Consider the following 253,232-nt stretch of genomic DNA (forward strand, 5'->3'; position numbering starts at 1 on the left):
AGCTGGGGGAGAGGACCTGCTTTGGAGGGGTCGAGCGGGACCGGGTTCCACAGCAAGTTCAGAGCAGATTCACGCACAGACACCCCACACCCCGCTCAGCAGCAAAAGCAGCCCCACGCCCCGGGCAAGCACCGTGGGGAAATGCAAAAAGCTCCCTAAAAGGATGGAGGCCAGGGCGGGGCGGGGGGGCGGGATGCGCACCGCGCAGCCTGCCCGGGCCGCCCCGCGTGGGGATGTGCGGCCACGCCGCGCCGAGGGATGCCGCGCAGCCCCACGCACGCACGGGGAGGTGGGTCTCGCCAGATGAGTACGGCTCTCCTTCCTCTCTCCCCACGCACTTTTTGTGTGTGTGTGTTGCAATTAGGCTTCTAACGAGCTTATTGCAGTTTGTGTTTCTGGGCCAATACTACTTGTATTTAACCTAATTAAAGCCGACCTTTTAAAAGATCTCAAATATAAACACGCCTTTTTTTTTTTTTCCCCCCCCCCCTCTCCTCTCCCCCCCGCCTTTTCTACTCTGGTTTAGCAATTTAACGTTTGAATCTCTGGGCTGGAACGTGCAACCTTTCACCAGAGCACGGAGTGAGGGAGGGAGGAAGGGGGGGAAAGTAGCAAAAACCTGCGGATGAGGCGGAGGGACCGGCTTTGCCCGAGCACCCGCGACAGGCTTCCAGGTAGGCAGCTACCCCCCACTCCCCCGCCTCCTGGGGCGAGATCCCCCCTTCCTCTTCCTCCTCCTCCGGTGCGCAGGGGGCGGCAGGCAAGGAGCAAGCCGGGTGCCCCCCAAGACTCGGGGGCCGGGACGCACGCAGGGACACCCTGATCCCGGGTGGGGGTGTAGGGGGGGCTTCTCCCTGCGCGCCCAGCAGCCACGCGATTTTCAGCCGAGCGCTGCCTGCCGGGGAAGGCGGGGGGAAGGCGGGTACAGCTGCGTGGGGCCCGACACGAGCCTCCCACTGGAGGCAGCGGCGCTCCTGCCTGCCTGTGCCTGCCCGCCGCTTCCCAGCCGGGGTGAGGCTGAGAACCTGGGCAAAGCCCCCGAAATAAGTCGGTAACGAGCGTGTGTGTGTTAGTGCCTTTTATGCCCATCACACAGGAACTGAACGAGCCTATTTCCCGTGGAAGCCCACCCTCGCAAAATTTCAGCGAGGTTTTTTTCCGATCATTGGGAAATTTAAACTTTTTTTTTTCTTCACGGGCAAACCCGATTATGTTTTTTTTTTTTTAACTTTTTTTTTTTTTTTAACTGGGTAATCAAAATTATATCCTTTTTTTTTTCCTCCGTTGAATGACATTACAAAGAATTTTGTTAAAGAAAGCCAGACTAATTGCTGCCAGAAGAGTCTTTTCATAGAAAAGTCTGTTTTTCATAAGGCAGTTTCTGTGGGTGTTGCGGTTAAATCCAAACCTAGTGGAAAGGAGATTTTTTTTTTTTTTAAGGCGATTTTTCTCAGCAGCAGGAAAGACCCACGCTTTAGTTAAAAACTATTCAGAGACTCACGGGGCAAACTCTGAGAGGAGAAATCGCCGTCGTACTACCGAGCCGTCGCCCGTTTGCGGGTCGGCTCTCCCTTCTCCCCCAGCTGCTCTCGCCCCCTGCCCCGGCCCGTGTGTCCCGGCAAAGTCCCTCGCAGCTCCCGGGGGGCAGCTTCGCCCGGGTCGGGGTTCTACCGGCTCCCCCGGAGCCTGGGGCGGGGAGCATGGAGGGGCGGCGGGGGGCGAAGCGCGGGCATCCCGGCGGCGCCCCGACACCCCGCTCCCTTGGGAAAGCCGCAGTCCTCACCTGCGGCGACGCCACAGAGCTGATGGGGGAGACAGTACCCCCCTCACCGCACCTCACCACCCCCCCCCCCCCCCAGCACCCGGAGCCCCCCGGCAGCCAGTCCGGCTCCCCAGCCGCAGCAAGGCGGGCAGGTTAGCGGGCAGCGCAAGCGGCCTTGGGCCTTCCCGGGAAAGGTGGGCCCAGGAGAGGGGGGGGTGGGGTGGGGTGGGGTGGGGTGTCTGGCCCCCATCAGCCTCCCAGGCAGCTGCGCAAAAACGAAAGGTGAGAAAGAGCTAAACGGTCCCGGAAAGATATACAGATTTCCCCCCCCCCCCCCAATTTTAAATTTTCCCCCGGTTAACCACCCTGCCTTCCTCTCTGTTCAGTCCCTCAGCTCGGGGCTCCCAGGAGGAATTTTCAACCTCCTTCGCAACATCCACGACCCCCTCGCCTGAAGGCGAATAGAGGAAAAACCAAAACAACTAAGAGACGGAGCCCTTCTCTGCCGCGGGGCAGAGCCTGCCCCACGCTGCCCCTCCGAGGGTCCCGAGCCTGCCGGGGGAGTTGGGGGGGCGGTGTAGGAGCACCCCCGCCCCTCTCCCGTGCCCAGCGGCTCTGTGCCGCCGGGCGAGGGGGGAGAGTCGAGGTGAGGGCAGGTTCCTGCAAACCGCCCCCCCCCGGCTTCCCCCGGCCACGGAGAGTCGCGGGAGTTTTCCAGCCGCTAATTCCCAGCCCTTGCCCTGTCCAGCAGCACAATTACCAAGAGGTGGAGGTTTCACACCCCACCCCACCCCCCAGCCCCTTTCCGCCTGGCCGGGCTGGCTACCGGAGCTGCCTCTCTTCACCGCAGCAGGGAAAAGGGCCCAAGAGCTTGCTTTTTTTTTTTTTTTTTTTTCTTTTTTTCTTGCCAGCAACAACATAGTCGGACGCCTTTGCAGGCAGAGCAAACTCAGCCCGGTGCTGCTGCTCGGTGGCCCTTTTGTTCCCGGTGGGGGGACGGAGGATCCGGCCCGGCTCGGCCCCGCCGGGGCTGCGGGGAGCCCGGTCCTCCCCTCCCTCCTCTCGCCGGAGCGGGGACGTGATAAAAGGAGACAGGGCTCTGAAAGGATTTGATTGAAATGGCGTGTGCCAAGCTGATGGGAGCCAGCGAGGGACAAAGCGCCGAGGAGCCATGGACACTCGAGCAATTATTCCTCCACGCTGAAGGTGGATTAGTGCAATGGAAAGAAGCATATGTTCGGCCTGGGGCGACACTCCCCCTGGCTGGGTTTAGAGAATGAGAGCGGAGAAAGAGGCTGAACCTGGAATATCAACTATCCTGGAGACAGCCCACCCCACCCCCTCTTCTCTCAGCCTCTCCAAAAGTCTCGGGGATGGAGAAGATAAATACACACGCCCATAAAGATAAATAGATAGATACGCACATGCACACAAACACCCATAAAGAGAGATACACGCACACCTCCACGTACAGCCGCTCTGCACACCGGCACACAGACAGGCAGGGAGGAAGAGGCACCCTAGGTGAAAAACCTTCCCGGGTATGACAATGAGAACAAATAAACAGCCGGCCTCCGAGAGGGTCGTAGCAGCAGCCAGTTCTGCTGGAGGCTCCAGTTTCCCCAGCCTTTTCCCAGGAAACTTTCCAAAAGCAACTGCGGTGAGGGACGGGGTGATCTCTGTCTCCCCCACTGGGGCCCTGTCCAGGCTCTCCTGGAGACACAGGGCAAAAACCTCAATTGCCCCTTTCCCATCTGATTTTCTTTCAGGCTGCATCCATCTCCTGCTGTCTCTCCCTTTCCCCAGCTCCCTGCAAAACCCCGTCCTTTCCATCAGGATAGCCGCAAGCTCTCACAGAGGCCCGAGGAGGTCAAGAAGCCCCCATCCAAAACACCGGCACCCCAGGAGCAGCCTGCATCCCAGCTCTGTGGCAATGGGATACCCATCAGCTTTTAGCCTGGATCATCAACACACATATGAAGAGCTACAGCCCCCCAGATATAGGCAGGGATGGCAGAAGCGTCTTTTTAGCCCTATCATGGTGTAGCTCATTAGGCCTAAGGGGGCCGGGCACAGACCCTGCCCCCCCCCCCTTCCCAGTGCTGTCCCACTGCCCTTCCCCTGTCTGGGCGCAGCAGCGTGGGGTGAATCCCAGGCATCCTCTGAGCCACCCCACTTGCAGGGCAGAGAGGTAACCTCCATCACAGAGGAGAAATGGCCACAGCATCAGAGGAGACACAAGACAAACACAGGGAGCAGTGTCCAGCAGCAAGAGAGAAGGCAAGGAGGACACACTGGTGGAAGGGGAGGAAGCTTGCCAGCAGGCTTAAAAGGGAAAGAGGGAGGGAGAGAGAGAAGGAAAGGGAACGTAGGTCTCCCATTCCTCCGGGAGCTCCAAAAAATGCTCTGCTCTACAACCAAAAACGTGCCCCAAATATTTCACACCTCCACTTTCTTATCCTCAGCTTTGGGGATCAGGGTGGATCAGACACAGAGAGGAGGGGGCCGGCTGTGCCCAAAGCAGTGCCAAGGCAGGAAGTTTTGCAGGATGAACAAGCAGGTAGCCACATAACCAAAAACCTGGTGTAGAAGCAGTATACATCCCTCAGCCTGCGAGTGTAACTACACAGCCCACACTCCTGCTAGAAAACAGCTCTCTATTTAGAGCCCCTGCATCTGCTTTCAATAGAGTATTATAAAGGGAATTAACTATACCACAGGCAACAACAGTAACAGGGCTTGAGAGCATCTCTGGACAGGGAAGGTCTTCCTGTAGATGCTGCACATCTCATATAGAAACTAGGATGTGTGTGCATGTGTGCGCACAGCACACTTGAGCAACAGCACGGTGAAATAACTCGTACTTCACCCCTGGCAGTCCCCCAGCCTCCTGCTCCGAATACCCTCACCTAAGCTCTACTTTGCCAGTTTACCCTCCGTACCCTGGTTTGAAGGTGTCTGCGCAAACAAGCTGCGTGACTAGGAACAGAACAACATGCGTGGAGCTTGGAGTAACCTCAGGGCCCTGGTTTTGAGAGGGAGGGACTCACATACTTGTGCGGGGAAACTACAGGCTTTGGGTACTGACACCTGCCTTGCAAAATAAGGGCCTGACAGCAAAACCACTGGGAACCATCGAGTTGCTCCTACCCCACCAGAAAGCTCTCATTAGTCTGACTTTCACACCACATTCACTCAGAGGAGGTGCTCCAGCCACTCCATTAGTTAGATAAGAAATTTTGGCCCTTTGGGCCACAGAAGTTGAACTCAGCATCAGAGAGACACAATTACAGTGGTTGTAAGGGGGAATAAAAGGCCACAGATCAGTCACCTTTATATCTACAGCACCAGGCACCAGAAGAGTTCAAGGACACAAATCTTTACTGCCATCATAAGCTATATTTATATTTACCCTGCCTGAAATACCAGCTGTTTCAGCCACCCAAGCAAGCCGAGAAACTTCAACTACATTAAGAGAAACAAGGCTATTTTACTATTTTGAAGCTGGTAAGGCTTCACTAGTAATGGGTCATGAAAGAGTTTTACTTTTCCTCAGTTTCCAATCTCTTGCTTTAAACTACTTGTTTTGGGGAGTTTGGGGTCACTAAACTAAATACTGCAAATAGAGAGGCTGCAGCCTGTGCAGAATAAATGAGTTAAAAACTGGACTTGGCTGGTTTCTTTTTTCCTCTATACTGGAGATAAAAAGAAGGAACACATTCTAGTAATCCCTGCTCATTTTCATGGCCATTCTTGCACCTGTAACTCAAATAATGAAGCCATTTGTTATTTATATTGCACTTTCCCTTCCATTCTAGATTTCTAACGATCTGACCCTGTTTTATGGCCCTGACAAAGCCTGAAACTGGTGTGGACTTCCAATAATTGAACGATATAGGGAAAAATCTTTAGCTGGAATGAAGCAGATGTTAGCTTCATGCAGTCCCCTAACTTGATTATTCTTTGGACACGTTAGACAAGCATTAGTGATTGATAATGACGCTAATTAACCCCTTTCCTTTCCAAAACAGCAAACCAACACCAGCAGGATTCCACAAACAACACACACAAAGTACGGTGTATATCAATACCCATTCAAAGTGGATCAGTGACCCGACTTCACTGCCCAGTGCTTGACAAAAAACTTCTCCCACCAACACCGAGCCAGCTCCAAATCTGCTCTAAGAGTTAACCTCTCCCGCCGCCGACAGGGCAGGGAGCAGGGACACAGCCCTTCACTTCCAAAAAGGTTCCCGGAACAGAATCAGAGGCACCATTTAGCTTTTACGCTCCCGACCTTTCGCATTTGATTATCAAGCCGGTTTAAATCGTTCTGCCCTCACTAGCTGGGACAGGCTTCACGTCACTCCCCGTTGGAAGGGCGCTTGTTATTTTAGCCACACTTTGCAAACACAAGGGCTGGCACTCTGGGAATCTGGTCTGGGCTGAGACATGAACATAGTGAGGAGGGAAAGGGAAGTGCACATTCTGGAATTTAAATGCGAGGCAGAAGACAAGCAAACAAACAAGGAGCTGATCCGATTACTCAGTCGAATTTATCATGGACAATAAAGAAATCGCCTTTAAACGTAAGGGTTTGGATAAATGAATACTCCTAGCAAGTGAATAAAATGTATTCAATTAACTAAAAACCTCGTGCACTTCTGAACTGAAGTGGAATCGACTGTAATTGATTTATTTGAAACCAGAGGTTAAGGACTGAATTAGCTAAGTACAACTGGGTATTTCAAGCCACTGACTTCTCAAATGTCAAATCCCTTCTATTTTAAATATTATTTCAGCTGCGGGGCATTGCTGTCCTGATGGCTGTTCCACCAGTTAAATCTCAAATTATATTAATATTCGATTTTTGGAGGGTGGGGTAAATTATGGTACAAAGAGGAGGGCTGTCCTTGTTCACGGTGAAAGAGCACCGAGCTGTATTTTGGTTCACATGTAGGAATTAGCTTAGCGTGGCAGCAATGGTCTAACATTCAGCCACTGCTCACCCTCATTTCAGCCAATCTGGGGGAAAAAAATAACAGCCGACTTCTGTTTAGTGTATAAAAGCATGACCTAGAATTTCACTGCTGCGCCTTGATCACAACGTTAAAAACGCATCCAAAGAACGCTAAAGTAATTAGCACGTTTTAGTAACTGCATATTGGTCACAGCAGAAGAGGCTGAACTGAAGCCAGTCTGATTTCCATTATCGCCTGTAAAATCCTTCCTTAGAAATAATAGTAATAAAGAAATCTATGCAAGGTCATTTCATTTCTGTTTTCTGGTGGCTTGCTAATGCAGCAGCAGGATACTTAAAATGCGCTCTCCCAGCATAAAGTAGCTAATTATATCTTTAAAACATTATTTATTATGACCTTATAATGTTCTAGCATAAGACTGCTTTATACATTGCCCAGTATAAAACGATTATATTGGGTACAGGTTTCAAAAAGTAACAAGCATCTGTAAATCCAGATATGAATGAATGGTATTTAATAAGATTGTTTTCGTTTAAAAATGAGTATTTATGTGTTGCTGTAGAAAGAGCAGCAACGTATTGCTGTTTATGAATGCTATTGTGCCTGAGGTTAGGATCCCACACACAATCTGAGATGCAGCCAAGAAAAACAGCCCTGATAGACAATGCTTCACTTCACCTGCTACAATACTGTGCATTTCATTTATGTCAAGAATATGTACAGTTAGGGTTCATTCACCTCATTATTTTGTTACATCTACTTTACAGTTAACCAGTCTCTCTTGGAAATAATAACTGTTTTTAAAACAATTGCAGCTTTGCATTCAAAAGATCCACTTTCAATTTATAGGAAAAAAATATTCACCATTTTTATAAACTGGCTGGCTCTCGAAAATAGAATTTAGACTCCACCAACTCTCTTTCTGCTTGGCAAGATTGATTTTACACTGCCTTCCATAAGTAGATTACCAAAGCAAAATGAAACATCTTGGGCTTTATCTAATGCTTTGCTTCACCAGCCCTACCAAACGTCAAAATATATGAGCAAATGTTAATTCTCTTTGCAGCTTCATTGTAAACACCTCCCTCTTAACCTCCTCAATTTCTGCCTGAGCAAAAAGGAAAAAAAAAAGGGGGCAGAGAGAGAGAGAGAGTGTCAGGGAGGGAAGAAAAGAGAAAGAGAAAAATCAGCCATCACCACCAAAACATCACCAGCACTTACAGGCTATCTCTTTAAAATGCCTTTACATTCTAAACTGCATTAGCCTCCTTTCCTGCGATATAATATAATACAGCCTGATCCTGATTCCACCTATGCCCTGGGCCAAAGAAAATAGATTCAGAGTCTGAATTCTCACGTTTTCACAGCTCATCTTTAAGATGTACGCTCCATTTTTTTAAAAAGCAAACTTCCCTATTTTACAACTGGTTTCCACAAGAAGAAACTCAAGATAAAAATTTCAGTCCCTTATAAACTGACACAGCCATCTCAAAATGTCAATCTGTGCATTCCGCTAAAACACGAACCATCAATCAGAAATAATCTGTCTCCTGCAAGATTTCGCTAAAGTTCACAACCGTGAGATGATTTTGTTGGCATCGACTACGGAGCTTTTGTTTTTTCTTGAGGGGGAGGGAGCACCCAGCTCTGATTCACCAGTATATATTTTTTTTCATAGCACCCAATTTTCAGTATTTGCTCGGCAATGATTTTTTTTTTTACTTTCCTTTTTGAGATAATGGGCTTTTTTTAATCTCTGCCCTCCGTTAGGAGAACTACATGTACAAAATTTTATAGGCTTATAATTCTGCATGCCATATATAAACATAAATAAAAACCTAGAGGTCAACATAAATAAAATAAAACTTTATTTTTTAAATAAAATTATGTTTTGGTTAAAGAAAAGATAGTGTGTCATTTTGTTAGTAGTACAGACAATTTTTTATCCAAAAGAATACATTGTGCTTTATTGTGTCATTTGTCTGAATACAGACTCAGTGGAATATCTAAATGATACCCTGCTCTGAACTCCAAGTTGAAAGTAAGTTTTTATTATACTTGAGGGAAACAATGGGTTCAGCTGCTTATTGCAAGGAGCAATTGTCAAGGGAGAGTTAAACTCAATTACTGTAACCATACTGAATAAAAAATACTGCCAAGAACAAAAATACGCCTGGGTAAAGACAGCCACTGAATAAAAAAATCGACATAAAGCGTATCAAATATTTATTTATCTGGGCAACAAAGGACTATGATACATTGATAGGCATGGAAACTACTGCCGGCACAACTCAATACAATACAACTATAACTGCTTCCAATATGGCCAGTGGAAATACAGGATACCAGGTGGTCCCGAATGTTTGAAGTTCTTTGGAGAAAAAAAAAAAAAAAAGAAAAAGGAGAAAAAGAAAAACAAAAGAAAGGGAGAAAGGAGAAAAAAAAATAGGGGGGGAAAAAGGAAAGAAAAGCTAAATCTTGTTTTAAAAGACAATATTAATTTATTGCTCTGATGGTGCTTTCGGGAAAAGGACAGTGGATGAAAATAACTTCTTCTTTCATTTTCCACAACACATAAGGGTTGTAAAACCACTAACATGTTTAAAAACCTTGCCAGGGTCCAACATCACTTTATTTTATCTTCAATGAGAAACTAAATGTCATACTAATTATATATAAAAATTCATGGTTCTTTATTTGTTCAGCTGCTTCATTGTCGCCTTTAACATGCTACAACAGGGCTAAAAATGATGAATCCCAGAGAAAAACCCCCAAAAAACCTCTGATATCTAAATAAGTACCATGAACCACATGATGAACTAAGAGGGGAAGATTTAAAACCCACTAAACAAGAGGTAAACGAGATCACCAGATAAATAAAAAAAGGCTTAAAACAGACTCACCATATTTACAATTCCCATTAAATTACACATAAATAAATATATACATACATGAACACTGATTCCCTTATATAATAACCGTGAATCGTGTTGCAATAGAAAGTTCAAGTTGGTCGCTTTACCTTGGACAGGAAAAAGTTCTACAACTGAAGATATGACATGGAACTGCTTGTGTTTTGTGTTCAAGTTTATTCACAATACTGATAAAATGTCATCAGTCCTTTTTGCCTTTTGTTTGTTTGCTGTTGCTGCTGCTGTTGCACTTTTTTTCACTTTTTTTCGTTTTTAATATGGCTACAATCTTAACTGAAGTTTATGTAAGGGAAGGTGGTGATTCAGTCCGGTGAAGCTCATAGAATTTTTAAAGTATTATTTATTTCTTTTGGGGCTTTTTAAAATTTTTTTTTATATATTTTTAGAAAAAAAAGTCCTTTTCTTTTTTTTGTTTTGTTTTTGTTTTTTTTTTTTCCTCCTTTTGTTTTATTTAAAAAAAAGTTCACAAACTCAAGACAGAACTTTTTTTCTTTGCTGGCTCCATCCCCCTGTTCTGTTCTCTTGGGCTCCAAACTGGGGTAAAACGATGGTGGCAGCAGGGAGGGGGGGGAAAGTCAAGAGGGAGCAAATGGAAATGTGGATGCTGGGAAGGGGTTTGGGGAGAGGGCAGAGCAGTCCTGCAGAGTCAGAGAACAGGATTGGCAGAAGGACGCTCATTCTGTTGCTGTAGCCTGGGGTGCTGGGTGCAGGGGAGAGGGAGGAGGGAGATGAATGGATGGATGGGCTATGAGGGGGAAGGGAGAGGAAGGGGGGGATCCTCACTTTCGGTGCTTCTCCTCTTTGTCGCCGCTTTTGGTGCTGTTGTCTGTGTGGCTGTTGGGATTGTTGCTGAGGTACATTTTGTCCATGGCCTTGAGCGCCTCGGTGAGATAGTTCTGCAGGGCAGTGACGGCAGCGCACACCGCCGGGCTCCCGAAGCCGTGCGAGATGAGGTTGAAGTGGGTCAGGCAGCTCTGGATGCCCGGCTCCAAAATGGGGTTGGGCCGCGAGTTCCCCAGGGGAGATCGGTCCTGAGCCAGCAGGTCGGTGAACTCTTTACAGATCTGTCTGTAGCACAAATGGAGCAGAGAGACAGAGGGAGGGAGGCAGGGAGGGAGGGGAAGAGAGAAGGAGAGAAATGAACCGTCACTGGCGGCAGCAAAGCCTGTGCATGCTCCCTGCTAGATTACACAAGCCCCTGGATCAAGGGGGCTGCTGCCCCCGAGCACACATGTGCTCTCTCGCCTCTCCCTCTCCTCTCTATACATCCTTCCCCCTAATTCTCACACTTCCACAGCATGCACAAACCTCTTCCCTTCGCCTCGCGCACACACACGGTTGCACACACACGTCACGCCCCGGCCCCAACCAACACACGGACAAATAACAGGCACACAGATACGCACACCTCCCGCCTACCCCTATGGCAGCCCCCCCACGCCCTCCCTGCAGACACGCGTCCCTGCTGAGCTGGGTTTTGGGGCAGACGCCCAGTTTAAAGTTCCCCAGCAGTGCAAAAGGGAATAGATGGGGCGCGATATCTAAAGGGAGGTTCAGGGATTTATCCATGTCTTGGAAGATCCTTTTTATTTGGAACTGGAGAGAGGTGCGGGCCTCCTCCTTCACGAGGCTAAAACACGCCTGTGTGTCGGGAAAAAAGAGCAAGGGCTGAGAGGGGAATCAAGGCTTTAAATTAGGGTATTCTGAAACATTTATGTATGTACATCTGTATCTCCAAATCCAAGGGGACCTGCTCACAGAGGGGAAGGTTGACGCTAACTAGGGTCTGGAAATTTCCTTCCAGGGAGGTGGGAAGAGAGGATACGAGGGCACGGTGCAGAAGTTAGGTTATATCATCCACTCGCTGCACAAATGGTTGGGGAAATAACACACCTTATAGCCAGAGAGCTCAGAGGCGTGTTGAAACAGTTTGTATTCTAAAACTCGCGTTAATGTCTTCCAGCCATAAAGCGGTTCCCATCTTCTGCCTGCGCCCTCTGGCACTGTGCCCTTTGGTGACACCTCCATTGGTAATTAAGGGCTACTAAACAACCCTTTTAATTTCCAGCAAACATATCAAAACAATCATTTTCTTTTCACACACCACCTGGAAGTCTAGGCAGCCCCACCAATGATAAACTCCACTAGCATTTTAACTGCGTACAGATTGCCATTTAAAATATATTTTTAATATCCCTATATTCACTAAGTAACAGAGCTGCTTAGGCAGAAAGAACCATTGCCGATTTTAATGAACTGAAATCAGTTTAATGTGCCAGTTTTCTTTTACTGTCAATGGGAAGCCTTCCCCCTCTACCTAAATTGATAAGCTAAGTGAAAAGGCCCCGAAAATTATTTGCTCTGAAGAATACTGCTTTTTCTTTAAGTAAACATCCACCCACAGTTTTCACGACTCACTTTCAAGGTAATCTGCATGAACTGACTTGATGGAAAGCAAACTGTTCTATGGAGTTCTCCTATAGCAGGAGGGCAAATACACCCCCTTGCAATTTGCAAAGCCATCAACCACTGGCTATGTATGTGGCAAACGCTCTCAAATAAAAGCCCCAAACCCGGGTTTGTCACCCTCCCCTCACTTTTGAGCAACGTGCCAGAAAGTTAAATGTCTTACTTTGTAGCTAGAAGCATGTTTTTTCTTGTGACTTGCTCGTTTGGATCGGAATGTTGTCGGTTGAGAAATTCAGCTACTGCTTTGGCAGGAAATTCTGTCTCACAAACGTACCCAAAATCTCTAGCGAGATGTACTGCTTCTCCTGAAAAGGGAGGCACGGGTGGGGATGGGAGGGAAACACACAGCTCATCAGTACACATTGCACAGAGGCAAAAATCCATTAGAAAGAAAAAAGAAAAAGCACTACATTCTATCAGGGCTTTTCTTCTAAAAGGCTTGGACTTTTTTCTTTGAAAAAGGTAGGGTAAGAAATGCTAATCCCATCTTATCTTGCAGGAGTTTGCTTCAATCAAGGGCAATGCAAATGTGTATTTTCACGATGATCGTTACAAGAGAAATCTCACATCAGAATTTTTTAAAGTTTGCATTGACTAACATACTTTTAGACAGGCAGGCTCCATCCACCTAGAACGTATGCTTAGATTTACATATCTGTACCTATACACTGTCATTTACCTATATTTCATTCACAGCTATTTACTCTGGAAATGTTTGTGTGCCTCAGCCATTTCCCTATATTCTTTTGCAATGCATCAATGATTAATATTGATCATAATTACTCCTAGAGCTCTTCTAAATAAAATGCATTAAACAGCTAAGTGTTTAAAATTTAACTTGATCGCATATAATTATATGTTCACCCCCAAACGATTAACCATGAGAATTTTAGGGTCATTCCACCGAGTCTGTCTGTTTTGTTGATTTTCAAATCTTTGGTTTTAATTTCCTGAACCAGTTGGTTTTTACTGCAGGGCTTCCTGCCATTAGCTCTAGCTCCGGAAGAACGCATGCGCCAATTAGAGCTTCAAAGCCTCAGTCCAGTGAGCTTGTTTCCATAAAATGGAGCGGATCATAAACAATAACAGTACTCTAGAAACTGCCTCATCGCTACAGGACTCAAAGCCCCAGCAGTGTTTATACTATCATCCCCCCAAAATTAGCCACCGTAGCTAAGTTATCTGGAGATCCAGCGCTGGTTTTGTTTTGGTTTGGTTTTTTTTGGTTGTTGGGTTTTGGGTTTTTTTAAATCATTCTTTTAAAGCCATTGTATGTGAAAGCCAAACAGAACAATAGATTACCATAAAACCTTCTCCATATTCATTAACATCACAAATAATGTTAAGCATCTACCAAATCTAGACTTTTTACAAGTTTTCCCCTAGTGATTTTTTACTACAGCACATCGATGCAATTTCAAAGCCTTTTCAAAAACGTGAAGACGCAGTAATTTTCACGCAGTATAAATATAGTGCGGCCACTAATCCTGATGTTTAAAAAAATGAAGCCTGGCATTGCGCAGCGCTTCTTTCCCCGTCTCTTTGAACATGAAATGTTCCTCACAGAATACGAAGTGACAACAAAACAAAGCAACAAATTCCCTACTCCACAATCAAACTTAAGCCAAACCTGCACACAGCCCGGGCCGAGCTTAAAAGCCCTTTGCAGACTGAATCAGTCTAAAATGCAGTCAAACCGTAAGTGAGGGGAAAGGAGGAGGATCTATTCACTGGCCTTGAGCTTACTTTTTGCCAGTCAGTGTGACACATCAGCTGCTTCAAAACTAAACTACTGCCAACCCTTGAGATTCCCACCTCCCGGTTCTGACAGCACAGGGTGTCCCAAGGCATTAAAGGTAAGTTGCACCTTTTCTGGCCAGAGCAAAGTAGAGGAGAACGATATAGCAAGGGAACACATGTTCTGAAAATGAGAACCAAAGGGAGTGGGGGGTGGGGGTGGTGTAACTTTGAGGCTTTCAGGACACCATTAATTCATGGCTGAGGTCAAGGATTCCCAAATTAATTCAGGAAGTAATGGTCACGCATTTCTCAAATGCAGATGTCAGAAAAGTTAAATGATTTACTGTTATGTGGCTGTGGGCTGGGAGGGAGAAAAACTTAAAGTAGCTGCAGTTTCTGACATTTAAAATTGCTTGGTTGTCCACCTGTGGCAGAAGGATGGCAGTGAAGCATTAGAGGCTCTGCTCCCCGTAACTTCCAACTTGCCACTCAGGGGTCTCTTATGGGCTGAGCCCACAGCCCCTGTCCACAGGGATCCTTCCCATGCTGCTCCCAATGAGATCCGCTTACTCTGGGGGGGGATTACTCACTTAAATGAGGGAGAAAGATGAGGCCCTGAAAATTACTAGCTTAGAGACTTAAAAGCAAATAAATGGTAGAATGCAATGCTGAGTCTGCAGGACTCGCACAAGCCTATTTCAGGTTAAAACCAAAAACAAAGGCACACAATTAACATGTTTCGTGTTTTTTTTATGAGGCAGAGAAAATAACGCCCTTCCAATTTCCAACAAGCAGCACTGACTTGGGGAAAAAAACACCAACCCAACACCACGTCTTCTCCCATTAGGCAAAAGCAACAGGCACATTTTCCAAACGGGCCCTCCCGGCTCTTTTAGTCACTTACCCTCCACAAGCGACGTGAGCAAGGTAACGTTAGCAGCTTTACGCCTCCCTGCTGGCAGGTTTAATCCTATTTTGTCCAGTTTCTCCCTCAGAGATCTCCCTCCGTTTTTAGACTTCGCCCTGCTCCGCACAGAAAGGCACTGAGAAACGGGGCTGGCGGGGGGGACCCGCTCCCGCTTTAGGCTCCTGCCCACAGGTGAACCCCGACACATCGCCTTCCCGCAGAGGGGAGTAAAGGTTTGGGGGGCCATGGTTGTGGGGGGCTGAAGGACGAGCGTTGCTGAAAGCGGAGATGGGGATGGGGCTTTGGATGGCTCCATGTCGAGGGAACAAGGGCCCTCACTGAGGTCCGGATCAGCCCCCAGGCTGGCCAGGAGCTCTGGGCACGTCATGGCCAGGCCTGGACCCTGGAGGCAGCTGCCTGAGCTCCCAAGGCGCCACAGACCTGGGGGCAGCTTCTCCCCACAGCCCACGGGCAGCGGCCCAGGCGTTACGGGAGGAGACCCCCCGTTACCACCATGGCACATCACTGCCCTCACACTAATCCCTGCGTGGCTCATCTGCGGCTTTTCGACAGAGCCGGACCCAGCCGGGTCGTGGAGGTGGGAGCCGATTTAATTAATCCTGAACGTTATTGCCTGCCTGGGCGCTGCCTAATTGCCTGGGCCAGGCCGCAGGCCCAGCGTGGCGGGCAGCAGATTGGGTGCCCACAGGTAACCTCCGGGCTCCCTGGGGGGTGCGGGGTGTATGTGGGGGGGTGCTCATCGCCGTGACGGGACAGCGTGGGGGGACACACAGGCGCCGGACCCCCAAAGCGGTGCACGGGGGCCACGCAAGGCTGCACGTTGCCATGGCTACAGCGCCCCCCGCCTCTTCGCAGCCCTGCCCCGGCGGCCACGCGCGCACCGACCCCTAGCGGCGGGCGCCGCGCGCCACCCCCTCCGCCTCGCGTGGGCCCTCGCCCTCCTCCTCCTCCTCCTCCTCCTCCCTCCTGCCCGGCTCGGCGCGGCCCGGCCCGGGCGTTCTCGTCCGCCCTCCCGCCTCCCGCGCTCCCCCGCCCCTCACCTCCGGAGCACTCCGCCCAGCAGGGAGGCGTTGAGGCACTCGGGCGGCGAGAGGCGTCTCTGCACTTCCGCCACCGTGACCTTGTACTTGGAGGTGGAGCTGAGCAGCGAGAGGCGGCCCGGCACCGAGCAGAAGACCTCGTTGGGGTTCACCACCCCGCCGAAGAGCGTGTCCTTGTTGATGGGGATGGAGGAGACGGCGTTGTTGTTAGACTTGGAGAGGGACACGGGGCCTGCAAGGGAGGGAGGAGCAGGGAGGTGAGGGTGAGGAGCGGGCGGGGAGCCGGGGGCTGGGGAGGGGAGGCCAACGCCGCACCCGCCGGGCACCCGAGCCCCGCACCCGGCCCCGCAGCGCCCACGGGGCAGGATGGAGGGACGGGGACGGGGCGGCCGGCGGCACCACAACGCTCGCCGGGAGGAGCAGGGAGAGCGCGGGGCAACCCGCAGCAATTAAAAAATAATCCGCCAGCTTCCCCCCCCCCCCGCCAGCGCGGAGCTGGCGCACGCCGTCCGGGGGAGGGGACGGCTGCTTGTTAAGGCGCCGGTCGCTCCCCAAAATAAAGGCTGGTCCCTGCCCGGTGGCCGCTGTGCAGGGGCCACCCGACCCGGCCGGGCCGGGACCGTGCCGCCATTCGGGACGCCGTGCCCGCCAGGCTCCGCTCTCCCGGTTTCTTTCCCTTTCTCCTCCGCCCTACCCCGTTACTCTTCGCGGACACAGTCCAACCGAGCAGGGGGCTCTCTCCGTTTTGGATAGATCACTTGTGACATTAATAGCTCTGGGAAGGCTAATAGATACAACAGGAGTTAAACGAACTCTTGAGATTACTAATAAAAGAGCCAATTATCATGTCGACTTGGAAAGAGCATCTCTTAAGATTTATCCCTTGCACATCTAATTTGACGTGACAAAGGCTTTACGTGGGGGGGGGGGCGGAATGAAACTTTGAGCTCGCTGGCTGTTGAGCCGTTAGGACTAGAGAGGAGAGTGGCTCTATTCAGCACCTTGCTCCGGTGGAGGCCGGGGCACCCAAATTCCAGTCTGCACAGCCGTGGCACCCCTCAGAGCAGGCAGGAGGTAGCTGCACGCTCAGCCCCGCGAGTTTCACTCCCAACAGCAGCTCCCTACGCAGGATCCAAACGCAAACCAAGCACTTTCCACCGAGAACCTCCCTTGCAAACAGCCCTGTGCCACCTTTCCCAAATCCTTCGGTTGTCCGAAGAAAGACAGGAAAAGAAAATTGAGTGAAAACACGCCACAAGTATTTTCCAGGGTTTGGGGGACCAGCATCCAAGCAATTAAATTCCAAGCAAAGCAAAAGCGCACAAAGCCAACGAAAACCAAACAGCCCTGACGGACAGACATCAGTTGCCTGGAACTCGCCCCTTGTTCTCCAGCAGCCCACCTCAACGCCGCTGCGATTTACATCAGAAAACCCGGAGAAGGAGGAACCACGATTTCTCTTTCACAGCCCAGTTTCCCAACAACGATTACACCCCGCTGCTCAGCCAGATGCACCGGGCAAGCCATGAAACCCAACTGTTCGCTAATGCACTAAAATACCGGCTCGGATTTTCTAGCTCATCTGCTAACATTTTTCCTCGTTAACGACAACAATAATTAAAATACCCGGCGAACGTGGCCATTTAAGAGGGCGCCTTTCAACCAGCATCGCCAGTTTTCTTTCTCTGCCTCCAAGCTTTTGGCCAACAGTACGTGCCAGAGGAAGGAGCCCGGGGCCGGGGGGCTGCGGGGGGTGGGGGGGGTGGAGGCCGGGTGAGTCCTCCCTGCGAGCACTCCCCAGCCTGTGACGACATGTTTGGTATGCGCGAGGAAACAGCTTACCTTTCTTAATTACAGTTTGATCTGGGATGTTAATACTGGGGTCTTCTACGTGCTGCAACAAAAGGAACAGGCAGGGATGTAAATGTACAACCACAACAAAAGGCAGGGAGGGCTGGGGTGGGATGGGGTGCGGGAGAAGTTGTGTCCCCCCCTCCCTGGGCACGGTGTGGGGATGGAAACAACAGATCCCCCGGCGGAGGCTGGGGGAGATGGGATTTTGGGGGGGGGGAATTTCCTTTACCGCGAGGAGTCCTGCATCCCTCCCCACTCTTCCCTCGTTCCCCAAGAAATGGGAATAAAATAATAAATGACCCCCGGGCCGAACCCGACTGCCGAGTGGGCTCCAGCTCCTGCAGGCTTCTTCCCCCCGTCCCCCCCCCCGTCCCCCGTCCCTTCCTCCCCGGGACGCAGCCCCGGCCCGGCCCGGCCCTTCCCCGCCGCTGCACCCGCTCCCGCGCCCGCCGGAGGGAAAAGCACAAAGGAGCCGGGACCAGTGCGGTGCCGGGGGGGGCCCACACTGCCCCACGCACCCCGCGCTCCTCCACTATTGTCCCCTCGCAGGTTCCGCGGTCGCGGCTACAGCTGGGGTTCGCGCGGCAGAGTCACGACGTGATTAGAAAGTCAAATGAAATCATGTTTTCTAATTCCAAAAACTGACAGGCAATATAATGTCTGGCTGTGTTTACAAATTAACACCAGTGCTGCTGAGATAGAAGATTTCGCAATCGTTACAAAACCCAGGCATTACCATTTAAAAAACTATTACTTCCTTCTCTAGTCTTTGTCCAACAATAATACTGATTCTAACATTTTCCATTCTGTCTTGGATTTATGCTCCTGTTAATTGTGCCTGATCTCAATGATTCCGGGTGGATGGTACTAAGTTGCTTTATTACAGGTTTTATTATACTCAATGCTCTCATTTGTAACTTGCCTAAAGTGCTTCTGGATTTAAGTATAATTAAATTGAGAAATGTTCAGAAATGACTACTGCTGCAGTTCTTGTGTTTTAACTATATGGGGAAATATGATCCCTTTATGCATGCACCCTAAACCCATAAAGTAAATGTAGTGTGGCATAATACTTTTATTTGTGTTATTTCTACACATATTCCATACAGGGAGGACTGTTAAGTTTAAAATCCCACAGAGATATTTATGATTAAATAATTTTCACCGTCTACTTGATTTTCTTAAATATTTAGCGGCCGTTTTTATTAAAGGTTAACTGTTGGAGCAACAGAAAAATTCAAAAATGACCCTTCCCCGACCCAGATTTCTGTAAAAGATTTTTTTTTTTCATAACTAGATAAAATACTCTTAAAAGATACATCCTCTTATTTTTATACTTTCCTTCATGCAGCCTGACGATTCAGTTTTACAGAGAAAAACAAATAAAAAAAATTAAAAATTGGCTTGGCCGGTTTAAGGATTTAAACCAGATGGCATTTGGTTTTCACAAAGTACAGCAACGCTATTAATTCATAGATCTGCAGAGGAGGCTTCCCGAATCAGCCCACTGCCACAGAGCACAATTGAGGAGAGGGAGAATTCAAGAGAACATTTTAGATCATGTTCCTCCTGCTGCAATCAGGGGCTTGCAGTCAACAAATTAGTTTATTCTTACTATTGCCTCCATGTTATTTTATATCAAGTTTAAAGAATTGACCTGCTTTTAACGGATCCAAATTGCTTACTAAATCCTCCACTTTGGGAAACGTATGCGTTTATTGCAAAACTGCTAAACATAACCAGCAATTTTCTGTGGCTAATTTAGCCAGATGAGGGCTGTAATAAATTCAGTATTTTCCCCGAGTATAATTTACAAAAGGTTTCAAAATGACCCCCCAAAATAGGTAAGTTCATCTGAACATTATCCTTGCAACACGAAACTGTACTCATTAAACTGTCAGCGAATATATTGTTGTAATATTTGATCCTGTAATTTGGGATGGCGTTTCAGCAAAAATCACATCCAGATACCACAGTTCCCTCCTCCTCTTTCCTCCTGCAAGTCGAGCAGCTTCAGTCCCTCAGCACGAGCTCTGTGGGCTTTAATAAATTTATTGCCATGTTCTAATTCCATTTTCGGGGAGAAACCCAGAAAGATGAACTTTGATCACGACCTATCATGTTGCATAAAGCCACTTTCCTAACAGAACAATAGCCCTGGCTTGCATTGTAAATAGCCCGTGCACTAATGTCATGCTTAATTAGAAATCATTTTTTAAATCCGTATTTATCGATAACAGAATTAGGCCCCCCAAATAACGCATCATCCAATAGGCTCCCAACATTTAATTTAATATAGGGTGTAGCAGGTCTGGCTCGAATTTGATAACCTATAGCTAATGATTTATGAGGTCATCCCTTTGCACTGCTGCTAAAAGGAGGCGGCAGCGTTTTAGTATACCTCGTCCCTGATTTGTCAATTAATTCCTTTAGAGAAGAGGATCTGCCTGTACCCTCTTACAACTTTGGATGTCGTTATCCCATATGCCAATTCTGTAATCACGGGAAACGAATTTTTCCTTCTTAGGCCACTTTCACCCACTTTTTTTTTTTTTTTTTTTAATCCTTTTTCTTCCTTCCCCTTTTACGTTTGCCTGGGAGGACATTTAATGAGATCTCGCGTTTCAAACTCGTGTTTTTCCCAAGGCAGCGAGAAATCCCCAAATGCACGGCCCGGTGGTGATATTATATATTCTTCCAATCGTAACAGCTTATTGTCATTGAGAAGGAAAGATATTGTTAATGATGACAGTAATTTGATTTATTTATATTTTAGCGGGCGCGTTAGCAGGGAGGCGTTGCGCAGGGACGAGCTGGGAAAACCTATTGTTCTAGGTGGGGGCTTCGCCTTTCCCGGGGTGGGTGGGGGGGGACACGTTTCTCTTCTTCCCTCCCCCTTTTTTTTTTTTTTTTTTTTTTTGGGGGGGGTGTCCCCCTCCCTCCCCCCGAAGTTCGGCTCCCGCGGGGAGTGGGACACGGGGGAAGAGGGGCGAGCGTGCCCGGGGGCATCCCCTTCGCTTACCGGCACGTCCTCGATGGCGTGGGGGATGGAGTGGAGGGGCAGGTCGGCCAGCCCCGAGCCCAGCCCGTGCGGGGCGTGGAGCAGGTCGTCGTGCCGTCGGTAGTCCCTGCGTGGGTCGAGCCCCGAGAGCTGGTGGGGCAAACCCCGGTGCGTGTGGAGCAGCCCCGTCTCCTGGCTCTGCCTCTGTCCCGGCCATCCTGGGTGCTGGGGCTGCGGCTGGGCGTGGAGGGGGTTGAGGCTGTAGGGGTCGTTCACGTGGGAGTAGGGGTCCTGAGACTGGGGGTAGATGGGCTGGTAAGGGGGGGGGAAGTACGGGGGCTGGAAGTCGGCGTTGGGGGTGTGGGAGAGCGGCGGGGCGCTGGTGTAGGGAGACTGACCCACGGTCCCCAGCTGGGGTAGCCGGGCTGTCCCGTTGCTGGTACTGTCGTGGCGCTCCTGAGGTGGGGGGACGGGGGGGGGAGGCGGCGGGGGGGGGGGGGGGAAGCAGGGGGAGGGGGAAGGAGGGGGAGAAAAGAAAAACAAAGGTAAAATCAAACTGTTTCTCCTCAAAATCGGCTTGCACCTTTCACCTATCGGGCAGAGATGGGCAATTCGTCCGCTCCGAGGCGGAGAAGAGCAGATCTGGGGCTTTCCCTGCCTCCGATTTCCCTTCGCACACAATTAAGAGGCAGTCTCGCTTTTAAAATAATAATAACAACAACGGCAACAACGATAACAGCAATAATAGCAATAATTATAACAAGACTGCTTATAATAATTAATAAAACATTGCGGCGATACAGCGCGGATGCCCAACAGATCGCGCCCCGGCATTTCAGGAGGATGTATTTCCCGCAAAAAAAAAAGGATAATTCATAAGAGGGCATTATTAAAATAATAATTCTACCATGACCCAAAATCCTCCCGCTGGCCCTGGGCAGAACCGAGACAAATACTGTCGCTGGCATTACCGGTAACGCATCCCAAGAAAACCCTGGAAAATCCAAGCCCACTGCCATTTTGTTACCAGAAGACGCCGAAATAGGCTCTAAACAAACCGGTCGTTCCCCCCGCGAGTTTTACAAAGGTTTGGGGGCAAAGGCACTGCCACGGTCCCCCACCTACGGGGACAACCGCCCGGTTGCCGGCCGAGCTCCCCGCTCGCCAGCGGGCGATTTGGGAGCGGAGTAGGGGGGAAGGGGGGGCGGGGGGGGGGGGGGGGGGTGGCGGCTGGTGGAGGCGGCGGCGGCCCGGGCAGCGGAGGAATGCGCCGGGCAGCCGGGGGGAGCATCGCCCCGAGCCCCGACGGGGGAGCGGCACCGAAATGCGGCCGGGCGTTTCGGCACGGCTCTGCCGGCTCCCGCGGCCGGGCAGGAAAGCCCGCAGGTATGTCCGGGGGAAAGGCATGGCCTCCGCGGAGGAGGAGGAGGGTTCCAGTGGAATGAGCCACGATCCCGAAAAAGGGAAACGAGAAAGCTGAAAATATCCCGTTTGCAGGTGGCAAGGTGAAGAAATGGAAGCGGTAGGGTCCAAGCAAAGCCTTTTACCTTTCGCTCGAAGCAGACCAAAACAAAAAAAAAAAAAAAAAAAAAAAGGAAAGGGGGGGGGGGAGAAAAAAAGAAAGAGAGAAGGTGGAAAAGGAAAACCACCGAATTTGTAAAAATGAAGGAAAGGAAAAAAAGCCCTCTCTGGAAAGCTGGGTGCGAAACCCCGACCGCCACCGCCACCGCCGACAACAATAGCAACACCCAGAACACACCAGACCCCCTCCGAGAGAAACGTGAAGCAACTCACCATAGCCGAAAAACTGTGTACTAACATCTGCGAAGAGTCGGGGGTTACAAGTCAAGGTAGGAAAAAAAACAAAATAACAAAAAAAAAAAAAAGGCAGAGGAAAGGGACCGGCGGAGCGCGCAGCCCCCGGCGGAGCCCCGCGGGTGCGGGCGCGGCGCGGGCGCGGAGGGAGCGCGGCCGGAGCCCGGCGCTAGGCGCGGGCGGCGGGACCAGGGCGCCGGGGCTGCTCCTGCACCGCGGGCGCGCCACTATAATCCATCAGAACTTGCACCGATCTCTGCTGCCCTTCATCGGGTGTTGCCAAGGCGAGCTCTCTATCCTGGCGCGGTGTGAGGAGTCAAAGTTGGTTGCTTTTTTTTTTGCCTTTTTTTTTGTTTTGTTTTGCGCTTTTTTTTTTTTTTCCTTTTTTTTTGCTTTGTTTTTAGCTTGTGTGTGTTTGTTTCTTAATCCTTTTTTTTTTTTTTTCCTCTGTCTCTTTCTTTCTTTTTCTCCTTTGACTTAGCTGCTGCTTCACTTGAGCTCCTAATAACAGATCTGCTGCCTTCCTGGAGACTCCTAATAGCAGATATTCATGACTATTAATATTACACGAACACTTAATAAGGGAAGAATGGCTGGAAATCGAGCGTGAAGCGAGAAGGCAACTCAAGGCAGAGCCTGTTCTAAATGACGTCCATTGAATGAAGAATCAGTGTATCTAATCAGAGATGGGGGAGAGGGAGAGGGAGAGAGAGACAAAAAGGGAGAGAGAGGGAGCGGGAGAGAGAGAGGGGGGACATGCTGCTGCGTCTGACGAATCACAGGAAAGGGGCAACATTTTAAAAGGTTGCAGGGCATGCAAAAGTGAAAGAGAAAGAGATCCGGAGAGAGGGAGAGGGTGGGAGCCAGGAGGGGGGTGCGGAGGAGGTGGGGGTGGGAGAGACGGGCAGAAGGGGAGAGGGGAGGGGGCGCGGGATCCCCCCTTCCTCCCCTTCGCTTCCCTTCCCCTCCCTTCCCCCCTGCCGCCGCCTCCCCCTGCCCCCAGCCCCGCGGTCTTTCGCGGGCGCACCTCGGGCTGCGGCTGCTGCGCGTAGCCGGCCTCAAAGCCCAGGGAGAAGAGCGGCTGCTGACTCCCGCCTTGGCTCTTGCCGCCCTCGGCCGCGCCGCCGCCGCCGCCTTTGCGCGGGGTGGGCTCCGCGGGGCCGCCCGCCGCCGCCGCCCCGTCCATGCCTCGACGGCGCCCCGCCGAGGGGCTCCCCGCGCCGCTGCCCCCGCGGCGGCCGCCCCGCGCCGCCAAGCCGGCTCGCCTCCGTGCCCCGCGTCCCGGAAACCGGCTGGGAAAGTTTTTTTGGGTGTCTCCCCTTCTGGGTGCCAGCCCTCCTCCTCCTCCTCCTTCTCCGGTTCGAGCCTAGCGCCGAGGCCGGTGGGCGCCCGGGGCGGGGGGGCTGGGAAGCCCAAGGAGCCTCCGCTGGGCTCCCCGCGGCCCCCCTCTCGGAGGATCCGGGAAAAGACGGAGGGAAAAGGCAGGAGGCGGCGAGGCGGGGAGGGAAGGAGGGCGAGAGGGACGCGGGAAGGAGGGGGGGGGGAGAGGGAGCAGGGAAAAGAGGCAAGGCGAGCGCTTCTCCCGGCCCAGACAAGCCGGGGCTCCGGCGCAACCCGTCGGACTGGCTGTGCAACTCCCAAACAACTCCCTCCGCCGGGCACCGCTCCGCGCTGCCCCGCCGCAGCCTCCGCCCCGCCGGCCCCGGCCCCCCGGGCTTTTATTCCGCTTTTCTTCGCCTCCACCCGCCCCCCCCGCCATGGTTTGTTTTGTTCTGTTGGGTTTTTTGGTGGTTTTTTGGGGTTTGGGTTTTTTTCCCCTGTTAAAGGCAGGTCCTGTCCCCGGCAGGGCACAGTCACCCGCTTTTCCGTCCTCTCTAAAAGTCACCACGCATCCGCTCCCCAGGAAAACGGGGGGAGACAACCGCGCCCGCCCAAAAGCCGGCGCGGCTCCGGCGGAGCGGCCGCTGCTCCCTCCGTGTTCGGTAGCATCTCGGTGCAAAGTCCCATGAGCGTAAGGCAACAAAAGCCATTCGCGATGAAATCCACACGCGCGCACGTGTGCACGCTTCAACACCGGTCCTGGGGGAGGGAGAGAGAAGCTTCCCTCCTGCAATTCAGCTGAGGAATATACATAGTATTTTTTCCCGTCTTAAGGAAAAAATAAAAAAAATAAAAAATAAAAAAAAGGAAACAGCACCCCTGACACCTCATTCCTAGAAATCAAGCATCCGCCCGCGAGTGGATCTAAGAGCTCAGCTCCCGCACCGGGAGACAGCTTTATCCCAAACTCCTCGATCCGGGACTAAACCACCAAATCATTAGTCGGCGGTGAGTCTGGCGAGCCCCCGCTCCCTTTCCTAAGCTACAGCATCGCCCAAAGCAGCGGCGGGGTCGAATGGGAGCGTAGCCTCCCCTTTCGCCCCACACATGCAGGTCGGCGAGGCTCCGCCGAGGCTGGGGCGACCTCCCCGCGTGGGTCACGACCAAGTAACTGCCTTCATTTGCAACGTGGAGTCCTTTATTGCGCGATTTAAAGGCACTGCACAGGCAACTTTTGCGAAACGGGTGACAATAGTATTCGTTGGTTTGAGACCAGGGACTGGTCCCGGGCACCGCTCTTCTTTTTCCTTTTCTTCTTTTTGCCAGATTAAAAGACACTCGCCTCTAAAAATATGGATGCACACACAGTCACACAGAGAGATGCGCGCACACAGTCTGTGCTGAACGGCTCCAAAATCAAATTAGGTGGATTTAATTTTTTTTTTTTTTTTCAAGCGGTTAAAACGTTATTGCTCAAAGCCATGGGAGTGTGGCCCTGAAAACTAGGCGGCTGAGGGAACACCGCTTCCAAGCCCATGACTTCAGTTCGGCAGCTGACCCCTGCAAATTTGTGCAGCTCGGTGTGATCAACCCGCAGCTACATCGAAAAGGCTGAGTTTAAGCGTCGGTCCTGAGCCAATTTATTGGGATGCCTCGGGTACCTGGCGTGTAAGAATAATTCTCTTCCCTTTGCCTCTTTGCCCTCTCATTCATTCATTCATCCATCCATCCATCCGTCCATTCATTCATCCGCCTGTCCATCATCCATCCGTCCGTCCATCCATCCATATGGATGAGTGTAGCATCCTACAGCGCTTTATCTACGGAGGATCTACCCACAGACCCGACCTGCTGCTGGGTCCTGTTTGCCTCTCCTCACACACTTCCGACAAAGCCGGGTTTCCACAAGCCCCGAAGTTGCTAGCGAGGGACCCCGTCCCCCCTCCAGCTGCAGGGAGCCTGGCGAAGGCGCACAAGTTTTCCTAAACGAAATTGCGAGGGGGAGGGATGCTGCAGGCTCCCGCTCGCAGCCGCGGGGCCGGCGGCCGCGGGAAGCTCTTACCTCGCATTCCTCATACTTGATATTATCCGTCAGCTTCCAAAGCATTTTCATGGATTGGCGTGAGAGAGAGGGTTTGCTTCTCTCCCTACGGTGGCGGTGGCGGAGCCGGGGCGGCGCGGGGCGCGGGGCTGGCGGAGGCGGCGCGGAGCGGCGCGGAGCGGCGCGGCGCTCCCGTCCGCGCTCGGAGATCTCCCTCTAATGGTGGGAACTTTTCCCTTCTCCCGCTCCTCACCCGCAGCCTCACCGCCTCATTAGCATATCGCCAACAGCCCCGCTGCTCGCCACCACGACAACCTGCAGCGGCGGACACAGGTAGAAAGGACCCACGAGCAAAAAGGAGGAAAAAAAAAAAAAAAAACCCAAAAAACACAACAAAAAAACACAACAATTTTTTTTTTTTTAAATAAACTTTCTCCAGCCCGCCGAGCCCCGGCGCCGAGGGGGTGCAGCGGGCCCTGCCTGCCCTCCCTGCCTGCCTCTGCCTGCGGGCGGGAGAGCAGGGCTCGCCGGCGGCCTCTCCCCCAGCGCCTGCCAGCGGGGAGGAGAGTGGCCAGCGAAATCGAAGAAGCGATCGTCCCTTCATCTGCAGAGAGTTTAGGGCTAGCCATGAAGCCACCCCCTAGGTTTCCCCCCCCCCCTTTTTTTTTTTTTTCCACGGGATTTAAAGAAACCAAAGCGAGGAGAAACGAGATTCGGGTCTTGCTCTAACGCGGTTATTGTCTGCGGAGGCTTCTGTCGCTCCCCGGATTTGATTTGATCTTTTTGGTGGATATTTGTAAAGCTTCTTTGCTTGGCAAACTATTTTGTTCCCCTCGGCTCTGTTGGCTATTGGTCTTCAAAAAAAAAAACAAAAACCAACAAAACACAACAAAAAACCCAACCAAAAAACCTAACCCAAACAAACCCGACATAACCTCCCAGATAGAAGTGGGCGAGCGGTAATGTGAATGCAGCAGGAGCCAAAAAGTCTTTTGCAAGCACTTGAGCAAAGGGACAAAACAATGACCACAATAAAACTTTGGTACTTTCTTAGGTGGAGCGCTTCATTTGCTTAACAATGTGCCGCTAAGCGAGCGCTCAGCCCGTGTCCCCCCCCGGGGGGCCGCTTTAACACCCTTCTCTCCTCTTTGACTTCCCCGGGTGCCCAGCCTTGATCCGTCCACCGAAAGGCTTCGTTTTTCCCGATTTTCGTCTTTTTTTTCCTCTCACTGACCCCGCGCCGCTCCTAATGGCCAGGCATTCTCCTCCCCGTGGGGCCGGCGTGTCGGGCCTGGCGCGGCTCCCCACGCCCGCCGGGCCCCCGGGCGTCTCCCGGAGCTCGGCATCCCCGCGTGGGGGTGGGGGGGAGCACCTGGCTGCCCTGCCGCTCCCCGAAACTTCTCTCGGCTAACAGCAAAACCTGCCCTTTCGGCCTGGGACACCCTCCCGGGGCCACCCCCCGACGCTGGGGGAAAATTTGCTGCCTCCAAGGAGCACACAGGCCCTCCACTCCGCGGGGGGAGCCGCAGTGGGCGTTCGGGGGGGCCGGCACACGCGTACCCACACCAGGAAGGGCGGCAAAGCCGCCAGGGTCCCGGGCCTGCTCCTTCACACACACAGAACTGCATCCCCAAAACGGATTTTTTTTTTTTCCCCCCTTTCCCCTTCTCCCCTCCTCCACCCCCCGATGCTCTTTTTCACCAGCGCTTTTGTCTGCAAGTGGCAGGAGAGTAAATTGTTGTTTTTACTCCCATTGAGGTTCAAATGGAACTGGCAGATTAAGCCTAGTTAATGCCCCCCGGGGGGGGGGGGGGAACGATGAGAAAAAGAGGAGAGGAGGAGTGTCCCAAAGGGGCCCATCGCCCCTTAGCACCGTCCTGGCAGACCCGGGCCGACCGGGACTCCCGTGGGCCAAAGGCCTGGCCCTTGTCCCTCCTCTCCCCCAGCCCCGGGCCGGCTGGGGTGCGGAGTAGGAGGGGAGGGGGCGGCTTTCCCCAAGGGACCCACATGGAGGCAGCGGGAGGCGGGTCCGCTCGGGCCGGCCCCTCCGGTCAGGCGCTGCGGGGGGGAAGCCGCAGGGCCGGCGAGCGGGAGCGAGGAGGGCCGGGATGTAAGGAAAAGTCGGGAACAGATTTCAAGGCAGATAGCCCCATAAGTGCGATTACATAAGAGTTGACTTCAGTGCGAAAAAAATAATTCTAAAAATCCTCTTTTGATCGTTTCTCCGCACCGACCTGATAAGAAGACGCCAGTTCAAGCTGTAAAAATATTTAAAATATATTTGTTCAGTGTATTTTTCTTTTTTTTTTTTTTCCCCCAGACGACTTAATGCTATCCTGGAAAGAAAAAAAAATAAAATAAAAAGGCAGTCCGGAGTAAGACTTAATCGAGAGATTCGAAAAGTTGGGAGCAGAAAAAGAAGTTAGGCTCCCATCTTGAACTGGACTGTCTTAGTAGAGAAAAATAAAGGCAAAACTTTTAAAAAGGCAAAACCACCTCGTTTTCGGTAACCGAAGCCCGGGTGTTTGGACAGGACGGTTCGCCCCCCCTTCCGTAGCCGGCAAAGGGTGGCGGTGCGGCCCGGGCGGACATCGGGGCGCTCTGAGGGTTTCCAAGTGTCTCCCGCTTCGGGAGCCGCCGGAACTCCACACGTGTCGGCTCGCCCGTGGTGCGGGTGGGTCCCCCCGGGTCCGCGGGGCTGGGCGAGGCCCCGACAGGCCGCTTTTTCCCCGCCCGTCCGCTTTCGCTGGTGGGTGCTGCTTTTCCCCGCGGGAGCGCTTTCCACGGGCGCTTCGGGCGCGGGTGAGACCCGCCGGCGTTATTTTTCCACGGGACGCGCTCGTGTGGGAGCTCGCAGCGACATTTCGGCTCCCGCGGCCCGTCCCCGACGCGCGGCAGGCCCACGCCGCTCGACCCCGGGCCCTGCCCCGCGTGGGGCCCACCGCGCTCCCGGGGCAGCCCCAGGGCTCCGCGGCGGGGCGGCCGCCGCCAGCCCCGGGAGGAGGGACGGCGGGCGGACCCACGCCGCGCACCCCCAGGCCGGGACAGCCCTGGCGGAGCGGAGCTGCCCTCGCCCCTCGCCCCTCCCGGCCCCGGCCCCGTCCCGCCGCTCTCTACCTGTTGCGGCCCGGCCTCACCCGCGGCCAGGGGCAGCTCCCGGCCCGGGGAGCCGCAAAATCCCCAACCCCAGCGCCAGGTTTGCCCCCGCTCCCACCCGGCCCGTCAACCTCCCCCACCCCAGCCCTGCCTCCCGTCCCAAAATAACAAGACCCCCCGGGCGGGAGGGTCACCTTACCTGCCAGTCCCCCATTTTGGCAAGGATAGACATCCTGGCTGCGGGCTCCGAGTCCCCGGGTCCCTGCTGGTCATGGACTGCGAGGACAAGCCACCCGCCCGGGATGCCTGTGGGTAAATCCTCCCCTTACCTGCGCCGGGACTCTCTCACCTGGCCATAAAGAGCTGGGTGCTCCCTGCCCGCGCCTGCGCGCTGCCTCCGCGCTGCCTGCGCGCTGCCCCCCGCCACCGCACTCCCACGGCGGCCGGCCCGGCCCGGCCCGGCCCCGCTGCCCCCCGGGGGTGTACGGCCGCCAGCCCCCGGGGAGCCTCCCGGCTGCGCTGCGGCCGCCGGGCAGCTGCCCGCTTCGCTGCACCCCCCCCCCCCCCCCAATGTGGGGGGCAGCTCTGCCCGCCCGGGGGCCTGCGGCCTGGGTGGGGGAGGGCGAGTCCCCCATCCTCACCTCCCCTGGGGCCGGTAGGTTTCCTCGGGGGCAAGTTGCCAGCGAGTGCGTGCTCGTAGCAGTTATAATAATAATAGCCCAGAAAGACAAAAGCACCGGGGGGGCTCAAGTGGGTAACGGAGTATCTGCGAGTGGCCGAGGGAGTGCAGGGGCAACCAAAGAGACCCCCCAAGTGCAGGCGGTCTTCCCAGCCCCTGGTACGCGGGGTGTGGGGCGGAGGGGATGCAGCAGAACCCGTCGGACCGGGGTCCGGCCCACTGGGCTGCGTGGGGGCGGCGCGGGGTGAGGGATGCTGCGGTCCCCCGGGGGCAGCCGGCCGGCGACAATCTGTGGCCCTTGGACCTCTCGGTGTCGGCACCCCTTGTCCCCGCCCGTGTTTTTTTTTTTTTTTTCCCTCGGGGATTCAAGTGCCGAAGTGCGCTGGAAAGATGCCAGGGTATAGCGCGGCTCTGATTTCACACCCCGAAAGAGAGAGCACACGGCCCCGACCTCATCTCCAGGGGGTGGGAGCGGAGGGGGGGGAGATGAAGCAGTACTCCAGATGCAAGATTTTGGGGAGGGACGCAATTCCTTTCCACTCAGCAGCTGCGCGGCAAGTCCTCTGCATTTCAGGGACGGGGGAATGTGGCATCGCGGCCCAGGTGTGGGTCACATTGAGGCTTCCTAAAAGCCGGGACGCATTGCCCCCCTCCCACTCATGAGGGTCCTGGACTGGTCTCAGCCTCCAGCAGAGGGAAGGGGAATACACCCCCTTCCCCTACCCCAAGAGATGGGGGACAAGGACCTTTCAGAAGGGGCGTCAGGCTCCGTCTCCAGGCAGGTGGGAAGGGGGAGGCGAGACCCGGCACCCGCAGCCATCCGGCCCCGGGGGAGTGCCGGGGCCGCCGGCACCTGAAGCTTCGGCTCCTGCGGTGCCGCGAGGCGCCGCTTCCCACCCTCCGCCCCAGCGAACAGGGGTCGGCGGGGAGCGGGCCCCCTCCGCGGGGACCCGCGGCTCCTGCGCGGCGGCGGAGCGGGGCGCGCTCCCCACCGCCGCTCCTAGCGCCTTCCCACCGTGTACAGTTAGCGTCAAATTACGGCTATTAGCCGGGCATCGGAATTTAATTACCCAGCCCTGCCCCTTCCCACCCCCCCCCAGGGTCCCGGGGAGGCTCCTGCTCGGGGAAGACGCGGGGCCAGGTCAGACAGCGCCGTGCAGAACGGGAGAGGGATGGGGAAGATGCGCGAAGATTTCGTGACTTCAGGACTCTGCCGCCTCTCCTTTCCCCGCTTCCCGGCCGCCCTGCCCCTCCGAGCCCTCTCCGGTAGACGGCAATTTTGGCCCCGTAACGATGATTTAAAACGCTACGTTTCGTTATTATTATTTTGCGGGGAGGCACGGGCAATTAACCCTATGTGAAGCTGGCCTTCGGCGAAACGTTCCCGGTAAACTTGGGTGCCGCGTTTCTGTTGTCCTTCCGGTGGGATCTTTCCCTTCTCCCTGCCTCCATCGCTCCCCACACAGGGTTAAATCTCCTCGGTCAGGACCCGGCTTTGCCCCGCGGTGCTCGGCGGAGAGGCGGCCCCAGCACAGCCCGCCTGCAGGGCGGGAGCCCGGCTTTTGGGGCTACGGGGCAGCCCCGGCTCGCATCGGGCTCGTCCCTGCGCTTTTTTTTAGCCCAGGGGAGGAGGGCATGGGCTGGGCGTGCTGCAGAGCCCGGGGTTGTGGGGCGCTCCTTTTCCCCTCCCTGGGGCGTTTGGTGACCGCACTTCGGGGGTTAATTCGGCGTCCCTGGCTCGGGGGTTTCGCGGACTCCTTTCCCTCTCAGCCTTGAGGGCAAATCCGGCACGTAAAGGTGTAGGGGACTGAAGCCACCGCACCCGGGGCTACTGTGATCCCCGAGGTGCCAACTCTGGGAGTCTTACTCGTCCTGCCTGCCCTGCCGTCTGCGTCCTCCCGGTGCGAAGGGAAGATGAGGCTGAGGAAACTTCTCTCCCCAGACAAAACAGTCTCTTTTAAAGTAAAGACACATGCAGCCTTTTTTTTTTTTTTTTTTTTTCTTTTTTTCCCCTCCCTCCTCTGTCCCAGCGGCTGGTTCACAGCTCGGCAGTGGCTTTGGCAGGTGGATCGGAGAGTCCCCGCAGAGTTCCATCCCTCTTGATTTATTTCTGACGGCCGCGTCGGGTCTCTCCCCGTGTGCCACAGCGCGGGCAGCAGAGGGGGGACAAAGCCCTGCCCGCTCCCCTTCCCCTCCATCGGCAGCACCCTTTTAGCTAAACCCCGCCACCCATCTCTTCCCAGCCAGGAAGGGAGGAAAAAGATGCTCTTGGAGGGCTTTCCCCTGCCCGGCGTCGAGTTTCTCCACCCGGGCTGAGTTACCGACGGGTCCTGCACCCCTGAGCCGGAGGTATCCCCGCCTGTCCGGCCCCTAGCTGCCTGCCAGCTCTTCTCTTCTCTTCTCTTCTCTTCTCTTCTCTTCTCTTCTCTTCTCTTCTCTTCTCTTCTCTTCTCTTCTCTTCTCTTCTCTTCTCTTCTCTTCCTCTCCTGCCCGTGCTGCCCGGCTCCCACGATCTCTGCTGGGGGGGTCGCGTTGGTTCTTTCTCGCCCTGGTGCTTCCTCGCCGTGCCGCCCGGCTGGCGAGAGGTTCAGAGCGGCTGATTGCCACCGGCTCGCTGCCACATAAACCGCTTCTTTTTTAATTAAAAAAAAAAAAAAAAAAAAAAAGCCAGTGGCCGGCCTGCGCCCGTGGGGCCGCTTGCAGCCCGGCCAGCGCCGGGCGCTCCGCGGGGCCGCGGCCGGCAGCGGGGGGGCTTGGTCCCCGGTGGGGGCGGGAGGGCCCCCCCCCCGCCCTCTGCCCAGGTTGAACTCCTGGTCTCGGTGGTTTTGGAGGGGGAAAGGCGAGGTGAGATGTGCCTCGGCTTTACGGGAGCAGGGGGAAGCGGGGCGGCAGCTGCCCCCGGGGTGAGGGTCGTGTCTCCCCTGGGGAGCGCACCTTTGAGCAGAGGGGAGAGGGGGGGGAGCAGAAGGAAAGACGCAAACACCGTCAGGACATAAAAAACCCTCACCAAACCCTACAAAACAAAGACAAAAAGGGGGGAAAAAGAAAATAAACACTCCCCGCCCTTCTTCGCCTTGCACTTCGTGGTCCAATATGATTCAGTTCGTTTGAGGAGGCCGGTGCCGGAGAAGGGGAGGTGCTGCGTCTCGGCTGTTAGCGGAGAGGATTTTCCTCGGTTGTTTTGGGGGTTTGTGTCTCGTTTTTATGCCGTGCTGCGGGGGAGCCGGCTCCCGGGGCGGAGCAGCCTCAACCCTCTCGCCGGTGGATGCGGGGAAGCCCTTCCCACGCGCGACTCGGGATGGTGTGAAGGAGAGAAAAGAAAGGATAAGAGAAGAAATCCGTCCGCGTCCACCTGCGACTGGCCCGCCCACGGCGCTGTCTCCCGGCTACTCATTTTAGCAGATTTTTGTTTTCCTTCAAGCCCGTTTCCCACGGGAGAGAAGCTCACCGAGTGCAACAGGTCTCTTCAGCCGCGCTCGGGACCTCACGAAACCAATGTCCCTTCCCTCCCCTTCGCCCTCCCGCTCCCCACACCGCGACTTTGCTCCGGGATATGCTTTGGACGGGGGATGCGAGGCGTCCCGCCTGCGGGGCGTCACGCGTGGAGCAGGCGCGGAGCCGGTGCCAGGACACGGCGCAGCCGGCTCCCCTGGGCAGCCTCCGCGGAGCAGGAGGAGGAGGAGGAGGCGGCTGTGTCCCTGAGTACGGCACGGCGGTGCCTCTCCGCGCATCCCCCCTCCCCTCCCCTCCCCTCCCCTCCCGGAGACCCCCGGCCCGGCGTTTGAAGCCCCAGAATGATGTGATGTCAGGGCACCGATCAGTTTGGAAATCAGCTCTGCATATAAGCGCGGTTTTGGTTGGTTTTGGGGTGTTTGTTTTGGTTTGGTTTGGTTTTTTCAATGCCAAATGAAGGGGCAGGAAGGCAGTCTGAGCGCAACTTTTTGGAAGCAAGGTGAATTTTTTGGGGGGGGTGGGGGGGGGTGGGAGAAAAAGCAGTTTTTCCAAGGAGCACGTGGGTCTCAGCTGCTCCTTTAATATTTATTTGCTAAACTAACTACACTAAAGCAACTAAACAAGCAAAACCGGGAAGTAATTGAGAGTTAAAACTGAGTGCGCACTGCGGTACCAATGCAATCCAGCTACTGAGGATGGGCTGGTGTTTGCATGAGCAACCACAAGGTACAAATTCCCATGCTGTAGACGTCCTAGGGAAACGTAACAGGTACATTCTGCTTCACCAGATACCTTTTTCTCAACCTAGGCTGTTTAGGGCTAGGTACTGTCATTGCCATCTCCAGAAAACGCGCTCCTAAAAAGATCGTCTCTATGAATAAAGCGTCAGTGCGGTAAAACTCTGTGCTTCAGCTTATTTGGATTACTCAGGGAGCAGTTGTATGGTCTCAAATACAAATGTTTGTGAGGAATTTCTTTTTTTGTAAAGCACAATAAGTCCATGCTAAAGTCACCAAGCACTTTTGTCTTCAGAAAAAGAAATCCATCCACTAGAAGCATGTCAAGATCTGGTAATTTGTTTACTCTGACCTAGCCACTTTTTCTGTTGTACATTTCCTTTCCTAAACAGAAAAATACCTGCCCAGTTTTAAGAAAAGAGTTGCATTTGCAGCTCGGACATAAAATTGGAGTATTTTCTGGGCAATTCTGACTGCTCACATGTCCTCCAAAAAGCTTTTGCATTTGAAACACTGGCAACTATTCTGCCAACAACCTCTTAGCTGCAGTAGATGGCAGTTTTACTGACCATGCCACTCAAAAATAATTATAAATAAGTTTTGACCTCTATTTTTAATTTTTCATCAATAAAATTGTCAGATGAAATCTGGAAAATGGTATGCTCCCTAAGGTCCTCCAATGTGACCTGCCTGATCAAAGCATTATTGCTAATAGAAATGTTCTAGGAAGGGCTGCTTTCTTTAGGCAAAGCTTCACTGCCTTCACTCCTCCCCTGTCCTAAAATCAACTGGTGCAACCGCACATATCCACCCGAGTGCACATATCCCGAGTGCGAAACACAAAGTTGCACTCTAGTCTTAAGTCTCTACATGGTGAGTTTTGTTTGGATTAAGATTTCGAAACTGAGCCCATAATAAGATATGCCGTAAAACCTCAAACAACCCTCCTCCCCCAGGGATATTTATCTTACACATTTAATTGCCCAGTAAAATAAATTCTGTGTGTGTACACTTATATGGGAAGGATTTTGATCTGGTAATTTCGGTGTATCTTCTGATCTGTAGCAGCTTAGAATGAGTCTGTACTAACATCCTTAGAAACTGTGGAGAAGCAGAAACTGTGCCCTGCTAAATAACGCCTATTCAGCTGCCAAATATTTACACATAGGCAGGAATGAGCTTTTCTTGTAATGCTATCTCTTGACTATATATTAGCATTCAAGAAGAAAAATAAATGCAAGTCATTTAAGCATAGGCCAAATCCTTGCTTCTGCTAAAGCAAATAACAGGGCTCCTCTGACTTGCATGGAGCAGAATGGGGCTCCTTCATGTTAACTTCATGTCATATTAACACTGTCATTTTTATAATGACTTCCCTCTCAAAGTACCCGCTACTGTATAATAAGATTCAAGAAACCCTCGAGAGGTGCAGTGTTATTAGTTTATCTGCTTTACAGATAAGTAAACTGATGCAAGGGAAAGATAAAGAATTTCCCCAAGGTCTTGCAGCTGGTTTGCTGGAGATCAAGGGAAGGAAAGGAAACCAGGAATTGGGACTGAGCTAACCACCAGACCAGTATCCACTCCTCCTACTGCTGGTGACAATGAGGAAACTGCCAGGAAAGCAATATGAAGAGGAGCAGCAGGTGATGAGGATCTCTATAAAACAGGTCATTTCCAGTCAGGTGCCTAATTGTGCTCTTTGATAGCTAAACTTGGGCACCCACGTTTGAAACTGTCTGCTTCTCTAACAATACTTTGGTGTTGCATCCATCCTGGCATGATATATTGGAAATGGAATTTCATTCTTTAGTGCGTTGAATAAAACACCCTAATAATTCCAAGACATGCTTAAAAAACAAAGCCTGGTATTACCCACAGCAGAGTTTAAATAAAATCTACTTTGATATGTCTGTGCTAACATTAGAACTGCTGTCTGCAAGGCATATATTTTAAAGTGTTGAATAATTACAAAAAGCCGCATTACTGGAAAATGACTGTTGGAAGCTCTGATGTCCAAAACAATATTAATCTGCACAAAAAAACTCTAAGTAATTTTTTTAACAAGAAACTTCCAAAGCTGTAGTCGTTAATCTAGCGCAGCTTGCACGCAGCTGCAATACATTTAGCCTTTAACATTAGCTCTAGCCATTGTCCTAGCACATGCCTACACCCCACGACACTTTATGGCATTAAAAGCAATGCTGTATGGCTAGAGCAGCTTGTCACTAAGATATATCACTTGGTGGAGAGCAAAACAAAACAAAACAGTGAACAGCATGGCTTTTTTTTTTTTTTTTTTTTTCCATGGCAGCCTATACTGTGGGTCTACTTTGCTTGGCTCTGTTGTGTCTATGTGGTGTTTTATACCAACATGTCCTGCCTGCCTCCCTGACAACTACGGAGTAAAACCTGTAGAAGTGAGTGAGAGCAGCCAATGTGCTGGATAATCTGGTATAATTGTTCCATATAGCCACTGAAGGAATACCAACCCGCTATATGTATAATCTAATGGCAGTCAAGAGCTGATGTAATCGCTCTTACGCTATCCTCCTCCCTGTGTCATGTGGAAATGAGGGTGAGGCTAGAGAATGGGGGTTATGGCTGACATGGACCCACATTACAGTCGTCCTGGGGATTTTCACCTTGGTGTCCATTACAGCAGCTGCAGACACCACCATGCCAGATTCAGCCCGTAAGAACAAACCAACTGGACAGAGCTTCAGACCATCATCATCACACCCAGGAAAAACAGTTACTCGGACACTTGGACAGCAAACATTTTATTTCCCAAAGGGTGCTATTACCACACTGATACCATGGAGCTTTGCCAAATTTAGCTGGGAAATTTGTTCAGAGCAAGTTTTGGGCCATGCTTGAGAGCGCTGTGCAAGAACGACAAAGCGTCGCATGGGCCTCCCGCGGGAGCTGGGCCCCCCACACCCGGGCGCACACCATCCCTCCTTGCGCAGCAGCTCCCTGGGAGAGGCGCAGGGTTACTAGCAGCCAGCAGCCACCCAGCCTGTTTACACCAGCCAAGCTGAAGCGATTGCGAAGCCCCAGCGCGTTTGCAAATGAAATCAGGCCCGGGCTGATACGCTGCTCCCTTAACGCTACCCGCTCCGGAGCAGACAGAGCAGAGCCCTCTGACTTCACAGGGTGAGGAGCCTGCCCAGAAAGAAACTAGGCAGAAAAAAGCACAGGCTTAGATTTCGTTTCCTAAGACTTTGGCGCCCCTGTGTGTCTCCTTTTTGGGAAATTCAGTGGCAGAACAACCCCAGACTTTTCCTCCTTTAACCTAAGTATCAGAAACACCGCTTGACGCGGGAGAGCTCTGCAAAGACAGCCTGGACAATGCTACCCAACAGCCTGGCCCTAATTTGAGCTGTGAAATTTCCCTTCCTTTCGTACCCTTCTTTGGATGCTGGAATCGCTCTCTTTGGCAATTTCATCCACAGTGACTAATGTTCTTAAAGAACCACTTCCTGGAGTCATGACATTTTTCATCATCTTTTCTACATTCCCATATCTCCCAGTATGCATGAGATGCAGATGGGAAAGACCCTTAAAGACAAGAAGTAAAAATAAAGCCTTTGAAGTCCCTTTGGCTCTCAAGGGGTCAGATTTACAAATTGGGAGGGCAATACAGTACTTATGAGAAATGCACATCTGTATCTCTGCATCGGGATCGCAATATAAGGCCCTGTGTTCTTCAGTGGTGAAGGCAGAAGCAGAGGAAATTCAACATAAAAACTTAGGAAAATCCTAAGAGAAACTGTAAATATTTTTTTGTGAGGTAAGTGGCATTACTTATCCTGTGTCTTCAAGATATTTGGGACACAAAGGAATGAAGCAAGTTGCCTAAGGGTACAGGGATGTGGTGAGGCAGCTGGACAAAGAGGAAGGAAACTCATCCATCCTGAGTTCTGCATTACTCCGTTGGAGGTCCTGGTATAAATGGGCTCTGCAGGAGTGTATCCTAAGTCTTTGCCCCCTTTCCTGTCTTCCAGCTGTCGGTACTTATTTCAAAACATGTAAGAGATGTACGTGTCTGAGGGGTGCGGTGTTTATTTGGGGCTATTCAGAAAACACACGCACACTCTGCAAAGTGTCACTGGAAAAATATGGCATGCAAATACAGACAGGCTATCACTTGCCCCAGAGTCAGCATCACCTGCTTTCCACTTAACCTCGATAACCTGGAACAGGCCCTCCTCCCCTGACACCCTTCCCTGCCTGTAGATAGATGGCCTCAGCTGTAGGCAATGTAGATGTAGGCCTGCCCTGCCTATATTTATGGGTGGGTGGTTGCCCTGCCTTTGTTTCCCACCTGGAGTGCTTATTATTCCTTTCACCTGCTCTTCCATGACAGCCTCCCTTGTCACAGGTAAATTTGGCCCCTAAGGCCAAACCAGGGGAAGCTGTCCTAAAAGGCATCTCTTGCCTCTCTCCCCCTTATTTCTCATTCTTTTTCCACCCTTCTCCTTCCCTCACACAGTATCAGGTTGCCCTACCAAAGCTCTTGGTAGGACATGCTGCAGAAGTCAGGCAGCCAACTTAAAAATAACCCTGGAGAAAAAAGGAAGGGAGTGTTTAAGTCAGGGGACTGATTCTGTGTAAGGACCCAAGACAATTGCCTTGCTGCCTGCTCTCCTGCTGGATATGGGCACGTCTTAACCCTCAACTGGTCTTGTATGCTGTGGATAGTGTTTTAAACCTTGAGAATAAGCTACTTCTTAGTTATTCTTTTAGACCTTGAGCTTTGTTATAGTATAGTGCTCATGTGGAGCCTCCTCAGGAGGAAAGCCTTTCCCTGTGTTCCTGGGAATCCTGCTCCCAGCAGCACAAATGGCGGGAGGATGGTCTTCATCTCGATGGGGTGAAGCTCTTTTGTGTTTTTCCTGCACAGAGGGAAAGTGGAGCTTCATCATTTTGGAAGGCCAGCATTGGATGCAAAAGCTGGTGACTAATCAAGCAGGGGAGTGTGGGGTCAAACTCAACCCTGTGATCATATGAAATTGATTTCCAGTGCAGGAAAAGGGTTTCTATATTTTTCCCCTACAACAGGGCCCATTAGCTAAATAGGGGACGTATCCCACTTGTGAGGGAGCATAGCACAAATACAGCTTGTAAGGGCTGTAAGCCCCAACTGCCTACACTAATGGGTCATGTGTTGGCTTGACCCGTTTTACAGGCTGTTGATTGAGCATAAGAATTTAGAGCAGGAACAAAAAAATTGTCCCATAAATAGGCTGTCTGCATTTTAAACTATATTAGCCCCACAGTGAGTGGCCTCCTCTACTGAATTACAGCGTGACTGAGCCTGCGTTGGGGATTGAAAGGGCTTCATGTGGCTGGTTAAGAGCAGCATTATTAAGATTATTATTGGGGGCTGGATCAGGCCCAATATGAATGCAATTATTCCAGGACCTTTGAGCTGCAATTACGTGTGACAGAAGAAGCCTAAGTAGCTGATGGCAGAGAGTATTTGGCCTTTATGGCCATGTAACTCATACAAGCAGACAGGGCTTAGGGCACTGACAGACGGGTTGTGGTGAAGCTTGCTGCGCTGGTTGAAGATGTTTCTATCTCCAGCTACTCACTCCAATAAAAGAGCTGGCAGAAGGGAATTGGTTCCTGAGCCTCAGTCACTCCGGGGAGAAGCTCAGCACCTCAGGCTGTGGTTTCACACTACGAAGAGTTCAATGACAATAGCAGCCTCGAGGGATTCACACCCTCTTCCTCAGCCTCCTGTCAACTTTTTGCAGACCTGCTGGACTGATTCAGTTCATTAAGGAAAAAACAGGAGAAAAAAAAAAAAAAAAGGGGGGGGGGATTACCCTCCCCTCCAAATTTAAGCAGATCAGTTCCTGAATCTGATTATAGTCTGGCCCAAGCTCTCCCCAGACCTTGAAGCTGAAGGTATGGGATAGGCAGAGCCACCAATTTGGAAATCAGGGCCTTACCTTGAACTGCTGCTGAGGGTGTTTTTTTCCTGCCTTCCTCCATTCCTGTACCTGGAAAGCGGCTTGGCTCCTGCTGGAGAGGCTGCCCGCAGTCCTCCTTGGAGGATGGGAGCCCTCATCCTCACATGCAATCTCTTCTGGCTGGATTGTGCCCTGCAAGCAAGGAGACAGAAAGCAGGTATGAAATCAGAGTGGAAGCAGCATGGAAAATAGTGTTTGGAACAGCATGAAATGTCGCCTGCATTTTCATCTCCAAGTTTGTCCCAGCCAGTTTACACACAGCAGAAAACACTACCTCTTTATAATGGGTGACTACCTACAATTTATTGGAACAGAGCTGTTGCTAAACACATGGAGTAGCGATGTATTAACACATTGTAAAAGGCTGTTTGATCACCATGGGATTCCAGATGAGCTAACAACAGAAAATAAGCCGTGATTCACAAATGACTCATTTCAGCATTTCTCTTTGATGCAGCAGTTCAAGCAAGCCCTGTCTATGCACATTCAAATGAGTGCACTGAATAGTCATTGAGCCCCGCAATGCCATGCTTACAAAGTCGGTTTTACAAAGTGTAAGTACAGTTTTTAAGTATAAAAATTGGGCAATTTCTAGCAAGCCGGGCCAATGCGTGACTCTTAGTCACTCCTACCGTCAACCCCTTCCTACGCTTAAAACTTCGACACCAAACATTAATTTTCCATGATTCAGGTCCTCCAAATGTGGGGGTCCTGAAAAAAATCACCCCCACGTGAGTCGTCCGTCTCCTGTCAGGTTGGAAGTAACAGCAAAGGGTGCGATGTCCCAGCGGGACGCGATTCCCACGGACTCGGCACGACGGCGCCGGCTCCCGCCTTGCTCCTGCCTGTCCCCTGCCCGTCTGCCGGCGCTGGGAACCCTCCTTCTCCCCTTCCTCCTCCTCCTCCTCCTCCTCCTCCTCCTCCTCCTCCTCCTCCTCCTCCTCACCCCGGTCTCCGCTACCGGCCGCGAAACCTCGGCGATACTTTAGTCAGCATTGCCATCCAGCGGCACAGGGGACAAATGACAGCGGAGAGGCTTGCGGGTAGGAGAGGGGACCTTCCTCGGTAGTTGAATCGCTATACCCGGCGATGAGGCAGCTCCACAGGTTGGCCCAAATTTGGGCAGCTACCTAATGGTTGGATGTAATCTGTCAGTTATTGATAGCTTGCAACGTGGCTGTTTAGTACCCACTTGCCGTTAACCGGGATGTTGTGGAGAAGGCAATGAACATTGACATAGCCAGGGCATGGTGTGCTAACTGAGGGGTACCTGGCCCACTTCAGAAAAAGACTGACAGGGGATCCTAAATCCTGCCTGTATTTGGAGTTGGTCTGGGCTGGTTTCTTTGTTTTCCTGTGTAAGTTTTCAATGCTTTAGTAGGCAGAAGTTTGCTTTATTATTGCTCTGTAGATTGCAGAGATGAGTAAATTACAAATGGTCTCTCTAATGCACTCATCTGGCCATCGAGTTTTTTTCTGAAGTGCTGTAAGCCAGGATGCCTCCAAAAACCTCAAGCATTAAGTGACCAGTGCAGAAGACTATTGGTAAAAATAATTTGCAAAACCAGAGGCTCATTCTTTTCCCAAGAAAACTTCCAATATTTACATTGATCTGGGCTTTGGAACATATTTATCACCCACCCACTCTTCATGGCTCGGCCATGCTGCCACTTCTTGTTGCTCCAAGGGAAATCCTCTGAATCAGCTGGGTTGCAAAGGACCAAAGCCCAACCCAAATGAGCTAATGGCAGTAATTTTCCATTACTATTTGGATGAAAAAAAAAAAAAACCAACAAACAAACCAAAACAAAACCCAACTGCTTGGGTTTAAGTGGTTGCATAAAAAGAGTCAGAAGGACTGGGTTTTTTCTGCAAAAGCCACATAGATGGGGCAGCACTGAAGTTACTCTGGAAGCCCCAATATAGCTGTTGGCCCCGTGTTGTGAAGCAGGTCCTGCTGCCACAGCGGAGATTATCACCCACAGGACAGAAGGTGCTGGCTGGTGAATGCCAAGGACACACTGCTGGGGGACAGTATGGTGGCCTGCAACAATTTTGCCACAAAGAGCTGATACACAACCCCTACGTCTATGCAGCTGAAAACAGAGTGGAGTACATGATACTTAAGATCAGGCAGCCAACAGGAAGAGGACTACCTTCCTGGTGTCCCCATGGAAACAGTCAGGTCCCAGGAGAAAGTGAGAACCTGCAGAGGCTTCAGCTCCCCAACTGGCTACGTAGTTTTCCACATTGGTGTGGCAACAGCAGACTGGCTGAAGGAAGAGAGAGTAGGAATCCACCTTGCAAGAGGAAGGTAAAGCAGGAAGACATCGACAGACATGGTGTGCTTTTAGACCCAATTGAATAGGATGTAAAACACCACAAATTTCATGCTGTACACACAGCGGCATCACTAGAGCTTAGTCCCCAAGCAGGCTGGGTATTAAATTGATCAAACTGGTAATGAAAGTGGGAATTACTCCATCTCAGCCGACACAAGGCAGGTGACCTTATTAAAAAATATGCCAGTGTATTTAATGGGGTAGGGCAGTTTCTTGGGGAATTCATGATTAATGTGGCTATAACTCTGGAGATCCCACAGCTAATGGCCCTGGAAAAAGTCATACTTCCACTATGAGATGGCCTGGCTGAAATTTTTGAGATGGGACTGTCTGAATACAGTTGCATGAATTCAGCCACTATTTTCTGACAGAGAAGCCAAGTCACTCAAGAACAGCAGCACTGATTAAGGACATTGTGGCCTCATGCTGGACATGACAAGCCAAGTATGTAAGAAACCTCAGAGCCTGCTGAGGGATGGCAATGTGCCTCTCTGTGGTCTGTTCAGGCTAACCACCAGGAGCAGCTCGAACTCCCATGCTGTTTAGTCATCACTGAAACAACAGAAGCCACTGTCTGAGACACTGACTGCACGTAATGTCCTGAGCAAGACCTGACTTGGAGAAACCTCGTATCCACTGACAACCAATGGCTGGCACAGGGCAGCGTTTGCAGCTGTCTTGAGCGGCATGCATGTATATAAAAAGGATCTGAGAGGGAGAAAAGCAACTCTCTGTGCACCTCTGAGAGGGAGTGGGAACTTAGGAGGGTCATAACATCCCAGCCCAGTGTTATGTCCCCAGCAGGTGCTGGGGCCTACCGAAGAGCAAAGGAGCAGGGCAAGCAAATATGGTGTTTTTCCTGACACCCTTCCAGCCTTCCACCATTTGCAGACCAGGGTCTTCTGAGATGGACGTAGTTGCTGAGTATCCAAGAACAGTCCTCTCTCATGGACCTGACCAGTCACTAGAACGGAGCCCACACAGAGATGGAGCAAGCAGAGGCTTAGGAGTAAAGCTGACTGTTTTCTTCTTCTTGCTTAGGTGTGGGGGAAAGGAGGCCTTTGTGCACATTCTTTGCAAATAAAAAGGAGTAGAGCAAAAGCTAACATAAATATAGGCTTGGGGTTCCAGCCAAGGAGTGCTATCAGTGTGAGCAACAGGCAAGAAGCTGTAAGTCTTTCCAAAACAGAGAAACTGAGCCAAACTGCAAGAAAAGAAACAGACACTTGCAGAATTTTGAGACTGCCAAGTGGAATTGCAGTTCAAGGCAGGATCCAGGCATGCTGCAAAAGGAACGTCTCAGAAAGCATCATGAAATAACCCATCATGGGACAGAAAACCCACGCCAGGTTACCAGCTGCCAGCTATGTATGGTAACTGGGGAACCCAATAAGAAAACCCTAGTCTGGGAGAGGCAGTTTAGCAGGAAGGGACCAGACAAGATAAGGCTGGCTGCTGGAGCTGAGGAATGTGATGTTGTGCAAGGCAGGAGATTTCCAGTAGTTTTCTAGCCTCTTTACAACCTTCCAGCAACCCAATATGGGAAGACTAGATTGTCCTAGCTTCGGTAATGCCATCAAGGTCTGTCTTTGACCCCATGGCAACTGGTGATTGCAGCTACTGCCCTTCTCGTAAGAGAGCCATAAAAAGTTTTTGCGTAAGCAGTAGAACAAGGGACCAGAACATAAGCATGAACCTCCACCCAAGGCAAAGGCAAACAGGAAGGTGCTTGGCAATTTGAAACACTGTTTTGGGTGTGCATACATCAGCAGCTCTAGGAGATAATCAGGTAAAGGATGTGGAGATGGATGTGAAGACTTGATAGAGCCTGAAGCAGGGCTCCTTCTGAACTCCTTCTGAAAAGGGTGATTCTGGTTATTTGATGTGGATGGCAAGGACAGGGGAAAAATAAAGACTGTCTTCACAGCAGGACAGTGGCAATTTTAAGTGTGAGTTTGGGGCTTACGCAATGTGAGGCAGACGGCTCACCAGCATGGATTGGTTTGCCCAGACTGTTGGTTATACAAAGAGGAGACCTTGGCACACAGTAAAGCCTCCAAAGGGAAAATGAGGCAACAGAAGTTGAAAGATCTTAGGCCAAACCTTAAGAAAAACATCATACTTTGGGCTTAAAAAGGCAGCATTTCCACTGGTGGAAAGAAAACTGCAGCTGTGCAGCACTGGCCAATTTCTTCTCCAGTCTGGCAGCCAGCATTTGTTGCTTGTCACAAGTTACATCTGCCAGTGGTTTGTCATTACTCGCTGAGAACCTGGCAAGTTCTAATGGTCATGGATGTCTAACATTATCTCCTGAGCAGACCTGAAGTACAGTGTGATGGGGACACTTTCAATCCTAAAGCCCTTTGGGAGGCTCCAGAGCCCTACAAGCCAGGTGGCACCTCACCGCTGCTCACAGCCTGGTGGGGTGGGAAAGAGACTTTTTCAAAGCAAGTCCTGGCTTGGCTCTACCTAAACATAATAAAAGTCTGTCCCAGCCAGGAAGACTTTAAGGGCAGCACATACCTACCACAGCCTTCTGAAAGAGGATCCTGATAATTCACTGAAAGAAAACTGAGCAAAAAGATGGAGCAGGGATCAAGCTCATTTGTGTTATGATGAGAAAAGACATGAGAGGTGAAATACCTGTCCATAGGTAAACAGTTATGGATTTATCATTTATTAAATGATTTTTCTTTATGCTTAGGATTAATCACAGAAGTATCATACAAATACTGTTCCTTCTAGAGTGGTCCAGGACTATCCTGAGTTTACCAAAATTGCAATGCTAATGGTAATTAGCAGAGATGATGAGCATATTTCTAAGTGATGACCAAGTACTTTTGTTGACAGTTCCTAGATGTAATAGGATCCCTAGCCCAGCTAAGAGATACTGTAATACAGACAATCATAAGAAAGAGAGCTGGAAAAGACCTCGAAAGTTACCAGGTCTGGACCAGCATGACCTGCAAAACTGCTGAAAAACCTATGCCTAACCTGCTCCTGAAAACCACCAGCAAGGAAATTTCCAGCCTCTCCAGACAATCTAATCCACATTTAACTGTTTATCACTACAAAGCTTCCCTAATGTCTGATCTTCACCTCTCCTGATGCTATCTAAGATGATTAGTTCTTGTCATATGCACAGAGAACATGGAGAATCAGCTACTCCCTTTCTATTTGCATCAGGATTTGCTTCTGGTTTTGTTTTTTTACATATTTGAAAACTTTGTGGCTATTTTTTTCTTTTGAAATGACAAATAATGTTTTCCTATCCTTCTTGACAGGTGATGTGTTCTAGATGCCTATGGACTTCCTGCTCATTTCATACCTGGCAACAGGTTATATTGCCAGAATAAGGAGCCCAATAATGCTAAAAGTTTAGTGGCACCATTAGAAATAAAAGGAGTGATCCACGTAGCTGCTGTCTGGCATAGCCAGACACCCGTACCAGCAGGCAAGGCTGTGGTTAGCCTTGCTTGGCAGAGCAGGTCACTCCCACCCCGCAGATGGAGTTGCTTTACCTCCTCTAGCTGCTAAGGCACATGGCTGGGAGCGGGCCCTTGGCCACTCAGGGACTGGGCTGCAATGATGCTGCCCTGACCTGGCACCTCCCTAAAGGTCTGACACCAGCTGCCCCACTTTACCCACTGAGGGGAACACCTTGGGTTCACGTTCATAAAGTTAACTGGCGCCCAGATGTTTGCAAAATCCAGTGTAAGCTACCTTTGGACGCTGTTCTAGTACACCAATGAGTACATTAATCTGCAGTAAGAAAACAGATCTCTCTCCATGCCTCAAACACACCAGTGCCACCTATAAAATCCAGTCATATTTAACAGAAGAAAACCAACCTTACCACCACAGCCTGCCTGTCCTCTATTAGGACATGTTTAATTATGTCTTGCTTTCTCTGCGCAGGAGGATAAATGAGCAGGGAAGAGAATGCCGTGCTGTTGCTCCTGAGCAGCTGATGAGGAGTAGTTTGCACAGAGGTGAGTATGTGTCCCTGTTGGAAATTAATTGGAGAAGGAAAAAGTAGAGTGCTCTTGCCCAATAGCAAGTCTTGCTTGCAAAATGCACTCTGCTAGAGACTAGGCAGCTTAACTATTCCTGAAACCTTTATATCTAAAAGTCTACTGCAAATTCAGACAAGCAGTGAAGTTCCCACAGTGTAAGAGGTCTGCGTCTGGAGCTCGAGCGCATGGCAAAAGTGGATAAGATAGTATATTGTCTGGCCCGTGCTGTTTGTGCAGACAGATGTGCTCACTGACTGCGTACGATTAGATTACTCAATGATTTTACCGGACCATGTGAGCTGAGCTAGCGTTTGCCTTGATGTGTCATTTCATCTCTCCTCCCATTTGCTGTGAGTGCCGCTGGGTTGTGACTGTCCGGTGTCAGTGCGTCTGCCTGGGAGCTCCTATTTCAGGTAGGCTTGTGTTTTCTTCTCTTTGAAGAGCCAGTTACGGGCTGGGAAGTGCAGGAATGGGAGCGGCTGCTCGGAACAGGAAGAAAGGGAGGGCAGAGGAGAAGATACAGAATAAACTTTCACTGCTCCTGCTCTCAGACTCTGCTTTCTCTTTCCCTGTGTTACACAGTGCATATATATCTCCCAGCTCAGGCGGAGCATGTGAGTAAGGCACGCCTTAGAAGAGATTGCTGCCAGGCAGGGCTGCTCCAAGAGGAGTGTTTCGGCGTTGGGGAGACCACACATTGCATGACATTGCATGATCTGAGAAGTTTCATCTTGGTGCGAGAAGGTGTGAGGGATGAGGAAAACCTTGACTTGGGCACAGGACACTGAACTGTGGCTGCCTGCGCTTCCTAACCAGAAAAAACACACTGAGGAGAAATTGTTTCCTTGCACCAGCCTCACTGTGATTTTAACGATGGTGCCAATTCAAACTGACAGCTTTGCATGCGAGGCTGACAGCTTTGCATGCGAGGGTCATGAAAAGGAATGTCATGATACAGATGGTTTCTTCCTAACAATAAAATAGAAAATGCCAAGTGACTCCAGATAGACATGAAATGCATAACGTTTGTCACTACTGACCGATGCCAAACAGGAACTTAAAGCTGTGCATCTTGCCTGTGCAAAGCCTGTGCATCTTGCTTTTTAATTAGCTAGCATATTAGCTGAAACCAATTACCTATATTTATAAAAGCCAGGAGCAGTTTACTGATTACTAACTATGTTCCTATAATAGTATCTTGTTGTCTGGAAAGGTCTGTTCCCATTCATCAACATGGAAGACATTTCAATCTCTAATTCTACTGGGGAATGTGTTTCTACTGCAGGAGCCACACCAAAAGCTGCTCTCATGTTAAAACAAGAATTGCTACAATGCAGGTCCAGGGAACAATAGGAAGGAGTGGCACTGCAAGTCTCAGTCAGCAACCGTTTTACTTCAACCAGCACAAAACCCTTCTACACAGCTTCTGTCAAATAGCATGGTAAACTTGATCTCCTATTATAATTTTGTCCAGTAACTGGTTTTGCACCCAAAATATGCCAAGGTCCAATACAATCTGCAACAGGAGAAGCCATGGGCTTCATGAGGTCTCCAGCCACCTTGCTGTTTTTTCACTGACGCTTGCCGTTAACATGGTTCAGATTTACATCCAGATTTGGCTGCTCCTTGCATCTGAACTTCAGATGAATCTGTAAAATTGACAATTCACCAATACCTGAGAAAGAGTTTTTTCATTGAGGTGGCTCATGTGACTTGTACACTCTATTTCTTTGTTTTGCTGCTCTTTTATTTTGTGTGTGTGCGTGATTTCTGCCTGTAATCCGAGGCATGGATCTTATTTCATGAAGATCAGCACAAGGTAGAACTAGTAAAAAAAAAAAACAACACAAAAAACCCAAAGGTTTTGAGAGCTTGGTTTTCCACAGCAATCATTTGCATGTACGTTCTCAGGTTTTTAAATATTAACTGTGTCAGACAATTGAGGCACCAGGATTAAGAAGTAGCACCAAGCATGCAGCTTCTTTCCCCAAAGGCTAGTAGTACTGCAGGATCATGGTTAGTCTGGATTGCTGCAAGGGTGCTGTAGCAATGTCTGTTCAAGAAAAAAAACCCAACAAAACACACCAAAGCAAAGTTAAATCTTGCATTTCACTCCTATGATGAGCAGGCCTATCTCTTGTTTCCTCCATGTACCTTCCTTGTTTGCTACGGACCACACTAGAATGCAAACCTCGACACCTAAGAGAAAGCAGTCTCCTTAGATATATAATTTTTCAGTTCTTACAAGTTAGATATATATTTTTTCAGTTCTTAAAAGTTTTCCTGACTGTGTGGCAGGTTATACAGTACCCAATATAGTTTTAAAAGCATCTGAGCAGACAGTTTCAAAGGCATCTAAAAGTCTTGGAGGATTTCAGCCTTTGGTATTTCAGAAAAGCTACTGTGGGAGCTGTGTAAGACCTTTATTGTCTTAAACAAATTGCTTTCTACAGCAACCAGACCCTGCCCTCCACAACAGGATATGGCTGTTTCCTAAAGCAACCCTGCCCTCAACAAGAGGATGCAGCGCTGTCGAAAACTGGCTAAGCAGAACCAAGATATAATTTTGTAGCACACAACTTCCTTGGGAACGCTGGGGGCTCCTGCCATCCGACAAACCACCAGTTTGATTTGTACATACCCAGGCCTCTTGGAACACAAACCAAGTGCATGATGTGAGACCCTTAGCGCCTGCCCCTTTTCACAATGGCAACTCCTCCCGATCATAACATGAGAGAGGAGATAGGGTGGAGACTTTTATGCTTGAATACTCAGGTTTTGCGTTGCTGCGTGGGCACTCACCGCCCTCAGACCTGACTGTGCAGGACATTGCTGGATCCCAGGGTGGTGAACTCTCTCTCTCACCTTTTCCTTTCTTCTTCCCTTTCTCTCCTTTCTTTCTTTTCAGTAACCTCAGGCACAAAGGGTAATTGCTTTGCTTTATTGCCAGAAAATTAACTCCTCAGGTGATTCAAATGTGTAATCGAGAAATTTGTGTGGTTTGACTATTTGGTGTTGGTTCACCTTAAGTCACTCCAAGGTATCAGCTAAAGACCTCTTGTTAGTCTCTTCTTCTGTGGTACCTGTGCTCTCTGCCTCCAGCTGAGACTCCTCTAAGGAAATCCTGGCTCCTGCAGGAATGCTGGCACCTGCCCCCAGTTTCCCTCCCCCATATTTTCCTAACTCCAGCCGGATAGAGGTCTCATATTAAGACCATAGCACAGGGGAAGAAATGGGCTTGCAGCCAGTTGGCCCATTGAAGCAGGTAGGAAGACACTGGCCTCAAGGTCTGTGGAGTGGACAGAAGAGAGGAAGAGGCTGCCGACCTTATAGTCACCTGTGGTCATGGCAGTTTGTGTTACTAAGGTGTCAGGCAGGTGAGTGTTGTTTGCTTCTGCATGTAATTCACTGTAACAATCAAATAAGGGAGGAGCAATGGTTTGAAGCACTCCAGCACAGGCTCCCTAGGACAGCATTCACCGATAACTGAGCTGGGACATGTTTTCCCCTCATGGTGGTGGTTGTTGTGCACCTCTTTGCTAGACAGTCTCATCTCAGCAGCATGAGAATTGGATAGCAGTCTCATCTCAGCATCTGCTCATGTCTCTGAATTGTCTTTTAACAAGCTGTACTGTTAGGCTGTGGCAGCATTTTCCAGATGACTTGTCAGCACCATCATGTGAGTCTCCATTACTGCCTGGGACTTTGCACACCTCCGTTCCAGCCTCTCAGCTCCATCAGAACCGTCCTCTTTCCAAAGGCGCTGGTGTCTGTGGGGAAGGCTGCATTGGATCTCCAGTGTGACCATTGCTATCCTCACCTGTCCATGCTCACTCCCTGGTGAGCAGTGGCTCTGCCGCTTGCTGTCACCAGGTAAGCTTGACTGCCAGGTCTGTCCTGCACCAGTGCCCCTCCTGGGGGACGTTCTGGCCACAAGTCCTTACAGAGCTTCTCCAGTGCTCCTCTCCTCATTACAGCCTGTGACTGCAGCTAATGGGCTGAAGCCTGCAGCCTTCAATCTGTTTGAACAGAGAATCCCAGAGACTCTTTGGAGGGAGGAAAGTGCAGCTTCTGGGAGGGACCTGCTAGTGCCTGAGGTGAATTGTCTGCATGAGTTGGAAGGTAGGTGATGATGTTTCTGCCTCTGTAGCATGCTGGACTGCCCAATCAAAACATATATTGGCATAATCTCAGATCATCTGATATTGCCTCAGCATTATGTTTCACTGGAGCAAAAGGACATGATGTTGGAAAAAGTTTATATGCCCCAAACGTGCTGTCTCATGGCAGAAGATCCACATGTACAGACTCACAGTTGGAAGAGAGCAAGTTACCAAGTATTTCACTTTAGTCAGAGCTATGCCACAAGCTCTTATTGCATAAGCATGTTATACCAAATGCATGCATGGCTTTTAGAAACAAGAATGTCTCATCAGAAAGCCTAAGGTTAGCTTAAGTAGTTTAAATAGCAGGTTTTATTCAGTTCCTTGTGATGGATGTAAGTTTGGAGCTCATCTCAACTCACCCATAACACCTAACAGAAACTGACAGATTTCAAATTTACAGATGAAGAAAACATTACTGAAAAATGGCTCTGATATAACTCTACACAGAGGCAAAATGATTCTCCTCTTTCTTTTATGTGACTGTTGGTGGCCTTACAGGGTAGCATGGTCTGCTGAACAAGCCTTTCATAATTCTGAAGCAGTGATGACCGACACACTTGGGTGGTTCAAAATAAAAGTTCTCTAAGTAAAAAAATAGAATTATACAAGAGGTAAATATGAGGTTTTCCTGTCACAGGGTGCATGCATGAGAAGTTCTACAGCTATATGATACATGCAGGGAGAGTGGCGAGGGAGCAGTTAAGAACATACCCATAAATTGAATTCAGGGACACTGAAATATGTAGTGGCGGCTGTTCATTGCCAAGCCTGTAATTATGCAATATGTCTACTTAAATCTTCAGGGTGCTGTGGAGCAGCTTCCATCTGCAAGTTGTTTGCTACTTATGCTGCTTCTACATCAACGACCACGGAAGTATTAGTATTGAAAGTAAGGACAGCAGCTGCATACTATGCGTCAGATGGATGCATGCGTTCTCCAGCAGGAAGCAAGCGCAGCCAGCAAAACAAGCTGCGGTGTTTGATCTGACTTCTTTGCAGTATTTCAAGTGAGACTCTTCTTCTGAGCAGCAATGAATGCACTCAGATATTGCTTCTTTGCTGTCCTGATTCTCAGTGTTTCGCTTCCATTTGTTTTCTATGCTGTTAGTTTGCATGCACAAAACTCTCTTAGGAGACTGAACTTCTCAGTGAGTTCAGCTTTAGCAGAAGCCTGTAAATCACTTGTTGAAGATAAAGTATCTTTTCTGAAGGAAAATGCTTTAAAAACATCATTCAGAGAATCCAGCTGCACGGAGTATGTCACACAGAACCACTACATCACCCGCGCCCTCTCGGCCGAGGAAGCTGCCTTCCCCATCGCCTACGTCATGACCCTGCACAAGGATTTCGAGACCTTCGAGCGGCTCTTCAGAGCAGTTTACATGCCCCAAAACATCTACTGTGTCCACGTGGATGCCAAGGCACCGGCCCCGTTCCGTCAGGCTGTGCAGCACCTGGTGGGCTGCTTCCCCAACGCCTTCCTCGCCTCCCGGGCGGAGCGGGTGGTCTACGGCGGCGTGTCCCGCTTGCGGGCCGACCTCCACTGCATGAGAGACCTGCTGGCCTCAGCTGTGCCCTGGCGCTACCTGCTCAACACCTGCGGCCAGGACTTCCCCTTGAAGACCAACAGGGAGATCATCCGCCTGCTGAAGGGCCTCGGGGGGAAGAACATCACCCCTGGGGTGCTGCCACCCCCCCACATCACCGCACGCACCAAATATGTGCACAGGGAGCAATTATACTCCTTCTTTTCTTTCATGCTGTGGACATTTGTGCGCAAGGCGCCCCCACCACACAACCTGACCATCTACTTTGGCTCTGCGTATGTGGCCATCAGCCGGCCCTTTGTGGAGTTCGTGCTGCAGGACCAGCGTGCTGTTGATCTGCTGGCCTGGTCCGAGGACACCTACAGCCCCGATGAGCACTTCTGGGTGACGCTCAACAGGATTCCGGGTGAGTACACCTTCACTGTTGTTTTCTGCAGGCACACACATGCACGCACAGGTGTGCACATTCATGCACACAGGCACATATCTGATGTTGATTTTGACAAAGCCTAGATAGAAAACTTAATCGGATCATAATCGATATAAAAGGCTGACCCACCAAATAAGCTTACTTGCCCTTTTTGACTATTGAGAGAGAGATGACTCTGCCATGCAGGATGTGCATTACTGTTCTACATCTGAGAAGGAAGCAGCCTAGGGGATCTAAGTTCAAATTGAAATCCTTGGGCACTTCAGGTGATTTAAGCCTTTTACCTGTAGAAAACACATTCACTACAATGCTTACATATTTTAATATTTATTTCTTCAAGATGTTAATTTTGCTGGGGGAATTTTATTATTCGACAAGTAGAAGTCAGTTACTCCCTCTCTATTTATTTACTCCAGAGCCAGAAAATCTGAGTTCAGGCTAGAATCTGCTTCTAGTCTTCACGTGCTTTTCTGTGGGCACGCATGCATGCACACACACGAGCTCTCCCATAACACTTGCAAAAAACCCATGCTCTCATAACTACTGCCTAAACTCCATCATACAAGGTCAAGGATTTGTTCAGAGAAATGGAATTAGAGCCAGTGTTTTCATCTTTACCTTGTGTATTTACAATTAGTTTTACCTTGTCCATATGACTGGGAAAGGGTCAGAAGATGCAAAGGACTTATCCATGCACATTGCTTTTAGAAACATGTGGTAGGACTTTACTACTCCTGACTCCCTAGAGCTTCACATCAGCCCAAAGCAGGGATATGATAAATGGCAGCAAGGATAAATTCCTTCTCCCGTCTTTCTTTTTCTTTCCACCCTCTCCCTACTGTAAGTTGTGGGAGACGAAAACAGGGAGCAGTAACAGAGAGGCAGAGCATGTCTGCTTTAATCTGAGCAGCAGACACTGGGTCCATTTTGCAAGGCCAGCCTGCTTTCAAATTATCACGTAACATTCTGTGAGAATAGTGCTTGCTCTCCAATAACTATATTTTATAACTGGCATTCACAAGATGCACAAATGATTACTGATAGAGATATTTATGGTATAATAATCAGCATATGTTATTTGTCGCTAGCTGACTTTTCCAGGAAGCTGTTTGCCGTGATCTTATTATAGTCCATTGCCACAGAAGCGATAAACTTGGGACCAGATATATTCTCCACAATCAGAAAGCTTTAGGTGCTTGCCATTGGTTGTACTGTACTGTGTAGCTTACATAGGCTGCGTATTTCATTGTTTATTTCCAGGATCATGGCCATATGCTTTCCTGTGTTGTACACTGGCGTAACATTTTTTTGTTCCTTTTCTCTTTGTACCCAAAAGATGCAACCTTTCCACAGCAGATATGTATGTTTCCTCTTCCTTGTTTTTTCTGCCATCACTTTAAGGTGCTCAGCCGAAAATGACCATGCAGGTCTGACAGATGTACTCAGGGGCTGCTGTTGTCAAGGATTTTGAATCCAAACTTGTAAGTGTAGCATAGGGTATCAGACACTCACTTAAATGTATCTAAGTCAGATCCAGAGCTCTGAGCAACTCTCAGTGCACAGGGTGTTAGCCTGGGACTCAGTTCCCAGCTTTAACAAAAACCTCTTGTCCAAGTTTGACCAAGATACTACCTTTTAGCTTTTCAGGCATATCAAAGGGAGATAATAGTGTCAGTCAGTGGTCCAGCTGTCAGAACAAGTAGAGGCCTCCAGGCAAATAGAAAGCATTTAAGGACCAGTTTGGATGGACAGCGTATCATGAAAACGAAATCAAACAGGCATTTGTAGTTTCAGACAGTCGTGATAATCTCAGTTCAGATAAAACAAAGCTGTTTGGTCCCCAAATCTTAAAATAGCGTGCTTATGACATGCAATGAAGACCAAGATTTTTTTAGCCTCTTAAAAGCTAAAGACTTTCAATTCCCATTCACCTGGTTTTCAAATGTCTTATCTTTAGTATTTATCTCAGACCATTTATCTCCCACATGACTCCCATGTGACAGAAAATTCTTGAAAGTCACTTTTCAGATAAGAAAGGGAAGCATGGGGAAATTAAGCGAAAGTATTTGCGAAGTATGTAGGCCTGAAGTGACTGACCCTAAATCAGTTCCCCCAGGTCTCACAAGAAGCATGCACAACCACAGTGCAGGTCAGTCCCAAATCCCAGGCCAGCAGCATAACCACTGGGCCATCTTTGCCCTCTGTGCTCACACAGAGCAGAAAGTAGGTTGTGTTCACCATGGCAGAGGTGTGCCTCCACAGTTCATGCTGCTGAGTCCTTCAGGGTAACTTTACTGAAACATCTTCCAAGCCAAAGTCCTGTCCTGACTTTCATGTGATACGGTCACAGCATATGCATGACTTGGGATACAGGCAATCTCAGGATTACTTCTCTGGTGGAACCAAACCAGAAGATGTACATCTAGTGCACTGCAGCAACTAAGTGGGACACAGGGATCCCAATGGGGGAACAGTCTGCACCACTGCCAAGCACAGTGCTGGTCCTAAAGTTCACACTAGCAACTATGTGCCAGTAGAAGACTTCGAAATGTCAAGGGCTAATGTTGTTAAGGAGCTAGATGGTGCCTGCTCTTCCACAGCTGCTGTCTTCTACCAGCATGCTGTTTTGGGTGGTCCTTCCTTAGCTTTACGTTTCTCCTGACTAAATATTCTTTCCTTGTTCTCCATCTCTTGCCATTTCACCCATACTGAACCTCACCTGTTTTTTAACATTCCCCTTTCCTATTGCTTTTCGCCCCTGATGGTAAGTGCAAGAGATTGCAGCTTCTGGTACTCATCCAGGATCCTTGTTCCTGGATACCACAAAAAAACTCTCATGAGAACATTCACATCCAGACACACTGCTTTTTCCACCTCACTCCAAGTAACAACATCAGTAACATCATCCAAGTACCCACATCTCCAACTCAGATGCACATAAGGCAGGGAAGTGTGGGGACACACTAGGCTACCGGGGGATCACTTGTTTGGAGCATTGGGCTCAGTTTAGCAGAGATGCAATGAGTATTGCCAGTCCCAATATCAGAGCTGTTAAATCCTTAGCAATCCCCTCAGACTCTGAGCTGCGAGAGAAAGTTTGCATATAGCAACTGGCTGTTGCCACATGCAATCGCCCACTCACTCCCTGCCCTGTACCAGTGCCCAGATATGTTCTGGCAACAGAGCAAGGCTGCAGAGGCATCCTGCCATGCTACAGTAGCCCTTCTAAACATCCATGGAAGCTTAGAAGTATGGGGGGGATGGGGAGAAAAGGAGCACCATGTCCATTTTGCTCTTGTGGCAGTCCAGGAGGGACATTGGGTACACAGCATGCCACCACTGCATGCTGCAAACCCAGACAAACTTTTACATCAGTATGAATTTGAGGTAGTTGATTACCAGAGGAGGTAGCCCACAGTCTCCTGTGCGAGCTCGCAAACCCAGATCACTCTCTGATCTGAATGGGCAGATCCCAGAACCACAGGGCCTCCGGCAGCTTCCCATCAAGCACAGGCACCTGGGCACATCAGCAACCTCTACCCAGTATGTCTGAGTGAGGTTTTTTTCTCCTGTTGCTGCTAATCTGACACAGAAATTGGGAATCCATGAAAGATGATGTTGCATTCTAGCTTGTGCTTACTTTTTCAAGGATTCACCCAACTGTGTGCCAACCACAATTTTAAACGTTTTTGGCACGGTTGCATTTTGTGCCTAAGTGCAAAGAATCACACTCAAATCAGCTCTCTCCAAGCAGGATGAAGGTTGTGAACATATTCATTCACTTTGTCAATGATTGAGAAGGAATGAAAATGATGAATAGTTTTGTTTGTGAGTGGAGCGTTAAACCACCCATGCTGATGGCAACTCCTTAGTTGGGAGCTGAATGGTAGACAGAAAAATAAGGAAGAGCATTGACATACAGTATGTCTCAGGTAGTGGCAGGCATGTGGCAGGTACTAGCCAAATTAGTATGCTCTCAAGAGAGAAGGGAGCTGTCCTTAAAATTTTGCTGCAGTTTATCTGAAGCAGTAGCTTTACATCTAAATGAGAGATGGTGGCTCTTAAGGAACATCTCATTCACATCCCGTGGATGTAGGGGTGAGATACAAGAGTAATACAAGAAAACTCTGAGTAGCCCTGCTAGCACATTAATCAATCATGTTAGCCATTTCCTTGTTTTTAAGTTTTTATAAGGCCATTTGCTTGTACAGACCTGTGCTTTTCCCAGATGATTTGGCTTTCACTGAGCTCCTCACTACAGCAATTTGATCATTCAAAACTACTTTAGTACCTCTCCATTCCACTGTTGTTTGTAGACAGGCTCTTGGAACAACCTTCTTTGCAATGCACACATCATAATAATATGCACTATTGTGGTTCTGTTCTGCTTGTTAAAATTGTTTCTTTTCCTTAGCTTACTGCCCATCCTTCAAAAGACAGACAGGCAGTCAGAGACACAGCTTTTAAATATGATTCCAGTCAGTGATGCTAGTTGAATAAGCCATGTTCTAGAAAAAAGTATTTTGTACCTATGTCTGCAGTGTTACTCATACAATTAATCCTCATTCTCTTGTTCACATTCTCCATTATTTTAATGAGACTTCCTGATTGAGCAAGAAATTCTCATAGAAATAAGGCATAAAAATATAGGGATTTTCCTGTGACTGTTCCTGAGTCTCATGCCCACGAAGCTGTTGTAATTTCATCACCAAAACCTTCCTCTTGAAAAACCTGCTTAAGGGAAGATGTTGCAACACAGTCACAGCAATCACAAAAACACCTTCATGGCAGAGTTTCCTGAAAAATTGAGTCCTCTATCCACTATTCAGGTATTATAGTTCATCTGAGAGATATAACTTAAAATAGGGTTTGGTCTCTGTGCAATCCGTGGTCACTGGAATTTAAGTACTGCTTTCAATAGGAGCAATACTTTGCTTCACAGCCAATTGGTTGCTTCTTACTAAAACACTACTGAGTGATGACAGGATAAGAGTTTTTGAAAAGCCACAGCTAATAAATGGGCTTATGTTCCTGTGTGTTTATGTGCCTGTGCTTGATTCTCCTTTATCTTTACAACTATCAGACAGTGGTGTAATAGGCTTCAAACAGCACAACTCCTTGAAGAACAGAATTGGATGAGAGTAATTACGGGAAGAATTTTTTTCTTTCTGAATTCTGGCATCAGGTAATGTCTGTCACAACTCATGCATGTAATCAACTAAACTTCAGTCCATCTGCAATAACAGAGACTTTTCTTGATGTTCCGAGATGCTGAGCTGCCAACAGCCCTTGTTTTTGTTCGGGGGGAACTCCAGTCAGGCAACCTGAACCTGTCGCTATCTTTCACCTCTGAGAAAATTCATTTGACCACACCTAAAGCTGCATTATGCATGTTGAGAGACAAACCCTGCTGCCAGGACCATGCCTGGGCAGCTGCGGTAGAAGCTGGTAGAACCATGCCTGAACAGGTGCCAGGGTGGGCACCGGTGCTTTCTACAGAGTGGCTCTCCTGTTGGTCATCCTTGGTGCCTAGGATGTCTCCTCAGGTCCAGGTCTGGGAAGCAGGGGTTTCCTCAACAGCCCTGTAGAGTTCAGCTCCTCTGATGCAGGACTGCAACCCTGCCAAAGGCACTAGAGTTAGTTTATGGGTCAATAAGAGCTCAGAAAAACCCTCAAAAAATATCACCAAAGGAAGATACTAGAACTGAGACCCTTTTCTTATTATCCATTGAATGATTGAACACAGGAGGTGCAGTTTAGCTCTTATAACTGTCAATAGCCTGATGACTCAAGGAGATGGCATGCATTGTCTTAATTCAGACTGCTGCTTTTAAATAATCTTCTTTTTTTTTTTTTTTTTTTCCTGAGTTTTATTTCCTTCTCTCCAGGTTCTGAGGTCTGCTTTAGAGCTTGACACTCCTGAGTTTATTTTAGTTAATGCCTCAGCCCTTCACACACAGAGTTTGGATTTACATACACCACAGAAATGAAAATATATGGTGGCAAAATAAAAAAGAGAGCTTTGTACATCTTTAAGGAGGGGTGGTGCATTTTTTTTCTCCATTGTTTCAGTCTCATCTTGAGAGAAAATATCTTCTTCTGAGAGTCCCCCATATCTTTACCAGACACCTCTCTCCCATGCACAGGTGGGAGAACTTGTTTTGCAGGATAAACAAGAAAACAGACAAACCAGGATTCCAGAGCAAATCATTCTTACATGCTCTCTTATGCGGCCGGTCAAACAAATTCTTCTTGCTGTACAGGGTTAAGAGGTGATCTTTTCTATCCTACCCACATTTTCTCATCAGCTTCTCTCCATCTTCCTAACACTGACCCTTGATTTCTCCCTATTGCAGTTCTGTAAGATGACAAAAATTGAAAAAAAATCAACAAACCAAACCTAACTAACTGTTGGAGAACCTGAAAGGGACTAAAATAGATTGGATGAACCTGAGAGTGAAGCCCTGTGTCCACAAGTGGGATTTCTCATGAAGCTGGGAGGGTTGCAAGTGGGGTGGCCACCACCAGAAGGCAGGGCCAGCCCCTTGCGCCCAGCACTGCCAGCACCAGCCTGGGGGCTCTGTCTGGAAACCCACCATGAAGGCGGCCGGTTCAGGGAGCACCCTGGGGTGCCGGGCCAGCTGTGGGAGGTGGCGAGACCACCCTTCCCAAGTGCAGGAGGCAGCTTGTGGCACTGCATTTCACAGGCCAGCCTTGCATTTGTGTCCTCTCAGCCGTGGGACCGCCTGCGAGGTGCCAGCCAGGCCAGGGGCAGGCCCAGGCTGGCAGTGCGAGCCATGCAGGGCCGGCGGCGGGTGGCAGGGCTGCTGGTGGCCGCCACAGTGCTGCTGGGCACTGCCGTGTTGCCGCGGCATGGCAGGTGGCAAGTGGTGGGCAGCGGGGGCTCCCCGGAGGCCACGGTGCTGGAGCGACGATGCACTGCTGGCGGGACAGGCCTCCTGCCTGAGGGGTGGGCAGCTGCAGCCAGTGCTGCGGGCAGCTCCCTGCAGCGCCTGCGTGTCGCACAGCCGCTACATTGGCCGAGGAAGCTGCCTTCCCCATCGCCTACGTCATGACCCTGCACAAGGATTTTGAGACCTTCGAGCGGCTCTTCAGGGTACATGCCCAAAACATCTACTGCGTCCATGTGGATGCCAAGACACTGGCCCCATTCCCGCAGGCTGTGCAGCGCCTGGTGGGCTGCTTCCCCAACGCCTTCCTCGCCTCCCGGGTGGAGCAGGTGGTCTACGGTGGCACCTCTGGCCTGCAGGCCAACCTCCACTGCTTATCTTAACTTCCACCATCAGCACCACTTTCAGACAAACTATATTTATAAGAACAGGATCCCAGAACAGCTTTCGAATCTGAAATCAGTTGCTGAAACAAATATTGAAAGGAAAATGTGGTAAATGAATCTTTCCCCCCCCCTCCCTGTGCTAAGGTATAGTTTTTCCTACTCTTTAATTAACTTACAAAAATGCCTGGTTTACTCAATCTGGGAGATGGTGAATACCGTGAACTCAGCAGTTTTGTATTCCTGGAAGGCAGTACCTTCCAGTGTTTTTGTGGATGTCCTGGAGTTGTTCCTGTTTTGTCAGTCATCTTTCTGCTTTCCCACTGTGTCAGCATTTTCCAAGTCTTTCTGCACATCACATTTATTGCCATCTGTTATGAACAGGTTTTTAATTTGGGATGATAATGCATGTCCCAGGCCATTTAAAGTGTTTATCCCCTGCCATCACTGCCTCTTTTTGTCTTTTATAAAGTGTTATCTCTAGCTTAATGCTTTCTGTGGAAGAGTAACATTTTCTGAATTTTCTCCAGGACAAAAACCACACATTTTGGCACGTCATTTTATTTGATAATGGCCTAGTATACAGAGGGGAAGAAATAAAGTCATGAAGTTCTGGTTATAGCTTCCACATATCTCTGTTTATGACAAAGTGCTATGGTGGTTCTGCTGTTGGATCATACAGTCTTTTAGTATCTGATATAAAAGTCATGACTTGGTATTTGCAAACAACCATCCTTACTTACCAGGAACAAACTATCCTTAAAAACACAGAGCACAGCAAGCAAACAAAAAAAAAAGCCCTGATGCTTAACCTTTGTCCCATCCAATTTCTAAAAAAAACCCAACCCCAAACCCAACCCTTTCTGACATTATACAGTGCCTTTAGGGTTTTGTTTGTCCTTCACTGTGCTCTTCTTCAAGATCACAAGCAAAATAGTTGTTGGGTTACAGTAACTGTAGAGGTACTGTACTTGTTACCATCTAGGAAAGGAACATAAAACACCAAAATAGCAACAAAATCTTACTTTGCTTTCACCTTTATTTTTTAGAAGACACCAAGGTTGGGATGATGACACACTCTCAGCTACTGTTTTGGCACCGAGGGCTTCTTGCACGTGCTGCAGTCACGGGTTGAAATAGTGATTTACAGAACTGCTGGCAAATCAGCCCATTTAGGATTATGGTTAACCAGCAAAATAAACAGCTTATATTAATACACATTTTAAATGAAGTTATGAAAATCAGGAAGATGGACTAATTAGCCTTAAAGAAAGAGATGAGGTCAGAAATGGAGATTAAAATGTCAATTTCATTTTAGTTAAAATCATATTTGAAGGGCTTAGGTTCCCTGAGATTTGTTGTCATCTCATTGTAAATTGAGGAAAATGGCTGTCTTTTCAATATAAAGAGTTAGTACAAATGATCTAATAATAGAAAAGTTATGAAAATGTTTTAATAAAAAGCTTCATAATTGCTTCCCTGCCATTCACATGTGTTTCCTTTAAAGGGAAAACAGGAGGAAGTATGACTAACAGGCTTTAAATATTCCTGTTCAAAATCTGGAAGAAAAACGCTTGAACACATTTAGCTGTTAAAATAGCTTAACTTTTGAATCAGCTATGGTTAGGCTATTACCAGGGGTTATTAGTATTTATTAGTAGTAATAATACTTAACACTGTTATCACTATCAGACTACCCACCCCCTGAGCACACAACAGAGATTGACAAAAATCGCAGAGTTTTGCTAGCCAAGAGGGCTGTCTGCTCCAGGGGGCTCTGGGATGGGGGCTGAGCTCCAGTGGTGGGTGAGCAGCAGTAATGCCCCAGCTTGCCCTGTCATCCTCCCGGCTCCAGCCTCCCTTTGCGCTGGGGTGCACAGGGAGCAGCTGCGTTGGTATGAATCCTCTCCTCCCCGGTTACTGCCACCAGTGCTGGTGCTTCTGTTGCATTTGGTAAAAAGCTGGAGTCCCGGGTACTCCTTGGTGGTAACACTGCGGTAATTCTTTGCATTTGAGCAAGTCAGTCTTTGCCTTCAGCTTCATTAGGAGAAAGAAGAAATGATGTCTGCATTCTTGTACCTGCTGACATGCACGTTGGCTCCCCACACATTGCCTGTTCTGCCACTTGATAGCTCAGGGGCAGCGCTATGGTCATTGCTTGCTGGGCAGGAAATAAGATGGCTAGTTTCTTCCAAGCAGTCACATAAGTTATATAGAAGTGTTTGTGCCACAGTGAGAAATTGGGGCTTTTCCAGCTTTTCTTAGAAAAGTGGTTTGTACATCAGGTGGTGGTCACACAGTCTGTATCATTATTTTGTTCTCCAACAACTGATTGAGCCAATAAGAAAGACAAAATTTGCTGAACAGATGAGTTCATAGAAACCTTTTATTATTTTATGCCTTTGCCTTTTTTTTTTTTCTTTTTTCTTTTCTGTATTCTGAAGACAGTTTTAGGAAATAGTCCAACCTGTTATAGTTACTGCTTTGCACTGAAGATACTGAAATCCCCTTGACTCACAGCAGTTGCCTATACATTGCATACACGTTGCCTGTTTCCTCTTCAGCAAATACCAACCACTGCATGTTCAGAATTTCTCTCTTCATTACTTAAAATGCATGTTTACCAGGTTATAGCAGGAGTTGATCATTTACTGATGAGGAGAAGTCCTCCTACTAGTTCATCTCCTAGATAGGTCCTGTGATCTGCCTAGACTTATTATTATATAACATTATAGGCTATAATTGAGTTTCAACCTCTCCATCCAGTTATATCACGCTTGAATTTATTTTGTTAGCCTCTTATAAAAAAAACCCAAACCAAAACAACAAAAAAAGGGAAGTATTTACCACTAAATTCATGTGAAGGAACTAGGTGTTGGTGGCCCAGTATTCAAATAGCCCTCGGAGGGCAGTCTGGTTGGGAAGGTGACATAAGCAATCATACATGCATGCAGCATCCTCCTGAGGCTGTTGCAAAGGAGGGATTTTATTTCTCAAGTGAAATGTTTAAGTCTCTTGGGCTGACATCTTGTTTATGTCATGAAACCTGTTTCAATGAAGAGACTTGACAACAAGGTTATAAGCCAGGCATCTGTTGATGCATATTCCTAAGTATTTCATCCCAGTTCCATGGAGAATGGTCCTAGAGAGTGGACATAGACCTGCATATAGCTGTTAAAAGAACAAATTATTTGATTTTCTGTTATCTAATTGCAGGTGTCCCAGGCTCCATGCCCAACGCATCATGGGAAGGTGACCTGAAAGCAGTGAAGTGGATTGATATGGAAGAGAGCCATGGAGGTTGTCATGGTAATGTGTACATTTTTCTCCATTTCTTCTTCCTGTTCATACAGTGAAAACCACCTGATTGTTGTTCTTGTACTCCTACAACTCTTTAGACAGCACTTCAATGGAGACAAAACATTAGAAAGAAGTAATTTCCTTCATAGTCCACATGTGAATGATAGTGAGAATCAGGAATTCTATAGAATATATCACCCTTGGAAAGGGGGATATTTGGCAGCTCTTAGGACTCATATGAGTTAGCTGTCTACTTTCTTGAAGGCCTTGCGGGAATTTTCTCACAGATGGGTGGGAATAACCCACATGTATGTCCCACACGGGGACACAGATGTGCTAAAGCCAGCAGCAGTGTGCAGGGCAGGTGTCCTGTGTGATCTCAGACAAATCCCAGCTCTCAGCTGGCCTCTGATGCCTGCCAGAGCCACAGCTGATGCAGAACCTAAGGAGCTATGGGCTGACGATGATGGCTGAGCTCTTGAGTTCTCCTATGTCACGTTACTTCATAACATGACACTAGCAGTAGATACACTTAGTTTTTCAGTCACTGGTTTGACCATGGCGTACTGCTAACACTTCTGACATATCCAAGCGGGACAAGACAGGGACTATCAAAATGCTAATGATACAAATTTTATTTCAAGAATTCTTAATCTATAACATAGTTGTTTGTATTGAGGAGAAAAAAATTTGAGAACTTCAGTCAGCTTCAATCACAGCAGTTTCATACCAGCATAACTATACTGAGGTGAAATTATACCAGTATTGCCCAGAATTAGTTAGTGGAAAATCTAGTATGAGTAAGAGTATCAGTTTATCTTCACTGGCAGAAGGAAATTCCCCTTTTCTGTGTTTCAGTCTTGTCTGAGAAAGAGTCTTAAGTAGTAGCACTTCTTTTCTGAGCTAACTCCTTATTTTGCTCATTATTTATTCTGAAGTAACTTTCTTCATTTCATCCCATTGTTCATACTTATTCCCACTGCATGTCCATTAGACCTTTTAGTATGTTTCTTGTGTAGGAGATTATTTATAGTGGCTTTGTAGATAAAACATCTTAAAAAGAATGATTTGGATCCTTGATTCTGACATTGCTTTTTTTCTTTTACTTTTGGCAGGCCATTATGTCAGAGGCATTTGTGTATATGGAACAGGTGACCTTAAGTGGCTTTTTAACTCCACCTGTATGTTTGCAAATAAGTTTGAGCTCAAAACATACCCCCTGACTGTGGAATGCCTGGAGTTGAGACATCGGCAGAGAACCTTATCCCAGAGCGAGGTTCAGGTGGAACCCAACTGGTATTTTTAGCTAGCAAAACCACAGGCTACAACATCAATAAAAGTGGTCAAGAGAACAACAGCAGCAATCTTAATTTTTGTTGTACATAAGCTCATGAGATGGGTTTCTTTAGGATGTTCTGTAGATACAGTTTGCGTTGGCTTGACTCACACTGCCTGCAAATTTCACCTTCCACTTCACACCTGGAGGCCAAAGTGTGAGAGATCCAAAAAGACACCAGGGCAAAGCTCCTTGTGCAGCTGGAGGAGCTTTGCACTTTTGCCATTTTTAATGGGCTGTTTCCTAGCTCCAGTTTTTATTTTGCTATACTGTCATTGTTATCTTTTTCTACAAAAATATAAACAGAATCATGAATCCCTGGCAATTCTCATGTCTAAAAGACAAGTGTGCACATTTGGTAATCAAAAAGGTAATGAGTCACTGTCAGCAAGATCTTAAAAAAGCAGGAACACAACTGCTGGCTGCACATACAGACACTGTTCTGGCAAAGATACTGATATTTACTGCAGAGAACTGACAGAAAAGTACTGGAAATGGAATGACGCTGCTGCATTTCCCAGATCTTACCTGCTCTTTAAATATCTGTCAGGACAAGGTTTGTAAGAGAGAACAGCTTCTTTTACTAGATCAGTGGGTGTGGTTCAAAAAATCAGATAGGCTTTCAGGCACAGGAGCCCTTCTCCATGTCTGAAATACAGGGGTTTGTGTATTTGTCTTGGCCAACCAGCAGAAGTGGAAAGAATAAAAAAACTCTCTACAAGCAGATTTGGGCCCACCAGTGTCCTTAGATCGTCATGTGTAAGGACACAGAGGGAGAGATGGAAAGCCGAGAAGGAAGCAGCAATATAAATATTTTCAGGACTGAACAAGCAGTAACTGAGCTCTGGCAATAACTCAGTAATCCTGTGTCATATTTTGATATGCCACAAGCCTTCTTCCCAAGTTTACTTCCTTTCATCTTCCTATAATGGTTAGTGCACATACTTAACCTTGGGGTTTACTTCATCACAGCCCTAATTTTATTCCCCAATAACAGCCACTAGAGGGAGGCCAACAAATACCTGAACAGATTTTCCCTTCCAAGTCTACATAACCCATTAAAGCACACAAAATCTCAACAGACTAGGCATGCCACAGAGAAAAAATCAGTGCTTGGGAATATTTCAGTCTGAAAAACAGAAGGTAAAAGTTATGGGTATTGGTCATTATGTCCTAAAAAAAACAAAGCAAGGAAACTAAACTATGAATGCTTCTTCCTGTAGCTATGATGGTTTTATTTACATGGCAGGTTAGCAACACCACTGAGTGACCTAGTCAGCAGCACAGAGGCAGTATAAATTCGGATGCCTGAATCTAAGGAGATTGTGTGCGGCTCTCCTGTCTCTCTTCTGAACAAGCAATGATGGCTCAAAGAGTACCTCTTGAGTAACAGCAATTTACCACCAACTTTATTTAAACCATTGCTAATTTCAGGGCCTTTTAACAAACTGGATTGCAAACTGCAGCACTTCATAAATGACAGCACATCATATTTAGATGTCCTGAAGCATGGCTGGTAACCTCCAGGGAAGGTTCTGAACAGGCAGGATCTGCCTCAGTCAGCTTATCCTGTATTTATAGCTGCCAACACCTAATAATGCAGATCCCTGCAGAAAGACACTGAGAATTTACCTCCAGAGCAGAACTTGTGTGGAAATCCTGTTTAGTATTTTGGAGAGGGGAGAAGGAGAGGGCTTTTCGAACTTGCTGCCATGGTAGCAACTTAAGAGAGAAGTATTTCAGAGAGAGCCATTCCTTCATGGAGGGAGTTTTAGGGTGTCTAACTTAAGAGAGATCTGGAACCAGCCCCCATCCCCCCTTTGCTCTAGCAAGCTGAATATCTCCCAAGCTGAAACATCCCAAATAAAATAAAGGCATTCTTACTGTTTTATGTGAACATTTAAAGTAGCTCAGAGTACAAACAAGACTATATTTCATTGTTCAGACTCCACAGGCAAATGGCAAAATATCACTCAACAGCAGAAGCAGTAAGCTTGGCAATTTGAAACTACTGGTATATCTAAAAGGGTGTTGTATGCTGAGCCTGAACCAATACAGATATTTTAGGACTGGGTTATATTGCCTGTTTAAGTAAGAACCCAGAAAAACAGATTTCTGTCCCACTGTGATTGAGAGGATTGGTTTTTTTCATGAATGCTAATCCAGGTAATGTTTTTCTGTAAGTAAATTAATATGTTTTCATTGTGTGACTGATTTTTGGGTGCCACACCTGCCTCATCAGCCTCTTCTTTTTTTTTTTTTTTTCTAATAGAAAGAACATTACATCTAATCACTGTAGAAGAGAGAAGAGAAAAAATTCTGGCAACCAAACTTAAGAAATGCATCTAAACAAATGAGAATTAACAGTATTGGCAGTACTTTGGAATAACAGTAAAAGACAGGGAAAGATGAAAAACTGGAGGAGGTTGCTGGTGGGAAGGACATTAAGAAGGGTTAGACTCCCATGCACAGCAGTAACAACAGGGATTCAGTTCAGCAGCTGTGGTGCACCTCCATGGAGGGAGCTTGAGCTCTGAGTAACCCATATCTGTACCTTCTCATTTTCTACAATTACGGCGAGGCAAAAAAAGGTAAACTCTTTCCCAGTGCTACTTGTAGCTGCCTTTTTGAATCAGCATGAACAGTAGAGCAAAGTTTTCAGTTTTGTTCAGTCTCTTACTGAGACGCTGACTGGGACAGAGCGCGCAAAGGACATGCTCTCTCTAACGGGATTTCCAAGTAAGTCAAACTTTCCACTGAAGTCAGTTTAACTTGCTTAGACAACTCACTGGATGCCTTTCTGCTTAGTGAGCTCCTAAAGACTTTTATACATCTTGCCCAAGGAATGGAAATCTCACTGTAAGATGTAAGGCAGGTGCAATTGCAGCGTTTTGACTCCAAGGACAGTGAAATGAGCACAGAAACAGGCTTCACAGGGAGGCCGTGCAGTCTGCATCCTTGAAGGGTCTCAGCACCCCACTGGACAAAACCCTGAAGTTTTGGGATTAGGATTTATGCTTATGAATAAAAATAATCGGTCCCCTTTCCTCAACCTTTGTGAATTCTTAATATTAAGAATGTTTTTACATACCGTATGATGCTATAACAGCTGTTCTATGACCCTGCAAACTTCTGTATCTGTTCTAGATAGTGCAATGCTTTTTCTCTATTTCCTAGCATTTCAGATGTTCAATATATTAAAAATGAAAGAGAGATGCAGCATGCGAGAGAGATGCAGCATGCATTCCTCTTTTGTCACTCCATATGTGAGGTAGGGAGGAGAGGATATTTGGAGGCGCTAGCATAGCACCTTCTGTGAGTGGTAGGGAAGACATCACCATTGCTTGCTATCACCTTAGCCTAGGACAAGTCTTGGACTCATCATTAGGATTTGTTTAACTGGTCTATTAATGCAAGTAAGTCATCATGCAAGACATGAAGTACTCTGCTATGCAGCTCTATAGCATAGTCGTTGGGCTTGCTGTGGGACGTGTGAGCTCACAGGGCTGGTGCTTGCTAAATCTCAAATTAAGTGGAACTTTCTCTTACAGCGTTTTAAAGTATCTGTTGGATGTGGAAGTTGAGAGTTTCTTCTCAAGCTTTTATCTTCCTAAGACACAGTATTTCTTCAGGTCCAGTAGGCACCGTCAGGTGCTTGTTTTCCACCCCACAGTACAGCACTGTGAAGTTAATATGATAGCTGAGACACTAGGGTGAGACACTAGCACCCAGGGCCTGATCCAAGTCAGCAGAAAGGGCCGCAGATCAGGCTGAGCTCAGCGTGGGGTGATGAGCAGAGCTGCTGCAGACGGAGACCCTGTGGCCACATGTTCCCCAGAGCCAGCCGACATCAGTAGGAGCTGCAGTTTTAGGCTTACACAATGTGTGTGGCTGCAGGTCTGCTGTTCCCCATTGTGAATAACTTGCAGGTTTCACCCTATTTCCCTTTCAGCCAAACACACACAAATACTTCCAAAAATCCCCCACCCCTAGGAAGATGTATGTTCTTTATGTCCCTGGGACATTGGAGGTGTGTGCAGCAGCCAAAAATGTCTGGCAGCATGTGGCAGGTTGCAGCAATTGTGAAAGAGTCCCTGGGAGCACAGTTGTGAGAGCGGGTCCAAGAAAAGCAAGATACAGCACTGTGCCTCCTTGCATTCACTGCAGGGCATGAGCCTGCTATTGCACAGCTGTGCAATGCTGCACAAATGCTGCTCTAGGGCTCTGGTCTAGAGGCCTGAATTAAATTCCCTGGCAGAAAGTCCACAAGCAGGATTTTTTGAAGAGAAGGGAGGGCAAGTCTTAGGCTTAGCTTGTGGCTTGATGTCTGTTAGCAGTGCTGCAAAACCCAGCCTAAACCAACAGGCTCCTAGCTCTCCTGTTCGCACTCCTGCTAGATTTGTCCACATCCTAGCTGTATCAATTCCTCTACCAAGAGGCCAAGCAGTACTTGTGCCAGCCCAAAAAGGGGTGGCAGAGATGATCCCAGGACTAGGAGCCAGTCAGCTGCTCAAGCTGAGTCTAGTGACAAAAAAAAAAAAAAAAGAAAAAAAAAAAAAGGAAAAAAAAAGAAGAAAAATAGAGAGGCTTATCAAAGTATCCTTTTAACTTCATTTAAGGAATTAAAGTAATGTGGATGTATTAATGTTTCCAGTTTTACCACTACTATTAAGCATTACCTTAGAGGTCATATAGTAGTCAACTTATATGGGTCCAATGTTGGACCCCCCCCATCAAATGAATAACAGAAATGGTATAAAAGAAAGGAGAGGTGACACTGCAGTTGAAGAACAGAGCAAAAGCCAAGAACACTTTAATGGGCTTGTGGTCTGGCTTGGTTTTGCTCTTTTGCAATATCCCACTCTTCTGTTAAAGTACATTGCCTTGTCCCACAAATCTTGTCTCAATTAATTTGGGGGCACCACAGCTACCACAAACCCACCATTCTGGCACCCACAACTGCCAGTCTGAAGCTTTGATGCACATGAATAAATCATTGCATGGCCACAGGAAGTGTAAAACTGAAGTAGCCAGTAGGACTGTCTTCTTATTGGCTTCTGAGTCAGTCACTGGCTTCTAATTCAGTTAAACCATCAAAGACTACCATGGACCTGACTTCTGTGAACTGTGAAGTCAGCAGTGACACCAGCAGCACCAGCCAGTGAATTAAGTAGAAGCTGCAGGTGCTGCAAACATCACAGAAGATGGCGCCAAGATCTGCCCATTAGTACTCGCCGATTCAGAGGTCAAGACACCGTGTTACGTGTAGGAATACAATAACGTCCTCATCTTCCACCAGGAATCAGCCTGTGAACATACAAATATCTAATGAACCTAGTAACATCTTAACATAAGGCTTAAAAAAAGTTTTACTGGCATTACTCCGCAGCAGAGAGGCACTTTTGCTGACCCTCTGCAAATAAACATTCTCAATGGATTTGAATGAAGGTGGATTTTCATTGCTTCAGATTCACAGTGCCACCTTATAGCTACGGTTTTGCTTGCCATCTCCTTCCTTTCCCCACACCAGGGAAGGTTCAGACCTCTGCTAACAGATGGCCATTCAAGAAAAGGTCTTTGCCTCGCAAATCCTTCTGGCTCATGGCTGGTGACTGTCTGCAGAAATCTTAAGGTGGCACGGTGGTGGTTTGCGATGTGAGCATGAAAGCTCACTCCTAGGAATGGTAAACAACTAGCTGGTGTGTGAATGTCATTTTTGGGAGGGGCACCTGAAGAGGCTCTAAATAGGCACTAGAAGTAGGCCTGGAAATAGACACTCAAGACAAAACAATGAAATCAGGTAGGTAACTTCACTATCCGATCTGATTAGGTAAGTCAAACCAAAAGCAAAGGTCCTGCTTTAAACAAAGGAGCCAGCCTCCTGATCAGCAAGTCATTGCAGACTGTCATTAGCACTATATCATCTAGATGCTTCAGGCTCCACTGCAAACCCTATGTACCTAAACCACAAATATTCCCATGGCATCTAATGGCACAAAAATGCAAATCAAGTTGTCTCCACAAAAGAGGGTAAGCTTCAGCAAATGTGATTCATGGTCTTAGTCTTTTCCATGGAGCTCAGAGCTCACAGAACATGGGGAAGAGGACAACTGAAAAGACAGAGAATGCCTTAGGTCAAAAATGGGGAGGAGGTAGGAGAAGGAAAACAAAGATGGCAGAAGGAAAACAACACATGAGAGAGTGAACTGAGAATGTGAAGAGCTGATAAGCTAAATAGGATAAAAACACTCTTTTGGTAAGTGTTATTTGTTCAGCCTAAGCCTCCTTTTCCAAATAACCTGGGGCAAACTGCTGGTTTGCCATAGCGCTCATAAAACTGCAATAGGTGGCCCTTTTAGGTTTGGTTTTGTTTGTTTAGTGAAAGCCTGACAACCCAATTAACTTTCTTTTGGTCAAAATCTGTTTGTGCTAGTCTTAACCACTCATGTACAACAGAACAAAGGTCTGGCTTGCACACCTCTTCTTTGGAGACTTTTATAGAAGAAAGTGTGGAGGGAAGTTCATTGCCTTGTGAAAGAATTGGTCTGACCAGAAGTTTGCAGTGTGTAAGTTTCAGATCTTCTGATTTTTTTCCTTGCAAACATATCCAGGCCCAAGCATAGCTACCATCAGTAGTGCAGCTGGGGAAAAAAAACAACCACAAAGTAGAAAGCATGATCGACAAAGCATTTGCGTTGTTCTACAGGCAGGCCTTGAAACTTCCCAAGTTCAGTAAACTTTTGGGTACACATTAATGAACAAGCCCTGGCAGGGATCAGAAGGTAATTTGCTTCTTATGTCAGGTGGGCCTCATAATATTTTCCTTTCTGTAAAATATGTAAAAGATCTTGTCACAATCACATCAGTGTTTGGTTCTCAAAGCACTCCTGGGAAGGAAGGAGGCAGAGATCAGCTGGGAAACTTGCCCCAATTTCACGGAGCTTGTGTCACACAGATTCATGGACCACCTGAGGCTGGAAGGGACCTCTGGAGATCACTGAGTCCAACCCTCCTCTCTCAAAGCACGGACAACTTGCTTAGAGCTGTGTCCAGTTGAGTGTTGAATATCTCCATGGATGGAGATTTCACAGCCTGCCTGAGTGCCTCTTACAGTGTTTGGCCACCTTCAGAAGGAAAATGATTTTACTTAGGTTTAAATGAAATTTCTTGTATTTCAATTTGTGCCCATTGTCCTGTCACTGGGTACCACTAAGACCTTGTCTCCATCTTCCTTACTCTTTCCCATCAGATATTTGTATGTATTGGTAAGATCCCCCTGAGCCTCCTCTCCTCCAGGCTAAACAGTCCCAGCTCTCTCGGCCACTTCTTGTACGAAAGACGCTCCAAGCCCTTAATCTTCTTACAGCCCTTTGCTGGGCCTGCTTCAGCATGTCCATGTCTGCCCTGCACCACTGAGCCTAGAACTAGACCCAGCACTCCAGCTGTGTCTCACCACAGAGCAGAGGGGAACAATCACCTCCCTCTACCTGCCTAACGCAGCTCAGGGTTGCCAGCTACCTTCTTTGCTGCAAGGGCATGTTGCTGCCTCATGGGCAACTTCTTCTGACGCCCTGGGATGCCCAAGGCCTTTCCTGCAAAGCTGTTCTCCAGCTGATCAGTCCCCAGCACCTCTGCAGCCCCAGACTGAGAGCTGCACCCCACCTCAGGAGCTGGGACTTTATCCCGAGCAGTGCTGGGGTGACTGGTCTATGGGGGCTGGGGATTGTGCCCTGTAGCACATCACCACCATCGCTCAGCACTTGCACACTGTCCTCAGCAGAGTTTCTGGGGAATCCAGATGCTTCTTTTGACATCTGTATTGGGCTTACACGGCAAGGCTGTGGTAGCAGGAGGGCTGCAGGGGTGGCTTCTGTGAAAACAGACCAGGAGCTGCCCTCATTTTGGGCTGAGCCAGCTCCAGCTGGCTTCAGGACAGACTCACCAACGGCCAAAGCTGAGCCCATCGGTGATGGTGGTAGCACCTCTGTGATACCGTATTTAAGAAAGGGTAAAAACACTGTGCAGCAGAAGCTGTGAGAGAGGAGCAAGAATACATGAGAGAAACAACTCTGCAGATCCCAAGGCCAGGGAATAAGGAGGGGGAGGAGGTGCTCCAGGCACCGGAGCAGAGATTCCCCTGCAGCCCGTGGTGGGGCAGGCTGTGCCCCTGCACCCCATGGAGGTTCATGGGGGAGCAGAGATCCACCTGCAGCCTGTGGGGGACCCCACGCCAGAGCAGGTGGATGCCCGAAGGAGGCTGTGACCCCGTGGGAACCCCACGCTGGAGCAGGCTCCTGGCAGCACCTGTGGCCCCGTGGAGAGAGGAGCCCACGCTGGGGCAGGTTTTCTGGCAGGACTTGTGACCCCATGGGGGACCCACGCTGGAGCAGTCTGTTCCTGAGGGACTGCGCCCTGTGGAAGGGACCCACGATGGAGCAGTTCGTGAAGAACTGTAGCCCATGGGAAGGACTCACACTGGAGAAATTCATGGAGGACTGTCTCCCATGGGAGGGACCCCACGCCGGAACAGAAGAGTGTGAGGAAGGCGCAGTGGAGAAGAGGCATTATGGGCCGACGGCAACCCCACTCCCCATCCTCTGGGAGTCCGGAGTGATGTTATTTTGTTTAATTTCTGAGTTTCCTGCTGCGTTATTAAGTGGCAATAAATTAAATTAATCTCCCGACCCGAGCCTGTTTTGCCCGTGTCGGTAACCGGTGAAAAGATCCTTTACTCCCGCGGAACCGCAGGCCCGGGACGCGCTGCAGCGCACGCACCCAGCCAGGCCCGTGGGGTCCCGGCCCGGGCCCGGGCCCGGCTCCGCGCTGCCGCCGGTGCGAGCGGCCTCTCCCCGGGTGCCCGTCACCGCCGGCGGGCGGGACCTCCGGGGCAGGCGGCGCCGGCGCCGCGGGGAGGGCGGCCCAAGGTCGGAGCGGGGCCCGGCGGGGCGAGGCCCGGTGCTGCCCGCAGATGGAGTACGACTGGCTGGGCTTCGGCTACGCGGCGCTGGTGGCGGCGGGCGGCGTCGTCGGCTACGCCAAGGCAGGTGGGTGCCGGGGCTGCCCGCGGGCTCCGCTCCGCCCGGCCCTGCCCGGCCCCGGCCCCGGCCCCGGCCCAGGCCCGGCGGGTGTCCGAGCGCGCCGGGAGGGAGGGCCGTGCGGCTGCCGGGCCGAGACCGGGGGCTTCGGACCGGCCGCGGGAGCCGGCGGGGTGTGTGGCGGCGGGGGGCTCGGGCGCAGGGGCCTGTCCCGCTGTGGCGAGTGTCCCCGGCCAACCCTCCTGAATCCTTGTTGCGTGGGAACGGTGCTCGGCTCAGGTCTGCCGAGTATCTTGCCGCTAAAGTATCTTTTCTTCAGATGGTTTTCCTGGATTATTTTTAGTCACGGAAACTTGCAAGTACAGTTATTTGGTCTGCAGACTGGCTTTGTATGAGTTCTTTTGCTGACTGCTCTATCTTTCATTTTATTCAAGGCAGTGTCCCTTCTCTAGCTGCTGGGCTTCTCTTTGGTGGCTTAGCAGGACTAGGTGCTTACCAGCAGTCCAAAGACCCAAAGAATGTGTGGCTTTCCCTCGGTAAGTTTGCTCGGCACCCAAGTACTAAAGCATTATTGGCAGCGGTGGGAATAATCACCTTTTTTTCTAGCATGTTTCAGCTGATCCGATTTGTACAAATGTTGGAAGTGGTGGCAGGACCTGCTGCCCACAGCCTCTTGTGTAAGAGCATGGTATCTGGTTCTAAAACCTAGGTTGTCCTCATTGAAGTCAGAGTTGGTGAGAAATACCTTTCTCTTCTGCCAGATTAGATACCGTGTTAAACCAATGTAGGCACAGGAAACGTATGTGAAAAGTGGTTGTGAAGCAGCGGTTTTGGCCTGCCGTTCTAGAATAACCTTTTTTGCAATAGTGAAAGCACTGTGACAAGTGATACGTAGCTTTGTGGAGTATTTGTTTGCAGAAGCATCTCAGAAGAGCAGCACATGTTTTAATGCATCTTATGCTGTGGAAGGAACAGTCTGAAGTATGTAAAAGAAAGGAGGCAACGATCTTCTGCTTGCTTACCGTAGATGGGACAAGAAGTGTGGGTTTAGCTTGCAGTTAACATTTCAGCTGAAGGGGAAGGATAAAGCGACAGTGGAAAGTATTATGAAGCACTGGAAGAGATCAGCTGAACCTCAGGGACTTCCATCACTGCAGGACTTTAAAACTGTTTAAACTAGTATCTGTCAGAAATTGATCTTGCCTTTGGGCACTAGCCTAGATGGCCTTTGAGGTTCCTTCTAGTTCTGTAACCACGCCATAGTATTATTAGTGTTATGATACTATTTAGCATTACAATGATTTAAGACTATTTAAAACCAATAGGACTTGATCACAGAATGTGCTGAAAGGTTTTATGAGGCCCCTGGTAGTTACTGCAGAGGACTGAACTGCCTTGTTGGTAAGGAAGGAAATGTAAAACACAGCTCAATGTGGAGCAAAGTTTCCATTTGTGAACTGTCTCTTCTGCTCTGGCGCACTGCGGGATTTGCTGCGCATCCCCGGCACGAGTGTTTAGGCAGCATCACAACAGAAAGATGAGCAGCTTTCGTCTGGACCATGTGGTGCATGTAGTGCTTTCAAGCAGATTTCTTGAAAGCGGTGTTGTGTCCCAGTCTAGTACAACTCTATTCATCCATTCCTCCTCATCCCTGCTGCGATGTGCAGTTGTGGCTCATGCCGAGCTTTAGGTTGGTCACAGTACATCACAGGTAGAAATCCAGAAGAATAACCTTGACAGAATATTTTTAGAATACCTTTTGCCCTGTCTGATGCAAACAAACTCAAGAGCTTTGGAGAAGGGTATACAACACCTCCACCTGCCTTTCTTCGTCAAAAAAACAAGAGCCCTGTAACTCTTACGTGAATACTGACAGGATTTTTTTCCCCAGACTTAGATATAGACAATATAGAGTAATGTTAGTTGCTCTTTCGGTTTGATCCCTTAGATTACTTTCTGTTTGCTAATTCACATTTTCAAGTGGGGTGGTTTTATTTCTAGCTGTAGTATTCAGTGCCACCTTCAAGTTCAGAATGTCACAGAGAAATGGGAACTGTGATAACATTTTTCTCCCACATAGTGAACTTTGTCCCAGCTTTCTGACAGTTTTGAGCCTATTTGTATTCAAGAAAATAATCATTATTCTGCAGATAAGGAGAAGCTGAGGGTTAGTGAACTGTCCTGAAGATTGGAGGTTGTGGGTGATTAGACAGTAGTCTGAACCTTGATGAGATCTACTCGCTTCTACTGAGCAGTGGAGCATGCTTGCCAAAGCTGCTGAGAAGCTTCCAACAGCTCTACTGTGTAACAGAAATAAGTAAAATGTTTGCATACACTTCCTTGTGGGGAGGAGGGATACGTTCCTGTCTGTAGATATAGGCCTGTTTGGTTGGCACTGCTAAATGTTGTCCAAGCATTGCTGTGCTGCACTGGTATTTCTGTTTCAGATGGTTCTGACTGGGCTTCTTTTCCACAGTGGCGTCTGGAACCTTGTCTGCTGTTATGGGAATGAGATTTTACAACTCTAGAAAAGCAATGCCTGGGATAATTGCTGGTGCCAGGTAGGTAGTCACCCGTCTTTTTGTTCTTGTCTGTATTTTTGAATAAGCATTTTATTTAACTTTGTGGAACTATATTTAAAAATGTTATGTGGCAAGTTCTGTGAAAAATGAAATCTTCTGGTGGAGTTCAGCTAAATGAAATCATGTCAATGTTTTCTTCCTTCTTGTTTTTTATGGGACTTCTGCCTCCACCCCTCCTTTTTTTTTTTTTTATAACAACTATTCTGTTCAACAGTTTACTGATGGTTGGACGGGTTGGACTGCAGATGATGGAAAAGCCTCTTAAGCCTTAAGTCTGCATCAAGTCACTTGGAGATACGTGATTGAGAAGCCTGAAGATGCAACTGCCTAAACGTGCTACACAAAAGTGGAAAAGGCACTGCTGTCTGTGCATTGTATTTGTCATATCCTAACGCATGTGGGTTGTGTTCTTAAAGGACTGACATTGAGAGCCCTTGTTATGTCTTCCAAAATGGTATTTGTCTTAACATTTTCTGCACTGTGAAGCAAGAAAATACATGAGCATAGCATTAGTTTAGCTTCTGGTCCTGCAGCTTACTGTAGGCAAAGACCTCTTGGCACTTGCATGCAGACAGTTGCGGGATTGAAGCTTAAATTCTAAAATCATGTATACCTTTAAAACAAGGGGAGAGGAGTTGCCAATTTGTCACTAGTAATTAATATAACAAACGTGCTTATTCCATTTCTTCTCCCTTTCCTTGCCAGTTTATCTGGTCATGATATTTGTCAGTCACGGACATTTTCTCCCAGCACTGTTAGAACCTAGTCCCACAAAACACAATCATGGAGCAGGCTGTCAAGGTTCTGCTGTAATGCAATGAATGTAAACCTGTTACTTGCAGTTACTTGTAAGCAGAAGTGCCCAGCTAAATGTCATTCATTTCACTTTTACAGATTATTATTCATAAATCAAAAATATGCTGTATTAGATAATGCTGAACTGTAGGCATAGCTCTTGCATTTCATGAGAATTAAAATGTTACTTTAAATAAAACAAATCATTATTACAAAGTTTTGTGTTCTACACAACTGTTTTTTCTTTAGTCATTCATCTGGATTGGTACAATTTGGTGCCTTTCCTACAGGGTGTTTGGATATATTTGCAAACGTGAATTATATAAATAGCATTCCTGTCCCTGAATGTAGTCACTTGTAAATATAAAAATCCCATGAACTGGGGGGAGGTGTCGAGAACAAAAGCATACAAACTACATATTCAGACATTACATAGAAGTGGTTTGTTGTTTGTTTTTTTTTTTTTCTGAGAGAAATAATCTATTTTAGATTTGAAAAATGCTCTGAAAGACTGAAGGGCTCAGTTGATTGGTCTTCGTCCTGTTTCCCTCAGTGCCTGAAATAATTCTAAATATAAACCTGCCATACAGAAATAATCCTGGGAGCTACACATGGATGGTAATGTATCTCTTTCCTGGTCTCATTTAACTTATGTTCCTTTCTGCACAGATCCTGAGTTTTGATTTCCTCAACCTTTCTTCTTTGGTGGCTAGTACTGGGAGATGGAAGCAGCGGGGTTGATCCATTAGGTTGGTGAGATTCTGGAGTTGCTCCAAGTTCCTAAATATTAGGCTAAATACCTGAGAGAGAGAGAGAGAGAGAGTGTGTGTGTGCGTGCATGCGTGTGTGTGTGTGTGACATCTTGTGCTTTTCCTTCCCTCCTTCCTTGTCGCAGCAAAACAGGCAGGGCAGTGACCTTGCGCTGCCTGGGCAGGAGGCGCAGAGTGAGTGCGGTGGCAGTAGCCAGGCTGTGCCAGCAGTGCAGCAGTTGCCAGGCAAGTGGCAGTGATGAGGCCGGGCTGAGGTCAGGCCAGGCCACCAGGTGAAGCATGTTGGGTGCCAGATCACAGGGACATGGTCAGGCACGGGCACAGCTCCCACAAGGGCAAGGCTCTCAGCAGCCTGGTCCTGGGCCACACAGCTTGGGCCAGATCTGGCTTGAGCACAGGCAGTGAGGTCTCTGGAGGGGGAACTGTACTTGGGGCACCTTCCCAGAGCCCTTATTCATCATCCTGCAAAGTCCAGCTCCAGCTGCACCTGTATTTAACTTTTCCCTCTTACCTCCGTGCAGAGAAAGAAGGGGCTTGCAGGACAGCAGGGGCTTTGTTTATAAATCATCCTTTGAAGTGCCTAATCCCAGGCCACGGACCCAGCATTGGTGGACAGGTGTCTGAAATGTCTTTGCTCTAGCTTGAAAAGGCTAATAAGCCATACAGTAGCATTTAACATGCTTTAAACTACTAGTATGTAAACGTATTTGCCTCTTCATACTGCTTTTGAAACAGTTTTCTGTAGAAGTAAGATGGAAACATAAACGCATGTCCTGCAACAAACTGAGAACAGCCGTGAGTCAGCAGTTTTCTAATTGTATAATGCTGGTCTCAAATCAGGTAACTTGCAAATGTGGGCTGCAATTGGCCTTTAAAGACAAGAGAAAGCAGGGAATTGGACTGATAAGCTTTTGAATTCTTAGACCGAAGTGTTAAACTTTGCTGCTGTTTCATGAGCTTTGGAAAGCAGTGGCTTGAACTGAGAACTGCTGGTAGAACTCATTACCACTTTCCGTGTTCAGGAGAAATAGTAATGATCCAGACAAAGGGAGGAAAGAAAAGCTTTAGCGCCTTATATACTTTTTACTTACATACCCTTGGAACTTTACCAGCATATACTAAATTTCTTAAGTGTTAGATGGCATTTCTGCACTAACAGTTCAATGTGTGTCAATGAGTCAGAGTTAAAATGACTGTACAAAGCCTATTAGCCTTATTACTGGTTTTTTACTTGCTGTTTGCAAGAAGAATTTCTTGACACTTGTCATGCTTTGATTTATGGACAAGTAAAGGCTGTTTGGGTTATGTCAAAGCTATTTCAATGTTCATTAACATATGGTAAAGGCAGTGTGTTTCTTCTAGCCATATTTAGTGCCATAAACAGTACCTATTCATTTTCCTGCTCCAGGTGACTTATGGACACATGAGCTATGGACACATTATTAGTTAATTCCTTGACCAGACTCTGATTTTTAACTAAGTCACTGGCATCTTGTACTGGAGATGAGTGATTCATTTCTCATTTTTTAATTATAAAACCAGTGCACTTATGCCTGTTACAGAAAGTCTGAGGTTGTCCTTCATTGCTAAAGCCAGTTATAGATACATTCTACAAGATAAATTAAGACTCATTTAAATACCATAGGGACATCTGTTAGTACTAAGGGAATGACAAATACTTAAACCTAGACCAATGGCAATTGAATTAAACTCTCTAGTGCACTACTAACCACACATCCTTATCTCCATATAGCTCTTCCAGTGTTAAAGTGTCATTTTCTTTAGGTGCAATTTTCAGAACAAAATACTTGACTTTTTGGTACAACTGTTTTCAATTAAATTGCTTTCCAGTAAGTTAACGCAACACATATATTATGGCACATTAGGTCAACAACAGGAATTTAAATTTTTATATGCAGTTATAAAAGCCATACAAATACTTTTTTTTTTTTACAGTTCTTAAAGTAATCATTAACAGCTTTACATCTTTAAAGAACATACTCATGTTGTACTTTAAAATGGCAGGTTTAATATAACTACTAAGTCTAAAGCATCTAGTCTAAATGCAGTTGTTCACAGAAGTAGCCTAGCTCAACATCCTAAAACAAATTTATTGTACATTGCAAGGTCCTTTGTGGGATATTACTATATAACTTAGCACAGAAGCGAAGGAAAGTATTGAACAGGCATATAAACAGTGAGGTATTGCATTATTAAAGCTTCTGTGTGTTTTCATGTACCTAAGTTGGTCTTTAAGAGCTAAACCAGAAAGCAGCATCTTTGAAGAATAGCCCAATATCCTTCCTTATGTATCTTATTCAACTTTGGTAGTTTAGTTTAACTACCAAAGAAAGACATGTGGTAAACAGGAGTTTACTGATAATTTATGCCTTTTTGGCTAATTCACCCTTAAAATGACTGACAGACTGCAGTGATTCAGGCTCCTTAAAATGTCACTGGGACACTCCCTTGACAGGACAGATATAAATCTCCACAGATCTTTGGTTGAGACAGAACTAATTTCTTTCCTAGTAGCTGGTATAGTTCTGTGTTTTGGGTTTAGGATGAGAATAATGTTGGTAAAACACCGATGTTTTAGTTGTTGCTAAGCAGTGTTTACATGAACTCAAGGACTCTTCAGCTTCTCACCCCACCCCACCAGTGAGTAGTCTGGGGGTGCACAGGAAGCTGGGAGGGGAAACAGCCTGGACAGCTGACCCCAGCTGACTGAAGGGATATTCCAGACCATATGGCGTCACGCTCAGCATGTGAACTAGGGGGAAAGCTGGCTGGGGGCTGCTGCTCAGGAACCGGCTGGGCATTGGTTAGCGGGAGGTGAGCAATTGCATTGTGCATCACTTGTTTTGTATATTCTAATTATTTTATCATTATTATTTATTATTATGTTCCTTTCCTTTCTGTCCTAGTAAATTGTCTTTATATCTCAACCCATGAATTTTACTTTTTTTCCCCCCAATTCTCTCCCTGATACCACTGGGCAGGTGGCGTGAGCAAGTGGCTGTGTGGTGTTTAGCTGCCTGCCAGGATAAGTTGAATCTAATTTTTAGGCTTCATTACAGCTTGGTGAGGTAAGCCTAGCATTCAGTACTTGTTTAGCTATTTGCTAGCATTGCTATATCTTTCTACAGCCATGTATGGGGTAAGTTTTTAGACCTTACTCATGTAGTATTTATCACTGGATTGCTTATGTCCTACTACAAGGCGTTAAGTTCTCATTGCTCTTATAAATATTTGCATATTACAGACCCTAAGTAACTCTTAGGTACAAGTGAGTTCCCAAGTCTTTGTGGGAAGGAGAGTGTGGTGTTCTTCACAAAGCCCGATCTGTGCTTTTACTCTCATCTTTCTGGTAAGGAACCAGCCTAAGACCTGAAAGCCTGGTGCTGCTCTGCTTTAGCCCTGCTTCTAGCTGCTTGTGTACTTCAAGCATATGCCAAGAGAGGATGTTGTGTCGGGTGAACAACTGTAACAGTTGCTTTAAGAGTATGAGGATAGGAGATCCATATATAGAAAAATGTTGAGTGAAATCTACTTCTCAGTAGTTTTGGCAATATGTATTATACAATACTTCAATAAATCCTACTTTATAGCCAATATTTTACATGGTATTATATGTATTATACAGGTAATAGAATACAAGGTCTTTTTTACTTCCTTACTATTGCATAGTCTTAAGAAAAGTTAGAGCAAATAGGCATTTTGGGTTTCCAGTGCAGGAGAACTGAACACAGCTCACATAGTATCTACAACAGATGGCATTTCCTATCTGTTTCCTCCGTATTTGGCCACCCAGTCTGTTCTTCCATGTACTGGCTGAATTGCTGGTGGGCGACTTAAAATATTCATGTTTTTTGGTGCTGAATTGAAAGTAGGACCTGGTAACTGAGAATGAGCAGCTTTGGTTTTCCAGGAGTAATCTGAAAGGAACAAGAACTCAGAATTAATTATGACTCAAAAGGTGTTTCAATCCTTTACAGATAAAAAAATGAGACCTTAAAAATGACTTGTAGTACTCAAGGATGCTAACATAGCAGGATGCTTTGGTCTCTGATATGCTGTCTATGCTTGTTTTCAGATAAGGTTAATGCTTCCTATAGTTTGTGTATCTCATTAGTAATTCTCATACACTACTTGTTTTGCAGCAATCCTTTGAGAAAATACTGAGACTGAAATTCGGTGGAAAAAGGATGTGTATGTCTACAGCTCTGTATCTCCCATTACAAAACTGCTACAGAATGGAAATCTTCTTTCCTCTATCTCACATATTTAAAAAAGCATCTAATTATAACATTGATAAACTTATTAAGACCCAAACAGCCTAGACTGAAGGACAGCTTCTGGAGACCCTTTTGTTCCTTTTGAGATTTTATGCCTTTTATTCCCCTCCTGCTTCGCTAAGAACTCCTGGTGGTGAGTCTTCTTCATCTCTATTTCCCGTTTTGCTATTGATTTGGTAGGATCTGTTCCAAAGTCCGCAGGTTTTTTTGTCCCTTAATATTGGCATCCATCTGCTCTTGGGCACTGGGAGGTGTGCACTACTGTATTCCCAGCCTCAGATTTCCCCTTTCTGATTTCAGATAGTCACCACTTCCTCAAACTTCATGGAATTAAAGTAATTGCCCTGCTGCAGTGGCTGAGAGCTCATGGTTTCCTTCATGTTCATCACCAATTCTGCCATCTTCCCCATCATTTTAAAGTCAGTCATTCGGGACTTCTCTTATCCATCCAGATTCCTGCTATACCTTGCCGTTGTTTCCTTATCTTTCCTAAAGTCTATCCTGCCTCCTCCATTCCTATTTTCATAGTTTAGTTTTCTTTTATTAGGTATTATTGATAACTGTTAAATTAAAAAAAATGTATGAGTGATTTTTTTGTGTGTGTGCCTATGTGTCATTCTGTTTATTATGGCAAACCACCTATATTTGGGGGTATTTTTCAACAGTGGGTTGAACCTGTTAAGGAACAGGTGAGAATCAAGACATTTAAAAAGGAGGAATCACAAGGAACTGAAACTGGGGGTCAGGTCTCCACCTCTTTGAAAACTAATACTGTTCCTTTTTATCATAGGCTGGCATTCCCTGTCTTTCATCAGCAAGTACAATTCCAGCCTACCTTCTCTTTCTTGGCAATGAAGGTCACTATTCTTAGGTCTTGGCATTTTCCTCAGAGAAACTGATCTTTTATACTACATTAAATTATTTAAATTATGGCATTAAAAAACTTAACAGAACAAATGAAGAGAGCAAAACCAGTTGAGAGCCTAACTCATTTCAGTTTGGGTAATACAAAGCAAAGGGTCACCAAAAATGTTAATGTTCAAATATTGACAGATATGAGATAAAACCTGCCATTTGCTTCATCCTTATCTCTCTTCCCATGCAAGTCTGCAAAGTTTAGGCTAAATATGAGGGGTTTAAGCAATAGGATGCTTGCTCTTCTCCAGGACATGGAAGAGTCTCTTAATTGACCTCCATCTGCCAGCCTTTCTGACTTTTACTACACATTTTCCAATTCTAATTACAGATTAACAGTGAAATTATTTCCCTTTGGATCACCATACGCAATTCCTTTTCATTCTCACTACTCACAGCAGTCTAGAGATAGTTGCAGATTTTGTCATCCTGTGAACTTCTTGATCCACACACTGTGACAAATCAAAACTCTTGCTGTTGTGTTTCAGTAATGAGTTGATAAGATAATAAAGTCCAGCTCCAGCCTTCCCTGGTGAGCTTCTGATCAACTCAAGACTCAGAATATGCATACATTTAAGTATATGCTTTATATATGCGTGCCATCTCCTCCCTTCCCTCTCTCCCTTGCAAGTTCCTGAGGGGAGTAGGTAACTTAAAAGAGCAAGTCAGCAAAAAGACAACATTATCAAGCAGGACCATATCAGACTGGTCTGCCATAGGCCCTTTAGGTAAACAATTAATGATTAGGGCCTTGCTATTTCCTTTGAAATAACTAGAGAAGCGTGCTGTTGGGTTTGGACAGTGGCTCTAAATCTTCACTCAAACCAGTTTCTCCTGCATCCTGAGCACTTTGTTCATCTTTTCTGAATCAGGAACCTACCAACAAAGGTGGTGCTCAGAACGTCATCCACACCATAGAGGATCCAAGGTAACAGTTACATTCAGAAAACATTTCACGTTGTTTTTAACTGATGAATGGAACAGCCTTTTAATGTGTTTGTTAATATAATGTACAGCTATGTCATTACTGTTTCATAACTATTAAGAACTGGTCATTTGCATTCTTGTTTGGCTTTTACCTTCTATAATGTAGCAACATCGAAAGTTTCACTTCACAAAGCACACTTGTGATATTTCATGAGTACAAGAGTAGTGTCATCTCAGTATCCACAGACTTACACAGCCAACAAGTGAGATGAAGACACAGTGAAAAACTGTCTTACATGACCACCGCAGAAACCACAGGCCAACTGGATAGGGCCAGTAGATCAAAGAGAAAATAATTTTAATTTACTGCTTATACCATACCTGTAACATTATTTGTGAATTTACTAAGTCACTTGATGAAGGTCGTTGACTTTTTTGAAATTGCTGAGGCCACTGTAAGCACGGATTAGCATCACTCAATTGCATTAAGTGACATTAAACTAAAGACCCACAGAAGACAACGTCCCAAGCTACATGAAAGTCACTGTCAAGAAAATTCCTCCAGATCAAATACAAGCCTTTTCAAAAAACTTTAATATATCTATTTTGCACACTTACTAGTTGGTGACTTTATCAATTCCTACCAGCTACCATGGATTTGTATTTGTGTCCAGTCTACATGACCATTTACTACAGAGTTGTGGAGTTACATTTTTTACAATTCTGCTTAGCCTTTCACCAGTAATGAATGGCAGTTTAGCAAATGGTTCAAACCTTCTAGAATTACAAAAGGTTTGTGCCCTTATTTTCTCTTTTACCTAACAAATAATAGTAGCAATAGTTTCTCTAGCTGTCAGGACTGCCTCTAGACACCTATATTCAATTCACTTAAGAATGATTTATGCCCAGTAATTTTATTTACAAAACTTGAGGAAAACCTTATTAAGGGCTAATAATTCTTTTAGGAAGCATGGGAAATTAACATTTTTCTTTGTCTCAGATATGTACGGTAAAAGGATGTTTCTTACCTGATACAGGTACACCAAGTGGAGCTAGCTGTATCCGTTGTCCAGCTGATCCAACTTCTTTTTTATGAAAGGAAGTGATGTTGTAAGCAGCACCACTTACAAAGCCAGGATTTCCTGTTGACATTACAGAGTTTTAGTATTTTTAGTTGCATTCAGAAAATCTTGCCTACTTTTTGTAGTCACTTCAAAATACATTTGCAGTACCACAAGAGTACTAAGTTCTTTAAAAACTCCCTAGTGTTTGTCTGTTGAAAAAAAAAGAGTACACATTCATTCTTTGCTTGTATATTAACTGGACCCTTTACAGCATTTAACATGCTCACTAAGTTGCTGATCCAGTACATCTGATCTGCAATTCAGCAAGAAAAAAGACAACAGAGTGGGATGAACATTTCATAAGTACTTTCATTAAACTTAGACCACATAGAAAGGTTTACACTGAATTTTAGAGATAGGTAGGATCTTACCTTTTACTTACAGCTACTTGATTTACTGGAAGCTGGTTTAAGCACTTCAGTATTTGGAAACTAGCGCTCAACACTCTTGTGCTTAAAATGTTTGGTGTAAATCTATCTAAAATAATGGAACCAAACTTCTCTTGTGGGTAGTGGGTGCACCACATGAAGTCGACTTTGCTGGTCACACAGTTAAAGGCCTGCTATAAAAGTCAGACCCAATTACTCTCTTTCTTTAACCCCAGTTATAATTCTGTTGAGCCTAGTTTTGGTCCAGATCTTTCTTTAAAGCAGTGCTACCTTCAGAAGGCTGACATAACCGCCCTCATTTGGAAGCTGAGAAACAGTGTATATTTACACACACAATTAGTACTGAAATTATTGTCCAATGGCAGTGGGATCTGTTACAATACTTACACTCTCTACTCCAAGAAAATGTCTTACCTTCTTCATGTCTGTCATCACTTGGGACAGCGTTAAGACAGTGCTGGCACAACGTCCAGAGAGAAATGCTTTTCTTTAGTGCTGTGGTTCTTTATTCAGCAGTATTAAATTTGTGAACTACAAGGCCATGCACAGTAATTTTAAGTTGATCTTTATCAAGTGTGAGCATTTTTATGGTATTAATATTCAGCATGGTTCCAATGGTAGTTGCAGTAAAACACACAGTATCTGATTTGACAGTTTTTCTGTCTCCTAATCTCTGCCCTCAGTGCAATCCCAAAACGGTCCTCTTCACACAAGTACTCCCAGCCCTCTGTGCTAATTTCAGAGCTCAGAGAAGTGGATCTATAAAGCTGCAAAACTGGTCATCTGCAAACCCAAAAAGGTATCCTCAGCTAATTACAGCTGCGTTGGGTCACTGCATACCTCCCTGTTCAGGAGCACTAACAAAAAGCATTCAGCTAACTCAGTTTTGCCAGTCACCCCAAACTGTCACTTCTGTAAATAGTTGGGTCTCCAGTGGCTTCCCTGTGTCTAGTTGATGCCAGTCTCCATCACAGTAAAGAATGACACAAAAGTCCTGGTGAAAATTACAACTTTATTGAAGTATTATAATAAAATTTAACGTTCTTGTAGTCTTTAAGTTGTTCTTCTTTTTCAGGAATTTGCCTGAAAAACAAAACAACAGTTTTAGTGGTTTGTTCATCTGCCTGTGCACATACACACACATTCTGTTATTCCCCCAGTTCTAAATTATTTCACTGGGAGTGGTTCATAGCTCTGACAGCTCAGTAGCATTCCTTAAAATTCTGAGGTCTGAAAAGAATATGACAGGCCTCAATTAATATAACCTCAGAAAGACAACTGGCTGCTTCTTACCTACAGCTCAGCAAAGCTGCCTTTTTGTCAAAAATTGCTCAACCATTTTTTTGTTCTCCTTACCTGGCAATGATGTGCTTTATGAATCATCCTGCAGGAAATGAGAGTGCAGCCAGGAGGAACAGTCTGGGTGAAACCGAGGTCTGGAGGTGTGATCTTTTGTTGGATGAGAACAAGGGAAGGAGAAAAAAAACCAAGTTCAATATAAAATAACAGAATAATTACAAATATAAAAAAAAAACACTATTGCAAAGCACAGTTCCTTACCTTTGACCACTGCTGTAGAAAAGAAGGGGTTCTTGCTATAGAAGTATTGATCCATCAGGCATCCAGGAGGTCTGGCAGCAGGTATACAGGCAAGCACTCATGGCCACGATGTCAGCAAGCGTAAGCATGGCTCAGGCCATACTCCCTACCTCAAACAATACATACTTCATAAAGGATAAAGTCATTGAATCGTTTGAGCTGGGTCGTGAGTTCAAATAGTTGCAATGAGACATATCACACAGGCAGTACACACCAGAGGGGCCAGAAACTGGGCAAGAGGTGAAACATTCCAGCAGCTTTACAATGCTCGAAGCAAACTGTGTTTAGACACAAACTAGGCTGCTTGGAAACCTGTTTCCACCCTCTTACACTACAGTAATTCCACCAAAATCTATGCAATCTCAGTGCTGTAAAATCAGTGTAACAGATAGAGAATCAGAACACAGTCAATGGTGCAAGTCCCAGGTGCTGTTATGAAGAAGCAGTCCTTCAGGAGAGGTGCATATGCTACTTCTTTAGGATCTCTTCTTCACCATTATCCAGCAACAGTGCAGTGACATGCTGTCAATTATAATTATGGTAATAAAATACTCTCTTTTAAAGCACAGTAAGTTCCAAAAGTCCAGAAGAAGTCACAATGAAGACAGCAAGGCTTGACAAAACAGATTACAACTGAAAATGAAGTATAGGATCATCTGGAAACTGCATTGTAAGTGCAATTTTTACAAGAAAATGTAAAACATAAATAGGCAATGTGCAAAGAACCAGGCTATAATTACTATAAATTACCTTTTGGATCCTCTAATTTTTCATTCAACCTTTCTTTGCATGATAGCTTTTCAATAGGTATAATTAAGTTCTCATCTGTAGACAAGGAAAAGGAAAGGAAGAAAAAGATGGAAAGACAGAACTTTAGAAAAAGTGTATGAAGAACCTGGCTAGGTGATGTAAAAGAAATGAGGGAAAACAAAGCAAGAAAAAATAAAGTTCTGACAGATTTGTAACTATAATGGCTTATTGCTATGTTTTCTGAAGCAGGAAATGTTACTCTAACAAGTTACTTTACAAGGTCCTTTCTAATAATGGAATAAAAATGTGATTAACCAACAATGCAATCACATTCCAGTCATACAAATACATAAATCAAGTTTAAGCACTCAGGTGTATGTGCAAAGTTGACTGAACATAACCTTACAATTCTTTATGAATAATGCATTTGTAACTATTTGCTCTTATCTTATTTCACCATAGGGCAATGTTGTGGATGACAGAGGAGGAAAAAAAGCACTTAAATAAACTAAACATAGTTATTTAAACTATAAACAGCACAGTGTCAACTTTCAATTTTGTCAATATGAAAAAAATAAAAACCATATAATTTACATGTGTTGTATTTCTGTGATTGGTGTGCCAGCTATCCTAGTTTCATATGTGTCTGTCTTAAATGTTGTTGCCTCCCCAGTATATGAAACATCATATGCAATTTAAGATACCGATGGAAATAATACCAAGTATTTTTGAACTTACAAAATAATGTTTTACTTTCTTTTTCTTTAAACTTTTGGTAGATATCCAAAGTAAGCCAGTACGACAAAGGACTGATTTTTAGCATTAGCATTCATCTTAATTTCCAGTGCAATTCAGTAGGTAGATGTCTAGCTTATTAATGCATACTTTTGGAAACAGCTCTTTGCCTTTTTGTGCCTAATTCCCTTGCAAGACTATTTTATGAATATATTTATTAATTCTGAGGCACCCAGATACTATATTTTGTAAAACAAAAAAGTACATATGACTGCTTTAAAACGTCTGTTCCGTTCCATCAAAATTCTAGTAGGTGTGGTTATTTTACCATAATTTCAGATGGACCTGAAACTTACACCTCCCCTGATTTTCAGTGAGAAAATCAGGTTTGTTGAGACTACAAATGGTTAGTAAAGTTCTATTAAAAAAAGGTGTGGCATCTATATGTCAACAAACTTGAAACTCTGTAAGTGTGAGGCTAGGTGGTTTATTGGCATGAAAGTATTTGGGAGTGACTCATGCTTGCTGGACAGTGGCTGCAAAGTTGGTAACAAGGTACCTCCCATACCAGTGTGATGGGACTGTGTACTTAAAGTATAGGGCTTGGCAGTTAGAAGATCGATTTTAGTCTTGAGTCTGATGCTTTCCTCAGTGAAATCTTAGATAAGCCATTTAACTAGTCTTAGTCTTCACTCTATAAAATTCTGGTAATAATGTTCTTCACAAAACACAGTAGCAAAAGGGATTCTACTGCAAGTTCCTTGCTGAAAATAAGGGAACTTTTCATGCAGTAACGTATTCAGGACAAGGCTAGTAGACTGTTAAAAGACATGTTTAGAATATTAGGCTTTTATTACATGTGCACACCACCCACCATCTTGTTTTCATATGTGAGACTTCTGTTTGACAGTGTCCCACAGCACACTGACCAGGCAGTAATGAGGTCAAACTACTTGCTTAAATTAACAAGTAAATAACGGTCTAAGAGGACTATGGAAAAAATTTATCTTGACAGAACTTTATTAATAGTGGCTGGTCTATACTTCCTTTATACTCTGAAAGCAAAATACGTAGCTTGTACATGAAGAAGCTGTTATTTTAAGAGTCTGTTGTTAAAGCAAGAAAAAAAAAAAAGCTTAGAGGCTAAGCCTTACAACAGAAGTTAAACCAGATGGTCTTCACTAAATTAGTTAAATAAAGTATGATGAGATATAATGTGACCCCTTTTAATTACACTTTTACCTGTAGTATTTCTGTTGAAAGTCACTCCTCCTCCAGTATGTGCCAGTGGTTTAGAAAACAACGGGTTGTTCCAGGTTCCATGTGATCCTTCTTTATTGACTGCTACTAAAGAGACATTCTTAGGGTTTACACCTTAGAAAACAAATTATGGAAATTGCTATAAATATCAATTTTCAAACATAATTCAAACAATGAAAAATGGACATTTCTAGGACAGTAAAACAACACTGAGTTATTTATGGTATTTATGGTATAATTTAAACACCATTAATGAAAAACAACAATGTCCATTGATTAGGTTAGATTTATCAGCCAAACCATGAAAACTGGAGACACTGATTTAAGAACAAGTTCTCTTCATGCTTTCAAGAGAAATTTTAAAAGCCTTTTTAGTACAGTTACTTGGTTTCTATAAAACCATAATCTCATTATTGATATTTTTGACTCTCAAACAGTTAATACAAATTACAAATACCTAGGGTTCTCTGGGCTGAAAATAAACTGTTTCTTCAAGGGATAAGTTAAAAGTTAGGACAAAGAGGCTCTTGGTACTTCAGCATGTTATGAGCATTACAAGAGTTAATGGGATTACACAGCATGAAAGCAGCTCCCAGATCTAGTGGTAACAGAACTAAAGCAATAGGGATAAATTACAAATATGCTCCTTGGAGCTATCATTCTCTTAAGTTCTGAAATTAAATATGTATTTATGAATTTCTCATTGAAAACTCTACTAAAATCAGTGAGGCATCACAAGCATGCTTAAAAAAAGGTAAGAAACGTAGATGAACTTTCTGTTTGTGTTACATTTAGATGGAAGCTTCCACTCTTTTTAAATTTTTTTTTTTTTCTTTTGGACTTAAACTGTTGAGTGTCTGGGCTTCCTATTTAACAGCCAGTAGGTGATTTCATATTCAGAAGTCATCACTGGCCAAATGAATTCCTGGGAAATTAGTGATACATTGTAACAATGCTACTTGCCTGACAAACAGGAATTCCTCTGTGAGCCACCTAGAGTCTCACATGTGGATTACAGGAGAAGTTATGACACTGTAATTGTGCAAACCATCACAGTAATAAAGATACTGAGACACCAAGAAAATTGTCTGATTATAGAACATATTCAGAATACTGATGGAAACATTCCTTTTTCTTTCTCCTCCTTCCTGTTCTTATTCCTAGCAATTACAATATTTCATGTTATTTTCCTGATAAAATCACATATTTAGACTAAGCTATTTGTTTTCAAGGAGGATGACTGCCTTGGGAAGGGAAATGTGTGAATTCCTACGAGTGTGGAGTGGCTGATACTTCAAACACCTACTACTGAGAAGGGTAACTGTGCTTATCAGAACTTTAAGTTAAAAAAACCCCAAACCTTCTGACACTGAAAACCAGAACTATGCACTATATATAGGGTATATATATGGGTAGTTTCCTTAGTGCTCAGATAGATACACTTGCTTACAGGTCAATCAGGATATATTCCTAGGAATCCAAGAGATGTTAGATTCATATTACTGAGGGTTTTATGAACATAAGAGGGCCTGTGAACTTCTGTGGTGTGCAAGCAGTGTTGAGCTCCCTTCCACCTTTACATAACCAGGAATTTCCACATCAATTGTAATATGTTCTGGAAAAGACATTTAGTCCAAAACTTGAAAATTTAGCCTGGCTATGAAAAGCAAAATTATCCAGTGAAACCTAAAGCTTAAATGTACTTTATGTAGACAGCTTGCATTTTCTATATGTATTGACTTTTACCCTTACCAGGTAGATATCTTGATTGTCTTAGATAGTACTGTTTTGCTGATGCATTTGATCTTCCAGAATCATTTCTCATCGGAGCCTTATTTTCCCCTCCTGTCTGGATACAGCATGAAGCTTTTGGTTCTGGCACACTGAAAAATCAAAATATTCAAACAATGTGACCAACAACTCCATCTCAGAATACTACAGGCAGACCCTAGCCTGGAGAGTGCAGTGCTCTTCTCTTACCCTACTCTCATCAATTATAATTTATTCCCCCAAAGTAACGGCCAAATCTCATATACCTCATGAGTCTGATCGGGGACTCTGAAGAAAAAAGTATATCCAACACTACGGAATAAGAGCAAACATGGATAACTGTGGCAGAAATGAGTAGCGAATTTAACCAACAAAGGAGATTAAGTTAGTGTATCTGATTTTAGTAAAACACATGTTTTTTTAATAACACGATGAACATCTAATCCATACAGTGCCTGAAAACAAATTTGATTCAGTTTGGATATTACTGGTGCTATATCGACACCACACCCTAAGCTGGTCTGCTCATACAGCTCTTTGCATTCTTGCGGAATTTTGGAGACTTATATTTTAGCAATTTGTCTTAATCAATCTATAAATCTACTGGACACTGTTTACAAAAAAAAAAAAAAAAAGTGATTTTGTAATTATAGAACTTACCTAAAAATACATTCCTTGTTTTTCTTTTCTTTTAACAGTGAAATGCTAGGCTTCTTTGAACATGACATTCCAAATTCAGTGTCATCCAAGTCATCCCAGCTATCCACTGCCTTTACTGAAGTCTGACCCCATCGTCTTCTGCAGCTTTTAGGACCTACTGCACCACTAGGGCCACTAGCTGCTTGTTTCTATTTTAAATAGGAAAAAAAAAAATCTTAAATTTTATTCTAAAATTCTATATTTTGTATCTATTTCACTTCCTGACTACTGCTAAGAACTTTGAGAGAATTTTTCCCATTGTGTTATGCCTATTTTGGTCATAGTCTCAGAAGGCATTTGAGCACAAAATGTAACAATAATGATGGCAGGTATTTTGAGTATAGCTCTTTTGGGCTGTCATCCCTAAATTGTTCAGATCTATCTGAAGCAGTGAAGATAACACTCTATTTGCAGACCCAGTTCAGCACTCAGCCTCTGCTAGTGGTATCTTGCTGAACTCATGCTCTCAACAGTAGTAGATGAACTTTCAAGAAGTAGGGCACAGCGGTGCACAGCATTCATGGCAATCACACTCAGGGTTTAGGAGTGCCCCAGGATAGATACAGCAAATAAGTTAAGTCAGGCCTTTCCTTAACATTCTCTTTGAAATAAATTACTAGATTATAAAAGCATCCTTTGACTATATTTTTTTTTCCAGTATTTTCTGAATACCTGTTGTTTTTAACATACTTTATATTGCAGTTCAGTGAAAGTGGAAAGCAAAATGATTAGAAACCAAACTTTAATATTAGTCTTTCTAAAAATATTACTTGTTAAATTCTTACAAGCTTAGGAATTGGATGAATTTTCTCAGGTATTTTCCTGCTTGAGGCAGTTGAAGTTCTCCCTTTCCACTTCTCTACCGTATACTAACAACAATTTTGTGAACTGTTTCTCAAAAGTCAATAAACAGCAGCTGTTGTAACTACATTACTGCATAAGTTTGTCAGTAAAGGCTATTATAAATGAACATATGCTGTTGTTACAAGCAATCTATTATTCTGGCTTGCTGTAAAATTTCAGTAAGTGGGCAGTTATAGCCTTAATAAGTCATTAATTGTCTATCTGTATTTCCTCTAGTAAAAAGGATGACAATTTTCAAGGGATTGCCTGGTTGAGTATAGGAAGAACTTTTAATAAAACCACCTAAATATTTATCAAAGATGACTTACTGGCGGTGAGTTTTTATTGATAGTTGGAAAAAATGGTTGTGCCTGTGGCTGCTGCTGTTTTGGTACTTGCTGGTTAGCTGTATTCTGAGGCAACTGAATTTGCTGCAGAGGCTGGTGGTTAACCTTTGACAGGGGCTGTGGCTGTGTGTTCTCAGGTACTCCAGGTGAAGACAGAGGCTCTGACCTGGATATAGCTTCCAGGTTAGGTAAAGTTGGCTTTGGCTCTGTTGGCTGAACTGATTTTACAGGAGTCTGCTTCTCCAGATATTGTGGAGGAGGTCCTAAAATTTGGCCAACTTGAAAGTAAGGGTACTTCAAAGCCTGGAGAAAAAGAACATAGTAATTTTACTTCAAAAAGTTGACTTTGGTAACCTCATCAAGGATCTAAGCATGTTTCTGAAGCATTTGAGCAAGCTCTACAGCACAGATGCAAGATGGACACATGATGAGATCATATGTAGTGTGTATTGACAACTGTCAGTTCTGTTTTTTAAAATCTTCCCATCATATAATTTAATAAGATGGATTGACTTGTACATGTTACAGCAGCCATGTCTTTTCTTTCCCTCCTTTACATCTAGGTTTTGTGGAGTTTGTGTTTTGAGGTGCGTTTTATATTCAACACCATCCTATATTCATGCAGTAAAAGATTTTAGTCTTAGAACAGGTAGCCTCCACGACTTTCACCATATGCTTTATTACGTTTCCACAGGTAGCTGTGTTTTGGCAACTCAGTGAATAATATTTAAATAAAAAAACCTGCTAATTATCACAATTCTGATTTTTTTTTTAAAGTATGGGTTTTACAATTAGAGGATATTAATGAGCAAAGTTTCTCCTTCATTTTCTTATCACCAGCTTTCCCTGATTTTGTTTTGCTGTGAAGCACACTCACTGTGCTTGCTGTGACTTCATGGTGGTTATTAGGAAACTACAGGGTCTGTCTTCAGGCAGATGTGTATTTCATTTTTTCTCTAACCTTTTTGTGGTCACCGTCAGATGCACAGCATGGACATACCTTATTAACACAGCTCCTCCTATGTCAAAGCAACACACTCTGCTACTCCTTCTGGGTAGGATCCTACTCTTTGTTAGCTCTCCAAGAGAAGTTTTGCCTCAGCTGCACTTGAGAATTGCTGCCTTTGTAGACATTTCCATGTATATGCACTAAACTCTCCCTTTTGGCTGTGGATTACACAACTGCTGCAGCTGCTTCCTTGACAACTTACTTGGGCAAAAGCTGGTTATTTGCTTTCATGAAGCACCATGCAGTATTCTGTGTAGAGATATACAGCCCTGGACTATCTCAGTGGCTGTAACAATAGATATGCTTTATAAAGCAGAGAGAAATGGTTGCTCTACTCGGTATCATCTGCTTAACCACTTCTGAATCACTTATATTACATCCACCTAAGATAACCTGCAATATGTCCTTTTTCATTCCCAATTGTATTCCCCTTTTATACCTAATGCAATCCTATTTAGAATGTATGAATACTAAAAAAAAAAAAAAAAAACACCAAAAAAACCCCAGTAGAATGTAACCATCTTTAGCCCTTGAAATGTTTTTTTAAGTTAACTATGACCTTTGTGACCTATTGATATCTTATTCACAAAGTTATCATAGTACAGTTTACGTCTCATTTCCAAGTAAAAATAATCCTTTGCTCTTCCATACTGCATTCCATCTGCAACTTCACAAAAAGCAAAGCTTAATTTCAATATCCTCCTTCATACAGACGGGGGAGGAAAGAGAAGGTGGCAGAAGTGACTTATAGTGACAATTCAGGAAACTTGCAGCTCAGAATTTTCTGTACAGAGAAAATTTTAGAATATTCCAATACAGAAGACAACATTGCAGAAATAACTAAAGAGTTTATGATGTCTGCTGAGAAGGTTTAAGAACTTTCCTCACTACTCAGTCTTGTTCCCATCAGAGTTCAAAATGAGATGTTGCTCTGGCCATCAGTATTATGACAATCAATTGGTTTCTGTATCTACAATTTTTTAACAGTGCAAGAAAATTCAGTCGTGTACTTAATCATTCAGGTGCTCAGACCTGACTTGCTGTAGGTCTCTTCTTTGGATTCCAATTCAGCATATCACTCATAAGCTGTATTGCTTCATTACTTGCATTTGGGATGAGACATTTTAGGCTTATGGGGACACATTGTGGGAAACGGAAATTCATGGCCGAAGCAAGGTGGTATCCTTCTGGCCAGTCGCTCTGTTTCAAAGGAAAGAAAAATGAGTACCAAAAAAAAGACAAAGACTATGTATCTTTGAGGTATTAGATCAAATTTAATTTTATGCAGCTTGAGTCAGTCATGCCTGGTCTGTGTAGCTCCTTCCTATATAGCAGAAGACAGGCATTCCTGTTTTCCATTACAATTATTACACCACCAGTGAATGCAGCATCAGTCTCCAAGGGCAGTCCTTCTCAAACAATCCTGTAGGTAGAAGGTGGAACCATCATTGTGGTTACTATACTTGGACATACTCTATCTGAAGAAGAGAGTACAGCAGTACCAGCGGTACTGAACATCCCATCTAACACAGAAACGAGCTCAAACAGCTGACTTCAATGTACCCTCTTTATATGAATAGTAGAGGCGAGGCCCTTCCACCCAGCATACCATGGTTGTGTAACCATGACACAGCCTATACAATATACCACTGATTCCATCATTAAGATAGTCAGTGATTAAATTACAACTGGACACTATTGCAGCAGAAAAAAGCCATGACCACCAGATGAACTTTTTTTTTTAGTATTTAACTTTCCAATCGCAAACCCTAAGGTCCTTCATTGCTTAATAATGGCATTGTTTCAATACAGAACCATAGGATTATCAAAGAACCATAAGAGATCATCTAGTCCATGCCCTTGTCCCTTCCTGACAGGTGTCAGTCTCAAAAAGCTTCCAGTTTCTGGCAGTCCACAACCACTCTAAAACAGCCTTATTCTAGAGCTTAATTCTGCTCAAGGTTAGAAAAAGATAGGTTCCTCTTATAACAGTAAAAGACCATTGCTGAGTGTGCTAACATCCATGGACACCAAGAAGGACCATTTCTTTCTTCTTTCTAGAACAGCTTTTTTATACATTAGAAGGTGTATTTCTTCTCCTGTCTTACATCTTCCTTTGTATAGAAAAGAAAGCCAAATGATTGAACTCCTGGGTCTAGGCTTTTAAAGCTTTTCTTCTTCTCTGGACTCTCAACTTTCTCTCTTGAAAGGCAAAACTATAAACTGGACATAATATAGTGAGTTGAACAGAAAGAATAGTTCATACATCGGCAGACAATACTCCTTTCTCTACACACTGGTATGGTATTTGTCTTTGTTGCAATGTTGACATACAACGCACTATGTCTACATACTCTTCTACAGATGTGTTAGCTGGATAGTTATTCACAAATATTTATGAGGCTGATTATTCCTGCCTAAATACAGCACTCCATGTACTACTAAAGAAATTTTTTTAAAGCTACATCTCTAATTTTATAAAGAAACTGAATTCTAATCTTGTCTTCTAACATACTCAGTCCTCCCCAGCCTGCTATCTATCAATTTAAGGAGTAAAATCTATTCCATCAGAAGGCCTTTAATACAATTTAAAAATTTAATCAGATGCAGAACCACTCAAGAGTCCTTTTCAATCTATCTTTCATTTTGAATGTGAACCAGAAAAGCTTACTCTTTGAATAAGGCTTTCAAAACAGATATGCACTAATCATGCAGTTTGTTTATATAAATATACTGATGAGAATGTTGAGGGACAGCATCAGAAACCTTACTGCAGAAAATGTACGATATTAGTGCTTCTTCTCATCTAGCAGTGTAACAAGCTTTGTGGATAGAGTAAATTGATTTGATAGAATTTGGTTTTAAGATACCATGTTAGCTATTATGTGTCTTATGTACAACACTTTTAGCTCTGTTAACACAGTCTATGGTAATCAAAGAACTCAAATATAGTTATAAACCAAGTCTGGTTAAAGTAAGTCTCAAGACTTCAAGTGACTTCCTATTCCATCTCAGAGAATAATTTATACATTTAAATTAATGGAGATAAACCCTTTCCTCCTCTGCTACATCTTCCTCCTTTACTGGAGGGAACTATTTAGAACAAAGTAGCAAGGGCTGTGTGTTGAACTGGTGAAGTACGGTGATACAGTGAAAATAGTACAAGTGCAAAAATGAAAAATATATTTCAATTTATTGGAAAAAAGAATTTGGAATTATTTAAGGTGCCATTGCCAACCTTCAAGTAATGAAAATGTGTTTCATTAATCTCTCCTTTTCAGATCATCAGCTTTTTCTTTAAATTAGCATACTACAAGTGTACCATCACTGCCAGTACTTGAATAGTGCAATTTATTTCTTTATTAAATAAAGCAACATTTTATAAATAAAGCAGACATCATTCACAAAGCAAAATAGTTGCCTGTCACTATTTAAAAAAACCAGACTCACAGATGTCATTAGTTAGGTATTATGGACTAAAACAAAGGTGGGCTAATTGGAATGACGATAGCTTCTGGGAATAATTCCTGCAATTCCTTATTGCAGGATAATGGAATAAATGAAAATGTACTTCTGAAAAGAACAAAAAAACCCTTATTTGTAAAATCATCTTCAAAACCAGACTATTCAAATAACCACTGATGTTTTTTCAGAATGCAGAACAGTACTTCACTTGTAACAAATCCATCATTTGTTGTGATAATTCCTATCATAATATTTAAGCACTCTTCTTATGCAGTGATCTCCCTGAATAATGCCTTAGCATCATTGTAAGGACATAAAATTCTCAAGTCTGCCCAGCAGATGACAGGGGCACAAAGGAACTAATTACAGCTTCCTGATCCTAGAGGCCTGACTTAGTGTCTCTGACCCTTAGGGTCTTTTAAAGAGGCTACAGTTTCCTCTGAAATACTCAGCTGGTAATGCTCCCTGCTTTCGCCAGCAGTTTGCTAGTCAGGGAATGACAGAATATAAACAGTCATGATTTGCTTCTGTTCCCCTGCTTTAAAGGTTAGAGAAAAAACACAGCAGTCAGCTCAGCACTGCTCTGCTACCACACACAGCGAAAATCTCTCTCTGATCTCCCTGAGCTTCCAGAACTATTTATGCTATACACTGAAAATGTTCCAGAAGCTAGTATGTTGCTCTTTCACAGATACTCTTAACATACATCCAAATGTTCTTGCTATCCTAGACTTGTGAGCTGCTTAAGAAACTTAACATCTGTGTTTGAAAACTCGAGTCCTAAAATGCTGTTCATATTACATTTTTTCTGATGCACGATTGTCATAGCAAGCACTGTTTTACACATCATAGCAATTTCCACTTAATCCTCTAGACACAATTTTCACTTCCACAACTGATCATCTATAACTATTCACCTCTGACCTTTTTACTCTGCTCTCTCATGAGTTTGCACCTGCTTCTCAGTATGTTCTCTTGGATGTTTTCCCACCACTTCAAGCTCTTCATGTTCCTAGCTAAGCTTAATCTATTTCTGTTTTAAGTTTTCTGTTCCTCACTTCTCTATTGATAACAGCTCCTTTACTGGATAAGAATTATGCTATATTTTGTATCAGTAGAACACTAATGAAATTGGTGTTTTTCTCTCCCATCCTTCAGTTTTTTAGATCTAGAGACTGTCAACTATTTCTTCAAGTTCTGTTTGCACCCATAAAGTACTGATATACATCTGCCATCTCTTACCTTATTCTCCAAACAATATTTATATGTTTTTTTCAGTTTAATCAAAATTTTCACGGTAAGCTTATTCTTTTCTTGCATATTCATATATCCATTTGCTAAAACAACTTTTTAATTCAAGTAAATATAATTGCATAGATTTTTATACACACTACCCAAACCTTCCTTGTAATTTTAAACATTTAAAGTATTTAGCCCATTCATAAAAATAATTGAAAATAATTTTCCTCTCTAAAATACTGCAATTTTTCTTCCATTACTTCTTATTGCTAGTAATATTTATATCTGTGTTGAGATCAAATGTTTCCTTTATGCTTTAAACATAAGAAAAGCATAATTTGTCTAATTTATGGTATCTTCTAGAAGCTCCAAATTCTGGTTGCCACCCTAGAAGAATTACTTTCAGGAAAGGAAAACAAATTGGCTGTGGCAAAATGAAATCCTAGGAGGCTTCTGATTTTCTTTCCAATATGCATAGCTTTAAAGAACTAAATTAAACAACTTTATCCAGCTTTCATCAGAGGAAAAGAAGGCTACACGTAATAGTGTGATACATAACAGATGCTAATATGCAACAAAAGACTAGCATTACATGTCTTAAGGGAAGCTTAAAAGAAATACTGTTGAAAAAACCTTAAGTCTGCAGGAAATTTACTAAAACAGTAATTTATATGTATGTTCTGAAAGACAGATAACATTCAATGTTCTACAATAATAATTTTATTTAACTTTTTTTTTAAGATACAATTGCATGAGTTTCACTAAATCTTACCTTCTTTGGAGTCCCTAATACCTGGCAAATTTTGAAGATTTCATCTACTTCACTTGTGCCTGGGAAAAGAGGTCTTAATGTGTATAATTCAGCCATTATGCTGCCAACTGCCCACATATCAATAGGCGAGCTATAAATAGATGATCTTAGCAAAACTTCAGGAGCACGGTACCTATCAGGATGGAAAGAAATAATAGATAGATGAAAATGGTAAGACAAAGGTAATTAGTTAAGATAATGTATTACCTTCTTAATATACTTACCACCTGGTAGAAACATAATCTGTATAAGGTGGCTGAGATCTTAGTTCTCTAGCCAAACCAAAATCTGCTATTTTCACAAGTTCTGGTCCAATACAGAGAAGGTTTTCAGGCTTCATATCTCTATGAAAAAATCCTATAGAAGACCAGACAGAAAAGAATGGCAAATTGTCTCATCACTTATTTCAACAGCAACCTCCAATACAGTAATCAAAAATTCACTCTGGGATGTTTTAGAGGAATATAGCTTTTTTGCCTTTTTTTTTTTTTTTTTTTTTTTAATTCAACATAAAAGGATGGTAACCCTCCCCCCAACAAGCACACACATTCTCCCTCCAGTGATTATTACACCAAGTGTTCTTAAATTAACAAATGTAAACTGTCATTAATACACTAAGGGAAATGAATTGGCTATTGCAGCAATATCGAATAACAAACCAATTTCAGAATGATATCTTTGCAAAAACTACAACTGTTTTGTCAGTTTTGGATAATGAAAAATTGAGCATCTGACACTTACTTGATTTATAAAACTATTTGAATGATTTTTTAACTAGTTTATTCATCATTGTAACAACAATCTGCAGACAGACATACAGAAGATACCAAAATTCTGCTCAGGAATGATAATATTAGTAATGCAGGCACATTAAGTTTCTTTCATACTTGCTGTTGGCTTAAGCACCTACATACCTGGACAGCAGTTAAGTCACTAAGCAAATAAATTGTGCTGTTTAATTGGTACATACAATTTGTTATAATACAAATCACTTCAATTGAAATTCACTTGCTACAATAAAGCATTTGATTTCTGCATGCAAAAACTGACGATCACTATAAGAAATTGCCTGAAATTATGACAACGAAATGTGAATGTTCAAATTTATTATACCCATCATTCCCAAACACTTATGGTAAAAAAAAAAATGGATATTGTAACTTAGAAATGGCAGTATTTCTTAAATTCTCATTTTCTCATTTATTCCATGTAGAAATGAGGAAGGAAAATAAGATGCTAATAATTAGAGAACAGTATGTGATCTTGATCACAAAGATGTGAAATGGCAACTCCTGGGTATTTGATAATACTGAACAAACTAATTATTTATTTGAATTCATCAACAGGCCTCACCAGGGTACATGAAAGCCAATCAGGGATCACTGGGAACACTTATTTCATTTTCAGCTAATATTTTATTGTCTTTGGAAAGTTTTAAGGAGACCAATGTGATGTGAAGTACAAAATTTAAAAGTTGATCAAGAGAGTAAATTACTACTTTTTTAAAGACAAAGGAGCTTAATACCTGTATTTCAGAAGGCAGTTTGCAAACAGATACTAAACATGAGCATTAAGTTTTGTAAGTGTTGTGAAACTTTTTGTTGTTGTGAGCATACAGCACCTCTTATTTAGACTGTGCTTGTAATTCCTAGAGAAGTCCCATCTCTTCAAATATTTAAATACAGGCTGTATTTAATAAGAAGACTGACTGAATTTCTATGTGAAGTTATTTCAATATTTTTTAGATGTAGGGTGTCACATTAGTTACAGTATCTCAAGACAGGAGAAACTGCCATCTGTAAAGTATGATGGTCCTTACATAGGTATTTTTGAGGAAACAAATTCATAATATAGCACAGCATACAAGTTTCTTTAGTTTGTTTATTCATGTGGTAACTAGGGTGGAAAAAAGTACTGAACAACGCATGAACAATATCCAATGTTTTCAAAAAGAGGAAAATATGATTCTGCGAAAACAAAGCGTAACTTCAGGTATGGTTTAAAGACACACCATACTTGAAACAGGTAAGAATAATTTTTATTAGAGATAATTAATAGCTTTTGCTAGATATTTTTATTCATGTTATTACTGTGCATTATCTTATTCTCTTAAAAAGTGCTACACAGTATAAATCTAGAATGAAACCTACCGTGTTTATGGATAAAAGCTAGCCCTTGTAATATCTGATACATCATGTTTCTGATGATTGACTCAGGGAACAACTTGTTTCTGTGAAGAAACAGATTAAAAACTTCACATAATGAAAAAAAAAAAAGTATTTTCAGAACATTTGTGTTTCTTCATTTTGCACAATACCTCATGAACAGAAGAAAACAGACCCATCAAGTCTTGCTCACAAAGGAGGACAGATGCAACTAGCTCTCATCTCAAAACTCCCTTGCTGCCAGGCCTTAATTTCACTTACTGTAAGTGTTGCAGAAGGACTTCTCTGCAGAGATGTTCATGATCCGATGTAGAAGCTGGCTGGTCAGTAGCGTGCTTGACCAGATGAACATTTTATGCACAGTAATGTAGCAAGGAAGAGACCGCACAGCGCAGTACTGTGGTAGGTGTGGTACCCAGTGGTACCCTTAAGGGAACCCTGGTTGAGAGCAATGCTTCTCAACTGTAGGGTAACACTGTGCTAATATTGCTGGCAGCCATCTCAGGATGTGAACCTAAGAGCTTTCACATTAGGAGAAAAAGGTGCATGGCAATGTCTGAAGGAAACACACATTAAAGGCAGAAGAATTGAGCAAAGAAAAATGTTATTGAAAAGGATGGTCCTATTCCAAAGTCCACCTTGCAAGCCTTGCTAGGTACTCTTTCTCCAAGACTGCAACCGTCACACAGTTATTCCATATATAGGTCTTCTTTGTGAGCATGCATGCATGTACATGCAGATGACAAACCCCACCTTAAGCCAAATCCATGAGCAAAAGCAGAACAGTGTTTATCCAATCCTTCATACGTTAAAGTGAAAGCTAATAAAGAAAAAAAAAGTACTTGGAATTTCTCTCATGGCTCTACACACCAAAGACATGCAAACTATTGTGTTAACAACTGAACAAACTGTTATTTCCAAAAGCATTACAATATGCAACATTGTAACGCAGAGCAATGCAGAATTCTACCCTCAGATAAGCAGGTGCAGCAACTCCTGTTCACATCAGTGGGGCTGCAAGAAGAGCCAAAACCAGAAATTCCAATGTGTTCTTCAAGATACCATAAGAATCATTAAATAAAGCATGATGACACACTATTTGTTCTGTGAAAGAGACATACCTGTCCTTCATTAACTGATAGAGATTTTCCTTCATGTATTCAAATACAAAGTAAAGGTGGTCATTTTCTCGTATTACTTCTTTCAATTTAATTACATTGGCATGATTTAGCTTCTTCAGAGACTGTAATAGATCAAAATATGGCTTCAGATAACTCAGTGACTTTGATTCCTTATCAGAACAAAATTTTTAACACATAAGTTTCTAGCAAAGAATTTACAAAACATCCATCTGATAGTACATATTTATCTTGTAATCTGTTTCAGAGAACAACAAAATAGAATTTTAAACTAATTTCAAAATAAAGGCAGCAATGATATGAATACTATCTTAAACCTTCTATTTCTAGGTATCACACCATAGCTGGGGTGAAGATTAACATAAAAACCTAATTCCCTACAATGAAAGACAGTTCTGAAGCTGTAACAGCACTTGCTCACAGAACTGAGTAAGAAAACCCAGCAATTCTTTTGTTATGAAACTATCAAGAACAAGGATTCTTACAGGTGTTCTTTTTGGAGATACTGATTACATGCAATTTCCAGTAAGTTAAACCTAAACTATGGATACCCAACTCCTTTGTTAGGGAGTTTTGTATATAGAGAAAATCAGATGCCCGAACCATGGCATGACTTGGAATTTAAGAATTTCAAGTGTTACTCTATCATTTGGCTAGCCAAAACTCCCAGTGCTTTCTACAAATGCCCCACATACAAGGACTGGATATACTCCTAGAAATCTGCCGGTAAAATGAAAGAGCAGGACGGTAAAACACAGAAACACACATACAAACAAAATCAATTTCTTTATTTTCTCTCAAAGACAAGAAGCTTGGCTGCGAGACACAGCCACTGCTTGAGAACAGTGGGATATTCCACAAAGCAGTAGGAGCTCTAGGAGTGCCAGCAGCCCACAGTTGTGTGGAACCTCTCACCCCCATTAAAAATAGTTCACAGAGTTTGGCCTTATGCTTGGAGATCGTAATGCCCTTTTTCTTCACACAAACCTAACAGGACACTTATTTTTAGATGTGGTATGTTCATCACTTTACCTTGACTTCTCTCAAATTCATACATTCATCCCATGAATAGAACTTTCTTTTCATTCTGAAATACAAATACAAGATAAAGTATTTCCAGTACAGAATCCTTTTAGAACAAAAAATCTAAACATGCTTTTCTCCAAGTGTAGCATTAGCTGTATTTTGAACTCAATTTAAAACATGCTAGAATACCCACCAGCAACATAATTAAAAACAAACGCAACTCTTAGAATTGATAGAAATTTAAGTGTTCAATGATTAATCACTGAAAACATATTTTTAGAAGAGTAGTTAGCCAGAGAGACCATGATAGTCCGAGGTATTTATAAAAACATCAGGGACACAAAATCCCTTTGTATCATTTGAATTGTGCTCTTAACAACAAGGAAAACATTAGAGACACTGCACTTAAAGCATGGATATTTCAAACCAGAAAAATCACCTCTTTGTGCCTAAGTTGCACATTCTAGGAAAACCAGAAAATTTTATTTTTGAAATCTGCAAAGTATCTTGACTTCTTAACATTGTAATTAAGCATCTGTCTTGACCAGTCATTTTTACAAGCCTGTCCCAAGGTATCAAATACCAAATACAAATAGTTTCTTTTTTTTCTAGCAATACTTATACATACATAGAAATATATGTATTACACTGTTACATATAATGATTAGTTTATTGTAAGTCTTGCATAGATACAAACATGGATAATTGCTGTTGCAGATCTTGGGACAGGGTTGGGAATGTCATGTTATTTACTGTGTTTCTGTAAAGTTCTCGCATCTAGAGTTAAATGAAAACCTTGGGTTTAAATCTTTTAAAATAAATCTATCTTCAACCAAAACTGTCCCCTTCCCCAAATCCAAAACTTAAAAATCACACAAAAGAATTTCAATTCCTGAAATCATGAAAATGAAGAATACTTCCCACAAAATGTTGTTTCCTTTGCCTAAAAATAATGAAAATAATCAATTGCAGATTTTTTTTTTTTTAAGATTAGATTAATATTAATAATTTAGGTAACAGTACTAGCAGGATATGAAGAAACATGAAATTCTCAGAAATTCTTATAACAAAAGTCAGTCAATTATGTTACAATTATCTTTCTGCAGTAAATCCATAAATGGAGAAAAAACCTCAGCAACATACAATCTCTTGTATTTTAACTTACACTTTACATCCTGTTTGCAGTTCTGTAGGGTAACTTCCCCAGTCCTCTAGCAGAATTTTTGTTGTTTTGTAATAATCTTTTTAGGTAAGTATGACAATGCCAATGATTACACACAACACAACTTTATTAGATGCAAGGATACAGCCTTTATTTACCTGACCAGATTGCTTCAGTGATAAATACCAGGTAACAATATCTGAAACTTAATGTAGAACCTTAAAAGATCTGGAGGTATGGGAAGGTATTTCAAGTCTACTCATTGATGGGTATTCTTTCTAGTCATATAAATAAACAAACTCCCTAATTAATCAACTGCACATTTAGTTTTGCTTTTCCTTTGGTGTTAGCCTAAAAACATTTTTAGAAGGAAGCATGTTTGAACAAAAGCAGCACGTAATTTTAAGAGGCCAAGATGAGTAATTTACAGAAACTGATGCATCTCTGCTGATCTGTTAACTGAAGTCTGACCCACGATCACCTTGTTAAGCTTCTTATTTAAAAAAATTTTATGTTAATTTCCCTAAAAAGGGACTTCTTTTTTCTATTCTACACAGATGGCAGAAATAGTAAAGTTAAAAGTGAAAAGCTTTAAGCTTTTGCGAGTACCTTTACTGAATTTAGATGTTACATACCTTTTGATAGCCACAAGTTCTCCTGACTCGTTGCTCTTCCCCATCAACACACTGCCATAGGTGCCATCACCTAGTTGTTTCATGATTGTGTAACGGTTCATTTTTTAAGACCCAGAGAGACAAAAGCTCATGAAATTTTAAATGTCTTCTGATTATTAAAGGATTATACGCTCTTTGGTTTTCTTAGAGAAATCTTCCAGACTGTTTTACATTGGTGAATATCTTCTCATAATGGAGCAGGATATTCACTAGTCTCCTCCAAATTACAGCTACTTTGAGATTCCGATTTAAGGTTTAAGAAGACAGAAGAACATGGTCATTCTCAAGCAGATCCTTAAAAAAAAATAATAGGGAAATATGTAATTTTACAGTATTTTGAGAAAGATACAAATAGTAGTGTGTCTAAGTCCCAGATATGTATGTGTTCTTTAAATAGAACACTTCAATATAACTAGTTCCTTTAAATCCTTCAAACCACAGAAGGTGCCTAGTCTAGGATTAGGGTTAGAGTAAGCAGGGACTGGAGGGTCAATATTGTTGTCATAATTCCCTAGAACCAGAGAAGTGTGTTTAAGGCTGATGGCCTCTGATGGAACTCCTTAATTTACAGACAGCAAGTTCCTAATCTGTAACAAAGGGAGGGCTGAAGTTTGGGAAAATAGACAGAATCACCCAAATTTTGAATGGGGTGCTATGGTAAACCTGGGGTCTGAATGCTGTGTTTTGGATTGGTGGTGCAAGCAGGCTCACTATGCTTAATGCTAGTGAGGAAGGGAGGTGAAGAAGCAAGATAAACACTGCATTCTTCACCAAGGTAAATCGAGTTGTTATAAATGTATTTGGATACCTTGCTCTGCAGTCTACAGAATTCTTACTCTACAGTCACAGGATTAGGCACAGTAATGGCTGAAGGGTTTGTTGTTCAGTTTTACAAGGCCTGTAGAGAGAACTATAGAGCTCACCTGCACTGGTATGGAAGACTAGACCTGAATTGTTATTTGGAAAAGAATTCACATTAAACAATGTTGAATCTTTATCTTGGAACACATGTAAACCTTAGTTTGAATCCTGATCCAGACATGAATCTGAACCCTAGCTTTTGTTATACACAATATCGTCACCAACCGTTCACATGAAGGACAGTTCCCATTGGTCCTACACACAAATCCTAATTCTAACCTTAGCACCAGCTGCCTACTAGATGCAATCCTAAAAACTGATGTTAACGGCACTTACTCAAACTCACAGTAGTCATCCACTTATTTATGCAGACCTAGGAAAAACTAACTGATCACTATACCATTTACTCACCATAACCCAAATGCTTAAACACAAACCACTGACTGCTAAACAAATTCCAGCATTATCTCTACCTTTTACCTCTGCTTTCTGAAAATGCAAGGCTCAAATCAACTGGCATCCACTGTCAGCCTACCTCTATAGGAGATGCAGAATTCAGCATGCAATTCTGTAGGCCTTATCCTTACACCAGAATTAGCTACAGGCTCGTAAGTCTGTCCAAACACATTAAGGATCTCAAATTCCACTGATAACAAGCCTCAGGCCTGAGATTTACAGGCCTGGCAAAATTCAGCAATAAAACTGGCCTCTTATGAGTGTGAATGCAGAATTATCAAGTAGACTGCTGTGTAAAGGAAACATCTGCCTGGACAATACATCAATGTTTCTAAGCTGTTATTACTCAAAAAGCTGCTTCCGTGGAAAAGTCATAACATGCACCTTGTTACTTAGCTGTTGCTTCTGTTACTAAAGAGGAATCTTAGATCAGTTGTCAAGATGCCAGTAACAAGTGACCGAGTGGACATCTCAATTTATAATCTTACAAATTATAATTTACAAGCACCAGTTTGGCAGTGAAAAATATTCAGAATTTTTTTATCCATCCCCCCAAAAGCCATTGTCAGAGTAAAACAAGATCATTGGTTAATAGCATATTCTATAACAAAGCTAAAACCCAGATTTAACAAAAAGTAACAATCATAGACAATTTAAACTATGACTGTATTTTAAATTGGACTTTCATATATTTAAGCCTGTTGTTTTTCTCAGAATTCAGTTTGTATCTTATTCCCCAAAGTGTTTGCATGCATAGTCTTTAATACCTTGAATAATGCCATTTCTTCAAGAAGACTATTTGTAGACTCCAGTAACAAGCAGATGATCAAGAGTTTATTCCAAGTTAAGAGGCATACTACATACATATCTTGCAAGTTATCAATTGCTAATTTCATATATATTAAAAAAAAACAACCCGAAACCTTTCTGAAAATATTCTAATACACATTTTAAAACACAGCACCTGCGCCTAAAGCATCACCAATGATAAACTGCATATGCATTTTGTGTATAGGTATACATAGGCATATCACATGAAGTTAAATGTACAGGGTGCCTGCATTTCTCTGTTTCAACAAACATCATTGTACCTTGTTTAAGAGATGGGTTTCGGAGGGGATTCAGCAGTATTTGTCAAAGATAGCTCTAGCCTGAACTCCTAGAGTTAAATATATTAAAAATGTGCAGAACTCACATGTATTTCATGCCCAACCTTTTGCTCTCTGAAGTGAACCAAAATACCATGATGAAAACCTCTGTATTTGCCATAAACAAACGCAAATCTAGATAGAAACCTTTTGACCTTTAAGTCCTTTAATTTTGGTGCCTAAATGCTATCAGCTTCCCAAGTAATTTTGGGGAGTATAAATTAGTCACATGCTTTTACAGTTACCCCTTTTGTCCAATTCTATTATTTCAGCATGTGCACTTGAAACAGCATCACATATAGTGCTTCTTCCCTCCAGAAGTCCTATGTAATGTAACACACCACAGACACAATTGTGCATTTTGCCTGCTCTGTAATATATTTTATTGCCTCATCATCTTCTGCTGTATCCTGTAATTTTTAGGGTATAAAAACACCTAATAAAGTAAAGTACAGAAATGTCAGCACACTCCTTCAATTGTCAGATGTAAGTGTCAAAATTGCTCTATGGAAATGCACAAAACCAGGTATGAAAACTACGTACCCTGACAACAATATCTAGGTACCATCTCGCATACCACATACATTCACCACCACGCTGATGCACACTAGGCCATTCCACTAATAACTCATGAAAGCGTTGGCTTGGTCACTTACAAGGTGCCTATTACAAGGGAACTCTTGTAATGATACATCATCAATGGAAAACTAACAAAATGCAGAGAAAACAGGACTGCAGGCATCACCCTTGACTCTAAGCTCTTCTCTAACTTTTTAGAGAATTCATCCTTCATAAAGAAATATCTAAAACTGAGATAGTTCTGTGAACAACTAAACAGTTAATTTTGTGGCAATGCTATGGCATGCGGCTGTCTGTAAGAAATGCTAGAAGGTGACAGAGGTTTGCTGACCAAGAAGTACAGCACTGGATCCTGCAAGACTCCAACCGCCACCCTCCACCGATATTAGGATTAACGAGGCTGCCAAGAACTTGTGTTTATCAGCCTGGTGTGACATCAGGGACAGGGGCTTTTTTTGCTCCTACTGGAATTACAGAGCACAGTGAGTTAAAATATAAAGGCTTTAGAGATTCACATTCACTACAACAGACATTTGCACACTTTGTACTTTGCACCACATGTATCCAGCTCATGTGTGCAATTTTTTCTCTGTGGTCTCTATTTTTTTCAAATTTGCTGTTCAGTTTTCTCTTTTGCACCAACCTGGGGAAAAGCAAGGGCTCAACCTAGCTCTTCTGGTTAACGCAAGCCTCTGAAGTGGCCTTTTGCATCCTAAAGCTTATATGATACGATTTCCTCAGTGATATGATGCTCTAAAATGTAAAATTGTCCTAATAGTCAGTTTCCAAACTGAAAACGAGCAATCCTATTGTAAACAACAGCTTGTTTTATACTCTTAATGACATACTACTGCCCATAATCTCTTCACATAGGATTAAGAAAGGATTAAACCAGGGGACAAATAGAGGACAAAATAAATATCTTGAAAAAATCTAATAATCTGTGTAAATATAGAGAATCTGAACAAGTACTAAGCGATTTAAGCAAATTTTCACTTTTACAATATTAGTGGTGTTTTATTTTAAGCACTAGCAACAACTTTAAATTACTTTAGATGTATGAAGTACATTTCAAAATGTAATGAATAACAGTAAACCATCTGTATTTCTGCTGTACAAGTATTACGCATTACCAAAAATTTTATGTTTGCATGCTAAACAGAGTCTCAGAATACAAACTAAGATAATGACCCAGTAAAGACTTCCCACACAGATAAGTAAAACACAACCCAATTTCACCAACCTGCTCACAGTAACTGCTGAAATCACCAAAACCATCCACGAAGCATAGTACTATGCTCAATGATCAAAACTGCCAGTATCACACAGTACAGAATGTGTGCCAATACAAATTTTAAAAGTTAAAAAAGACTAACCGCAAACCAATAAAGGAATTGTTACTACAAGAACCTTCTTTGTAGTGAACTAAAGCTGATAGTAATCAGATCCCATACCGGTGGATCTATTTCTTGAGATTAACTACAAACACATTACTCTAATCAAAGATCAGCAGTTATTTAAAAGCATGACTCAGCTGCAAGGAAGAAGTTAATAACATCAACGATAAATATTTGTACTTTCAAATATACTGCCTTAATTTATTTTTTTTTTAAAAAAAAGTCTCTTCAAGCATCTAATATGTTGTTTCACTTATTTGTATCAAGCATTCAGGATAGGGCATATCAAAAATCAGAAACTCCAGTTTGCTGGAAGTATTTTCCCTCATTTTATTCCAAACAAGCTTTGGTTTCAAACCAAAGACCAACTTTTTCAGGATGTTTCACCTGCCTGGATGCTGCTGCTCCGTGCCAGCAAGATTACCTCTTTCCACCACTGTGAAACCTCTTCTAGCAATGCAGTGAGTGGTACAGCGAGTTGTAGAACAGCAATGGCTTTGGTGAGACCTGCTGCTAGACTTTCCAGTCTCCAGCCTTGGGCGGTGTCCAGAAGGAACACAGACTACTCGTCTTTCAACTTCTCCACCTCACTGTACATTTCAATACATGCCCATTTTAGTTCCACCTGCTGACATTCAGTGATTTCCTAGCAGTGTGCAGTTACCTCTCTTAATATATGCTCACGGTGGAAAGGGGAGCATAAGTCTCCTCTCACTTACTCAGGCTGTGAAACTCAAGACTGCCTGGACTGGAAATTTCACCCAAGTTCTCATAAATAAAAATTTGCCTCCTCTCATTAACCCTGAACATGCCAGGCCGTCAAGGCCTGCACCTGCCTTCCTGAAGCCCCAGCAGGCAGGGTGCCCGTCTCCACATGCTCCACTGCCCAACACAGCTTTGGCTCCTGGGCCGGGCACTACAGAGCAGGCCGGCTCCTCATACACGCGAGGAAAGGCCACTCGTGGCCCGGCCCGTCGCGGGCCAGCCTGGTCCTTTCCAGGGACCGATAACGGACCCGGGCTGCTCCCGCTCCAGCCTGAACCGGCAGCTCCTTCATCCTGGAGGAACCCTGGGGCTGCCCGGACCCAAACGGCCCCGGACCCAAACGGCCCCGGACCCAAACGGCCCCGGACCCAAACGGCCCCGGACCCAAACGGCCCCGGACCCCGGGGGAACACGAACGCCCGCTCCCGCTCTCCACCGCCCCCGAGCGCGGCCGCCCACTCACTGCGGTACCGCGGGCGGTGCCGCCGAACCCCCGGCCGGCCGGCCGGCCCGCCCGCCGCCGCCTGCTGCCGCCAACCGCCGCCGGGCCGCTCTGCCTCGTCGCCAGGGCGACGGCGCTGGGCAGCGGGGGTGTAGGAGTGACCTGCCGCTGGCCCCGCCCTTCTCGCCGGCGTCACGTGACGCAGCAGGCGGGCGCGGCCGGGGGGCCCGCGGGCCCGCCTCGGTGGGCTATAATGGCGGCGGGGCGGGTGTGGGGACAGCGGCGGGCGGCGGCGAATCGGCCCCGGTGTGGGAAGCGGGGGCATATCAAGAAGCGAGTAGCGTAAAATGGGGTCTCTGCCGGGCGTCGGGGCGCGCGTCACGTGATTCCCGGCGGTGGCACCGCAGTACGGAGGCGGTCTGGAGAGTGGCTTTACTGTTCGTGGTAACTGCACTGCAAGTACTGGCTCCAGCTGAGCCACGGCGTGCGGAAATCCTGCAGAAGCGCCTATCCACGGCGTGCTGAGGTTGCGCAGACATTCCTATCTGTAATGCTCATTGCCGGAATGAAGTCTTAAGTGGGTTTTTTTTCCCCCCTAATGGTTTTTTATTATTTATTGTCAGCAATTTATTAGAATGCACTGATATTGATGCAGGGGGCAAGCTTTGAATGCTATATGTATTCTAAAATACATATATTTACATTGGAAAAATTATAAAAAAGATGTTCCTTCTTGGTCCTTTGTATCCCACGTTTCTCCCCTGCGAACCGAAGCCATGGTTATGAAAAACTGCATATTTAATGTCCAAGTCTCAGAGTGATTTTGGCAGTGAAGTCTCATTTTAAGCCTTAATTCTCAACATTATTTTGAACTTTCTGTTTTTTAATGTTTCTGAGAGCAAGGAGCAAAAAAAGGAGGGGATATTTTCAAGATGGTAACTACTAGTGCTACCATGGAGGGAAAGGCAGAAAATTGTTATAGAAATTCAGATTTGTATCTGCTTCACCAAGCTGGCAGCTCAGGCTTACTGGGTAGAAGCGGGAAGCTGCCTTAATTATATCTTCCCCCCCCCCCCCGCCTTTCCTCATTAACTGGTGTGGTAACTTTGTGAGGGTTGAGCACCGTTGACAGATTAATTGATTTTATCTCAAGTCAACGGGGTGGAATATGGGGCTATGGGAATCGGTTTTCTGGAATCCAAAGGCTTTGACCACTCACACATAGTTTGCTGAAATGCAAGTACAAGAAAACAACATATTTTCTGAAACAGAATATGCCCATTTCCTTTATTGAAATAAAACATCAGAGGTGCCTCCTGGGTAAAATGAAGTTCAAAGGTGAGACGTGAGAAGAGAGAAGGTACCGTCACCCACAGGGGCAGAATTCAGGCAGAGATTCAACAGGAGTTGACAATATGTAGCAAAGTGTTTAACCATGTGTTCACCTGTGAGGATGGGTTTGAACACTGTTACTTCACAGTCAGTGGAAAGGGTGCAGCAGTTGCCCCTGTGTTGTCCCCACCCTGCCCTCGAGTCCTTTCCTCTCCCTCTCTTCAGTTTAGCCTTGTCCCATGGCTGCCCTTCCTTCCCAGTGATGGGCTCCCTCCTCTTCCTCTGGTGCTGCCACCCAGTTTCCACAGATACCCCTCTGGCTACCTTCCCCTGCAGTGCCTTGGGGCTGAGGCCTTCTGGGACCCTGCTGGGCTTGTGTGACTGTTACACGGCCTGCAAGACTGGTTTGTGAAACTAATCCCTTCTCCAAGAAGGGAAGGAACCTACAACTGCTTTAATCCTCTTATCTGGGAAGCCCCTAGAACATTGTTCTTGATTGCTTCTGGGGCATTTCTAGTCTAATTACAGTCACTTATCAGAGATCTGGCACAAGCAGGAGATCTGATGTTTAAATAATTTTAGTATTAGTTTTGCACAGGTGCAACACTGAAGTCTAAATTGTGTTACCAGGACCTTCTATCTGTCAACTCTTGGTACTTTTCTAACGCTCCCCAACTTTTCACATGCGTGAAGACAGAAAGGCTGTAGACAGAATTTGCCAGTGTTTAAGCCGAACTGCGACATGACACTGCAACCCAATCACTTAACACTTCATTTTGTCATAAAGACAGGAGAGAGGTGCTGAGCTGTGCTCTTGCTATGAACCAGGAAACTGAAGGAAAGGCAACAGGCTAGAACAAAGAGACCCAGGCACAGCAGCAATGTTTGTGAGCCTTGCAAAAGGGCCGCCGGGAACATCCTCATGCACCTGCTTCCCTGCTCGTTTTACACAGCAACATGAGCTATTGCTAATTTTCTGTTGAAAGAACCTTCTTTGGTTGTGGTCCTTAAAGATGTTGATACTTGCTCGGATGCCAGGGTAAGTACCTGAAACTGGCTTCTCCCAAATGCCATCGCAAGTGCCAGCATGCATATTGAAGCTGGTAGGTGTTGTGTAAACATCATGTGGTTTCTGTTTGAATGAGTTTGAGCCAAACCAGCGATGTTTCTGTGTGATACTTATTCGCAACGTATCATCCCACTGATCTTCGTGTTGCCTGTGGACTCCTGCAAGCCCCCGGAGGTGTAGTGTTGAAATGCACTCTCCATTTTGCACAATCCCAACTGTAGCATAAATAGTAATGGTTCACCCTTCCTTTGCTTGCGAGTGACAGTCAGATATTTACTTTACGCAGCTAGAACACCTAAGGCAATGATCCAGACATGGGACACCACCATACACCGGTCTCATTACTTCTCATGCAGAGGGGTTTTAACAGGCCTGCATTAACTTTTCACTCTGTGTGTTTGGAGGAACTACTCCAGCATGAAATGCCTCAGTTTTCCCTTCTTATCTGCATGTGACTGCTACTGATAAGGGTGGGAATGACATGAACTTTCCTAAATGCATCTCTAGAACTGCATCGTGCATCCTGCTAAATGATGTTTCTCAGGAAACATGAGCTACCTTTGTGAATGGGAGTACCTTGGTTGTATCATATAGCTTCCCCCCAAAAAAACACAATGAAAAACCCTAGAAATCCAGGAAAAAAATCCCAGAAACCCCCCCTAAAAAAATCCAGCATTCTCAGAAATCTTTTGCTCTGTTGCATCACCAGTGTCTATAGAGCAGCTCTGGTTCTCACCCATAATGCTTGGAGGAAAGATTTCCTCTGTCTCTAAAGATGATACTCTGTTTCCCAAAATGAGAAGATCAACTCCTTCAAGCTCAGTAAGCCCAAAACATCCAAGTTTGTGCATGCTTCATTTGTAGCATTTAGTGTATTTGAAAAGCCCAGAGGTAACCTGATTTTGGAAGAGGAGCAAGGGCTAAAAGAATTGCTCAGGCTCACCAGAGATCTTCGGCAGGACTGGGTGGATACACATGGTCGTGGAGAGGGACAGTATGCCAGGCTCTGTCGTCCCAGCAGGAGGAGATGGGACCATGAAATCATGCCCACACATCTGACGGGTGTAGTTGCACCCGTCAGATGTGTGACATACAGCTGCATTTGGTGGGTACATGGTATAAAAACGTTATCAGGTGGCCTCTTGTCTCTGGGAGGCATCCTTTCAACACTTAGGCTTTAAAACTTGGCCATTAAGACACTGCTGTTCTGGTACAACAGGCAGCCTCAGCATGGGGACAGATGGTGCTTTTCTTCAGTAGGGCCCTTGTAGTCCATATGAAGCCAGAGCCACAGGTGGCTGTGGTTTGAAAGCATCTTTCACCCCCCCCCCTCCCTCTGTGACTTTGCCATAACAACTGGAATTTGTTAGATGAAGATGTCTGTCACAGTACAGGATGCGGGCTGGCAAGGGGCTTCTCTCATGTGCTCAAGGCACTTGAAGGGCATGATTAATGGAAGAGAAGATGCTTACTCAGGGGCCAAAGGAAGCACATCTTTCTTCAAGATGATGCTTTGCTTGAAAAACACGCTTTTAGTCAATTCTGCAGCTATAGAAACCAACAAGGAGGCTTTCAATTTGAGCTTTTTTATTATGGAAGCTCACATTGCCTTTACATTTCTATATTTTGGAAAGAAAACTATGCACAATACTAGACTTTATCCACATGATCTTTTATCTGAAAAAAGTAGCGTACAGATATCTTGTCCCAGACACTTGTGCATGAAAGGGAGAAAAGTGAAGAAAGACTGCAATAACCTTTAGAGTGGTTTTATTTGTTCTAATGCTACAGATGATGCAATGAGGTAATTGCTACCATAGATTTTTACTGTGTTTAAACAGCTGTCATGTTTATTAGAAGACCACACCCAAAAAGTAGCATCTTAACACGATCGGCTGCATTTTAACTATGTACAAAGTTCTGCTTAAAAGACTATGTTTAAGAGCGTAGTGTAATGATTTAAGCATACAGCTACAAGTTTTATACCAGTAATGTTAACAGCACAAAACCCCCACAGCTTGTCTAAATGTTATAATACACTTGAAGCTTGAGTTGTGCTTGACTTAACTCCTCTAAAATCAATATAAAATGGAGCAACTTGGAGCTTTAAAGTTTTCTTTTGCATCTGCTGTGAATCTTCCCATATCTTTTAGTCATTTTGTTTTGCCTTATTCCCCTCTAATATGTTTCTTTTTCTTTTAAACTTAGAATGCTGTGAACATTAATTTTTATTCTACATGCCAGGTGCCTCAATATGATATGGAATAAAGATGAGAAATCTCAGTTCTGTCAACAGGCATATTGTTATGTATTCTTAAACTCCAAAATTCGCATCTGTCTTCAGGGGGTTTTTGGGGGTTGGGATTTTTTTTTTTTTTAAGTTTAGCATGTGGGCTAATTATCAAACTGATATTGCTCAGCTGAGTCTGTTCTTGTCAGTAACCTGGTAGAAAAATTGACCTAAGAGTTTAACAAAAGCCAAGTGAGGTATATGACAAATACACTAAAAGACAAGGTAAGCATTCTGCAGATAAATTAGTCTTTTTGTAAATTCCAGCTTCACATGGCTTGAATTTTTAAAATGTTGGAAAATCCACTGCTGAAAGAGGAAGCTATTAGCTAAATTATTGTGGGGCTCAATTTCACACATTAAACAGCACATTTTCATAAAAATATATAAAAAAATAACCCACAGCAGAAATTTTTAAAACTTAGGTATTTGTACACCATGCTTTGCAAGTAAGATTTGTTTAACAGTTTGATGATAGCATTACAAGTTTCAATGTGTTGAAGCCAATTAGCCATCTGCTCCCATTCGTGGTGCTTTGGTTTTAATCTTGATTTCATGTTTATTGAAAGGGTACAGTAGCATGCTGTTACTCAAAACATAGCAAATATATACATAAACCAGATTTTTCAAAAATATTTAAGTGTCCAAGAAGTTAAAGATACTTGGTAACTAACTAATAATAATAAATTTTGTAACCCTGACAAGTCCCCTATGTTTACTTAGCTCCCTTGCTCAACACACACTGCTTGGGCAAAGGTTCCATTCCCCAGTATGAGGCAGCTTTCAAAATACCTGTTTTAAACCAGTAGTACTCCTCTGTTTCTTCTTCTCCCTGGCCCAATGGAGAATTAGTTCAATTAGCTAAGAATTTGGGGATCCAAAGCCTTATGCTTTCTTTGCTTAGATCAGGGTGTCTGCAAATTTTGTTTTCTGACCTCTCGTTTTGTTGGTTGCTTCACTTCCAGGAGAGTGGTGCTATCATGCAGTTACGATTGCAGAGGGAAAAATGACTAGAAGTCCCTTGGAGGAAGGACAAAGATCTAATGGAGATGCAGTGCAGAAAGGCAACCAGGGAAGGTGCATGCTGCACTGACCTATACTGCTAAGCAGCTAGGATACAGCATTTTTAGACAGGATGGAGTTGTATTCATGGATAAAATGAATTTCTGCACTAATACCAGCGCAGTATTGGCATGACCAGCTTGCCGGACTCCTTTAGACAAAAAGAAGTTTCACTGAAAATGGTTTCCAGGACCATATATGTAGCCCTGACACCTGTGCAATGCCAGGCGTGCTTGATGTGGGTCACCTGAGCCTTCTTGCCTCCAGGTCGAGTGTTGCAGGGGGGTTAGTTCTCAGCAGCAGTAGGGCTATGCCTTGGCTTTCCTTTTTGCCTAGAAGGGCTGGACAGTCTGTACACTTGATGCAGGGGATCAAAAAGCAACATGAAGACAGCATGTAGGTTTTTCATTTCTCACTTCAGAGAAACGTAGCTGGTCTTTCCATACATCAAATGGATCATGGCAGCTGAATGGACCATTCAGGTGAATTATTCTGCAAATTGCCTTGCTTTCATTTCTTTTATTTCTTTCATTTTCTGTCACTTCTTTCAGTTGACTATAATCTATAGACACCTTCCTTCATCTTTTTTTCCATTACCCGGTAAGCATTTCATTTCTTACAGATGGAGTGTTTTCTCTCAAAGCTTGAGGCATCTAGTAGGAGTTGTAGCTAAAAGTGGATCATGCCCCCCCATCAAGAGTGGCTGTTGACTTCCAGAGGTGCCATGCCTCTGTGCTGCCTTTGTACAGGCATGCTTGGGGCTCAGCTCCTTGTGCCATTTTAGAGATTAGGTGGGGCTTGTTTGAAGTTGTATGTGAAATATGCTCCAAATAGGCTAATTTTAGGGGATAAGCTGTCATGAAGTACTGCTTCCTCACCTCTCCTCTAATCCCAGACTACTGGGTTTAGCATGCACATGGTCAGCATGAGCATGTATTTTCTCATTTGCATGTATTTGCCATTTAGGCAACATTCGGTCAATATTCAGCACTCTCAAACCTTAAGGTCTGGCCTTCATGCTCAGCATAGCTGTTACCCAGTGGTGGCCCATACCGATACGACTCCACACTCTCAGCTGGTTCTGACTTTGTGGGGATTGGGTCATGCTGATAGAGCAACGCTGACTTTATCATCCCAAAGTCTTCCTGAATTTTCATCCCTGAATAAATAGCGCCCGAGACATTTTCTGCCATGTGGGTATAGCTCTGAAGATTTTTCATATCACAGAAGTTGTCGCTATATTTCAGTGTGGATGGCTTGTAGGCCTGGTAGGACACCTTGGTGGTGGTTGTAATGACAGTTTGCAATGGCGGGGCTATGGGAGAGGGGCTGGGACCATACCTGCAGGGGTAGTCCCCACCATAGTAAGGGTGGTTAGCACTTGTTTGTATCTGTCCGTAGTCACTCCGGTCTCCACTGCCAGTTTTTCCCCAAGCTGGTTTCAGTCCGTAATGTCTGCCAGGGTTATCAAAGCTCTTATCAGGGGTGGTAACAGCATTGTAGTGAGATCCATTCAAACCAAGCGTGTCAGTGTCGATGGCAGGACTTGTCAGATCTTTGTAAAACGTTGGGTAAGGGCTGGAGCTTATAAAGGTAGGAACTCCAAACTCATAGCTGCATGGTCTGGGCACGTAGATCCTCGGATTGGAGCACTTTGGGTATGGAAATAGCTGGTCTTCTTGGAAACTGGCTGAGTCATAAGATGCTTTGTAGAGATCAGTGTTTTGTAGTGAAGGGTAAGACTGAGTTGGAATTGAAAAATTGGTGTCTGTGATGATACCGACCCTTTCTGGGCCATCCATGTAGGGCAGATTCTGTAGGTTGTTGGCATAACCACTGCTGTCGTGGTACCTTCCTGCCTGACAAGAACAAGTAGATCATTGAGATTTGGGAATCAATACTGCCCAGACACACTTATATCGCAAGATTTGTGCTATTGCTCATTTCAATCCCAAATGAACAAATGTAGCATGATGTAAAGCTTTGTTTTGTCCTGGGATCCCCAGTACATGCTTAGGACACCATTTTAATTGACTAGAAATCTTCACTTAAGACACCTTTTTAATTGACTAACAACTCTTGACTTACCTCTGAGTTTAGAGGTCTCCTTTTCTGCAAATGGTGAGAAGTGGACATTTGCTTCTTAATTGCACTTCGTCTTGCCTCTGCCTCCAATTTGCTCTCTGGCCTGGGGTGGTCATGGACTCCTTTAGCCTAAATTATCATTAGCAAAGAATTAGATGTGAACTGGAAGGGTGTAAGAGAAGAGAAAATGCAGTAAGTAGAATGAGATGTAGCCACAACATAGTCTGTGGTTTGGCACAGGAGAATGGGGAGGACAAACTAAACAACAAGGAGAGATTAAATGTAAAAATAAGTAGATAAAATAAATCATGATTTGCAGGTAGATAGAAGGAAAACATGAGGGAGAAGTCAGTGAGGATGGCAATGCTGATGAAGAAGCTGAGGTGTTATTCTATATTTGTGACATTCAGGAGAGGCCAACTATAACCAAGGGAAAAAAAAAAAAAAGATAAATTTAGATTGACTGTTTTTTTGCAGCCCAGGATCTCAGTTCTGCTTTATAACAGCCACTGCTAAAACAGTATAAATAAGCTTTAAAGAGGTTTCACACCCCCAGATGAAAAATATGCTCTACTCTAAAAACAACAAACCTTCCTGAAAAGGACTGAAAAGTATATCCTGGAAAGCCATCCAAAAATGCTCAGCTATTGAAACTCAGTGGATATGCAGATATATGTATGCAAAGCTATATTTAATATGATGAAACAGTATATTCTACATGTCCTTAACAGTTACATTCCTCTGAATGGACCTGCATGGAGTCCCTAATACAAAGTGGGAAACTTAAAATTGCTTTATTTTCTCAAATAGAAATTAAGTTCTAAGAGATTTATCAACTTTTGATGGTAAAAATCTTCAGGTTTTGCATGTCTGTAACAGAATATAATAATACAGGTGAGAATTTGGGAATGTAGGCACTTTGCTTCCATTTACTGACTGGAGAACAGAATTCACTGCAGTGTGGGTCAGGGGAAAAAAATAAAATCATCCATCAGAGAATGCAATCTCATAGAACAAAAGATTTTTGTGAAGTTTTTGTCCTAACATTGCTAAAAAATAACAAATCAACATGAAATTCCAAACTTTAGCTTTCTAAATTTCCCTTTTTTTCTGGCAAGTTTTTAAACCTTCTTAAAATTGAAAGGTTATTTTCACATGAAGTAGAATTTTCGTATTTCAACTTATGCAAAGTCAGGCTTTTCTTCCCTCATTTATTTATTTTAATAGGAAATAAATATCAAGTCCTTGGTCAGATTCAGGGTGTGGGACAACATTTCTATTCATATTCATGTATTGTAGACAGGAGAATTTTATACATCAATAATGATGTTATATGTAAATGTGAATATAGTTAACTCTTAAGTACTGCTTTTAAAAAGACATCCAAATGTTATTGTTTTATTTGTACTACAGAGGAATTCAGTCATGTACCAGAACTCCACCAGTCTCAGTGTTACACAGAAGAGGAAAAAAAAAGTGGGGGAGGGAAGAAATATCTATATAGATGATATAATTTATATATGTGTGTGCACATATGTATGTGTGCCTTTTACCTGGAAAAATATTGCTTTGCCATCAAGCCTCCAGAAGTTAGTGACTGGATAGCCACTGTGACCTCGGCAAGGAATCAATTCAAGGGCTGAGTTACAGTTTGGGCAGGTTTTCTCTGTGAATAGAGATAAAGAAACTACTGATGACACTGGTTAAAGGCAAGGATGTTTTCTAAGAGTAAACAGAGCTCAAGAGCAATATGATCAGCCTTCACTGAAATTCAGATTAAAATATGATATTCAAGGAATGGTATGAACTAGAGCTGCATACTTGATATAAATGCTAATACATTAAAAGATTTTGGATCCATTTCCCCTGAAGTATTTAAAGAAGAACATTGATGAAATTTGGAAAGAAAGGTATTTATCACAGTCTTTGCAATTATGCCTTAGTCTACATGCAAGTAATGGTGATGCCAGTTTAGAAATCAAGCCCAGCTGAGAGAAGTGGTGTCCCTCGGACATCCCAACTCTCTTTGGGCGCCTCTCACTTTGTTGCTTCTGCCGAGCCTTGTCGCATATGGCGGGGCGAAGCTGCAGCTGGCCTCCACCAGGCAGAGCGCAGCTCCTGGCACACACCACCACCCCCAGGCAGGACTTCTTGAGGATCTGGCAGTTGTGGTTGTTGGTGTTGCGCATGGCCCAGCCGCTGAGGTGTCTCTGCGCGTTCTTCTCCTCGCTGGAGTAGATGAACCGTACGTAGCCGTCAGGCCATTCCTGGAAGGCATCGAAGTGCTTGGGCTCCTGCAGCAGGGCATGTGGAGGGATAGATGGGGAGGGCAAGGCAGCAAGGAAGACAGCAAGAGAATATTAGCAGGCTATTTCAAAGTGATGGTTTTGCCCTGTTACAAAATGGGTAGAAAGTGGCTTTTTCTGTCAGCACCCAAGCATTTATTCAAAAATGCTCTATAAAGGGGCAAGGTAGTCTGACCTTCCATGTCTCAAAAGAAAATCAGGATCCTTTCCTCTTTCACATCACAATCTGTAATAACATGCTCTGTTATCACAGATTCTGCATTGCAGTGAGGTTACCCAGTTGGAAAAAATCAGCCTTGTTACCAGAACTTACTGACTGGTTTACCACCAGTGGGCCCAGATAAGACAGAAGCCACCCTGCTCACGCACAGTTTTATATTCTCCTACTTGTGGGACCATACACCTGCAGACTGGAAATTAGAAGCTATAGCTAAGGAATGGTTTCTTGAAGTACATCTAATATGAGTTGACTAATGCGTCTGCCAAAAAACCCACAAACTGTTGCTATTGCAAATATAATTCCAATATATGCTTAGGGGTTAAGAGAAAAAAAATTCAATTTAGGATTTCACCTGCTTTCTAGAGTTCATTACCAAAATATAATTACTAGAACAATGAAAGAACAACTAATATTTTAAACTCCAAATATTTACAGTGCAAGTTCCTGCAACACTCATTTAACTACATACATACCACATGTGAGCAATCCCAGTAAATGAAGGTAAACTATCAGTGTTTACAGCATTAAGCCATCCTATAATTGCATAGGCTCTGTAAAATTAAGTGAACTCTAAGATTGAAAACGTTGTGAATTAAAAAAACATTTAGAGCTCACAGCTAGAAAGAAGTGGAGTGCTCATTAACAAAAAAATGTCACATCACCAAACCAATGAAATATTTAGGTGACTTGAATTATAGCATCAGAAAATAGTCAATCCAAGCTTGTTTTCAACGTTTCTTAAAACAGAGAACAAGGGAGAAGGAAACTAAAGAACTGAAGCTAAAGACTGTTTTAGGGATTAATCTACAGCTAGACAAAGCTGTGTATCAAATCCACATTTTTATTACAAATAATTTTCTATGGACTACTGCAGCCCATCCAGACCCACATAATTATATTTGAAAAGATGCAGGAGAACCATTAAAGCAAAGCTTTACCCAGCCGAGAGGTTTAGCCCCTGGCACCCCAGCCGCCTAGCCCCGCGTTATAGCCAACCAAGGGTTTTTAACTCCACCACCACCCCCCCGCCCTGCCCGGTACCTGCGGCAGCTTGGGGTCATTGATGTCCCAGGTGAGCTTCATGCTGGGGGGCAGAGGAGGGCAGCGACTCCCGCTTTTTTATGCCGTCGGGGCGTCCCCGGGAGGGGGGGGAGCTGCCAGCCGGCCCCTCAGGCGGGCCAGCAACGCCCCGGGCGGGCAGGGTCTGCTCCCCCTCCGCCCCCCAGGCGGGCTCCGCTGCCGTTACCTGGATATGGGGGACAGCCAAGGGGCTCTTGCTCAAATCCCCCCCCCAGCACAGGGGGCCGTGACTTCTCTAAATCTGAGGGTCTGGAAGTTTAATCTATCAGGAGCGGGGGGGGGGCCCGACGCCTGGCACATCCCTGACCCCTCGGGATACCCCTCAGGTGTGATTTCGACGGCGGCTCGGAGCTGCCTGCTGCTTGAAAAGCCCCTGGGGGGAGTCAAAGGCACCGTACCGTACAAATAAGTTCTTCTTGCTTAAATGACACCTACACCTGCACCTGCACTTTAGGTTTAGATGTCAACGAGTTAACTGTTATTAAGCGTGTTCTCCCTTCACTCTGTGCTTTATGACACCAGGTTTAAGACACAAAACCGGAGTCAATGCCGTTTTACTGATCATCCTGTTTTAACCTATTAGAAAGCTGCAGGTAACGTTTTTTACCTTCTTTGTTTAGGAAAAAAATTGGGCTTTTGGGGGAAAAAAAGTTTGCTTTTAGTTCTCAGATGCAGAAGAAAAAAAAAGTGCACACAATATTATAGCGACTGAATCGTTGGACGCCGAGCGCTGCTAAACGATTTAAACGATCCCACCTGTTCTGAAGGATTTTCTCATTCGCTTCCCTCCCCTCTGAAAATCTACTGAACTTTACCCTTAGTTGTGCAAAATAAAACCCAGCCTGTAGCAGCAAACGCCGGCTGTGACTGTGACAGACCCCGACCCTCCTGACAGGGGGGCGATGGACCCCTCTGCTGGGTCGGGGTGTCAAACCCCATCACCTGGGTGCCGAGGGATCCTCCCCAGTCGCCGCACAGGTGCCGCTTTTTAGCGCGAGTGCGAAACCCGCCTTCCCCCCACACACACTTTTTTTTTTTCCTCCCCCTCTTTCTCTCCTCCTGCTCCCAGAGCCCTGAAGAGAGTTAGGCTCGTTGGGGGAAGGAGACATTCGGGGCTGTGGGAGGCGCTGGCTGAGCGGTTCCCCTGAACGCCCCACGCGGGTGTAGCCGTAGGGAAGGGGGGAAGCAGCTCCCGCACCCCCCAGTGCGGAGCCGCAGCCCGGAGTGTCCGTGTCCGTGCTCCCCCCGCGCCGCTCCTGCTCCGTGGCCCAGGTAAGCGCCGCTCCCCGCGGCGGGCAACCAGTAGCCGGGCGGGGTGGGTTGGTTTGGGGGGAGACACGCACAGTGAGATCCCCCACGGGCCAACACCCGCGGGGCTCTGCTACGGCTTCATCAAAATTTGCTTTTGGAAGCCTGGGGTGTTTTTAAAACTTTCCTTAGGAAATAATGAATGCAAACTAGTTTTGGGGGAGAAATAGGATGAGTAAACGGTCTTCAGCTTTTGGGTAGAGAAAGTGATTTGTGGGTTTGTTCGTTTTTTTTTTTTTTTTCCTTTGGGTTTTTTTTTGTCTCTGTTTAAAGGAAGAAAAAAAGTGAAACACGGAATAAAGAGGTGAATGGCAACATGGCAGCCAGAGCAGAAAACTATGTAAGTATCCTTTAAACACATCCTTAGCTTTATCTTACAGGTAGTTATATATATATATTTAAAGGGGCATTCTTAAATGAATATGGCATGACCTAGAATTTTTAGTATTTTAATATGGGAAATGTAGTGTAATCTTTTTTAAGTGGGAAGAACTGACTGCAACAGTTGCAGGGCATGGTAAGAATTACAAAGTGGGTGTATTAAAGGAGTTGCTTATTCTTTCCCTATTTGGTATCCTTTAAGATTACAGACTTTTGAAAGCCCTGTCTATGGGAGACTAAGACTAATGTTTCAGCTTCAGATGTAGCAGTAAAATGAAAGTAGAGAAACAAATGAAGTAAAACCAAATAAATATCAAGCCTATTACTTTAAAAATAGCATTACAAGTACTTTCTCATAATCAGTGCTGCAATGATTCAAATGCCCAGTTATTTTAATTGCTAGTTGTTTGCTTCCCCTCCCTCTGCAGCTTGAATTGCTTCTCATTGATGCTTTTAAGGGGAAAGGATTTCAGAGAATAAGTGAACTGCTTCAAGAGAGAGAAATAGAGCCTCCCCAGAAATACAGCGAATCTCTCTTCAAGCAGCTAGACAAAGCACTGAAAAAGGTGAGTACCATAAATAATAAATAATCTTACCCATAGAGCTGGGCCTTAAGATCAGACTAATGAAGAACAGCGCTCTGTATTTCTGCAGGAGCTGGACAAGAATGAATTCCAAAATGTTTCGCTGCTATTGAAGTGTATTCAGCTCTACTTTAAAAGCGATCTTCAAGAAGGGACGAGTTTGTTTATTGAGCAAGGACTAGTAGATAAGATGAGTATAATATTGTATACAAGTTACGTGATTTTAGGTTGCTTGCATCAAGAAAAGAATTCCAAGGAAGTGAGACCTAGAGGATGACTTGTAGGCTATGCAAAAATGAATTTTTTTTAAAAAAAAATAGTGTGAGCTGAGTGTGGGGGGAAAATGCTTACTTTCATTGTGTTACTTTCAGTACAGCAGCTAAGACCATGGCTTCGCTTATTACCTGACTTAATGGGTTTATGGCACTTTTTTAAAGCTGACAATGGAAGGAGAGGATGAATTTTGATGAGTCCCATTTGAGGAATGATATAGAATTTCTAGATGTGTTTTAAGTGCTCCAGCAAAATACAACTTTAGTAAGAGAATTGATCAGCAGTTTGTGCTTTTATAATTTTAAAAACTGACGTATTCTTTATGAAGGTCTCTCTTAAGATACATAGTAAACTAGATGCATTTAATCTGCAAATGTGTTTTATCTTCTGGCACAGTGGGACAATACTGATTTCAGCTGGTAGTAGCAGAAATGCACTTGTGCAGAAGACGAGTAATACCTGGATCTAGCATAGCTAGGAGGGAACAGTTAACACTTGCTCTCTGTTAAAAGAGTTGTTAAAAGGAGTACTCAGTACAGAAATACTGCCTTGAAATTGTGCTTTTCAGGGATACAGTTGCTCAAAATTCCTGTATGGAGAGATTATTAATAAAATTTCAGAAATATGAGCTCTGTACCTTCAGTGAAGCATAGATTTCTAGTTGTCCATAGGTCTGTGATGCTATGCAATATGTTGAAAAACATAATGTATTAAAATAATGACTTTGAAAAGGCTTGATGAATTTTTAAAACATTATTTCACTGTGAGTCAATGTCCTCTAGAGATCTCTATATGAGTTACAATGATACTAGCAGTGTCAAGGAGGTACTGAGCACCACGAATGGGTGCCTTGAGATGAGAAAGGAGGACAAAAGGAAGGCTGAGGAGGGAAGTGGTGGGATAAGTCCTGCTAAGTGAGTGTGAGGGTGGCACATGTCCTCCTAGCAAAATCTGAGCTCCAAAATGCCATTTAGCTTTTGACACAATACGTGACTCTGAAGTTCAAGGACTAAAAATACTCTCTTTGTGCATAAGGTTTCCTGCAGTTATATTTAGTTTAAGGTTTATTAACTCTTCTTTCCAGGTTTTAACTGTTCCTTTTATTTTTTACTTGGTGTCTTGGTTTGAAAGGGTAAGAACATTTGTGATCCTCACTGACCTCAGAGAGAATAAACTTTTGATGTTACTTCTTGAAGACTTCTTTGACACTGCATTGGTATGTATGTGTATTAAGGGGGCAGAAGGGTTGCCTTTACTGGATAAGAAAACCATCATTCACAGTTTTCTGTTTAAAAATAAATAGTTTTACAGACCTTGTGCCCTAGGACAGTGGAGTCTGGAACACAGCTCAGGTGGTGTGGATGGGCAGTGCCTGGCAACCTGCTCTGGGCTGGCATTAGGCTGAGATTTGTCAAACCTGGGAGAAGCTGCTGCAGGGCTGCATATGAGCTGCAGCTTCATGAAGCCAAGTGCTTGTTTTGCAGGAAAATGTGCAAGAAGTTCTGGTACATATTATAAATAAAAACTTTTGTCCTGAAGCTCTCTTAAAAACATGAGTTACTGACACTGAGCTGCACCTTATGTGCAAATGTGTTTGCCAAGGTGGTCCTGGTGCTTTGTTCCTGTGGTGTTTGAAACAACTGATTTATTTTCAATGAATAATCTGAGCCTCTTACAATTCTTATTTAGGTTTCTATTTTAAATATTCATAACTTTAAAGGTATTGGAGGCCTAGTGATATAAATTTGCAGTATGAAGAATGCTTTAGGCCTCTTTCCCCAAGCTGTTCCCCTGGTCTTGTTGTCTGTAGCTTACTGGAACTGTGTCACTTTGTGCAACAGAATTTGTCTGAATATCTCTTATTAGGAGACTTGATAAAAGATCAATTTTTCTTCTTTCTCTACTAACCACATTGAAATTATATGAAATACTGAGTTACTTATTTGTCAAAATTTGATTTATTTGTCTTCCTTTTTTTTCATATGCTTTCACTGTGGAGGATGAAGTGTTGTTTTGTTTGTGGGGTTTTTTATTTTTGTTTTTAATTTTCCTCAAGGGACTTTAACACTCTTCAGATATATTTTATTATATCTAGTACTGTAGTGTGTAAGCATAAACTGTGTTTTTACATAGGCCCATATGTGTAATAAAAGTAACAAAGTAATGCCACAATGTGGTTTTTCCATGGAACATGAGGGCACTGGACTCGAGTGCTGCTGAAATCCCTGGGAGAAGTGGGTGCTTTGCCCCATTATCCTCCCTGTGTAATGCCAACCTGTATGATCGGGGTGACCATATGTGGCATGCCTGTATCAGATGTCACTGCTTTTCCTGATGTAGGTACACTAGTGTTTTATGTCATTTAGCCCCTGAAAGTTGTGATGGTGGGGGTATAAACACCTCAGCACTTTGCGTACTCCTGTTCTTAGGCTGTGGTGTGTTAATGAAGGCTTCCTTTACTTTTTCTATCAGGTGATTTGCAAGTGTAGCAATAAAGGTCAGTATTATTTTTCCTTCCATTACTTGATATCCTGAATCTTGATCTCAGGACCACATTCCTTATTTCTGCTTGAACTCTATTCACTTTCTCTTCTCTCCTCCACTCCCTATCCCCCTATCTCTTCTCTGCAATGTTTTTTTTTTTTTTAAATTCTGCTGTTGATTTCTCTCCAGTTAAGTTTTATTAACATTTACTTCTGAGCACAAACCCTTTTACTGTTTTTATTTGCTTGTTCTGAATATTCTGGAAAACAAATCTAGCTGTGGTTATCTTGTTTAAATGGTTGACGTCAAGTATTTCACTTAGAGTAAGTGGTGCTTCTGAAAGGACTTGAGGCTAGATGTCTGCTTTTGCACTTCTATTCCTGGTGGCTTCAGATGTTATTCCCTTTCTGAAGGCAAACCACCTCTGCAAAATAAAATGGTAATTCGTTCAGCCATCCGAACTAGTCAGAAGGAGGGATGTCTCTCATTCGTTTCAATGGCAAGTTTTTGTCTGATGCTGCCGCTGGCTTTCCATTAAGGCAGGGAAAAAGGTGCTTTCAGAAAGAGCAAGCATCTGTGTGCCCAGACATCCAAGCTCACAAGTCATGTAAAAATGAAGTGTTATATTGTGGGCTAGGTAACTTGAGCCTATTCTAGTGGGAGCAGAATGGGCACGAGCATCTTCTGGTTAATACTCTATTTGCTCTGTTGACTTTGACAAAAGCTGTATATTACGGATTTCTCTTGTTGCTAGCAAGTAGCTTCTCCTTTCTGTACCTATTTAAAGAGTTACCTAGGTCAGCAGTTAAAGTATCTGGAGCTTTTTATACAGATAAGTTAGTGGTTCTCTTTTCTGTGTAAGATTAGATGGTTGGAATCTTTGTTTTAAAATGAATCCACAGCTGGAATATTTCTTTCTCCTTCAACACAAAGTGTAGTTGCTTTAAATATCTTTTGTATGGAGACCAGCTCATTGCTAGCTGTAACATTTCAAACATTTTTTTCTAGGGGAGAAAGAGGTGCTGAATTTATTTTTACCTGAACTAGGGCATCTAGTGACAGAAGCAAATATTTCTTCTGCTCTGAGACAAGAGGTAGGACAAGAAAATTAGATACACGTGCACACAAATGTGTGCAATTAGATACCAAATGTGAAAAATGTTACTGAATTATCTCCCCTCCTTCTCTGCCCCTTCTTCTGTGGGGGGTGAAGACTTTGAGGACCCTCAACTCTATACTTGACAGTGTCTCACGGGAGGAGAGAAAGAAATTCCCTCTGTCTGAGGAGATGTGCTTACTTACGTAAGTGCTTTTCTCTCCAGCTCCTGTAGCTAAACGTCGTCTCCCCTGCAACAAGAGTTAAAGTTATTTTCACTTTGATTCCTTGCATTTCATTTTTTTCAGAAAAGACCTTGCAAAAACTATGCTGGAGGTTGGCGGTAAGTAGTATTTAGTGGTTATTCTTATGAAGCTGGGGTTCTCTGGCTTTACTTCATCTGCTTGCTTATTATAGATGAATTATAATTAAAACTATTTCCTTGTCAAGAGGTTTTTTTGGGGGAAGACAATCAGATGGTACTTTAAGAAAATATTAATCAAAAATTGTTAGACGCAACAATGCATTAGTTCTTTCTGGTTAGTATTAGTAATTTGTATTAACTAATAAGAAATGCTAAATTCATGTATGTAAAGTATTTAGAACAGCTTTATGTGCTTACAAACTGTGCTGGCTGTTAATCTGTTAGAAAAAAAAAATTAACTATTTCTCCACGATGTGGACAACTTCAGTTAATAAGGTTTATAGCCTCCTGAGTGAAATCTTTTTTTTTCTCCTAGCAGTAACACTTTCTAGGGCATTATAGTGGTATGTGATAAGTAACTTAATCATAGTGAGTTATTGATGAGTCTTTGCTCTCAACTCCTCCCTGATTCCCAAGTACGTCTCCTGATGCATGAGTGTGTGTTGTGGTTAGTAGTGCTCTGCACCTTGACCTCACTGAGCCAGGGGGACCTGAGGGTGCCTGGAGCCAACCTGTAGCTGTTGTCCTCCGCTGTTTCTCTAGGTGAAACTGATGTTAGCTGATGGATGTGACTGTGTAGTATATAAGTGTAAGAGTAGCAATGCTATAATCCTCTGTTATTCTGGGAGTGATATTTATCCTGTGCTTATGTTTACCATGTAGATTATGACCTTCAGGTTGCCCTCTCAGAAGCAGTTTGTAGGTTAATGACAAAAAAATGGAGGGATGACTTTGTTCACCAGTGGTTTGAAGATGACTATCTTGCTGAAGCTTTCAAAGAGATCAAGGATAGAGAATTTGAGACGGTAAGGGTCTTTATTTTGAAAACAACATACTTGACAAGTCTGTATAGGGGCTAGTTTTGGTTGAGTTCAGTCAGGATGTCCTTGTAAGAAGTTCCTACAAAACTGATTTTATAAATATGCAAAGTCAGTTATTTGTTGATGGTGGTGTGTTTTTTTTTTTTTTTTAAATCTGGCACATATAAAATGGCATATTGTTGAAATAACTTAAATATAAGTTATTTTACTTCTAAAACATAAGTTAATTTTTGTGGCTTATGTTTGGAGGCTTGCTGGTCATCAGTCGGTTCCAACCATTTGTTGCAACTTGACTGTTTCTTCCCCAGTGGCCTTTGACATAATACTGACTAGTTAAAAGCTTATAACTGGAGTACAGGTTACATAGCCCAATAGAATAACTTTTTGCAAATGAAATGTAGTATGACTTTTAACAAGATGTTATTTGACTTGAAGGACTGCAGAAAATTTCTTAACCGGCTAAATGAAAGGCTTGGAGACAAAAGGAGGTAAGCTGTGAATCAACAGAATAAATTGGTGCTGTTACTGCAGAGGGGAAAAACTACAATTGTAAACTGACTTTGTTTAGTTTTAAAAAAAAAAAATTACATTCTTAAGGTAACTTATTCATTTTAGTGGTGGTTCTTTTGAAAGTAAAATCAATGAAGTCAATTCACTACCAAAATACTGTATTCTCTAAGCTTATCCAAGCTTGATTACTTCTAGAAATTTATTAATTCTTTTTTGAACAGTAAGATCCTGATGATTTTATCTAAGGTTGGACTCTGATGTTGAATGTGTCATGTGAGGTCTGCTTTTTTTCCAGAGTCTATTCATTTCCTTGCATATCTGCTTTTGCTGACATGAACGAGGTAATAGTCCCTTAATGCTGCATTCCTTCCCTACAGTGATACTGTTGTTAAAATGTTACTGTTTGTGGTGTGTGCTTGGGTGTTCTTTTCCTCCCTATTTTTCATTAAACAGCTTAATTTTCTGGAGTGTAGAGCATAACCTTCTATTCTAGTTGGAAAGTTTGCTTGTTTGTCACTTAACTCCCAATTTACTGCTGCTGACTCTGCTTTTGTATCAGCTAAATGATAGAGGCAGTGCTCTTCATGGTGATGACAGAAGAGAGACCTCTAAAAAGAAACAGGAGGACAGGACAACTCTGGATTCCTCCAGTAGAACTGTCAGAAAACAAGATTAGCCTTATGCCCATATAGGAGCGATCACAGCTGCAGTTATAAATCCCGCACATTGCTTTGCTGGTTTTTAAGTATGTGTATTTGTGGCACTGTTTCTGACAGTTGTATCGCATCAAAACCAAGATGACAGAAGCCAGTTCCACTGCTTCTGCCTATTTCAAGTGCTTAGAAACACAGAAAACTTTTGTGGCAAGAAAGAATCTACAAGCATGTGATCATTTGTGTATTGCCTTTCCCTTGGCTGATGTAGAGCCACGTCTGACTCTGTGGGTATGGTTGGTTGAGCAGCAGGCTGGTAACTCACAGGTTGATCCCAACTCGTTCCTGCAAGGTATGAATATGTGTACACACTTACGTAAGGCAACGCTTTCCAGTTTTGTGTTGTTAAAAGAAAATGGAGACTGATACAGCCGTTGTGGATTTTTTTTCTGGGAACATCAGTGCTGCTGTTGTGCTTCCCCAGGTGAAGAAGCCATCGGATGAGAAGCTGGAGGGGTTCTGGATTGACTTCAACACCGGCAGCCAGAGTGTGACTTTCTATGTGGACAGTGATGAGGTAACAGCAGAGTCCAGGCAGCCTTGAGTTAGCCTAATGCAGTTGGTGCTCACTCAACCTTTCTGATGTGAATGGCTTTGCTTTTCAAAGGGTGCTCTGTGGGAGCCTGTGAGACTGTTGAAAGAAGCAATCAGCAGTTACAGCCTGAAGGGTAAGATTTATCAACCAGTATTATCCTGCATTTTTATGTGGGTGTAGAAGACACATGGGCCCAGCCTAAAATCTTATCACCAAAGAGAGTTCCTGTGTCTTCTCCTTCCTTTAGGTCTTGTCCTCCGGTCACCTTGCACCAGCTCTGCTTGTTGGACAGTCTGTGGGGCCATTTAGCACAATAACCTACCCTGCCTACCCAAGCAGGGCATGTTGAGGAGTCAGTTTATAGATGTCCCAGGGAATAGTGTAATCATCTAGATCCGATGAGAAAGAAATGGGTGAACAGAATAACTGGAAATGCCATGGGCAAGATGTAGTAGAGATGGCTTTAAAAATCACAAACACTTATTCAGATATTTTTGGAGTTGATGGACTGAATGTCTTGCTCTAAAATAGATTTAACTGGTTTTTTTACACAGAGTATGGTGGAGAAAAGATAGTTAAAATTTATATGAAGATCCCTGCTACTTGGAACAAAACAGAAGCAACAAAAATAAAAATATCTTTCAGTGCTGAGTTTGAAATCTTAAGTATACTTAGAAAAGTCCTGGGAGATGAAAAAATGATGGTAAGCTCTTAGTATGAGTTTTGTTGCTTTTCTAAACTATATTTTACTTGATATACACTTGGAAAAAACATTTGGTGTTTTTTTTATGCCTGTTTATTATATATCTCTCTTCCCCTTGCAGATTTGTGACTCTCTGTATAGAGTTTCTTAGCTTTGGCCTGAAAGAGAGATTAGAAACTTCTTTCCTGAAGTTTCAAGGGACACAAATTTATGGTTTAGAAGCTAGAAGGTTAAACTGGTTTGTTATTTGATTTAGTGTGTTATGATTACTTCTGCTGAGTTTCTGAAGTAGGAAATAAAGCCGATGGCATTTAACTGCATAACTTGAAGGATAAACATGCTCTTGCATCAGCTCAAAGTGTTACATTGCACAGGATGAGTGAATTGTGATATAAGAACCTGGAGAAGAGAAAAGGGGTGCTGTAAGACTCAAATCTTAGATTGACTTTGTAGATAGTGTTCTAGATGAAGAGTACTTTTAAAACCGCAAGTTTTTTATATGCTAATGTAAAACCATGGGGCATGTATACGATTTCTTCGGGTAAATGTTAATATGGTTAATTTTTGAAACTTGGGATTCATCCAGTGACCACAGCATTTGCAGAAAACTTTATGTGACAGTAAATAACCATAGTACAGTGGCTGTCACTTATCCTTGCAGGAAACCAAGACCCTTCCAAATTGTCAACTCAATTAGCATCCAATGATTTGTTGCTGGTGATTAACAACTGTTAGTTTTGTTATTAAGTAGCTGACTTTACTAGATAAGGACTACTTTTTTTAAGGTCACTTTCACATGAGATTAAATCACACCAACAGATAAATGTGGTTGAAGAGGAGTCTGTTCATTCTGGGAAGCAAGCCAGGCAGAATGAAGCAGGTGACTTATTTTTAAAAATTATTATTTTATTTCATTAAATTTAAGTTGTTAAGTTTTAAAACTTAGTATCTTTGCTTGAAGTTAATCACATTAACACAAAAAAAAGGCAACCCCTAAGCTCAGTCTTCTACTGCTCATATCTCATGAGCTTGGTAACTGGTGTTTGTGGCAGATGAGTCATCCTAGCCCGGGGAGTGAGGTTGGGGCACTACGGCCATGTGCTGCTGGAATTGCTTGGACAGGAGAACTGCTCAGGGACAGGCTTTGTGTGTTGGTCTGGCAAGGCACATCTCAGCTGCTGGCTGACCTCTGGCATGCAAAGAGTGTCCAGTAGAATTTCTTCCTCTGCAAATGCAGTGGGAGGCACTTTATCCTCCCTTCTTGCTTGTTCCCTGCATGGTTCTTGGTTTGGCTGTGCTGTGTGGGTGGCTGTAGGAGATTCCCTGCAGGAGGGGATGGTGGCATCTGTATGCCCATGGAAGCACAGGTCCTCTGATGGACCAGTGCTTGCACCTTGGCACTTATGTTTCCCTGTGAGCAGTGGGGTGCATGTAGTGGGGCAGTCTCTACCAAGGCTTCCTACAGGGACTCAACTTCTGTTTCTTCTTAACAAAGTGGTATGATAGAGAACGGTGCCCTCTGGTCCCCTAACCCACATGGAGTGGATGATGCCCTGGTGCTGTTGTGGAAGTGCAGCTGGGGAACAGGAAATACTCACCTGCAGTCCCTGTTTGTAGAGAGAGATGAGCAGCAGCACAGCTGCTGTATGCAGGGGCATGTAGAGTGCTACTGTAAATATCTCAGGGTTGCAGGGTTGTCTCCATGTGTGCCTCAACTACAGATGTAGCTGCGTGCCATACGGTAGGAGAAGCTCTTAGCTGGATCTGGAATAGCCATTACTTCCTCCTTCTCACCAGCTTACAGACCATGCTTTGTATTTCTTTGAGTTGGGCACATTGAATTTTCTGTGATCAAATGGTGTGACTTCCTGTGCTGCTGTTGAACATTTCCTGCAAAATGTTTCCTTCTAGGATCATTGGGCTCAGTTTAATTTTGTCTGAAATATGATAGATGTCAAGGGAACACAGAGCCTGAAGTACAGAAGTGACGGTTGGGTGCCTGACCTAAAGGAAGGTCCAAGCCCAGCACTTGTCCAAGGGGAAGAGAAAGTAGCTCCTTCCTTTTCCTCTATCCTGCTCTGAAACTGTTTTGCAAATCCCCACCAAGGCTGTGACCCACAGTTCAAGGAAAACCTGCTTTCAGCACAAAAGCAAGACATGCATGATCAAAATTGGTCTTAAACAGGCAATGTTTCCTCAGCTCAATTTCCATATCAGATTGAGTGGTGGCTTTTTTCTGTGTAGGGATCTTTTCTCTTTGAAGGCTGGGATATGTCCTTGATGCAAAATTGGCTGTATTTCATTTTTTAGAGTAATTATCTTGTGTGGCTTATTCCTTGGTGCAACTTGCTTAACAGATCTTTCCAGGTCTTTTAAGACAAGGAGCTCTCAGCTCTCACTTTCTACTGCTACTATCTAAGGGCTCTTCAAACTTGTGATTTGTTTTCTGAGATGCCCTTGGGTTAGGTAGCATTTGTTCTGTGACTATATTAAAAGCAAAATTTCCTCTTAGTTACTGTGCATTTCAGATTCTTCCAGGTGAATATGCAAAATAACCACTTCCCGCTCTAGATGCCCAAGATAGATAGTAACTTCTTCAGTAGTCCTTCCCATTTTCCTCTAGTTACAACCAAAACAAGCTAGAACTGAAGTTCTCCAGATTCTGGAGGTGCAGGTGAGGGAGAAGCTCCTTCATCAGCATCTACCATGAAGTGCACACAAAAGTACAAAGTGAGCACTAGTACTTGAAGCAATTAAGGAGTACAAAGGGCATAAGATAGTTCATCTGTAGTGAAACAGCTTTTGTAGTGGCTGGTAGAGATTCGACACAGGGAAATTAACATGGTGGAAGGGCCCTGCTGGTCTGTTGCTTTACAGACCAAAGGGTGGTTCCACCTCTTTCAGAGCCTAAGAGTCAAGGTAGCAATAAGGTGATGAATTTGTACATCTTCATATGGGATGAGGGGCTTAGGAGGAAGGTACAAGATTCTGTTTAGCACTGCAGTTCTGCTCTGGGCAATTTGGAGATATTTGATGGTTTTGTTCTATTAAACATAACTTTAACACATTTGTGCCTAGTAAGTTGTAATGTTATGCTTTTATGCACATATGTAAGAATGGAAAGGAAGTGTGTGTGTTCAGTTACTGCAAAGACTTTCTCATCCCATTGTTGTTCTACAGTGATGCCTGAGTCCACTAATCCACAGGGCAGGACAAGTCCTTCAAACTCTGCAAATACGGAGATGCTATCAGACAATTTAGTGTCTCAGCACAGCCCAGAGTTAAGAGGCACCGTAGCAGTAAGTGTTTGGTGTATGGTGAAACAGTCCTTGTGTCCTTTTTTCCCCTCCTCCAATCTGCTTTTATATAGGTGTGGTTAAAACCTCCTTTCAAAGAAAACTGGTTTGAACCCAGAGCCAACAATGTTTTCAGACTCCACCTTATATCAGTGGGAAGTCAGCCCAAACACTTGTCTTCAGGGCTGCAATTTTGGCAAAGCTGCTTTAAAAAGAAAGAAGAAATTCCACCCCCACCCCTCCCTTATAAAGGGGATGGTGGGATGCTCTTAGTGAGAAGCTCATAGTATCACTTGTATTCAACCAAAAATGTTTTTGTGTTTAATGATGAACCTGTCATCCAGCTGTGCCACAGGCAAGCACTGAAAGTCTCTTCCTAAAAAAGCACCACTTCTTTATCAGTCATGTGCATCTTCTGTTCATGGTTTTTTGTCTCAGCAGAAAACAGTTAACTCTGTCACTATGATTACAGTGAGCCAGCAGGGTGATGTGGAAGATGCTAATCAACACTCAGGTCAGGCATAGCTCCCTTCAGTTCCTTAAGTCTGACCCAGTTAAGTGTCACCCAGGTGACATGGTGAAAGCTCTGCTTTTGTGGGCCTTACAGCAAAAGCAGATAAAGTGTTTTATAGTAACTCCAGAGGGTAAAGCTGTAGTTTCCTTGCCTTCTTCAGCAAAAAATTCCAAAACTCCCTCTCCAAGGATGAAAGCTAAGCCTAGGTGAGTGTCTTGCAGATGAAATGTTACAAGGTGGGGGTATTTTTCTGGTTTTGTTTTTTGTTTTCCCTCTCTTGGGGTTTTAATGCTGCATGTGGTTTTGAGGTTTATTCCATCAGTTGTTAAATGGAAAAAAAATTTCTGTTTTGCCACCCTGGCTAGCAAGACTGGTTGCCCAGACCTACAGCACTTTGTTGTTGCAGAATGGTGATGTTCGGTTAGTGGCTTGGCTGCTACTTTGGTGTGACTTTTCTCTCTCATCATTGTTCTAATCCACATACAAGATGAGCATACACCTCTAGTAGAGTTTAACTTCAGCTGTGTAACTGGAGCTCACCAGATGTGTAGCTTTTCATAATGTGATCTTTTGTGAAAGATCATGTGAATTTGAGTTCACCTTGGCATTAGTAATACCTCTTTCCAGAGCTTTGCAGGACAGCATTTCTTATAGTTTGAGTTAGACTTCTGTAGAACTACTGATTAGCTTTTTTTGCTACACACCTCTTAAACAGCTGCTTTGACTGGTGCAAGTTTGGGGTTTTTTCCCTCTTGGTACTTCACAAACTGACTCTTTGGGCTTTAAATGAACAGCCCCTCAGCACTGCATTCCCCTCATGTGTCCTCTTGTCCCCAGTGAGAGACTCCCAGAAGAAAAACCCATGGACGAGTCAACACCAAAGGTATGTTTGCCTTGGGGCCCACCTGAGTGAAGAGACATGGAGCAGGGAAGAGGTGCTCTGGTGGAGTTGCAGAAGAAAGCTAGGATGGGTTGACATGCTCCTGCCCCTGAGTGGTGGCCTAAGCCCATGTAGTGTCATTCATACCCAATGTAATGTACCCTTGAGCACTAGGAGTGAGCTGCAGAGGAAATGGCTGCCAGCCTCAGTCTAATGTGGCCCAGCCAAGTAATTCAAGCTTTGTTGTGTTTATTCCATATATACCCACCAGCAGCAGTGTGCTGTGCTTGTGTCCAGGAACATGGCAGGCAGACAACCAGCCTGGCCCTGTGTGGGACAAACTTGGACATCACAATACTTGTGTGGTCTGCAGGACCAAAGATTTACTTCCTGAAGGGAAGCAGTTTTGCACCTGAGCTCTAATGATCCTACTGCACTTGATCTGTATCTATACTCCTGGCATGGGAGCTTGTAACCTGGGTGAAATAACAGCAAGTAATTGAGAGCCATCTGTAGCTGCATTCCAACTTCAACAGTTGGAAATTTCCATTGATGTGTCCAGGTATAAAAAGAATATGTGCACTATATGAGAGAAATTAAATTCCCAAAGCAATAATTTTAATTTGGAGTAAGAAATCATGTTTCAGACTTGTTCTTGGGTTTACATTTCTAACTACTAGGTTTAGAATTTTTTTAAATTAATTTTTAACTGACAGTTCAAAAGTTTTGTAACATTTTCTCACTGAACAATGAATTCAAAGCTTTTGAACTACTTCCCTCTGTATTCTCATCTTCTTGGCCCCCCCAAGTTTTAGCTCCAGGACTCTCATTTTTTTCAGGTAGGGAAGAACTGCAGGAAATGGAGATGGACAGCTGTTGCAATAGGTGGAATGAAGTTTCCTGGCACTCCTTACCTCTGCTTTTAGCAGGCTCTAGGATAAGAACATGACTTTGTGTATTGTAGTTTTAGATCTTGCACCTCTCTTCTTTTTCCAAAGGTTGTTACTTGGGAAATGAGAAACAGAAAAACAAGATTGGCCAAGCAGAATACTGAAGGCAGGTATGACACAAGCCCTGGGCCCATGCAGGGTCTGGTATACCTGGTGATTTTAGACCATTTTTAACACTAACTGGGGGAGGGGGGTGCCCACGGTGTGGGCTGTCTAAACAGAACAGGCAGCACAAGGCTATAAAGTGTTGTAACTTGTCTTAGTGGGAACCTTTGAGTCTTCAAAGTGATAAATACTTCAGAAGCTAGTTCTAGGCTGTCAAAAATGCCTTCCTATCTGTGATATTGTGTCACATTGGCTTTTCCATTTTTCCTCACCCAACTGTAATCCTCCTCATTCTACAGTGCGTTGACTTATGAGTAGCAGCTTTTTTTCACAAATACCTAAGCTTGTTTTGGATATTGTCTCAGTTCTTTGGCATTGTGTGTCCTAGAGTCTCAGGACTTTTTCTCAGTGTATTCCCTTCCCTTGCACTCATACATGGGTCTGTTCCTGTTTGAAGCTAGTGGCACTGTGGGCAGAAACACCTGAGGGTTTGAGGGTAACATACAGTCTGCAGCACTGGAAGTCTTTTTTTTTTGCACTCTATTTTTGTGTTCTCTCCCAAATGTTGTGTGCAAGTTAACGTCTGCTGCTAGGCAGGAGAGCAAATGGATTGTACATGAGGATCTCTGCTGTGGTTCCCACCATTCTGGGGCTTCCTTAGGTGTTCTACTTCAGTCTACTGACTCTCAGCTTAAAAACCCCCAGATGTTTAGATGAATTTTCTGATTTATTCTAGATAAGAATGAGGAAACTTGATGTAGGACTTTATCGTTACTACAAGTTCTGTATTTTAAGACCAAATAACTCGATGCAGCAAATACCGCAGGAGTGGCAGTGTGGAAGTTAGAGGTGAAGAGAACTTCTTAGTTTGGTCACTCTGCTCCCTCTAGTGTTTCATCCGAAAGTGTTCCTTTCCTTCAGAAAGCTTTAACGAAGAGCTCAGTTCTTTAATCTTCCTATTCTTTCACTAGCAAGAAGGGATGTATTGTATGTTGAGCAATAATTGTAGGATTTCTTAAATGGTTACGATTTGGAGAAAGAAATAAAGGTACAGTTAAGTTTAAATTGTTGAAAGGTATGAAAAAAATCTGGATGCGTATGGAGAAGTGGTTAGAGAACAAACGTTAAATGTTTGAACTTTCAAAAGGGAATTAAATGGATTTTTTTTCTCTTAAATGCTTCTGAAATTATCTTTCTATTCCTGATTTCTTTTTACCACGTCCTATTATTGGTGGTGTTGGAACAAAATGTCTACTACATAAACAGGGGTAGGCAACTTGTATCTTCTGAATATTTATCTTAAAATCACTCACAAAAAAAGTGAGAATCTAGACAAACAATAATAGAGACTAAGTAGGAAAGGAACCAGTATTTTTTTAGGCATTGAGAAAATGGCATTTTTAGGCATCTGAGTGTTTGCTGTATAACAGAGTTAGTAGGGGTGGGGTGTGGAAACAAACTCTGTTATCCCTCAATATTCTTAGTGAAGTTCTATAGGGTGATTCTTGAAGATTGTATGTCACTACAATGTATATGTTGTCTTGCAGGAAGGGAGTCTATGACTTTGAAAACTCAGACTCTGCAAGTCATGAAAAGGTAAAGTTGAGACAGAAGCTGTTAGATGTGCTAAGGTCCCAGCTCAGCACCTAACAGAAAGTACTAAGTTGAAGCAGGGGATATCTCTGCAGTAAGGATGGACATCCTGTTATAGCAAAATAGCAAGCTGGGAATCTGAGGTTCTTGGGGGTTTTCTGTATGGTGCTATACATGGAAATATTTTTTTGGGGTGTGGAGAATGCTTATCACTGCATGTGGTGTGTTATGTACAATAAAAACAACTGCAACAAAAATTTGAGCTGCTGCTTGAGTGAGGATGTGGGATACCTTTGGGATTGAAGGCCAATCTCTGTTTGCTTTTTACTGAATATTGGAATCAGAATCCCAAGCATCCTTTGCTTTTCACTCCTAGGCTAAACCAGAAGAGGGTGAAACCTATTTCAAGCCACACTTTGCATGTTGGGAATACCTGTTCAAAGCCAATCCTCACAAAACTTTTTTTGGAAATTCTGTTTGACTTATATTTTCAGACTTAGAAAAATAAAAAATGAGTCATCTGCCTGCTTTGAAACTTTGATCAGTGCAGCTTTTCCCAGGAAGCTGAAAACTTGCTCCTGGTGGCTTTCATCATGGTACCTCCACCGTACAAACCCTCTGGCTCTCAGCCTCTTCCCTGGTGTGGGTGCTGTCACTGCTGCCTGTTAATCCAGAGGCGATGGGTGCTGAATGGGACGCCCCAAACTTCTATTATAAACTGGACACTGTCCAATTCTCGCTACTGCCACTGGGTGTCAGCATAAAATCCTGCTTCATGGTACCATGCCCATGTCCCAGCAGCCTTGTCCAACCACTATCCCTGTTCTGTGCGTGGAACTTGCAGTGCTCTACTACTAGTGGTATTACTGCTTAGAATGACATTTCTTATGATGTTATTGCTTAAAATGGCTGTTATTTATAAAGCAAGGAAAAGAGACAGTAACTCTGTTTTAGATGACCAATGATTGTTTATTATAATTTGTGATACTGTTTCAATCAACAAATCCCACTCCATTAAGAGGTTGAATTTCCATGCTGGACTCATAATCCAGTCCTCTAGCCCTTCTGAGTTCTGATATGTTTTAATTTTGTAGATTATATTATGGGGGAATTGGACTTTAAGACACCCATTTGTCTTACAGGTTGCTGAAGCTAAAGAAAAGATTTTTGGCCAGAAAGATGCTTCTCAAAATCAGAGGTACAAGATTATACATGCATCATTTATGAACCTTTTGCTTTGTGAAAGAAGAGTTTATTGCTTTAGTTAAGCTGTTTTAAGTTGAGATCAAAAAAGGCATGGTATTTTTCTAATAAAATAGTTCCTTGCTTACAGGTACTTGCATCCAGTATCTGTGGATGTTATCAATACAAATATTTAAACCGAATCTGAGAATATAAAAGTTAGAGAAAAATTACTCCTGTTCACTTTGACAATAAGACGACTTTAACTCTCAGACATTCCCCTCCCCTGATTATATGCCTAAATTACTGATTTTATTTTTGAAAAATACTAAAGCCTTCTGCCTTTCCTTGGCTACCTCCAGTGACAGCAAGCTGCCAAGGACTTGCCACCTCTAAGAATGTAGCCTGATTTTTCTTTTAAAAGGTAATGAATTTCAAGTATTCCTGACTGCTACTTTCAGAAACCAATCAAAGAAGAAAAACTTGTCTAATGACTGCACATTAATATTTTGGTCCTTCTGCTGATCTGTTAAGGAGCTCTGCCATTGTGATTTGACTGTGCCCCTTCTGCACTGTTGTGATGTGCTATTGCAGCAGCTGCTAGTCTAAGGGGTCTGTATGGGTTACTTGGCAGGAATCATGAAACAGGGAACAAGAATGAGGAATCAAACAAGCTGAAGAAAAGTCTGGTAAGTTGTGTGTGCTTTGATTGCTGTGTATATCCACCTGTACGATTCTGTTGCACCCTTAAACAGGCTGAAGTTTTAAGGCTTATCCAGCAGGGAAGTGGAGGAATGTGGTTCTGGGAGCCTCAAAATGGCCTGCTTCTTGCTACTGAAAGCAGTACTCAGGGTACACCAGGACTGCCAGACCAGCGAGTGAATGTCTGTGTTACTTTTTTCTCACTGTGCTCTTGGCTGCAACTCAGGCATGCAGAGGCTTTCCTCCTTGCAAGAGCTCTTTTATCTGGATGCAGGAGGGAGGAGGGGAGATGAGGACAGAGGTTGCTGTAAACCCCTTATTAACAAAGGACAAGCATCTGTGTCTTGGTGGTTTTATGCTGCTGGTATTTGTCAGGTTTCACACCTTAAAATACTTCAGGTGTTGGTTGCACTGTGGGGAGGAAGAAATAGAATAAATTGGTAGTAAATGAAGGGGAATGTTTGGGGGGGCTTTTGGGTGGACAAAAGAGCTGACTGAGCAGGACTCACTCTTAATAGTGTCTTTAGTCCAATTACAGGAAACATCTTTTCTCTGAAAGCAACAGTGAAAATGCAAGCACTGGTCAGAGTGAAAAAAGCTGGATCCTTGACTCTCAGCAGCCGTCATTGCCAAAATCTCTAGACTATACCCGAAAAAGACAAAGGGTGAGAAGTAAATTAAAAGGTAAGCTTGACATACTGTGCCATGGATAAGGAAATGACTGATGATGGTTTGAGAAGAAGGATTTAGCTGAGTCTTGAAGGAAGTAGGAGAGAGCAGGCTTAAGGCTAGCAGTGAGGGTTACCTGTGGAAGAGGTGTACTGTATACCTTTGTGCTCAAAGAACTGTGCTCCTATCCCCTTTCTTCTAGTGAATGTATAAGGATTTGAATGTCCAGGTGGAAACTTGACACCTAAATTTCAGTGTGGGTGCAGCTATCTGTGTAATGGGGCTGAAGAGCCCAGGGGTGCTGAGCTGATGGCTTCATTGGTGCTTTTGAATACAAGAGGAGGAAGATCTCTCTGGAACTGATATAGCTCCTCCTTACAACTTTCCGCTCCTCATCTCTCCCATAATACAATTCACATGGTGAATAAACCTTGAAAAATGCACAATTTGCAGACCACAGTACCCTGCTCCCCTGTTTATACATTGACAGGCCAATTGTCCTCAGAGTGATTTACAAAATCAGGTGTGATCATCTCTAGCATCCTCTGTTTGGGCCTGACCAACAGCAAACATCCCCTGAGGCTGTGCTCCATGCTGTGTCAGCTGCTGGGACCTCCAAATGCAAACTAAATTGCCCTAAACAGAGTTAGAATGTCTCTGTCTCTCTCATGAAAGGACATGAACCTTGCTCAGACAGCTGTTGGCTTCTGTAGGGATGAAAAAGCAAGACAAAGTTGAAGGAGAAATTATGCTTCATACTGTGTTTCCATGGGAGTTGTTCTCACTTATGTGTTGTGAAGTTTTCTCTTGAAAATACCTAGAGAACCAAACTGAGAACTGGATTATTTAGCTGTGATGCAAACTTGAACTGGCTAAGGTGTGCAGTCACATTGTCAGTAACCAGGTAAGTTTTTTTTCCCTTGCAGTGCTTCCAGTGTCTCCTGCAAGTAGCAGCAGTGACTACCAGACAAAGGAGGTAAGGAGATGTTATGCTTAGGTGTCTCTGATTTTAAAACTATGTACGCAAAATGTGTACAAATAAGCAGGAATTAAAGATGACCTCAATTCTTTTCAAATGCTCTGATGGACAGATTTTCTTGCTAAGGGTTGCTGAGACTGTGATGGTCTAGTAGAGGCTGGGGGAAAAAGGAGGTCTTGGGAAGACATGTGAAACTTTCATAAACAACTGTGTGTGAGCCCTAAGCAAGTTCTAAAAACTGTAATGTTTACCTATGATAGATGGAAAATTGGGCAGGAATTGGCATGCTTGATGCGAAACCTGCCTTGACTGACATAGTTGTCACTCCAGCAGGAATGAGTTCAGATCTCGGGACATGACAAGAGCTAGAGCTGCCTATCCAGATACTTGCAGAAATCCCAGCTGGGTCCTACCAGGCTGCATACCCATTCTGTCCTCTTGCCCTTTACTCTTGTGGTGCCTCAGGAAAGCTCATGTTCACATCTGTGTTTTGCTGGCAATTTTCAGGGCTTTTCTTCCAAGTTCTATGCTCGTGCTCAGTCCTGGTTGGTGTGCTGTCCTTCTCCACTTTCAATTATAGGTCTGGGAAAACTAAATATGGATTATACTGATGGGGGAATTAGTGGAACAGACATCAAGCAAAGCAAAATGCAGTTTACCAGTGCCAGACTTTTCCAGTGTCTGGCTGTTAAGTGCTGTGTACCAAACATTTTGGAAAGGTCCCTACATAAAGTTTTGGAAAAAACTCTCCAGGACTGATAGCTGCATTAAAAGCATTTATTTTCCCCTGGAAACCTTTTTCTTTTCTATTTTGACTAAAATATTTTTATTCTGCTTATGACAAACTTAATCCACTATACAACTCTGTCTAATGGGAGAACTTACACATGCATTGAACTTCAGGGGATAGAAGGTCTTTCAGTGGAGAGAGCTATCAGTATGTTAGGCATATTTCAAGTGTATCTCTGCTCTTAATGTGTTTAAAATCAAAACAAAAACACCCTCCCCAAACCAACCCAAAACCTCACTTCTGTACTAATGTTTAAATAAAATACACACTTAAACTTGGTTTTGTTTTAGCAGAAAGCATCAAGGCAAAGAGCTCAAAAGGAGAAGATAAGGAAAAAAAGCTCCAAGGGAGACAATTTACCTACAGTGGATCTTACTGGTATTTCTTCTTTAATCATCTTCAATGCATTAGAAAAGTTGTTTGGATATGTGTAGGTGTGTGCTTTTCGGGTGTTTTTTTGGTGGTGTGTGGGTGCTTTTTAATTTTGACTTTCATTCACATTTTCATATAAGCATTCTGCCTTATTGTATTTCTTGTAATGGCTCTGAGGGCTGGATATTGTTTGTAGATAGTCTCCTGAGCAGGGAGAACATTAGCTGAGGCTAATGAGAGGTGAAGGAATGAACTCAACTGGCAGCCAGAAATGAAACAGCTTTTGGACTGGGTTTGTACCACTGTCTGTTCCCTTTGTGGAGAGATGGAGAGGGTGATGGTTTCTTCTTTTCTATGTATGTTATTAAATTGAGGTTTCTAGTCAATACAAAATTCAACCTCTATTGCCTGTTTGGCTGATCTCTTGTGCAGATGAAATGCTCTCAGAAGAGCTCAAAGGGGATCCGCTATCACTTGATGCGTCTGCCATGGGCTCTTCCAGTGATGAGGAAAAGGCCACGCAGGTGCAGTATGCAGCACTTAAACTCCTCCTAATCGGCTGTCAGGATACTTCTCATCTAAAACTTGTGTATCATGTCTCTTTGCTTCCTATAACTAGACAAGTCTCTGACAGTTTGCCTGCAGTGCAGGGTGGATACCTTACTTTTGTTCTCCTTCTCTCCTTAGAAGTTTCACGATGCATATGGCAAAGTGTCAAAAGAAAAAGGAAGTTTTAAGCGGAAGGACTCAGGTTTGTTAGTCTTGATAACACGGAAGAGTTCTTTAAAAGTAGAAAGGGGTGTTGTCAAAGTTGTCATTGTCTTTTAAAGACAGGCACTGAGTTTTTTGAGATACTTTGTGTGTAAGGAGTACCTTTTATTTCTTTGGTTTGTATATCATGACAGACTATGGTAAGATGCTTTTATATACGTTCCTGAATTCATCACTAATTCTTAAATACTGTCCTTGCTCACAGGGGAACTTGTATTGTAGCTATCAAGAGCTGGGGACTTAAAAACTGCTGACCCAAGAGACATATGAAAACTGATTTTTAATGATTTGAATACGCAGTGCAACTTCAGTTTAAAAAACAAGTGTCCCTGAAGGTGCTCAACTTCCTATATACCCAAGAATATAGCTGTAGATCATTGTTACAAGCATTTGATAAATGGTGACTTGTACTGATGCATATTACTGCTGTAGCATTTTTTTTGGCAAGTAGTACTTAGGGACTTTTTGAAAATGAAACTGTACTTGCACAAACTATTTCAAAACTACAACATAGTCTCTTTTGACTGGGAACAACTGAACTTCCAGAAAGTCAAGCAGCAATGGGCTATCTTCATCCTAATAACCTCGATGCTGATGTAGTTCTGAGAGACTGTTTGAAAGTTATTGTTGTGACCATGAACTGAGTCACTGAAGCTTTGGTCTTAGACAAAAGCATCCCCTTTCTTGTGAGCTGGCTATGCTTGTGTTTCCAATATGTCTTTTACCTGTTCAGCATATGCAGAAAATACTTTTGCTGCACCAACACATTTCCTTAATTTTGGGGGAAGATAAGTGCTGAGTACTTGGCTTTTATCACTGTTTACTGTATAATCTCACAGTTGGAGAGGAGTTGATACTGTGCAAAGGTATAAGTGGTTCAGAAATTTCAGATGTGGTCTGTGACTGCATTTGAACTCTTGCTCTGTGAACCCTAAATCTACTTCAGTGTGCTCCTCATGGTCCAACTGTCCCCTTGTCCTGGGTTCCACCACCTTCCTGCTTTATGCCCTATGGAGACTCTAGAGAGGTAGTTGGTCCAACAGCCACCTCGCTGAGCTCAGAAAAGTGGGCAGTGAGACAAAGGGATAATTATTTTGCACGTTTTTCCTTAAAATACGGGCTGCAGCCTCCCTCACCATGTCCCTAAGAGCTTTCCTGGGTTAAAAATAATTGTAAGGCAACTCTAGTGAAGCTGCAGAAAAGAAGGCTGTCACGGATGGGGTTAGTTTTTTCTCCCTCTTCTGTACTTATGCTTCTTTGTTAAAGCGGCAACTGAAATTAGCTTAGGAAAAAATGCATGTAAACAGATTGTGAACTTGGGTTGGAAAACAAAATGGGAAGAAGCTGGATAAGAGGGTTGGATGGTTAGAGTAGTGGGACAAGAAATGAAATTGTCTTTAAGATGGAGGGTATGGTAACTTTCCAGTTATCTGTGTAGCACTATTCAGATCACTAGTCACAAAACCAGTCGTCTTGTCTGCTTTTTGTGAGGGAATAGACTTATCAGTGAAGTCTTATCCTGTCCTGGAAGTGTGAAGTCAGACCCTAAAATGAAGTTGCTAGCTTTTCTGCTGCATTTGTAATTCCAGTGGTGGTTTCTGCTTGTGTAGCTGGTGGGTACTGCTACATATGTACCTCATGCAAAAGAACAGATCTTTTCTGAAGCATCTTCTATTCTCTTTATAGGTATATTAAGTGGCACTGTCATAAAAAAGCCTAAATTTTCCAGTTTGGAAACAAGTAATTTGTCCTTTGATGCTTCCTATAAACCAAGGAAACTTTTTGATTTGGTGGAGAAGGAAGTGGGGATCCAAACAGGTAAAGTCAGGTTGGCAATTAAGGTGAAGTGTTTAAATGTTTTCAACTTTTCTTTTTTGATGGTAGAAATCATAGTCACATGGAAGCCTGAAGAGATGTATCTGTAGGGAGAGTATTTTCTCTGAAAGTCAAAATGTAGCAGAAGACACGTATTGTGGCACTGCCATTAGATACCATGTACATAGAGTTGTGAGTAAGGAAATTAAGTTCCCTAACCACAGCTTACTTGGGAAGCTGTTCAATGATGTCTGCATTTTTTTAGTCTTGCTGAATAGCAGTTATCCAGAGCTATTAAGATACTGAAAAAAGCATGCAGGTAATGGGCAAAATAACCGCAAAACACTGCTAACTCTGAACAGAAGGGGGTTAGGCTTTCCTTGCAATGAGTAAGTAGGAGACAGGAAAACAGTGGCCTAACTCTCTTCTCCCCTTGTGTTGTGCTTTTGCCTCTTTATCTCTAAACATGTTGCTCTTTGGTTAGTATCATGCCTCTTCTTCCATGTTGCTTTCTAACAAGTCTTTCTCAGTGCATTTTGGGGCTGTTTCCCTCCTGCTTGTGCCCACTAGAAGAGCAAGACTCAAATTCTAGCTCTATAACAGATGTGTTTGTCACATGAATGGTGAACCCTTCAGGAAGGCTTATATTCCGATAAGGCCTCCAGTATGGTACTAACTGGGCATATGCTTTCTCCTAGATCAGGAAATGGATAATAATGTGGATGATGCGTTTTTTTCCAAGTTGCTGCATGAAGAGCTCAGTGATACACTGTTGATTACTGCATTTGAAAGCTTGATCAGCCAACTAAATAAACGGTTCTGGGTAATGTGCACTCTCCTAATATGTGGCATTTTCTCATGTGAAATTACCCTTTTATCACCATGGGAGTGGAGTTGGTGCAAATGTCCCATCTATATTTTGTATCTAAGAGCAGGGTTTTGGCTGCAGTGCCTGTTAGCCTGGAGCTCTTCGAAGCATTCTGCACAACCTGTATACTCTGAGAAGTGTTACAGGAAAGGCATAAAAGTTTTAATTAGCTCTTTCCTATAAAGTCTTATTTATATGTTGGAACATTTAGACATACTTGAGTTGCAGTGTGAGCGACAAACTGTTACTGGTAGTTTAATGCCCACATTACTTGTTATATCTAAATCAAGTTTAATGTGGAAGGACAGTATCTGACTATCAGAATCTTTGTGTTTAAAAGCTTTGAACAAACCAGACACAGCAGAGCATAATTATACTGGATCAGCACTTTGTATTACGTGACCGTGATGATTTTTTTTTGAGCTGGCGCTAGGTGCTCATACTAAACTTTTGGCACTAAGTTCTTGAATCAAGGCTGGAGGTGTTTGCATTTAAAGAATAGTTATGATTAAAATGTGCATGGTTTGCATGAATGCTGACCTGAAGTGGTGCTAACAAAGACCTGGTTTTGTGAAGTTCTGTGTGTTGGATGGAGTATGGGTAAAGCTCACTTTGGCTGGATCACATGACCCTGACCTGAAGTCATGTGGGTTACATAGAGGTTGTTGATATAACTGTGTGGCTGAATTAAATCAGTTCATGTTTGCAGTACCTTGCCTATGTGTCATCTCACTTCAGTTTAAATTTGACTTAAAATAGTTTCCATTAAACTGAATGGCAGCCTGCAGAGGGATTTGCATTCCAGGGAAAGGCTTTGCAAACTGGACTTCTAGGTTTTAGCTTGGGCCATTACCCATCCCTAACGGTGTATCCTGTGACTAGTCCCAGTACAAAAGGATGGAGACCAGTGTACAGAACTCCCTGAGGACTTCGGAGAAAAACTTGTCCACCCTGCTGAACCAGATACATGAGTGCAGGTAAGTTGTCTGCTGCTGCCTGGAAGCAGCTTCAGCTTTGTGTAGGTTTTCATTGATATGAACAGCAATGCCTCTTTGTAAGCAAATCTGACAGTAAGCTACTGCAGTTACCATGGTTTGTAAGGCAAAATAGCTTTTGTGTGTGTCTCTTGTTTTTCTGTCAGAAGCGTAGCTCCTGTGATTTCTCCTGCTTTTCCTGTAAGAGTAGAGTGGATGGGCTGATTAATGCAAAGCAAGCTTGAGTTAGGAGCAGTTGATAAAGCAGTCCTTAAAATGTCTTCTGATTGTCATCAATGTTCACAAGTATGTTTAAAGACCCTCTTGTTACACTTAGTAGCTTCTGTTTCTACATCTTTTAGGTAAATGTGAGTGCCTTCTTTCTTAAGTCGGGGAGAAGAAAAATAAGGGGTTTGCTATAGACCCATTTCTGTTATTTTGTTCCCATGGAAATAATCAAGTGCTAACTAGTGGACTTTGCAGGCACTCACCAGATGGGGCTTTAAGAAGGTCCTTTTGATTACAGGTTGTCAAATTTCTCAGGAGCTAGATTTAAAAAAAAAAAATCAATTATAATAGTTACAGATTTGTCATAAGTAAAATACAAGCACAGCCTGAGATACGAGTAAGTCTATCAGGCCTCTGTAGCTACTACACATTCATATTGCAGGATTTGGATCAAATGTAATATGAAATAATAGCCTTTAAAGTGCAAAATCCCTGGTATCAGTAGGGTCTCTGTGAGCAGAATTTGCTTGTCACTAAGGTACATGGAGAAGTTTGTGTTCTAAAAACAAAACCAGGGAATGTTTTGAGGTGGAAGATAAGAGTTGGGAGTGAGCTTCTTCCATGCTTTGATGTCATTAATTTTGTAACCTGGAGCCAACCAGAGCTGCAAGACAGTGGGGACAGAGCTGTGCCACATTTGTCTTACCCCAGAAGGGTGGTTTCTAAAGTCACCATCAGGTGGTGGCTTGGCATCCCACTGCCAGTGGAAAGGTGGCAAATACAAATGAATAAAGGTGTTGCTGGTTAAGGCTTAGAAATCGCGGGCATCCTGTGGCAACACCATATATGTATATCAAACCCATGGTAGGAAAACCTTTCGGAGATTATTTGTGCCAAGGTGCTATCTTCAGTTTGGGAAATCTCTGCTGAAATCCTGGGAGGCTGAGAAATTATGCAGGGCAAGTGCTGCACTGGGAACCCTGTTGTACACTCTTTTCTTGGCTTCTGTCACTGGCTGCTGTTTGGGACAGGCTGCTCAGCTAAACTCATCTTCAGTTTGACCTGGTACAGCTAGTCACATGCTCTGTGACATAACTGAGAACAAAACTGCTCCATGTAGTTCAGCAAGGACGTTTCCTCTGCCTAAAGGCAGGTTTGGTGCTGAAGGGGTTGTCATCTGTCTTGTGCCTACTGCACACTGAAGCATTAAACTTCTTTCTGTTCTCCATCACTAGGCTGAGTAAGCTGGAGACCTTCTACAAGATTGTTGTTGAAGACCTTGCCAGTCTTGAGAAGGAAAATCAAGTCTTGGCAAACATAGAGAAGGAAGCAGTGGTGTGTACAACTTCTTGTGTGCCCACCTGTGGAGGTACCCCTTCCCAAATAATAGGGGTTTTCTGTGGGGATCTTTTTAGGACTACTGGAATATGCAGTTGCTCAAACTGAATGCTTTCTGCAACCAGCAAAAACAAAGGTATGTCTCTACCAGCTGTCTTCCATGCTCACAAGTCCTCTGATGGTCAGTGGGCACTAGTTAGGTTGGTGGTACCCTTGCTGGTATATTGGGAAGTATTCTCAACCCAGTATGTCATCTCCACTTGGTGTCCATTTGATGGAGCCTTTGCATCCCTGTGAGGGTTTTGAACTGGGACTAGGGTGCAATAAGGCACACTGCATGGGAAATTGTGCAGGACAGGTACATACTTCAAGAGAACTGTACCAGGATCTGGAACAAGGTGTACTCTCTGGTCATGTCTGCATTTAGTGATCAGGGGATGTGGAAAGAGGTGATAATTACCTGTGTAAATTATACTGTTCACAAATGGTGGGCAAAAAGCTGCAAAAGGAGGAATCCTCAGGTTCATTTTTACTGGTAAATATTTGTGTTCAAGATTCATTAGCTTCACAGACAAACTTGCTAAGCTCCCTTTTCTTCCAGAATTCAGTCTGTTGACTCGGGCCTGGGTGAAACAGCAGGGAGTTTTGCTGACACTATCCAGAATACAACCAGGTACGTGCAGTAGACAAGCAGTTCTGCATGGTGATAGACTCTGAGCTGTGGCCTGACTGATAAGTGCTGGAAGTGAGAAAATGAAACTGAAGTCCTGGGAGGGGAAACCTTTGGTTAGCTGATCTATGGGGCTGGTTCTCTGGGACACCCAGTCCTTATGTATGGAAAACATCAAGAAAGCAGTGTTTGCCCTTCTAGGGACTAGAGAAAGTGGTCAAAAAGCACTTGCCTAAGAGAAGGTAAGGACAAGGGCCATCAGGTAGTGATGTTACTCCTGGGTTCACATCTCAGATTCTTTCATGCCAAAGCTAGTTTTTGTGTAGTTAGTGACCCTTAATGCAGTTGTTTTCTGTCATTGTGTCTCACTGTCCTTGGAGTTGTGCATCCATGACATCCTGTGGCTAGGAGCTCTGCAGCCTACTACCACTTTACATGCTTTCATCTCTTTTTGGGTCTAGCAACACCTAGCCTTGGTGCCCCCAAGTTTGATTTCTAAAAAACAACTTTATTGATCTGTCTTGTAACCCAGTTAAACCTTTTTTAAACTTCTTAAACTCTTCAGATTCTAATCACTAATTTATGCTCTCTTCTTAAATTGTAGATTAAGCTGTACACAATGTAGATTAAGCTTGATACAATGCTTAGTTTCCATCTTGTCCACCCCACCCCATATTTTTGTTTCTGCAGCTGTTATAGCTTTTATGTGTAGACCTGATGGCTTTGAGTTCTTAACTTTCCTGCAGTAAGGCTGATGGCTTATGATGTGTACGATGCCATGTGTCTGCACTGCACAGAGCTGAAGAAAGCTCCTTGTGTTGAAGGAACAGCCATGCCTGTGGTCACTACAGTAGGCTAGGTCTGGGATTTTAGAAAAGATGCCAAAAACAGAGGGCTTGTTTCTTTTAGCTGTCAAAGCTGGAATCCTGAGCCTAAATAGGGAAAAGTTTCCATTACAAGCACTGAGTTGCTTAGGGACACAGGCCTTTCCCTTACCAGAGGTGCTACTGACGAAGGACACCTTTAAAGAGGAGCAGGGCCTGAGGAAGCAGCAATTATATCATGGGAGCTGCTCATCCTGCAGCACCCTGTTCCAGGGTGGGTGTTTGAGAATTAGAAGATGAATCTAAATGTGTTTCTAGAATCTACAGTTTTTATCTTCTTATGCAATATAAATGTTTGTGTAAACTTTTGAAAATGTCTTAATTTTTTTTTCTTTCCCTGCAGTATGAACAACCAATGAAGAAGGCAGTAGAAAATGTGGTCATTGGTCCAACAACCACCTAAATTCATTAGAGCTCTTAACATTTAAGTATCTTATGTAGCATAGAGAAAGATCATCCTGTGAAGGATGTCAATCTATTCTAAATGGTAATTTAAAAAAGAGGAGGAAAATAACATTGATACTGAACCTTTTATTTCTCAAAAATAATATATGCTGCTGAGTTGATCCAGTTTTTGATCCCTGTGTTAACATCAAGTTTTTCTGCAAGACTGCAACTTGGATCCATTAAATGTCACAGAAATAGAAAATGAGCTAAATGTCATGATTTAGCCACCAAACTGATGCATATACAGGCCTGTTCAAAGATACGACCTTTATCAAATGTAAAAGAATTTAACGGTTCATTCCAAGTAAAATTGTTTGCATATGATAACAATCTCCTCATTTCTTTTGAATTGATGCACTGTGCATGCCTGTGTGTCCCGATCCAATGCCGGGGGAGGTTTCGATATGATCCCAAGAGCGAGATTGACACAAACGAGGTCAAATGCCATCATATACTCCAAACAGGTTTATATTACTAAAAAAGTGAAGAGAGGTAACGATAGGACGGAATAGAAGTAAAAGGCTGGAATAAAGCAAGGATGCAGGATAGGGCTGCAAGAATAGTCACCATCATGGATCCAGCGACGTCCCGTTGGTCCTCAGCCTTCAGTTCTTCAGGGGTGGGTGCGCACGTATCTGGCTTCGGTGGTGGATGCACACTGAGTAAAATGTTCTGCTGCCTTTTTAAGTTCATCGTATCCGCTGATTAGCATATCTGCCCACCTTTAGTGGTTTTTTTTTTTACTGGTCCAACAGGTTTTGTTGCATCTGGCTTCAGGGCAGGAACGTTTGCCTCTTGTCAGTTCATTAGCAATGCAGGCATGGGGTCTGGCCTGCACAATAGACACACAAATGGCTACAGGATGGGGCCAGCTCAGTGCAGCTCTGCCCCTTTGAGGCTTGTCTAAAGGGTCCGGACAACGCAACCGCAAAGTGGGGGGGTGCATCCTTCAATACACTCCCGCTTCTCTGGGCAGCATCCCCCAGAGCAATTCTCAGGCCGCAGCAGCTTCTCTTGGAGGTTTGCACAGACAGAAGCAAGCTTTGAGACAGTCATGTGACATTTCAGTCTCTCACACTGTGGAAAGGTACTTTAGAGTCCTGCATACCCTGCATGGCGTGCGTTAGAGGTTGCCTTTCTTCTGTGCAGCCAGCACTGTGGGAACTTCTGGCTTGAAACCAGAGCCACTCAATTCTGGATAACAGAAAGCACAGAGGGATGTAATGAATATTGGCCAGATACCTGATGGCAAACTGGAGACTGTGAAGGGCAAGAAACTTGTGGAGAAAATGGCAAGTAAAGCTGGAGAAATTATTTTTAAAATCAAAGACTATTGGCTTCTAGGAGAGTTCAAAGTACAGTGAACAATGTTAGGATTAGATAAACTAGCATCAAAGGTCTCTTGAAAGCAAGTAGCAGATAAATAGTGTTATTTAACATCCTCTTTTGCTTCGATGGAGTTAACCTAAATCATGGTTGCTCTCCAAAAACTGCCTTTAATTCTGTGGCAGACTTCACATGTACTAGTGCATCTTAATGAATTTGTGGGAATATGGCATGTTTCCAAGTTCTCTCTCTCTATCTGCTTATCTTATGAAACTGACCTCAGAGGGCTGTGTTGGTTGGCATGGAGGGAATCGTTCTCTGCACCTAAAGTACCTTTGTGACAAAAGCCCATTTCTGCCAGGGTTGGTTTCATCACTTGAATGACTTTTGGGAGGCTGGAACTGTTCCTTCTTGAGAAGATCATGTAGAGTAGTGCAATAACAAGAGGATGCTGTTGTCATCACATAACCACTTTCTAGAGATTATACTTATTCCTTTAGTTTAAGTAGTCCTGACTGGAGTTGGCACAAGTCAGGACTCCATCCATGTTGAGGGGTAGCTGGGCTGGTTTAAAAGAGAAGATGTCTGCCTTTCCCAAAGCTCCATTTTTGTTAGTTTGCTTTATCTTATTCACAATGTGAAGATCTGAGGCTGAACTTTTGCATCTGCTACATTACATTTATTTCTTTGAGGGCTGGCCCTGGTATCCAGACTATGCTGTATCCTCCTGCTGCTCTTCAGTGTCTTTCCAGCTGCTGGTTGAATCCAGTCTCTCAGAGCACTCAGCTGAAGTCGCTGTGTCTTGGGAGATGCAGCTGTAACCTCTGTGAACAGTTCTGCTTGTGCCTGCTAAAGCTTTGCAGCGCAGTACTAGAGTATTCCGTATGCTTTGTGTTCCAATGCTGTGGTGGTGTGGTTTGAGCCTAGAAGGCAACTGAGCACCATGTAGCTCCTTGCTCACTCACTCCTTACCCCTCAGGAATGGGAAAGAAAAATACAACAAAAAGCTCAGGAATTAAGGACAGGGAGGTATAATTCACCCGTTATGGTCATGGGGAAAAGACAGACTTGTTAGGGGAAGAAAAAGAGCATCAATTTAACTCACACCAACAACACTTAATAGAGTAGGACAGTGAGAAGTATAACTCTTAAAAACATCTCCCTCCACCCCTCCCTTCTTCCCCTGCTCAGCTTTGCTCCTGATTTCTGTACCAGTGGGGGAGGCAATGGGGACATGGTCAGTCCCCCTGCTCCTTCCTCCTCAGGAGGAGGACTCATATTCTTAGCCTGCTTCAGCATGTGCTTCCTGTCAAGGGAGACATTCCCTCATGAACTTTCTCTGCCGTGAGTCCTTCCCACGGGCTGCAGCTCTTCCCCAGCTACTCCAGCATGGGTTCTTCCTATATGTCACAGTCCTCCAAACATCAAACTACAACAGTGGAAGCTTCCCTCAGAATCCCAACCTTTTTTGGGTGTAGCCACCAGATCTGGCAGGGGGTCTTCCAACAGCTACAGGTTGCATCTTCTCCACTGGTGACCTCCATGGGCTTCAGGGGGGCAGCCTGCACTCACACCATGGGCTGAGAGGGGTCTATGCTCTTGCACACTTTCCTCCCACCCCTCTTTCTTCTACTGACCTTAGTGTTTGCATAGGTGTTCTCACAACTCCAACTCCTCCTCCCAGATTCCCTTTCTTAAATATGTTATCACAGAGGTACAGCCACTGTTGCTAATTGGCTTGGCCTTGGCTTCTCACAGGTGCTGCTGCTGTAGCCCCTTCCCTGCTATGAAAAACTCCATCACACACAAACCCAACGCATATATGGTTGCACTAGCAGTGTCACTAACCAAACCAACCTGAGTCATCTGAGCATTCCTTCCTCTTGTCTGGCTGTACTAGGCCCAAAATAGAAAACTATTTGGGGCTTTTACTACCTAAGTAGTAATGCCAAGTTCCTGCATCTATGAGTGGGGCAAGGGCTTGAAGTACCCTGGTGCTTGTTATTGTAACCTGCAGTTCACACTACTGAATGTAAAGGGATGCTCTGTGCAATGTTGCTCCCAGTCCTAAATACCAAGGTGAGCCTTCTAGTAGTTCCCAGGTAAATGCATATATCCCATGATTTTATTCCTTGTGACCTAGCTAAATGTGATGGATAAAACCAGACCTAACAAGGTGCTTGACATGAAGCAGACCTAAGAATTGAGAGGTGATTTCCACACTGTGACTGCTATAGAATACTGAGTTCTGCAAAGCCACAGAAACAGTGTTCATAACCTGCATCCTTGGGGGGTGTGTCATCTCCTTTGGGATGTATGTTGCTTTGGCTGTTTTAGGATTGCTCACCTGCATCTCCAAGGAGCTTACTGCCCAAAGGGAATATCTGAACTGGGAAGAGTGAGATGTGATGGCTCTCTCTGGTTTAAGGATTTATTTATTTTTTTTAAATAATGACAATAATGATTGATCTTTCATTTCTAAGATGTTGCTAGATGGCTTCATTGCTCTTTAAGAGCTGCTAAGCATTTAAGCTTTGTTGGCACAATGGAGTAGACATGTAGCAAGTTCGGTTTCTCTGTATTTCCCCACCCTTCATATGTGTTGGCAGAATGCTCTCTTGGTGTCTTTGTGACTGTAAAAAATTAGCAACATGTTTCGTCCAAGTATCTTAGCTAGATAATTTACAGACATAAGACCGATGCACACTGTATTTCTTACTGTTGAATCCCTGTGTAACCTGTCACTACAAGGCTTGGAAGGCGAGTGTTGAGCACTTCAGAGGACATGGATAAAGGACAAATCCAGATATGTTACTTATTAAAAATTATCATAATCTTGTATGCACTTTTATTTGCTTTTAACTGTTTTGTTGAAAAGGACTAAACACTAAAATGGTGCTTTTAGTGATAGGTATGGGAAAGTAGAAAGGGATGCCACACAGCTTAAATATCTTCTACTGCTGCACCACTTTTTCTATCCCTTCATATAAAATGCTTTACCTTTTGAGAAGCAGAATGAGTTCTAGCTTGGTAACCTGTGAACTGCCCAAGCTGGGAGGACACGCTGGAAGTTTTGGTCTTTTCATTTGTAGCAGTAGAAGTTGCGTTTGGAGACAGCATCTGGGGCAGGAATGATGACTTCTGATCTTGGACAGCCCATCTCATAGCACTTTCTGCACTGTTGGGTCAGTTCAGCACCTTTGAGCTGAAATCCCCGGGAGGTCTTAAGTCATTTGGCTTCTGCAGATGACATCCTGGCAGCAGAAACCTGTAACTCGGTTACCTGAATGTTTCCTTTTGGAAAGTAGGTAGCTGATCTTGGCAGGCTTCCTTTGCCTGCTCACTTACACTCTTTTAAGTGTTTATCCAGCTATTTGTTTTATTTTCTTCTTTTCAGTGCAAAAACCATGCACCAGTACCCAGAAAAAGAAATGGGAAATACAAAATTCAGGTGAAGAACTACTTCATGTATTTTAAGCTCTTAACCAGTTTAATATTATACCCTATTATAACCCCTGCTATCTTTACGCTGTATCTCTTTCAGCAGATGATCCTGTGCCAAGGGCTTGTTTACCTGCATGTTCTGTATCACTGCAATGGTCCATCCAAGGTCTAGAGGGTTACTGTTACCTAGTGGCAAGGCTACGTGAAGACTGCACAGAGCCAGTGAAAGGGGTGTCCTCTGTGGCTGGAAATGGGTAGAGTGACCAGAGGAACTGTGTGTTTGTGTTTGCCCTGGCCTGGGATCAGCTCGCCCTGCTCTCAGTACTGTATGCTGTTGTAGGCTGGAGTGTGCTGGGACACATGTCCCGCCTCTGCAAGCAGTAGGACTGTTCTAAAAGGGTGGTGTACTGGAAAATAGACATGCTTCCAGGAACAGCTGGGGGCTATTGTATATTGAAAGCAAGCACAGCGACACAGCCATTCTGAGCCATGTATTACAGGGTGTTACCATGAGCAAAATTTGAGAAAGCTTTACTTACAGCCAGACTGTGAGAGAAGCTCTGTAAAGCTGCGCCTTGGCACACATCAGCAGCCTGATTTCTCTGCTTTCATTCAAGCATTCCTGGAAGGAACTTAATAAAGTGCATTCTTTCCTCTTCATTTCTTGGGAATCTACTAACATCCAAAATCAGTGAATCACAGTAGTTTTCTCTTCTGCTTTATTTCCCTGTCCTCCCACACACACCCTCTGGTGAGCCCAAAACAGCAGGGTCAAGTGTTTGCATGTCTCCCTCCTGTGTTTTGTATTTTCAATCTGAAAGAAATTATATATTTGAGATTGATTTCTCAGTTGTCTCTCCTCTCAGTTTTCTACCATCCTAACTAAAAACAATCTGAGAATCAAAGAATGAGTTGATAGGTAAGTACAAGCTTTGAACAACATTAGCTTTGTTCAAAAATCAGGTTTTTACAGGTAGCAGGATAGTGTGTGGAGAGTTTAGGACTTCCCAGCTACAGTACAGTGCAATAGGAAAAAAGTGTTAATTGTCTTGGTAGTTTGGTCCAGATGAAAATTAAGTTAGAAGAGATGCCACATGTATGGCATTTCAGTGGGCACCATATCTAAGTCTTGAAACTACAAACTGGTCAGAGGTGGGAGTGTTAGTTAAACGTTGCTCCCCCAAACTCTGGTATCTTGTTGAACAGCTCTTTTTCTTAACAATTATGACTCCTCTGTAGTGCTAACTAGTTAGGCAAGAGGCTGGAGCTATCTTTCCTGTGCCTCAGCTTCTGATGTTACAGTCTGTACAAAACCACTAGATATCAGCCTGCCTCACCTGAAGGAGCAGTTGGATCTTGGATCTTGCTACAGTGGCAGAGATACTTTATGATGAGTCTCTTATTTTACGGTAAATGAATCAAAGCATTTTTGAACCTTGTCCTGTGCATGTTTGGCTGTTTCAGCATTGATTTACAAGGGTACTAAGTGCTGCTAGGCTTGTGTTCATGATGGATATCTGTGGCTGAAGGAAAGTTAAAGGATGCTGTATCCAGTCCTTTCGTTAATCCATGTTCTCTGCTTGACTGATGCTGACACTTAACCAAGGGACTGATTTATTAGAGTCTTCAGCCTTGCCATAGGTATGAGTACATTTCCTAGGCGTGGGTGTTCTGTAAGACAGAGGAGCTGCTAACAGCGTAAAGCTTGCTGTGTCCACTCGGAGGAAAGTCAATGCCCTACAAGCACGTTAAAAGGTGATTGGTACTGTCCTCACATTTGGAGTATTGCTAGAGAATGAGTTTTTGATTATTATTTTTTTTTCCATACAACAGATTTCCCTTAGTGAATATGGGCAGTCATGTAATTATGGTTTTGTCTGTTGGGCTGGATGAGGTGCTTCCTTTTCTTCCTTCCCATGGAGAAGTCCAGGGATGCTACTGAGTGAAAACATGCCAGACAGGCTTCATTTTCAGCTAATAGGATGTGGAAATTGCCTCTAAACATAGTATAAGAAAAACTGTGTATGAGAGGAGTTAAAACCCACACAACTATTTAAGGACTGGCAATCCTTGCAAAGGAGTCACATGTAAAGAGACTACTGCTTTCCATGAATGTGGCTCGAAGTGCCCTGTAGTTGCCAGAATCCCTACTAAGCCTATATGTTTAGATGGGATGCTCTTTGCCACCATCAGCTATTAAAGGTCTTGTCTCTTTCCAAGTGTAATACCAATTTTTTTCTACCCATGGTGCTAGACACTGTCTCTGTATGGTAACTTCAAGTACAGGGCTTTACTCCAGCACTCAGAACTGCTGTAGCTATGTTTGAGATTGGTTCTCTTGCAATTTAACCGCAGTAAAAGCGATGGACTCGCCCATTTGTGAATGAGCATGGTAGCCACGAACAACTCTGCTTTAACATTTTCCATGTCAGTATCAACGCTTTCCAGGCTTCCCTTCATGACTGGAGCTGAGTGTCAAGGATTCCTTTGCACATGGTTTCTGCATTTTATGGACGGGAAACTATTGGTAACTTGAACAGCTCAATCCAGAAACTTTTTCACTGGGATACTCTTTGTGAAGAAGGATGCTGTATGATAGTGTTAATATTCTTGCAGTCCAAGTGATTAGCTCGTTCATGTGACATATAGAGAAACCTGATTTTCATTCTCTTCTCTAGCAAAACAAACTAAACCCCATATCTTTTAATCTTTCAGAGCATTAGTGAACTACTAGTATATAAGCTATTCAGGTACAGCCTGCTGTTTAACAACATTTTTCATTTCCATGAAGCACTTAATCTTCTACAGGCTCAAATAAAAGAAGCCGCAAAAAATTGTCCTGGAAATGGGGTTCTGGTCACCTTGGCCAGAGCAGGGCACTACACGTCTGCTTTCCATATTTTTGAGCAAGACCTTTAAATGCAACCTGATAGGTTGGGGGGGGGGGTTTTCCATTTTATGCTGTTAAAATCTTAGTCCTTCATTCATTCATAGGATTTTACTGAACATGTGCCAAAAAATTGAAATGAATCTTTCAGAAATAGTTAAGCATTTTCTCAAAATTGAAATATTTTTCAGACTGCTTTATGAGGATAAAATCCTAAAACTTTCACATATATTTAGAATAATCTCAGTGCTTCCTTTTACTGCCCTAACTGAAATTCAGCTGCTGAACTGGACCAGACTCCCCTTTTTGTTGGTTTGAAATAATCATTCAAGCCTATGTTTTGCCTTTTTCCAGGAAATACGTATCAAAAGCCTCTTACAACTACAAAGTCTGCATAAGAGCTGCTGGAAATTCACATGCTTCTTTCTAGGCTGTGTTGACTGCTGACTTATTTGCTTACTTTTGTTAAACAGAGCTGCCAGATGAGATATGTTAAACCATTTATACAGTAAAAACAGCAGGCCCAAGAAGCTGCGTTTCCAGTAAGGAAGTCTGGACTGACTGACAGGATTCACATTTTGGCAAATAATGGGGTAAACCAGGCTCTCCTCCCCAAGGTAGGTAGGTCTGGGTGGAAAGCTGATGTTCTGTAAATTGCATCTCCACCATGTCTCAACCGTGATGCTCCAGTTATGCTTCACTGTGCCCTCACGTTGTCATGCACAACCAAATCCAGAGATGTTTTTAGTATTTGGGGGGGGGGGGGGGGCACAACAAAGTGCATTAAATTAAAGGTGAATAAAACCTGGGATTCAAACTCACTTGAACTAGTGAGTGGGATGCAGTGGTGGTCTTCCCGTGCAATATTTGGAAACTTTCCTCCATCAAAGTCAATACTCCTGTTTTTATTCATTTATAATATATGAAACAAAAGGATATCACCAGCGAAAGTCTGCAAGGCAAGAGGCCTGGGAACAGGGAGGGACCAGAGCCAGGATAATTTTAACAAGTCTGTTTGGATTGAAGTTTGGACTGAAAGTGTTTTTTCTCTGATGGAAAAAACAAGCTCAGTACGAGGTATTTGCATCATCTACTTCACTTCATCTGAACTAAAACCCAGAGGAGCAAAGGTGGGAAAGCTGTTTTGCCTATAGAACCACTGTTAAGAAGCAGGACTGCCTAGGAGGGACAGGGATATTCAATCTACCAGAGAAAGGTATCTTTAGGAAGTGTAAACATGCTGTATCTGCATGCTGTAGAAAACTGCTTCCCATCAGCCTAATTAGTGTGTGTGTGAGTATGAGAGCATGAGATGCAGAAATACCACCTGCCCAGTCAATGAGGAGGTCCGTTGTACAAAAACCACCAGCGGAGCTTTACAGCAACACCAGTGAAGGTGGCGTATAAGTTAATGGCGATTGTTTTCTCAGTCTGAGATGAATGTCCTAAGAACTTTCTGAAAAAAATTGGGAGCAAATGTAGCCTCAAATAACCAGTTCCCAGCAATTTGATGCCTTAAAAAGGAGCAGAGACAGCCTGATAGTAAAATTTGTTTATTTACAGTGTTATGTATCACAGGAAAATCAGTTTAAAAAGTCAATGCTTCTCTTTCTTTAAAGTTGCAGCATTTTGAAGATGTTAAGACAGATCTGAAGAATTTTAAACATACCTGATTCCAGCCTCCCTGGCTGGTCTGGATCTGCAAGGTGAGACCACCTTTATTTTTCCTTTTTTTTTTTTTTAAATTTTATTTTTTTTCCCCAGCCCTTTGAGTTTTAAGTAAGGCATTTATTTATTTATTTTTATTTTGAATGAGGTTTCAACAAAACAAAAGACAGTATCTCTGGGTTTGGTTGCCATAGTAAACTTTAACACTTAGCACGCTGACGCTGTTCACCTTGATAGTCAAATGCATGCTTTGCCATCAAAAGGTTATGGACTCCACTTGGCCTAAAATCCATGCTGGGCCACACGACCATTTTGTTGCCTGCCTTAGACAAGTGGTTCAGGTACTTGCCTTGTGTGCTATCTTGTCAGGTCTTCCAGTTCTGTCTGCCTTTACCCCCGTTTCCAGTATCAAGCTGATGACTGCAGAGCTCTGAAGCTCTCCCTTTCCTTAGGGCCACTTACAATGCCTGCAGTCAAACCCACTAATTTCTTATAGCTTGTGAATTTTACAAGTGTCAACCAGAAAGATCTGCAAAGCAAAACTTCTTGAAGAGTCAGTGAGAACGAGTATATGCACACAGCATCCAGGCTTTGACTGTGGTTTTTATTTTTTTGGTTGCTGCCTTCCGTCTTTATTGAATGTTAAATGAAGCAAAATATTGACTTTCCCTGTGGCCATCTTCATGAAGAGGGAGTAAATATGAATATGCACTAGTTAAATGTATGTCTGTGGTGGTGATGTAAAATTGTTTGAGTATTTTATATAACCAGTTATTTTGGTTACCTAGTTCATGGTGATGCAGTTTGTCAGCCAAGCTGCTCAAATATACTGCCTGTGCTGCAGCATTTGGGGATTTCAGTTTTCTGCTGAAGCAGAAAGGTTTTGTCCACATTGCAGAGAAGCTGGAGCTGCCTGGAGACAGATGGGATTCAATGGGACTTCCAAGTGGAAGTTCAAACTGAACTCCGACCTGACACACCCTTCTCCATACCATTTTCTTCTCTTGCTTTTGGTGGACAAACCTGTCTGTTCTTCCCCTGTACTGTACCATTTCCTCAGCCCTTTTCCTTCCTATAGAACAGGCTGCAGTATCTCAGGCTGCTCCCCATGAGCCTGGCTGCCCTGTACCTGCACCATTCCCTGGGACATACCTTTGCACCTGCAGTCTCCAAGACCCCCCGGTGACAGATCTAGAGGAGATAACTGACCCGGGGGCTGGAGAAGGATTGGAGGAGCAGGATTTGGGACAGCGTTCTCTCCATGCGGTCCCTCTGTGCTGGCTGCGCATGTGGTTTTGTAGGCTAAGTAAAACCCTATGTTTGGGTCTCAGGCATTGTAGTGACACTTTAGGATTGAATGTACAGCACTGATCTTCTAAAGAGAGCCACTAAACATTGGCTCTGTTGTGTAAGCCTTTGTATATATGATGGAGGCCTTGCTAATGACTATACCCTTGAAGAGGAGCTGAAAGATTGGTAAGAGGGGAACATCCTGCCCCAGAAGGGGCCAAAGATTGAGTGATTGCCTGGGAAGCATGAAAACAGCAAAAATCAGCAGTGACTGGGGGAAAGGTAAAGGCAGCAGCGAGAGGCTGTGACCACCGCCTCAATTTAAGACCAAGATGTGCCCTCCCCTCAATCTTTGAGTTTGCACAGAATCATTAAAAGACACTGTCATTTTAAATAGAGATGAGGCATGTTGATAACCAATGAGGGACAAAGTGATAAGAAACCAACTAACGGCTGTTACAGTAAATATGTATTTGTGTAGTTTGAAGTGTATTAATATATTGAAGTTCTCTGATGTGGTGTGATAGGTTTGTGGAATTACCACCTAGCACCCCTCTTTGCACAAACATGGAATGAATAAATAAATATCTTGGCTCTGTGTGTAAGATTGGCTTATTGCACACCTTGTACCAAATGCTGCTTGAGGGACAACAGTTTGTCCTCTTCTTGCCCTAGGACCCTGGAGGGTGGCAGAAGGCAGAGGACATGGTCCCTTTACAGAACTGCTTTGGTATGGGGCCTTACTGGGCTGGGGTGACTCTGAGGGTGTTTTTGTTGAGAGAATTTATACATGTGAGATTGGAAGAGACCAGAACTGCTTCACTGTGTAGAAGGGAGAGAAAAAAAAAGGCTGTGACTACTTTAAATTGAGATTTTGGGGGTGTGCTAAGTGAGAAATGTGTGAGGGCAGATCCTCAAAGATAACCTTGGGTGTTCTTAATTTCTAACCATTTAAGCGGGAGGTAAATGCAGCCGACTGAAGCAGAGAAGATGGTGACTGGTTATTGAGACACTGTTACAGCTGCAGGTAGCAAATATCTCCTCGCCTTCTCTACAGAGAATCATGCCTCAGTCTCATCTGTTTCTCCCAAGATCAGTCTGAATAAGGCCCACCTAGTGCAGAAATCCCTATATAGTGTGCTTTTGCTCAGTGCTGAACTAACTTTTAAGATTTTCTGTGTCTTCCAGTCTATTAATATGTGGCATGTCAGTTTGCTTCAATTTAGCAGTGTTTGTCTAGGATTAACTTCATGCACATTTACGTGTACATTTTACAGGATTTATCTTTGTTAAGTTGTTGAGCCTCCTATTTCTTTCAAAATCCATTTACTCAGAACTCATCTTAATTTAGCACATACAAAGTGACTTGTTTTGCTCTGACTAGAACTCAAAACTCCATATTATGATATGATATTATATATTCTAAGTACCATACTGGGCAGTCCTAGGTGCTACTAGTCCAGCCACCTGAAACAGCAAGCTCCTGCCAGCCTTTGTGGTGTTTGACTCAGGTTGCACACATGTAAAGCAAGTGAGCATGGTGCATGTCTGTCTGCAAACTATGGGATGGTGTACCTGGGCTCTGCCCTCTCTTAAGTCCTTCCCTAGGGCTCCTACAGGACCAGAGGGATGGCTGTGCCTTGCTGGTGTCCACGGGAAGGGAGTGTGTTTTGGGGAACAGCTAGGAAAAAGTAGAGTGGTGATATGGTGATGGAAAAGGTATGATTCTCACCTTTTTCATTTTTTCCCCCTTACCCTTCCTTTTCCTGACCTTGGCTACAGTTTAGCTGAATGTGTTGGATGCACTGCGAAGCCTTGCCTCAAGACCTCTCACATGCACAGAAAGTGCTTGCTGTATTAGTCTGAACAGGGTCTTAACCTTTTGAAGGCTTTGGTGGATTTATCCATCAAGTGTTTTATAAGGCGTTTTTGTGTCAGCGTTAGAGATCAGAAAGTTTGGGTTTTTTATATGAGAAAGATCTTGGCCTTCTTTGTTCCAATGGTGATCTTTGACAGGACATTCTACTTGTTTTGTTAAAACCTATATAGCAGTACATTAATGAGTGTCTGGTACAAAGAACTGATAAATGTAATCAAATAGGTTTTAAGCTAAAGCTTGTAATTCAGTCTCTTTTATTTTAATTTTTTTTTTAGAAAAAAAAAATCATAGGAAATACTGTACTTATTGTGCTTTCTTATTGTTCAGGAATCCATTGGCAGCAGCAAAGTAGTCCTTATGGAAACCATTCTTGATTTCTGTTGTGACAGGGGTTTCCTCTATAGTTGTTCTTGAAGGTGCTTTCCGGTATGTCTATAAAAGCAAAATCCAGAGAAAATACTTGGATTTATTTAGTGCTCTCCAAACACTATTTATGGTTAGCCATAAAATGGAGCTGTCTGGTGTGTGTTGATGCAGATGTACATATTTGCTTCAAACTGTGTTAAGGGAACTGTATTATTTTTACTGCTGTGGATTATATTACCTTACTAGTATTACTGTAATACTTCTTGATGTCAAAAGAGGTTTTTAAGCCCTTTTCTCTAGAAGCTATATGTATGCAGGCAGGCTGGAGAAGTTTCTGCTAAAAAAGGTTGAAAAAAACAATGCAAAGACAGAGCTGCTTGTTTCTTTTTTCTAAGGAGGGAGAAAGACCCAAAAAGTTGCCCAACATAGCCAATTCAGACCTCCTATGTGCTGAATGTGGTACCTGACTTGTTATACAAGTGTGGAAGACCTGAGCTGCAAAGGTCATCATTACTGAATAACTGTCTCTCGCAGACATCACCATATCTGTCATTCTTAACTGACATGTATATTTTAAGTACTGATGCTCATTCTATATGTGAATTCATCTAGACAACTATCTAAAAAGTTCTTTTTTTCCTCACCCCTGTCAAAGACCTCTAGGAAGACTGTTTACCTTAATGTAGAAGTTTATGAAGAGAATGACCAGTGTGGCCATGTAGGAGGACTGGAACATGAGGCAGCCGAATGGGAATCCACATGGCTTCACAGCTGCACTGAGTGTGTGCACAATAGTGAGCAGAAACTGGATCTGTGGAGGAAATATCCCATATGAGTATCTGCTGAGAAAGCTAGATCAGATGCAACAATATCACCTAGTCCTGCTTTTTGAAAGTTTGAGTACTATTAAAAACTATCCCTTTCTGAACTTGAGAATGTATTGTGAGGGTTAAGTTACAATGGTGGTGTTATGAAATTAAAAAAAACCCCAAACCTAAGGGGTTGGAGATTTCTAAAAATATGAGTTTATAGGCCTAGTTGGGAAAATGAAAGCTTTTTTTTTTTTAAATACGGGTTGCTCTGTCTTTCAGACTGAGTCATGCTAGGTACAGCACTGTGTCTGTTACTGGACAGAAACTTGAGAAAAGACTCCAGGCAATATCTTTAGAAGTCTGAACAAAAAAATGGAAATCCCAGGTCCGAGAAGTTCAGGTAATCTCATGTTTGCATTAATGGAGTTAAGATAAGGATAAATGAAGAAAAAATGAGATGAAGAAGGAATTGCAGAAGGCTGTTTGTATTTAGGACTGTGAACCACAGCTCACACTGGGGCGTCTGATTCTTTCCAGCCAGCTGAGAGTACCCTCAATCCAGTGTGCTGAGAGGCATTTCAAACAGGGCAGTGTGTTTAAGCTGCAGAGATGGTCTCAGCTCAAAAGAAGCATTTGCTAAACACATTTCTGCATAGGCATTTTTAAGCTCCCTGCAAACATCTGAAGTCCCAAATAATATGAACAGGTCCTAACATTAAAAAAAAAAAAAAAAAGATTATGTATTTCACATAACATTAAAAAATTATGTATTTCACATCAAGCCTTGTATCTTGTTGATAGAAGCTTTTGATGTGGCTCAGTTGTCTGAGTACAGCAACTGCTGGAAATAGACTTCTAAAAGTCAGACAACTTCGGTTTTGTGTTAGAGTTTGTTTATATCATTTTGCATTTTATAGGTCTACCACAGTGCAGTGGGTTAACCTTGGTTGGCTGCCAGGTACCCACCGAGCTGCTCTCTCACTTCTTTTCCTCAGTAGAGTAGGGAGAGAAAATAAGATGACAGAACTCATGGGTTGAGATAAGTGTAAGGAGAGTAATTGGTTAAACTTCCCATTTACCATCCCAGGCAAAACAGGCTTGACCTCAGGAAGACTGATTTATCACCAATTAAAACCAGAGAAGGATAGTGGAAATTAAACCTAAAACCACCTTCCCCTAAGACCCTGTTTCTTCCCAGCTTCAACTTCACTTCTGACTCTTCCTTCTCCCAAGTGTGCAGGAGGATGGGGAATTGGGGTTGCAGTCAGTCCGTATTGCTTTGTTTCTGATGCTGCTTTCTCCTCATGCTCTTCCACTGCTCCAGCGTGAGGTCCCTCCCACAGGAGACAGTCCTGCATGAACTTTTCCAACACGGGTTTTTCATGGGCTGCAGTTCTTGAAGAACTGCTTTGGTGTGGGTCCTTTCTATGGGGTGCAGTCTTTCAGGAACAGACTGCTCCAGTGTGGTCCTCCACAGGTCCTGCCAGAAAACCTGCTCCCGTGTGGGCTTTTCTCCACAGGTTGCAGCTCCTGCCAGGAACCTGTTTCTGCATGGGGTCCTCCATAGGCTGTAGCTTCCTCTGGGACATATCCACTTAGTTCAGTGTGGGGTCCTTCACAGGCTGCAGGGTGAGCATCTGCTCCACTGCGGTCCTCTATGGGCTGCAGGGCAACAACCTGCTTCATCATGGTCTTCTCCATGGGCTGCAGGGAAATCTCTACTCTTCTTTCCTTCCCGCTCTGACCTGGGTGTCTGCAGGGCTGTTTCTCTCACATTTTCTCACCCCTCTCTCTCAGCTGCTGTGCAGCATTCTTTCCCCTTTATTAAATATGATATCACAGAGGCGCCCCAGCTTTGCTGATGGGCTCAGCTTTGGACAGTGCTGGGTTTGTCTTGGAGCTGGCTGGAGCTGACTCTGTCAGACAGTTTTTAATCACTCTACTTGTCCTGATTAAGTAATGTCCATTTTCTATGCCAGAGATCAAAAATCATGAAATTTTATGGTCTGTAGAGTTTCTAATCTTGCAGAAAATATTTCTGAGCATAATTCCCTTTATTAAGTTATAAAAGCTGTATTAGTGACTTAGTCTGTGTGATAGCTTTGTTATATTTGAATTCTAACTGGCTTAATTCTGAAAATGACAATTTTTATCTATTGATAATTTTGCCCTCTCTGGCATTTTGAGGACTTCTGGTAGTTAAAAATGAGAGTAAAATAAATACATACCAATTGTGCCTGCGTGAGGTATTTCTTCCACCAGAGATATTTGCGCATAGAAGGGATGACGGAGAGTCCATAATAAGAATACATAAGCACATGGATAAAGCTATTCAAAGTGGGTCCAAAGAAACCTATAAAAATCCACCAAGGAAAACATTTTTATATACTAACCGCTAAAAAGTGAGAAAAGATACCATTGCTAGTGATGTCTCTTGCATACAGTAAGTCTTCCCTTTGTGCTTATCCTTTGATAAAGACATTCCTGATGTGAAGAGATACTGTCCTAGGGGCAAACGACAAACTGAATGATACTTCCTACATGGTTTTTCTCATGCTGAATACTGTATTTTCGTCCCGTATTTTTCATTTTCTCTACTTTCCTTTTCTATTCTGTACTTTACAGGTTGTTGCTTTTGTTTCCCTTACAAATGTTAACTGCATGAGTATCTTTACATACTGCAGTACATGACTCTGCTGCTGGTACCACAGTTTAGGTCCCAGGGAGGCCCCCCGCTCTCTTTCTCCCTGATGCAGTAGTAAGGGCTGAGTTAAACTAGCCTGTGTGGCTGTTTGAGAATCGCTCTCATTTTCTTCAGTGGCTCTTCTGCTAGATGCAGATGTGCAGAATTTCACCCCAGATAATGCCTTGCCACTCTAATTATCTACACTTAGTTAAATATTAATTCTAGAGCAAATGAGTTACCCTCTGTACTTGCAGACTATGCAGCACTACTCTATCTGCTTGTGTGCTCATGTGTTTGATGGCAGTGCTTGACAACTACAAGATGGTCTCACCACTTGTTTTGATTTTTCCACTGATTAATTACTTAATAACTACCGATTAATTACCTAGCTACTGATTTTTCCACTTTGTTAACTGTAATAATGCAAAACTAGTGCAAGGTGTGGAGAGTATGTTCAGACACAATAGAAAGCACAAACCCCTGCTAATTTGTTTGCACCTCTGTAGAAATAGTTCGTAACTGCTATGAAATCCTTGATTCCTGCTTCTATCTATAACAGTGATTTACTTTGATTTTGTGCTGTCCATAATAAGTGCCAACAAATGTGAATTCTGCTTTTTGTTCTGAAAAACACCTGTAACATGTTGCTTTACAAAATATTACAGTGGACTGAGGTGACTCCCTTTAATAGCTAAAAAAACCTGATTGTTTTCTCAACTCTGATAACAACGCCACAGGAAGCCTCTGGTTATATGAAGCCCTGGAAAAGTGTGCATGCTGTGGGACACCTGAAGTAGTTCTCTGCTGTTTTAGACTTAGTATATGAATGCTAAGTGACCAGCCTGTGGCTGCCTGTCTTCCCTAGTTCAACAGGGGAGATGATGACAGTTTCAATATCCTCCTAAGAACCAAGTCATTTAGACATTACTGTTGTGAAATATACTGAACCCAAAATATAATAAGGGAAAGGATGCTGCTATTTTGATTTGATACGAAATGTAAGACTGTATTGATCAGCTCTAGCTGTCCAGTAGTTCTACTACCTGAATGAGATGTATTCTCATTTAAAACAAACCAAATTCAAACTGGTATTTTAGTTAGTGATTCTGTAAGTAAAGTATTTTGCTAAAGCAAAAGGTCAGATTGATGCATACAGGAGTCAAACTTGCAAAAATGTTATTGAATTCATTTGTCATGATGGACACTGACTTTACTAGGGTCGTGATTTCCTCCTACATCTGCCTTTGGAGTAGGTCTTGCATGTCATAACTCTTGTTTACTACTCAGTAGTGTTATCCTGTCTAAAACTGGTTTGAAGAGAAGTAAATATGAAAGGTTATGACAGGTAAGAGGAAATCTAGGGCCTAACAGATAATTTTTTGCCCCAAACTTTTAACCATGCTTTTAATTTTACTGTGGTCTGCAGGTGCTCAGCAGTTCTGAAAGTCTATGAATCTTAAAGGTGCTATCATATAGCCCAGTGACACACTTGCTTTGCATGGTGATGTGATTCCTCTCCAGCAGCAGATGACTTATACCCCAGGTGATGAAGTGGACAGATACTTACTTTGCCCACAAGGTATCCAGTTCAGTACACACCACCAAATGTTAAACATAGTGGCATGGTGATACACATGAAGGAAGGTGATCTGGCTGCTTTTCTTTCTCAGTACAAAGAAGATAGTGTCCATGAATTCAATTACTTTGGAAAAATAATACCACCACAGCACCTTGGCTACCTGTACATGCAAGAACAAAGGAGCAGGAGATCAATATCTGTCCATAAAAGAGCTTAAATATTGCTGTACTTCACCAGTCCCTAGGTATGCAACTTCCCAAAAGGCATTACTATCCTACTGAAGGAGGAGCACCAGTTCTGGCTTCAGTTTTATTTTCCTTTTGAATGAGGCAGTTTGGAAAAAACACTTTTTTTAAATGATTGTATAAATATATAACTATCTAAATATAATTTAAGAAATGTAAATTTTGAGGAAGGGTTTTCTAATTATTCTATTTTTTCTTCAAAGATACAGTTGTGTGTGTGGTTTTTTGTTGTTTGCTTTTTTTTTTTTTAAGGTGCTACTATTTATATTTTCTTGGCATGGAACAGGATTGCTGGCAGCTGCTTCTTTTTAACCCAAATTTGACACTCCTCTAGAGTTGAGACACTTTATCAGAGCTCAGGGTATGATCTAGGACAGTTAAAGACACATAGTTAAAATAGAAAGGGGGGAAAACACCTTGTTGATGGGAAAAGATATTTAACTGACCTTTTCCTTGCCATAACACAGACAAATTTTGAGGGTTGAGGAAAATTACATAATCTAACTAATCTTTCTGCACTTGAGCTCTGACTTTATCTGGAAAGTAAGCCTGACGTGGGGAATGGCAGAGGGTTAATACATGGAATTGCTGTGCTGCAGAAATAAGGGTTGAAACTAGAGGTGAGTCAAGATAGCAAAATGTCTCTGCAGCTTTCCAGTTTAGAGTTGGGCTTAAATCCATTGCCAGCTACAGCCCAACAAGTGTTACATTTTAGAGGACTGATTTTTGTTCCAAGTTTTTAAATGATCTGTATTCTCTGTTTTAATAGTCAGGCAACACTCTTTTGATCACAGATCTTGAAATATGGCTTTTCAAAACAGTCCCTGTCATACTTTCCACTGCAAGAATACATCTGTATTGAATCAAAAAGATAATATTTCTTGTTTTCTACCAGTTGCTAGGCAAGCTGATTAAAACCCTCATGTTAAAGGTGTCACCGATAACTGCCGTGAGCACAGAAGTGTGTTACACCAGGGACACAGAGGGAAGGGCTGTGGATGCTGGGGGCTGAGCTGCTGCTGTCTCTCACCCGGATGTCGGCCTCCCCAGCGCTGTGGAGGTTCTGGCACTGCAAGTTGTAGCCTCCTTCCCATGTGGCAAGGACAAGCTGGAACAGAAAACACAGCAATTGTGTTCATGAACAGACATAGCAGTTTGCTTTTACCTCTGCAGTTGTTCTGTGTTTATTGAAAACAGAAGCAAGGAAGTACAGTATGTTCCCATTCCTTCCAAGAACTGATGCTCTTAAACCAGAGAACTTGCAAATATCTTCTGTTTTGAAATGGGAAAGGCATCAGGTTGTGTTGAAGATATACACTGAAATGGTATACCTTTTACATTTCTCTGGCTTTAGAGCTTTCAAGGCATCCATTAAAATCTCTTGTTACCTAATGCAGTGATCCTCACTCCAAAGCTCACACTTGAGTATCGTATCTCTGTCCCAAAACAGTATGAACAGAGTTTAACATAGCTGCTTGTGCAAAACCCTCCTTGAGAAAAATTCCACAAGTCCAAGCAAGCAAACAGAAGGCAAATCCAAAGTAGCGCAATGAAAGATATGTTTCCTAATGCCATACACATGTCTATCCTACACTGTTAAATGCAGGAGAAAATACAGGAGAGTGGGCATAGTGCTGAATGGAGACATGCATCGACACACAAGCAATTGCTTAGATGTAGCGCATATCATACTGGGAAACAGACAAAGCAATGAAATGTCAGACTACCACACTGTGATGGAGCAGAAGGTTTCTAGAAAGCCATATGGTGGCTTTTGATGTGGAATATTTTTATAGTAATGGCCACCTAAAGCATTCAGTAATCCCTTTTGGAATAGGGGGCATAATCTGTTGCCTATAAATGCTATGTACAGTCCACTGATTTTAAAAAGGTCTTATTCTTAAATGTGTGAAAAGTGGTTTTGGGGGCCAAACTGAGCAAGTCGTGTTCTGTTTCCCTCTCTACAGCGGATGCAGGGGGTGATGGTGAGAGAAATACATCAAAGTGTTATGCTATAAGCAATATTGCAAGATGCTGTGTGGAGTGGGTTGCTTTCAACTCTGGCACTACATTCACAGGGTGTGTATCAGCATCTGTACAGATTTTTCCCTCCACTTCAGACTGAAAAATAGCCTCCTGTGTTGAATGTGTGACATTCTATACAAAATTGAAGCAGAGAGATTATCAGTGATCAAAATGAATAAACTCTTAGAGTAAAAACATAATATAATTGATAATATTATCTGGAGAATTAGAAAATAACTCAGAATGCTTATTATAAATTCACATTAAAAAGCAATAAAACCTGGAGAGCCACCATCTTCTATTATTCTTCCTCTGAATTGCAATTCTGTGGTTGTCCCTGTAATTCCAACATAGCTGGTGTATGTGGCCAAAATAACCCATAGAGATTGCAGAAAGATATGAAACAACAATAAACAGGTATTTTTCAGAAAGCTGCTATATAACAACCAAAACCAAACTGTTTTTGGAACAGCCTATGTTTTGGTGGATTCACTTACAGTGTGTGCCAGAGGTCAGCAAACAGGATTGGACTGGAGTCTCAAATAGGGGAAACAACAAAAACCCAGCTAGAGATATTAATAGAAATGCTCAGTGCAGCTAAGATCACAACGTGTCTTGCCAAGTTGGCCTTTGCTTGGGTGTTGTGCCTGCAAGTGCACAGGGCTGGAATGCCTGGGCTCCTCTCCTTTCCCTGCTGTGGCAGGCAGGTGGGAAGGGGACACATGGGTCACACCTCTTCAACTAACTTAACCTGCAGAGGTGCTGAAGAGAAGGGAGTTAAAATTCCTTGAGAAAAGTAAATTATGTTATTTCATTTCCATATTATTTTCTAAAAAGCAGATGCGTGGAAAGGGGTCATTCCTGTTCTGAGTAGGGGGCACGCAGCTCCCCAGCTGTCCCTCCTACGGCATGTCCCTGGTCCCCAGATCTGTGCCTGCACTGTAGCTGGCAATACGTAGCAGCTTCGTGAGGGATGAGGAGACATTACGGCATGGTTGCTTTTCTGATAGCTCTTCTCTGTGCCTTCTTTGTGCACTCTCCTGCCTTGGATTTTCTCTCCAAATGAGAGGTGACTGAGTAATCCCCAAACAGACTTTTGGAATAGGCTGGTACAGCATCATTGACATGCTGTTGTTGAAGATTTGCTCTCAACTCTACTTGTTACTTGAGAAATGCTGAAGAAAATGGAATTGTCATCTTGTTCTTGTCTGGGAGTGGTATGGTTAAACAGTGCTGGAGTATCAGGAGTGCACCTGGATGCCAGCAGGCTGCAGCGGTGACATCTGGAAGCTTTGATAAGGCATGGACTCAAACATGAGCATTAACAGCTCTGCCAGAATCCTCTGCTGCTAGTTCTACTAGTAGGAGCAGGAAGTAAGTGATATGACCTCCTGTTGTTTTGTCTTTGTCCGTCAGCTATAAAGAAATCATCATTGGCTTTATAGGTGGGAAGTGATGATAGCGGGACCATCTCTAGCCCTTATGATTGCTGGAGTTGAAATCATGACCCACAAAACCTCTAAACCCTAAAAACAAATGAAGAGGAGGCAACTGCTTTTCCGTTCTTGTACAAGGTAATGTCACAGACTAGGGAGGACCCTTTCTTCTGAATTTATTGAGGAACTATAAATTTTCATTGCAAATACACTCTATTGCTTTGTTGAGGTTAGAGATAAAGTTTGAATTTTCTTGTATTCGTGCTTTACATGATGTTTTACAATTTATCTCTATAATGATGTGCTTATAACATTTTTTTATCTAAAGCTCTTAAACAATTTTACCATATGAGGTGTACAATTTTTTCCAGATTAATTAAAACTATTTCACTTGATTGATTCTATCATGTTCTATGTCTGTAAATTCATACTTTTCATATGCTTAAATTGGTCAAATTGTTCATTTCTCTTTTAATGTATCTTTAGGAATCAGCTTTTTTGAGGTTCCAATTGCAAAACCACTTTATTCTTTCAAATTCTTTTCCTTTAACTACTAACTCACTTTTTTGCTTTCCTGAAGATACCTGCCCTCATAAAATTTTCTGCTACAGTAGGTAAAATGTTGATTCACAGAAATTTACTAGAAAAATCTGCTATTTTAAATCTTTTGATTAGTCTGTTTTACAAATGTTCTGATTTGTATGTGATTACAATAGACTGATTTTTTAAAAATCTCTTTTGTGTGTTGTTTTCTTGTGTGTTAAATGTTAGGAAACTTTCCTGCTGGTGCTGAACTCTCCTGCTTGGCAGTATCTCAAGCTTTTTTCAAGTATTCCATTCATCTCTCTCATGTCAGAAACTGAGATGAGAAAAGGCTTAAAGGCTCAGAAATAAAATAAATATTTCTTTTCAACATCACAGATATTTTAACTTGGCATTTGAGAAATCTATAACTTGTCCCAATTGGTCAGCACGCAAAAGGAGAGCAAGCTTAGGGATAAGAATACCACTCTCTTTGACTGCAGGGTTTTCTTTAATTTCTTTTGGTTTTTCTTCCATAAATCTGTATAATGCCAGATTTTGCAAATCATATTGTGTGCCTATTCTGCAGTTGTTTGACTTGGCAGAAGAGTTCCCTCTGATTTGTGTCTGTGTTTTAAGAGCCAGCAGCTTGGAGTGAATATTTGTTTTGACTGTCTTAACCTTGTTCTTTCATGTCAGCTCAACATTTCTATTCTCTGTTGTAGGTGCCTTACATCCTGCTGGATGTCCTTTAGGAAAAAGAGGAGAATCCATTTTGAGTTTTCACTGCTCTACTTTGCAAGCTAATTTTAAATATTTCTGACTAACTTCCTAATAAAAGATTAGTGGGGGAATTTGGAAGGCAGAGAGTACATTTTTAGGATCCTGGTCATCCTAGGCCATGACTGTCATGTTGACTATCGATGCCGTGGAAGGTAAGCAGCTTACCCAATAGTACCAAATGAGCCAGCTGCATATCTGGAACAGAAGCTGGTACCCTGACACAAGGCATTCAGTTACTAGGTCTCTTTCTCTAATGCCAAACTCATACATTACTTGCACCATTTCAGTTATGTTCCCTTTCACAGGATGAGCACTCTCACAAGTCTGCAGAGGTGATGACATTATTAATCATGCAGAGATGGTGCAAGTGCAGGGTGTATTAAAGAGATGAGAAATTCCCTCTCTCTTGCAAATTCTCTCTCTCTCAAAACCAGTTCTTTGAATGCTTTACATTCTTGGCGACCTATCCTGAAAGTATTAACATGTGCATTGTTTGAAGCTATTTAGAAAAACAGATCATGTGAAGAGGAAAATGCTGCCTTGTGAAAAATTTCTAACTAGCAACATCCTGTTATTAGTTGAGTTTTCATATTTTGCTGTTGCTCTAATGTTCTTAACAGATTCCCATTGTTACACCAACAAATGACCTTTACTCATCTGTCTGAGTATAAACAGCACAAGGATTTGTAACACTTGCATCACTGCAGCCATCTAACTCTTGCCTTCTTTTTATTTTTTATTTTTTTCAAATGGGAAATCGCATTCTTCAGGAATGAGACCTGGTTCCTCTGTAAAAAATCTCAGCAGAGGGGGGCAAGCAGGTGCAAGATGGTGCCAAAGCCTCTCACCTTGCTATGTAGCAGACTAAGCACCAAGAGCACCTTGCTCATTTCAAGCTCTCAGCCTCAAAAATCTCACAGCTGTAGCTTGTTCCTGCATCTGCCCTCTACAGGTAGGCTAGAAAGGAAAGCAATGTGATTTTCTGAATTAATATCCTATCTCTACTGACTGTGGGTTCTATTTTGAGTTGTAGAAAAAGCTCTGTGAATGTTGGGTTTTCTCAGAGAGGAAATGCATGTCCCAGGACAGTAGAAAGACAAAGGGTGAGGCATCAGCACCTCGCCACATCTGGCTGGTGACCAGTCACCAGCGGTGTTCCTTAGGGTTCAATTCTAGGGCCAATGATGTTCTACATATTTATCAATGATCTGGAAGCAGGAGTTGAATGCATCATTAGCAAGTTTGCTGATGATACCAAACTGGGAGGTGCTGTTGAACCTCTTGAGAGACAGGAGGCCTTGCAGAGGCATCTAGATAGATTGGAGAATTGGGCTATGATTAACGGGATGAAATTTAACGTCAAAATGCTGGATTGAGCACCTGGGATGGATTAATGCTGGGCACAAGTATAAATTGAGGGAGGAGTGGCTGGAGAGCTGCCCTGCAGAAAGGGATCTGGGGGTGCTGGTTGACAGCAGCCTCAATATGAGTCAGAGCTGTGCCCTGGCAGCCAAGAGGGCAAACTGCATCCTGGCACACATCAGACACAGCATAACCAGCCAGACAAAAGAGGTGATTATCTCGCAGTATTCGGTGTTGGTGCAGCCTCACCTTGAGTACTGGGCCCCACAGTTTAAGAAGGATGTGAAGATGCATCCATAGGAGGGCAACAAAGCTGGTGACAGGGCTGGAAGGCATGTCCTGTGAGGAGCAGCCAAGGACTTTGGGCTTGTCTAGTTTGGATAAAAGGATGCTGAGGAGTGACCTTGTTGCTCTCTACAGCTTCCTGAGGAGAGGAAGTGGAGACAGAGGTGCTGAGCTCTTCTCCATGGGATCCTGTGATAGAATGCGTGGGAATCATTCAAAGTCCACTCTCTAGGTGGTTAATGCCCCAAGCCTTAACAACATGTTTTAACTTGGTCAGCCCTGAATTGGTTAGGCAGTTGAACTAGATGATTGTTGTATGTCCCTTCCAACTGAAATAGTCTATCCAGTGTATTGTCTGTCTATCTGGAAAGAGATCAGAAGGAGAAGACAAAAACTAATAATGGAATTAGTATTCAAATAATTGAAATTCCTCTCAAAAATTCAGGGCAAGAAGATGAACACTAGTGTTCCTCTTATGGGAAAAAATGGAGCAAGAAGTATCTTGAATTTATTATGTGTATGACTTTTTACAGGGTTTTCTCTAGGACTTCAGCCCTCAGGCCAGTTAAAACAATTTGACCTGACTACTGTTCTCAAGTCTTGCTAAACTAAGGAAGGATACTAATCTATGTAGTGGAAAGAAGGGTCTAACTTGTAGTGCTGTGAATCACCTGTTTCCTTTGGCTGTAGGAGATTTTTGTTAGTCCTTATGAATGGCAGGGCCTCCCTGGATCTATAGACAGGGACAAACCAGTCCTAAAACCAGTTATCACAAGCAACAGGAGTCTAAGCAAACACTCAGGACAGCATCTCAGGAAGGTGAGAGAAATGACTTTGTTTTCTATGTGTTTTTTCCTTTAAGTAAATTTTATAATGAAATGCCTCAGAAGATTATGCATGTCTAAAAACAGAGGCCAGATATTCACTATCTCACCTGACTTCCTTTTTTTAGTTTTTAAATTAGCTCCTTGACTGTAACATGGCTCAGTTCCACAGGCATGCAACTTCTGAATTGTCTTCCTAATCCCAGAAGGCTGGGGTGAAGGCATGGTGCAATGCTACTGAGGCCTTTGAGCTTTCACATAGTAAGGAGATGAATAAGGTATCATTAATCAGCCTTGATTTATCATTAAATCAGTCTTAAACAATATCTAGAAAGCTTTCAGACAGGTTTTCTGGCTAGGACATTCAATTATAAAATCATCTGTGAACAGTATTTGTTGAAGAATCTCTCTCTATATAGGTTGACTATTTTTAGACAGGCCTCCAAGAATTGTGGTGTAATCCCAGATTCTAGATGGGTAGCTGAGATGCAGAACAACCTGTTTCCAGATTGCTGCTCTTGTGTCTTGAAGATCTCAAATAAATTGTGGCCTAGCAAGACCATAAACCCTGTAGGGAAGCAGATTGGGCTAGATTGTTCAGCCCAGGACTGGCAGATTTCAGGAGCCTTGTCTCAGCCCTGCCATTGGGTCAGTGCCTTGGTTTCCCCAAGTGTAACAAGTTAGTAGTGGTATTGTGCCAAACAAGAAACAGGGTGCTGAATAGGAAACAACCCACAAGATTTTTCACAATTAAGATTTTTTGTTGTCTGTCTTTATGATGTAGTCAAGATATTTTTCATGGGGACAGAACTGTAAAGAGCATGCTTTGGGCTATGCCTCAGTGAGGCTCTCCATCTCTCCATGGGTCTAGCTAGAGGTCCAATAATTGCATGCATGATGTCCCCCCAAAAAGACTGGTTAGTTCTGTAATATACTGACTAAGGTTTTCTATCCTGACCTGCAGTATGTACAGCTGGAGTCCATGTTGGATCTCTCATCCTGCTGGAGCATTGTAACTAGAAGGATATTGGTTATTCTGGAGTGTAACAAGTAAGTGGTCCCATGCTTTCTTCTTATTTTGAGGTCAGAAAATTCACATCACAGTGACAAAAACAAGAGCCTCTTCCCAAACTAAGTTTCCATAAATATCTTCTTTTTTTTTTGGTCAACAAAAACTCTTTCAAATGTAAAACCATGTTGTTGAGAAATTCCCAGGCAGTTCCATTTAATACCCCTTAAATAAACAGGAGACTGCTAGTAGGATTAGTGAAGTAATGACTTCAAAATGATTTGAACTTAGTTATGAATGATAATTCCTTTGTGTGTTGCTGTTGTCTGGGGTAGTGGAATAGGCGAAAAAAAAAAAAATCCCTTCTAGGCTTATTTTCCATTAATCTTTGATTACATCCCCTACTCTGAATAGCTCCTGTATGTCACTTTGTGGTATCAGTGCCGGTATCAAAAGCTTTGCACATGTGAAAAACCTTATCATATGAATTTTTACTTTTGATTCCAAATAAAATTCTACTGAATTCTGTTTAAATGTGCAGGTGAGATCCAGATCACTGCCTTTTTGATGAACAGGCTAAATGTTCTACCTAAATGTGGAGCTCAGAAAGGTCAGTAGGAAAGACACTGAGAACTCAAAGGATGATAACTGAGAAGTGAGGACATGTCCAGATAGAATAACTGCAGGCAAGGAGAGTAAAGTCAGATCATCAGCTCTCCAAACAAATTATTTGATTAAGATAGAACACCTGGGAATTTAACTCTATTCAAAGTTCTTCCTTGCTCAGAAAAGCTGTTTGCTTTTGTCCTTACATTTCACTGCCTTACACTGTTCTCTCAGTGACCTTTTGCTGTCTATTTTTTTTTCTCACTTGTCCCTTCTTCCAAATGATAGAAAAGTGCACCTGATCTCTTTTGCTTTCTCACTTTGTTCTTTTCCTCTTGCTCCCCTAATGTTAAGACAGTCTTTCTGTCCTAAAGAGTTACTTCAAAGGAAGCCTTCACCTCAAGCACCAATCCTTATGGATCCAGAATAATTCCTTACATCTCTTCTACATTTACATTTGCTAACTTCTGAACAATTAATGAAGGTGTAAACAATCATTTATTACAGTCTTAAGAAAAACCAAAATGTTTAAGTTTGATTTATACAGTAAAATTCTAGGACAGTTCAAATCAGATAAGATCTATGTATTTTTTTTACCTTTTCCCATCACCTGCACTGTTAAAACTTTACTTAAACCTTCTGCTGCTCAAGCTCTATCTTTTTAACACTTGCACAGTTAGGAAGTAAATCTTTCTGATGTCAGCAATTGTAATGATGGAATAAAACAGAGTTTAAGTGCTTCTTCTATTTTCAGTTTGTTATTTTCATTTTGCCCACTGTTATCCTAAATCTAGGCATTACACTGTGTTTTCTAGTCATTTGGTGAGATGTAATCCCAGTTGCAATGGTTAAAAACAGTGGCTGGTGGACCTGATCATGCCAGCACTGTGCTTCTGACCTTTCCCTACTATCAGAGGATACAGAGAAGGCAGTTCTGATACTCCCAGGAATCCTCACATCATCTTTGCACCTATAGATCTGCAAGTCATGACTATAATTCAGAAATTTGATTTACTGTGGGGTGAATATTCAGCTTCTAGAAACAGGTAAAGTGAAGGTAATCTTACTCGTCTTTTATTTTTTATTTTTTTATCCTGTAAGGTAAAAGACCTTTCTTCTGGTTTTACTAAAAAGGTCAATGCACTGGGCTTGAAATACTTGTGTAGTTCTGCTCTTTTCCCTTTGCTCTGAATCAAGGGGTTCTTACATTCATGTCCTGCTTCCCCACATGGATGTAGTTGCTTGCTATTACAAATCCATAGGATTTGTAATAAGTCTGTAAAGCTACCTGGGGATACAGGCAGCTTGAGACATCACACCACCCCTATGCTAATGACATGTATCTCTAGACCTTTTTAATCTGACCCAGATTGTGCCGGTGTCCTGGTTTTCTCCATGCCTGATCAACAAAAAGACTTGGGTCAGACCTTGATGACCAGCTGAGATTTAATTTAAATATGGTAGAGGTGATACTTACTGCTGGGGAAAGAAACATAAGACAGTGGTAGAGAATATGTCTTTTCCTGTTAATGAGAGAATCCTCACATGAGTAATTTCACAATTCAGAGATCAGCATTGGTCTCCTTCATTTTCAGTTTTAATTTATCGCTGGAGTTGTGACAGTTTTATCCTGTTGTGAACTTCAAAACCTTATTTTGGCCTCTGGTGCCTCAGACTGCATCCCTGGAGTGTGGTTTGTGACCTGACTTGCATATGAAGTAATTTTAAAATATGCAAAGACCCAATTGCTTTTCACAGTAAGCTCATTTTCTGCTCATAGGTGGTACTTTTAAGTCCAAGATTTTGTGTAGAGGAAAGACATACTCTTCTTCAGTGAAATTGCTAAAAGTTTTGATTTTTATTAAAATAAAAAGGTGGTGATTTTTTTCTTTATGCAGATTTTTGACAGTGTTACTAGAAATTGTTGAGTCAGTAGACTTCATCTGGGTCTACGAACACTTAATGGTACAGCAGACTGCACAACCAGTAACAAACTTATGATGCAGGTTTCTCTTATAGCTGCAAGGGTGGAGGGAATTGTCTTCTGGACCCTCAGCAGTGCACCTGCAGCCTGCTTAATTTAAGCACAGGACTTGTGTCTAAACTTCAGGTACTTGAAAAAGCCATGCACCCCATATCCAAAACCAAGTGCTCCACTATATTCAATGGGGAGAGGTAAGTGCCTTTGATGACTTCATGAAAATCTGTTTGCTGAACTCAGAAGTCTAAATCAAGGTCTAATAAACTGCCCTTCTAGGAGGCCTTCAAAACCACCTAACTTTCTTGACACAAAAATTTTGAGACATCTCAGTAGGATGAGGGCATCTGAGCAGAGCTGTTTTTCTTTAGACCTTGTCCTTTGGAGATAGTGGGTGTATCTGACCTCATGGTAATGGCACATCTTAGAGTTGTCCTGGAGCTGTTCTTCCAAGTACTTTAGTTGGTTGACCTTGAGCTCATGGAGCTAAAATCAGCTCCCAGATACTTCATATCTATGGTTCAGTGCATGAAGCTCTGGCTCAAAAGAGGAATCTGCCTTTGGAGGTTTAAACCCAGCCCTTTTGTTATGACTCCTTACTCTAATCTTTGTTGTCTGGCCTTGAGGTTGTACAAATTGACTGTAGTCAAGAGACAGCTAAGCTAGGTCAGGAGATGAAGAATTGCAGCATAGGTACCCCCATCAGTTATTTCTCATTAAAGCTATCATGTGGGACAGTCTGCATTTGGACATACAACCTTTCTTTTGAATGAAATTTTTCTTTTGAATAAGATGTTCTTTTGAATGTTTAAAACGCAGCCACTCTGTTCTGGAGCTATCACAGGAAAAGATGTGTGGCACCTTATAAACAAAACCAAGAAGAGAAAAGAACACCACCAATAACTGGTTGGTTTGGGTTTGGGGATTTTTTTGGTGGTTTATCTCGATAATACAGATTATTATTTTGTAATTTATCTTGGTTAAAGGTATCAGAGGGGTTCAGGTGCAGCAGGAGGGTGGAGGAATAAGGCAACTGTTATAGATGTCTCTAACTAAGAATTAATCCTGAATAACACTCACTGGAGGGATCAGTTGTGTTTACATAAGAAACCACTGTGCAGGGTGCTCTAAATATAGGAAAGTGTTGCCTTAAAGAACTTACTGTCCGTAAAAGACAGAATAAGGGCCAGAGAGAAGCTTCAGAAATGAGACATTTTGAAATGTTGAGTCACCATGACTTTATTCAGTACTGAAGATGATTTCTGCTCTTCCATTTGCCTGTTGTCCTTCAGCAGGGATATGCAAGCTGCCTCAGGCAGGTCTGCAAGTATTAACTTCCATTCTGCTCCTTCACAGGAGAAGCTGTGATAGGAACCAGGCAAGCAGACTATGAAAAAATAGAGCTGCTATTATGGAAGTGTTTTGTAGAGTGTAAAACCAGCCCGACTAACAGTTCAGAGCTAAGAGTGAAATCTGTGGTAAAACAGCTGGCAATGCAGTTCAGTCGTGATGTCCCACGGGTTCCTGAAAAATGCAGAATGTAGAGCTATGAGCCACTGCCAGCCATGCCCAGCTGCAGTCTGGGAGGCATAAATCAGCAGCCTCCAGCTACAGAATCACGGTCTAAAGGGACTAATCTAAAGATTAATGCAATCAGCAATTGTCTGCAGCAAAGTTAGCCTAAGGAAGGACAGGGCAGTGAGGTGGCTGAATGGGAGCTGGCTCAACAAAATTCCTACAGGGATGTGAAGGTGACAAAAAACAAGTTTGCTTCATTCATGTGAGACATGCTAAAATTCTCTTTGTTCATTCATTTACTTGTGGCAGGCCAAATCAGCCTGCAAGGGAAAAGGAGCAGCTATTTTTGTTTTCTATTCAGTTAATCCTTTTTGCTGAGTTCTGCTACTGAAGACAGCTAGCTGTATACCTTCAAGCAAAACAGGGAATTAAACATCAAAGTGCTAATTTAAATTCTGGAGGACAATCAGTATGGGCAGTCATCAAACCTTCCAGCAATTGTGCTGGTTTGTCTTTTGCTGTGGGCCTGATTCTGCACTCTCAGATACCCACAGCAACTGCTGAAACCAGTTTGAGCTTTGACCAGGATGAAGCTCTGTGTAGCACAATTGGTCCTTTGAACAAAGGCGCAAACCTAAACTGCTGTTCAGATTTTTGAACAGGCCAGTCACCTGATGTTTAGCCCAAATTAATTTAAAACTTGAAATCTTTGGGGTCCTGTTTGGCTTCTGCAAAGTTTCTTGTCCAGCTGACAGAACAGTGGGTTTTTGTTTTTCTTGTGGAAACTGCTGTTGTGGCCAGGAGCCCAGGGAGTAAGAAATGCTATGAGCTTGTGCAGGCAGGGCAGCAATGCCAGCTCACATCTCTGCAGGTCACACCATGAAATTGAGCACATCATTCAGCCAGGGCTTCTCATGCCCAGGGTCACTTTTTAAGCCAAGTCAGAAAATGTTTTGTGGGTTTTGTCTGTTTAGATCTGAAAGTAATGGATGTGAACAGTTTAATATTATCACAAGGCTAAGAATGGGAAGCTCCCAAATAATATCAAAATAGCGACTTTTGGCTTCTGTGCCCCACTGGGGAGGTGAAAACACATGTGTCTTTGCTGAAGAGCATTCCAAGTCCTCTGCTGTCATAAAACTGTCAGATGCATTCAAGCCTCTCTTCTGATTCTGAATGAATCCTGATTTCTGTGAACATGTTCCTGATAGGTACTTTGGAAATAATCTGTGTGACCATATTCAGCCTCCAAGTCTCACAACACTTGGTTTTGGCAGAAGTGGCAGGTTTTTAACATCTGTCTTTTACTGTCTGACTATATGAGGAAAGCTTCTTGGTCGGGAGAGCAGAAAATTAACACTGAATTGCCAATAACATAAATAAATCAGTACTTACTCTCATCTATAAATCTATTCACATTTAAGCATGGGCATTTGTACATTAAAAAAAAAAAAAAAAGTAAAAAGAATTCCATAGACAGTAACACAAATAAAATCCAATCCATGGTTGCTGAAGAATGAGGTGTAGGCAGGTTTCACACTTATAGACACTGTCCTAGTAGCAGCCAGACTGTCCCCAGATGTGGACTGTAGCTCAGGAAGGACAGTTGAAACATGCTGAGATCTAAGATGAGAAGGTACTGTACAACTTGCTGTCCAATTGCTAAGGGACTTTCCTTGATCTTAAATTTACTTCACTGTTGATGTTAAATTTCCTAGCAAAACTGTCTGTTGCTAAGATATCTCTGCTAAAATCTCTATATTGCTCACCTTTTTCAGCCATGCTGCGTGGAAGAACACTTACCTCTATGAGCATGTACAAGGACAGCAGTGTAATCCCAAGGTTATACACAATGAGGTGAGCCCTGAGAGAGAAAGGAGGCCTGTCCTTCATGAACTTGTTGCCCAGCCATATGCAGAGTAAGTATGCTCCAGTAAGGAAAAACGTGGGAAGATAAGAGTCCAAAAGGAACCATCCTCTAACCCTGGCATCTGAAAAGAAACACATACAGCAGGCAATTGAAAAGGCTATGGTAAAATCTTGCTGAAATGAAGCAGATAACATAATGAAAAAAATCTGCTTAAATACATGAGAAGGAATCTGCCATGTTTTGCTCACAAGAGTGATCCATTGCTTTTACCTCTCCAAAACTGCATGCTAATTCAGAGAATGTGCTGAAAACTGCATGGAATTCCCTAAAAATTTAAGGTCACTTAAGTCTCCTCATTTTAACAGGAAAGAGAAAATGAGAAGAGGAAGACATTCCTATATGCTTTTAAATTTTAATTTAATGTTTTAACTTAATATTTAATTAAATCATATTTTAATCTGCTCAGTGGACAGTTTGCAGATAGTATTAAATACAAAGTATGTATGTAAAGTTGTCAGTTCATACATTATTCTAATTTTTATTTGCCATATAAGTATGAAGGTATGTAACATTTGTTAGAAAACATTTATATAAGGGGAAAATTTTTCAGAAACATTAAATATGAAAAATACATGTCAAATGTTCACTTTGATGGTTATCAAAGATATCTGGCAAGGTAAGGGCTTGCTTTCTCACAGTTTGCCCCATTTGTCTGGTGCTGAAATGAAATATTAAGGTCAAATCCTGCTTGCCTTATTCACACAAGTAATCCCATTGGCAGTAATCAGATAGTTCAGTGTATATGAGCAAAGCCTAATCCTATATGCCAATTTGGAGGCACCACTTCGTTGTCCTATGAGCAAGTGGATGTCACGAGGGAAAGAAGTATAGTGGAGTTTTTTTCAAGATGGAACAAAATTTAGAGTTAATTTTCCACAGCAGTAGTCTTCAGACATTTATCTATGAAAAGAACGAGGGGCATCGTGGCTAGTTTTTGAGACAGTTTACTTTAAATCTGCCACAATTTCTGGAGTAAGTGAAGAAATAAGTCAGTGAGAAGCTATTGTGCAGGTCACAGTAGTCCTTTCTGCTCTTGGAAACTGTTTAAAATTACTTATATTTTTTACAATGACCAAGATTATGTTAAAAATTGTAAAAGAAGCAAAACTATTCACATTGCATGAAAAAAACATTTTACTGTTTTTCCACCTGTGTTAAATTTGGAAAGGACTGGGCAATGGATGATGCACAAACCAAATGTGCCCAAGCATTTAACAAACTCTTGCCAATTGCAATTTTGTTGTACTGTATTCTTTCCAACTACTTTTTTCCTCAGAAATATATGCATACAGGTATATGTAAAGTGAGATTTAAAGTGAGTTAAAGTAATCTGTTTATGAAAAGGACTATGAACATCAACTTTCTTTCTCATTACAGTCTTCCTCCGCTTCCCACCTTACTTCCATTGCAGTGGCTATAACATTCATCTGCCAGATTTGGACTCCATTTGGGATGTTAGATGTTTTGCAGGGAAGACTTTCCACCAGACATAAGTTACCATAGAATTCCAGTGCTCTCCTGGTTTTGATCCTCCCTTCTGGAGTCCCAAAAACCTCTAGGAGGGGAGAGGTGTAGGATTAAAGCAGTCGTGACAGCACAACCATCCTTTAGGATGGCCTTGCTTGGCTGTGCATTACCAAGCTAGAATGCCTGTTTTCTGTCTTCAGGTCCCAATGTCTACTTAAGATCATCTCAGTGTGAGAGTAAAACCTTTCCAACAGCCCCCTTGAAGTTCACAAGCCACTTGTGAAGCTCTGGAATGGATATTTTTGAGGGGATTCTGCTTTCATGTGGACTTCAAACACGTTCTCCTCCCATACAGGACAGGTAAAGGTTGTGCATGTAAGTGTTGATCTAGTGTATGTTTTAGGAGCATAAGGATTTAATTATTTAATTGGTATGCTGATTGAAGAGGTAGAAAGCAGTCATGTCAGCAAAGCTTTTATCTAAAGAAGGGTCTCCCCATCTGAGGATTGCAACACTCAGTACATAAAGGTTACTTGCACAAAGGCCAGCTGGCATCAGCAGATAATGAAACAGCGTGTTTGCTCAAAGAGTAAAAGTAACTGGAAGAGAGGAGAATACAAATTAAACTAAACAACATTAAATGCTGCCCCAGTGCGCCCTCAGAAAGTTTTCACTCTTCTGTGAGTGGCTACAAGCATGTGGCCTGATCCATACAAAAGCAGAACTTGTGTGCTTGTTCAGGTCAGCATGTTGGGTATTTTTAATATCTATCCTATTTCCATTTCAAGAGGAATTATTAAAATGTGCACACTTGCTCATTATTTTCCACCGTGACCTTGGTACCCTTAAGGGTAAGACAGTTACTGTCAGAAAGTGGTTTATAAAGGGTAGCCAAGGAATGTGACTATTTTTTTTCCACTCACACCTATCCTTGAATGACAAGAAAAGGGAAGTTTTTGTGTGGTAGGGAGAGGAAAGTGAGTGTGTTTCAAAAAGTTATTGGAAGAAGGAGAGATCAAAAGTATTTCTGCTGACTGATGGTTCGATCTCCATGTTCAAGTACTATAAAGTTATGCTGTCACTAAGAGAAAGGATTATTTTTACAATGTTGAACCCACACAGCATATAAATTTGAGACCAAGGCAGTGAATAAAGCCACAGTGTGAAAGTGCTGGACTACAGCAGGGAAAGGGGCAGGCGCCCACAAGCTCTGATTGCTCCATGAATAAGCTCATTCACAGTCACTGGCCATGATGTGCCAGACTCTGGGGATGAAATCTTGGCTCCTTTGAAATGAGTGACAGGCCTCCCGGGCTCTTTAAAGCTGTCACGCTTTTATCAGTGAGGTTTAGAAACATTGTGATTCAGGCTTCTGTATAGCTTTGGTCAGTTGGTGTCTGAGTAGATTCATAAGTTTTTAAGTGCAGAGGTAGATGGTTTTGCACCAATGCCTTCCTATTGTTCATATTCAGCTGAGGAGAGGGAGGAGTGCTTATTACGTTATCATAACTTTATTAAAACCTATCTATTCTAGACCACCTCTGTTTCTTCCACAGATAAAACAAGCAACCAATTAACTACATTTTGTTCCTACAATTCAATATTCCTTAATTTTGTGTAACATGAAACAATACTCTGCAGATGAAGGCAACCCTGGAACAATATAGCTATTTCACTGTTTCTCATTTTGCCTTGAGCCTAGATAATCTCCTGTTCAGAATAATATGGACCAACACCAAACCGCAAGATCACCTCTTAAGAGTTGCAACTAATGGGCATCTATATGGCTTCTGTTCCCTGATTCAAAGGACTTGGTCTGCTACTTCAAAAGCAAACATTGAGGTAAATTTGTGTACAAAGTCCGGCTGACACCAGTAAACAAAGGCACAAAATATGTCTATATATAAATGAAATTCAGATATTTGATAGTATGCCCCTTATTCTAGTAGTGTAGTACTGCAGCCTGTGTTAACCCAGTACAACCAACGTGAGCAGAGGTTGCCTCTGGGAACTAGTGTGTGGCTTTCTGTCTCTTCTTGTGCCTTCAGCCCCATCTGATAATGATGACTAAAACCAGTAAAGTGATACTAGTGTTTCAGGAGTTACTACCTAAAATATAAACCATAAACACAGGATTGCTCTTTAAAAGAATAGAGCACTGATATCTATCTTTTAAAGCTATTTTGCTGCTGAATGAAGCATGCACTGTGGATAAAAATTGGTGGAAAGAAGGGGAATGATTTGTTACTTTTAGACATTTGGGGAAGCTATCAAGAACTTAGTAGACTTTCATTTGTGGGGTCATTCTATCCAATTTAAAACTGCTTGCAGTTTATTGCAAATTATTTATATGTATAACCATATTGGAGGGAGCTATGTTATTCATTAAATGTATGATACTGTGTCTTTATACCACCAGTTAAATTAAAGATCATAGTGAAGAGGCACGGACAAACAGATGTTATCTTCAGTATTGATGTCTGGCAAGGGATGGTGGTGTACTTGTCAAGTAATACAAATAATACTTGTTTAACTAAAGGACTTTCTAAAAGCCCAAAGAGATCTGTGTGGTGTTCTTTATTAGATTAACTACAGTGTGTTCCTTCAAACAATTCATCCAAGACCAGCTAGGAAAGAGGAATGAAAGAGAACATCATGTCCATTTGAAATAAAAATAGTAGTACTTTTATGTTTGTGATCATATTTCTTAATATTAAAATGCACTATTGTGCAAGCTATTAATAAATCTTATTCTGTTTTAATCACTTCTGCTGCAGTTCCCAAGCTGTTCAGTGTTTCTTCACCAGAAATGTTTCTTTCCAGCTTCACTTCTACTGTAGAGACAATGGAAGAGATTTTGTAGCCAGCCAGCCAGCTAAGAAAAATGAGAATTTCTTAGTACTAAGAATGCTACAACTTTCTTTCCCTTGTCCTACTAATTAATCAAGAACTGTTTCTGGGATCTGGAGGACATTATTGCAACAAAATGAAAATACATAAGCATATCTCCATCCCACATGGGCAGCAGTTCTGGATTTAACCATGGAGAAAAGTTTGCAAGGCTGTTTCTGAAGTTGAATGTTTAAGTCCAGCCCTATCAGCAGCAAGGTGGCCTTACTTCTCTGAAGACTGTCTGCTGTCTAAGCACCTGTCTTACTCCTTTCCTTTAGCTGCTTGGCTCTTAGCTCTGACTTCGGTGCTCTGCCCTCACCTTGCTGTAGCCTTTCTCTTTCTGCAGTCCTATTTCAGGTTTGGTTTGGTTTTTTTGACTATTACTTGTTTCAGTCCTAACAAAGCACAAGGCACCTCCAAGCTATTCTTGCCCAAACAGTTTTGGGAAGCAGAAAGATGCATCTGTTCCACCCTGTCTATTGGTACTGAAATTTTGGATGTGATCCTGCAGGGTGCTTAAAGCCCTTTCTGGCTTTGCTCTGAGCCTTCTTCTGAATTAGGCTATTTGATAGGGAGCTGGACCAAACAATAACTGGATTATGAATGAGAATCAGTCTGAAAACAGATCTTCCACTTTCAGAAAAATCCAGGCTTTCCATTTTTTAAATCTACATTAGGATGTAAAACTGAAATCCTCTCATATTCTCAGAAACAAAGGACTCACAAATCTAGTAACTTTTTTTAAGTTTTTTTTTAAAAAAAAAATCAGTTTCATTTCTTCTTTCACCTTCACTATAATCTGTGTTTGGTTTTAATTTATACTACAGATAATATTATGTCAAATAGTCAAAACAAAAATCTGTTGGCTTTCTATAAATGCAGTGCACTGAGATTTCCTACACTAATGGTGTGTTCCTGCAAATACTGTGATTCTGCCTGGTCCACATTTTTCAGTGAGAAATTATTCAAACAGAAGATTTTAACAGCTTCTATTTTTTTAGAATATTTTTGAGTGGTAATCTGGATATGTGTTGTTTCCTAAAAGGGCTATAGGTGGAACAGCTTACCTCGAGGTCCAAACATATAGTCCACAAACGCATTGACTTCCTGGTCAAAAGCTTTCAGGTGGTCCTAAAATTATAAAAAGGATATGTGACAAAGACATTATCTGATGGCTCACACAGAGAATACAATTTTTAAAACCCAACAAACTGGCAAATATCATGTCATGCTCAAGTATTTCTGAAGTATGCAACATCATGTCTACTGAAAAAAATCAAACTTCTTTAAAAATTAATTTAGGGCAGATTGTGGTCTAGATAACAATAGAAGCCTCCTTACTGGAAAAATGCCCAAACCAGAACTCTCTAGGAAGGGAAGTTAGGGTTTTGCAAATTTAAAAAACAAGTATCACAGCAAACTGATCTGTGATGACGGGTTTCACTCTAATAAAGATGCTTTTTTGTTCTGTTATGTTTCCTCAATTGAATATTTTTTTGTGTGTGTGGAGAGTAGCTGGTGATTCTTTTGGTAAGCTTTGCAAAGCTGCCTCTTTTCAACCAGCCTAGTGACATCAGCTGAGTATCTCGATGCTTTACTATTAAAGAAGGAAATTTTTGGGGTGAACCAACTGAGATTTCTGTAAATTAAGCACTGAGTTCCTAAAAAAAGTCTGTAGGAGAACCCAGACTTCCAGTAATGAAGCAAGTCATGTGAGGAGGGAGAAAGAGGAAGCAGGAGAGGAGGGCTACGTTACACAGACATTGTGTTTTGAGGTCTTGGTCAGCAACGCTGCTAAACTAGCAGGCTTAGCAAGTCTGTGTCTGTTTGTGACTGAGTTGGGAGCTAAGCCATGACCAACACAGTCCTTGCCTCAGATGAACATGGTGGCCTCTCCAAAATACTTCTTCCTTTCTAATTCTGGGTGGTGGCTTCCTGCATACTGGTGCCTGAACAACTCTTTGCCACAAGCCTGAGGTCAGCCAGGTTCTTCCTCTGCTCCTTCCAGTAATGCCCTGCTGGGCTTGAGGAATTAATTTCAATGCTGAGTAAATGCAGCCAAGCTGAGGGGAAAGATACAGAGTGGTGCTTCACATCTCAACAGGGCAAGAGCTGTCAAGTGCTGTGTGCGCTTTTGAATGTCAAATATCACCACACCAGCCTGGGCTGAAGTCACCATTAGCAGATCTGCCTTGTGAAGAACCACATTTGCAGCCTGATGGCTCCAGCATTGGCTTCTGGATTCCCCTGCTGGGTCTGGGTCACAGTCTGGGCAGGGAGAAGCTTCTGGCATTCCCAAGCCCCTTGTGTTTCTTCCCCTCTTATGTTATGGTCAGGATGTTTAAAGGGGACAGATTTTGTGTGAATACATAGCAGCAAGAGGTTCTGCAGCATCTGAGAAGGTCTGTCTCTGCAAGATGCTGCTCTATGCATCTTATCTTAAATAAAAACCCAACAAAACCCCCAAAATTAAAAGCATATGTATTTAAAAAAAAAAAAAAAATCCAACCAAACCTTGCTCTGAAAAAGGATAGAATGAAATTGATGATTCATGACCTAAAAAGATTTCTCATACTTCACAGCACTGGGGAAACTAAACTAGCTTTTAAGAAAGGGCCCTGACTACTGCCCCTGGAGAAAGGTATTTTCTCAATTTCTATGGATGGCTCCTGTTATAGGAGGTGGCTCCATTTCCAGGTGCAGGACCTGTGCAAAAGATTTCTTCCCATTTTTACATCCTTGAGCTATGCAGTTTTTCTGCTATTATTTCATGATGAAGGTACTGCCATTTGGGGAATGCCACACTGCTGTTTGTCTGTGATGTGCCCACCTGCTGCATTAATTTGAAACAGATCTACTCCCGTGTTTGATGGTTTTGTGGTTGGACTTAACAGACTGCTTTGGAAAAAATACTTTTTTCCAAATGAATTCGTGTAACTTGTAGGAATGAGCTCGCAAAGCTTTCATGCTTACATTATATAAACAAATATTACATGTCAAGAACAAAATAATAAACCATGTATATTCCTTTTATATTAAAATACTGTAGACAAATCTCAGCTGCATTGAAATGGAAACTAGGGACTGAATTCTTCTAACAGTTCAATGGAGGAATTAGTATTGTAGAATAATTATTAAGGAGAAAGAGCAGAATGAAGACATAAAAAACCAGAATAATTTATGTTGGAAAAGACATTTAAGATCATTGAGTCCAACTGCCAAGTCCTAACGCTGCCAAGTCCACCACTAAACCATGTCTCTAAGTGCCACGTCTACACGTCTTTTAAATACCTCCAGGGATGGTGACTCAAACACTTCCCTGGAAAGCCTGTTCCAGTGCTTGACAACTTTTTTCAGTGAAGGAATTTATCCTAATATCCAGTCTAAACCTCCCCTGGTGCAACTTGAGGCCATTCCCTTTTGTCCTATCACTTGTTACTTGGGAGAAGAGACTGACACCCACCTCGCTACAACCTCCTTTCAGGTAGCTGTAGAGAGTGATAAGGTCTCCCCAAGCCTCATCTTGTCCAGGCTAAACAACCCCCAGGTCCCTCAGCCGCTCCTCATACAACATGTGCTCCAGACCCTGCACCAGCTTAGTTGCCCTTCTTTGGACACACTCCAGTACCTCAACGTCTTTCTTGTAGTGAGGGGCCCAAAACTGAACACAGAATTTGAGGTGTGGCCTCACCAGTGCTGAGTGTAGAGGGACAATCACTTCCCTTCTGGCCACGCTATTTCTGATACAAGCCAGGATAGTATTGGCCTTGGCCACCTGGGCACACTGCTGGTTCACGTTCAGCCAGCTGTCGACCAACACCCCCTCAGGGTCTTTTTCCACCAGGCAGCTTTCTAGTCACTGTTCCTCAAGCCTGTAGCATTGTGTGGGGTTGTTGTGACCCAAGTGAAGGACCCAGTACTGAGCCTTGTTGAACCTCATACAATTGGCCTTGCCCCATTGATCAAGCCTGTCCAGATTCCTCTGTAGAGCTTTTCTACCCTCAAGCAGATCAACACTCCCCAGCTTGGTGTCACCTGCAAAATATGCCAAGATTGCTTTTTGTATAGGTTACTGTTTTCATGGATCCAACTTGTGACAGCTGACCTTTTACACCTGTCTGGGATGAGCAGAGAGCATGCTGAGTAGATGAGCCAGTCTAAAGTTAAATCTACCTCCTTATGAATGTGCTTGAAAGACGCAGTGGGGACTTCTACCAGCTCCCAACCCTGCTCTAGTCTATCTTAATTAGCACTAGATCGATTCAGTGCCTGGTTTGCTTTCATTGGTAATTTGGGAGTAGAAATTTTTCTAGGAGGTGCAGCAGAAGAAACAAATACACTTCTTAAGAATGTCCCAGTATTCGCCTCCCTTTTAGCTTTCTACAGCTTATCTTAGTTTACAGGAACAAAAATAAAGATTTGCAAGATACAGATTTACAAGGTTTTTAAAGACAATGCATTTGTTTATATAGCTAATACTGGTGCTAATAGTTTGGAAAAAAAAAAAAAATCTTACTTTAAAAAAAGTAGGTCATTTTCTGTGACTAGTCTTGTGACCTTCCTGTCAACACTGCTACAAGAGACCATACAGTGTTTCTGGGTTTTAGAACATGTCCTTAATAGTGCCTCTGGGCAGATTAGATGCAAATGTCTTGCTCAACATGATCTGTTGTATTTCTAAAGAAAAGCAAATAAAAACAGCCTGAACAAAACCACATGCTCAGACAACTCACTACTCTCTGGCAAATCACTGTAATACTCTTTATCAATGATGGTATTTGAGTTACAAGGCTAAAGATTAATGTGTAGTTCATGTTTTTCCTTCTGTGGTACAGGACATTGCTCTGGGCATTGGCAGGGCTAGCAGTCTGGCAGGGTTTCATACAGATTTGTGGAAGATATATTTACTTACACCTACGAAAAAAGACATTAGGTCATCTGAGCAAATCACATCACCCAAATGGAAAGATGGGGAGGGAGCATAAAGCAAATGATGATAAAGCAACATAGAGATCTCTAATGAGTTTCAATATATTTGCAACAGAAATGGAAATAAGTGAATAAGTTGCACAGTCAGCATATGTGAATTACTCTTTTCATGGTGACTGCACTTAAAACACTATTTCAAAGTCAGTGGATATGGGAAAAAAAAATCACTTCGCATTCTGTGTTTATATATCCTTTTTCACTGAGAGACCAGTGTCTACTGGTTTCCTAATAGCTTTAATAAAAGTAGTATAGGCTATGTAAAAATTATGTACTTGCTATCTAAACAGTGCAGGTATCAAAATACTCTTGACTGGTCCAACATACCTTTGATTTATCAAAATACCAATGATCTGTCTTTAGGCATTACCTACTGCCCACTGAAAACACTGCCTCAAGTTATCTAATTTTCTCTTTATATAGCTATATCAACCAGGCTACCTAGATCCAATATAAACATGAAAAAACTTCTTTCTTTTTACAGAAGCAAGTGGATGGACATGTCCTTGTCAGCCTTTGTTCTCAGTGACAATCTTAAAAAAGTCTCTCAACCATTACTGTAGCAAATTAATACTGCCGTCTAGAAAGAGGAAGTTTATAGGCAAAGTAACTTGTCTGATCCTTTGGGAATGGGAATGACTGTCAACAGGGTAGGGAGCCCACTGAAAGTCTTAGGTCGTCGTGACTGCAGTCACAAACCCTTCAGAAGGAGAATTTATGGGGTGTCCATAACCCATATTAGTCTAAGGATGGATATTCTAAAGTTAAAGGCTTCTTGAAATTCAGAGACATTAATAACAGGCTTTTCTGAACTGGGACAAGGAACTAGTATTCAAGATGTTCTTCATGTGCATAAAGTACTGTTACAGACAACAACTGTGATTAAAAGACAAATAAAAAGCAATTATTAAATATAGGCATACTTGATGAGATATGTTTGTGAGGTTTTCTGTTTGATTATGCCAATTTTAAATGGCTTTCTGAAATAAACTTCCCACAGACAAATAAGCTGTATTCAATCTTACTTATGCTATCTGGGAACCTTTTGTATCTGTGAGCTTTTTTTCATGCAAAAGCCTTGAATGTCATTCAGTGTCTCAAAAAGCCAAGATAATTTGGTGCTTGTTCTTATACAGCTACACAGAAATCATAATACTTTGTATAAAAAGAGATCTCATTTCAGGCTTCAAACAAACACCAGAAATGTGTGCCAACCTCTGCTCTTCAATTCAGCTCCTGGAAGCAAATGTAATATTTGAAAATATCGAAAATACATATATTAACTTTATGGTGATTTTATTATTTAGATGGCAACTTCTCCGTGATTCCCTGAAGATTTCTACTCCATTAATAATCAGTGACTGATCAGTACTGGAATTAATCTGAATTTGTCAGCATGTTTAAAGAAAATAATTTTAGATACCTGCACATATTTGAATATGCTACTAAAGAAGTCTTGGAAAACTGTAGTGTTGGCTCCAGAACGGCTGAAATAGGGGATGAAATGAAGCAAAGTGAAGTCAGATTTAAATCTCAGAACTGTGGCATAACTGCTTATAAAAGAAACTGTTTAGCTTCTTATTGCTTGGAGCATTCAAAATTAACCTGGATCAAAGGTGTACAGTGGGGGACAATTCTTCATCACAGACTGTTTCAAGCCACCTTTTAGGTGTTTGTCATCTTTATCTTCTATGATTTGTGTGTTATTTCCATAGGGGAAATATGTGTATAACAATCCCTAAAGAAGGCATTTCTTTAGGGCTTATTCTGCACAAACAGCAGAGAAAGATGACGCTGAAGGCAAAAAGGTGAGCCAGAGACTGCTATGTATTGTGTCACTATAACAAGGAGGATATTCAATGAAATTGGGAGACAGGGCATCCAGAAGTTGATAATAAACTGTTGCTTTGTGGAATTTATAATTAATATAAGGAACTCCCTACTAGATAATTTCACTGAGAGTAGGAATAAACTGGATTGAGCTCATGAGACAGACATCTACCTGGGGCATGGGACTGACGTTCCATCCCATGGATGCACAGAGAGGGAGGGGGGAAAGGAAGGAAAAAAGTAGCTAGAAGGGACATTATCTTAGATCTTATTTTTTAGCATTTCAGATTAGTCATTTCAAGAGAAAGAAACTGGAGTCCTTATTTGACATGGTAATTTCTGTGTCCCATGTCCGATGGCTGACCAAGATTAGGGGCCAGCTACATTACAAAGCCTTAATCAGCACAGTTATATTGGCACAGCTCCTAGTAGAAGCACAGCCCTTGGACTGTGGTAAAATGGGCTGGCTAACGGGTTTTTCTGTGAATGTAAGATGCATCCAGGTGAGATATTTTTGCTAGCATAGCAATCTCACTGCCTGATTCCTTCACAATAAGTGGCATTGTGAAACCAGCAGAAATTTGTAACTGGATCTGGCCTACAAAGGCATGTAATTTGGTGTGACAGAAGTGACTGAAGCTAAGCAGTACTGCAGGAGGGACTGGTCCGGGTCCAGAGAGGTGCCTGTATAATATGTGAACGATGTTTGGTAATGCTCCTATTCTGTGGAAAATAGACAAGAATAGCTAATAAAAAGAATTACTAATTACTTTATCTAAAGATATAGTTATTTTCTTAGAGTTCCAATTAAAAAAAAGAGATCTGTATCTTTGTTTTGGAAATACAAGCTGTGTAATACATTTTAATTTAATTCAAAAATCTCTGAAAAATATGGTATGGTGGAGAAAAAACAAGATGGCTGTTCCAGCTTTAGCACAGAAAATAAGAACTGAATGATCTTCGTATGTTTCTTTTATCTTCCTATTACCTCTCTTCTAAAGGCTTTCACAATAAACTGTAAGTGCCCCAGGAGAGAAAGATGTTGTTGTTCTGGTCAGTAAATTATATAAAAGACTTCAAGAATAGTTTTGAGGGTAACAAAGAATAGCACTGCTTATACTTGAGAAACATATAATATTTCTAAAAGATTTCAATTAGAGCCATGTCTTGGCTGCAAACAATTAATTTGATTTTCAATGTTTCTCAACCAGATTACATTTTATTTCTATTATTTTTTCATACTATGCAATATATGCTCCATTCCATTACTAAAGCTTGCATGCATATGTGCAAATGTCTGGACATCTTCCAGTAGATATTATAAAATTAAGGGCTTTTTGTGACAAAAATAGTAATATATTTGCAGCTGAGGGTTATTTTTGCATGTATTTGGAAATTATTGACTGTAGGTTAACACCCTGCATAAGACTAGTAGCTTGCAGGCCTGCTTGTTATCTGACAGAAATAAGTTGCTGGGGGAGCTGATTCATTAAATAGGCTGGTTTTCTCTAGAGAGGATTGAGAACAGCTGTTTGAACAGTGATTACAGCCAAAAGTGCTGAACACCTTCTTCTGTGCTGATTTAGTTACTGCAGAGAGAGCTGAGTTGATGGTGTTGCTGAGGATGAAAAGAGAAGGAAGGGGAAGGTAGTTGTAAAGAAAAGGGAAGCTCACAGATTTTGCCTTAGTAGCTGCTGAAGTTACACTACCTGCAAGAAAATGCTGTTCTCAGTGGCTTCCTCAGTAAGACCAGCTAAAAATTTCTAATATGAAAAATTAATGGAAGGATGTAAAGTTTGGTAAGTATGGAGAGACACAGTTAAATATAGCCAGAGGTTTTATCTTCATCAGTTACTGCTGCCTAGGGGGTTTGACTTTGGACAATAAATAAGATTTTTTTTCTTGAAATATATAATTTCTTCTCTATCCTATATTATTGGAATTTTGAAGTGGGGGCACTTGTGTCTAAAGGTTCTCTTACTTCATTGATGTTCAGAGAAATTTACCATGTGGCTTTGTAATGCCTGCAGGAAAGAGATAGGCTGCTAGCAATATCTGCACCAAGCCTGAAGCAAAACATTTGACTGGCGTAAGTTACTAGGAGCATGCTAAGAGATGTTACTTACACAGGCAGACTGAATTTCTTCAATTTCATCTTGAGTTTTAATTCTGCATTCTCCCTACTTGAACATACCTTGCAAGGAAGAGTTAAACTTTCCGAGAGGTCTGAGGTGTAGTGTTGTGGTTGCATGATGCTGAGGTGTGTGTCTTGATGAGTTTCATGGTCCCAAGTGAGATGTCCAAGCTCCCCAGGCAAGGCACAAGACCTGGGAACCTGGGTCCCTGAGCTGTGCAGATGGGCTTGGAGGGGGCACTGGAGCTCCCTTTCTGAAGGATGATAACTAAGCAGCTGGTTGCCTCCCCCTGCTTGTGATTTACAGCCAGTGACTTTCTGGAGCTGCTTAGTTACCACAAGTAACTAAGACACAAGTCTTTCCCCTTGCAAACACAGCCAAGGTAGAAAAACCTGGTACCTTTTGTGCCAGGTGCTGCTGTGATACTGGTCATACCTGCCCTCTGTCTAATCTGCCAGTGGGTTTTCAGCCTGTATTCTCCATTTGCCCTGAGCTTTAGACTAGCTGTTAACTCTGGAATTTATTTTTCTTCATTTCTTCTACTGCCGCTCTTGTCTCCCTAAGAAATACTTTGGTATATGTCTGAGCAGGGACTAGAATCCAGATGTTGAGATGAATTACTTTAGTTCCAGTTTTTCTCCTATCTTTGATGCTAGTGATGGCTGACTATGCTCAGAAATTTAGGGGGATGTGCCAGACCAAGAGCCACTCGGGCCAGTGGGAAGTCAGAAAAAGATGTGAGATATGAATTCAAGCTATGTAAAGAGCAGTTTGAAGCTTGGTTTCCCACACAACAGGGGAGGGCTGTACGCACTGAATTAATGGGAATAAGGCAGTGGGCTTGGCAGCATCACAAATAGATAGTTTTGTTCTGCATGTGGCAATCTCAAATCCAGGGTTAGAAAACCATGTTCCACGGGGGAGGAAGGGCAAGGAAGGCATGGCTCAAGAATGCTCCAGTGGTTTAGGAGCTCAGACAGTATAGTTATATACAGAAATACAGGTCTTGTTAATACTGGAAAAATGAACACCTAGAGAATTTAGAAGCCTCCAACATCATGTGGCAGCTGGGCTCTAAACTTTGGGCATAGATACCTTGAAAAAGAAGTTCAACAACTGAAGGAATAAAGCCAACAAACAGCCCTGTGCAGCACCTAGTTCTCCCTTCACATCCACCTCTGTTTTGCCAGCATTTTTGTAGGGCTCAGTAGTTTCCTAACATATGTGTTTCAGCCAAGCAAAAATCTAGTGTTATGACCTGCTATGTGTCAGATGTAAACTGCAGTTTTGAAAAGGAAAAAAGGCACTTCAAAGCATAAATGCTAGCCTGTTTGGGTTTTTCTTGCTTTGCTCTGACTTAATGCTAGCCACTGGCTGTGTTTTTATTTTCAAAGCCATTCTGCTTTACCTCTAGAAGCAAAGGTGTCACTCAAACTGCTGCTTCCATCCTGCAGTTACAGTCAGCTTAAAAAAAACAAAAACCAACCAAACTGGTTAGGGATAATTAATGAAAAGTTACTACTGCAGGCTGTCTTCATTAGGCCTGGCTTGTAGAAAAATCTTAAAAGGAACAGGAATATCTCTGTGAGACCCATGAAGAGGATTCAGAAAAAAATATTCCACTCTCCAGCCTGGATTGAGGTCAGCAGCATTTGTGCCTGTTAGTGTTTGAAAATAAGAATGATAATATGTCATTCCATGCTGTAAAATCGAAAAATCGCATCTTCAGCATGTCCGTGCTCTGTAGCAGACTGCAAGGACTGGCATTAGAGATCTGCTGTACAGGGAACCCCTCCTACTCCTTTTCTTCCACTTTTTTTTTTTTTTTTTTTTTTTTCTGGCAGAGGGGGCGGTATTGTTGGATTCCAGACACTCTGCATAGTGCCTTCAGTGACACTATGTAGACTACTGATTCTCAGGCTGATTTTAAAGGGAAAGGCAATTTGCTGTCAGATCTCTTCTTACCCTTATGTTGCCTGACAGCAAGGAGAGTGGAGTTCTACGTGCTGCCTCCCATAGTTGTCTCTGTGTGCCAGTATGCTGGGACTGTGGAAGGTATCTACTGTCTCTCTGAAGGGAAAGGGCTGCTTTGGGGCCTGAAGGCTTAGTGATGGGGCCACTATACATTTAAGCAGTAGCAGTCTTTAAATCTACTTTTTCCTTGGAGTACAGACAGAAAGGAGGTCCTAAACATGCTCTGTTGTAAGGAAGTGTGAGGCTCTTCAATTAGTTTCTCCCACTGGCTGCTCCCTGAACGTTCAGGAATAGTATTTCAGAATGTCTTCTGTATTAGTTTTCCTAGTTATTTCATGTAATCCCAAACTCATACTCAGTATTAAAATGGTCTCTGCCCTGCTGGAGCTGATTGCAACAGTTCAGCAGAAATCATTCTTCTTGATAAAATACCTCTGTTCTTTGGACAGCTAGAAACTGGTCTTTTGGCAAATGTGTGCCTAAACCCAAGTTTTGCTGTGGTCGCCATGTATCTCTGGTGAATAATGTCACCTTTATGCAGTTCCACTTGTGCAGATGGTACTTCTTGTGGGTGTTTCCACCCTCAAACCAGACTGGAATATCAAAGCAATAGGAACTGTGGGCTCAGGTAACATCCCTCCTCGTTGCCCAGAGTGGAGAAGTCTCAAACCAATAGCTCCCATAGGCAGATCTAGAGGCTTCCACAGAAAAGAATAGGCCAGAAGGCATTTACCACAGATCTGCCTTGATTTAACACCCATTTTCTCCTAAAGCAGCTAGTAGCAGAAAGTCAACCCCATCCTTCATATCCGTTTCTGTGTTATCTTCAGTATTTTAAATAAAAGTGCTTTCCTTCAGGTGGAAGGGAAGCAGATGACTTTGAGGCTTGAAGGCTGAGAAATTTCCATGTCCTCCTCTGCGGAGTGTGAGTTTGGGTGGCCTACATAAGAGTCAGAGGACACAGCTCTCTTAACAACCCCATGCTTAGACATCTTACAGCTCTCGGGGTATTATTCACAGAGAGCATTAAGAGAAACAGTGGCCTACTAAAGGCAGAGCCTTTGCCATGCCACCCGGGTGGCACTCATACCCCCTCACACTGAGGAAGCAGAGCCCTTTGGTGAGCTTGCTCGTTGCCCCCCAGAACAGCACGAGCTGTGAAAGGAGCTCCTGTTCTTCATGTGGACTGAAATGGGCACTTGATGCAATTTACTGTCGGTAGTGATGCACCTTCACCCCTGAGTTTAATACAAAAGAGCAGACAGGGGTGCTAGGAGCACACAAGGGCTTACTGATAGGAGAAGCAGCATGTTTCCCCATCTCTATTTGCATCTTGGCCCAGTTTCCAGTCACACTTAAGTTAGTCATAGTGAAAAATACACATGCAGAACTGTGCAGCTACTGTGTTCCCTCTGACAAGAGAGTTTGAAATACAGCAACAACCACAAGTTCCAGGTTAACGTGCTGAATGCTAACAGAAAGCTAGAAGGACATAAATTTGACAAGAAGTTGAGCACACATTTCTCTCAAAGGTTCAACACCTTTGATTTCTGCACCAAGACCTCTTGTTACTGACGGTTACCAGTAAACCTGCCCTTTCTGGGAATCACCTCTGTTGGAGCAGGAAGGAAAACACCTCCTGGGCTCAGCTTGCCTGTCGGCAGGGGTTGGTCCTGGAGTGGAACAGGGCATATGCCTGGTTTCTGAGCTGCAGACAAGGCTTTGGCTGGTCACCTCAGGATGGGACACTGACACGAGGAGACGAGCTATGCTTGGGCTTTCACACAAAACACCCACACTCCATCCTGCTCACAGTCCTAACCACACTGCAGACACATACCCCATGTCAGCTGTAATCCATCTCAACATTACCTATAGCTCCAATATCCACCCTCAGTGCTTTTTACTTGTTTTTTACAAGTGTGAATCTACAGGCAACCCTTGCTGCTGCTGAGATGCTTCTCTAAAACAAAAGCTTAGGGAATGATAAAGTTTTTTTGCACATAACGTGATTTTTGGGAAATGCAATAGATGATAACCCAGTGCAATGAAAGAAAAAAACCAAAAATTTACTTTTGGGCTCTTCTAACATTCACTTTTCTAAAACATTGTCATATAAAATGAAGATCAAACTAAAACCTTTCAGTATGTGTTTTCATTCTCTCTTCCTAACTAACAAAAAATACCCTCTTTTTTTTTTTTTGTCTTCCCCCTCTAAAAGACTGCATTTTAACTCTTGGTACTGTAAGGCTTCACAAACTATCATAGTTCTTATGTCTCTCTGAAAATCCTAAGTTCTAGCTGTAGTCAGGTGGAATAGCAAGTTCTGCCTTGTACTGTTAAATTTATAATAATACATGAAGAAAACCCAAACCCCAGCATTTATTGCTTTAGAGCGGTTATAGTCAAAAAGTGAGTTGTGCATCATTTTAGTCAATGTAAAACTCCTGTTTGCCTGGTTTTGGGGGTTGCCATCAGAAGTGGGCACTTTGTGAGCACCTCAGTTCTGCATGACAGGCCTTTACAGCAAAGAGACTCCAGAGAAACACTTTTCTATTAGGATTTATCAGTGTTGGTTGATGGTTGGTGTGTTCCCCCAGGAAATAGGAGTTTGAGCTGTTTTCAGATCTAAGAGCTGACATACTCCAGACTCTTCACTTCTGGAGAAATGACACTAGTATTTAGGCTCCTTTTGCTTTGGGAGTTTTAGCTTTGTTTAATAAGAGGTCTCTTTTTCACTTGGTTTTGTAGTCCTGCTCAGCACTACACACGGTCATCCCACACATAGGAGTAAGGACTTAAGTAGAGAAATATCTGCTTTATGGCTTCTGTCAGGACTCAGATCAGGTTGAAGCACCATCAGCACCAAAGGTGAGTAAGCGCTAAGGGGCAGAACAATTTTCATTAAAACACTGTAAGTATGTGAGCTGTTTCAGACATCAGTCTTTGTTTCTGGACTATGCAACCCACTAGGTGTCATAGAAAGTATTCATTTCTCTCATAAAATAAGGTAAGTCTTATTTTACCAGCCAAGCTACTATCAGATCATATATCATAGTGAGATAAATTGCTTTTGCAAAATTAATCAGCTGTTTGGTTTTTTTAAGTATGAAGGAAAGGAATCTGGAAGGTTTCTGCACTACAATTACATGGGTTAGAACGAAAGTGATTTAAGAACCCATTAATATTTGCTTGGTTTCCCAAAATCCATTCATAATTTAAGTATTTGAAAGCATTCAGCCTATTACACATTTGTCATTGGTTTATATTGTAAAAGGTTGAGTGTCACATTGTCTCCAGGATAAAAAATTCTCTTTCTGGAATGCCTGCTTGCAGGATTTCCCTTCTACTATTTCCAAATTGTTTTTGCTCTATTCTTCACAATCATATTAAGTAATCACTAAAATAATACATGGCAATCACAGTGCTCAAAATAGAACTTGTCTGGCCTTAATAGAAGAGCGGAAGGGACGCGTGGCTGCTGTGGCCCGATTTGCGGTATGTGTCAGTTGTGTACACTCCTGAGAACCGTATCTTTATAATCCATCCTCTTGCTTGTTATCAGAATTTCAAAATGAAACTGTCACCAAAGCAGATCAGTGCAATCCTTTTAAAAGTAATCCTGCTCAATTCTACCTGCTACACAGGGGAACATCAGCTTTACTTGTAATTAAAGAAGATTTCTCTAGGGAGACCTCAGATGTGGCCTGTCAGTTCCCAAGAAAATGGTAGCAGTTATTGACCTCATTTTTCCTTTGCTCTAACAATCAGATTTAAAATGACAGTATGACCTGAGATGGAGTATAATTCCCATCAGCAACAATGTGACAAGACTGTATGACTCCAAGGGAATAAACAAAAAGGAAATTAGTCAAAAATGAAAGGGTAGATAAAAATTCTGCCTCCTTCCAACAGCCTGAGTGAATAAATCACTTTCTCAGGCAAAGCAACAACCCTTGGGTCCTGGCTTGAATAAGAGAAAGTTTCCCTTGCAGCAGGAAGTTCCTTAAGTTTCAAGCAAAGAACCCCAGTGAGGTTTTTTTAGAGAGAGGTTAATTCTGTTACGGTTGCTTCCTTAATGGTCTGTTCAGCTCTCGTTGACTTTACAAGGCATTGGGAAGAGAGATCAGTATCAGAATTAATTTTACATCAGCAATACAAAAGCCTACACAGCTTAACATACCTGCTTCTGAACAACTAGAGTTCGTAAAGGATGCCTAATGTAATGAAGAAGCAGTGTATCACTTCTCATTATTTAAGAGCAAGACAGCCAGCTGCTCTTTGAGAAGCATGGGAAAATAATTCTACTAGAGCAAGGTAGGGTAATTACCCTTTAAAGGCTTTGGATTTACCCGATGATTTGGTTTTGGAACAGAAAATTCCCCAAAGATGTGCCTGGGTATACAGTGTCTGCCCAACACGTGTCATGTATGCAACTACACAGTTTTGCAGCGAAAAGCTTGCATCCTGAATTTAGACCCATACAATGAATAACAAGACGGGGACAGGAAGCAAATGAAACGGTAGGGGAGAATTACAGCAGCAAGTTTACAAGGCAGCTCAGTTTTCTCAGTATACCATATCCTGATAATTTTATTTTCTTTGCTATTTGCAGACAGATTTTGTTGCTGCTGAGAAGCTGATTTTGTAAGTTAGTATAATTCATGCAGGGCTTTATTTTGTGCTTGGCATACATGCTTGACTATTTTTCTGGAGAAAGCAATAGAAACAGACAACATATCCTTTCTAGTACTGTGAATATCTCTTAATTTTCTACTGTAACGGACTTCAAGGTCTAAGATGAATAGAAGATCCTAAGCCTCTGCACAGGATTTCATGACTTGTTGGACAATAAACCTTAAAAAAAAAAAAAAAAAAAAAAAAACCTACCCCAAAAGCAAGAGCTCTGGTTTTCCCACAATCCTGGCAGTTCAGGAAGACAAAGGGCACTCTATGCCGAAGAATTAGGTTTCTTGGTTGCTGTCCCAGATGTCTGCAATGTAACACCATGTCCCCATGGTGGGGATTAATGTGCAAGGGACTGCCTGCCCCTCCTGTTACAGGCAGGGAGGATCAAAAAGGATTTTCTAAAATGTGTTCCCTGACTGGGGCTCTGCCTGACCAAATGTTTTTTCCTGATTTTCTTGAACAACTCATACTAGAGCTGCAGAGTACTACTGTGGGGGCAGGAGGACAAGAGAGGAGTATTTGAAGACCCATGTGGGTAGTATTTCTAGTTCCTCTGGGCTGACATAAAAGTAGGGCTGTGGGGTTCTCTCTTTAAAATACAATAAATGAAAAAAAATTAAAATATTAAAATATAAACATACAAAAAATAAAATAAGGCCTTAGGGTTTTTTCGATTCACCTAGTCAGGATTTAAGGGGTAAAATAGGCTTCTACTATATTTAATGCTAAAGGTACTGTGCATAAGCAAATTAATGAAATACAGCATGGTTTTTTGCATCACTTAACTGCGTACTGTATTTATGCGCAATGTATTATAAATTTCTGAAGTTCACTACTATTAATCTTATGCTTCTGAAGTATTTTTAAATCGCCATAGCTACTTTATGTGTACAGAAGAATATTTTAAGTATAAAAACATATAGGAGCAAACACAATCATAGCATAGGATACCTTAGTTTTTCAGCAAAAAATAATGATCCTGAAAATACTTTCATCCTCGCTAGCAAAACCATCTCCAGTCAATGCAGTTATTAAATGGCACTGAGCTCCTTATAAACATAAACAAAAACCAAATCAGAGCTAGAGAGCTGTTGTGTTTTGGGCACTGTGAGAGCTGCTGTGCTGACTGGAGAGTTGGGTTCCCATGCATGGGCTTCTCAGCTGTCCCTCCTTTGGGCTGGGACCACCACTGCAGACCTCTGGGCAGTGCTGGTTGTACAGCTGTTACATTTTTCTGTTAAAGGGATGCTGGTTAATCAAAACTACCCAAATTGGAGCTCTTTGGCAACTGGGCTCATCCTGAGTAAAAGAAGTTATGCAAAGCCCATGTGAGGAGCTGTGCAGGAGAGTGACCTGCAGCAAAGGGATGGTGCTGTGTGATGGGGATCTCATCTGCTGGCCCAGCTGGAACTCCAGGAGCAGACAGATGTTCACATCCTTGGTTGGCTTTTGTAGTAACTTTTTTAGTATAGATTCCCCAAATCAAGCTCACTCCAACCTGCGTTTTTACTGAGTTAAAACACTAAGTTCTTGTGTTTGTAAATTTACATGCTTTGGAGGTTACAGTCATACTTTCAAGGTTTTTACTGACCTCTGTAAAGTCAGAAGACTCAGAAAGGAACAAAGTGGGATTAAACCCCTCAAAAACAAATCTATAATAATGCCTATCTGTTTTCTTTGTTTCTCAAACCCTCTACTGAATGTCTCATTTAATTCTCATATAAAGCTACTGAGATAATTCTGCCCAGCTGTATTTCCTTTGTGAAAAATTGTACCGATAAACATTTAGTTGAACCGGGCTAACTACCTTCCCAAAGGCACAATGTGTCAAAAATCTACCCTGATATATATGCCGTACAACCTGCTCAAGTTATTAAATTATATGAGGTATAATCAGGACATATTCCATTCCCTTGCCACATGGGAATAGGCCTGGGAGAAGGAAGAGATTTATGAGGGGATGTGTTCATTGCATAATTATAACCCAACACATATGAGTAGATGCTGTGCTGGCTGCTAAAGAGACCAGCAGAGCTCTACATAGATGTAGTGGTCCACTTGGCCAGACTCACTGGACCCACTGCCAGGAGTGGAGCCCTTGCATTTTAATTTGTCGTCAAAACTTGGAACAAAGAAATCTGGCAAAGTATCTTAGTGCTGCAGCTTAACGGTTGTGTGTGTGCATGTTTTCTTTCCATTGCTCTCTATTCAGAGACTGGTAAGATAGGTCATGTTGTGGCCTGCTTTAGCTACATCCTTAAAAGTAACAGCACTCAGTTTACAGATTTGTTCTTGTTCTTATAGTTTAGATGAAGGAAATCTGGTGCCCATTAGAGAAATGGTTTTTTCTTGTTTTGCAGTCATTTTGCAAGTAATTTCTTGTAGTTGCTGCCCAAATGCATAGACTCTTTCCTGAACTATTTATGGGGATGTAAGTGGAAAAATGGGAAGGACAAGAATGGAAGAGGAGGAGGAGTTTGTAGCGTGCTGCTGTGGATTAGAGTTCAGATCCAAGCCTCTAAGGTTTCAGCCTTAATCTTCCAATGCATGCAAAGCCTTTCAATTTCACTTTGAGGTCATTACCCAGGTATAAAACAGTCTAAGTGCTGTGTGAGGAATGCAGGTGTGAAACTCAGTACAGGAAGGTTTTCAGTTAGGTAGTTATGAGTATAATTCACTTCGGGAAAGAAACGTGAGGTTTTAAGTCAAAATATCTGCTTCTAAAATCTGTACATTATACTTAAAATTAGATTTCAAATTTAGGAGTTTTAATAGGCATTTATCCTCTAATTTATCATTAGATGCCAGATATTTCCAAGTAACTGCTGATTTAAAGAAGAAAAGTAAAACCTGAAAAAATCCAAAGCATTAACATCTCACAATATCTAATATTATGGAAAGAAATCATGACCAGAAGACATTCAGTGCTTCAGTGGGTTTGGTGGTCTTGCAGTACATTTTTTATCTTCATGATTATGTCCAGTATTAGAAGATCAGCCTTCTTGGTAAAAGCTTTTCACACAGCTTTCTTCATCATTCAGGAGATCATCTGTCAGGATCAGCCTAAGCTGACCTGTAAAATCAAGTGTCATCAAAGTTGGGAATTTCCATTTGACATAACATCTACATGACAGTGCTACATTGCAGTGACTGACACACCCGTCAGACTGATTTGATTATTAATTAATTCTTAGACCAAACAGCCATTATAAAGATAGATATCATGTGGAAAAATACTGGTTCCTTCGATGGCTAAGTGTTGAGGTTCAGCACTGCCTTGTAGCGGACAGATAGTTGACAAGAGGAAAACAGAGTTGCTGGCAAGGTCAGCTTGAACTGTCTGAGACCTGATATACATCGCAGGCACTGATCAGGTACCTCTTTCCAGAAAATGAATATCCTCATGAGCTCAAGTTTCCAACAAGTGAAGCAGGTGCTCCAAGTCTCTTCAGTTTTACTACTGTTTCAGAGAAGAAGAAGCATCGCTTGTTACTTTGCATTAAATATGTGTTGTTGGGAATAACTATTTGAAGAGATGACAATTTCTTACAAGTAAATGTAATGAACACATTTGTTTTACAGGACAAGTTAGAAGTAGCATTGATGGCACCTGCAGCTGATTTAAGTATCACTACAGATACCCTTAAAGACAGATAAAATGGGAAGCTTGTCTCCTCAAAAACCCCACAAACCCAAAACAAAAAACAAGGGAAGAAAAACTAAATAGCAGACACTGAATAGTTATTTCCCAGCAAAATGTGTTGTCTGACAGAAGTGCCAAAGGTAATGGTGGTAAATCTAGTTATTAAATATCACAGAGAATTAAGGTGTTACAGAAAAAAAAAAAAAAAAAAAAAAAAAGCAGCAACAAGAGACTTTCCCATGGAAAGCAGACTACAGCAAGAAATACACATCTCTGTTTAAGTCTGTGCGATCTGTAAACATGGTAGGGGGCAAATGTGTGATAGCCATGAGAGTTAAATAAGCAAGTAAAATAAAAGAATTTTTAGTCTTACTGGTTTTAAAGAAAATCCTCCTATTTGATATTATTTCTTTGAGGAAGATGCTAAGAAAGAAACCAGGAGGTGATGTCTGAAGGTGTCCTTTGGTACTTTCTCCAGGTAGGTATAAGCACTGTTATTTGAGCGCTCTAACTGAATTGAACGCTTCCTTCATTCTGACTATGCACATCTTTCCTAATTTAGACTCAGTTACCTGCAGCATCAACCTGCAGTTGATAAACAACTGAATGTTTATCAAAATATCTCCCAAACTGGTTTATTGAATCAAGTGCAAGATCATTTCAGGTAATAAATTCTCAAACCTATTCTAATTCTGGATTGATGAATGATGTGTTACAGGGGTTTAATGATCTCACTTTGCTTCCTGCAACACAGATGTCCATGTTGCAGTGAGTACTTCGGTATTTAGCTCAGTATTGTTAATTTAGATGACATCATTATTTCAACGATATTTTATCCTCTTCACTTAAATAACCACCTTATTGCATCCAATACGAACTGCTGAGAATCACACTTGCATCAGTGTCTTATCAATGCTGTTCATATTTGGAGGAGGAGCACTGAGGCATGAGGGGATGTCTTTGTAAAAGAAACAAGAGCACGTGAACCCCCAAATTCACTGAAGACCAGGGGACTGGTATGGGTTTCTTGTTTTCAGCTGATCAGGATGTTCCTTATCCTACTGAGTGCTCAGGAGGTTTTGAGTGGTTTTGAGTATACCAAGCATGTATACCAAGTTTCAGCAAGACCTAAGGTTTAATGAGCCAGAATTTTGAAATGCTTACGCTTCTTTAAACTCATGAAAACATACCTGGAGGCAAAACAGGATGGGGCTATGTTGTTTCCCTTCTACACCCATCCTTGTGACAGTTTTCTCTGGCTTAGCTTTCAACTTTGCACCTTTCCATCAAAACACTTTCTGATCTGAATACTACCGTCTCCCAAAGGTGTCTGGCAAACAGCAGGAAATGACTTCCTGCTTGATGAAAAATAAAAATTATTTTGTGCAAAAATTTGTATTAAATGTAGTCCTGAGGGGACATTTCAGTGATACTCAATTTGAAATAAAATTATGCTGGTAATTTAGTAGATGTAAAAGGGGAAAAAAAGTGGTGATTTTCCCTCCAGGGTAGGTTATAGGGGATATTTTTGAGATTCTCTTTTAGTTATTGTAGGCAAAATAACTCCCTTTGAGTTTTTTATCTTTCAAGGTTTTTTGCAGATACTATTAAAATGCAGACTTACAAAGTCTCCAGCAGTAAGGAATAAATAACTGCCTTAAAACCAAAAGGTTCTCAATATTGCTTTTCCCTGAAGTGGAGAGCTACTGATATTTTGCAGAGGAATAAGGTAAAATGCTACCTTTTCTATTTCCTTGCACAAATTAGCTATTTTTGAGCAAAGTTTCCACTGTGTTTCAGTACCAAGAAATCGCAATCTGTATCTCAGCTTTCAAAGGGAAGCATGAACATCCTGTGATGCTTTTGACACATATCAGAAAAAAAAAAAAAAAAAAAAGAAGTCTTAGAGAGCATATGTAACTAACCTTCTGTCAGAAAAGAGAGCTTTGAAAAATGAAGAAAATGCCATAAAACTAGAGACATGATATACTTGTCTGGTTTTGGGGATGCTAGTTTCTCATGGCTCTTAATCATCAAGCTTCCAGTAAAAGGCAGTAGTTCCAGTATTTGAAGGAGCAAAATTTCCAAGGGTGCTTTTGAGCATGGATCCAGACTCTTCTAATACCTTTTTCAATGGAAGGACCCGATTTTTGAGAGGAATTTTTGATATCTTAAGTAACTCATATAAAATAAGGTGTCTACTATTTGGAGAGTGATGGTAACTGCTGAAATTGAAGCCACCTGCACACTGGCAGGTTGGAAGACATCTCTCATTTCTGCTTTCAGCAGCAGTAAAAGGTAGGAAGAAGAAAGAAACTTATAAACACTTTGCTAATACGAACTGTTTATTGATATGCTTGTTTTGTGATGTCTTTGATTTTTCTTTTTCTTCTAAAAATTTGAAAATATGGAGGTTTTGTCTGGCTTCATGCATAGCCTTCTGTCACTATTAAAAGATACATCTCAGAAAGATGTCTAGTCAAGGTAAGAAGGTACCCCTAAGTAAGAATGGCTGATTTGAAGGCTTTAAGCCACAGTACAGCCTCTGGTGTAACAGCAAAGTAACACCGAAATGCTACTCTAGGAAGGCATAATCCTAACAGCTGAGAGGAGAGATGCAGCTGTTCCTATAAGAATTGCATGGGATATCTTTCATACTAGACAAGCTTCTGGATTTGAGAAAGAGGGTAATTTTGAGTAGCCAGTCAGTAGTGCAAATTGATTAAACTTCTTAGAACATAAAGCAATTCGATTAATAGATCGACAAGCATATAAGTATGAAAATAGACTTAATGACTTTTCCCCCTGGAATTGCAAGGACTATTAACAAACACTAAAAAAATTAAACTGTGTACGTAATAAAACACTGTTCTGTCACAAATACCAACTTCTAGCAGACTCAGAAATCGCACGACCTCACACCTGACCTTTTAAACTGCAACAGAAGCAACTTAGCTGTCTGCGGCCAGCAATTGGTGAGAAAGCGGGTGTGGATAGTATTCAGAACTGCCTTAGCAGAAGATGTGCCAATTCCCTGACATGGAAATCACCCTTGACAACTTTGCCAACCATTTATTCCCTGCCAGTTTGAAGGCATTTTGCTTTTTGGAGCGGTTTTATCCATACTCACAGCAAAATGCAAGAAACAAAGTATTTTTTTACTTCAGGCTGTGAAATTGCATGTGTGATACAGGGAAATAAAGAAACAGAATCTGACGTGTGTTTTCCAAAGTGTCACTTGAGAACACAAAACAACATTTGAAGTGGAAAATATCCTCTTGTTCTGTTAACTGGTCCTTAATTTCTTTTTCTTCCATTTCTCCCTTAAATCCTTGAGGGCAAAAACCTGGATTTCAAATGTTACTTCATGTTTTGGACTTCAATCATGATTAAAGCAGGTTGCGTGAGGAGAGCAAAGGAAATGACAGTTGATTTTCAAGTTTAATAAGGAAGACAAAAAGAGATCATGGAAGTTCTCTTATGTCTCCTCCTCCAAAACAGTTCTAAATTTACCTTCTTTAAAACCCTAAATCAGGCTAATGAACTCCAAGGACAATCTCTTCTTAAAAGTGTATGGAACCCAAGTAATAGAGCCCCATCTCCTGGCACAGGATAAGAGGGTGCACAAGCTAATTAGCTCCCTTCCTCTGTTAACCCCAACACTAGGTATCCTAGAGTTTAGTCCACATATAACTGGAATTTTAAAGCCCAAAGCTCTTAAACCCATTATACCATGGAAACACCCAGACTGATGCTTTTCTCAAAACTAAATAAAAATGATAATGACTGCGCTGCATGGTAAGGCCCTAAGGACACAAAAATGTCTGTAAACTGCATCAGTTATTGTCACATAAAAGACATAAAAGCAGGTCTAGACTTTTCTTCATGTGTGTAAGTTACTCCCCCCATTAGGCTGCTGTACCACATTGCGTTTGCTGGCTGCAAAGTGTTATGAATGGTCACTACTGACTAGTATACTTTAGGGGGCCTTTCAAAACTAGGGAAAGAACGGTTTTTGCTGCGTTTCCTTATGTTTGGTTTTAGGATATTTATTTCAAACTTGGCCACCCCACTTCCAACTTCCATTTCTTGCTGTGTTTGTCTATGAAATGATGACATAGAATATGAAGTACTTGTTGTTTCATTTCTGTATCTGTCCTTCTTAGGGGAAGAAATCAAAAAGTCTTCCAACAGTGATGAAAACAATCTTAAATTTTTATTCTCTAATTACACATCTTCATATAGAAATTTCTGCCATGTGGGGTTTGATTTCTTTCAGTATGGGACATCCGATCTTTACCATTTTATCATGGTCAGCTTTGACTGAGGAAGAAGAAATGTAATGCAGTTTAACACTCATTAGCTAGATGAACTTAGTACTTTAAAAGATCACTCATCTGTTGTTAGACTGACATCAAATCAGAGTACTTTCAGTATTAATGCCAATATAATGTCAGTTGTCATATTCCTGAAGCTGTAAAGTGTTCCCTCTTACCCTCCTAGATCTGAGCATAACCAGCTCTCAAAAACTAAAGTGTTTTTTGCTGTTACTTAGGTAGGTAAGAAGCCCCACAGAAGACATAAATATTCACTTTATTTCATATTGAACTCTACTTGTCAGCTGTGCAGCAGTCCTGTGGGTAAAGATGCAGTCACTTGGATATTGCGGCCTACGGATTTAGCATATGATAAGGCAAGCCATGGGGGCTGTATGCAGAAAATGGATTTATAAGCTCAGTTGTTGCCAGGTGCTTACAAATTGGCTGATAAATTTGATATGCTTGAAGTCTGAAGTGTGGCATTTATAATGCAGCAGAGATGCAGGCTCCAGTCTCGCAAGGTGTTTCTTCCCTGTTGCAGCTGGGCAACCCTTCTTGTGCCCTTCCACCATGGCCTCACAAGGCAGACTCATCCCAGCAGCTTTCTGGCTCTGAACAACCAGTGGTATGCCTAGTTTCATCCTCCTAATTTCCTTCCCTTCTCCTTTATCTTCTTTAACTACCAGTCAGGCTGCACTTGTGACCTATTACTTTATCACTGAATACAGACTTGAGGCTCAATTTGTATGAGACCTATCAATGTCTCAGCTTCTAAATCAGTTTTACAGGCAGTGATTAACAAAACTCTCATATAGCACAGCATGAAAGCATCAGGAAAAATTCCCACCTGATGTGATTTTATTGATTTACCCTTGAAGCTGTCTTAGATTAGGAAATAAACCAGCCCTTTGTAATTACATTAATCTGGAGTTTACTAATACCTAAAGAAAATACTACTGCAGGTTTTTCCCCAACTTGTAATTGGGTCAGAGGTTCAATTAAAGTGTTTACTTTAAACCTTTTTCTTTAAAAAATCTAGAGATGTTATTAAACTTAATGAATGCAAAATCAAGTGCCTGATGAACAACAGGAGTCTGCTTCTTTACACAGGTCAGACTGCTTGTAATGAAGATTCAATGGTCAGTCTTAGAGAATCAAAGGATCTTCCTAGAGATGAAAGGGATCAACACCAAGGCCAGCATGCAGGTTTTGATAAGCAGGTATTTGTAACTAACTATGCAAGTGAAACACTGGAACTCTTACTTCAAGTCCTGCAGGACTTTTTAATCAATCCCATCACATGCAAAATGCTTCAGTACATCTTCTTGAGTTTCTGGGCAAGTACTTAATGCCCCTTTGTCTGTCCTATATGCAGTTTATGAGCATGTTTTCTCATAGCTTATTAATTCTGTATCAGCTGGCACAACCCTGGCTTGCTGCTCTGGTTCTGGATGGCAAGGCTGCTGAAGTTTGCTAGCTTTTAACGACGACAGAGCTGGACATCTTGTTGGCAGTGGGTGCTGTAGCACTGTCTCCCATGTCAGTCATGGATTTGTGATGGATTGATTTATGTCTACAGAAAATGTTCTCTTCCAGTTTGCGTGTCAGTGTTCAGGGGCTGGAACATTGCTTTTGCAGTGGTGCTCAGGGCAATTAACAAATACTAGTGGACAATGAAACAGGGTTTTATTTTGGCTACTGCCGGCAAAGAAGAGAGATTTGTTGCTGTCTAGGGCCCTTTCTGTATGTTCTGCAATCAGTGTAGACCCACATCAAGCATCATACCCTGATATGGTGGCCATGACGCTTATGAATGCTTAAAAGAGTTAGGTGTCTTTCTTCACTGATGTCAGACTACACCAGTTATCAAACTCTCTTAGGGAATTTAAAAAATATTCTAGCACCTGTCTATATAACCCCTCTGCAACTGGATTATTGCAGAGGTACAAATACCTGAACCTATTAAATACAGCCTCACACCATCCTCATGTTTATGCTTACCTTAGTGTTACCTAGCCTCTTTGTAAGTATTAGTTGCCATGTACTGTGCAAGGTTATACATTCTCTTACTCTGTAAAAGTGGGATTTGACCCCATGGAAAATACACTGACAAATCAAAATTTATAATCGGTTTAAAGTTCAAGGGTGCAGCCAAATCCTGAGCCAGTGTAATTTGACCTAGATTCACTGAAGTAAATAGGGCTGCAGTGAACTACATAAACAGGAGAACCGTCCCACTTCGTTTGCCCTCATATGATGGGAATGACGAGGAAAAACTTACAGCCTGATGAAGGCTGCAGTTTGCTGCTTCAGCAAAATGAAGTTTAAAAAAAAAAACAACCCAAACATCCTTATGCTACTTTCTACAAATAACTGATTGAACACCCAGGTTGCTGAGGAAACTCTCTCACTGGAGTTGAAGGGACACCAGCAACATACACCCGCTTATTTCTATGCTAATGGAGCAGGGAGTGCTAAAATGCTGTTTCCACTACTGTGGCCAAAAAACTATGTTTGTCATTCATTTGCTTCTTATACCTTTGGTAGTATCCTCCCATGTCTGTGTGTCCCCCTGCCCTCAAACTCCAGGTCCATCTAGACATCGAGGCTCTGTAACTTTTAACCCTGCATTAGCATCATTACAACAATTTTCAGCAAAAGTTCTGGTTTTAGATTCAGTAGCTAATGTACCAAGGACGCGCTTTCAAACTTTAGAGCCAAAGCAACCTTCAGCCTTTATACCACTTCAAGGATTTTCCCAATCTGGCCGTTCTCCCCCCAGAATGTCTGTACATATGAATAACAAGTCTTGGGAAATCTTTTTGGGGAAACTTTTGAACACTAAGGTTATTGGAGATACAGATGAGCAAAACTTGTTAATAGAAACCCACCCCTGTGTAGCTCTGAATAGCGATTTCTGGATATTGCTGATAACCATTTCAAGAGTAATGTCAAGGTGTATTAAACAGTTCTAAGAACCAGAAATAACAGGTTAAGGGTAGGTCTCACCTAATATTTTCGTTAGTACAAATACAAAGTGGCCAATGCCTATGTCGGCAGCGAATTTTTCCTTGATTTGCACCAGTATAACTGACTTCATCTCAGTCCTGGAAGGAGTTAAAATGAAATATTTTAACTGGTTCAGGCTATTTATCTTTCTTTCCAGTTGACTCAGCACTTCTGAGCACCTGGATGTTAGCGGTAGCCGTTGCTGATAAATAATGTTCGTTACCCTCAGCAACACCAAGTTGTCTTTGTAACTGCCTTCACTATATCAGGCTGGTATTAACTTGGGCTTTGTTCAGTTATGGTAATTTAGTCATAAATTTTGCATTTATGTTTCACCCTAGATGATAAGAAATAGGAATTCAATAATGTGTGGAAAGTCATTCTGGGGATCTTGGAGCACACAAACTACTGCACCATTTCTGGTCTTTTTTAACAGGGTCTTTTCATATCTGTCATCTTGAGTCTGAGCTGATTGCAAATAGACTAAATAGAAGAAACAGATTCAGACTGTTAGCAGATGGATACACGACTGTTAGGAAGAGGACTCAAGTTAATTCATGGAAAGACTGTTTGAGTATTATTCATGTCTGAATCGCCAGGGTGGTCTGTGTGGGTGGATTCCAAATTGATTTTTATGCAAGGAAGGCAGAATTTACTATATATGATGCAAAGAGATTTGAAAAAGAATTTTTTTTGTTAAACCATATGAAAGAAAAACTAGGTTCTGTTGTTAATCGTGTCCCCAGCTTCTGATATGACAAGCTTGGGCAATTATTAGCCCCACTGACTCTAAGGGTGCAAAATATCTGTATGACACCGTCCTGCTTTGTAAGGTCAGCATTACACATAATGCATTACTGTTGATAAACAGGATGAGCTCCTGTGGGAAGTTACTATGACAGCAAAGACACGATGCGCTACGGGGAAATGGTCCTACTCGCTGAATAGGTGACTGCATTGTTCCACTTTAACTCTTAAATGCTAAACTGGAATCTAAAACTCTATTGTTCATTCATTACATGGAAAAAAAAAAAGAAGGTGTTCCACTACAGACTGACTAACGCAAGAGCTTCTATTAACATACCGCTGGGAATAATCTGTTTATGTAACATGCCCAAGCGCACCTCGAAACGGAGGAAAACGCGGCCGCTGGGCGCGGGGCAGGGGGCGCCGTACGCGCGGGGGCTGCGCCCCGCTTAGCCCCTCCACCCAGGACCCCCTTCCGCCGTGTGACCGCAGGCCCCGCGGCTCCCCACGTTTGCGGGGGTGCGCAGAGCTCCCTCCCGCCCCGTTCCGCACCGCCTGACCCGCCGGGTGCTGCTCGCCGTGCAGCTGAGAGCATGCCCCCGCCCCCAGCGCCCCCAAAAATCACACCCCGGACCCGACCCGTGGGAGCAGGGGGGAGCGGGGAGGGCGGGGCGGGCAGCCGGCGGTGGAGGAGCGGGGGGCGGGGAAGCGGGAGGGTGGCGGCGGCGCGGCGGGGGGTGCCGGGGGCTCGGGGTGCCGGGGGCTCGGGGTGCGGGGGGCTCGGGGTGCGGGGTGCCGGCCGCGGGCACTCACCATGGCGGCGGCGGGGCGGCGGGGCGCTGTCCAGGGTACCGGCCGGCGCGGCTCTGCCGGCGCTGCCGCCGCGCCCCCGCTATAAGGCGCCGCCTCCTCCCCGGCTCCGCCGCGCCCGCCCCCGCCGGGTCCCGGCTCCCACGGGGCGGGAGGGAGGACCGGCTGCCGGCGGCACCGCGGCGGCGGCGGCCGGGGCTGGGCTGGGGCCTCGCCGCGCACCCGGAGGGGGAGGAGCGGAGCGGGGGGATCGGGAGATGGCGGTGAGCGACCGCCGGGAGGTGGGAACGCAGAAGCTGAGCAGGGGCTGCTCCACCGCCGTGCCGGGCGCCGCTGTCGGTAGTGGCCATCGGCCTTGGACAAAACCCTTGCGGAGATTCAGTTCAGAGGGGTCGCCACCGAGAGGCTGGTCTGGGAGCAGACGGGGGCACTGGCTGGCTACCGTGGTCCTGACGTGACACTGCGGCGTTTAACCGGGGGCTCGGTCTATAGCCCAGCGCTCGTATTTGCGGGTGAAGGTCTCTGCGCTGAAGCCCTGAAGCCTCCACGCACCGTGCCAGGCTGCAATCAATGTCGCCTTACCGCATAACCGAGGCTTCTCCCTAGAGATCTGTCTATTAGGGAGGAATTGATAAGCAAATATTTATTTAGGTTGGCTAGGGAAGGGACAAAAACCACATAGAGCAGGAGCTGCTGATCCCGTCACAACTCTGTCACTGATATGAAACAGAAAAGGGTCAGGGAAGAGGAGAGGCTTTGTGCTTAGTGGAGCAAGCAGAGAACGTGCCTTCAAAACTGATTTTTGTTCTAAATGCTAATGAAGCCTTATATCTCCTATAAAACATATATTTAAACTATCAAAACTTACTGAAAATATCCTGCTTCTTTTCCATTTTTAAGAAAGCAATCTTTGGCAAGTGAAGTAAAAATAATCTTTCTTAAAATATTAAAACTCTGCATTTTTATTTTATTTTCTAAATGAAAACTTGTCAAAGATGACATGTTCCTACATGCTCTACCCATTGGTGCCCTCCCAATTCTGGCTGTTCATAGTTTTGTTGACCAGACTGCAAGGAACTCTCTTTCCTGGTTTCGGTGGCTCAAGCAGTGGATCACATGTGGTGCAGGACAGGTAACATGTTCACAAACTAAAGTGTACTTGATGTATGGACAGGCTCTATTTGCCCCAAATGTAGTGCTGATGTCCTAAACCTCAAGACTTCCTTCCTGGTAGGCTCTTGGCCATGCACTACTTCACCCCTTGCTTTCTCTTGGAAGCAGAGATATAGCAAAGGCTGTGGGAATGGCTACCTTCCCAGGGCTGCCTGCCTGCCCAGAAATGATACTGCCAGAAGCTTCACGTGAAAGCGCATCCTCATATGACTTAGAATCATAGAATCATTCAGGTTGGAAAAGTCCCTTGGGATCATCGAGTCCAACCATCAGCCCTACTCTACAAAGTTCCCCCCTACACCATATCCCCCAGCATCTCATCCAAATGACCCTTAAACACATCCAGGGATGGTGACTCCACCACCTCTCTGGTCAGCCTATTCCACTGTCTGACCACACCTTCTGTGAAAATTTTTTTCCTAATGTCCAGTCTGAGCCTCCCCTGTTGGAGTTTAAAGCTGTTCCCCCTTGTTCTATCACTAATCACCTGTGAGAAGAGACCAGCACCAACCTCTCCACAATGTCCTTTCAGGTAGCTGTAGAGAGTGATGAGGTCTCCCCTCAGCCTTCTCTTCCTCAAACTGAACAATCCCAGCTCCTTGAATCGCTCCTCACAGAATTTATTCTCCAGGCCCTTCACCAGCTTCGTTGCCCTCCTCTGCACTCGCTCCAGCACCTCGATACCTCTCTTGTATTGAGGTGCCCAAAACTGGACACAATACTCCAGGTGTGGCCTCACCAGTGCAGAGCACAGGGGGACTATCACCTCCCTACTCCTGCTGGTCACACTATTCCTAATATAAGCCAGGATGCCGTTGGCTTTCTTGGCCACCTGGGCACACTGCTGGCTCACGTTCAGTTGCTTGTCAATTAGAACCCCAGATCCATTTTTCCAGACAGCTCTCCAGCTACACCTCCCCAAGCCTGTAGTGATGCAGGGGGTTGTTGTGGCCCAAGTGCAGGACCTGGTACTTGGCCTTGTTGAAGTTCATCCCGTTAACGTTGGCCCACCGATCCAATCTATCCGAGTCTCTCTGTGGAGCCTCCCTATCTTCACACAGATCGACACTCCTGCTTAACTTGGTGTCATCTGCAAACTTACTGATGATACACTCTATGTCCTTACCAAGATCATCAATAAAGATGTTGAACAGAAATGGTCCCAACACCGAGCCCTGAGGAACACCACTTGAGACCAGCTGCCAGCTGGATTTAGCTCCATTGACCACCACTCTCTGGGACCGTCCAGCCAGCCAGTGCTTGACCCAGCAGACAGTTCGCTCATCCAGGCCATGGGCAGCTCATTTTTCTATGAGAATCCTATGGGGAACTGTGTTGAATGCATTTTGAAAATCCAGGTAGATAATATCCACAGCTTTCCCCTCATCCAATAGTCAGGTCACCCTGTCATAGAAGGAGATCAGGTTTGTCAAGCAGGACCTGCCTTTCATAAACCCATACTAACTGGGCCTGATCCCCTGGTTGTCCATTATATGACTTTTAGTGGCACCTGAGATGACCTGCTCCATGACTTTCCCTGGCACTGAGGTCAGACTGACAGGTCTATAGTTTCCTGGATCGTCCTTTCTGCCTCTCTTGTAGATGGGTGTCACATTTGCCACCTTCCAGCCCAATGGGACCTCCCCAGTTAGCCATGACTTCAGGTAAATCATGTAAAGCAGCTTGGCGAGCACATCTGCCAACTCTTTCAGCACCCTTGGGTGTAACCCATCCGGTCCCACAGACTTGTGTGCCTCCAAGTGGCGCAGCAGGTCTCTGACCACCTCCTCTTCAACTGTGCTGACCTCAGTCTGCTTCCCCTCCCCATCTCCCAGCTCAAGAGGCTGGGTATCCAGGGAACAGCCAGTTCCACTGCTAAAGACTGAGCCAAAGTAGGCGTTGAGCACCTCAGCCTTTCCTCATCCTTAGTTACCATGTTTCCTTCTGCATCCAGTAAAGGACAGAGATTTTCCCTAATCCTCCTTTTGCTGTTAATGAATTTATAGAAAATTTTTTTATTGTCCTTAACAGCTGTGGCCAAGTTGAGCTCTAGCTGCGCTTTGGCTCTTCTAATGTTCTCCCTGCATAACTTCACTACATCTTTATAGTCTTCATGAGAGACCTGGCCCCTCTTCCAAAGGCAATAGATTCTCCTTTTGTTCTTGAGATCCATCCACAGGGGACTTCCAGCACCCTTTTATAGATGCTGACTTGTTTGCTTGAGCTTCCAAATTCTGACATTAGTCTACACTGAACTGCTGTAATTCCTGAGGTTGACCTGTCAGCCTTTCCTCTAATTCATCTTTTTGATAGGTTATTCGTTTAATTCTTTTCTGTGCTACTACCCACCATCTTGAAATATTGAAGAGAAATACTTTTCAATATCCATTCTGTCTCCAGAGCAGTTGTTCCCTAAGCAGAAAATTGTCCTCTTTGTCCAAGACATTACTCTTTAGGTGCTGGTTGGAAGCTGATTGACAGAGAAACATAGTAGTGACTCGGTGCATTGGAATGCTTCAACCTCACAATTTTCATTCCAATTTCTTTATAGGCCAAACAGGCTGGAGTTAGTGTGTCAAGCCAAATTCAGACTTAACATGGTAATACAAAACAATTTTCTTTATTCTTGTTTTTCTTTGTCTGAAACAGAAAGGAAACGTGTCATTTCTAATTTCTAGAGTTCCTTGTACCTGACACATCATATTAATACTAATTAATGTAGTTTCCTTCTGTAGTAGTAGTTTTATTTTTTATTAAAACTATAATGTCTCCAATGAAGACACACATAGGAAGCAAATAGGATTCTGGTGGCATCTAAAAAAATAGTATTATGGATATTTTTAACACTTCTTTAGTGATCTGAGTTTGGAGATTTAGGGGCTGTGGCAGGATTTGGATTCATCTATTTTATATGGAGGACAATGCCATGCATTTAGTTGGATCCTGGACACTGAGCACAGCAGACGTCTGCCAGGCGTGTTATCTTTGGCTGATTGTTGAATAACATGTTGTGCTGAGAGGAAAGGCAGAAAAACAAGCCAGCATGTGGACAAACGGAATTGCTTAGTTCCAGCTCAAATTCCCTAGAAACAAGGAGAGTAAGTGGAGGCAATTAAAACAGCACTTCATTCCGGGGCAGTGCTGTTACACAACAACTACTGTTCACAGTGAAATATCACCGGGAGTTAGCTTGAGTCCTGCTGGGGTAGGGGTTGTTGTAGGTTGGACCTCACCATAAACTACCTAACTTACAGAATCACAGGCTGGTTGAGGTTGGAAGGGACCTCTGGAGGTCATTTTGTCCAACCCAACTGCTCAAGCAGGGCCCCCTACAGTCAGTTTCCCAGGGCTGTGTCCAGTCAGGTTTTGAATATCTCTGCACCTTAGGAAAAGCAACTTCGAGTTGCAATGACTTTGGAGCTGCCAGGTCCCACTGGGTATGCAGCTCAGCAGGAAACAGGGCAGACAAGGTACTGCTGATCAGCCAACTACTGGCAACTCTCAGCTCCTGCCAAGTTTCAATCAGCAGGATAAAGTTTTAGTTTGGGAAAGGAAAGTAAAATCAGACATGTCTCCCATTACCAATCACTGCTCTTGACCACGATCTCTTCCAAAACTTGGAATTTAAACTCAGGACCTACCTGTTCCCCAAAATTGTCCTGTTAGTAGCATTTGTCCAAATCTGGCAAAATGTCTCTTCTTTCCCAGAGCAGCTAGCTCAGATGAAGGAGGTTATCTTTCTTCTGTTATCCATTCTTTTTCTAATTTCATTGCCACAGGACAACGTTTATGTACCTAAAGATCTTGGTTCTGCTAGTAACATCATGGGGAGTTATGAGGTCAATGTGACAAAACTTGTCTTAGCTCTCAGTGAGTGCTTAAGGACTGTCAGTTACAAAACTGCGTTGAATCAAATCTGAGCAATCAGGCTAAAGTGAAAAGATATTATAATTTATCAAAACAGATTTGAAAGTTTGTCCTCTTGTTTTTGTCTGGTATGGTCAGTTCTTCCTATAATGTCATTTTTTTCTATGCTTTTTTGTTTTTAAACTATAGGTGATGTAATATGTCTGTACGGCTAAAGGCAAAACTTGTATTAAATTGCCAGCTGCAAGCACGTAAAATAAAAACTAAGCCACGATAAACTTATGTTGGAGGAAGTAGTGTATTAAGCAATTGCGCAGCTTTGATGGCTTTGTAATAAATATTATGTTTTAGCACCCTCTTTCGGAACAAAGTAACATTGCTGGTGCTTACTCTTAAAGGCTTTGCTAAAGCTGGAAAGCAATTGCAACGTGTCCAGGAGAAGTCCTTGGCTGCAGTCACAGACACAGTTATGTAGTTTGTTATTCTATAAATTTACATAAATAGAATTTTCTCATCCCTCTTATGCTTCTCATCTTTATATAAATACTCTGTATTGTTCATTTAAGTCAGCCAAGAACTAGGAAAAGATTGATGGCTCCAAACCAAAAACTGCAGCTGAGTTGCTACAACAGACTGTAGTTAGATGCACTGTTCCTCATGGTCTGCACGTCTCCTGTGAGGAGCCTGGTGGTGGTGTTAACTTGCTGTGAGTTGTGGATGGACCTGTATGATCACTCTCATACTCGCTAGTGTGTAGTGTTAGGGTAGTATGTGGAGGTCCCAGTTTGGAATCACGGTCTTACTGTGTTGAGCCCTACACCAAAGAGCTCATGGTGTGAACCATAACGGTGTAACGCAGAGGGAAAGGTGTGGGAGGAAGCTCTTCCCTGTACTACTGTACTGGGAAATAGAAACGTATTAATGCCAAAAGAAAGGTAGCGGGGGGCGGGGAGGTCAGTGAGCATATTCTGAATAGAAGAAAGTTCTAGACTTTGCACCTTCTGCATGAACTGTTGCTACCTGGCTAGTTTCTGAGGTACAAGTGATAGGAAGCCAAGCTCCTATACGCTGTTTTGGCTCCAGTAGTTGGTATGGTTTCCAGTTACCTTGAAAGATACTGTATGTGCCAAGAGAAGGATTAAAAAATTGGGACAGTGGAGAACAAAACCTGCCTGGATTACTTTAACTCGCTCTTCTTGTGCATATTAATTTTAATAAGCCTTATTTACAATAACAGCCTTTGGCATGACTCCTGCTTCATCAATGCATGGTGCAGGTGATAATTAACAAACAGGAGGCCATGAATGGTGCAAGGGTCTGGAAGAGGAGAAAAGATAATCTTGTTAAAGTGGCTGAAATTCCTTTTCAGCACTAGAATACACTCCTTATATAAGAAAATTTCTGTGTTGTTACAGGAGATCATTTAAATATATTTTTCCTACAGCTAGTCAATGATTTTATTCTTCCTTCTGCTGTTTGTCTCAAAGTAACTGAGCCTAGATTTGTCACAGTGCCGAGCACTTACAGCTGCACCTGACATCAGCGAAAGCTGTGCTACAGATAAATGAAATGTAAGGGAAATGTGACATTTCCCCATATACCAGCTAAAGAAGCCAAAAGGGGCACATCCAAAATCAGCTGATACTTAAAATGTATATTTCAGCCTCAGTCCTCTCCTTAGTGAACAGCAGATAAGAACATCCCTCACCTTGTCTTGCTATGCAAACACAAACACTAGTTAACTGACTGCTGTGAAACAACCGGTTAGTCTAGATACATCAGCTCTCACACTGTGAAAATCAAGCTTGTGCCCTCAGAATCTGAATCCCTTTTCCTCGTCACTAGTCTTTGGCTCCCTTATTTGCAACGGTGTGTAGCTTTGCTATTCTGTGGGAGCATGTCAAGTGCTACTGCTCTGAGCCGACCCGTGGCCTGGTGCACTGCTTGGCAGGGACCCTCTACACACCTGCTCACTGCTCTGGTGCTTCAATCCCTCTGTTGCTTGATGAAGCCTGACCATCTTCTTTCGTCTACCTCCAAAACATACCTCAATGTGTACATGGTCATACGCACTGAGAGAGAAGATGTGAAAAGTTAGTTCAGTGTTGAGCATCATAGGAAAAAATATTAAATGTAGAATATTGATAGTATGCAGTGAGCAGATGTTGCAAGATAATGGATAAAAGACCATGATGACACCGTCAGTGAGTTTTTCCATCCTCTTCAGGAAACGGACAAGCTATATTGAATTATGTAACTCTATATTGTACATATACACATAAGGAACTGGACAGAACAAGCTTAGATTTGTATAAACAACCTTATTTCTGAACTTCAGTGATTAGAAAACCTCATCTGTCCAACACTAATCTTTTTTTCTTTTGTGTGCTTTCATGGGCTTTTGAAAAATAACAATACCCCTGTTGTAGCTCATTTATCCCAAATGCATCATCATTGGTATTGGTACAGATTTCTGGCACATTAACACATGAAATGGTATCTAGGGGGACAGATGTGTATATGTTCATATAATTGAACTATGGTCTGAAGAAAAGTCTTAGATAAAACACATATTATGTTCAGGTTTTTTCATTTAGATGGTGTGGGAATACAACGGAAGATTGGCAAGAAGGATTGTAAACACGCTCAAGTGACTTGCAGCTGGGGTGTTGAAAAACACATATATCATCCTAATTGTTGTTTAGCTTTGTGTGCTTCACTGCGTTTAGATAACATAGGCCTGTGACAGACTCAGAGGCACCTTATCAAACATCCTTGAGATTCCTGCCCTGCTGTGGGAAAAAACAAAGCACAGTGGAAAACTATGCCTGTGAAAATCCCTGATACATACAAGTGAAAGCAGCAGGTTCACATTTTTTTCTTTCTTCTCCTTTTTCTGGCTAGCAAGGCCCAAGCTCTGTGGTGCCTGCACCCCCACTTGCATGCCTCTGCCTGGGTGCTGCTGCGTAGATCTCCTGGGTCGTGAGGTAACAAGAATAAATTTACGCTTTGCATTTCATCTGTGGCTTTGTGATTGTTCCTGCATCCTGCCTGTGTCGGCTCACACAGATGGAAATCTGTATATATGTGTCAATTGACACAATGTGTTCCAAGTGGCCCAAATAAAAGGCTTTATTTCATGTATTAGGAAAAATAGGATAGCAAAGATTGTATTCACCAAATGGTTGGAAGAGGAAGTGTTTATTCTTTCATCTCATGCCTTGGTTAGAGTAACACCCACAGCTACCCCTTGCCTATGCTTGTGAGGTTTGAACTTCTGCCTCCTATGTAAGTGCTCCAGCCATTATTCTAGAAAGTCTTTTTAACTTGCTTGTTGTCTGTCCTGAGGACAATTTCAGTACTTCGTACTGGCCTTCAGCAGCCTCGGGCCATCAGGACCAGAGGGAGTCTGGAGGAAGGAAAACTTACCCTCAGTGGAGGAGGACCAGGTCAGAGAGCACTTAAACAAACTGGAAATATGTAATTCCACAGGTCCTGAGAGGCTGTGTCCATGAGTGCTGAAGGAGCTGGCTGATGCCACTGTGAGGCCATTCTCAATTATCTTTGAAACACAGAGGAACCTCTCACAGTGGGAGAGGGTCCTGAAGACTGGATGAGACTGAGGGGCATCTCTCCTATCTTCAAGAAGGGCAAGAAGGAAGATCTGGAGGACTACAGGCCAGTGAACCTCACCTCAGTCCCTGGAAACGTCATGGAGAAAATACTCCTGGAAATCGCCTCCAAACACATGAAGGTCAAGAAGGTGATCGTGAGTAGTCAACATAGATTTATAACTGAGAAATCATGCCTAACTGACCTGTTGCTCTTCTACAACAAGGTGACTATCTTGGTGAATGAACGAGAGCAAGGGGCACTTAAATAAATAAAATGAAGCTTTTCCAAACTCTACATGCATAGATGAAAAGGCTCTCTACCTGGGCAGTGCAATATGAGAAATCTAACTGCTACCTGTTTTCATTTATATTTCCTGGTATATTGCCTTGGATGGTATCAAGTATATTTGATCATATATATATGATCCATGTATGTGTGTGTGTGTGTGTGTATCTGCATATATGTATATATCTGTGTATATATATAGATATATGTATATGTGTGTATATGTGTATATATGTATATACGTGTGTGTATATGTGTATATATATCTATGTATATCCATGATCTATATACATGGATCATATATATTTATCACTCCAAAACTACTTCCTTCTACTTCTGTTCCAAGACAGTTCTTTTTTCAGTTACAGATACTGGGTTGTTCTGTGATGCTTGAGGATGTGATGTGAATTAATCAATTACTATTAGTAAAACAGTTTAGAACCATAAGATGGTTCTCAATAGGAAATATTTTAATAGCCCTAAAATGTGACAGCTATTTTACAGGAAAGAGAAAGCGGCGGTCCCATACCTGGAGAACTTATTGTAACTGTAGATAAGTAAAAAAATAAGAGAAACAAAACAGTGTAGCTAGGAGGGGGCTTAAATATTTTTCAAAAGTTAATGTGGTAGTGACTGTTACTGGTTTGCTGTTTCCAATACAGAAGAAACCTTGCTTAAGTATGTGTAACAACTGCTTAGGTTAGAATGAGTGACATTTAAACATAAAAAGGCCTATCAAAGTACAAAGTTATTGAGAAATAATAGAAAACACGTTTCAGATTGAAGGATACTTGTAAAAGACATGCCGAGTGAGTTAGGCAGAGTATTAAACGGGGCTGGACATGTTGGGAGAGAAGGCTGGGAATGGAAAGAGAGGACTCTGGTTCGATTTGGTGAAGTAACAACAAGTTTAAGGATGTGAATGGGGCACTGCATGTGCAGGTAATTTTGGTTTACAGGTATCTTGGAAGGAGGAGGCATGCTCAGTGAGCAGGAAAACCAAGAATATCTTCACTTAAAACAGGAGACTTTTATGTAATCCATAAAAGAAACACAAAGGAGAGCTGGATTAGCCTTCTGTGACGTCTCACTGCAGTGGTGACATCTCCACTGGAAATCAGGCTTCTGTAGTAGTGGATTTGAACACCCATTTTCAGCAGTTTTAGAAACATTAACCATGTCTCTTACACTACAAAGGAAAGTTACAACCTTATTCCGGCGCTAAAGGCAAAGTCCGTACCGGAGGCAAGATTATCTCACACTTATCTCATGATTCCCAGGAGGTATTATTTCCTCAGATTTCTCCTAAGTGGGAAAGACCAGCTTTGATATATCGCTACAATGTCAACAGAAGGCAAGAGCCAAGGCCATGGGGAATTTGAACCACACTGGGGTGTCACGGATGTAAAAACACTGCCCTGGCTGAGGCCAGGTCGCCCCGCCGTCCCCGCGCCGACCGAACGGGGGAAGCGCGGGCAGTGGTGACGGGGGAGAAGAAAGAGGAACCGGAGCTGAGGTTGCCCCATCCTTAGGAAATGTAAATCACTGCACGGGCAGCGATGTGTCCCACAGACCTCCAGCTCTGCGCAGGGCTTCGGCCTCAGCCGCACCTGCGTTTTACCACACCGGCTGCCTCACACGGGCGCTACAGGCCGCGGCCCCGGCCGGGAAGCGCCCCTGCCCGCCCTGCCCTGCGGCCAGCGCCGCCGGCCCCGCTCAGGGAGCGCTGCCGCTCCCGGGGATGGGGGGGGTGGCCGGGGCCGCCTCTCAGGAGCCTCCCCCGGGGCGGGGGCGGGGCCAATGCGCGGGAGCGGCGCGGGGCACGCCGGGACCGGGAGGCGAGGCGCCCCCCGCTGCCGCCGCTGGGGCGGGCGGCGGGACCACAGCTCCCAGCGTGCGCCGCGCGCCGCCCGCGTCACCGCCGCGCGCTCGGGGGCCGGGCCCGCCCCGTCGCCGCCGCGGCCGCTCTTCACGCCGGGCTGTTAAGCGGCGGGAGCGGAGAGGGCCGGTGCCGCCGCTGCTGGCCCGGCCCGGGTCCGCTCGGCTCTCCTTGCCTTCCCGGCTGGGCCGCGGAGCTGCCCCCTCCTTTACCCGGGGGGCGGCGGGGGCAGCGATGCGGGGCGCGGCCTCTTCCCCATAGCCGCCGGCGGGCCTCTGCCCTCGCCTCAGCCCCGCGGCGCCGGAGGGCCCGCTGCGGGGTGGCCCGCCGAGGAGCCGGCCGGGCCCCCGGCGCCCCTCCCGCAGAACTGAGCGGGCCCTGACGGGCGGCGGTGGAGCTCGGCCCAGCCCGGCCGAGCGGCGGGGAGACGGCTTCGAGGACGGGCCCCCGCTGCTGCTGCCGCCGCTGCCGGCGGGGGGGAGGCGGCCGGCGCCATGTGGCAGAGCATCGGGTTGACCTTGCTGGTGATCGTAGCCACCCTGGCCTGCGTGCTGCTCTTCATGCTGTGCGGTGAGTCCTGCCCGCTCCCCTCGGCGGGGGGCGAGGGGGCGCGGGAGGGCCGGCCTGTCTTCGGGGTGCAGTGCTGGTGTGTCGCCCGTGTGTTCCCCCCACCCCACTCCCGGTTTCTCAGTCTCTCGTGGTTCCCCTTTGCTCAGATTGACTGAAGGAAACGAAGGGGTATCATGCCGTGGGGTGTGGGGGAGCGTGTGTGGTTCACAGCGCCCCTTTCTCTTTGTTTCCAAATAATTTTGAGCCTTGAAATGCTTCCAGAGCTTAATTCGGTGACTAATCTGAAGCTGACAGCTTTTTTACTGAACAGCATACTGAGCAGTCACTCTGTGCAGCTTGTACATGGGTCTGAAATGCTAGTGAATGGAAGAAGTAAATTTCCTACTGGTACCAGTCAGCTTTTGACATCTGCTTGTTAGAATAGATTGAGAGCAGCTCTTAGGAGTTTTTTTTCTTATTTGGATCCAAGACCTGACTGGTTTTTTTAGTGTGGAAAGAAGGGTTATTTCAATGGGAAGCGCGACTTGCAGGTCTGTTGGAGTTCTTGGAAGGAATCAGCAGTGTAGTGCATGTGGGTGTTGTGATCAATATGCTGAACTTAGAGCTCTGAAAAAAACACCCCAAAAAACATCACCACCAAGCTCAAACTATGCTATATAGCCTGTGGTGGCAGGCTTGTGAGATATAAGCCCACCTGGCATTCGCTTTTTAAGTGACTTGTGAAAACCAAGGGAACAAAGTGGAGAGTCAGCTGAGATTTAGTACTTTTAGAAAATTAACTGTGGTCAAAACGACAAAGCATTGTGAAAAGATTTTTGCAATATCAAGGGACTGGATAGAAAAATGGAGGTGAAATTCAGTATTAACATATATGGAGTAATGCACATAAGTGCAAAATGTATGTATGCATAATTTATGTGGGGAAATATAATGGCTTCAAACTGAGCTGCCAGTATCCCAAAGAAAGGATTAGCTGAAGTAACTGCAAGCCTTTCTCCAAAATACCTGTTTAATGCTTTATAGCAAGCAAATAGGCAAATCAAACATCAGAAGTTGAAAATAAAATAGAAAATGCCATTATATTGCTACAGGAATCTAACATGTGCCTGTGTCTCTGTATTTTATTGTTAAAATGTATTACCTTCTTTTTAAAAAACCTTTTTTAAAGATAGGATGGTGAGAGCTATGTAATTTCTGCATGAAAAAAATCTAAATAGGTTAGGTCTGTCTAGCCTGGAAAACAGGTGACTGAAGGGAGGGTGACGGTTATAAAACTTGGGTAGAATGAAAGAGGTGAACTGGGAATGGTTGTGAAATTTCACCATCACAGAAGAATTGGAGAACATAAAGTTAAATGATAAAGCAACAGGCTTAAAACAAAAACTTTCTTTTACACAGTAGGGAAATAAATTGCTAGTTCATTAACAAATAATATTTTGGATGCTGAAATTTATAATTTAAAGTTCATGGAAGAAAGGTCAACATCTTTAAGCTCTAGTACTAATACTTGGATAAGGAAACTTCTGAATACAGATAACTGGGACTGTGAGGGTATGAGGGTGCACCTTGTACACTTTTCCTGGCCTGTTGCTCTTTTCCTGTCATCCTGTACTGTCCATTGTTACAGACTTCAACAGTGACCTAAGTGGATATTTATTCAAGTTTCTTTATGCTCATTGTCTGGTCACTCTTCGTCTCTTAAAAGATAAAACATGGTACTTGTTAGGGTTTTCATGTTTTTCAGGATATGTTATGATATCTGTGCTTACTCTCTTGCTGAAAGGTTAAAATTATTTTGCAACATGCTGTTCAAAATCAAACTAAGATGATTTTTCTCCAGGCCTTCCTGCTTTTGTATGTGACAAATGGAATTGAAATGTTAAGGATCTTGAAATGCTAAGGATCTCTATCATTGCCTGCTAACATCTCTCTAGTGCCTTCTTGCTTAGAGAACAAAGTGGCTTATAAATACTTAGCAGTTTGGAGTTCCATATTGTACATTCAACTTAGATTCAATTAATATTTTGCTTTGAATCCTTCATTATATTTTACTTTCAACAGTATCGAAGATTATAAAATGATTGCTGAAAGTCACCTATATTTCAGAAGTACTGAAAGTAGGAAGCTGATGGGGGGGGCGGGGGGGGAATTTGAACTGTTACACTGTTAAAAATGACTCGGTAGGATTTGATAATGATTTACAGTATTGGTAAGGATTTTTTCCGTTATACAGCATTTCTTAATGTTGGTACACATCTAGATCTTGTGCCATGATTATTAATGGAAATTATTCAATGAAAACATTGTCAAGACCAATACTAGAAAAAACTGAGTACAAGCTACTTCGAATTTAATTCCTTGTCTGTGCCAGTGATAGGCCGTTTCTTACTCACCTTCTTGCCTACCAGTTTCTTTATTCTTTATGGCCTATTAGACTCCTAGGGAGCCAGAGTGCTGTGTATGATGGGATATGAGTAAATGCCAGCCAGTGAGACATACAAATTAATGGGCAAACGTGACACAAGAATAGCTGGATATAATCTTGATTGCTTGATCTGATTATAAGAATATTTTACAGCCATTTGATGAGACATATTGAAACAACCTTATGAAAAGGACTTACAGGGTCTAGAGCCTAAAGAGCTGTAACTTGGATTTTGAGTGGCTTAAAGGACTCAAGGTGTGAATGCTTGCAGAGAACAATAGACTTAAATGTCCAGGAGGCATCCTAGGATCATGTAGATTTCTGCTGTTTATCACAAATACGATGTGATAAGTGCTATCAAAACGGGGTGGGGGATAATTTTGTCTTTTTTTCTAAAGTGAAAAGACAAGATTAAAACCACAAACTGTCGGAAGTTACTTGGACCAATTCTTCTGCTGTGTGAAAAGCAAATATTTATCCCTGAATTAGGAATTTGTCTGTAAATGTACTTTGGATAAATGACCTGATTTCTTTCCAGACACTTCTGGATGCTTGCAACTGCTGCTTTGTTAATATGAATTTGTTAGGGAGCAGGGAAGGCTTGCAGCTAGCAACATCTCTATTTGTAAACTGGTCACATCTGACATAGAAACCATTGAGGGACTGTAAACACAGCAATTTTTCAGTTGCTCTTCTAAAAGTGGGAGTAAGGTTACCACCTTTTATTTTATTCCCGCTTTTTATGATCTTCAGTCTCATGGCTGGTTTTGTGTATTCCATGTTCCTCTGTAGATGGGAGGAACTCATGCATAGTAAAGGATATAGGATAAGATAAAATACAAGCCAAGCTGAACTCTAGTACTGCTTACCTCTGTTTTATTTTCCCAGTGTAGTTATGCATGCAGCCATGTGAAATTGCAGAAGTGCCTTCAGTGGAACAGGTGGAAGCATTCCTCTCATTTGGCAAGAGAGGCTAATGAGATGTGGTTTGAGAAATGTGACCTTAAAACAAAAAATCATGTAACTGAAAAGTGCTGAAAAAATGTGTGGCTTTCTTCACAAGTCTTGAATTCACTTGCAGATGGGAAAACATCTGAGTTATAAATTCCACCTGAATCTTTTCTATAATGCTTTGTTTAAACAGTTTTGTAACTATCTTAAATGAGTGAATCTTGTAAAATACTTCAAAAGATAGCAAAGTTGTGCTTGTTTAAAGCAGCCATAAACAGAAAAGACCCTCTGATTTGAAGTTGAGTTTTGAAACTTACAAATGGGAGACGGGAAGAGTGGGTTTCCTTGCAATCAGTCAGTAAGCAGCATGTGGTAGAGTGTTAAACAGGACCAGGTTTAAGGAGCTGTGCAGAACCAGGCACAGTCTCACCTGATGTCTGCTGTTACTCCAGTATCAGAGTAGTGTGTGCTTCCTTCAGTCTGATCTTCTCTATAGAAAAGCTGTCCACTAGGGCAGTATATTATCTACATATTTTAAAAGGCACAGCATTAAAGTGACTTGTCTGTAGTCCCAGAAGACATCTGTTGCAGAGCTCAGAGTAGAACCCTGTTCTCTCAAACCTCAGGTTAGCATCTAGAGCTCTGTGCTACTACTTTTGAGCTATAGCTGCCTAAGATTTTCTGTGATGGACGTTTCAGCATTTGAATACAGGCAACATTCACCTTGGTGATACCCTAGTTCTAAATTAGTCTTCATGTGCTGGAGTAATAGCATCCTATTTTTCAAATCCGGAGGGACACAGAGGTAAAATGATCTTGCAGTACATACAGCACAGGAAGTCCATAGTAGGATCAGAAATAGAAGCCAGATCTTAAGACTCTGTCTTGTGCTGTTACCACAGCACCTTCCTTTCTTGGTTATTTGTATTTTACATAAGAAAAATCAGCACTCCATATTAGTTTTTTTGTTTGATTGCTCTTCCTGATTGAAATGGAAGAGGAAAACGTGCTCCAGTAAAGAAAACTGACCATTATCTTTTGTATGCAAGCCAGTATAAGGTGAATTAAATATGTGCCCCTCACCTTTTGAAGGTGAATAATGTAGTCAGATAACTTTCTTTCCCCCTTTAGAAAGAACTAAGAGCTAGTGTGGGAAGTAACAGAAAAGGTAGCTTTAGTGAAGCATAGTCAAATCATAAAATCTGTTTAACATTCTGATAATACATTGATGTTTCATACATTTCTATGTATGAGTCAGTAAAAGAGGCTTTGACTCATGGTCCCATCTTCACAGATTCAAACACAAGCATCATGATTTATAAGAGGGGTTGATGGCACAGTCCCAGATGTGGCTTAAATGTCTTTGGATGCCACCTGACTGTGGTATTTTAAGTGAGACTGTGGCTCCCAGCTTTTAGTGAGTACTAAACTCTGCAAGGCTGGGAGCTACAATTTTGCCTAAAGGCAAAATAGTGTTTGTTGTGGTAGACAGGATTTCCCGACTCTTTTTGGACTAAGGTTATCTGCTACACCAAGAGCTGGAGCTCCTGCTTTGTGTTGCAAGGATATACTGTTAGGTCTGGCTTATTTCTTTGAGAGGCAACGTTTTTCACTAGTTAATGTAGAAATATTATATATTATAGTCTACATGTAATCACCACTTGCTCGTTGAAGATGTGTTGTGGATATGCTGTTTGACTGCCACAGGCTCAGTCATGCCGAGGATTATGTGAGTAAATCGAATGGCCAAAGAAAACAAAGCAAGCCCTGGAAGGCTGATTCAAATCAAGAATTCTGAGTTTGGTGAAGTTAAACCAGCAGGACTTCTTTGAGAGCCACTTACCTGAACAAAGTGGAAGCAATTGAGATGCAGGCCGGTGGTATCAGTTACCTGTCCGGGAAGAGCTCTACAGCAAAAGAGCTGCAAAGCTAAACTGAACTGCATAAAGACAAGAATGCAAGGAAATTCCCATTTTCCTTTTTTTTTTTGGTGTATTTTAAATTACAATTAACGTTCTTTTTAAAAATACACTATTATGTAACTGTGAGTTCTTTAGTATAGCATGATGTTGGGTGTTACCATTTTGCAATGCTCTAAAGAGGCTGAGAAATTAATAGAATATGTGTTGTCTTCTGATTTCAGAAGTAATTCAGAACTGTGAATCTGCCTCCAGGGCTTTGTCTGCGTGTGTGGTTTTGTTTAATGGTGTATTTAGTTGATATTGTTGCTGGAGAGTGTTCCTCTTACCCAGAATAACTTGTTCTCTAATAGTCTGGTTATTTCCAAGGAAATTCTTGCTTGTTTAGTAACAGTGAGGCAACAGGGAGTCTCAGCTAAAGAGGCAGTCTTGATTCCCATAAGTGTGTGTGCTTGGGGGTTGTGTGGTTTGGTGCTTTTTTTTTCAACTTTCTGTCCCAGCTGACACTGTAACTAGAGCAAATGAAAGAAAGAAATCTTTCTACTTTGATTACTTTATACCTAAATGTCTCTGGTACAGGCTGGGAGATCTTGTGAGGTTTTAAAGCTCTAGTTTTCCAGCCTGGTTGCCCTCCTGCTGTTATTGTTGGCTAAGCCTGTTGTAACTTCCTTTTCAATGCACTGCATTGTGGTTTGTTTCACCTGGCTATTATCATTGGTCTGGTTGGTGGTCGACTCTAACCAGTCTTGTTGGCTGATTATTTACAGTGTCTTGTTTGTAGTCTTGAGCTGGAGAGCTCTGAAGTCTGTTTATGGTACTCGGTATTTTAGATGCTCAGACCACTGTGGTCTAACTGAAAGCATGGAAAAAATTCTGCTTTTCTTGAGACGGTCTGAGAATTGACTGAATGGTCTTTAGTATTTCCGCCCCTCCTCCCACCAGTAGTAGTTCTGTGTGTTAAGTGGCCCTTTTGCAGTGATAGAGGAAGTATGTGGTCCACTTTATCTAGCCTGTGTTAAAATACCTCCCTTAATGGGTTAGTTATACCAAATATATTCAAGTCATGCTTCTGTAAAGTGCCCTATAACTCTTGGGAAGGCCCTGGATGGTTTTGGCTCTTCCTCCTTGCTTGGTGGTGTTCTCTGGAAGTAATGTCTGTTTCACAATAACTCACATTACAGGTGTTTTAGGTAGGATTTTAAGCAACCAAATAAAATAATCAAACCCAAACAAATAAACCCAACCCCCAATCAAACAATTTGTATCAGAGTCCACCCCTCCATGTGCCTAAGTGGATTTAGTAGAAGGTACCGTGTGCTTTTTGTGCCCTTAGTCTAGTGTCTCAAACTTTGTCAACAAATTGAAGACATTTTTAAGTGGCTGGTAATACTCTGCTTAGGTCTTACTTTCTTGCAAGTGTCCTGTGTTCACTTAGAATGTTTTATGCATTTTTCCTTCCCACATGGATTAGAAATGAGTATGGCTTTTGGAAATTTGATTACTTCTAACAGTGTTTAGACTCATGAGAAGAATGGATTAATTTATGGTCTTCAGAATGCACAAAGCATTGAAAGTCCCCGAGACCTGCAATACCCCTCAATGGAAGCAACTTTCAAAAAGTTGCTACTTCAATTTTTACTTCTACATCTGGGAAAAAAAAAAAAGCCAAATCCACATATCTGCCATTGAGGTTATTTTCTAGGTGCAGGGGGACTTATTACATTTGTGGGACATCAGATTCAATTTAATTACAAGTCATTTGAAGGTTTAGGTATTAATGGAAAAGGAAGTGCTTGGTGTAGGCTTTAGGAATTAATTTAGATCATAAAAGGTTGTCATATAAAAGCTTTCCTCCAGCTTTCCTTAGCAGCAGAGAAGTTACGGAAATTAAAAGTCTGCAGGATGCAAAAAGTATTTCAGGAGGGAGATGGGATCTTGTTTCATCCTAGGCAATGGCCTGCTCGTATTGGCATGACTCTGATTACAGAAGAGGAAGAATAGTGGTGCTGTGTTTACACAAATGCCACTTACTAATCTTTCCTCCCCTTCCCCTATTGTCCACACTCAGAAGTCTCTTTCTGCTGACAGCTGTGTAATTGGGAGGACAGGTTTCCTTAGCTCTGTAAAATAAGGTTCTTAATATTTGCACTGGTCAGCAGTAGAGGCTTGAATAGCTAGCAAGATCTTATGACCAGAGAATGGGAGTATTAATTTATAGCTCTACATAAGGCAGATGATTTTTGGTGTTGCAAATGATGCTCATATAGCTCATGTTTTCAAATAGCAGTTTAAATTTTATGCCACTTAACCTCTCTGAAATACACAGTTATATTCCTGTTCTCTGATTGATGAAACTTGGCTGGTTAGATAGAAGGAAAGGGTTATCACTAGTGCTTAGCTGGGTAAAACTCCAGTCTCTCTTGATCTGAATGCTTAGATAGGGGAGATCTTTTAAAAAGAAGACTTTGGTTTAGGTATATTTATATCTGCTTTTTTTAAGTTCCTTGGCTACCTGTTACAGAAACGCAGAAGAGAAAGGAGGAGCTGGATCTTAAATATTTTCCAGTAGAGGTTCTTGAAATCTCAACTCTTTAGTTGCATAGCTTTGGGACACAGAGCATTTTAGTAGTGAAGCAGAACATAAATAGACTGGAGATTGTTAATTTTACTGTTAAATGGGATTTGGGCATGGTGAGGGAGCACCTTGAATTTGGGGCATGTGGTCTTTTAGTGAACATAAGGAAGAAAATGTGCATTTCAAAATAGGATTTATTATAAAACATGGTATTAATTTAAAGATCTCAATAAGTGTGATTAATAGTGATTATGTAATGCAGCTGATTTTCAGAATGATGTGTTTGAGTGAAGGTAGAAATACTTTTTACAGTGCCTGTGTAATGAAGCCTGAGTCCTTGTAGGTATAACCACAGAAATTCCTTTTTTCCTGACAGTCCAGACCCTCATCTGGGCAATGGTGATCACCCACCTACTGCTTGCTGTGGCAGTACAACTCAGAATGTGTAGGTTCCTTGCCTGGAGTATAAAAGTTGGCTTCTGGATGAGGACAAGCTTTATCATCAAATTAATATTTATAGGACTGTAGAAAGGAGTTCATATGTTGTGGTGGCAATTCGAGAATGGAAGCTCATCAAACTTTCTCACTTTTCTGGTATACTTTGCTGAAAACTGACTATTGATTTGTGTGAAGTAACTAAGCAGTACCTTTTTTCTTTCTCCTGCAGGCTGGTACGTGGTCTGGCAATTGTTTTTGTCTAAATTCAAATTCCTGAGAGAATTAATAGGCGATACGGGGTCCCAACAGGGAGACAACGAGCCTTCAGAGACTGACGCTGAACAAGAGACTCCACCCTCCCCTCAGAGAGGTAGACAGAAATCTGCTCGGCAGCGAAGGGCACCTACAGAAGACACAACTTAAAGTACTCCGTTGAACTTCTGACTAACTGAATGGTTACGCACCTCTGCACTGTGGTGTTCAGTGGTTTGATCTTACTGAAAAACTGACTTTAAGAGTTAATAAATACCTGTGGACCTTTATTTCTGAACTACCAATGTATGCTACTTTGGTAGAGGTTCATGGAAGGCTTCAGCAGCAAGTCATAGAATACTGGAAGAAAGGAGGGGTGGAGAGAAATCTCCATCACAAAAATGCTGAGCTGCTGTAGCTCCAATCTCTGCACACAGATTAAAAACAGGTCCTGGACCATAGGCTTAGCCTTTGCATTAGTGTGAACATAGTAAACATTTCAGACTTGAAATGGCTTCTAAATTATTTTTTTCTTTACAGCACTAACTACATATAGTAAAATTGAATTTTATTTCCTTAGCTATATATGAATATATATTTTTTTCTTCAGCCTTGAGAATGCATGTGAACTTGAAAAATGGTTGAAAGAATATCCTGCTTTAGAAAGTATTCTAAAGTGAGATTTTAGTTATGTTCTTATATATATAAAGTGTAAATGAAATATGAAAAATCAATATTAGATGCATATGATTTGGAGGTTTTTATTATCTCCTTAAAGGCCAAAAAAAAAAAAAAGGAATCGGGTGGTAAGACCTGTTTTCTTGGTTTTGGCATAAGAAGGGTTACAGGTTAAACAGTCCTGCTAGGTTTCTGTATGTTTTTCCTGAACCTTTTACTCGAAGTCCAACTTGTGTTGGAGAGGGGAAGGTGCCTAGGTTATGTACTCACTGGTTAGTATTCTGAAGTGTCATCTTTGGGTTTTGGATACTAAGCACTTCTTGAGTTCACTTTGTACACCTTTGCAACAGGTATATGGTACCTGACATAACTTCTTTCCTGCAACCAGTTAGGGCATTCTGACCAATTTGGTAGACATCACTGTAACACTTTGATAGTGTTATAGCAATGACTTTGGTACCTCATGTTTGCTAGAGGACTTACTGATTTTTACCGGTAATAAGCAGTTGCTTCTGTTTTCTTTTAGAATGCAATGTTAAAATAGCTGTATAACTCACTTCAGAACAAAGAGCTCCACTTATCTTTAGCAACTCTGATGACTGATGTATGAGATCTTTGGAAAGAGGAAGAACATGTATGTACCACCTCTGATGTGTGTATGAGAGAAGTACCGACAGGTCTTGTCATAAACAGCTTCACTTTTCTCTCAAAGCTTGGATATATGGTGGTGTTTGGATCATTGTTCCCTGTATAAAAACTTCGAGGATTACAAAATTGGTCTTGTACTTTTAGCTGTTAAGAAGTTTAAACTTTGACTTCCAAACCTGCGGTTTGATTCAATTATAGGGCTAAAAGCAGTAACAGCATTTTCATCAAGTAGGCCTACATCTGGGAAAAGAGCACTCTTCTAGTGCCTTTATTTTTTAATTTGTCACCTGTGAATACTGTTCAAAAGCTAATGAGAGCATTCACTTCATAAAATGATTTGGATGTTTCAGTATTAAAATATGTAAGATCAGCCCTGACCTTCCTCTGGAGTCTAACACTGGCATGTATGTATAAGCATGCTTTTTATTACAGGGTTACATTTTCAAGCATGGTTGGGCAGTGCTATGCCCATATCCTTTAAACACATGTAGAAAGCTTGATAGTCTCTTTCCTCTATTCCTCTTTCATTAGGGAATGCATAATGATATTTTGGGTATTAATTAGTAAAATTCCCAGTTACTCAGACTGAGCAAAAGCAATCATATTCTGTTCCCTGCTGCTTTCATTTTTTTTGCCTTGTACAACTCAATGTCACAATATTCTTGTGTCTGTATGTCTTGTCACGTGATGTGACTTTCAGTTTAGCAGTGCTGACCAAGTACTGGTACAGTTTTCTTATGAAGCATCTTTAGCATCTTGAGCTTTGCTAATATAGGCTTACAAATAGAGATTATTTTTTTTGTACCGATGTAGGATATTGACACTCCACGGCACTTCGCTTTTATCTAGACTTTAGTGCACAGAAAATGACAAAAGACTGATGCTTGTAGTATCCCTGGCTGAGGTAAGTGACAGTTAACTCAGTCTCTGCTTCTAGTAGCTGTGAAGAAGTGTAAAGTTACAGCAATATACATAGCTAGTCAGGGTAGCTTTAAAGGTGCAAGAATCAAGACTCTGTAGCAAGATAATGAAGGAAAAATCCATGTGGGTTTGAATGCTGACACTGATCAAATATGCAATAAGATGGACATGGAACATGTGGGTAGCTCATCTGTTCTAGCCAAACAACTTTGTTCTCCCTTCCTTGCTGTACTAGGTGTACATTTCACACCCCAAAGTTATTTTCAGGTTTTTTTAATGGTTGATGCTATTTTTTAATGTTGCTGTGACATAGCTGCCAATAATGCTGTCTGCCTAGTGTATACCTTTAATGGTCTTATTAGTACCAGGCCAAATGTTTATATTATACAGTTTGGAAGAATCTTGGAATGCTGATGTTTTCTGTCAATGCGTAACTTTTCCTGAAGGAGTCAAGTAAAATCTTTGTACAGGACACTTCATGTAAACCTGTAAAGGCAAAGCTTTTATGTGTGAAATCATACTTGTGATAAGACCTGGGTTGTGATTGCTGGCAGTCCAATATACTCAAGTCTCTGAATATTTTTACCAGTATACTTCTGAAATGTTACTGGTGGGTAAGCACTTAACTTTGATTTGACCCGTTCAAGTCTGAAACCTTATGAACACAACAGGTTACACAGTTGGTCTTGTTTTGTTTAGTGGGATCTATTTTTAAAACTGTTCATTGCCTTATTGTTGCAGCCATTCTCTTGAATGTATTTTGAGTTCTTTTTTTACATATAGTCATATCACTTTTTTGCAGGGGCTGTGTAACTTTGAATAAGCAGTAATTACCTATGTTGTGACAGTTAATTGAAAACAGTTACTGCAATGAAGGCTGGAACAAACATGATGTAAACCGGTGGAAAAAATACAAAAGTTATTGCTACAATTTGAGTGGTGTAAACAATTTTGTTCATGCTGAATTGTGTAATTCAGACCTGTTAGGGAGCGACTGAGGTTGTTATCGTGGTGATTTAATGTTTGCCCATGAGGCTAATTCTATGCAGCTCATCCACTAAGCACTGCTACTGTAGCTATTTGCAGTAAATGCCATATACTGTGCTGCAATTTGTGAGCAATTTGCTGCTTGATATCAGGTTTTACACTGTATTAGACCTGTGTATGTACTTCTTTTGTTTGGAAATGACCAGCATAAAGAATGTTTCATGTGGACACTTGCTTCTTCAGTGTTACGATACTGTACCTAAAGCTTCTGTGGTTGTCTGTTTTCATCATTAACTGTTCTTTTAACTGACTGCACAGATGACAAATAAAGTAACCGGACTTGATATGAGTATTTGACCCAAGTGGTTTTCTGACCTTTTTTTGAATGGGATTTTGTCTGTAGAGTAAGACTTCTTGTTTGAGTGTGCAACACTACAAAAAAACCCTTGTCAAAAGTCACATTCTAGGTGGTGTAATACCTACAGATGGCTTTGTTTTTTAAAGGGCAGGTTAGTATATATTTTTTTTAGAGCAGTTGTTATTAAAGGTGGTCTGTCTTGTCTGCCTTATCCTTGAAAGCTGTACTTTCATTTTAGCAATTAAAGAAACCCAAACAAACAACCCAACAAAAATCAAACCACCTTCATGCTCCTTTGTTCTTGATACTTTTAAGACTTGTTGTAGACTTCTTAGTTTTTCTAAAAGTAACAGTGTTGGTAAAGCAGGAAGTTCTTTTGGAAATGAAAATGTACAGAAACCAATGAACATGCTTAATCCCTGACTGCTTCTGTTAAGTAAAATGCATAAATTAAATCCTTATTGTTGAATAAGAGATTAAAAGAAGATTTGAGGGGAAAAATAGCCCACAGATAAAAATCTCTTTAATCTTGGGGAAACTAGCTGTTTTGCTATTGTCCTACTCTTCTCACTTGTAAAAGCTGGCTACAACTGGAGTACAGTAAGATGCCATGGCATTATGTACCTTGAGCACTTGGGTCTTTTGACCTCAAAGTTGTATGTGGGAGTGTATGTTTGGGGGGGTGCAGGTGTCAGGTGCTTGTAAAGCACATGCTTGCTTTTCTCCTTTAGCGCTGCTCACCAGGAAATGCTCCTTGGGCTGTTCCGGCAGAATGAATAGAGGTGCTGTTGTACAACTCTTCAAAGTTTTGCCAAAGGCTGTTTGAACTAATACTGCCCCTTCCCCACTTGTGTGCTCTCTGGGGTCTCTGACAGTCATCTTGATCCTATGCAATTAAAATACACAAGCTTTGTAAAACACAGGGTTCCGTCTTGCTTGGGTAACACTTATATGAAGATTTTTTTTTTTATGTGGGATTAGACTGGAAGTTGGCAGTGTGAATATGCTGGGGTTTAATATAAAACCTTTAAGATGTGTATATTAGCTGTATTCTTCATGTAATTGGAAGCTCCTGTGTTCTGAGCATCTGTCTTATCCCTGTGGGTGTTTGTAATCAATAAAGTGCCTCAAAGCTTGATAGAATGGATATTTTCACACTCCTTCACAGACTGCATGTCTGAGACTGGTCTAGGGCATGTGTTGACATGTGGTGATGTTGGACTTGGCTTCAGGCAAAACAAAGGGCACAAAGGAGATGGGGATGGACAGAGCAGCATTGTGGAGTGAACAGAACTCATCAGTGCTAATGTCAGAGCTCTTGGGCAGTAGTCACCTTGGGAGGAGGCACAGCTAATGGAAATTAGGGAAGAGGTCTTTTAAAGCAGGGAGACCTCTCATCAATGGAACTCAAACCAAGTTTTGGTTTGAACATCCTGGTTTTTACAAATGGGGACACTGAGATTAAATTAATCTTGGCCTTTTTTTTTTTTTTCCCGGCATTTCTATTCACTGGGCTTTTCAGCTTCCATAAGGAGATGTGGATAAATAGAAATGTTCCTTTAACTTTGGCCCTGATATTTGTGGGAGGGTGGGATAGGGCTGTACTGTGGTCACTGTAGGGTCATTGTTGAAGTATTGCACACATCCTGTTTGGGGTGTACTTCCCTCTGCTAGCAGGCGTTGTGTGTACTGCCACAGGGACTCCTGAGCGCTGGCAGTGTACTTGAACTCAGAAGGGTAAGCAGGTGTCCTGTATCGGAGAGCTGTGGCCTCACAGTGGGTTACCTGTGAATCCCTTGCACCTGGGTCTGTGTGTGCTGTACAGTTCACACAGCTGTCTTCCACCCCATTAAAGCTTTCAGCCTTCCACGCAGATGACAGCGGAGTTTTGAAATGAGAAGGTACGGGTAACCTGTGTCTTCAGAACTGCTGCAGAGGAGGATAGCTTGCTGTATGATGTACCCTTTTCCTCTCCTCTGTGCTAGTGTTTTAACATCTTGTATGGGGACTCAAAAGCCTCCTTTCAGCAGATGTGTTTGTTCACAAATAACACTAGCTCTGGCTTGAAGCAAGTTTTGCTGCTACTGTGTGCTAGGTTGAACCACTGGGGCTGTGTTAACACTGAATTTTCATTACAGTCAAGTCTTGAACTTCCTAGCACAGTGCCCTGTTCCTCCTTACTTAAGGACCTAATCAGGAGCCTTCTGTCTTTCTGAGAACTTCTTGCTTATTTTGAGTTAATTGCAGTTCCTGTGTCTCTAATCAGCCCTGCAATGCCATCTGATCAGCTGTTAGCCTTTTCCGTGCTTAAAAATGTCAGGCAACATCCTTGCCATGATGGAATATGCCAAAATACATCTTTTGCACAGCACTTGTTTCCAACATGAGCAGTTTCAGCTTTTAAGAACACGAAGAGTTGCTGCCTTCAAGTTCTGTAACACCCTGCTTTGAGAACACCCTAGAAGAAACAGGAGATGCTGTCTGAGGATCTGGGCAGTTGTGAGAGGGCTGAGGTTGGTGCAGGGTGCTGGTGCCTGCCAGGCACGAACAGGTGGCTCTAAGAGGTGGTTACCTCCGGCACGCCAGGTCTGCAGCAACAGTTATGTTCTCCAGTGCTGATAGCCACAGAATCATCTATGTTGGAAAAGATCTTGAAGATCATCTAGTCCAACTGTTAACCTAGCACTGACAGTTCCAACTACACCACATCCCTCAGCGCTGTGTCGACCTGACTCTTAAACACCTCCAGGGATGGGGACTCCACCGCCTCCCTGGGCAGCCCATTCCAACGCCCAACAACCCCTTCTGGAAAGAAATGCTTCCTAATATTCAGTCTAAACCTTCCCTGGTGCAATTTGAGGCCATTACTTCTTGTCCTATCGCTTACTGCTTGGTTAAAGAGACTCATCCCCAGCTCTCTGCAGCCTCCTTTCAGGTAGCTGTAGAGGGCGATGAGGTCTCCCCTCAGCCTCCTCTTCTCCAGACTAAACACCCCCAGTTCCCTCAGCCGCTCCCCGTACGACCTGTGCTCCAGACCCTGCACCAGCTTTGTTGCCCTAAAGCCCTCTTAGTCTCATGGCTGGACAGCACTGCATCTGCTGTGGCTTCTTGTTCTGGCACAACTCGACCATCGTCCTCCCAGGAACGGAACTCGTGTGAGAGACTCTGGTGCCAGTGGGGTGGGGCCATGTTTGCAAACAGCAGGTGCAGGTACTACTGCTGTGTGGGAAGATGCTCATCCCCCCTCTGGTCCAGGGGGCATGCCAAGGCAGAGGGCTGGGAGCTGGGAATTTCACTCTGTGGCTGTGATTTACAGCTCTTCTACTGACTTTGTGTTAGCCACTTTGTTTTCCAAAATCGCGAGGTTTTAAGGATTGCGGCATCTAATTACTAGTAATGACACTTACTGCAGCCTTAGTTTTTTACACTTTCAAAATGATTCAGCTACTGAGTGCAGACTGGATTTTGCTTTTCCTTGTCCCTCTTCCAGGATGTCCTCACGTTTCTCCTGAACCTTGAACTGTCGGGCGGGGATAGTAGAAAGTGCTTACCCGTGGACTGGCTGCTTAAACAGGTGAATTGCTTACAGTGCAGATCTATTCTGAAACCCCCGAGGCTTTTAGTATCCCAGCTGGGTAGAAGGGGAGCTTTGGGGCCGGCTTTCCCACCACTAGATGGCACGGGCGGCCAAGCTTTGCTGCTGGAGGGCCACCTCGCCGGAGAAACGTTCAGCGTCCATCAGGGCCAATGACGTTGAGCTTCTTTGCGTTTGCTGTTGATGTTTTTAGTAATTCTGCTGGCGTTTAGCAGGGTTGGGAAGCACAAGTGCAGCTGCTTGCAGGGGCTGAGCCTGGTTCTTGTTTGGCTTTAAGCTTCACACCGAAAAAGCTCTGGGACACGCGGAATCCCGTGTTTAGGGGGACTTGCACGTTCCTCTGCGGCACAGGAGGAACACTGGATTTTGCCCCCCCAAACGGGATGTGTGCAATAAAAGAATGCTGCCTCAAAAATTATCTGCCCCAAGAAGAGAGGTCTCAAAAGGGCCAAGAGGTATCTGCCTGTCTTACCTCTCACTATGCTTAAGAAAAAAACCCCAAAACATACCACAGCAGCACTTTTTCAGGTCTTAGGGTTACAAACATACTTTAACACTGTGAACAGCAGCTTAAGAAATTGGTTGGTTTTGTGGGTTTTTTCCCCAGTCGAATCGCAAGGGTAGTCTGTCTGCCATCCAGACCTCTTCAAAACTGGTTCACAACTGTGTGTCCTCACACTTCTCGTAGTTTGGCTGTAGAGTTGTGAGGTGAAATGCCACCCCATCAAAGCTGGTCTAAATCCTGCTGGTTACTGAGTAGGTAAAACAAAGGCTCATGATCGGCTCACCTTAAAATCTTCTCCCCAAGTCTGATGTTAATATTGGACCCATCATTGTATTAATATTAATATTTATAATATTAAGAATATAATATTAACAATCTAATATTAACTTTAGACTTGGGGACAAAGAGCCTGTGTCACGTTTTATTTGCATTAAAGAGTAAAATCCTTGAGAAAAGCAATGAGATAGATACAGTAGGAGCCTTGTTATCCTGCCAATGAATCTCTGTATTCAGGCTAAGGGAGAAGGACTTTCTTGCACAAGGCTTTGAAGAAACCTGTTTTCCCTTTATTGAGCCCCTCATTTATTACCTAAGAGTAACAGCGAGTCCCCATTAGCAAATCTAACATTTACACTTAGAGAGCTTCTGGCGTTTGGAAAAAAAAAAAAAAAATAAAAAATTACTTTTTCAGTCTGTGTGGCTTGCCAGGGAAACAAGGCTTATTCCAGCTGTGCGGGTGCGTGCCTGAGGAGTCCTTCGTCTACTGTTTTGGTCTGGAGGGCTGCTGCTCTTGTGTTAACGATCCCTAGCACTTGGCAAGACCATCTGACTCAAAACAGAATAAATGCTTTGGGGTTAAAAATGCGGCTGTCTGTAATCGCCTAGTGGGGCTGATGGTGACACTGGCTCTTACACAGCTGCTCTGCCTGGCAACTGGCAGCTCCATGGGGAGCAGGAGCGCCGCTGGGGGCATGGGACCACCACTGGAAAGCACCAGCTTGCCCATGTGCTGGACTCCTGTAGCTGTGGCCTCCTGTGGGGCCTTGGGTGGGAGGAAGAAGCCTCTGCCCTATGGCCAGCAGGAGAAACAGCTGAAGCCAGCCTCCTGCATGTGTGTTTATGCCCTAAATCAGATAGGGCTTCCATTTTCTCCACACTCTGCCCTGAGGTTGACTAGTGAGGATCCATCCATCACATCACACACAGGGAATGCAACAATCACACTGGATTTTCTCCCCTCTCCAAGACCCTTTCTCTCAGTTCATGTTATGTGACATGTGCTCGTCATCAATGCTTACCAGGACTGGGAGATGCTTCAAAAGTAACTGTGAGGGATAGCAGGGTGAGCTTGTCCTAGGGGAAAGGAAGAAGGTGTGCTGAGAGGACGAGAGTGTGAGACTGGTGGGGTTCAGTGTGTGCTTCCTGCTCTGGGAAGGGGACACAACACACTGAAGACACTGTTTCAAGATACAGGTATATGACAGGAGCAGTGTTTTTTCTGGGAACACCAAATACTTCAGTGGTGGCTGCAACAACAGGTTTCTTGAGATGTCCCATGTGTAGATAAACAAATGCACTTCATGCAGTAGGCAATGAAAGCCTGCAACCTGCTGCTGCAGGATGGCACAAAGAAATGTTTGTGAATGTGCAGGTACACGTTAATGGAGACATCCATGGGCAAATCCTAAGTTCATAGGATAATGAGAGGTACAGGCAGGGCTGCACTTCCTAACATTTCCAGTCTGATGATTGTGAGACCTAGGGAAAGCCAGGGTTGTGAGTTTATCCTGAACATACCCATCTTCCCCTGCTAGAAACAGAATAGCGGGGTATGTGAACCACAAGGGCAGTTCTTAGCTTCTTAAATGTTAGCAGGCTGATAGCTAGTGATGCTCACAGAACAAAACCAAGGGAATATTGCACACACACACATCCCCTCAACTAAAAAAAATCTCCGAAGTCCAGAATGAATAAAAAGAATCCTCTATTATACAAATAGCTGTTATGTTTGCTGCTGCAAATGACCAACAAGAAACCAGCATTCAGGACAACACACAGGAGGAGATGACACCTTTTGCTGCCCACCTGTGCCCATGGCCTGGGATGCTCTGCACACTGAGCACAGCCAGCAGAGATCAGAGCTGGGCTCTGCTTTTGGGCTTTGTGCTGCAGTCAGCAGGTGTAAGACTGTCCCACCCTCTGTGTAGTTGATTCCACCTGTGTAAGGAAGCTCTGAAAAGTTAGTTAGTTCCTACTTGTGCAAAAGGTAGTGTTTAGAAAGCTTTTCCTTTTTTTTTTCTTTTTTTTTTTTTTTTTTTTTTTAATAAATTGTGTTCTTTACCTAAAGTGCAAGGGCTAGAGACAGATCAGGCCTGGAGGACTTGCTGCTGTGTGTGTGGAATGAGCTTTAAAAATAGATGCATCTCAGCTGATGATGGGCCACAGCTGTGGCTTTTCTGTGCATAAGACTTGTGTGTCTTCATCTTTGTGTCAATGGAAAATGAGCATTGCTGAGGAACAGAAACAGGAGTCTGCTGAAGTGTTCTCCTGGCTCTTTGTCTTATGATTTCCTCGTGGAAAGCCATAGATCCATGCAGGTAGAGAGCACTGTATTTCACTTTTCTACTTGATTGTTTTTTTAAAGTATGGGAAACAATAATGTTCACAGGGCATGGAGATTTTAGTCTTTGTCACCTTACCTGGAAGCAGAGGTTGGTATTTTCTGCTGAAGTTATTCCTTGTGAAGTGTGTTGGATGGGTTGCTCCAAAGATTTTGGTTTACTGTGCAAGAGATGCTACAGGCTCCTGTGCTACTGCCCTATTATGGGACTCCAAGCAGAAAAAGTTACCTGTAGTAGAGCCCCTTGGATAAGTAGCTGACGAGATGTAATGGCTCCATACGAAATACATGAATTGTGGGATTTCCTCCTATGCTATCACAGCCTGGGTCAGATTCATCATGGAAAACTAGTCAGCTGCAGGAGTCTGGACTGCATGGTGATGGTCTGGTATCTTGTGCTGGTCTCCAAGTGGGTCCTTTTGTTTCCTCTAATAGTAGTATAGTTGGTTTGTAATACAGGAGCGGTTTGTAAGTATCTTGATGCTTGTGCTAGTGAACACAATGCCTGAATATCTGGCTGTTTATTCCTGTGCTGGCAGCTGCCCCTGCAGTTCATTGCATAGGCAGTTCCTTGCTGATACAAGGCTTTGGTTGTGTCCTTAGATACAGCATTGAGAATAAGCTCTTTGAGAGTTTGTTCCTAAATATTGAGAAAAACAAAAATGTCTGAACACTCTGGAAGTTAAAACATTCAGCTGGATGTATGTACTCACTATGTAAGGTACATATTGTTTGCAGTTGTCATCCTCATCCCCATATGAGGAAAAAACAGACAAAAATGGGGTGAGGCATATGTGCTGGTAGTAGAAAGCAATCAGAGTAAATGAAAAATAACTTTCACAAAATGTTTCTAAACTAGTAAAAGAAAGCAGACTCACTTTGTCAGAAAATAACTTTGAAAGCCATGCTTCAAAATGAAATGCTGTTTAATTACGTGAAGCTCTTTTAGCTTTCCTTGGGGATTCAGCGCTTCCTGTGCCAAAGGACACCTGCTCCAGATGTCTGGCTACTCAGCTCCGCATCTGGCTCATGCTCTCCCTAGAAATGAGTGTATGAAACTGTGTATTGCACTGTTCCAACAAGGCAGGGGTGTGTCCTGGTTCAGCTAGGATAGGGTTAAGTTTCCCTAGCAGAGAGGGGGAAGGGATCTCCAGCTGGGTTATTCATACCATGTCCAGGTGCGGGATCGAGGGAACTTTTTCCTTTGTGGCTTTGGTCACAGGGAGCACAGGGCTGTCTGTAACCATTGCGGTATTTCTCTGTATATCTTTTATCTTGTTTACTGTTATTACTGTTTGTTGTTGTTATTATCGCTATTGTTGTTGTTCAGATTGTTTATTACACTGTTGTATTAAATTTCTCCTTATTTTAACCCAGGGTTTGTGCCCTACTTGTGTCCGAGGGTAGGGGACGGACAACGGCAACATGGTCTCTGGTCCTGGCAGGGCTTAAAACTATCACAGGGTGTATTCAGGATTGCTTATTGAAGGGGAGCTAAACATCACCTAAACAACCATTTCTGTGACCCTAAGAACATCTACCTGAATTTCCTATCCTGACCCTTGTGTTTCTCTGCCCTGGTACAGGAAGAGCAACTCAACCCAGGAATGCCTTCAGGCTGGGAGCTGTGAGCTCCTAAGCAAGGTCCCTGTAACTACCTGGACTTGTGCTGCTACGAGCCCAGAGCTGGCAAGAAAACTGCTGGGAGAGTGGAGGCACAGAAGTGTGAGCTACCCTGTGTGTGCAACTTTCCCCCCATCTGGCTCAGAGCACGTTTTGGTTGATGGACTTTGGAGTCAGGTCTGATCCCACAGCTTGGAGGCTGCCTGAGTGCAGGGGGAGGTGGCAGGACTGGGGGCGATTCAGCTCGGCTGTGACGTTTGCAGGCTCAGGCTCCAGGACTGCTCTGACTTGCTGAACACTTTGATGGTACCAGTACCAGCTTCAGGCTTGATGAGCTGGGGGGAGTCCATGAGTTTCTAAGGTGTTTCAGTGTTCAGGTTGTGACTTGAACTGTGTATGTGGCCACACCAAGTTTCAGGAGACAGGTTTAGGGTCTGTGGGTAGGATTCATCATCCTCAGAATTTAGGGGCCTGTGATCCGGTCATTTCCAGCTGAGCTGCTCGTCTTGACTGTCCTTGAAGACCTAATCACTGGAGCCAAGAGAAGGTTTATCTCATCCTAAAGTAGGTTTAATCATATGTCTTGGTGTCTGTTCAGTTTAAAGGGGACCCTGATATCTCACATGCAAATTCATCTTGCCTACCTGAAGACATTTGCATCTGGAGTGTCTCACACAGGGAGCAGAGATGGGCTAAACCAAATTGGAGTGCTTTTGAGCATCACCATCCCCACAGAGAAGAAAGGAGGGAGCAAGAAAGAGGTTTTCTCATATGTGTATCTCTGTGTCTTCAACAGCTTTACTCCTCAGAGGCAGCTGGTGGTTCTGTGTACTGCCTGCATTCGTGGGATGTGTGGATTTCCACCTTAACTTCTCGGTGTGCAGAGGCAGCTCCACCTGCTGCTGCTGCAGAATGGAAATGGTGGATCCTGCATCCACCTCTTTCTGTGCATGTACACAGGGGAATGAGGTCTCCTGTGCAGTGTGGCCCTGCTCTAGGAGTGTCCTTCTGGGCATTGTAGCAATTCCTATGAAAGTGATGTTAGTTGCCATCAGGGCTGTATTCATTCTTTAGGTAAATCTGCGAGTGGACAACAAAAAGCTGTATCTTGGGCAGTGAGGCCTGAAAATAACTGCAGGTCAAGCACTGCAGAATGCACATGCTCATTCTCATTTATCAAAAATTAATTTATCTTTGAAATGCGGCATGAAGAAAAGCCAAATAAGTTAACTTCTCCCCTTCTGGAATGCAAGTTAATTACAGGTACCTGTTTCCAGCTCAAAGTCCCTCCTGAGATAAAAGGCTGCTCCCACCATCCTTCATAAAAACAAAGCACAGGGTGAAAAAACAGTAAAAGTCCTTTTTTTTTTTTTTTTCCTTTTTCATGTTCATGGCCACTCACTCTTGTGGCTTTTTCTCTTTGAGCTTAGATGGGAATAAAGGCAGACTTGAATCACTGCACAGGGAAATGCCCTGGAGCTTTCTACCTGCACAAAAAGTTTTAAGATCTACTTTGATTCCTCTCTGCAAGACTGTCTAAAGCCAGAACAGGCTCTTTTTCCCCTTCCTTTCTGCTCTCTTTCAGATTTTTCAGCTTCTCCTTCACTGTAACCTTCATTTAACCAGGCTTAAGTCTGCCTTGATATAAATAGCAGATGCTTCTGGGACATTGTTCTTGTGCCTTCCTGACTGGCAATGGTTTGGGTAGCCCTGGCTGCAGTGTTGAGCAAGCTAAAGCTAGCTAAGTAGGAAGCGATGAAGGGCCTCTTGGATTTGGTTTCCTGCTGCTTTGCATCAAGAGCTCTGATCATTTTTTCCTGTAATTAAGGGAAATTACAGTCAAGGAGGAAAAAAAAATCCCCTGATCTCAGGGGACGATCCCCCCACCCAGCAGCAAGGTTTTTACACCCCTCCTTTGGCTGACAGAAGCTGACACCCTGTGGGTGCAAGCGTGCGTGAAACCAGGGAGTTGTGATTTTAGTTTGGGCTTGTGGTATGTGTAACCTTCTGGGAGCCCGCTGCGTGCGGAGGTGGCGGCTGCTGCTGCTTGTGCCGCAGAGCCGAGGCAGCACGTTGCAGATGAGATGAGCTTTATATATCTCCTGTAGACCCAATACTTTGTGCTCCCCCGTGCTGTTTTTGCTGTAGTCAGCTTCATGTATCAAGTTGCTGCTTGTACAGAAAACAGATACTGGGTCTCTTGGTGTTCAGCAGAGAAAAAGAAACCCCTGTCAGGGAGGCGATGCGTAGGCAGCTGCAGCAGTGCTCCTTGGGCGCAGGTTTCCCAGGCGCTGAGCTTTGCTCTTGGCAGGGACTCGGAGCACTCATGGAGATGGAGGGGACAATAGCAACAAGGTGGACTCCTATGATGTATGTTGACTTGATGGACTTTGCTTGTGGGAGTACAGGGCCAGAAGTTAAACCCAGAGAGGTGCAGAAAGAAGAAAGCAAACTGCAGATCCACTCTGAGTTGAGCCTATCCCGATACTGTTTGCTGAAAAGACAAAATTGAAGCACAGACTCGTGTGAGGAGGTTGCTATTGCAAATTACACGCCAGGAGAGGTGGGGAAAAGTCATGTTCTGCTCAACATTGCCTTTCCCTTGAAGCAGTTCAGCTTCTGCTCAGAAATCCATGACAACTGTGAGCCAAGACCATGTCGCTGTAGACATGGGTTTATCAAGAGGCATAAGGAACTTTTGTCTCCTTGCTTCTTGCCATGGATCTGCCAACTCCTGATTTTTCTGCTGCTTGGCAAGGCTAAACAGGAGACCTCTGCAACAGCCAGCAGCATGCAAGCCCAGCCATGCCCTGATGTTTTGACCCGAGACTGCCCTTGTTAGCCCTTCGCTCTGGGAGGCCATCCCAAAGTGGTCCTAGACACTGAACTGGAAGGTGGTGAGATGAAGAGCACCCTGCTCTGTGAACCCAGCAGCTCCCCAGAGGCACAAAGCAATGCCCTGGGAAGGTGTCCTCGCTGAGGTCAGGCTGCTGATTATTTCATGCCCTGTGTAACACACAGGCATCGAAGGCTATATATTTGGGTTTTGAATGGAGAATGATGTACTTATGTTTCCTAATTGTTTCCAACAGCCGGCAGCATGTCCAGCATGATCAGGCCTCGCTAATGATGTGAACTGCCCTCCAAATTTAGCTCTAATTTAATCAAAGTAAAATTGCCTCTGGACAGTTCATTGGAGGGAAACTGAGGTGGTATGTGCTACTATGAGTCTGTGGTTAGCCCTCATGCTAGCTGTCAGGCGGTTACGTTTCACGTCACTCTTGCTCTCTCTAAAGTCAGCATGTTTATGATAAGGCTGGATTAGATGTTTCTTCTGCAGCTGTTCGCTTTATCCAGGTACTCTCAAGCCTGGATTCAGTATCCTCTTTGAGTCAGAAGAACTTTGCAGTGCTAGATGTAACTGTAGATTTACTCTGATACCGAAACCCACACAGCTATATCCAGGGCTCCTCAGAGAGAGAAAGCTCTCTTAAGTGGAATTCGAGTGCAAAATAAATTATTAAAAATAATCTGGACAGTCCATCTCTGAGATGGAAAAATCTAGCAGAAAAATGGCTCTGTTGATTTAAGAGTGATGCGTGTATGTTGCTTCTGAGGCCAAGGCATGTTAAAATGGAGC

At 43.3% G+C, this 253,232-nt stretch overlaps 8 protein-coding genes and 1 long non-coding RNA gene across 19 annotated transcripts; 5 read left to right on the top strand and 4 right to left on the bottom strand.

The window, feature by feature from the left end:
- Positions 1-8,642: 8,642 nt before the first annotated feature.
- On the bottom strand, positions 8,643-29,233 carry TFAP2A (transcription factor AP-2 alpha). Of its 4 annotated transcripts, XM_074899663.1 has the most exons (8): positions 25,907-26,045; positions 22,504-22,530; positions 20,731-21,165; positions 17,697-17,748; positions 15,855-16,086; positions 14,791-14,909; positions 12,310-12,451; positions 8,643-10,745 (listed from the first exon to the last, which is right to left on the bottom strand). In XM_074899663.1, the coding sequence occupies exons 1-8, from the start codon at positions 25,955-25,957 to the stop codon at positions 10,457-10,459; spliced, it is 1,347 nt and encodes a 448-aa protein (XP_074755764.1). In that variant the 5' UTR covers positions 25,958-26,045; the 3' UTR covers positions 8,643-10,456. The 4 variants fall into 4 exon arrangements, with proteins under 4 accessions (XP_074755764.1, XP_074755766.1, XP_074755765.1 ...); XM_074899665.1 differs by lacking the exons at positions 22,504-22,530; positions 25,907-26,045 and adding an exon at positions 29,181-29,233; XM_074899664.1 differs by lacking the exon at positions 22,504-22,530.
- Positions 29,234-51,367: 22,134 nt separating this feature from the next.
- On the top strand, positions 51,368-64,238 carry GCNT2 (glucosaminyl (N-acetyl) transferase 2 (I blood group)). The gene is made up of 3 exons (XM_074897894.1): positions 51,368-52,314; positions 62,849-62,941; positions 64,048-64,238. The coding sequence occupies exons 1-3, from the start codon at positions 51,393-51,395 to the stop codon at positions 64,236-64,238; spliced, it is 1,206 nt and encodes a 401-aa protein (XP_074753995.1). The 5' UTR covers positions 51,368-51,392.
- An 8,908-nt stretch (positions 64,239-73,146) lies between these two features.
- Positions 73,147-76,896, top strand: LOC141956978 (transmembrane protein 14C-like). Its single transcript, XM_074897895.1, has 4 exons — positions 73,147-73,312; positions 73,738-73,839; positions 75,780-75,864; positions 76,100-76,896. Exons 1-4 carry the CDS (start codon positions 73,237-73,239, stop codon positions 76,155-76,157), a joined length of 321 nt encoding a protein of 106 aa, XP_074753996.1. The 5' UTR covers positions 73,147-73,236; the 3' UTR covers positions 76,158-76,896.
- A 2,111-nt stretch (positions 76,897-79,007) lies between these two features.
- MAK (male germ cell associated kinase) lies at positions 79,008-111,575 on the bottom strand. Of its 8 annotated transcripts, XM_074899668.1 has the most exons (16): positions 111,466-111,540; positions 110,662-110,827; positions 105,758-106,090; positions 103,967-104,021; positions 102,917-103,038; positions 101,781-101,860; positions 99,855-99,987; positions 99,592-99,763; positions 95,148-95,315; positions 93,089-93,409; positions 91,878-92,065; positions 91,200-91,330; positions 89,430-89,561; positions 87,453-87,527; positions 84,619-84,732; positions 79,008-81,388 (listed from the first exon to the last, which is right to left on the bottom strand). In XM_074899668.1, exons 3-16 carry the CDS (start codon positions 105,856-105,858, stop codon positions 81,234-81,236), a joined length of 1,947 nt encoding a protein of 648 aa, XP_074755769.1. In that variant the 5' UTR covers positions 105,859-106,090; positions 110,662-110,827; positions 111,466-111,540; the 3' UTR covers positions 79,008-81,233. The 8 variants fall into 8 exon arrangements, 6 of the variants coding, with proteins under 6 accessions (XP_074755769.1, XP_074755772.1, XP_074755767.1 ...); XM_074899671.1 differs by lacking the exon at positions 110,662-110,827 and having other exon boundaries at positions 89,430-89,534; positions 111,466-111,575; XM_074899666.1 differs by lacking the exon at positions 110,662-110,827 and having other exon boundaries at positions 111,466-111,575.
- LOC141957725 (uncharacterized) lies at positions 81,401-82,337 on the top strand. Its single transcript, XR_012633160.1, has 2 exons — positions 81,401-81,881; positions 82,049-82,337. It is a non-coding gene; the product is annotated as an uncharacterized LOC141957725 (long non-coding RNA).
- A 6,599-nt stretch (positions 111,576-118,174) lies between the features above and the next one.
- GCM2 (glial cells missing transcription factor 2) lies at positions 118,175-122,891 on the bottom strand. Its single transcript, XM_074897896.1, has 5 exons — positions 122,850-122,891; positions 121,324-121,576; positions 120,836-120,948; positions 119,286-119,411; positions 118,175-119,056 (listed from the first exon to the last, which is right to left on the bottom strand). Exons 1-5 carry the CDS (start codon positions 122,889-122,891, stop codon positions 118,175-118,177), a joined length of 1,416 nt encoding a protein of 471 aa, XP_074753997.1.
- A 3,723-nt stretch (positions 122,892-126,614) lies between these two features.
- SYCP2L (synaptonemal complex protein 2 like) lies at positions 126,615-152,703 on the top strand. The gene is made up of 34 exons (XM_074897484.1): positions 126,615-126,650; positions 127,907-127,931; positions 128,927-129,012; positions 129,132-129,220; positions 129,323-129,357; positions 130,102-130,244; positions 130,695-130,747; positions 131,065-131,110; positions 131,907-131,999; positions 132,090-132,150; positions 132,572-132,720; positions 133,540-133,600; positions 135,901-136,019; positions 136,458-136,530; positions 136,691-136,736; positions 137,368-137,413; positions 138,409-138,470; positions 140,013-140,061; positions 141,201-141,256; positions 141,875-141,929; positions 142,470-142,626; positions 143,538-143,587; positions 144,671-144,758; positions 145,185-145,276; positions 145,440-145,503; positions 147,210-147,346; positions 148,042-148,161; positions 149,089-149,183; positions 150,644-150,743; positions 150,824-150,882; positions 151,348-151,419; positions 152,021-152,028; positions 152,163-152,266; positions 152,644-152,703. The coding sequence occupies exons 1-34, from the start codon at positions 126,615-126,617 to the stop codon at positions 152,701-152,703; spliced, it is 2,589 nt and encodes an 862-aa protein (XP_074753585.1).
- A 9,244-nt stretch (positions 152,704-161,947) lies between these two features.
- Positions 161,948-217,840, bottom strand: ELOVL2 (ELOVL fatty acid elongase 2). The gene is made up of 8 exons (XM_074899673.1): positions 217,712-217,840; positions 190,634-190,697; positions 185,081-185,268; positions 171,960-172,037; positions 170,673-170,844; positions 168,648-168,772; positions 166,284-166,418; positions 161,948-165,673 (listed from the first exon to the last, which is right to left on the bottom strand). The coding sequence occupies exons 1-8, from the start codon at positions 217,712-217,714 to the stop codon at positions 165,545-165,547; spliced, it is 894 nt and encodes a 297-aa protein (XP_074755774.1). The 5' UTR covers positions 217,715-217,840; the 3' UTR covers positions 161,948-165,544.
- A 10,749-nt stretch (positions 217,841-228,589) lies between these two features.
- SMIM13 (small integral membrane protein 13) lies at positions 228,590-241,266 on the top strand. The gene is made up of 2 exons (XM_074899674.1): positions 228,590-229,097; positions 237,635-241,266. Exons 1-2 carry the CDS (start codon positions 229,022-229,024, stop codon positions 237,826-237,828), a joined length of 270 nt encoding a protein of 89 aa, XP_074755775.1. The 5' UTR covers positions 228,590-229,021; the 3' UTR covers positions 237,829-241,266.
- The last annotated feature ends 11,966 nt before the right edge of the window (positions 241,267-253,232 follow it).

Source organism: Athene noctua, chromosome 2 (genome assembly GCF_965140245.1).
Source record: "Athene noctua chromosome 2, bAthNoc1.hap1.1, whole genome shotgun sequence".
Taxonomy (NCBI): Eukaryota; Metazoa; Chordata; class Aves; order Strigiformes; family Strigidae; genus Athene; species Athene noctua.

Bases quoted from the DNA above. Each gene is read 5' to 3' on its own strand.
- TFAP2A (XM_074899662.1), bottom strand. From the start codon at position 23,710: ATGGACGGGGCGGCGGCGGCGGGCGGCCCCGCGGAGCCCACCCCGCGC. The intron at 16,087-17,696 runs GTAAGCTGTTTC...CCTCCCTTGCAG, and splicing joins TCAAACTGTAATTAAGAAAG to GCCCCGTGTCCCTCTCCAAG. The intron at 14,910-15,854 runs GTGAGGGGCGGG...TGTGCGGAGCAG, and splicing joins CTGGGCGGAGTGCTCCGGAG to GGCGAAGTCTAAAAACGGAG.
- GCNT2 (XM_074897894.1), top strand. From the start codon at position 51,393: ATGAATGCACTCAGATATTGCTTCTTTGCTGTCCTGATTCTCAGTGTT. The intron at 52,315-62,848 runs GTGAGTACACCT...ATCTAATTGCAG, and splicing joins GACGCTCAACAGGATTCCGG to GTGTCCCAGGCTCCATGCCC. The intron at 62,942-64,047 runs GTAATGTGTACA...TACTTTTGGCAG, and splicing joins GAGCCATGGAGGTTGTCATG to GCCATTATGTCAGAGGCATT.
- LOC141956978 (XM_074897895.1), top strand. From the start codon at position 73,237: ATGGAGTACGACTGGCTGGGCTTCGGCTACGCGGCGCTGGTGGCGGCG. The intron at 73,313-73,737 runs GTGGGTGCCGGG...ATTTTATTCAAG, and splicing joins CGTCGGCTACGCCAAGGCAG to GCAGTGTCCCTTCTCTAGCT. The intron at 75,865-76,099 runs GTAGGTAGTCAC...TCTGTTCAACAG, and splicing joins GGGATAATTGCTGGTGCCAG to TTTACTGATGGTTGGACGGG.
- MAK (XM_074899666.1), bottom strand. From the start codon at position 105,858: ATGAACCGTTACACAATCATGAAACAACTAGGTGATGGCACCTATGGC. The intron at 104,022-105,757 runs GTATGTAACATC...TTTGTATTTCAG, and splicing joins GAACTTGTGGCTATCAAAAG to AATGAAAAGAAAGTTCTATT. The intron at 93,410-95,147 runs GTCTGAGCACCT...CTTTTTCTCCAG, and splicing joins AGAGACCTACAGCAAGTCAG to GCTTTGAAGTACCCTTACTT.
- GCM2 (XM_074897896.1), bottom strand. From the start codon at position 122,891: ATGAAGCTCACCTGGGACATCAATGACCCCAAGCTGCCGCAG. The intron at 121,577-122,849 runs GTACCGGGCAGG...GCCCTGCTGCAG, and splicing joins ATGACCCCAAGCTGCCGCAG to GAGCCCAAGCACTTCGATGC. The intron at 119,057-119,285 runs GTAAGTCAAGAG...TGTTCTTGTCAG, and splicing joins GGAGACCTCTAAACTCAGAG to GCAGGAAGGTACCACGACAG.
- SYCP2L (XM_074897484.1), top strand. From the start codon at position 126,615: ATGTTACTTCTTGAAGACTTCTTTGACACTGCATTG. The intron at 136,020-136,457 runs GTAAGTGTTTGG...TTGTCTCAGCAG, and splicing joins AGTTAAGAGGCACCGTAGCA to AAAACAGTTAACTCTGTCAC. The intron at 141,930-142,469 runs GTAAGTTGTGTG...TAGTGTCTTTAG, and splicing joins ACAAGCTGAAGAAAAGTCTG to TCCAATTACAGGAAACATCT.
- ELOVL2 (XM_074899673.1), bottom strand. The intron at 172,038-185,080 runs GTAAGTGTTCTT...TTTCTGTTCCAG, and splicing joins CCTTGTACATGCTCATAGAG to CTTGTCCTTGCCACATGGGA. The intron at 170,845-171,959 runs GTGAGAGACAGC...TTGCATGTACAG, and splicing joins CTGGGGAGGCCGACATCCGG to GTAGCCAAGGTGCTGTGGTG.
- SMIM13 (XM_074899674.1), top strand. From the start codon at position 229,022: ATGTGGCAGAGCATCGGGTTGACCTTGCTGGTGATCGTAGCCACCCTG. The intron at 229,098-237,634 runs GTGAGTCCTGCC...TTTCTCCTGCAG, and splicing joins GCTGCTCTTCATGCTGTGCG to GCTGGTACGTGGTCTGGCAA.